We start from the raw sequence: 239,140 nt of genomic DNA on the forward strand, positions 1-239,140 counted from the left end.
CTGTAACGGCAAGGCAAGGCAGTGGCTTGCATTGATTTTTATCTCTTTAAAATCTTAAAACAGTGGTGTCTAATAAATTTACTACATAATAGTGTAGCTATTCTGTGCATTCAGGTTACGTGTATTACTGTTTATGTATGACTACTGTATAATGTGTATAAACTCTGTGGTTTTATGGACAAAGCCCTGCCATCTATTACCAGCTTATGTCAAGGTAGCAGGCATTGTGTATGTACAGTGCCACCTCTACTTGGAGAAGAAATCTGGGAGACTGTTATCTGGAGGAAGGGGAGTCTACTTAGTACATGGTAATTTTCCATTTCTATTGTACTATTTGGTGCGTAATTTGGCAATTCCTTCTCGTTTTTTGATGCTGCTAGTCAGTGTATTACATTGGTTTTCCTAGCGTCATGACCTCAGACCTGGAGGTGTAACCCACATTGGTGCCAACTGTCATCACTCCAGCAACAAAAAGTTTCCTTCTTAAATGGGTAAATGTTGAACAAAATATGTGGGACCTCTTGGACTCTAAAGAATTCCAAGTTAGAGGTGTCTCATTAACTGCAGAAAAAGACTGCGGAAAACCAAGGGCTGTGTCAGCAGACTCATGTGTACTTAGGGTAAGTGAAGATGGTTGTTTTTTTTTTCCCCTGACTGTTCCCTTGCAACTTTGATAAAGTCATTTGTGCTACCAATGTGTGTTTTACCCTTCATGCATGTAGTCAAACAACAGCATATATACAGCTTACAGAGCAGAGTTGTGAATGCTTCAGTAAGCTGTTTTCTATAGCCTGTCACTCATTCTGGGTTGTTCTCTTTCCCTGGAACTTGTAAGAGTACTCTGAAAATGTAGAGGAATAGGTACTAAATTATGTGAGACTGCAAGTCAATGCAGAATCATCAGAGTTCCTTTTTTTATTTTCATGCAAACTTTTACTGTCCATTCAGTATGTAGTTTATATCAGCTTCCAGATCGTGAGTTGTTCTTGAATAGAGGCTGGGAAATAAGGCACAGTAAGACTCTTTTGAACAGTCTGTTTTATGGTCAGGGCTCTTTGCTTACAATGGTCTGGCCTACAGTATGCTGCTTGCAGATGGTATATCAAGGACTTATTTCTAAGGTGAACTGAATTTGTTACTATCAGTAGGAAATAGTTTTCTTTCCTTTTTTTTTTTTTTTTTTTTTTTTTTTTTTTTTTCTGGTAGTTCCGGAGCTTTGAAAATTTTAATTGTAATGTTCAACATTTTATTCTCTCTATACATTTAAATTGTTGAATTAAATCATTAGCTGTACATATTAACATTCCTGAATTTGTGAGATTGTAGTTGTCCTCCTAAGCTGCCTTTCAGAAATTAACATGTAGTAAAGAAATTAAAGACATACTGGTCTAAACATGATTCTTCTGGGTAGCTTTAGAAATTTGTTAAAATATATGTTTTGCCTTCAAACCTTTTAAAGAAACTTCACCAGAAAACAAGGCAGACATAAAATAGTTGGGTACTGGGAGAGAGGGTTGCATCTGTTTTAGCTTACAAGACTGGCAGTGTTCATATTGGTCTCATATTGGCCCCTCACTACAAGAACAACATGGAGGTGCTTGAGAGAGTCCAGAGAAGGGCGATGAAGCTGGTGAGTGGTCTGGAGAACAAGTCTTAAAAGGAGAGGCTGAGGGAGCTGGGCTTGTTCAGCCTGGAGAAAAGGAGGCTCAGGGGCAACCTTATTGCTCTCCACAGGTACCTTAAAGGAGGCTGTAGTGAGGTGGGGATTGGTCTGTTCTCCCACATGCCTGGTGACAGGATGAAGGGGAATGGACTAAAGTTGTGCCAGGGGAGGTTTAGGTTGGATATTAGCAAGAACTTCTTTAAAGAAAGGTTTGTTAGGCATTGGAATGGGCTGCCCAGGGAAGTGGTGAAGTCACCATCCCTGGAGGTCTAACGTTTAGATGTAGAGCTTAGTGATATGGTTTAGTGGAGGACTGGTTAGTGTTAGGTCAGAGGTTGGATTCGATGATCTTGGAGGTCTCTCTTCCAACCTAGACAAATCTGTGATCCTGTATAATGGATGGTAGGACTTGGAGTCAGTACTGTACTAGACATAACAGAAACATAGTAAAGAACAGACTTCTGTTTTGTCCTTGGATTATCTTATTTTCCTGACTATCTTGAATAAGTCACTCAGTTGAAAGCTAAACTTTGACATTTTAATGTCTTTTGCTATGAAGTTTACAGTATGTCCACGTGTTATTTCATATTCTGCAGTGATTATTTAATTAAATTCCCATGGAATTGTGAATGGCAGCTTTAATTGCTCTTGTGTTTGAAATATGTTTGTTGAATGGCAAGGTGGTGTTAAACTGTAGCTCATTTTTGGAAAAGTTTGTGTAGATAAGATGATTTTCAGCTATATAATCGGTTTTAAAAGATCCTTTTGTTCATTTTCTTCTTGATTGGGTTTGTCATCAAATTAGATTTTATAGGAGTGTGTAGATTCATCATTTACAAATTAACTTATATTTTGTATGCACAGATAGATTCTCCAGATACATGTTTTAATGGTTCTTTATATCAACAAATACTTGTAGTGCCATCTTTTTGTAATATCCCAGTTCTGCTTATTAGTCACAGTCTAATGCTTGTCTCCAATCTTTTGATTGTCTTCTAAAATCATTTTTTTTTTCCTGAAAATTTATTTCTGTGAGTTTTTGGTAGCACAGCTCAATCACATAAGTATGATGGCAAAAGGCAAATACAAATGATATGAAAATACCATCAAAATAAGCATGTCTAAACAACTGAATGACACAGCTGGGCAAGTCTTGAAAAATATTCTGTATTTACAAATAACGCTGAATTATGTTAATCGTGTCTGCTAGTTGAATTTAAAATCTTATAATTATTTGTTTGCCACATATTTGTTCAGCTCTTTTCTTTAGTTTTCAAGGGATTTGTATGAAATGGGTACTTAGTTCAGAGTAATGTGATAATGGTAAATTTTCCATTTGTTTTCAGTACTTGCCTACAAATTTGATTTCTACCATCACTGTCATGAGAATATCAATGGAAACCAGTGAAATAGATTAGAATAATAAAGCAATAAAAACAATTATTTAATTTCTTCACATTTCTTAAGTCATTTTGTTAATAATCTGTTGGAGTTTTTTCTTATTTGATGCTAGTTGTTGCCCTGATTTTGCACACTAGTTGTCAGGATGGTTTTTCATGTGGAGCTGTCTAGTATGCACAAACCCCTGTGTGGTCCAGAGCCTCTCACTGATGTTAACTCGAAAAGTTCAAGTTGGATTTCTCTTCCTCAGGAAAAATTACTTTTCCTTTTATGTATGTTGGTTTATCATCTCCTGAAATCTATAGTTTCAAATATCCACATTATTCTCCTGTCATGTATACTTTATATGTAACTTTTTTTCTCAATTTGAATAAGAGGTGAGAACTTAGACATGTGTTTTTCTTTAAAGTATATTGATACATGGTGTAATCAGAATTAAGGTTATTATTAATATTTTATGCATGCCCCCTATAATTAAATATTTAATGTCTCCACAAATTCTGTGCAGTCTCCTTACTGTAAACCAGTAAATGTTAGAAATTAGATGTATTTATTTGCTGCCTTTGGACAGCTGTTAGTTATTGTGGAGTTTTAAACCAAATAATTTTATCCTTGATTAGTAATAATTGTAATGATTAGAATATGACTGTTTATAGATTTAATATTATTATAGATTGTTTTTGCAATGGAAGACTCTAAACAGATACTTTGGACAGATTATGTAACTATCACTCTTAAAAGGCAACAATGCTAATTGCATCAATCTCAACTACAAGTTAGCCTTGGAAGCTACTGCTTATAGGTCTGGTTTGCCTTGTGTCACAAGTACAGCTGAGCCATTTGTTAAGCTTGTCATAGCCTACCCTTCTAATTACACATCTCTTAAGGTGTGGAACCTGAATATGTCTGCTTTTGTAGTTCTCCATGATAACAGCATGTTTTTGATGGTCCAACTTTGAGGATGAGGTTGACCAGAAGGTACCTCCAGAGGTACCTTTCAACTTAAGTTATTTTGTGATTCTAGGGTATGCATTTGGTGCCTTAGTACCTTCTGTGTAAGCCTGTGCTAGTGATGCAAGTAACATGCACAAGCATGATATATGAGGAAATGGGTTTATAACCTAACTTTATTATTGGTGTTGTTGATTTCCTTTATGGAAGGGCTCACTAGCTACCTGAATAGAATACAACTTTCCTGTTGTATTAAAAAACAAACAAACAAACAAACAAACAAAACAAAAAAAACAAACAACTGATTATGAATCAGAGAGGATTAATGGTGTAGAACTGAGTTGAGTTTGTAAGAACAGTTTCCTACCTTTGGAAATGAAGCTCTGCAAAAAAAAAAAAAAAAAAGTGATTGCTCCTGTTGTCTAGAAAGCAGGATAGTGTATTGCAGATAATGCATCTCTGTGCTCTGGAGATCATTTATACCTGTTTGTACTACCACAGCTCAGAGGGCTGGCACTCATTTCTGGAGAGCTGGTCTCTCTCTCTGCACCTTGGTGTGCTGCGTGGTTGGTTGGGCCATGGCTGAAAAGGGGCTCCTAGATGCTGCTGGGGAATTTGCAGCTCACATTCACCTCTGGGCTTAGGGACATGTATAGTACGTAAAACCAGACAGAGAATGTATTTACTAGATAAATAAGTAATAGGGGTTGCAAGCATGTTACTTCATAATGCTGGTGGGAGGGTGGATCCTTTATAAATGTCAGTTGTAAGAAAAATCAGCCTGGTTGCCATATTTGTGTAATTTCCCAGTATTCTCCCAACATCTTAGCTAGTCAGTTGTATGTGTTACTAGTGTTTCCATAGCTCTGTATCCAAACCTAAAACTAGAACCTGCTACCCAACTTTTGGCCTACTTCATTTTGAAATCCTTTGCGAGGATAACTACAGCCTGAATGTGGTTTTCAAAACAGTAAAAGGTCATTTGTGCTCTACAATCAGAGATGCAAACTGTGATTCCAAGGTATGATGGCATGATACCGAAATTCCACATTTAAATAAATCATTAAATAAATTGCTGACAAATTTCCTCTTGGAGGGCAAAGAAGATATGGAGGCTCACAGAACGAGAGAAATATTTTCTGAATTCTTCACAAAAGATCTCTTGATTCTTCCAAGACACAGAAAACTTTCCACAATTATTTACAATTCAGTAAAATGTCTCTTGCAATTTTCAATGACTTTCAACATATATGATATAAAAGAAGCCATAATGTAGTTGCCATTCATATATGGCATGAGACAAATCTTTTTTGGTGTCTAGCTAGGTGGAGTTTTAGGGCACCTGGAATTTTTTGGGTGTGTGAAGATTAAAGGTGGTGCTGTGGCCCTACATATATACTGATATAGTTGTTTTAGACTTAATGTTTGTTTTTTTATCTTACACTTATGTATTTAATTCAGGCATTACTAATTCATTTTTTTGGTCAGATATTAGCTGTGAAGCATGCTGAGGAGAACGTAGTTTGGTTCCGTCTTACATTTCCATCCTGTAAAAGTAAACAGAAAAGACAAAATACCCTCCTTTAAGCCTTATTGAACTGAGTTATATGTCAGTTCTAAGTATACTGGTTAATTTGAAGTTCTGTCATATTCCAGGCTTCTCTAAATGTATTTGTTTACCCAGATGCATATCAAATGAGTCCCCATTTAGTAACTGTTCCCTGACAACTTGTTCTCAAATCAAGTTTACTTCCCTTTCTTTCTTATTTCCTTATGTGTATATACTAGTATTCTCAACAAACAGAAATGGAATTTCAACTTGAATTTTGATTACATCGGTTGTCACTGAGAAGTGAAACTGCCAAAAACAGCTGTTAGTTCACTAGAGTTAAGCAAATGTTCTCATAAACTATTATTTTTTAAGACAATACAAAAAAAAAAAAAAAAGAAAAAAAGAAACAAGTTCTTATTCTTTCATATATTCTGCATTGCATACAAATCAGCAGGGGATTCACTAATACCTTACTAAGATATTGGGGTAGTTATGGTTAACTCTCTAATAAAATGTCCTGGTCTTCTCTAAATATCTATATATACACTTCTTGAAAATCTAATTATTGGTCTTAAGGAGGATAAAGGATGTTGAAAGATGTTCTTAATATCTCATCTAAATATTTTATGAAAGGATATCCTGGCAAGAATGCTTTACCTACATGGAACTGTGTACTGTATTTCAGAAGCCTGGAATCAACTATACAAGCTTTATATCCTTTGTTTCTTTTATTAGTTTTTGCCCTAAGCTGAAAACGCCAACCTGCGTTAGAGATGCTTGTAACTAAAAACAATGACAAAGAATATTCTATGTGTATTTTAATATTACAGAACATTATATCTGTATTGTGTGCATTAATACAGAATGTTATTCACGTTAATAAAATGTGTACCTCATTTATTATAAATGTGACACATGGGATATTACACTTATAAAAGAGCAAGGTGCTAGACAATGGAAATCATGCTTTGATATAGTAAAATGCTGTATTGTTACCCACTACGTTGGCTTCACATGCAATTATAACCAACAGGAATATAAATATCAAACGGTATAAATAGAGGCAGCTTTTTTTGTATTTTATTTTACAATTTATCACTAAGTATATTTACAGGACACGGAGTTTGCTTTAGTGCAATACATAGTAATGTTGCATAAGTACAAACTGTTGATCTTTTCTAATAAAAAAAAAAAAACAAAAACAAAACAAAAAGAAAAAACAATCCAAACAACAAAAAAGCCAAAATCACCCCTCCCAAAACAAAGCACTTAACTGGTGTTACAGCTAAGTATGTAAAGCAACCTTAATAACTGAGTGAAAATGCTAACAGCATTGTTACTTTTCATAAACGTTTCTAGAAACAAATCACAACCCAACTTTATGTATTCCAAACTATTAACCCTTCTACAGTACCATATATTTTTTAAATGACTTTTAAAGCACATATACTGTACTGTATGACAGTATTTTTCTACAGATACTGACTTACCCTTTTAATATAAATATGATATTACCTTGGCAGTTTTGAAGAACAAAGTTATCTCAAGATATCAAACATCAGTAACAAACTCTAGTAAGCACAGCTTCTTGAGAACTTGCTTGAACAGCATTTCTTCACAGTGATATTTATGAAAGGTTGGAAAAAGATTAGCATAAAATATTTCCATCCTTTTTCAGTTTTTATGCAAAAATCATTACTTTTTATTGGTAATTATAAAATTACAAACACTTCTATAAGTAACTGCATCTGTAGTAATGATAGAAAAAGTTATCAGTAGGATGCCTAAAATGAGGTTAGCATAAAATGAGGTTTGAAGAAAATTAGATAAATCTTTTCTTAAATAATAATAAGGGAGATAATTTAGAATAGGCAACGTAGTGGTTTAACAGAGACAACTTAATTATCAATTCAAAAAGCTATTTATTAATAAATGTTAAAGGGATTGTGATGAAGCAAAATCAACATTTTAAGTGATATAGTGTATTATTTTCTCTTAATCTTAGTTTTGGCACTTCATTGGAACAATTACTTTAACAAAGACCAAAATATGTAGAAAAGGTATACAGCTCTTTGACATACATTGCAAATGTAGTACATAAGTACTGGCAAACACAGAAAACATAGTTAATTAAACATTCCCACAAATTTTTGCATGCATGCACTATTCAGACAACAGCTTTGGATCTATGGTGTTACAGTGACAGTCTTGAATTATGGGAGTATTTTAGGCTGTTTCTTCAGCAGATCTTGTTTCTGATTTAAGTCTTACAAATTCTTTAGCAACTTCGTCATTGGTTCTCTGAGAAAGTATTCTAAGAATTGTCAATCCAGTCTCATCTACAAAGATATTTCTCAGCAAGGGATACCAAGATGCACAGCTACCCCTCTCTGCTATGTTTTGCAGCTGAATAACTGTCATTCCTATAATGCGATCTTCTCTAGCAAAGCAGTAATCTTTCACTGAAAGGTGAAGCTCGTACGCTCCTGGTTTATCTTCATTACTCAAAATGCTGCAAAGATGAAAAAGATGAATTTAGGACAAGGAGATGAGTTTCATTCCTCTGAGGAATGAGCATGTCTTGTAAATCTTGTTGATATTAAAATGTTAGTGGTAGTTTCATTTTTGTAGTTCATTTTCTATAACAGATTATTGTTTAGTTTTTAGATTTCTACATGTTAGCCTTTTGCATACTACTATTAACATAGTTCCTCTCCTCACTGACCTGAACAGAAATGGAGGGAATTTCATCAGTTCCTTCAGTATCTGAACCACTGCTACTTTTCCCCAGAAAGTACCTAAAATGTCCAACTACTTCCAGAACCATAATAACCATATCTTTTTGGTGAACTACAAAACTACAAAAATGTTTATACGTACATCCGTGAATTAGACAGCTTTCACTTAAGCATAGCATACATCATACGTAGGAATCAAATCTTTTTGATTTACAGATTTTGCTCATTTTTCCAGGCTAAATAACTAGGAAGTCTGTAAGTAGGTAGAAGCAGCTTCTCTGCTTTTAGTTACCTGTTTTTCTAAACCTAACTTCTGTGTCTGCAGTGTAAAATCCTACATCAATATTTGCCACTGCTCTTTTTTTTTTTTTTTTTTTTTTTTTTTTTTTTTTTTTTTTTTTTTTTCCCTATGAGCAATCACGTGGATCTGATTAGTCACCTCTAAGCAAGTTTTGCACTGACAAAACGTATCTTGGCTACACTTTTATTTCTGTTCATTCTGCCAGGTCCATATTAGCTTGCAGAATTTTAAGCATCACTTTATTTTTTGAAATGACAGCAAGAACACTATTTTAGCATATTTCATCCAGTAGGTCCAAGATGTTTTAAAAACTTTTGTTTAAAGTTCAAAAAATAATAAGCTCTGAAACCTCACTTTTAATTTATTCTCTTCCAAGGTATTTGGAGATCCTCTATGCCACTTTAAATACTGGCCCAAAAGCCATATATAGCACACACAAGATGGCTGATATCCCCCCAAGCCTAGAGGATAGTTATATTTAATTAGAATTATACCTACTGACAGGCCAAACCAAACTGGAGAAAGTGTTCCTAGTTATGCAATTTCCCCAGTGGGAATACTAACGCAGCCTGCTTATGTCTTCGTTCTGCCTGAAGTCAATACTCATTTTGCAGGTCACTGCAATCCCTTCAGGAGGGAAACAGCTGTTATGCTCAGTATCATAGATATGAAGGGGGCTTGTTTCCTAAAAATCACAAAGTATTTGATTTTATTCTTCCTGATCCTTTACTCATTTTTCTGGATCACATGGGCATATGTAGGGCAAGATAGCACTCAGAAAACAGATTTACAATATAATTCCATTTAATCTAAAATACACAAGGACCTAATAGGCAACCCTAACCTTAGTGAGGTGCAGTCTGACTTTTACAGTGTCAGGTTGTGTGATGTATGTAAAAAAACAATATTAAAGCTGTAGTCATATAAAGGATCTGTGCATTTCTATGAAAGCAACACTTGCAATCATTTGTCAGGCTTCAGGAAGAAGGTATGGCTTTGAAATATCACTTAGTTTCTCTAGAAAATATATTTCATAAATATTTTTGACGTCAACTGATTGAATTCCTTTTTTTTTGAGGATTATTTTCCTACGTTGCTCTAAGTAGAACAACAGAGATGCTGAGAGTGCAGTAACTGACTGCACTATGAATTTACTGATTCATGAAGATGAAAAAGCCTGAGCATACTGATGATTTTCTACCTAATTGAGTGTAATTTCATTTGGATTTTCATAAATTATTCCATTTTACTTTATTTTTAATCTCTTCTATCCATGCAGTTATATGTAAACTCAGCACGTTAAGTTTATTTTCATGTGCTTTTACTAGCTGCAAACAAATAAAGGAGATATTTGATCCATATACGTTTCAGAGATTGCTACTTTTGTTTACAGCATAATCTCACTGAATTAAATATAATTTTTCAGGGAAAAAAATATTTATGTGTGGAAGGGCCCAGGATGTGATTCCAGGTGATGCCTTCATCCCTCCTAGGCAGCTCTAAGGAGCTGAGGTTCCCAGACTGTGTGGGAAACAGTTCCAAAGAGGGTGTGAGAATTTTCTGACTTGAGAGTTTGGACATGGAGCTTTCTTTGCCTCCGGTTTTCCTACGATGTCCTTTTTCAGCTTGTCCTTTCATGATCATATGTCAGCTTGCTACTCTATATTCTTAGAGGTTATTTGTCATCACAGTTATAGCAATGGGATAAAGAAAATCACTGGCAACAAGCCTTAAAAGCAAGACATTGAGAAAATGAACTCTGCCCTTCTTTTCTGTCTCTGTGTGTGAAGTGTGTCTGGAAAATGAATTGGTTTCAGTTATGGGAGGAGAAGTGAACAGGTTAAAGAGACGTGCTGTGGGAAATACTATATGTAAAGGTCCAGGTCAGATGAAAAATTACTTATTGCTTTGAGGATTAAACAATAGAGATAATAACATTAATAAACACATGCACAATACTTCAAATACTTAGATATGTCAACAGTTGCAATGGCCTGGAAATCTAGCAGTAAGAAATGAATTGTACATTTTAACCAGCTGAAAGGTGGTTAAAGCTAGAAAGCTAAAAGGCGGCAAGCTTAGTGGTTGTCATTCATCTTTAGATAAAGCAAAGATTCAAGTTTAATAGTTTTGAAGTTATTATCTCATTTATTATGGATTGTGCTTTATATAGCCTTAACTTTAGAATTTTATTACTTTGTTTTGTTTTTAGAGGTTAAATTGCAAGGTATTCTGGCAAAATTTGCATAAGATAGGTAATTAACAGCAAATAAAGACTTACAATTGGAAAGTTTCATTGTATTTTGGTGACCAGGTGTTGCTCTTTGTCTTGGTTCCATGTTTTCTTTTCTTGTCACTTAGGTTAGGACCTAATAGACAAACTTCCACAAATGGCCGGAACATAGCTGTTGTTTGCCAATTTAGATTATTAATTGCTACAACTATAAAGAAACAAAAGAAATGAAGTTAAATAAAATCCTATTAGAAGAGCTCCAATTAATTATCCAGTATGACCAATGAAAGGTGCCCTGAGATCTTTCCTGTAGGATACCTACACCTAAGTTCAGGCTGGATGTTAGGAAAAGGTTCTTCACTGAGAGGGTGGCCGGGCACTGGAACAGGCTCGCCATGGCAGTGGTCACTGCACTGAGCCTGCTGGCATTTGAGAAGTGTTTGGGCAATGCTCTCAGACATTAAGATCTGATTTTGGGGTGGACCTGTGTGGAGCATGTGTCCTTGTGGGTCACTTCCTTCCAACTTAGTATATTCAATGGTTCTACCTGCCAAGTCTAGGAGGATCTTTGCCTGTTCTGTGCCAAGTAAAACCTCTGACTACTTCCAGTTACAGCAACAGAAAATATAAATGTATGTTTTATGAATACTTTATGTTAACAGCTGTTTTGTCTGCTACGTTCATTAGAATTAAAAAGTTAACCTATACTAATCTGAGTGGTACTGGGTTTCCTTTGGAATTAAAATTTTGCAGAACAAAGGCATTTTATTTGTTAGAAATAGAACATGTTAAATTTTGGTGCAGTCATTTACCGCTCACCTCTATTACGGCTTTTGAAAATTAAATTATGTACAAGTAATTCAGAAGTGTGATTTGTCATGTTAGAATTTATAATTCCATAACTACATAAAAAAAAATAAATACATTGACTACGCTGGGAAGCACAAGACAGTATTAACCTGCCTAATCTTAACTTTTGCTGATGTTGAGCAAGGAAGAAGTACAATCCTAATCACCTGAAGCCTTCTTACAGCTTTAACAGTTATTTCATTGTTGTTATGTTTTACCTAGGATTTAATGCTTGGACATTTTGGACTTTGTTGTTGTTTTCCTTTTAAAATTAGCTCTTTGGAACTTACCTTTTACAGTAACTTTATGCTCACCAGTTCCAGGATGTGTGGAAACATCCACCTGTATAGATATTTCACCCACTGAATTACTAGTAGTTTGACCTGAAACAATAATTAATAGGTTAACACGCTTTGCTTCTCAATACATCAAGAGAAATAGAAAGTGAAAGGTGAGTGGTATTCTATGTAAGAAACACTTAGAAATTGCTGATATGCATTTCATATTCAGAAGGGAATCAGTTATTGGTTTATAAGTGATTTTGCCAAAAAAGCACCTAGCATTTGCAAGTGTTTATATGAAGTGCCTCAGTAAAATGAGAAAAGCTTTTCTTTAGAAACCTTCCATTCTGGTTGTCATCAGGTGTGTGTGCATCCTGAAATACAAAAAACTGGTGCTTTTATCAAACTGCTTACATGCACACCCCAAAACCTTGGGAAGTTATTTGTTTATTGCTATTGATGAATCCCTTGATGGGAGGAAGCTTGTGTTAAGTCTATAAACAAACTCCTAAAGTTCTGCACTGACAGAGGCTTAAAAAAAAAAAGTTTCTATGTTTCTAAGCCAATTTGCACATAATGGTTCTCTGAAAGTAACTCTCAGTATGTATTCAAAGGTCCATTAATATGTCGGATTATAATACTACTATATAAACAAACCTGGATATGTTTGCTTGTTCTTTAATTGGGTGGCTGTGAATTTTAACTCTGTGGCCTGTGCATTTGCTTTCCATTCTAATCTCCATGAATTTATAGTAAAGCAAATTATTACCCCTGTATAACTGGCAATCATTTATTTGGGCTCACAGAGGAAAGATTCTACCATCTTTCTATTTGCACATAAATTCCCTGTGCATGGGTTCCCCTTAATCTTCATGTGAAGAGAAGCAAATATTCCTTTAGAAGTTCTCTGGCAGCCCGTTCAGGAATTAAGGGAGGGGTACAATGAAATAGGGTGTCATGTATAAATGTAGTGAGGAAAATGATCATAGTCACCAGTGTTTTGGTAAAAACACACAATCTAGTGTCTTAATCTGGTTATAGCTGCTATTTCTGAAGTGCAGGGTACGTGTACAAATTTTACTGCTAGATGTATTCCAGTATCAATCAGATGGTTTGGACCTCTTTCAGTGTGTAAATAGTGTTACACGTCAGGTTTCTAATGGCAAGAAGTTTAGTTTCAGTGGTAACTGAAAACTTAAACTTCATGTTGTATTGGATAATTCTGCAAAGAAAGCTGTACTGTACTGAGCCTCTGATTACATTGCTGAATCACTCTACATCTTGTTCAGAATAATTAACCTATACATTGTTCTTATGAACATGCATAAAAAGACAGGAATTACATGGGTTAGAAAACCTAAAAAGAAAAGAAAAAAAAAAAAAAAAAAAAAAAAGAGTAGAACTGCCATTTTTTTTTAGAAGAGTAATGCAATGTATTTATCTGACTGTCTAGTAGAATTAGCCTTTGTTTAGGAAGTGGAAGGAGATTCTCATTTGTCTAGGCGATGTAGTTACAGATATTTCTTTTTCTTTTCTCTTGCAACCATAGTATCTTCAGAGCTTGTATTTGTGTGTAGCATAGTATAATATAGTTTCTTTTTCCTGAATGAAACTTTATTTCTCTGTTAAAAATATATATATATATATTTGGAGTGCAAAATGCTTTTATAAAATTATTCTGTCCAGAAAAACAAGATGACTTCTTTTAAATGAAGTCATCATTTTCATTATACACAATGTGGTGTTTTTAATTAGTTTACATTTAACCCAGCTTGCAGACTTATGTGAAAGCTGCCAACATCTTCCCTTATAGTTATTTGGATTCATTAACTTGAAGTAAGTGAAGAAAATATCTTTTTATTTTTTTTTTTGGGGATCTAAAATTCAGAAGGCAGTATATTAATGCTGGTACTACAATAGTATATACATACATATATATTTATATATAGGTCATTCAGCAGTTATCTGACGCTGTAAAAGAAATCAGAGAGAATAGAGACTAGAGCTTCTTGACCATTGTCTTGTATCATGTTGTGAAATACCATATTTTTATATTGTTACATGCTGCACACAGTTCAACCTTAACAGGTTCCCTTTTTTGGTGTTGGACTTTTTTATGTACGACACTTTTGATAGCATATGTAGCCATCATCAGCTGTAAAGTCTGAGTTAATCATACTGTACCTGTAAAACATTTTTTTGTTCTTCTGATTAAAAAGCTGTTGTTGCCAAGCTGGGCAGGAGAAGAGAACTGTGAGTTTGCAACATACGTTAAAGCTTGGGAACTTTGAATGGATAGGATTAACCAAACATACAAAGAGGAAGTATGTGAATTTATCAAACACTTTCCCACTCAATAATAATAATAATGTACTTGAGTATATAATAATAATAATATAATATATAATATAATATAATACTAATAATGTAACTTGAGTCAGGCTCATCCTTAGTATCACTGAAAATATCAGTGAGTGTCAATTACTTCATTTAGCCTCTAGCTTAAAAACCAAAAAGCAAAACCCCATTTGGAGAAATCAGGAATGTTTTAAAAGAAAATGATTAACATTTCTATTATGGCTGAAACATAATAATGACTCCTTAGATGTTACGGAGACAAAACCTGTTAATTTGAGAGAGGTCTTATTCTGTTCCTCAAACTCCTATTTTATTTATTTATTTTTTTAACTGCACAAAGTATTTCCTTGCAAAGGTCTCCTAACTGATCTTTTTTCTTTCCTTTTTGTAGCAGTCTGTAATTCACTACAGCACTGTAAGCAATACCACAAACACATAGTGGGATTAGTGCTGTGTGTATAGTGCTGTTTGATATGGTTGTAAGGAAACCTGTGTAAAATGTTGTGCAGATTTATACCGAAAACAGCTGATATTAAAATGACACTACTGCTGAGGAAAACTCCTTCAGCAGAACATCTTAGCTGGTAAAGACACCTTCTAGTGGATTCTACAATTGTTTCCTTCAGTTTACCAGCACATCCATCTTGCATTTGGTTTCTCCCTTTCTCTCACTGACCTGCTGAACACACTGACGGTACAATTCTAGAACATTCAGTATTTGCTTATATCAGTTTTTGTTAATGTTCAAGAGCTATACTTCATTCTAAAATCTCAGATCTGTCTCTGCTGTTTTATTTTCTTTCTTGCTACCACTCCCTGTAAAGTCACAGCGTTAATTAATGATCCTGAGTATGCTATGGAAAGGTCATTTTCGCCTACAAGCAAGTCAATTTAATGGACAAGAAATATCTAGCCCTGTACCGCAGAAGATTGCACTTTTCTTTCTTTAGTACTGTAACTTAACTCATTAGAAATTTAACAAATGTACAAATTAATCTGTTTGTTGGAAATCCTTATGTTTGCTTGTGTACTACTGCTCCAACTCTAAACTATGCTTTAGATTTTATTTACTAGCTAATTTATGTGAAGCAAAAGACGGCATCCTCTCCCAGGGGGTCTCTAAGTGATCACCTACATTTAGACTGTGGTCTCTCTGTTACAAACAAAAATCTAAGAGAGAAAAAATACTTCCTCCATCCTAAGATGGTTGCTCCTCAGTGGACCAAAAGTTTAAAGCATTCAGGATTTGATTTCTTCCTCATTTAGCACCTGGAATGTCATGAATATGATAATGATTATAGTCCTAATGATCTTGACAGAAAAGAGCCATTTTGGAGTCAAATATTTCCAAGTCAAAACAGTCATATTGGCTACAGTGAACAGTGTTAGATTACTGTAGAGAATGTTAATCTGATTGAAGAATACTAATCTGATTTACACTCTACTGATCATAATCCCTCCACTGTACAAGAAAATGGTGAGAGACATATTGGGCTGTAAGAAGCATACTGGAGAGTTTGTGTGTGGCAGATGTAACCATCACAATCCACAGTGAATGCTGGAAGAGCAGTAACAGCAAGTACATTTAAAATCAATTTGCATATTTGATATCCTTACTTTGACAGCAGTGTCATTGGCTTATGGTAGAGGAACAGTTTAGGGAAAAAAAAAGTGTAAGAAAAGAATTTGAGACTTCAAATAATAAGACTAGTGTGCCTCTGGTGTATACCATCCATACTGACCTGAAAGCTGGGGCATGGCAATTGAGAAGTTTTCATAAATTTTTGGAAAAAAAAAAATATAGAGAGAATAGCTTGTTGTAGTAGTTACTAGGAGCATTGGTATGCAGCATGGACCTCTCAACAAGATTGGCAAAACACATCTGAGACACTGAGCTAACATTCAGACTGTTCACAGGTCTTGACTCTGAATCTCCACCTGCTGTGCTTTGAGTATTCAGGATAACAATTGGTGTACGTAATTACTGGAAATAACACTGAAATAGCTATGCCCAAAGTCTGCACCGTTTGCATAAAATTATACTTAGTATTTGAGATATTCTAATATGAACATAAAAGTTTACATAATAAAGGAAATTCCCATACTCAAGTATTTATAGAAGGTAAGTGCCATGTCTAAAAAAGTATTGTCTGACCTACCTGTTCACAAAGTTACTTTTTATCTGTTACTTTATTTAGAAAAATGCTGTCATCAAGCTTGGTATCTCTTTATTTATAGTTCAATATGGCAAAATTAGGTAGCTATAAAAGCGAAACTGAGCCATGAAAACTGAGCTGTAAAAAACAATTTGGTGTAAAAAAAAAATATAATTAAACAACTACATAGTACTGAACACAAAGAGAAAAGCTGTCCCTGCACTCAGTCATGCAAGCCTTTTCTTTCAATTCTGCACCTATGGTACAGACTTTAAAAGTAATAGCACAATTCTAGATTTAACACGTTTCATGATATGGAACATCAACTATCTTACGTTCTATCTTATGATAGTAATGTTTTGTTTTGAAACTGCTTCAAGCCTCAAGATCCTTCTGTATTCATTATGTCTTGATGATGGTAGTTTCATGAAAAATTCTTAAATCTGGAGGAGACTTTGACTGTCTGTTTTTCACAACATGAAGATAAAAGACAGGAGCAAATTGTGTGTGTCTCAGACACGGAGAGAGAGAATCTAAAGGCATGCTTGCAAAACGAGGATTCTTTTTACAGTTCAGAGTCATCAGGGTAGCAAATGAGAGGAAATAATAGAATGCTTTCATTGTTCTTCAACTAGGCACATATCTTTCTTGTTTCATCTATTAACAATTAAAGTTTTCATTAACAACAGATCAAATTATTTTTTTCTTTTTATTTATTTAATTACTCTTTTATGGTTAAACTCCAGAAGCATTAAATGCTAAAGCGTTTGTGGTCTGTGCAGTGTCAATTCTTGTTTAGTGGTGCTTGCAGGAACAATTCTAACCCTACAGTCATATTGTAAAAGCAAAGCTCATGTTTTTGCAGAATGTTCAGGAGAACTACATGCAGTTGATTCTTATGCCTTTTGTTGTCTCTATGAGCCTTTTCCCAAATCTAAATTGCATTGACAAAGGTCATAGGACTTATCAGGAGAAAGGTGACCTTTTTATTTAAAAAAGAAATCTCAGCAGTTAACAAGGTGTATTTCTGTCTTTTTCGTCTACCCAGTGTCCAGCTGATAGATCTGTTCAGCTTTAGGTATGTGATAACTTGTCAGAGTGTGTGTATAAGAGACAGTAGAGATACGAGACAAGGAAATACAGTCAAAACTGTCTTTTTCAAAATTCAGGCACAATTCAGTAGAAAGTGAGTTGGACTTTGTCACCAAAAACAGCAGCTGGATATAAACCATAGATCTACATTCATGGTCTTTCCCAGCTCAGGTTCCACAGAACTCTGAAATGTACCCTTCCTAATGTGAGAAGTTATGTATCTCCATGGAGCGAATTGATTTATTTTCTGGAAGCTTGAATCTAATAAGCAATCTGCAGTGTCCAAAAAAGATCAGTGTCTACTATCAGGTGTTTGAAAACAGAATATTATTGCTTGAAATGCTTTTATACTATCTGCAGTTATTATAACGTAACAATCTATCATTTGCTTTGCTAGGAATGCATTGAATGTCAGAATTTACTGAACATACAAGAATCTATTGTCAGAAGTCCTGTAATTGAATTTACTACATTTTTTTCTTCACAGACTTATAGTCCAGTTATCCATACATTCATGGCTCCTCACACCTACTGAAGGACTGAAATGACCCCTAGGTTCAGAAGGTAAATGTCAATTAAGAATTTTACCATATAAAGGTAGTTCATTAAATAGGAAAGGAATCTGACATTCACCAAACACCTACGTGACCTCAAATGCTAATGCATTTGGTATTGAAGCAATCAGCACATATTTAAAAAAAAATAAATATTGGATTTGACTTTTTCTAAGAATTTCATAATTCTCTCATTTCTCAGATTCATATTACCATGTTGGTATTTGTTATTTCTCTTCATCCAGTTGACATAATTATATACTCAACTTAAGATATTCACTTTGCCCCTCTCTGCTCTACTTGAGCATTCTGGCTCTCTGATTTCCCTAACTTGCTTCCCATATGGAAGTGATTGATTCTTACACAGATTTTTCAGCCTTTCCCTTTACTTTATTTGATCAACGCTTTCTCTGTATGTCTACACTGCCTCCTTTTAGTGTCTAGGGTTTTTATATTTTTACAGTTCCAGGGCTAGATGATCTTTTAAAGATTTCCTGGAGCTTTTTGGCTTCCTGACATGTTTCTCCTCCCATCTGGGCTCTTATAAAGTTGTTCAAGTGGTTACTTTTTGCAGTATTTTTGCCTCAAAGTGGTCAAAGGCAATAAGCTAGGCTCTGAAACCGTCTTTATAGATGTATTAAAAGTTCCTAAATGAATGTTGATTTACATTATTGTTATTATTATTTTACTCTGAATTTTAGGATTCAAGGCCTTCTCTACTTCTCTGAGAATTAGAAATCTGGTTTAAAATAAAACCAACTACCTGTACACTAGTTGTCATGCATGACATGATTTTAGTACCTGGGACAGAAAAGCTCACTAAGCACTGTAAGCCAGGCAATAAGAACAGCTGAACTGGCAACATTGCTAAGTGGTAACCCTATCCTGTCCCATTAGCTGGCTAGCCTGTTCAGCATAAATCTGACCACTTATTTAAATACCATATTGAGGTTTTCACGTTATTGTCTGTACAAGACATAAGGATGAAATAGTTGGACATATCTTCAAGCTTTCACAGAGCTTAGTGCTCCAGAAATCACATAAGTTATGAAATCAATATTTTATTTCAGACATTCAGATTTAGCATCTTCTGATTAATAATGCCAATAAAGTACATCTGTTTTCCTGGGGTTCTTCTGCTAATTTCTTAGAGAACTTAACTTTAATAGTCACCCTAATCTTTTATTTTTACAGGATCCTGAGGCTCTATAATTTAGAGAAAAATCTATAGTGTATGTTTTAATATTATTCTGTAATATGGAGATTAAATTAAAGATGAATTATTAAGTGCTGCATGTTGGAAGTTAAATGACTTTTGCACACATGATAGAGAGGAGGAAGGCAACCAGGGAACACTGTTTTTTCTCCCAGCATATTGCAGAAGTTGGCTTACTCTATTACAGAAAAGCATAAGGCTAGGGAAAGAATGTTGAAATGTTGAATTTTGGCTTGGCATTTGAAAATAATTTCCCTTAATTTTTGAGCGTGTAATTTCCTTCCCAGTTTTGGTGCCTTTACAAGAGGAATTATAGTTGTTCATTATAATTAGATAAATATTTTTCATTCTACTTATCATCTTTTCTTGTTCTTGGGTGGTTCCTCCCTTTTCAGCTTTCAATTGTCTAGCATGAGAACAAAGAAACCCAATAAAGATTAGTTGCTGTGAAAGAATACTTTTTTTCTGAAGGCATTTAAACACACGGGTAGGGAATGTAGTATGAGCTTCATGTTGCTAGATGAGTATTGATTTTTCTGCTTAAGCGATACAAACTCTTTAAAGTCAAGCTAAAAAATATAATGCAGTCCTTCACAGTTTGCTATGTCATAGAGCTTTAAAATAACACTAGCATTCTCTAATGAAGTTTATAAAAACATAACTTGCTGAAAATACATTAAAAATATTTTTCTGGCTATTTCTGATGCGTAACTGTTTTAGATGCAAGAGTGGCGTTTACTTTGAAGAAAGTACTAGTAATAAATGGAAGCGAATTCAGGACACCAATGTTTGAAGTGGTTTTATTTTTTTTAATGTAGTTTGCTAAAACTGAAACCATATTCATCTAAATGTAATTACAGATGATGCTAATCAAATACAAACATTCACTACACTGACTGTAGTTTACAAAATTAATAATGATTTAAGACATTAGTTGCTAAACTAAACCACAGATGTTAACCTGCTTCAGTAGCCTTAAAAGGTGGAGGTATGACTTAACTCAACAAAAAGTTGACTGTCAGGCTGAAATATTATTATATTTATTTTTTTTAGGAACTAATTTTGAGAAGCATTGCCTGGACTGGTCTGAACTTCAAGTAACAGTAAGTCAAATATGCCACAGATTAGAAAAGTTTGTCCAATAAACAGGGATGTAGTTCTACCAGTGTTTTGAGTCTGTTCCTTCTCTTATGAAATACAGTAAAAATTTGTCTTTATGCTTTTATGATTTTGTCTAGATTGTGTAACTGTGCTTGACTTTAGCTCAAGTTTAGTTAAAATTAGCTTGTCCTGCCTGAATTGTAATTTGACCTTTTTCTTTTTTTATGTAAAGTTGATGTAGGTTGACATATTCTGTAAGTATATCATGTGCAAATACATGGTCTTTTGCAGAAACCTAGGAGCTTTTCTTGATGATACATTCTGTTGGCTTGCTGGCTGCTGTGTAGCTGTTAGCAAGCCATGGTGTGTTGAGCAGGGTTTTGTAGCTCAGGCTTGGCAGTTTACTGCAATATAACAACTGATTAATACTTTGCAAAAGTATACTATGTACAGACAATTTGTTTGGTGGCAAAAGATGATGAAAATGATCCATATTTTGTAGTCTGAATTTATGCAGATATGTTATCCTGCAGTCATATGTAGAAGAAGCAAGGAGGAAAAAAAAAACACAACTCAAATCACATTTACATTAAGAGCTAGCGGTGCCCGATCTAAAAGTGACAAGTTCCAGTGGACAAAAGTTCAAAGGAAACAGAATTAATCAGTGATCTGAACATCAGGGGATCTTTTTGTTAATTGTGTACTGACACTATAAGATTCTTACTTGGTTGTGTTTTAAATGCACTTGTGGAGGTATCAATGACCATATAAAATGTACAATAGCAGTCACTCAGGCCTTGAAATGCACACTTCTTCACCAAACTGCTGTCAATTTTTTTGATCTGGGTTCTATATCAACATCCCAATTTTAGAGATTCTGAAAGCTACCTGCTCCAGGAAATGGCTTCTGGCAGCACTAACACCAGAAGAATGTGTTTGTAACAGGTTCAACAGGGTCTTGTATGGCACTGCTGAGTCACCTGGACACCTTCAGGTTAATACTAAATGTGAGCTTCAGAGACGTGTAACTTTCTTTAGCAGTTCCTAATTTATGGTGTGTAAAATTGTAAAAGTTTTCCTAGAAAACAATGTCAATAATTTATTTGCAAAAGGGCATGCTGCTCTACTAGTTTTATATTTGTGGGTTGAGTTGAAGTAGCTCAATCGCTGGCATGTTTTGCTCATTTTTCTGGAAATAAAATTCTTTTTTTTTTTTTTTATACTAAGGGATAAACAGTTATCTCCCTCCTTACTATCATATTAATACAAATGTTAAAATCCATGATGATCAGAATCTCAGCAGTATTTAATTTCCAAACAATCTGAAAGTGTGTGGCAGATTTGGGATAGCAGTGGTGATGTAGTTTGAGAAGAGAAACTGTTCTCTCCTGTGACAGGCAGAAATACAGATGCTCCATATGATAGTATTTGACAGAAATTGTCACTTAGCTAATCTTGATATCTGTACTGTGTAATACATGATGCTAATATTTTTTTTTTCTATTACCTTTCATTTCCACAGTGTGATTGCAGATTTGTTTCCACAACATTGAATGAGGATTGAATTTATGGCATTCATCACTATAACCCTTTAAAATGGCAAATTATTATACGTTTTTTTTTTTTTTAAAAAGCTTGAACCATCATTAGTCATTCAAAAACTATCTTGTTTTGTTCAGCATTGTCATTTATGTATTCAAACACTTGTCTGTTTTTGAATATATTCTTAAGAGTCTGTAGCAGTGCTCTGGAAAGGAAAATCAATCAGATTAAGATTATAACAGTTAACATCATTTGTCCTGACTTTATGATAATTTGCTCTTAAAGCATGGATCTGTACAGTCTCCTGATGTATTTGAAAAGAAGATGTTTAGCTTTCACGTACTTAGGGATCTCAGTTTTTTGTGTGGTGCTTTCAGTTCAGTAAGTAGTTATTTTGAAAATCAGGAATGTCTTGATTAGTATTGCCCATGGAAAGTGCTTTGTTTCCAGGAAGCTCTTTAGGAATGTGTAGCCACAAAGAGTTGGTTCAATAATCACCCCTGTTATTAAATGATGAAAAAGCATGTTCTTTGGTATATTTGGTTATTGCTACTGAACTTGACTCTGCATATATATGAATATAGGTAGTAGCTTAACATAAAAATTTTATGTAGATCTTAAACTTTCTAGGAGAAAAAGGTAACTCTTCCTTCTCACACTGATCCAGCAAATTTTTCCCCTTCTGTTCATTAGAGACGTGGCAGCTTCATCATGGAAAAGGGAGAAAAAAAAAAAAGGAAGAAAAACAACAACAACAACAAATCTTTGCCTGTGATTAAAGGTAAGCCTGATTTTTGTTTACTTCTAGTTTAGTGATATTTCATGGTGAATATTGAGTGGATGCAACAAATGATCAGTGCATAAATTATTGGCTGGTGATATATAGCACTTTGAAAATAATTCATTAGCACTTTGACAAATTAAAATCTTATGTGAAAACATTAATGGATATTTAAGATGGGGACTTCTTTCAAATAATTATGTTCAAAGGGCATTTGTGATTCCCTAATATAATTATTTTGGGTTAGAGATGCTATTTTCATTGCAACAGGTTGCAATTCCTCCTGTTGCCAAGGAATGAGTTGGCATAGTAATATGTTATAGATACGCATATACAAGCATGGCGCGTGTATATGTGCCTTATATCGTGTAGCCTTTTCTATGTGGGTACATATATAACTGCTTTCTGCTAGTATGTTTATGAAGAAAAAAAGGTGCTCCCTTTTGTCTGGTATGCTTGCTGTTCAAGTTTTAGCTTTAGGTTAAGTTTAAACTCTTTAAAATGAGGAGACAAAAACCTGTAAAGAGAAAGGGGCCTGACTGTTTACCTGCTGGCTTTTTTGTTGTGTTACAACTATACTCATTGTATGTATGGAAGAAGCTTGTACAGCCCTGCAATTCCTTATTTAGTTTTGCTATTATTTACCTCAATCACAATGCAGAGTTAGCCTTCCTTGCCCTTTTCTCAGTTGGTTTGATGTATCAATGCCTCTAAAGGAAATTCTGTATGTTCTGCATTGTAACTGAATATAGTGACAAATGGCAACTGCAGCAATTTGGCTTAGCTAGAGTTGCATCATTCCTTATTCTGAAAGCCAAAAGTGCAACACAACAACCCATGTGCTAGCCCTCTATTCCATGTTTTTTCCTGATACAGCGAGGATTTGATGTGGGATGTTCTGCAATGACAACTTCTAAGTAATAAACACTTTGTATTACAAGTAGAGAATCAACAGCGTGGAAAATATACGAAGTAATAAGGAAAAAAGAACAGTAACCTGTATTAGTAACACAACTGGAGAGTGTTAGCTTAGCTGCACTAATGGATACTGCACTATAGTTATTATTTAAAGATTGGGAAGAATTTATTTCCTGACTGAGAGATTAGCTGAACTGTATAGAGATTTAGGTGGTTGTTTTTTCATCCATCTTCCACAGCATCTTGGTGCTGTGAAGATGTCTGCAAGTTAAAATTCAAGTTGCTTTTGCTTTGTAGTTGGTAGATGTCCAGTAAGTGCATTTGTCCATAAGGGTCTTGTTTCTGTTGAAACAGAGTTTTAAGTGGGCAGGGAAAAGCTGCTGAATGACTTGGGAATGGTGCTCCTAATGGCTGGTTCAGCGAGGACTAGAAAAATAGTTGGCTTTTGTATAGTGAAATGACAGTAGAGTTCTTGTAATCAATTGTTCTCCAGCTGTCAAGGACTGGGTGGCAGATAGTAAAACGCTACAGCAAGAAATGCTTCAGGAAAGGATCACAGATTGCACTGCACATGTTACTGGATAATGTAATTAAAGCACACCTCTTGCATCTTGCTTATCTTGCCATGTGTTCGTAATATATAAAAGGTAGACTGATGGTATGCAAAAGAATAGAGGGTAGAATATTTCCTTGACCTCAGACATGAACACAAGTTATTACAGAAAAACTCAGTGTCCACAAGGTAATGAGGAATATTTTCACTTTTGCATTGTCATCATGGAACTTGTTTGTGAAAATTTTGATGAACTGGTTGTGCTTTTTATCTCTAATATTTTAAGTTCACCTACAATTTAGGATTCTTTTCAGAATAATATGAAGAAATATATTTCAGAAAAATAAGTACCATTGACATTAAACAACTTTAGGTCAATACAACTTTTAAATAGTCACTTCAGACCAAAAGAACTTACCAACAGTGTATAGAAACAGGTTATGCTGCCAGAAAAAATCCTGAAAGACGAGCTTTGAAAATTTTTATGCATTTCTCATTGTGATATGTACAGGTGGCTCATGATTTTTTATTTTTTATTTTTTATTTTCAGAATTAGAGTCATGGAGGTTAAATTACATTAAAAATAAGCTTCTTAAGTTAAAAATTAGTAATGAATAAAAAGGAAAGATGACTTTCAGAGTAATGAAACTTTTATCTACAGTCATACATAGTTATTATTCAATATACTATTTTCTTTAAAACGTTTCATTTCCCACTGCTTCCAGTTTAATTACCTCCAACTGTCTTTATTGATTATGGATTGGTTATATGCACAAGTATGAGGGCAGATATAAATCCAATTATACTTCAGAGAAAGTTTCTGATTTGCACAAAGTCTCATTCTAACTACATGCTAATGATATAGCTACAGTTGTGAGACTGGAGGTTATAATGGATGAGTTTTTTTTTTTCTTTTAAATGAAGCATTAAAGGATGATGAAAAGTTGTGAGTCACTTTTCCTTAACTTTCATTCCCTGTGGCTACACTTTTGATAATATTGGTGTGCAAATATAGGCATGCTAATGTGTGCACAGAAATGAACACAGACCTCAGGCTGAAATCATGATGAAAAATCAGAAAATTCAAGTTTGCATTCAGAGGTAATAAAGGACTTCTGCTTATGGCTACAACCTGGATAATTTTCTCTCCTGAAGGTACAATGAAAGTGTGCATAAGAAAAAGCAAAATGTACTAGTCATTGATAATTTTCAGCCTAAATCCATATTGTTAATCATTTGTGAGAGGAGGAAGAAAAGAATCTATTTTTTATATATTAGAGTTTTACGGCAATTTTCTCACTTCTAATATATGAATTATTAACAAAGATACTCAGTCTAATATGGAAGTTGCCCAGAAACTCATTCCTTATATTTAATCTTGGGGGCAAGCTGCAAAACAAGTGTTCCATGCTTTTTATAATGTTGAGTAATGTACTGTAACTTCAGAGGTAAAAGCAATTGATTTCCTGCTTAACTGTCCAATTAAAACTTTCCTGATTCTCATGAGAGGAGCAGGGTAATTATTTCTAGATCAAAAAATTGTATTTTTTTTTTCTCAAAGATACTTAAAGGCAGATAGGCCATTTAAAAAAAAAAAAAAAAAAAAAAAAAAAAGCCCATTGCATTCAAAAGAAATCTACTATAGTATCCTATTATGCAAACAATGGCAGTTTATAGAATGAAGAAACTGTTCAGTTTGGAGTGTAATGTACATTAGCTATATGAAAAGTTTCTGCATTTGCTGTAGAAGTATGAAAATACTGACCTATATCAAGAAAAATGGTAAGATATAACTTTCCTTTTAAAACAAACAAACAAACAAAAACAAACAAACAAACAAAACAAAACAAACAGACAAAAAAAAACAACAAAAAAACCTTGGCCTAAAAGAATAACTGTAAACATTTACCCTCTTACAGAAACCAAGTCCTCTTCAGAAATACAAAGCTAATGAATTGTATATATAGGACATATGGAGAGGACTTTGCATTTCAATTTTTTGGGTGCACTGCACCAAATTTCTAGAACAGGAAAAAATGGCTTTAGTGTTGGTGATCAAATTCTAAATACACCTCATATGGCATTCTTGCATGTGGTTTGCCTTAGTTTGCTTTTGAAAAAGCTCCAGAATGTTGAGATTTGATAAGAAGGCACAAAATGAAGTGACATATTCAATAGGATGATTTTAAGTCTGAATTCTGAAATACGCAAATCAAAAAAAAAAATAGGGAGCATAATCACTGTTATTTTAGCCTACTGAAACCTCCTAATGCTTTTGAAGCCACAGATGGCCTACTAGATGGAGAAGCAAAGGTTCTGTAATATAAAATTAGTGTACTACATTAAGAACATATTACTCACAATTTCTTGTTAATCCCAGAAGGAAACCTTAAGGGATATGTCATGATTTTTGCAGTTATCTGTGGTTACTAATTAATAGCCATCATCTCTGAAAGTATCTAAAGCTTCCAAAATTTGTTATGATTTGTTTCTGTTTCTGCAATTATAAAATGCTCTCTGGTATATGACCTATGCAACTCTGTTAGTGTGTGGAGTACTTCTGTAAATATTCCTGATACTAAATATTCATATAGAGCTATGGGACCTATTGTTCATGTGAAGGGATAGTCTGTTAAATATATTGGCCTCAGATAAGCTCCACCGATTGACAACAGAGATTGATATGGAATAACATCACACAGGCAGATTTGTGACAGTAAACTCTAAAATACCACAGTGTTTAGAGACTGTGATTGGTAACCAGTCATTTAAAACACTTAAAATATAATTTGATACATGTTATAGATGACTTACTTTGAGATGTTTGAGTGTCTATAAATTTCTTTATCAAGGCATCAGTAGCTTGTGTGTAAAGACTAAGAGCGTATCTCAGGGACTGTAGGTCTGGGCTCTTTTCCAGGAAGTTCTTTTTCAGCCCACTTCCTCCAGCGTGGAAGTATTGCTAAAAAAAAATAATCAAATATGGACATTGAGAAAGGTAAAATATCTAACAGATGCCCCAGTTACATACAGATAATTTTAAATAAAATTATTACACAAACTTTTTTACAGATAACATTGACAGTGTGGTTAGATTTGTGATTGTAGCTGTTGAGATAACTCTCATCAGCTCTCCTACAGAGCATCTTTCCAAAGGTGAAAATTTAAGATTTATGAGGGTAAAAATTATATTAAATTTTAATTTTGATCTTCATGATCTCAAGTATTTTTATGTAAAAATGTATGTATATACAAATACACACACATGTATATAATACATGCAAGGTTCTTTTAGGTTGTGGGGATTGCTCTGTCTAAAAACTCTAAAACCAAGGCATGGTTTATAGTACAAGTAAAGAAAATATTCTTTCTGAAGGAAGGTTGCCATTAGAAATTTAAAAGAAATTTAAAAGAGAGGATCCTAGAACATGAAGTTTTGAATTATCATTGCTTTGTAACTGTCTGTACCTGAAATTGTTTCTGCTTTGGGAAATGACTATAAATTTCACGGTAGTTTCCATGGTGGTTATCTTGTTTAATCTCAATTTTGACCGCCTTTCTGTGTTGAGGGTGACTGTGTATTACAGGGAGAAATGTACGTATAGGAGGAAAACAAAGGATTTTATGTAATCTGGCTGAAGCTGTCCAAGTTTGTCAGTGCTGAACAGGACTGGAGCCTGATTCCTAGTTCTTAGTGATGATCCATGGGAATCTTATGGTTTTCTTCTAAATAATAATAATAAAAAATGTGATGTAAGGGCTATACAACATTTGTTGTGTTGATAAACACCATACATTCTAATGAAAAGTTTTAATGTTTTTTTAATCACATGTAAGCAGTGTCAGTTTAAGAGGTTCTGATAAATCACATTTATTTTTTCATCATTGCATACTTATGTGAAGTTTGTATCTTTCCAAGTGCATTAATTCATATTGTACTTTCCAAGGACATCTCTATTTTATGAATGGGTAAACAGTGTACTCATGCTTTCATGGAGGATTTTAATCAATTTATAAGCAGGTGTTAAAATCTGTTAATGATATTTCCTGTTATCGTGGCAATTACTGAGATGTATTTTAGTTGTCTCCCAATAAAATCTTATCTACAGAAGCAGCTGGAAAGGACTAAAAGCTCCATGAAAGCCGACAAATATTTTTAAAAAAATCAAGGAAACCTAACTCTAATCTTGTGTCTTATTTATTTATTTTTTTGCCTTTTGCCTATAAACATCAAGTTTTGCATGTAAACAAAAATAACGTGACCATATCATTATTGTATCTCAGTTTGAGATAACTGAGGCCAGAACACCATTTTCCCTTATCTATTTGCTAAGGTTCTTTTTATAACATGCAAAGAAGGATAATATGGATAAGATGAGAGATCATGCCTTCATTTTACACTCTCCCAAGCATTAATACAAAAATCATAAATCAAATTATTTTTAAGTTGTTCATTGAATTAATTTTTGCAATCAAAAATTTGACTAATGAAAGCAAAACCAGAAAAGAATGCGAGTACAGAGATGTTCCTCCCTTCTAATCCCTTCTGTACAATAGGTTATTTTCAAGACACCGTATGTCATTTTTACCATTCTTGTAGGCAGAATTTTTTGACTTTCAAGCTATACTTACTTAGCATTACCCAGAAAGTGTATGTTTTGATCATTAAACTTACAAACTGGATTCCTAAAGCAACATGGTAGTCTTTTTTTCTTGAGTTATTTCTCAAAGTTTGTCTTTTGTTCTCTTTGTAATAGTGTAAGACCAATTTCTGCATGATTATGGCTATTTGTTTACTATTTTGGAAAAAAAAGATTTTGCCGTTTCACGTAACATAGTACAGGGAGCATGTTATAATGCCAAGACACTGACTTACAATTTGAAAATATTTTTTTTTCAGAGTGCATTGTTTCGCTCAGTTTATGAACGTAGCTCACAGGAATACTGAAGAGTGAATTTTCATTGTTTCTAATATTTCTCCCCTAAATCTAGGCTTTAGTTTAGTAAAATTATTAATATCTATAACTCCTTATTACTCTTAAGAGTTTAAGTGCTGGAATCAAGGTTAGAATCCTTTGATCAAAACCAATTAGATTGACATGTTAAACTAAAGAGTCTACAGGGTTTACTTTGGGAGGACACAATTGTCCTTCACCATTTTGTTCTGTTTCTGGTTCCACAATAGCAGTAATTCCCAAATGTTATATGTAAGAAGTTAAACCAAACACAAAAGATGGCAATTGGGAGCCCTGTTTGATAATTCTTTCTTGTTTTTTGAGACATTATTTTGTTGCACTAGACTCATCACGAATGTTGTCGTCTTTGCATGTTCAATTTAATACTGAAGTAGCTGCCTCCTTCCCTTTCTTATGTGACAATCAATCCAATTATTTAGAAAAAACAGTAAATCAGATGGTGAATTCTAAACTACAAAAAGTTGAAAAATTCAACTGAACAGTGAAGTTAAAATAATACACCGTAATTCATGGTAGAAAAGGCCTTGTTTTCCGGTGTGCTGTAAACAACATTATATATATTTGCAGGAGAGTGCAGCTAGGAACAACTGAAGTTTTCAGGCTCTGCTCCTTCCTTCTGGGAGAAAGAGAGGCTAAGTGAGGGTTTGGCCTGACTGCACTAACTCTAAACTGTAAAGGAACACAAGAATCAGATTTTGGCCACCCATTACTTTAATGCTGAACATGTTCTGTCTGCAAGTGGTTGAACAATTTTTCTAGTTTATGCTATTATTATTGCTTTCAGGTCACTACAAAGATAGGATCAAATGTTTCTTGTCATATTCAAGGGATCTTAATGATTCTAAGGGACCACTCTATATAAGAATCTGCTGTTTTATGTAATTATATGCTTGTTCATTCCAACACAGAACAGAAAAAAATGTAAAGCTGTACCTTAATAGTAGCTAGTGCTACTTCCATTATTGCACACTGCCTCAGGCTCAGACTTCTGGCATCCTCTCGAATCATGTGGTCCTGCAAGGCAAGTTAAGAAGGCAGTTGATTATGAAAGAGAGTCAGTTCTGAGGCCTGTCTATTCTTGGAAGAGTTTGTTCCCCAAACTCCTGTGTTTAATAGGGATTAATTTAATCTCAGAATTCTAACATATTATATTGTTTCTTGACAACAGGTTCTGGGGAAAAAGAACCAACATTTAATACTCAGCATCTGCATCACTATTTCTTTCTTTTACAGAAGAATTTTATATTCAAATAATTATATTGGATGATACTGAAATATTTTTTTATTAATGAACCTTAAATTTTAACTGATACTTGTTAATGCAGCATGTTTTAAAAAAAACACAAAACAACCTTTCACATTTTAACATAAGTTAAATAGTCATAAAGTGACTATGTACCTGTGAACTTTTTCTACTATAAGCATCCTGTAACTGATTTAAGCAACATTTTAATGATGCTAGCAAGCTGAGTATTTATAGAAGCATAAATTTGTCTATTTCTCCTCAATTCTGAAATGATATTGTCAAAACTGATTGTTAAACAACTGACATTAGTATCAAATGTCTAAGGTCTCCGTGAAGTTACATTATGGACTTCAATAATGCAGTGCTGATGAGTATACTGCAGAGGTTTCAGTAACTATTTTCAGTAATACACTGAACAAATTTACCAGCACTCCCATCCTAGCATTTTTTCAGAACTGGTTCCAGAACAGCACACAAATATAATTCATTTTTGGTGATATTTAATGCTTATTGGACTAGTTGTGCAACATGGGAATGATAACTTCTTGATTACTTTATCATATGAGCATACTGTCTATTTTTTGTTTGGATGAGACTGTAAAATCATTACTGACCTACGAATAGCTACTGCCACATTCAAGCTTATTATAGTAAATAAGAACAAGAATGAGTCATGAAGTCTGTCCTCACAGTCACTGATATTTCATCTGTTTTTCTGTTAGAGCAAGCCGTTCACAGATTCATTAGACTATATCATTAGACTACATTACCTTGAGTTTTGACAGTTGTCCAAGATCTTTGGCTGCACTGAATATCATCTGAGGTCCCTGTAATCAAATTGAAAATTCAGGAAACATACTCAATACCGTGTAGTTACTTTCTGTGTCTTAGCAGGAACTAAGACACTAGCCAAAATCACTGTTCGTGGTGGTTTTACCGTGCTAGGCAGCTGAACCCCACAACTGCTCTCTCACTCCCCCTCCCCAGATGAAGAGGGAAGAAGTAAAGTAAAGAACAACTCACGGGTTGAGACAAGGATAAATTAATTAAAGGGAAAACTAATAATAATAATAATATTATTATTAAGGAAATATTATTAACTAAACAATTTAACTAAAAGGGAAAAAAGGGAAAGGGGAATAGGGAGGGGGAAAAAAGGAAAAAAAAAAAGGAACAAAAACACAAACAAAGGCTATGTGGAAGCACAGAGGAAAGAAATTACTCTCTACTTTCCACAAAAAGCAGCATGTGACATCAGTGGGCTCACAAGGTGTTGCACGTCCCGTGCCACGTGACTATAATCACACAAATGAGCGATGCTTGACTACGTCCTTGAAGCAGGACCTCAACGCATGTAGCTGGTGTTTGGGAAGAGGACCAGCGTTTTTTTGCATTGAGAGCCCACCCTCTTCTTCCTATTTCCACCTTTTATTGCTGAGTGTGACATCGTATGTTATGGAATATTCCTTTGGTCGGTTTAGGTCAGCTGCCCTGGTGATGTTTCTCTTCTCACTTTTTTGCCCACCCCCTAGGAGGGTTAGAGAGAGACCTGATGCTGTGCCAGCACTGCTCAGCAGTAGACACAACGCTGGTGTGATACCACTGCTGTTCTAGCTACAAGTGCAGAGCACAGCACTGTATGGGCTGCTGCAGGAAAAGTTAACATCCCAGCCAGACCCAGGACACTGTTTTGCAAAGCTAAGAGAACATTTAAATTACACAAGATACATATTTTAATTTACTTGATAGGGTGAAGTAGCTGAATGCCTGAAGCATGATTCCTTCCAGTTTCCTATATGTGATACTGCCTATTCTGATGGTAGTGGTTTCTTGTGCTTCTAATTTTATGTCTAATATTTTTAAGCTAAGGCTTGGATTGTTGCTGTACAATAAGTCCAAGAGATACTTGTCCATAATCAAGGCTCTCAGATGCTATGCTAATGTAAATAATCACAGTGGGAAGTGAACAGCCCTGAAGAACCTGAAAAAGCTTAACTCATTGTCTATGGTGAAATAATCAGTTGTGTTAACACACTGGATAATGGTCTAGTGTTAAGTCAAAACTATTTTTTTTTAAGGGTACTGACATGTTCTGAATTTAAACCCATATTTTATGATCACTAAATCCTCTACAATCATTCTTGACAACCAGTTAAAAAGAGCAGCAAAAAAACAAACCAAACTGAAAAAAAAACCAACAACACAAAACAAATCCCTTACCTATGAACCATACTGTTCTATGATTCAAAGCATAACAACTGATCTGCATAAAGCAAATAAATGTTCCTAACTCCTGATGGGAAATGCAGTCGCCATATGTAAGCACTATTTATGCTTTTACAGATAAATTTTACACCAAAATGTTGAAAAAGCAAATGGAAAACCTTACACATATAAAATTGACACAGCTACTGAAAGAAGAGAACCTGTTTCTAGTTATGCATAGTAAAAAACAGCAATATAATAAATCTGAATAAACTCAGCGAATGGAGTCCTTACTATGGTGATGGGATTAGCTCTACTCTAGAATTACTAAAAGCTCATATTATTTCATTGCTACCTTAGCACCATTTCAATGTGTTCTATTTTCCCTTTTCCCTCCAGCAACTTCCTGTCATACATCTTTAATATGTTATATGCCTTTAACGTATGGATCCTTACAAATATGTTTTTAACAGCTTTATTGGTAACATAGGATGTATACAGTAAAGTTGCCCAGAGGCACGCTATGGCAACATAGTGATTAGCTTGTCATAAAGATGGTGAATTCATTCTATGCAGGATTGGAAATGGGAAGAATTAACATTTACATTATCCCAGACCAGAAAAGAAGAAAGGAGCTGGGGAGAGGGGGTGGTGCTCCAGGCCATTTTCTTCCATCCTTCTATCCTTAGAAACAGATTTTACCAGTCCCCTCAGTGCTGTCCCCATTCTATATTCATGTCAAGCCATCACCCACAGTGGTCCTGGGTGTAGCAGCACTACTTTGCTTGTTAACATATAGTCTATTTCCCTCTTGTCTGAAATACAGTCCTCCCCAAAGAGAACCTCCGATCAAGTCTGCTATTAAAAAATAATAATAATAAAAAAAATTGTAGTGCTAAAAATTGGCTTCAGTTTCCTGCTCTTAAGTACAGGCAGGGCTGGAGAATGGGATGGAAGCTTCCTCACTTTATGGGAGCTGTGGCAATATCAATGACTGAATTCCTAGGAGGGGCCAGGAACACTCTTGTTACTGTGCATTACAAAAATCACAAGAAATCACACTTAGAAACCCTTATACAAAAGCATGCTGCAGGGTCAGTGATTCTGCTTCTCTTATCCTACAGTCATTAAAAAAAAATCTGTCAAAACTGCTCCAGGGTGGGGCAGGCACTATCACAAAGCAGGCTCTTCCTCACTAGCTACGGAAAAGCAACCTAAATCCTTTCAAACACTGGAGAAAAGGTTAGTATTAGAACCCCCTAATCAGACACCTGTTTAAGCACAATGTTTATTAGAATTCTTTATAATACATGTGACCTGCAGCTGTTACACTTACGGTTTGGTCCGTCAGTGGTGGAAGCACGATTTGTTTTTCTATTTTGTTCAAGACTAACTTCCAAAGCTCTTTTAAAACCCGTTTCAGAACTGTCTTCTCACAGATTTTTGCAGAGAGGCTTAAACTGGAATAAAACCAAACACAAATAGGTCTCCAAAAATAGCATTAGCACATCAGAGGTACTCTATCAGTACATATGCAGATTAACGGGCATAGTAGTTTAGCTTTCTCTATTAATATTGATCTCTCAATAGATTAGTTATTACACATATTTATTTTTTAGCAGATTAGAAAAAAAACATGTAAAACTTCACTACTTCTCTTGTTGCTTAATATATTACTAACATGTATTTATTGAAAATGCTAAATGTTAATATAATAAAATGTTAATATATGTTTATAATTCTATTATCTATAGTTTGTGTAAGAAAGGTACCACCTAAGTGTCTTTTTTTTTTTTTTTTAATTTCACATCTTTATTTTCTGTGCATGGATTAGGCATCTGCTAAAATTTTGTTTAACTTTCCAATGGTAAGGAACATTTTCTATTCAGAAAGTAATTTAAAACCACATTTTTTGTTTCCATTATGTCATTATTGTATTAAATCTTGAAGAAGGTATGAAGGCGGTTTAAAAAGCGGCAATCTGGAATTGAACCTGACAGGCAAAAGTCAGCATGCGTATTTTTAAAATATGACCTTAGGATAGCACATGTGAGTGTATAAGTATTTTTGTTTTTTCTTAAAAAACTCGTGCTACGAATAAACATCTTAACAATAATTACAATTGAAAACCACACATAATCCTCTAGTAAATTAGCACACTGGACTAGGTAGATAGGTAGCAATAAAAGGCTGACATAGATACAGCAGCCAAAAATTTTTGCCAGTTTAGGAAGCTGGGTGCTGCACTTGACAGTATTACACAGTCAGTGCTTATCATAAGTACTTTAAATAAATGCTCGCCCATTGCCAGCTGGCACTGAAATTCTCATAACTGCCAAAGCCCTCAAAAAATGAAGCCTAGAAAAATTAAACTGTAAAAGACAAAGCAAAATCCCTTACAATTCCCTCCCCTGCCCCTTATGTTCCGAGTTTCCTTTAGACTTTGGCTATGTATGTATATATATTCGGAGCTGTGTTTCTAGTCATGTTTCTAAGACAATAGCCTTAGAAACATCAACCCCATGCTTAGAAAAACTAAGCAAGCATATAGAGGAATGACCTGGAGAGTGAAAACTCAATTATAAATGTATCCTTTAAATCAGTTTTTGACTTGGGTATTACTAGTCAGCCCACAAAACTATTTTGGACCTCCAGTCACTGACTTCTGTATAGAGTCTTAACTGATCATAGATGCACAGCAGTTTTTCAAAAGCATAAAAACTATCTTTCGTCGTGTTTTTGATGTCAGGGAAGTGCATGTAAATAAGCAGGGGGTGACTGGGTGTCAGTCTAGACCAAATGCCAAACCATTTCAGCATATGGAATTACTATATTTTGTTCAGTACTATTTTCTTTATACAACATCTCCTGGTGCACAGGCCTTTCCCTAACACTAACTAATAAATACCTCAAAACATGACAAAAAAAAAAAAAAAAAAGACAACAGAAAAGGCAAATATGCTGCCTATAAAAATATTGCTTAATATAAATAAAGTTGGTACTTAAAATATTTGGAACGCCTAAGGCTACTACAAATATTAAAAATACTGCAAAATATTTCTAGTCTGGGTAAGAACAAGTACACATCCTTGACTGTAGCATCAACTTCCTAATGTGTCACACTCATTAATCTGCCATACTTACGTTTTATCGAGGAAATCCATGAGCGGCCGAAGCACAATCTCTGCATCAATGGCTGCACTGTTCTTATTGGCTGCTGTGTTCCCATTTCCTCTCATTTGATTGAGTTCAGAGCTCATTTGTCTTACACAATCTTCAATAATAAATTGGAAACTGTAGGATAGAGGGAAAACAAGAATGAAAGAATTATGGGGTAGAAGACAGTATTCATCATTTTGCATGAGATTTGTCAACCAGAACTGAATCTTCTCTGCAGTGTTGGAAAGTTCACAAATGCAAGATGCTGCAGACTGAAAATACCCCCTTCTATGCACGATAGCTCATAAAATTAATACATTTACTGTTTTGATTTTTTCTCCCTTTTCTTGTTTCAGTTCTGTCATTATGCTTTTCATACATTTGTGGTAATGCCAGTTATTTTCTGAAAGCGATAGATGTACAAAATCTGTAGATCCACAGTTTAGGATATGACTGATGACAAGCTAACAACAGCTCAAGATTTTATTTTTGCTCTGAAGGCACAACAGGAAGAGGGGGCCAGAGATTATTTTTTTCCTTTGTGGTTAATAAAAGAAACAAGCTTTGGTGTTCTCCTTGAGGACAAATAGAAAACTTCTACTGATTTTGCCCCATTAGGTTCAACTTGTCTTTTTCCTGTGTTTCACAGAGTTAATGCTATTAGAAGCTTTGCCTATTTCTTTGCAACTAGTTGGAAGGGCTAACACATTTGGGCTGTTTAAAATAATCTTTCACTAAAAAAAAAAAAAGAAACACGTTTAGAAGTTGTTACAGATACTTCCTCCTTGAAGGAATCTTTTTCACCTCAAAGGGCGTGTGAACAAGCTCTTGCTCCTTGAGTTGTGTCTTGTCAGCTTATGTCCAAATTATTCAGCTTCCTAACTGAACTGGTAGACAAACGTGTGTGACAGTCTTCTGATATCATTGATTCAATACAATCTTCAATAAGTACATTTAAATGATACAGAATGGCAGTTACTCAGCATCAACAGTTTAGAGTCAGAATAAGGCTTCTGTATACATAGTAACTTGGTTTATGAATTGATTTATGATGAATGAAATTATTTTTGTATTAGTTTATGAACAGAAATGCAAAACACAGTCCATAAATATACCAGGCCTTCTAATGTGAAAAGATAAATAGCAAAGATTAATGCAATGAAAGTGAAAGAAAATTCATATAAGAGAAAGAAAGAAAACAAACACATTTTCATTATGCATTAAGTTCCAGATACATTGATCATCAAAAAAATAAAATGCAAGTCTCCATGTGAAAACATTGGAAAATCAGAAGCTTTTCAGTTGACATGGACTTACACACTCTAGAGCCTTGTTTAAAATGACCATAAAGCTGTTATTGAAGCTGCTCATGTAAACACGGTCCCTCAAATAAAAATAATTAACCGTCTTTCTAAGACGTTAACCTCACAAACTCTGGCAAAACTCAGACCCACAAGTAGTCTGTTTTAGTTATCTGAAGCATATTCTAGATTGAAATAATACTGAGTATTCTCTTCCAGAAATCTAGTTGTCTTGTTCAAAAAAGTAACCCTGGAATGAGATAGCATTCATACCCTGTCAACAGAGAAACCAGGGTCTGGTAGCAAAGAGAAAAGTAAGAAACAAAGCACATGCAGGAAAAGTGAACACGGTCCACCCAGATGGTTCACTGCTGGATTAAAGAAGTCACTACGGCCTTTGCTTAATGAGTACCACTAATCCCCCTTTCTTTTCTAAGATTCCTTTCTAATTTGAAGCAAAAATAGCTTGCAGCTTCTCATAGCACAGATTGGCCCAGTGAGTCTGAGTACTTATTCAAGACTTCAGAGTGTGCTCTGATTAATGAAAAATTTTGAGAGTAATGCTCAATTCAAAATTCTTGCAGATCCATAGGTAAGCAAATGACCCAAGAAGACCAATTACAGTGACATTTCAGGCAGGCTTAACTCAGGCAGACATCCTTAGTTGAAGCATGCCACTCAGAAATAAGTTGTCAGTCTCCGGAAGTAACATATACATAGTCAGAGAGAGGTTTAACATAGCATCAAGCAAGAAAAAACCAGCTATTTTTGTTTTCCAGAAAGCATAACAAAAGTCAGCAGCCTCATTTCTGTGACACATTAGTGACTACAGACCATTTTCAGTTTTCTTTGCAGTGAAGTTACTCCTCTATTTTAAACACCAATGCACACCATAATATCAGGGCAGAAGCAAACTGTGCTGCGGGACATCCAAACAACCACCGAGACTTAGGCAATAAATTAGGTTAATGAGCAGGACTATTTCTCTAAGATTTGCAAAAAAATAAGTTAGTTACCTTGTGGCATATGTTACACTGAGTTCATCCAGGACATTACCAAGTTTCACTTGGAGTTCTTTTAGAACAACACTAGCTTCAGGATCCAACTGCAAAGAGATAAGTAATGTTATATTTTTCTTATTTTTTTTTTTTTTTTTGGTTAAATTAACAAATTTGGAATTATATGCAACAATATACTGCGCTATGGGAAATCAAACGTGGAAACACCTGTTACAACACAGGATTGCTTAGTGAGCCTAAAATTCCAATTGCCAATCAAAGGAAAATGTTTGACTGTAATAATGAGGAATTATGTTGTTGGAAATCACAACGTCATTTCCATGTGTGCCACGGAGCAATGGCTTTCTGTGGGACAGTGAAAATTTTGTTAGCAGACACAAGAACAGAATGAATTTCTATTGTTAGGCCAATGATGTTCACAAAGCATACCAAAAGAAGGATGCATGAGGAGTTAGTGCTTATGTTAATAATACTGTCTATGGATTAATTTTTCTTTCTTTCCTTTTTTTTTTTTTTTTTTTTTTTGGTTTTTGGTGCATCTTACCACTGCTTGTATTTATTTATTTATTTAGTGTTTTTCTTGGAAGATGTTTCCATTTTCCCATTAATGCATCATAAAAGTAGAACAGCCCACTCTGGAAAAGATGGTTTGAAAGCTATCCATGCTGCTTCTACTGATAAAGTATGAGGGAAGTGAATCTACTGAATTTCAGTATTTCTATTTCTAAAAGCCATTAAGACATACATAATTCAAGCACAGTGCAAAACATTTGGATGTACAGGGAGAATGGCTCCTGTATCTTTCATACAGGTTTTCTAAACATAGGAAAAGAGGAAATGCAGGGGAGAAAAGTAATTTTACATTTACAGGGATGGGGATCCATGCACTGATATTTCATCAAAAAGGTACTCTTTTGATATTGGCCAGCAGCTTGCTTTATTTGCTATGCATGTTTTTTCAACAACAACAACAACAAAAGACTTTTTTCTTTCTCCCTAAGCTGTAACATTCAGGAAAAATAGTTACAGTCCACTGTAGGGTATGATTGATGATCATCATGACCAACAGCAGAATACAAGTTAATAGCTGATGTTCCAGGTTTTTCAGCTACCTACAAGGTAGCTGCAAAGGTACCTGCAAGTGTTAGGGAGTGAATTTCAGTGATAATCCTCAAATTCTGGGCTCAGTTCTGCAATAAAGATCTTCAGGCAATTTCAAAGGAAATTTTGCATTTGGAATACACAATCAGGTCATGTTCATATCTTTTGACTATATGAGTGGGGTTTAGTTCTTATTCTTCATCTGATGCTTCAGAGAGTATTTCAGAGTACTATGGTGCAGTGGGTCAACTCTTTTAATCATACTTTAGAGAAAGGAGTAAACTATGTCACAGCATATTGGATGGCTTACATAAGACTACACAGGAATTCTAATGCAAAATAAAGGAAAATCTAAGTAAACCCTGAAACACCCCCAAAGATCTACTGTGTTATAGTCTTACGCCATCCTTTCTCTCCTTAAAGATTATGTGTGGTTTAAAACCATAGAAAATCTATGTTCATTACAGTTTGTAAAAAATATGAAATAGGTGAAGAGGGTAATTGCTGTATGTCCTTTAGAATATAGTGATGTGTAGCACTTTTCTAATCTGAGAAGCTACTATTTTAAGACTGTGAATACTTTGTTTTTATTTATTTTGCATTGTGAGAGGTTCTGTTGCTTCTCCACTTCATGTTTTAGTAATTTCCCTGGCAGATAAACTCTGACAGTTCAAACACTTAAAGTGATTGCTTTCCTTCATATGAAAAGCAGAGACTGAAAAACTAATTTTACTGAAACGTCTGTATTAGTTAGCAAAGCTAGAGTTGACTAATGAAGGCAGCAATTTTTCCAGAAGATGTGTTTAACGAGGGAATTATATCACCTCCTTTGGTAGGATGCATACAAAACATAAACTACAGAACTCCACTAGAATATTAACACATTTAACAAAATAAAAAAATAAAAATGAATGCAAATGCATTCACATTGAACATTAAATTGAACATCACATTGAACATCATTTTAAAGAAAACACAGAATACTGGGCAGGCAGAAGACTCTAATTTTCTTACCACATTATGTACAAGCTAGAGAATAATCTTTTTACTAGGTCAATGTAGTTATTTTCTATCAGAGGTTGTTGTGAAAACCCCAAAATACATTTGCTAAATTCACCTGAAATTGGACTTAGTTTGGTCAACAATAGAAGGATCAATTACTAATATCATATTGTCAACAAAACACACATTATAGAAAGATGCATGCAAGCGCTTAAAGTTTTAGAGGGCTTTGTGCTCACAAATTACACAAACGAGTTTGTGTGCACAGTTGGAGGTAGCTGGAAGGACATCCAGCCTTGTGAATACACATGTTCATGCTTACTAATGCAGTGTCACAGGGAGCAGTGGAATATAAAGAGGTATGCAGGCTGTTAACAATATTTCTGAGTACCACTGTGTTTTTTTTTTTAATTTTAATTTTTATTTTTATTTTTTTATTATTTAAACACAGGACAACTTGAGTTCTTCACCAAAACTAAAACGTGCACTTTTCATTTACCATGTCTTCTCTGTGTGTCAGTGAGTTCCCAGGGCAAATCAGGGGGTCCTCAGGCATCAGTCCTTGTCTGGCACCATCCAAATATACCTCAGCTATGAGCCACTTTTTGTCTGATATGAAATGACTATGGACTACTAGGTTCTGTACTGTGAAAGTCCTTGGGGAGTATACTATTGGTAAAGATGGCTTTAGAATGGCCTTGGTGCAGTGAAGATAAGACATAGCTTTTGGTACCACTGCACATCACAAACTAATTTTTATGGGTTTTCTTCTGTATGTCTTATCTTTGAAACATAAATTAATCCACTGATTTGTTAATTTAAAAAATAGGTTCAGCTGTGATGCCTTAAAAACAAACAAAAAACCAAAACAATAAGTTTTGGAGAATAAAAAAGGAATTTCAGTGGAAGCAGAAACTGCTACTGTTTCCTTCTTAAGTATTCTATAATGTTGGAATTCACTACACGTCTGCATTCTGCAAAAATGACAGAGCTGACAGCATAAAATCACAAAAAGCTCATAAAGGATTTTTTTTGTTTGTTTGTTTGTGCTTTTGAAAGATCTAATGCAATGATGTGAACAACTCCTGCTAAGGCACTTTTTACCAGGTTTGCTTATTCTCACAAAAGTGTGGGAAATGCACTATAGGAATGTGCAAATGGTTTAGCTTAATGAAGTGAGACTTACACAGGTTGACATAACAACACTTACTACTTGAGACAATAACACATAGTTTTCAAAGCCACTATGTAAAGGAAATAAGTTTCCCAGTGAGGCAGATCAGTAATGCAGAGGTGAGTTCATTTATCCAGTGACCAAGAAAAGTCCTGAGCATTGTTGACTAGTATTGCTTCCTAACAAGAGAGTAATAATTAAAACAACCATTTCACAAGCTCATCTGCTGTTGGAAAACTGCAAATATGATAGTGCAGAGTGGGGAAGGGAAATGTATAAGAACTCAGGTAAATGGAATTTTTATTAGTAGCAGTTTAAGAAAATAGATACTAAAATGCTCAGCTGCAGAACTCTCAGCTACCCAGACAGACGATGAATTTTAGGGCTAACCTAGTCCTAATGTTACGCTACTTTGCAATCATCTAGAAGGAAAGGTAGGCAAAAGAGAATGATAATTGGCATTGAAGATCATGTCATATGAGGATATAGATAAAGCATCTACAGTATTGAGGACTTTTTTTCTTCAAGTCTTGCCTGCTCCTATAGAGTGAAAATGAAAAAAAAAATCCAACATGCTGAATAATTTTTTTAGGAAAAGAAAAAAGAAAACGCTAATTGAACAGATTACTGCTGAAGGAAAGAAGACATCATTAAAGTGTCATAACTAATTTAAGAATTGCTAGAGAGGAAAGACCGCTTATCTCAGCTTTTTGTGTTGCATTTACAGTTTATGACATATGTGGGCTAGTCTTCAAATATCATGGTAGGCTGCTAGTTGTCAAAATCTGGATTTTGTTTTTAAGGACACATTTTATTTGAGTAGGTGAAATGCTACTAACCTGTTAATTTGTAGACCATACTTTTCTGTCTTTCTTATATAAATAAAATTTATAAATGTATTTATAAACATTTAAATAAAAATATAAATATATTTATATATTTATAAATACATGTATTTATAAAGATTTGTCTTCACAAATATATATTTTTAAATTATTATTATTATAATTTGTTCCCCATCTTAAATAATAGTTGTTTTTTTTTTTTTTTAATTTTACCCACAACAGAACACACAACTTAGTCTGTTGGCACACTTCATACGATCTGTTAATTATGGATTATTTAATTGATATTTAGTACTTCAACTTCTACTTCATGCTAAAGAAAAGCAAATAATAGGTTTGTTGAGCAGATGAAAATATTTTTAAAAATGTTTGTACATAATTGCTTCTAAATGCTGCTTAAAGCTATGATTTTTTTTTTTTTTTTTTTTAATGCTACAAACCTTGGAAATGAGTTAAAGTTCTGATGAATTTGGCTGCCTTTTATATAACGTGTTAAATGGAGCTATTCTATGCTGTAATGTAATGCACAGACGTAATCTTGTTAATGGCAAATTTGTTTCCATAGGAAACTACAGAAATGAAAATTACTTTTGCATGAATTAATTGGAACCTCTCTAATCTTAATTCCATTCATCTGCATTTATCTGGAATTTCACAGCATAGTTTGCTTATACTTTCCTAATGGGACTACCTGGTTACCTCTGTTCAGACAAACAAAAAAGAAAAAGTAAAAAATTTACATCTAGGAAAGAGACAGCTATTTATCAGACCTGTCACTTCAATGAAAGATCCCACCAGTAGGTATGGTGAATACAATTTGGACACTTTAGAAGTATTCTGCCTAAATACGTTATGGGTCTGGGCATTTGTCATCCTATCAAAGTTTCGAGTCCCACATACAGATTTCCATAGGAATTCCTGAGCATTGCTTGTAAAGTTGGAGCTAAAGTTACTGGAGTGGAAATATGATTTGCCTATACTTGATATAATACTGTTGCACATAATCTACTTTGCTTTCAATTTTTTTTTTTTTTATGTTTTAATAAAAAACAGCTAATTGATATAGCTCATTTTTACTGTATTCTGCCATGTGGAGAAAAGCAAAACAAATATTAGTTCTTTTTTTCTTTCCCTTTTACCAGCTCCCAGTGTGTCAAACACAAAAGTATGAATTAGTGGAGATATAAGCACTCTTTTTTGGACTAAACAAACTGGAGGACAAAACAAAATTCTACATTATGATAGTCTGTTTCCACTATTTTGTCACTGACTTGACCAAAAAGAACAGTGGGTTGTATCCTACTTTAGTACCTTTATTATAGCAAACTGCTCTCATTCATACAATCCTGTAGAATTCTTCCCCGTAAGGCTACAGCAGACAAGAAGAGTTAATGAAGAAACTCATTTTGTTCAGACTATTTTATTTTAATGGCAGGAGAGCAGACAGCCTAGTCTTTTTCTCTGTTTATACAGCTCCCTGTCCTGCAATATGTAGTAAGCCTAATCTGAATATAGGGACTGCCATTTGATTGTGGTATTTTGACTGCATAATTTGAAAGACATACCGCTCATAATGTGGCACTGAGGACATTAACAACATTTAATTTTTCTTAGAATTAGTTTTGTTTTAACTGAGATATAATTTATTCTGCTAAAATTATCTGCCATTTTTTTGCCCTCCACAAGCAAAAAATGTAACTACTTTCTCTTGTAAGGAAGCTGCTTAATTTCTGGCTTTAAATACTAGTTTAACAAGGCAAATTGGACATTAGCATTTATGGTCTTGGAATGTCTAGGGGATTATCTATTCCAATTGGAGGACAGATACTTTCGGGGCACTTGGATATGAATGAAAAAAAAAAAAGAACATGAATGTACTTCTCTGCAAGAAATTGCCCTAATGAGAAACAAACAAAACCTTGAATGTGGGCTGCAGGGGCCAAGTGTTCTGTGGTTCACTATGCCGCCAGCAGCAACATCCCAGCCACTTTCCCCATTCAGGTCAAAGCCCAGTGCCGATCAGGTTTTGGAATGAAATTCCACCCTAAGATGCATATAAGAGATTAGTGAAGAGACCGAAAGTGCTGTAAATATATTTTTATGAAAATTAAACTTGTTCTTTTTTCATTTTCATTTGTTATAATGTATAAAGATGAGGAAATAAGTTTATTTTGGACTTTTCAATACAGCTGTTTTTCTTAAATATTGCATATTAATTCTGCCCCTCCTTGAGTTTGTTGGAGCAGATTTTAAAGGCCTATTTATTTTTATTAATGTGTTAATGTTACCATAGCACCATGCTCTTTTTAAAAAATATAAGTTAGTCTTTGCTGCTCACTGGGTCTTCAAAAAAAACACACAAACAACACAACAAAAAAACAAACAAAAAAATGGTATCCCTTTATTTGGGAGGTTCATCTGGAACCTCCTATTCATTACTGTCCAGTGAGCAGGAAACGGGGGCATATTTTACCTCTGCAGAGCCCTGCTGTTAATGTTTTAATGCAAAAACTGTGTGTTTTCCAGTTCTCTAACACATAAGTTCTAAGGTTTAAGAAAGTACCAAACTTGTCTCAAGAAAAAGTTGATATATTTTAACTTATTTTCTTCAAGCCAGATAGTGATAATAAGGATACTATATTCATGATGTAAATATTGCTTTTTAACAAGAAGGCAGGTTTCTGTGTCTTGAAAAGATGTTAATTTCTTAATTAGCTTTCAAAACAGGCAGTTAAAAATACAGATAATAGTTACTGTTAGAAGGACTCAGAAACATTTATGACTGTTATCTGCAAGCACATGTACATACCTACAGAAGGTGAGTTCCAGTAGACTGAGATCTTGAGCATTTTAAAATGTTTTCTGATACATTAGTCAAATAAGTGTGTATTTTTTTAAATAAATACATATGGCAATTTTGAAGTATTCATGTAGAAGACTAGCAGTTGGCCAGGCAAGCATTTGCTATCTTGTTTTTTTGTGCTATTTAACTAAAACAAAACAAGCAAACAAACAAAAAACAACAGCCAGGCTTTCAAAATCAATGCTATTTCATCACCAAAATGGTAATAATTCAAAAAAAAAAAAAAAAAAAAAAAAAAAAGAATATATTAGTATTTATTCTGATTAGCCAAAGAAATTTCTATAAGTGTAGAACTGTAATTCTCATTCATACATTTGGTCATTCAACATGTGAGTTAAAGACTAGAATCAGCAAGTACTCAAACACATATTTATGCCCCTTTCCTGTTGACTGGACTTCAGGCACTTTTAAAGTCTTAATGTATATAGAAGGAGATAAAGCCAAGCATTTTCTGGACTGTTGAATAGCAGCTCTTGCTGAAATAGTGCCTAGTCTTGGACAGAAGTAAGCCCTCAGATATTGAAAAGTGCACTTAAAAATATTTTCATAGCTTTTTAGAAATTCTGAAAGACTTCACAGTATCTGCCTAGTAAAACATCTCAATTTAGAGTGTCAACTGAAAGCCCAAGCATAGCTCTTTTTTATTTTAGTTCATAGGGAATTACACAAATACATCAATGGGGATTAGTAGGAAATGTGACTGTTCTTAGCCTTAGAAAATACATGTATGTTCAGGAATAATAAAAGATGCTTACTATCACAAACCTCATAAGAGAATCTTTCTCCTTCTTTCTTCTGCTCAGTGGATTGCAAGTCAGAGGCGTTAGACAAAGACATGACACATTACAGACAAAGCACAAGGCACATATTTTGCAAAATTTTCAGATACAAGCAAAACATACCAATACATAAAAAAGCAAAGTATGGTCCAATACAAATGTTAAAGTAAAGCTGACAGTACAGATTACAACACAAAACACTCAGTGCTGATAGAACTTTACAGATCATTAGCATATTTCTGTGAAATAATGCTAGGTCTTTCTGGCATTGCCAGGGCATTAAATAGTTCTGCATATACTGTTTTTGAAATTCTGATTTTCTTTGCAAGCAGAAGTGAAGGCTGTTACTGGGTTGAAAACATGGTGCTAATGATCTCTAAGGAACTTTGAGTGATCCTGGAAAAAAATACAACTCACCTCCTTCCCTCCCATGGACTCAAACATTTTCTCAAGCTGGACTCGTAACTGTTGAATGTTGTTCATCAAGATACAGGACTACAAAGAAAACACAAAATGTGCAAAATAGGCATATTTCTTTTACGCATGAATATGTGCATTCATAGTCTCTAGGCTAAAGGCAAGTTCTTCAGCAGACCTACGTTCATGCAGTTAGGTTCTTAGACACAAATCTGTGTTTCCTGAGCTCTGCTGCCTCTCCTTCCTTATTTCACACTTCTCTTTGCCCAGCCAGCAAACCCACACAGCCAGTGACTGTCTATTATGCCCTTAAGACAATGTCTCCCCACAGGAGACTGTATACCTTCTCCCAACCAGCTGGGCAGTTTTCAGATCTCAGCGTTTCACATTCTGAACCTTACATGCCATGTAATTGCTAGTCATAATTGATATAATTACATCTTGTGGATTAATCACATACATTATTATCTACTTAAGAACATATATAATAACAACCAAAGTACTTTGAGAGTGAAAATAGATGGGGGAGAGATTGGTTCCTAGACCCAGTCTTTGCAGAAAACTGTGACAGCTTTGTAACTTAGAAAATGGCTGATGCATAACTATGTGAATAAAACAACACATAATTCTTTTAATAACAGAATATTATTCCAGAAGTGTGTGTGTGTGTGTATATATATATATATATATATATATATATATAAAATTATATTTTTTTTTTGTCAAAATGTTTGTGAATAGGCAGGATTTTCTTTTCACTGCTGCATGGAGAAAGCACATAGTGATAGTAGCAGAAACGTCTGCACACACTCCCTTCACAAGAAATAATGATCTTACAAACTCTTCCATGAATATCACTGATAAGAGAAGCAAGACAGTGCAAAATGAAAACTCAAATGGATTTTTTTTCCTTCGAAAATTGGAAAAAAAAGATGAGAATGTATATTCACCACTTTTACTTTTGGAGTATGCCATTGTATAAGGAATCTAGGCAGAAACAGAACACAGATTTTTACTCACCACATTTTCTTTATCACAATATGAGCTGAAGCAATTTGAAATAATTGCAGCATATTGAAGCAGCACCTTGTTGATAGTCTAGGAGAGGAGAAGAAAGTTTTAAATGGTATCATCATGCAAAACAAAAAGTGAACACAAAGAGGTTTGTAGAAGCTACAGATTTTACAGGTGCTTACATATTTTGTATATTTTATTTAATTTCAGATTTAATTTAAACAATCCTGTGAACACATTTTCAAATTCTTGCATGGCAGATGGTATTTTGTTCTTAATCGAATGTAATCCTCAATACTAGAGGGACTATTGTTGTCATACTGATTTTGAGAAGCACTGAAGGCTCTAGTCCTTTGCAGCGTGCTACATACGTAATGGAAGAGTAGCAAACTCAAAAAATCCTCTAGGGTGACAATGCATAGATTAAAAATATAATGGAAAAATAAGACCAAGGGAGCACTTTTCAAAGCTTAGCAATATGAGCTTAGTTTGCAATAACCGTGTAAATAAGAACTTTGCAAATGGAAAAATATTGCAATGAAAACACAGGAATAAAAGTAAATGCAAGCTATTTTAAAGAAATCACAGCTATATTGGAAATACGAAGCTTGTGAGGAAGTGTTGCAATCCAAATAGAAAGCTGGCCTAAGTTAAGTTTATCAAGCAGCAGGTGAATAAGAACTACCACCTCAGGGCTCCAACCAACAATGCTTTATTGCCATACCTTGAATTTTACCTTCCCTTGCACTGACTAATTAGTAACATTTCTCTGAGCTGCTCTATTATTTGGATAGTAATCAGTGCTTAGCAAAAATAATAGTTGACTATACAAGCAATACATACATATGAAATCTCAGGATATAATTTCATAAACTGGTAAACGATTTTGTGAAAGTAGGTGAAAGTAGTGTTTAAGAACAAACCAGGCAGTATGTATTTCTAGTCACAGCTAGAAGGGATTGCTTCTGAATAACACCGGAATTAGCTTTTAAGTACAATGTCAACACAATGGCACTCTCTCTTAAACTTATGTGAGATGCACTGATTTTAACCTACCTTTGCAAATCTTCTCATTAAATGAGACAGTGCTTCTGGATTAGGACACTCCAGTTTCCTGATAATCTCAAAACTTTGATTGAGCTGCGTGAAGACATCAACCACAGAACAAGAAAAAAGGGCATGATCTGATGTTTGCTGAAACTAGAGAAAGAAGACATTCAAGTGAGTTAATACTTGTTTGAAATGTATAACTGTTTTTGAAATTCCTCCTAGAATCAGAATAAGTAACAAATAAATAAAATCTTACTGGTAATACTGAGAACTGTGATTTTTTACCTTTATGTTACTTTCAGTCCCCTTAGAAGTAAAATCAAAATTCTCTTTCATGACATCAGTATCACATAAGTGTTAGTAAAGCTATAGACTGAAATCTGTGAGGAATTTAGGCAGATGGAATTGGAGCAGGAGTTTGTTCATAGGGTTATCTTTTAAGTATTGTTACTGACAGTTTATTTTAGGAGGCCTAGTGAGCATACTGCAGGATCAAGTGTACTTCTGGTTTTGCAGTACTAAATAATTGTGTTGCCTTAGTACATTCTTTTTCTTTGCTTTAGAAAATAAGGACTCACCCCATCTTTTTTGTCTCTTTCTAGTGCTCCATGAAGAAACTCCATTGAGACATCCTCATTTTCATCCAGCCACTGAATGACAAATGGTTCAAACCACCTGAATATTAAAAACAATCTTGTAAAGTACATTCCATAAAGATCCTGAGAGAAGAGGTGCCACCCCACCCAGCAGTTTGGCACTTTATGCCTCCATATTTGTTCTAGTTGCCAAAAAGTCTTTTAATCCTAGAAAAAAAAAAGTCACCAAAGGTACTGTTGCTACCAAAATGTCTTTCAGGCTTCATCTCCACACTATTCTAAATGGTCTACCCCAATGATGTAGAATTTGCAGTTGCCATCAGACAAATGCACCCATGTTTTGCAGGGGATCATATTCATATTAATTTTAAAATGTCTCTTTTTTCAGTATTGCGTCTTTTTAAACTTTTAAAATTGTTGTTATTCGCATGTGAAATAATGTGGAGAAAGGTTTTTTTTAATAAAATGTCAGCTGTTCAATTCTTATTCAATTTACTTAGATTTTTTTTGAAGCGGTGAAAGCTGCCCAATCCTTTTGGCAAACCAGAAAACTTGCTGAAGATTAAAGACTGTAAATAAATATTGCTCATACCAAAGTGGACGGTTGAATATATTAATTTCAGAAGGAAAGGTGAAAATGAAAACAGCAGATAAATATTAATCAATTGCAGTGACAATAATCTCAGTAATGTACCCCATTAGTTTTGTATCTTGATCCAGATTTGCGTATGAAATGAATGCACGGGTCAAGAACTAATATTACTGCTGTTCCCACATTTCCTTCCTTACTCAGGAAGTAAGTAGTTCATTTCCTTACTCAGGAAACTTAACGATTAACAGTTTTAAAAATTAATTTTATAGAATGAAGAATTAAAAAGGATGAAGTGAAAAAAGTATATTTAAAATTATTAGTGCTACACCTTTTGATATCTTGCACAAACTTGAGCATAAATTTTTGAAGAAAATAAATTGCACCAAGCCCAAACTCATGGGATACTTCCCTACACACTACTTACAGAGAGTATTCAGGCACTGCATCCTTGAAAGCATGGAGCTCTCGCACATACTCATTATAAAACCATTTCACTTTGAAGTGCAAATTCATGTAATCCGTGCTCTTACATAACCGCTGCTTTTCATGTTCTGCAATAGAAGGAGTTGAAATAAAAGTATTTAATAACATTTTGACAGTAAATAACATTCTTGTGTCTCAATGCACTATTGATACAATAACAATACTGTACTTGCATTTTAAAGCCCAACTGGTTTGATTTTTTTTTTTTTTTTTTGAGGTAGTAGCAACTGTGGAGTTTCTGAGTACCCTTAAGAAAAAACAAACATACAAAACCAAAACAAAACAAAACAAAAACTGACCAAACTACAATTTAGGATTTTCAGCTCTCTTTGCTGCAGTGAGAAAACCTCACAAGTTTACTGACTCTGTTGTTTAGATTCTTCTTTGGTTGTTACAAATTCCATAAAAAGCTGTTTTAGGTTTCAAGTTAGAAAAGAAGACCGTAGCTGTATAGTAACGAAATGCAGTAACAGCTGTACGTGCCAGTCCTATCTGCAAATCCTGCATTTGCAAATGGGCTGCATTTATCACATTCAGTTAAGAATGAGAAAGAGGAGAGAACTTTGCATGTGATTTATAGATGGCATAAGTAGAAAAACTGCCTTAATAAAATGGATTTGAAGATTATCATATGGGCTTCTCCACCTTTTCAATGGCTTCCTATTTTTAACATAATGGATATGAAGATAATTGCAGGAGTAATGAAGCCACCTGCTACTTTAGAGCAATTGTATCTGGAACTTTTTATTCACTAACTTCCTGTTTCATAAGAAACCTGAGAGAAGAAGACCAGGTCAAGGAAGGACTCACACCTTGAAGCTCGTCTAAATTCTCTCCCCTAACCACTTCCACTTCCTGTATTTTTAAAGGCTATTTTTGTAACAAATATCTATATTTCTTCCAGGATTATGACCCTTATTTTAGCCTTTCCACTGTGCTCCACATTCTTTTCTATCCATCCACTTCAGACCTTGAACATCAATTCCATTCTTTCATTTTGTTAGCTAGCAGGCACTTTATCCTTGCTCAAGTCTTTCATTTCCTTTTCCCACAGCAGGAAACTGTGGATTCACAAATCTTGAGCAGAGTAATCTTTCCTTTACTTACTGCACACAGCTGCCTAAAATCTCCACAGATGGCATGTGTTTGAAGTGTCTTGTCACTTTCACATTCTTCCTTAAACCAAAAATCTCTTATTTCTGCTCACTTAAAAAGTGAATTAGTACAGATGCACACCAGGAATAACATTATTTTGTAGATATTATGCATAAACATTTCACCTCTTTCAAATCATCTTTCTGTGAAACATTCTCCGTTTTTCAGATCTGACCAGGTACATTAACAGGAACTTTTTATTTTTTTTTTATTATGTTACACCAATACTCCATTAATATCACAGTACTGTAACACCCTCTCTCTGCCCCCCTCCAAAGGGAAAAAAATAAAAAGTTTTAGAAGCATGTTATGCACTGAATTACTAAGGTTTTGTGTGAATCATTTTATGAAATACTCCCAGGGGCTCTTACTGCCTTTTTAACATTGTGTTAGCATTTGCACCTTTATTACCTTTTCATTACTCTAAAGAAAAAACAGTAAATCAGCTTCTGTCTAAACATTGCATTTGAGAGTATTACAAATTCTCCCTAGCATGATTATTGTTTTCTAGCTTTAAACAGAACCACAGAGAAAGATTTATGCCTGCTCTCATGGTTCTTACTTTCTACACACTTGAAGAATCTTATTTTTCTGTTCTGGTAGGAATTTTTCCACAAACTGTTAGTGTAGATAGCTAGATTACCAAACATTTGCTCAATAATAGGTAGTTCTTATATGTGAGACCAGTCTTTGAGAATGACTATCTTATCAAATTATTTATACATCTATTTTTTAAATTAAGAAAAATCTCTTATTGCATTCCCAATAAAGTGGAAATTCTGAAACGAATAGTATTTTTTCGTTTGAGTTTTACATGAATGAGTTATTAGTTTACACAATGCAACTTAAGAACGCTGTAGTATCACAAACCATGCAAATGTTTATTTCATTTCTAGTAATCAGATGCTACGAGTGATGGGCAAATTTGTCCAGGAGGGTATAACTTTCTTTTGGAAGTTTAGACCTAACTTATATTAGAAATGGGTACAAAAGTAATTCATGATAAACTGAGTGATTTTTTTCTTCCTTCTCTAGGCTATTATACTGTGGAAAGAATATTTCAACAATCTCATATTACATGTGGCTACATATAGGTGAAAAATACATACTAAAATCTTAATATAAACATATGAGAATATCAGAAAATACTTTGCATGGTCTACAAAGTCATTTGGTATCTATGCATATTATTTCTTCAGCATACAGAAACAAAAGAACAGGTAAGACAGGTGCACATAAGAGTCAGCCCATGACAATTTTAACTGGATCATATTAGATGAGTTCATCCATAATAACCATGAATGTAGGTTAGAAAGCATAGGAACATCACTGTAGCCATTCTGAATTTAGATTAGGACCCATGGATGTTTCCACAATTTCTAAAAAAACTCACACAAGTTAATACAAATATGAAACAACACAGGCCATACATTTTCAGTTTGGAGATCTAGTGCTATAGATTTAATCTCTGTGCTATTGAAGTGAACTGAAAGATTATAACTGAATGTAACGTAATGGATCAGGCCACGGATAAAGAAGAAAGCAAACTTAAATTTCATAACTGGTTTAGAAGTTAACATTACATTCTACTAGACATTTCATCTCAGTGTTTTTATACTTTGCTAAAGGCAATGGAAGTCACTGGTTATTAACTGAAATAGAGAGCAGGACACAACTAATTGATAATTATGGGTAATTTACATTTGTTTTGATAATGTGAAATACTACCGACCTTTCTGAAAAGGCTCTTAGTTTCAGGGTAAATATAATAAACTGAAAACTAAGACTGAAAAACTTGTTCTGTCATTACCTCCTTTTTTTTTTTTTAATTGCAATTCCTACAACTGATTTGCAACTGATAAATAATAGTAAAATACTATACTAAAATACTAACATAATAACAAAAAAACCCTCTTTTAATTCTCATTTAAAAAATATGTCTTTTCATAAGAGACTTCTACATACTCAGTTTTATTTCTGCATTTGCTCAGAAATTTTCATCAAAATATTCTTGAACACTTCACAGACATAATGGATTCCACCTTCAACATCTTTATGCAATGCACATATGCACAAATTAAGCTGTGTTATTAGTAATGTACAAATGTGGAACTATGAAATTTACTAAGGGGATGTATATAAATTATGAAAGGCAACATGGATGTGCACATATTTCTTAACCACAGAATCATATTTCCTCAGTGAACAGAAACTAAGAAATGAAGGCAGAATTAATTGTAAACCATGAGGAAAAAATGGATTTACTTTTTTTTTTTTTTGTCTTGCCTGTAGTCCTGTAGTGGAAGTGAGCTAATCAATCCTTGACTTAATGAAGACTGCTTTAAAAGCTGAATTGACATCGCATTTATATTCAAGTAGGAGTTCTCAGAATGAGTCCATTTGCTCAAAGCCCTCTGCGTTGCTCCATTTTCTCTCTACTATGCTACACTAAACATTATGATAACCTAAAGATTTCAAATTAATTTTGACAAGTAAACTTTGATTTTAATTGAATATTATTGAGTTGTTTTTTACTCTTTATTGAAAAATTATCTTATTAGTCTCATCAATTTATTAATTCCTCAGCATCAAATACTTCCCAAATAGTTCTGAAAGAAGTGGATGGTTATGTTATCAACAGGACAATTCAAAGATGGAAAACAAACTGATTAAGCATAAACTTGCTCTGTCCTGCTTGCAACTAAGACAAAGAAAAATGCCATTACTGAAAATAATAAGATCAACCTCAATATAGATTCTGCCCTTCAATATCACATCAGTTAAATTTAATAAACAGATCAATTATATTCAATGAACAAACAGAAAAAATCTGCCCTTGGGTATACATGTCTACTATGATTGTGAAAGGAAATAACCACTTGCATCCAAGGACTGAACTAATCTGTGCTTTCTTACTGTTAGTGGAATTCTTCCTTTGTACATAAATTTATCATGGAAAGCCTAAAGAAATACAAGCTATGAATGGATCAGAAGAAATTGTCTATTCTATCTAATAGGAGATCTATGACAATAATTAAAACCCTGATTCTGAAGAATATGAAGAAGAATATAGTGGAAGTTTCAAATGCTTAATACTGGAAATATTTGGACTAGATTTTCTGCTTTTTGGCTTGACAGAAGATTGCAAATTGAGCATAACACCCTACCAAATAGGCATGGTAGCATTTTATAAACAATTAGTAGAACAAATTGCAGAACAGGAAGAATCAGACAGCAAGATAAATGCAAGGCTTTAGTAATTACCTGTGTTTTATCTGGATCAGCCTGTATAGCAGAAGAAGAGGCAAAAGCACAGAGACTTTCTCTAATTGTTACCCCAGAAACTGCACTTAAAGCTGTTAGTTTAAGTTTTTGTAAAAAGATAATGTGGAAACAAGCAGTTTTAATGGATTTATCCCATTCTCCTGAGGAGTACTGGGATAGATATCAAATGTTTAGTTTAGATCTAATGCACTTGCCCATAGGGGGAAATTTAACAGTGCATCTAGTAAAAAACAAAAGAAAACAAACCCACTAGTTAATCTCCATACATGGATAAGTCCTGAAAGTAAAAAATGGAGTCTTCAACATAATAGAACTGGGGCTGGGAGAATAACAGTTTTTTTGCAGACATATGGTCTGATTTTTATGTGGTCCTGTGTGGAGCCAGGATTTGGATTCAATGATCCTTGTGGGTCTCTTCCAACTCAGAATGTTCTATGATTCTGTGAGGAAAGCTTGTATGAAGTGGCTTAATTTGAAGTTTAGGATTAAACAAGATTAAAAATATCATGAAGGTTGCTTGTTATATTCAAGTTTCTTTTTCTCTAAGGTTTTATTCCAGTTGATAAAGAAAAATCATAAAGATGACATTGGTCAATGCTTCTAGAAAGGAAGAAGTACAAAATGCAAGTTGTTTTACAAGGTGATTAATTCACAGAATTCATGAAAAGATGCAACTGGATCCGCACTTTGTGAGCATTATGCAGCTCCACTCTGACAGAAGAAGGAGGAAAAAGCTCTCAAGAAAAAGGAAAGGGAAATTCAAGCCCTAGCTGCTGTACTAAATCCCCGTATTAGGGGAATGTCCTGGAGGAATGAGAAGGATGAGCCTTTTCGCCAACAGATGCTGAAGTGCACAAAAAAAACATAGGTCCCCCCTCAAGTGACTTTTTGGGGGGGCAAAATCACAATTTTTTCTTGATTACCTCTGCCCCCCAGCAATAAAATTACTCTGGAAAAAAAAGGTGTAAGTCTAGTTTTTGTAAAAATATGAGTTGCAGTGAAATTGCATCATCTTACAGGTGTAGAACAATAATCAATCACAAGAAGAAATATGAGGCATAATAGTGTTCCAGGCTAATAAAATATAGAGGAAATCTTGACTGCCCTTTTGTATAAGATGGAGATTTCTTCCTACTCCTACAGATGACATCACAGAGTAGTTTAGGTTGGAAGGGACCTCTGCAGGGCATCTGGTCCATATCCCTGCTGAAGCAGGGACACCTAGAGTAGGTTTCTCAGGACCATGTCCAGCAGCCTTTTGAAAATTTCCAAGGAGGGAGACTCCACAGTCCCTCTGGGCAACCCGTGCTCGTGCTCCATCACCCACACAGTACAGAAGAGTTTCCTGATGTTCAGATGAATCCTCCCGTATTCCAGTTTGTACCCATTCCCTCTTGTCCTGGCACTGGGCATGGCTGAAGATAGCCTGGCTCTCTCATCTTTGCACCCTCCTTTCAGGTATTTATGCACGTTGATAAGATTACTCCCTGAGCCTTCTCTTCTCCAGGCTGAACAGTCCCAGCTCTCTCAGCATCTCATCATAGGAGAGGTGCTCCGGTCCCTTGATTGTTTTGGTAGCCCTCCAATGGACTCTCTCCAGTATGTCTAGGTCTTTATATACAGCCCTTTCAGCTGAACAGAACACATCTCCCTTATTTGCATACTCAACTTACTAGTTTACAGAAAAGACAGGGACATGTGATGTATTATTTTACCCATAATTAATTACCCATAGTTATTAATCACTGTAGGTTTCATTTAAATTATCATATACTGTTTAATTGTCAATGTACTGTGGTAGCACTAGAAAATGGTGACTAGCAAAATTGTCTTGCTCAGAAGTAGGCAGCCTTCAGGAAAAGTTGTTACATAAATGATTTACAATCAGTGACTGCCTGGGTAAGAGCTAATAACAATGTTCACAGTAAGATTAATTTTCAGTGGATAAAAGAAGATTAAATGAGGCCAGAGCTTTCATTATCAAATATATGGGGCAATATACACTGCTATTACTGAGTGTCAACTTTAAGACTAAATAATGACGTCAGACATCCACTGCATTTTCTCCAGCAACATCTGGCACAATGAATACATCTAAAATGAGAAATAAAGAGTGACCGAAAAGCATTTCTAACTCTTCTTCTTCCAGTCATATCATATTCAATTTTACCATCTGTCAATGGAAAGTTTATTATTAAACCCAGTTATAACCAGCTTGTCCTTTTCCCTTTCTTCCTCTATTCCCCATGAGGCTACATTTGACTCTTCTCTCAGGTCTCTGGAGAAACCAGGATAAATCCCATTTGTTAAAGTGTGTGAATACAGAATGGGACTCACTAAAATCAAAAAGTTTCATAGTTTGATACCCTCATGAAATCCTGCATTCTGATGGATGCTGCCTTGCTTTCTCTTCCATAACCTGTGCCTCCCCACCCTCCCCACCCCAAATCTGCTCTGTAGTCTTCCTCTAAGCCAAGGCTGCATTCTACCTTAAGAGAAACTTTGTAAATTGTTAAGTTGGAGTGAAAATGGACTTGAAATCTGTCACCAAATGGTGTGACCGTTTTGGACAACAAAAAACTACAAAAACAAATCTATATTAAGTGCCTAAAATGGTATAATGACTTTCATACTCTTTTATTTTTATATGGCGTGACACTTCAGAATACTCCTTCTGCAGGACTGAGGCTGTCTCTCACTGTATCTATACAACAGCTAATTCATTTCTGGCCTGATCCTGATACTGACTTCTGGCCATTACCAGAATTAGATTATCATAATAACAACAATTATAATGTACTATTTCTAAAAAACTGGATAACTTTGGACATTTGATCTGACCTATTCAAAAATCAGAGAAAAAGTATGAAAAACACACTTCTGAGGACACAGAATAAAAAAGATACTTCTAAAATTGTATGTCTAATTTCCTCTCATTACTCTCTCATCACTTTTTAACCTTTGCATCTTCATGCCTGGAAAGGAAAAGATTTCTTACCATATGAAATCAGTAACAAATTATTTGCACTGCTGTTAGAATTCTCGCTGTTCACATTGGCTTGTACTATAAATACAGAATACTTTACAGACCAAACAGTACAGAAATGTAAACATCCTATGAACTCAGGTATGCTTGTATAAACTGAATGCTAAAAAACAATGTATAATCAATTTTGCATATTACCTTATGAATAACCTGCAGAGAGAAAAGAAAGGGCCAAACCTACCTTAAAGGAGTCTATAGCAAGGTGGGAATCAGTCTCTTCTCCCAAGCACCAAGTGATAAGACAAGAGGAGATGGCCTTAAGTTGCGCCAGGGGAGGCTTAGCTTGGATATTAGGAAAAAAATCTTCACTGAAAGGGTTGTGAAGCATTGGAACAGTCTGCCCAGGGAAGTAGTTGAGTCTTTGTCCCTGGAGGTCTTCAAAATACATGTAGATGTAGAGCTCAGTGACATGGTTTAATGGTGGACTTGGCAGCGCTAGGTTAAAGGTTGGACTAGATCATCTTAGAGGTCTTTTCCAACCTAAATGATTCTATGATTCTAAGTCAGTTCTCAAAGAGAAATGTGTGATACCTTTTCCATGCAGAATCTATACAAGAAAATAATCCTAAACTCCTTAGATCAGAAAGAAAATTAAAACTAGTGTGGAATCAATCTGTTAAAGTTTTCATAGAACTTCTAATATTATCCAAAGGCAAAACATAGTAATTATTTCTGAAACAAAAGAAAATCTAGAATGAAATGAATAATTCAGTACCAGATTTTAGTACAGTCTATTGTTTGCAAGGCATGTCAACCTGGAACATTGTAGCCCTGATCTCAGCAGCTGTGGAGACCGGATCTCTGCTTTGGGATGCCCCTTTTTCTCCTCACCCATTGAGTGAGCTCTTTGCCCTGACAGCAACCATCTACCCCATCACATGCAAGCACGCTACGATAGTATTCATACAGATGTGCAGCCACTGTGATTGAAAAAAAGGCCACTGCTGTGGAAACTGCTGTTCCCTCTGTCTTCTACATCTCACAGTAGCAGTCTCCTAGCATCCTGCCATGCCCATCACAGAGGGCTGGACTGTTCCTGGGGAAGAATCAAGGGGGAAGACAAGATGGAGGGGTGTAATGACTGCTGCTGCTTGATTCCTAGCACCTATTGGCTCCTATTACAAAAGGGTCAGACAATACTACTGAAGAGCAGCAGTTCTTCACAGCAGTAGCTGCAGCTCCCTACATCTCCTGATGTAGATGATGAGGCATTCAGTTGGTCAGAGGACATAGCCTGGACAGCCATTCTCACTGCTCCCAGGAAAAAGGGAAAATAAGAGTGTAAACTAGTTGTTCCAGTATTCATTTTCTGTTTGAGGATGAAGTTATGATGTATTCATTCCCTGAATTTATGTTGATGTGAGCAGTGGGTAGGAATTAATAAAGTGGGAGAAAAAACAACAACAACAAACAACAACAACAACAACAACAACAAAACCCACACAAGAAACAGAAGCAGAATCTTGAATAAACTATTTTTTTTTTAAATCACATCAGTGATACTTTTTCAAATGATGGACTTTTTCACTGTCTCTTGGTTGGATGCAGAAAGGAATCAATTTTATAACACCAAAATGATGCTTGAGAAGATTAATATTAAATTGGATCAGGTAGAGGTTGTGATAACAGCCCTGAACTGTACATATGAACAGATGGTAGTCTGCATTAATAACTTGGAAGGCTAGACTGGGCATAGCAGAATGTGATGCGTTTTAATGATGAGCTCCATTAAAAACATGAGGATCAAGTGTGACCATATTTAAGGGCTTGCTTCTCCTAATTTTGCAGAATTGAAAGAGAAAGATCTTATTGTCACTATCCATTGGAGAATCAAACTCAGTTTGCAGAAGATTCAGGGAAAGAATTAATGATTTAAAGAACAGTAAAGCTGGAGAGAGGAGCAGAATGCTGATATATATTTTGTGACTACATTTATCAAGATTCCTGTTTAGGAATGAAACCACAGAAAGTGAAAGTATGTACATTTATCAGAATTTATAATGAATTTCAATGTCCTTTACTTATTCTTTTTCCACAGGAACTGTTTCACTGTTGATTCTGAGAGTAACCTGGGATTTTTACTGAGAAAAATGGCATTTGCTCCTCTCAGAGAGACAGTATCAACAGCAAGAGAGAGGCAAGGCCATACAGAGGGTCTCATTTGGAATAGACTTAAATAGTCAAGTGCCTCCTAATGAATCCTCTTTACATCTTTCTAAATAATCAGGTATTACATTAATATTTGTTTTCAAGTCCTTATCCAGCCCAACCTTCCAATTTTGTATGATTAATTCTGCTTTAAGAGCTTCTTGTTCTAGCTTCTGAACCAGAATACAAAACATTGCTTGATCAAGTAAATGATCAAATACACTCCACTTAGCAGTTAGAGTGGTCTTAAGAGAATTGCCTTCTTGCAGTACAGAACATTGATAAGCACAGGAGTGCTCAGGTGTGGCTGTCCGCAGAGTGTAACTATGCATCCAAAGTTATGGAAGCCTGACAATATAATGGCAGTTAGAAATTCTTATTAGTCTTTATGCTAGTTACCTGTAAGTATGATCAGAACATTCAGTTACTGTACACTCATCTGTTGATGCCTCCTGATTTACAGCTTGTCTAGATAGCAAACTGTTATCACTGACGTTTCCAGGAATATGTCCTAACCCAAAGTAGTGTTTTTCAGTTGGTCTTCATATTTCTCAGTTCTGATCAGCTTTCACTGATCACTCTCAAAGAGATCAGCGATCTTCTGCCTAATGTTATCTTTCTCAGACTAGTTCTTTTGATCCTCTGACATGACTATAGAACATTGAGTTCTAATACTAGTTTGCAAATCTCTTCTTCTACCTATGCCTTAGATTTGGTTTCTTATATCTTCTTCTGTCATTATACAGATTATAATCACTACTCATGTAATTTCCTTCTTCCTTTCTTTCTATCTTTAAGTTCTTCTGTTGCGCTTAGTGTGAACATTCCAACATTAAAATAATAAAACTATCAAATTAAAGTAACACAACAGTAGATGAACAAATCAATTCTCCCATTAACAGGTGCTTTAGTAACTTGTCTTTTCTCTCTTTATCATGACAAAAATCTGCAGTATCATCAAAGTACCACATTAACACATTAGACATCGTGGAGTGAATAATACAGAAAATATTCATTGAATACAGGATTTTTTATTTTATTTTATTTTTTTATCCTTTCTTCCTGTTGAGTTGCACTGTAGTTTAAATCCAACTGTGCATTTATTTTTATCCCTGGTAGACACGTTCTGCTGTTAGTTAGGCATGACTGAAGGCAACGTGAGTTTTTCTTTCCTAAAAATCACAATATCTGGCTTATTCTAATTAGCTATTTCTGCAGTAGTGCAAAGAAAAAATTGGATAGCTCTTAAAGTCCTTTATTCTTCTGAATAAATTTTTTTTTTTTTTTTAATATGAAGGATGAGACAAACTTCCTTTGTAAAAACAGTATTCTACATTATAATTCCTTTCCCATCATAATAAGGTTGACCATGAGTTTGTCAGAAAAAAGTTCATTGAATTCTTTACAATTGGTTTCTGAGATAGTCATTTTCCTTTTTTTTTTTCTTTAGAGAAACTCTGTAAAGGGCCACACACAAGACCATTGGAACACATTTCATTACATAGCTTAGACAGCAAAAATCTTCCAATCAAATTCAGGTTTGATCCATTTAGTTCATTTTAGCTATACTCTTGACATCAGATGGAAGCTAAAATCCTCTTTTGCATTTCTCCCACATTTAAATCTGAACTCTATTTAACAGATAAATAATATTTGTGAAGTTCAGATAAGACCATATTTTCTTCTTCACAGAAATGTATTAGTTAGGGTTTGACAAATTTCTGTTCAAGGGATGGTTTAAATAATTGTCTAAAATTAGTGTGATTGTATGTGTATGGGCTGGCTTTTTTATTTTTATTTTTATTTTTTATCATTTATTAAGCCTGTTCCCTTAATTCTTAATTTTCAGCATTTTTGATGTAGGTATTTTTACTTGGTTTTCTGCAGTTATCACAATTTCATGAGTGGGTCTGAAACCATTAGTAGGAGATTATCTGTAGCAGAGAAAAATATATTTTGCCCTTGGTTAACCATAGTACTACTCTATAGAACAAAAGGAAACTGCACTTGATTTTGTTGGAAATAGACGACCTGTCTTTAGAACACAAAGGAGGTTTCATTATCTGTATGTGTTTTCTCCATAACTTCATTCTGTAAATGTTTCCTATGGGCATACTAGCAATTTTCAGCTAGTAAAAAAATCTGGAATGCCTGTAATGTGCATAATTGCCTCACTAGCAAGCATAATTGTGATTTTTGGACATAGGTGTTTATGTCAAAACTAGATAATAAGAATTAACATTTTAATTTACAACTCTTTTGTTTCCTTGCTCCACAGATATCTTCATATAGTCACAATACGAGTCTCTTCCTTTACAATGCTTTTTTTTACGAAACTATGCATCATCTTAAACAAGTATATCAGAGAAGTCCTACCACCTGCTGAAATGTGATTCCAGGTGTGATTTGCAATGGAGGTCAGTATGGGTGAACTCTCTAGTGCAATTAATAATTTTTTTATAATTACCTTCAAGAGCATATTTCATGTCCTGGGCAAACAGAGTCCACATGATTTCAGCACTGATTTTCCCCATGTTCAGCTCTTGAGGGAACCTGCAATCAATCACATTACATTAGTTCATCTGCTGCTAGAAATTATGCTTACAGCTGCACAGCACTAAAGCAAATATTTGTACAAAGAAATTATTTTCCACAAAATAATTCCCCTATTATCCACTCACTGTATTTTCTGTTCTGCACCATCCATCCTTCAAATAAAAACTTAAACTGCCTCTAGTCTAATGTTAGAGGCCTAACAAATTAGTTGAATGTTGCACCAATTTCATCACATAACATGCTTTAAACCAAGGAACATTTATCTATCTTGCAGATAAATCCTCAACTTCAGGCAAATCAAGTAGCCTATGAAGAACCTGAAAATATTGGCTAAAATGTTTAGAACACACAGGTTTGCCTTAATTCCTTCAGCATCACACTGGAAAAGAGTAAAGTTGTTTGTGAAGCTATATTAAGCTTATTAGGCTTATACTAAGGGACCTTGGCTTAAACTAAAGACCCTGTTTAGAGAGTTTCACTTTGAAGAAAGGACAAAATAATAAAGAGTATGAAATGTAGAAAAATACATACCTCTAATAAAACTTTTAGTTTTGGTCTTATGCTTTATTTGTCTTTGAAAAAGAGTCCTTTTGAGATATTTTTTGCTGCTACTAAGTATTTGTCCACATTTCATAGATGCTAGATGTTTCTTGCTCCACGTAAACAAAAAGCTTTAATCTGTCAGTTACTATTTTCACTGCTAGCCGCTATCAAAAGCTTACATTTTAGTGAGACATTGTATTTTTACATCATATTTGAAAGGAGAGCTTTTTTTTTTTTATTATTATTTTTTATTTTTAAGTCTGTCCTTACAACATTTGTGGAATTGATAATAATGTGAACAGTTTCCAGGGCACAGAAGCAGTCCAAAGCAGGCAGCATGCCACACAAATATAGAACAGAAAATACTGCACAGAACCACAGAGTGATAAAGAAATTTATAATACTACAGTGGTGCAATGAGAACCATACGAATATACTTGCAATTCACCATAAGTACATAAAATCATCAAAGATCAAATTCATGAGAAAACATACAGAGCTAGGGCTTTTGTCTTGTGTTTATTACACCACTTTCCACTAGCAGAGAATTTGATACAAAGTATTTTCACCTTTTATTTAATAAATAAAATTATTAACCAAATAACTAACCAAATTCAGAAAATATTCTGCAATAATTCATATAAAAATTTAAGAAGTTTTAAACTTCTCATTGCCAAAGAAGAAATGAGAATGATGGACAACTATATGACAATAGCAATATGATCTAAGCGATGTATTATTTTCAGCGGTAAATAGCATTACATGAATGTTGCTCAAATTCAGATCATTATATCAACCTCTACCAGACTACATAAGAATATATAATATTGAAGTGTGTGTATTTTTTAAGTCGGACATACTTGACCATGATCTTATCAACAGAGAAAAAGTGCATATGCAGTTCATTACCTGTCACTTTACAATGAAGCAATTGTTAGCATAAATCACTGGTATGCCTTCTTTTATGCAAATGGCTACTTAATTACAGAATTTGATATTAATTCTTTTAAACATGAAGTTATTTTTATTCAAAAGCTCAAATGTATTAACTGTAACTGTCTTTAATTTCTTTACCTGCAGTCCAGTCTGAGTGCTTTCTGAGCACCAGACTTGAATTTTGACAATGTGTCACTGAGGAAAGATTTAAAAGTTGTTTTAATATTGAGAATGTCTTTTGTCCATAAAGCAAAGCTGGCCATAATGGAAGTCTGGGTCTGATAAACATGCACTTATTTGATTAGGTCTATATATCTGTGTTTATATATTAACTTTTAAAAACACATACACACACAAACTGCAATTATCCTTTTGTTATGTTAAATGAGTTCTATACATTATCCTCAATTCACCCCACTTGACTTCAGTTAGGTACCTAAACATGATGGTAAGAGATACCAACTTCTGTGTCCTCGAGAAAGATATACTTATTGCATAATCATCAACTGGACATGCCAATGAAGTTCCATAACCTTAAATAAGGCCTATATAATTTTAGGTTAATAGTTAAAAATTGTTTCATGTCTATGTCACATTTTAAATGAATATATGTGTTTTAAATCTTGACTTTTATTCTACATTTTAAACAATCTATCCCATTGTTACATACCCCATTTATGAATTCTGTATGTGCCCACTTTAGAAGGGCACATACAAAGCTTGACACTGAAATACTGACCAAGACTGTGTATGTAAGTCCTATATAAAGTGCTAGCCTTTTTTCCTGTGGGCAATTGTGATTGGTATGGCATTGGTATGCACTGCTCCCACCACAATTTATCCTCAGAGATAGCTTTATGCATGAATAATCATATTTACTTCAATTTGGTTACTCATGTAAAAATAATTTACTATTTGCATTACAGTAGCATTTAGAAGCTTCTAAATGATTTAAGAAATTTATATTCAGGAATTTTAAAATATGTAATGAGAAAAATTCGCTGACTTCAGAACTCATATTTGAAAAAGACAAGAAATAGAATGGGGAAAAGTACAAGGTAAAAGTGACTCCCTCAAGATCCTGTGATAGGTGATTGTCAGTCGGCAACAGAACTGAGCCCTCTTCCCCATGAAGATGTGGTTCTAGTTTGCTTTAATATACATACATACGTTTAAGTATATACACATACAATTACACGAATATTGAGAGAAAATGAAAAATAAGAATAGAAAATTTCAGGTAACCTATTAGCATTCATTCGATATCTATCCCTAAGTAAATGATGCCCCAAAAGCTAACCCTTTTCTTGTTCCTAGCTTTCACTTCATCAAAGAGATGTTCTTAGTATCATCAGCCATATTTCACTGTCCTACTAAACTGATAGGTTGAATTACCAGCATTATGAAAAATGCTCATGTCAAGAATTTATGCAACAAACAGTAATGCAAACTGCCGAGGGGGACATGACTGATATTGTATTATGTCTGTTGCTCTCACAGGCATAATTGCTTCTCAGAATGTTAAGTGCATGTAATATTTTCAACATCCTCTTAATGTCCAATTTCTAACATCTACATATCCATGGGTACAGCAGCAGAAAAACACAGGCTTGACATTTGCAGCCACAGTTAAAGCTGCTTGGAGGATCCTAAAAGTAACATTGCAAAAACAAAAACAGCTTCTTATGAATTCCATATTGTATTACATTCCTTCCTGACATAATGTTATAACGCTAAAATGAGTACTTGATAACCCTAGTGTGCAACTTCCAATTTGTTCTGGTACATTCTGACTTGAGTTCCAAATGTCAGAAACAGCAGTAGTGTTTTAATGTTATATATCTTTCAGGCTAAGAGTAATGATAGGATAAGCTATATAAATCTGTTACTAGTTATTCTGTTATTACTAATTAGGTGTTTTTTTCCCCTCCTCCCCCACCCCCGAAAGTGACCTGCATATAGTATACTCAGACACTGATTATGAAAGTCATATGTCAGAGTTTGCAGCAGTCTCTGCTGATTTAGCACATGTGGGGCCACAATAGAAGGCAAATTCCAACACGTCCAAAACCATACATAGAATTGAAAGTAAAAATTAGTCAAAGCATTAAGATATAAAGAAAAAAATGGCACCCCAAGAAGATTCTTTTAAATTAATCATATTTTTAAAATATGTCACATTTATATAATATGTCATATTTAAAATATATATTCACAGTCAAATTCTTTGCAGACCCTGGTGGTTAGATTAATGTGGAAGTTCTCTGTTTCTCTGACCAAATATGCAACAGCTAGAGGTACACTCAGGGCCAATTCTCCCTTTCTTATTAAGGTTTGATATAGGAGGATCTTCACTGAAAGATGAAAGAGCTCAAGTGAGAAACCACCCTTCATTAAGGGACTGAAATTATTATTCAGTTCCAAACAAGTAAGAGAGCTCAATGATTTCTTGGCATGATTTATTGCTGTGCACAAGATGCTAATGGGTGATAAAGCTGCCAGTTTGGATTCAAAAACTAATCCAAATAAAAGCAACAGGTATGCCAAGCACTCAGACAAGCTCAAGAGAAAGGGATCATGTCTCCTCCCACTGTATAAACAGCTGGATTGCATAAGCTACTCAAAAAGATATTTAGAGCTATGTTAGATAGTCTAGGGCTGATTTTTGAAAATTGAAGGCCAAGGTGCCATCTCTAAGTTGGAGTTGGAGACACACACACACACACACACACCCCTAAACAAATTATAAGAGGGACAGTGATAGGACTGGAAGACACTTCCTTGGTGCTGTAATTCCATGCAATGACTCATCTGATCATTCTGAGCAAGAAGTCTAGTACTTCTGCTGTGATAAAGGAACTAAGAATCTACACACAACTCTAAGTAAATAAATACTGACTCATACTATATTTAGTATAAATACTGACTCATACTATATTCTTCTTACTCTAATGAAAATAACATTTCATGTTCCTGGATTTCAGTCTGGGCAAAAAGACTGAAGTTAACTATATCTTACCTAAGTTCTATCTAAACTGTACCCCAGAAATTCAAGTGCTGGAGAAAATACCAAGTCAAACTCTTTGAAGGAAAATCAAATCAATCTCTTTGAAGGAAACTGAGGAAAAGATTTAGGCACCTCATTGTATTTTGCAAAATCTTTCATCCTACTCATAGAGGGAGGAGGTATATTTGAAAGAATTTGAGAATTTGAGAGCCACATTTGTCAAGAAAGAAGTATGCATCCTAGAATTCCTTCATCAAATTGCAGGAAGGACAGTAAACAGCATTTGTATAATGACTAGTTTATACAAACACTGTTTTTCACATCATCTGCTCTAAAAGGGTAATGGTAGCCATGACATGCTCTCAAAAATAGAGGAGCTGTAACTCTGGAAACTGTAGAGCATCACAGTTTAGAGTTAACAAAATCTGGAGCTAACATTCTAGTCCCTTGTCTTCTGAGTATCTGCCTAATAGTCATTATTAAACTCGTTATGATACATTTGATTAATCCCTCATCACCATGGTAATGAAGCACAACTGTACTGGTGCATGCATGCTATGCTTTTGTGCATTGCTAAGCCTGTGATCAAAAAACTACATATACCAGAATATTTGTTTTTCTTTCCTGTATGTGAATGCAGACAAGGTTTTTGTGGTTTTGTTGCTGCTGCCGTGGAGTCAGTCTTCTCTCTGTCCTCTATGTGTAAGCGTTTAGTAAGATATGTGTGTCCATCATTTATGTACTTTAATTTAGTGTTTATGGGCTCTATGAGCATTTAATTTCAAGTCGTCTCTAAACTTCCTTTCCAAAACTTCCACACTTAAAACTATCTGATGGGCATTATACAACTATCATAGTTAACTGTTGTGGTGTTGCAAATATGTGAGAAGATAACAAGGCTTAACACACAAAAGAATCATAAGAAAATTTCCGTATGTTGAAGATAAAGAGTAACAGCAGCATTTTCCTATTAGAGGGAAATGGTAATCAAACATCAAATTCTAGAGCCCCTGTGTAAATAAATAATTTTATATTACTTATATATTATTTATCTTATCACTGGTTATATAAAAAGACTTTTTTTTTTTTTTTTTTTTTCCAAACAGTTCCAAAATTTGGTCTCCAAGCAGATTTTCAGAGAAATTTTGCATGCAAAACTCTACACATTAGGTTTTCTAGCCTTTGTAAAAGCCACACATTTTTATGTTTCTCAGGGAAGCAAGAGGATAACCAGGAGTGTGCTCTATGAGTAATTTTCTCTTGCTACAATAATTTCTGTCTCATGGGCCATAGTTTTCCCAATTTTTCTGTCATTCTTGGAACAAAACTATAAAATCTCAGTTTATCCATAACATTGCTCTCAAAATCACTTTCCTAACTTGCATGACAGTCTCTAATCCTCAACTCATAAACTCAAGCATACAATAAAAAGTGGTGAAACTTCTTAATGAGCAGTATGTTAGGTTTTCATGGCAATAACATAGCCATTCAGTTACTGATATACAATTATCTCCATACGTTTCCAAAAATGCTAAATTACATATAGAAAGTATCCACTTACAAATTTCTTCCCTCTATATGTTTTATACAACTATACATGCTATACAACTAAATTGAATGCCTTTTACTAAAAATGTGCAGAGGCACAGAGTTTAGAACTTGATTTCCAAATGATATTTCAAAGATATTACAAAATATATCTTTATAAGATATAAAATATATTTATAAAATATATCTTACAAAGATATTTCAAAATGATATTACAAAGATATTTCAAGCAGATTATTTTTTATTGTTGATGTTCCTTTTAATTGAAAAGAAATTTTATTTTGCTAGCATTTTCTGCTGTTTTGCAGCATGTGTCCTAATCCTCTCAGAGGAACTCTATTCTTTATCCCATCCCTTACTCCATAATCTTTGCCTTAGAATACATCTAGAACAAATTTTAGGATCAGCTGTCCCCCAAACAATTTCTTCTACTATGTACTATTCAGCGAAGATACTGGGATGAAGTTCGTATATGTATTTGTTCAGATAGATGTTTTATAAGAAGCATAACTTTTATACAGATGGTCTGACACAAAAATTGAGCTTTAGTCAACAGAGGAACTTCACACTAAACTGCATAAATGTAGTAAACAGAAAAAAAGTTTTCTTTCTTCTTCGGAGTAGAAAGATGTTCTTTAATAAGGCCAGTGCAGGAAATAATTGAACAAAGAGATGCTTATTTGCCAGGACTGAAACAATTATTCATTTATTTAAAATAATGACAGGAATCAGAAGGCAAATATTTTCCAGTATCTGGTTATCACCAGGAAGTTTCTTTGGGGACTAAGTCTAAATCCTGTGGATCCATAGACAATGTGCTACCTTTTACTTACAGGCAAGCACATCTCCATGTACAGAGTGCCTTTCCGTATTTATCAAATATTGGCTGAAACAAACAGAATTGTTCTCACTCCCCTTAAGACCATTCTATTAAATTTCTTCTTCCACTGCAGACACCTGTATTACTTTTTTTAGCCATCACACAGGTATAAGCTTCAATTCCATTTTTTGTCTAAATCAGCCAGACTACGCTGAGATTTTGTAGACTCTGCAAAATATCTCCAAGGAGCTAAGATAGCTGAAACTTTTCTCCAGGTCTTCATCATGTCACATTTCAATTAGCGCAACATCTGTTTCTCTGGATCTCTCTCTTATCGGTTTCAGCTTTAGTATGTGAAACATGTTTCTTTGCTCTCTTTCTGTATATTTCATTTTTAAAACCCAGCATGCTATCTCCTTTTCTTGCACCAATCAATAAGCTTGCTCTTCTGTACTACTATAACAATGATAAGTTCTTCAACTTGTCTCAGTTATTGATTGGTCCTTCCTCACATGTTATATCTCAGTTCTGAGAAATCAACTTCCATCTGTGGTAAATCCAAGATACCATTCTCCATTTAAAAAAATTTCAAGTCAGCCTACTTAGACTTTCTCTCCACATACCCATAAATTTGGAGAGTATCCTTTTGTGAAGCTTTTTATTATTTCCACTCCCCCCCCCCCCCCAACACACACACACAAATACATAAGTACATTCCTAATGCTCTATTATAATGCTTAAAAGGAGTCTCAGCATGATTTGTACAATTTGTGTGCCATGGATACTATGATAATATTAATACCATCACACTGTTCCACTGAACTTTGCTTTCTGTCTATTTCATTCTCTTGCATAATACTTTGCTACTTGACATTTTGGGATGGTTCATATACTGCTTGTCTTTAGAGTTCCTGAAACAAAATGTTTCTTTCCATTTACAAGAGCACTAAATCCTTATTCAAATAGTTGATTTTATATTCTGTATTTAAAAAAAAAATCTATACTTAGATTACATTTAAAATACAATTACTGATTATGATGTATATCCTGTCCTTATTTTAATAAATCTGTGATTCTTAATTTTTATGGGGAAGGTAATTACTTACTGGTTCAAGACAGGTGTATATGCAGTTTTATCTTCATCTATGATGGTGACCATCAGAGTAATAAGCTGTGCCCAGAAGTCTAAGTTCTTTGTTGTTGGTCCCTGTTCTTCTTTAGGAACTTCTTGTTTCTTACCCTGTTAAAACAAGATTTTAATATATTTTATATTAGAGAAATTAGACTAACTATTATGTGATTTTCACCTACAGGTTATTACTTAGTTTCAAAGACTGTCTTCAAAACTAAGACTGTTTCAAAGACTGTCTTAAGTCTACCCAGACTACAGTAGTTTGTATAACAGTCTGTATCTGGTTGTGGACATGTCAAAAACCATACATAGTGCTAAGGCACCCAAATCAGCAGAGAAATTTGAATTATAGTGCATGTCCACAATTCAATGAAATACATTTTTAAAATTCTTGTTGTGCTGAAACTGAGTGTTGGTAAAATGGTCTGCTGAGATGGAACTTTAATATCCTACATAATAAATACTGAACAAATCAATTATAAGGAATATTTCTTCTTTTGTTTTACATTAAGCTATGCTGAAGTTATTGGGCTTGCTATGCTCTTCACTCTAAATGAAGAAGCAGATAAATTTCACTTTATTTTGTAATAAGAAAAAATAGCAAAAGCTATTGCCTGAAGTATTTTGCATGGAGATTTTCCAAGGACTGATAGATTGGCTAGAAGAACCAATATATATGTATTTGTTTAAAACAGGCAGAGGAAAACAGTGCAGAGTAGGAGGGGAAAAAAAATCACTGGAGATAGAAATACTGGGAAGAGGTACCTAGGAATATTCAAGAGAGGTATTGGCTCTCCAAGGACTTAAAAGCTGTGAGCAGAATAAGTGAGTTATTTGGTTTCCTTCTTCTCCTTCTCTCTCTCTCTCTCTCTTTTTTTTTTTTTTTTTAATTCAGGGAAATGGGATTTTGTATGCTCTTTGTAAATGAAAAGGACTGCAACCAGTTTCACATCCAAAACAGACAGTCTGAGAAGTCCCATTATATCCTTGTAACCATCACCAGGAAAGACACGAGACACTGATATGTCAGACGGATTACCGACATGACTGTCCAGTCATTAATGAATATTTAGTAAGTAATGCAGTGTTTTATATTCCCCTGGATGGAAAGCCTACCTTTTGTGCCTTTCTGTGTAGTTATATGTATGTATAATATTCACCCATTAAAAAACTATTAAGAAATTAATACTTTCTTACCTTGTTAAAATGTGTATTTACATTGTACATTCCCTTTGCTTCTCATTTGTAGCCTACATATGACCAATTGAAAGGACCCCATTTCTCTTTGGATAGGCCTATATTACTAGTATAGTGAATTAATTGTTATCTTAACCTCAATTAACTTTTATCTAGAATGGCAGAAAGGGAATTTGAGCAACACTTAATTGAAATTGTTTTTGCTGTCACTGTGGAGAATTTTAGAAAAGTATCATTAATCACCCTGTTGCATACATAGCTGATACACAAATGATACAGCATCAGTGTCTAATGTGACTGAAATAAAGGTGAGGCTCAGAAGCAGTTACAATGGATGGTGTAATTAATATCACCAGCAATTTACAATTGCCCATGCAAACAAAAGAGCTTTTCAAAATGGAAATGATTATTGGAGCGTTAATGTGTAGTAGGTTTAAGTAGCAAGGTTTTGGTAGGAGGGGGCCATAGGGGTGGCTTCTGTGAGAAGAATCTAGAAGCTGCCCCAAGTTAGGTATGGGCCCCACTGCTGAGCAGAGCTGAGCCAGTAAGTGATGTTGTTAGCACCTCTGTGAGAGCATATTAAAGACAAGGGAAAAAAAACAATGCTGTACCACACAGCAGCTGGGAGAGTGAGAGGAGTGAGGAACAGCCTTGCAAGCGTCAAGGTCAGTGAAGGAGGGGGAGAGGTGCTCTAGAAGCTAAAGCAGAAGTCCCCTGCGGCCTGTGGTGAGGACTATGGTGAAGCAGGGTGACCCCGTGCTGCCCATGGCATACCACGGTGGAGCAGGGTTCCATTCTGCAGCCCGTGGAGGAGACCACAGTGGAACAGGTGGATCTGCACTGACGGAGGCTGTGGCCTGTGGAGGACCCCTGCCAGAGCAGATTCCAGTCAAGACCTGCAGCCCGTGGAGAGGAGCCCATGCAGGAGCAGGTGACCCGGCAGGAGCTGCTGCCCATGGGGGACCCAGGTTGGAGCAGTTTGCTCCTGAGGGATGGACCCCGTGGTACGGACTCATATCTGGAGCTGTTCTTGAAGAGCTGCTGCCTGTGGGAAGCCCATGCCGGATCAGTTCAGCAAGGACTGTATCCCGTGGGAGAGACCCCACAGCACTGGGGATGAGAGTGACCGAGAAGGAGCTGCGGAGAAGAAGCGCTATAGACTGACCATAACCCCTATTCCCCCGTTTTCCTCAGGGGGAGGAGGTGGAAGTGGGTGGATGGAGGGGAAGGTGCTTTTTTTTTTTGTTGTTGTTGTTGTTGTTGTTGTTTTTGTTTTTGTTTTGTTTCTCGCTTCTCTAGCTCATTAGTAATAGGCAATAAATCTTACTATCTCCCTATGCTGAGTCTGTTTTGCCTGTCACAATAATTACTGCGTGATCTCCCTGTCCTTATCTCAAACCTTGAGCCCTTTTCATCGTATTTTCTCCACGTTCCTCTTTGAGGAGGGGGAGTGAGAGAGCAGTTGTGGTAGAGCTCAGCTGCCAGCTGCCCACCCGAGTAAAACCACCACATAATGTCACTCACATAATGTCACTCACCAGGGCTTTCCCCAGCGTAGATTATATAAGACCTTGTTTCTATAACAAAGACTTTTTCCTACTACTTTTTTTTTTCTTTCTTTTTTTTTTTTTTTTTTTTTCTTCTCAGCAGCTAGTGCACGTTTCAGAAAAACTAAGAAAAAGGCAGTTGTAGAGGATAAAGCCAGTTCACATTTAGTTCAACATCTTATCAAGAGCTATATTTCTACAAAACAACAACAACAAAAAGCAAAAAACTACAATGGCAGTAGCTGAAACAACTCTTCATGATTTTCACATGTGGATGTGAATCACAGGAGGTAAAATTCTATTCTTCAATATAAATAACAAAAAGTACTTAGTTTACAAAATTTGAGAAGCACAAGAAGGTGCCCTCCATAAAAACTCTCTTGTACAGAAATCCTGTAAAGATTAAGATGAAAGCAAAAGTAGAAGGTGGTTAACATGAGTTGCACACTCATTGATATAATATGCAGGAGGCTATCACTTCTGGCCAGATGGAAATACTACTGTTTAAGTAAGAGTAACATCATTCACAATATGACTGAGGCAAGAAATCAACCATAGGCCCCAAGCCTGCAGTGGGCCTAAGCAAGACAGCAGCTGCTAGTCTTTCCCTGGAGTGAGAGCAGGTGCTGGCCTACATATAAACCATTCCTTGTTGCTTTGGGGCTCATTTGTTTCAGCTCTCGCTTCTCACAGCTCAAATCTCAGCTGTACAACTAAAACATGAACCTTCTCTCCTGCAACACCATGTTAGGATGAACTCGGTTTTCCTTCCTCCTGCTGAGCAGAGTAAGCCTCCATTGCGTGGGGAGGCAAGTAAAGATAAGAGAATGGTTAATGAAGAAGGCTAAAGAGTGGAACCTGGGGTAATTGGGTTAAGGGTTTTTGACACAAGGCTAATGAAATATTAATCACAATTTTGGTTTCTACTTCACTGTTCTGTGATACCAGAAATCACTCTGCAATATGGCTGGATTCAATGAAAAACCTTCAGAGCTATATATTCCAAAAAGATACGTATTTAGCTGTTCCATGTACAGATATATTGGTGGTGAACTGTAACAGAAAAATTCAGAAGGTAGTCTCCTGTACAACTCTAGAACTGATGCAGAAGTTAGGTAGTGATTTGAATGATTGTATTCATTGCTTTATTAAAGCTAGTTTAATTAGATTAGTTTGCTCAGAATTACCTCCCACCTGCCATGAAACAGAAACTTTTCCTGTCAGTTATTAAGATATATGTGATTGATGTTTGATTACTGTTAGTGATCAGTTATTTCAAATGGTCTGCTTTTATTCATTTTAATTGTTAATTTTGTATTTTAAATTTTGCTTTCCACACATTTTCACTAAAACTTCTCATACTTGGTACTAATTGTATGTCTATAGTTTGTAAATGCTTGTCTGTTTAAAGTTTCTACATACAAACTCACCTGCTGCAATACTTGTTGAAAGGAAGTAGAAAAGGCATGTAAATACAGTGAAACTGCTGCAGTTAATTCAGTTTTATAGCTGAGTGAATTTTTTTTTTTTTTTTTTTAATTACTATTCCAGGACTTCGCACTGCTCTGTCAATAAGTACAGGACTTGAAAATAAGTGAGTAAGAGAGAAGTAATGTAATGACACCTTATCCATCCTTCAGTTCTAAAAAAAATTGGAGACAGATAACAATTTAAACTTGTTTTACATTCTCTACCAAAAGAAAAATACTATAATATCTCTGCATTTTAAACAATTTACTAAATAGGGAGAAAAAACTATTTTATGAATTCACAAATTAAAAAAAAAAAAGGTGGAAATTTAAAAATACAGATTAGCATTTGTAGGTATTGCAGTGCTGTGCAGAACTAAGATTACTTCATATTCCACTTTTAACAGTTTACTAAAATGACTAGCATTTGCTGATAAACTCTGCAGACTTATCAATACCCAGTCTAGCAACAACTCATATTATACTTAACAAACAAAATGAAATTGCAGCAGAGTAAATGCTAGCAAAAAAAAAAAAATAAATAAATAAAAGAAAAAAAAAAAGGAACTGTTTATAAGGCAAATAGAAGTAATGTTTGTCGTTGGTGCTGCTACTAATTCATAGTGGTCCTTAGCTTGCAATATAAGCTGTTGGAGAATAAACACATGAACGTTCAGTGTGTTTCTTCATTATTTTAGGGGTAAATTCTTATTCTCGTTATTATAACTCGTTATAATATTATTATCGTTATAATAACTCGTTATTCTGTTATCTATGGTCATTTTGGTAAAATGTCATTTGATAGAATTAAAATCCCTCCCTGACATTCATATTTAAAAGTTTAGTGCTCTCAGACTAAACACTCTCAATCAAGGTTATCACAGAAAGAAGGAACAGACATCCTTTAAAAGATAAGGGGCAACAATAACTTTAAAACAATTCTGCATTGTGAAACTGGAAGCCTAATAACATAAAGACAACAAAAAATGCAATCTCAGGGAGAAGAAATTACATATAAGAAGTTTAACGAGCCACAAAAATGCATGCAGGGAAGTGGGAAACTTTACTCAGCCCTTTAACTTCTCAAAGATAATGACAACAAATGCTTCATTATTTGCAGCTATTTCAGATTAGTTCAGAAGTGTAATCTTTGCCCACCCTTTTCAGACTATCTCTATAGAATCTGCTCTCTCTCTTTGTAGCTTCAGGAAAATAGAATAAATATAATTTATCTCTGTAAAAAGAAAAAAAGTAATTCTGCAGACTTCCTTCTGCAATTATTCATCAACCCTATGTCGTGGTTTAACCCGGCCGGCAGCTAAACACCACACAGCCGTTCGCTCACCCTCCCCCCTCCCTCTCTGGGACGGGGGAGAGAAATGGAAAGTGAAGCCCGTGAGCTGAGATAAAGACAGTTTAATAAGACAGGAAAATAATATTAACAAAATAATAATAACAATAATAATAATAATAATACAATGGTGATAATAGGAAATAATAATATGTACAAACAAGTGATGCACAATGCAATTGCTCACTACCCGCTGACCGATGCCCAGCCTAACCCCGAGCAGTCCGGCCCCCTCCCCCCGGCTAGCCACCCCTATATATTGTTTAGCATGATGTCAGATGGTACGGAATACCCCTTTGGCTAGTTTGGGTCACCTGTCCTGGGTCTGTCCCCTCCCAGCTCTTACTGCACCCCCAGCCTGCCTGTTGGCAGGACAGAGCGAAAGGCTGAGATGTCGTTGGCTTGGTATAAGCACTGCTCTGCAACAATTAAAACATCGGGGTGTTATCAGCACTCTTCTCATCCTAAGCCAAAACACAGCATTCCACCAGCTACTAGGAAGAAAATTAATTCTGTTCTAACTGAAACCAGGACACCCTATCATGCTTATATGAAAAAGAAAATAAGGGAAAAAGACAAAGCACTTGTGTACTCAGTTATACTTCATTACAAAGAGATAATGTGTATATCATTTATACATCATGTTATTTTTTCCATATAATATAACTCTTTTTACAGTAGTATCAATGTATCTGCAGCAAGATACATTTCAGGTATTTTAATAGGAATTCAAATAATTCAAGAATTTCCTATTACTCAACAGCAAAAATCAATGTAAACTTATGACAAATAATCATTGAGAAATTTCTTATTCATTGTGATTTGATGCTCCTGCAGCTTCATATAGACTTAAAGGTTACTGAATTTATTAGACAGTTCTTATGCAGGTGAATACGTTCAATTGATTTTCTAGAAGAGTTCTGCCTACAGGTGTTGGTGAGAGTTTCTTATGTTTGAAGTTTGGGAGCTAGAGGTAAGTTTTCTCATCAGGATTCTCTGTCAGGAGTCCCACATTAGAAAACACACTTGCATTTCAGAAAAGTAGAATAGATCGCATTTATTGCCTTTCTTTGAATGTAGGAATTCATATTTTTTATTCAAGTGAAATATGCTGTCAAATTAATTTTGATATTTCATATCATGTAATATTAATGTTCTTATGATACACTACACTGCAAATGGGTGTTTGCCTAAAACATAACTCATCCCTCTCAAGGCAGTAGTTATCAAAATATCATTTTTCCAATGTACCACTCAGAAGACAAGATGGTGAACAAGAGGTAATGGGATAAAACAATGATGCTCCTTTTAGACAGCTGTTCAATTTTGCAGATACAAATTCTTAATTTTAACATTATTTATAGAATAAACACTGTCTAGGTGAGAGAAAAAAAAAGCATTTTCAAGGCTTTTGCACGACATCTGGGACATGACAAATACTATAATTATTTTGCATTTACAGTTCAGCCTGATGGACCTGATGGACTGTTATTTAGAAATGCTATGTAATTATCCTCTGCTTTCTAGAAGCAGCTACTAAATCCTGGATTGAAGTACACATCACAGGTGATAATATGTAAAACTGGAAGGATAGTATATGATTTTCAACAAATGCTAGTACTTCTCTCCTACAGTCACTGAAGTGTAATACTGGAGTTTTAAAAATTGTTTTCCAATTACAAATCTTAAATGAACAGTAATCTATCTAATTTCATCTTTCCTAGTCACAGGACAATTTTACAGCCATGTGCACTGCAAATACTAATTTATGAGTTGACATTTTCATTTTGAAACTCATCTTGTTAACCATTTAAGAATTCATAGCCACCTGTGGATGTTCTTATTGTGATGCTCTTTCTCATATAAATAAAATTAAAATAACCCCAGTGCTTTCATGTGAGGGAACACTGGAATGCTTTCTGTTTACTTACTGTAAACTAACACCAATGACTAAGCAAAAGCATGTTTGCCTTACCTGGTCCACTAACTGGAAGTAAAGATCATAGCAGTTGTCAAAAATGTATTTATAAGTTGAGTCCAGGCAGGCTCTTACACAGTCTTTCACCACAGTACTGGCTCGAGGTGGGCTCTGTAATTCAAGGACCTAATAAAATATTTCATAAATGGTAGAATTTCAGAATCATGTAGAATAGAATAAATACAAGTGTTGCAATGAATATAGATCTGCAATACAAGATGAAAAGTGTTGAAATATAATAATGGTAAAAATATTAAAAAATATATATGTTGGCTTCAGGTGATCTTAGTTTAAAAATGCATTAAAACATACACTTCAGTTAAGCAATTAAATGGTATCTCTAATCTTTATTAGAATGAGATTATTCATATGATGAAATTAGCATACATGCCCAAGGGTGTACATCTTAAGGTTTTCCTCTTTAAGATATCATTAAACCATATAATTATGTGATTTTCATTGCATATCAAAGAAACAACTCTTCATTTTCTAAAGCAATAGCTGCAGCTTTTTACTCCACTTTAGGGTACATAAGTATGAACTTGAAGTTAATGAATCATTTAATTCTTTTTACGTAGTGCCTACCACAATGACATCACAAACTATTGTTACAAGGTGTTTTGTGATTTTATATTCCCATCCAGCTTTATCAATTTACGCCATTTTCATTCTAAAAAATCTTTCAGAACTGAACCACCAAGACGCTTTGCAAATAAAGGACAATACCTTCATTCGAAAAAAAGTAATGCTGGTAAGCAGGTCCACAGTTGATTTCAGATCTTGAAGTCTTTCAGAATTGCTGGCAGGAAAGTTATCCTGTTGAATCAGGAAGAGAGGAATCATGTGAAATGGGAAATAAAGGTATGATCCTTGAAAAACTAGGAAAAAATAATCTGGGAAAAAAAAAAGATGATGTTTCGAAGCATTAGAAAAGTTCATCTGCTGCCTGAATTCTGCTTGTGAGAAAGTCAGTGATAAGTATCCCTTTGATGCAAATAGAAGCACTCCTGATAATGCTACTGGCTTTGTAATATGAATGTTTTAAATTACTATGATATTTTCAGAACATTGATGAAGTAAAGATAGTACAAAAAGTCTTTGGAGGTGTTGCTAATGGAAATCACTTATGGATTTTCCATAGCACATAATTCACTTGTGGGCTTAAACTCTGTAGTAAGGTTACTGAAGGAATCATTCATGAAAATTTTGCTGTGATCTCTAGGTTAACAGGGAGACTGTTGGGAAATGCCATAATTTAAATGGCTTCATACTAATGAAAGTCATCCTCATGCCCTGATAAAATCAGAATAACATTCTTCAGTACTAAAAGAACTTAAAATGAATTTACATGCTCCATGAAGATTTAAGTCTTAAAAAGTGAATATGTGCAGCTTCTACTACCTGTAATGCTTTGAGGTTCTTTTAAACATTCCCTTCCCCTCTTTCCACTTTAGAAAGCAAGCCAGATGAACAGAGAAATCCCTGAGCTATATGCAGCCATTCCTAGAAACTGAAAGGAAAGCCATAGCTGATGGAGCCCTTATAACATGTATCACCTAAATGTTTCATCATCCAGTGAAATGGGGAAAGAGAGGGAGTTCAGAATGGTATGATAATTGGTATGATAATTCAGTGCAATACAGACTGGTATTCTTTCCAGTAAAGGCTGGGTTTGGAACACAACTAAGTGGAAGGAGCTTCTATGTAGCATAAATGAAATTGGAATTCCTATTGTCAAGAAAAATGTGGAGTCGGAACCCAACATTCCTAGGATATCAGCTTGGTGACTGTAGAACCACTCAAAATAAATGCAGCAGTAATTCCAATTTATACTATGTAAGTCTGTGAAGGCAATTCCCAAATGAATTAAGTTAATCATGTTGTGAACTAATTTAAATAAAGTTGTTGAAAGCTACTCTTTCTTGAATGTCTGCTCAGCTCATCCCTTGACTCACTGTTAGCTTTTTGGAAAAAAAAAAATAAAAAAAAGAAGAAAAAAAAAACTTTTTCAAATTGAGAAAATAGTTAGCCAGAAGTCTCCTGTTAGCACTCAGTATATCAGTTTCTATGCCACAAGAGGGATTAATCTCTAAAACTTCTTTAATCGGATAAAGCACACAGGGACCTTTGTGGGAAAACACATTTGAGTTGTCCTCTAGGTAGAATATGGTGCACGTACCCTGTATTTAGATAAGTCAATCCTCAGAGAATTATGCAATTGATCCAGAAGTTTTATGAACTTCTCCCTCTGTAAAATGAAAACAAGAATATTTTGCAATAAGAACTGGCACAACTTTGTAATCAAGGGTAAAATTATAGCTTACACTTCCCCCCGTCCTTTTTTTTTTCTTAAAAAACAAACAAACAAACAAACAAAAACATTTATCTACTAATTCACATTCTTAATTCATTTGAAATATAGATTGTTTTCCATTGTTTCATACAAAAGTCCTGGTCTGAGATATCTTTTACAACTGTATTTTTACTTTCTAACTTATACTGTAATTTACCTGGTATGCATTCAACTCTGTGCAGCTGTGCAATGCATTAGTGAGGTGATGAACACTCTCCTAAACAGTATTTTCCTTTGTTAATGATTGACACATTCTTAAATAACTCAAGCAAAATATCTGGAAATTGAAAAACATTGCCCAAAGTCCCTGACCAAAAATGCAGTAAGAGCATCAATTCAATTTGAAGTCCATAGTTATGTTATCAGCCCATACTAAAACAGATGAGCTTGTAAAAGTTTTTTATTTGCCTTGTAATTGCTTACACTCTTGAAGAAACAACTTTCTCCTCCCTTTAATATGTAAGAACTTATGTTCATTTATAGCAGAATTTGATGTAAAAGTACGATTTAAAATAACAATTCAGAAAACATTTTGCTGTGAGATAGCCAGCTGATTTGTGCCACTTCCAAGTAATACTAATGAGAGCTTTTAATTAGCAGGCTTCATATTAGAACATACACCATAGTCCACTGCACAAAAATCTGCATACATCCTTGCCAGCCTACGTGAAAGTCGCAGTTTATTGGAAGTAGCAAGATCTGATAGCTCTCAGAATGCTATCTGTCAAATAGTATACACACTAATTTGAAACCAGAGTCCTTCATGCACTGTCACTTGTCGCTCAGCGTAACACTAACCTTTAGCATAGTTCCCATAAGGAATTATTTATTTTATTTTATTTTATTTTATTTTATTTTATTTTATTTTTCTTGTCATGCTATAAAACTACTGAAATATTCAGTCAGCCAAATCCTTCCCAGCTGTAGCCTGAGGACTTGAATTTGAGATGCTCTTTTTTGATGAAGTGGAGCTATTCACTAACAAATGCCTTTTGGCCAAGAGAGAAAAATAATCTAATATTTTGCCTATAAGTCAACTGTTTGAAGAAGTATCTCCAAATGTCTATTAATGATGCTTGCTACTGTCTTTCCATCCATCTGTTGAACTATGAATTGGATTGGAACTTGCGTCAAAGGTAAACTGGCATTAACATCAGAGAGAGGATTTAATCTCTCTCCAATCTGAGGATAAAAGAAGGTAGTTCTGATCATTAGCAAAACGGAAGCAAAGAACAGAAAATATATTCAAAACATTCTAAATTTCAAAATCTTGGTAAAACTTGAAAGTCTAATTGGGCTTGAACATGGAAAGAGTTGTCTTGTTTCAACAAAGATGTAGAATCATACCATATTAAACCATCAATGAGTTTATAAAAAAAAGGAGAGTAAGTATATAGCAAAATAAGTACATATTTCACTGTCATGGTAAAACAGTAATTAAACCATAAATATTCTGATTGTGCTATTCATCTATGGAACTTTTTTACTTTCTAGAATGGAGCAGCATTAATACTCTTATTTCAAAGCAAACCTCTAGCATCAGGAGATAAAATTCCATTTCAAGAACATGCTATCTCCAAACTAAAGACACAGACCTGGGTTCATATACATGGGAGTTCTTCCACCAACATTAACATTTAAAATGAATTAACATTTAAAATAAGTATTTTCCTAAAAAAAAAATAAAATTACTGCATGGATTTAAATACAATGATTATTTAATGGAACTTACATACAGACTTCTGATATCCCCCAAATTTAAAAAGATATTATTACATTAGTACTATTAGTGTTATTTTAGGAGTATTTAGGAGTATTAAACTGTTGATTATCTACTGTATTTTACTATAAGCTGTAGCACTGGATCCTAAGAACACTCAAGATACAGCAATAGTAAAAAACAATCTTTGGTATTATTACTACACATTTTTATTTTATTCTATTTTATTTTTAAACACGACTTCTATCTTAAAGATTCTTGTTTTTGCAGACATGTTTTGTTTCAACTGTTCAAAGTATGAAAAAATTACACAGGAATATTGTCCTTAATCCTTGCCAGCCTATGTGAAAGCAGCAGACTGTTGGCAGTAGCAAGATCTGATAGCTCTCAAAATGTGTGACGGTATCCACATCACCCTCAAAAAAGGATATTTCCTATATCAAACACTGTTTGCTGCAAATCAAAATATCTTTTACCACTCAGAGCAAATGTTTTTCTTTAAAAAACTGAAAATTTACACTTGTTCCATGTACAGATTGGATTAATATATTGGGCATAATCTCATAATTGTTTGTGACTTCTGATGGGAAGACAAAAGCAAAATTAGAAATAGATCTTCCTTGGTTTATTAGTTCAAATGCGTAATTTCATAAAGTTGTCTTGAAAATCTTGAAAGTCATGTGCTTCTATTATTCTTAGTGATGGAAAAGAGCATTACAATCTCTGACACTACTTCACACTACTATAATTTGTATTTATTAAATTTTAATTGTTATATATTTAATTTAATGTCAATAAACTATTTTAAAGAAAATTTTATAATGTTTTCATACATGCTGTTAAATGAGAAATGATTAGAGAGCATATACAAATAAGGAAAAGAATTAATGCATTTTTCAACATCAAATTTTGTTTATAAGCTACCTCTGTAAGGTAAGGAAAGAGATTAGACAGTGTATTTTAATTTTGTTGTCATATTTTATCTACATTGTAAAATATATATATCCATAGAAAGAAAATCAACAACAACAAAGTACTACCACATCTTGAGATTCTGGTAGTCTGTCTAAAATTTCTGACATCTAGGCCCCGGGCTTGGACAGTGCACCATATTTTAGCCAAAAAAAAAAAAAAAAAAGTCAATTTTTATAGACAAGTTATCTACAAATATTTATGACTAGATTTGTTAGGTTAGTATGAGTTTTCTAATGCCCCAAGAAAGCAATTGTAACCTGTAATTAGTCTAGTGCAGTTAGTCTGCAAGACCAATTGCAATAAAGATAAAAAACTGGTTGTTAAAGGTTTTAGTTCTATATGTGTGTGCTGTTTTTTTCTACCCTATATTCCTTGCATATATCCTTGTAAGGGTTTTAAAAGGAAATGAATAGTATCTTCTTTAGTTTTTATAGTAGTTGAATGTAGACTGGGTAAAATCTTCAAAAGGTAACTGCAACATGGATTCTTTAAAATGACCAACTTCTTTTTTAATTATTACTTTGAATTTAGAAGTTAACACTGTATCATATATCAGAAAATAAGGATCAGTATTCCATTGAAAAATAAAATCTACTTACCCCAAAGTTAGTAGCTGCAAACCTATCTGAAGCAGATACATTAGTTGTTGCTGTAGTATGAGCATAGAAAGCATTTATATTGGCCAACAATGTACTCATAACTGCTGGAACACCAGGGCACATATATTTAGAAGACAGACAAGAAAAGTGCCTGTAATTCAAACAAACTGACAGTTATTTAAGGTGGCAAGGATTATGCACTTTCTGTCACCACAATTTCTTTTCAGCTGCAATGGTGTGATTTTCAAGCTATTTCATGGACAATTGTATAGACAAAAATGAAAAAAATCCAGATGTTTGATATAATTACCACCTGTTAAATGCTGATATTTTCAAATTGAACACATCAGAGTCACATTTGCTTCTCACTCTGTTAATACAGGGAGAAAAATATAATTTAACTATCTTGATTGCTATTAAGCAAAACATTAATTATTAAACACAAACTTAAAACCAAACATGAACTTTCAATCTTAAAAGGCCACAAGTGATCTATACTCAATTAGAGAAGAATTTAATTGATAATAATACAAAGACTCAAAACATCATTTTACTGTGGCTTATGTTTTAGGCAACTTTGTTATGAAAGGTGAACATCAACTTTCAGGTTCACCATGATTTGACTTCTACCTAACTGAAATTGCTGCACTTTGGCTCAGGACAGTAAACATAAAGTAATCAGTCTATCAATGCTGAACCAGCTTCATGTTGGAAAATGTAATTTTTAAAGATAGAGAAATCCATCATTGAGCAGGTTTGGGGCTTTAGGAGAGAAAAGGCTTTATCCCCCAATTTCTGCTGAGTCTGAGGAGATTTGTTCTCCCACAAGCCTGTAGTTGCTCTCCACTTCCCTACATCTGGAATGTTTTGATGCCAGAGAAAAACTACAGCACAGCCAGTCCTGTGGCATGGAGCTTGAGCTAACAAGGGAGTATACTGCACAATATACTGCAAGCACATCACATAGAAATATGGACACACATGTGTCCATACAACAATTTATGGATCATGGACATGCAACATGTATCTTGCTGCATGTCCATACAGCAAGATACACTACTGGAACATGTAAACGAAGCTCAGAGTGATGAACTGTTAACTACTGATGGCTGAAGCTGTCAGTAGAAGGATGAAAGATTTGATGAACCTTATACTTCCATTATGAGCAGTTCAGTTAGAGCTGTTTAAGGTAGTTGTGAGATCTGGCACTCAGCAGTTTCCTACTCCAGTATGTAGAGCTATATAGGTCACAGTACAAATATGAGAGTTCATGCCCATATGATGTTAAATTCTACGGTAACAGAAGGAAGAGTGAAAAGGAAGAAACTGCCACATCGGAGTACATGAGTGCAACTGGTTCCCAAGCTCAACACATCCCAACATTTAGCCATACCAATGTTCAGAGTTGATAACCGGATATTTTTTTGACGCAGCTCTAGCTTTTATTAAACAGAATTTTGTAAGAATTTGGGATGAGTGCTGATCACAAACATAATAACAATGTGACGTGATTCTGTATTAAGTTTTGAATAGTTCTGACTCCCTGACTTGCTAGTAACCTTTTTTTCACTTTTTGTAAAGAAACCAAAGACCATTACTGCTCATAGCACCTTGGACAAACAAGTACAAGAAACCACTAACCCTGACTTCCACCCAGGTCTGAGCTCTGTTTTTTATAATTTTTTTTTTCATGGGAAACTAGAATTCATTAGGCAACATTTTAAACACTGTTGAGCAGTGAGAAAATAATGGCAGGCCTAAATTAGGTCATCCAAGAAAAAAAAAATAAATCTGTTGTAAGTATACAGTATTTGAACTGGAAGGAGGTCTTATATAACTCATTTACTCTAAATGTTAAAAAAAAAAAAAAGGTCAGAAATACCAGTTTTAAGTTTACCTGTTTACTTGTTCAAAATAAGAAGTATGCATGTTATGTACAAAGAATTTATATATATATACACATATAAAAGCATAAGAGATAGAAGATGTATGAAAGACCTAACACAGGAAGAAAATGAATAACATTATTGCGAATCATAAAATTTCAAGATCTGCAGTTAGGCAGGATTGTGAAGAAGATAAGGGGATAAGGGATAAATGAATACAGATGAGAAAGACGCTGAGGGGGATTAGCCAAGGAAGAAGTGGTGAAAATGAGGATGCAGACAAACAGGACAGGGTGAAGAAACTCTAATCACTCTGCAGCTCTGTGCATGTCTTAAGGTCCTGTCTTGGCAGTACACTCCTCCTAACAGGAGTATCTGGCTCCTCTCTACAATTTTTCCTTAAGAGCATAAGCAAAGCAGTGTGTTGGGCCAGTACCATATGGGTCTAGTGCCCATTCAAAAAATTAACTTGAATTTTGACTGAACTTGGTCATACTGAACTTCAGCTAAATTCTGTCACTGCTCAAAGAACCCCCAAAACACATCATTTCAGTTTATTTGAATCTTGTAATTGTTTTCTGTTCCTAAAGATACTAAAACAAACAAACAAGCTCTTTACAATTCTTACAAGCCTACACACACACATTCTACCTACGTTACTTTTTCTGATACCCTCTTATTCTTCCAGGGGTCCTCTGAATTCCTTCACTGTGAGACCTGCCTGATGTTCCTGTGAGTGACCCGCTTCATCATATTCCCACTCTCTGGTGTTCTAAGGGTCCAGAAGTTTGCTTCTGCTAATGAGACAATAATGTCTTTTCCAGGGTCTCTCACATCACTGCCATAGTCTATTTGCAGATGCTTTTTTAAATAGTCCTCTAGGTAATCTGTTATTTCACATCTGTCAAACAACTCATTTTTTTTTCAGTTAGCCTATATTTTTTGGTTATGTGTATAATTTAAAATGGAGATCGCGATGTGCTGCAGAAGGCAGCACATGAAAGTGCTTCTTTTGCTTTTCAAGTATTCCCTCTCAGTGCACAGAATCAGACTATGAATGCTCATTTACAGATTCAGAAATGAGCTGAAAATACTACTCTGCCAGTACCTCACATTGCTCCAAAACAAGCCCTCTCCAACACTTTAATTTGCTTCAGAAATGAGACATCTAAATTGCAATGTTTATTTCAGAAATCTGTGTCAGGTCACAGGCACATTTAAAAAGAAGGTAACTCCAAAACTCTCCAGATGTCTAGGCTCAGGAATCAATCTTCATTAATGTGCTTGATCTCTTCTGCTCAGTACCTAGATATCAGACATGGGTTCTCTAAAATTAGTGGCAAAACAATTCTTAACATCCTTAGTTAATGAGACAGGTTACAAAACCTGTACATTTGAAGACAGACAGACATTTGAGATACTACTCACATCAGCTACTCACAGCAAGTTAAAAGTGATCCTAAATACAATCACCTATCATTACAGTTAGGTTATCTACTGTTAATCTATCTACTGTGTTATCTATCTAGGTTATACTTGTCAGTATAGGACAAGTCTTGAACTCATCCTAGGTTTGAAGTGTGCTTTAATTATTGATGAGTGCTTAGAGTACGTGTGTGATCCATAAGGTAGTTTAAAGTAAATATGTAACAAATTTGCCCTGAAATTAAAAAGCAATTACCTGGAAAACTTCTAAAATCATAATTTTCTAACACTTTTGCATCTCACTAAAGAAATCCTCTTATAATTTAAGTCAGTTTCCAAGAGAAAGATCAGGTCATTAATTATGCATGTACAAACACCTAAAGAAAATCCCACCACTTATTTGTATTTATATTCTTTTTTTTTTTTAATTTATTTTATTTATTAATTATTTTTTTTGCTACTTTAGAGCATCACTGCAAGTCTCTGAAGTATTAAGGACATAAGATTACAGCACAAGTAGACAGTGTGATGAAACAAGGTTTTAATCCCCCCAAAAGCTAGGCTAAAGAACTAAATAATTGCTGGATTTTCTAATTTATATAGAATCTGGAAGAGAAGAGATCCAGCTGGGGATGGGAGGCAGGAGAGGCACACTGAAGAGAGTCTAGGGCTTCAATCTTCATATGAGGGGTCCTTTTGTATCTGCAGCCTTTCAAGGCCAAGCCAGGAGACTGACTTCCTGGTCTTTCTCTAGCATTAGACTCTCTTTAAAGTATTTTCTTGCTGGGTTTATATATCACAGTCTTGCATTGATATAGTGGCATATATTGGTACTTAAAACTCCTATCATGCTAGTCATGTTCAAAGTGCTTTGCAAACATTTCTCAGCATTCCTAGAAGGTAGATCATTAAATGCTATTATCTAAATTTTATAAAATTGGGAGAAACTGCTCTAGTATACACAGCAAATTTGTGTATAATTTGTGCAATTGCATGGACCTGGACTAGAACTCAGCATTCCCAGTTCATAGTGATAATACCAAACCTTCATTCATTGCCAGTATTTTTCAGAAGTGCTTTTAAATACCACAACATGAATCTGACAAAGATGTGATCAAGCTACCTACTTAAGAAAATGTTTCAACATGCCTCATGTTTTCTACAAATAGGAAAAACAATAATTTCCTTTGTATAAAATAAAATAGTGATATCAGATTATTTTTGCCAGTTTCAGGTAACCTTAAAGTTAATAGAAATCTCATCAGATCTATTTACCACATGCATTTTGAAAAATACATGTAGAGGAGATCAGAACTATCTTTTAAAAATTGACACCAAAATAATTAACAGATAATTGTATTACTGACTTACAATTTCCAAAAATCTTCTAATAGACCTAAAGATCCTTAGTGCGCGAGTAACCCTAAGTTGGAAATAAGAAGGCACTAATAACTCCACTCACTCACAGAGTCATACTTCTGGTGTATGCTCTGCCAAGGGGACTCAGCAGCAGTTGCTATGTGAGAAAACATTAATATTGTATCAACTGCCCTCAGGAAACAAGATGGACTGTGGAAATATAGTTTGGGTCAACATTTTAAGTTCAGGGAGATCTCTTCTGCAGGTTCATCTAATGAGTAAATGTTGCGCTACCATCTTGAAAACAGACCCAAATTGTATTTATTTGTTGTAGGGAAAATTTGAACCTATTGATATAATTTTGTTATGCCCTTACTTAGATCACTGCATTGTTCTACCTGTAATTTGGTTAGTGATGTTGATGACAACATCAGTGTCAAGCAACATTTATGTGAATTTTTGCTTCTCTGTGTCTTTAATAAAATTCTCAAAATTTATAGAACCATGTTTATCACATGCAATAATATCCATGACTCTGAGAGTGCTGATAACCCACGTAAGAAATTTGAAAGCCAATTGGCTTACTAGTACTTTCTAAAATAAAATAAAAACTTCTGACTACAAATTTCAAATTTACTTTCTTATTATACTTGCTGGAAATGCCAGGCTTGAGGTTATAAACAGTAAGTAAACTGGTGGAAAAGGTACAGAAGAAAACAAGAACAGGAAGAGGACAAGCCAAAGTAGGTCACGTAACTTAAAATGACTTAGTTAGATTTTTTGTGCAAGGATTCCTGAAAAGTATGTTGCATTATTTGCCCAGTTCCAAGTTAGATGTTCAGACTAAATTTACTTCCCTTTAATCAAAGTCTGTATGTTATGTTTTATATTAAAATTAAAGTAAAGCATCTTCTTAATATGAAAATGTAACCCATTTCTAACACTGCTAAATGAAAAAACTTTTAAAATTCTTGTATGTCAATTATATTTCTATTTTTACGATGCTGACTTCTGCTACATTTGAATTTTAAAAGTCAGTTTCAAACTTTTTCCAGTACCTTGATATTTTTTTCCTGTAGTTTTTCACACAATCATAATAAAGACATGAAAGAGGAGAACCTTCAAAGTCACCTTTTCAGTTAAGACTGCTCAGTTAAGTACAGCCATGCTGTACTGAAGTAACAAACTACTTGGGCTGTAGGTAAGAGTAAACACTAATGCTAAATAGAGACCTGCTTTATTTCCCAAGCAAAATGGTAATAATAAACCTCCCTTGGCATCAGTAGCTGTTGAGGATTCATCTTCTACAACCATGAGTTATTTTTTGTATGGATAGCAAGAATAACTTTATCACTTTAGAGATTAAAATTTTGGTAAAACGGGCATATCACTTTAAATCAAGTTATAAAATTATAATACTATGGTAGTTAATAAGTTTCATATATTAATCAAGATGTAAAGGCATACATGGGTGATGGAAATTTAAACATGAAAAAAACAATCACTAGCAAAGAATAGGAAATCAGAAATTCCAACTTCTATTCATGAAAGTAGTTCATGAATTTCTCCGTAGGTAGTAGGGATATACAATACCATGGGGGAACTGTCAAGTATAATTAATTCTTCCATGCAACGTTAAGGTCCTTGGAGGAAGAACATTAAACAATTATATATTACAAATATACCCTCTCCCTTTCTAATAGACATCCAGAACAAGAATTCACAATGAGCTATATGAAGGGAAAGAGATGCTCATTGCAATACCAGATGTTGTCATTACATTCTGCAATAGAAAGAAAACGTTATATATTTATGTGCCCTCATACTATAGAAAAAAAAAATAATTCTTTAAGATGTGCTCTAAAGAGATGGAGAAAACACAATTAATGTTCTGATTTAAAATTCCATAATATCAGCTTTCTATAGTGTCAATGAACTCATTTGGAGTCCTCTGTTTTCCTATGGCTGCAGTAGAAGCAGAATATAACCCTTTTCACTGGCAAACTTTTTACTGGACAAGGTAAGAATATATGATAGGGCTCTCATGTCATCAGGCTTCTAAGCTCAGTGGTGTTGTATTCTAAAGTAATCAGACAGCTACTTCAATATAGACAATGTAGTAATATGTTCTAATACTATTAAAAATGGTTTGCATGAATTATTTATGTTTATAATAGAAGGTTACTATAGCCATTACTGGCATTCTATGATGATTTCCATATTCCTCGGAATGAGTATGTAGCCTGTGAAACCCTCTTCTAGATAGTACAAATACCCGATCCCATCTAGTACAGTTAAGTCTTTCTGGTCCTTGCCACACATAAATATAATAAGGATTAAGAAATGCATTAGTGATAATACTAGTAACAGTTTATAAAATATTTATAACATATCTTAATGCCATTGCATCTGAGCAGCCCTTCAATGAGAATCAAAGGGACACAAAAGACAGAAAGAATTATGTCAGGAACCGGGGTGAATGGAAAATGAAAGCACAATGGCTTGAAACTCATTAGTTTCCTCACACATTCTCAACAGTAGTGTTAAAAAACAAACAAACCAAAAAACAACAGCAAAAATAAACAAACAAACAAAAAACAACAAACATGGTAATACTTACGTCATAGCTTGATAAATATATTCAATTCCATAACGCATTGCAAATTCATCTACAATTTCTTGTGCAGCATCATCAAAATACACCTTCCAGGCTTCATCACCTCTCACTTCAGGGATTTTTACAACACCATTACCTTTAACTTCCGTCAAGTAATGGAATAGATTCTAAATGAAAGAAATTTTTCAAATAGGAATTTTTAGCTTTTAAGTGGAATTCTAAAAATATGTCCAGTATAATCAGCAATATGCTCATTAACTTAGATTTTATTTATTTATAAAAGGCTGGCACCAACAAAACGTCCATGACACTAAATGCAGTTGTGTGTCTCTGTAAGTGTGGGTAGTGGAACTCCGGTAGTATAGGCCTATGATTCAGCACTGTGATCTATCTCACATAAAGTCACCTCAGTGAACTGGCAAAGAGAGACTACAAAATAAAGTTGCACAAAAACTTTCTGTACTTTCCTATACACCCTTGATAATGGATTAAATCATGAAGTTATACACAAGTATTGAATAAAAATAAAATCTCTGAAAGACATACACCGATTCATCAGTGATTTTATTTTTTTAATTATTGATAAAAGTAATCTATATGATTTCTCTACTATACAGAAACGGTTAGTCTTCTTGATGCTAGCAAGAATGTGTGGAGGATTAAATACTAAAAAAAAACAAACAACATGGGAGAGAACTTTGTTGACTCCACCTCCTCTTTTTTTTTTTTTTTCTGACTTCAGGCAGTAATGATCTATTGATGCTACACTGTTCTGTCTTTGACTATGAACCTTGGTATGCCAACCAAAAATAAGCTCATCCTGAAGTGTCACAGTAGTTTTTTATCAACGTTCTATTTTTTTATCTTTATTTTTTCTTTATCTGTGCAACAACTGAATAGTAACTGTTATAATAGTTTGCTTTCTTTAACTTCTCCAACATACCTCATGTAAACAGGTGTACTGCACATGGTAGGGAGCAACTTTCTCCTCTCCTTTTATTTCAACGTTGATTTTCAATCTTATAGCACCAGAGACAGCAGATTTATCTGTACGTTTTTCTGAAGGGCAGAAATATAATGTATTAGTGACGATGAAGAACACAAACTGTCATGTGAAAAACTTCCATTTTAGAGCCAGAAAGTCCTGCTGTTGAGAACAAGATAACACCTTTTAAATAGCTCACATACAGTTCAGGCCATGAAGCTAAACAGGCTGCATAGCACTTTAAGCAACACTTTCTCTTTTTCAATAGAAATTATTTAAATTTTCTATCTGGCATCTGCACTAATTATTATTCTCATTATTAACATTTTACTTATGAAAACTATAGCAACAGCCCAGGCTACTATGTCTTAGAGAAATTAAAAATGTTCTTAAAAGAAATCTATTCCAGTTCAGCTAAGCTGAGTCTTACAGATGAAATTATATAAATAACTTTAGTTATTTAGTTGCTGTCATTGCTGTCAATGACAACTGTCAATGATTAAATTTGGAATTCATAATGACACTTCTTAATTATAAAATATCTTATTTGTAAAAAATATCTAATCTTAAAAAGGAAATTAAGCAAAGCTTTATTTCCATTGTTAAAAAGAAATCAAATACACATCCATACATTTTACTATGCAACAAAACATTGGCCAGGAAAACAAGGACCATTGATAAGGAAACAAGTGCTTTACAATTTCAGAAAATTATGTCACACAATTCACCTGAAGTGTTTCTGAGAACAGGCAACCTAGATAAAAAAGTTACTGAAAAATTTTTGTTATCAAATGTAGGAGATTAACTTTTAAATGGTTACTTCAGAACACTTATTGCACACTAAGGTTTTCAGAATTAAAGAAGATGCTTAGATTTAGATTAAGGGAAGACATTCTGAGACACACTATCATTGATTTACTTCTGGTTCAAAGAGTGATACTTTTAAGACCTGACCAGACAAGAACATACAGTCATTAAAGATATCAGACAGCATTTTGAGCTCCAGAAGACTGCCTTGAATTTAAGAGTAAGCATGTAAACACATTTAGCATGTATAAAAGGGAAAAACAAACAAGTTTCATGAATAATGATGGATCTAAACAATGAAAAACAAGGATGATTAGGTATAGAAAAATGGTATATACATAATCTTACAAAATGTAATAAAGTGAATGCACACAAAGAAAATGTTCACTAGTAAAACTTTTTACCATATAATAATACTGCAGATGGACTAGTCTGAAGTGATGGCTTTTCTTGCATTTTTTTAAAAACTTTTATATTAAATTGAAATATTTGTTTTTGTTGTGATTAGTTTGCTCTCTGCAATTATAACTCTGGACTGAAACCCAGAAAATATCTTTTATTTTCAAATTGACCTGTAACCTGTAACCTGTAACATCTAAGATTTTAAAAATTGCATATCAGTACCAAAGCTACATATTTTGAAGCACCAGATCTACAGATGCTGAGATTCTACCTAAAGTTGTTAAAAAACAAAACAAAACAAAACAAAACAAACAAACAAAATAATCAACAGTAAGAATCGTACCTAAATTATACCATACATCCATTTCTCCACTCAGTGTTCTTACTTCAATTATTGTTTGCCCAAGGAAGTCATCTGATTCCTTTTTGAAATGTTGTTTTACTCTAGATTTGATGTCATCATCTTCATCCCATACTCTCACTTTTATTCTATCTGTAGAGTTATGGCATTCACTGTAAAAACAGTAATAAAATTAAGCATGTCACATATTAGCTGCGTACATTTGTACTACCATCTAATTCATTGTGCTTGAATTCTGTATACTTGCTTAAATTCTTTATGTAACAGAATACCAATAACTGCAATATTGAATGAAATAGAAGTTCATACCATATTGCCAGGGGAAGGCTAGAATTCAATACATATAGAAAGCAAAGAGAGTAACTTGACTGAATTATGTATACATGTGGATAGCATTTATGAATGTTGTAAACTATTGAACATTGAAACTATTCACTAACTTACAATGAGTACTTCTTGGTGCTATTACTCTACAAATATCTTAGGAAAGATACAGTCAGATCAGTCATATTTTTTCATTCATGAATATTCTGTAGTCCATATAGTAGACCACAGAAATAGTGGCCTAATAATAATAAATAATAATAATAATAAATGTAAGAAAATCTTAGAGACAATTTTCCATATGGGGAACAAAATTTTTGAGTAACTGATTTGTTTTACTCTTCTCCAAGACCTCAGTTTCCCTTGTAAGGAGAAGTAGGGACAGATTGCCATGCACTAAAAAACTGCAAATTTAAGTGGCTTATTAAACCCTCGTGAGTTGAGTTAATTTGAAAAGCTTCTGGAGGCATGACAGTGATCCCAGTGGATAATATTTTTTTGGTCTCAGCTCCAAGGTCTTAGTTTGAGACTCGATTAAGAATTCTTGCTTGAATTCTATTCTAAGCACCACCACTGCTCAATGATCTATTTCAGCAATTCCAGCATTAAAACAGTAATACTATAACTTATCTCCCAACTGGCACCCCTCAGGGTGTGTTCTAAGAATTAATTAGCAGTGGTAATAGGCTTTGGAAGTATAAAGTGCTTTAAGTGCCATTATTACTGTCAGGGATAATCAGTCACTAAAAATGGCATGCACTTCTACCCTGCCTCACTGTGACATCACTCAATATCACAAAAATATTTGTGCCTGTTCATATTCCAAATTTCAACACTGAAGATATCTCTGGTAATTAAAATATATGTTGTTTTGTGATTAGCAAGACTACTGAAATCTGGTTTCCTTTTGTCTTATGGCCAGCTTCTCTGACATCTAGCAAACTGCAATCATCAATTGCGTCTTGTCTCATAATTGGGATTTTTATAAACTACCCCTTCATATGGACTCCCTGGTGTCTATTACAGGGTGAGCTCATATTGAGGGCACTGTTAGTATCTCTCATCTCTGTTTGTCTGTTTTCAGAGAATGTGACAGATGCAATATTAGGGAATCTGTGAGGTTTCTTTGAGTGACTGCAAAATTCAGAAGTTATTGGCAAAGACATATAAAAAAATAGGAAGACATGCAGATGGATCAAAGAAACATCCTTGTCTTAAGAAAATAGGCTATACCCAGAACCAAAGTGTCTAATTTTCCTAATCAGTAGCCCCGAATTACTGATTAACACCGACAGAGTCCTGAATAGCATTTAGTTGTGCACTCAATAGAAATTTTAAACGAGGATTTTCTACTGTGGTATAGGGAGATCCATCACTGGTGAGGCATTTATGTGACCCTCACCACCATATCTGTGTTATTAGTAGAAGTCTTGTTCTTGTTTTGCTTCTCAGGGGGATGCCACCTCAGGGAAATGTACTTCAGTACAAATACCATGTTTTATTCTCCTGAGACAACACATATTTCCCTCTAATGTAGCTGATTAAGCTACATAAGCTGATTAAGCTGATTAATGTAGCTATAGCTGAATATTTGTTCAGATGGTCAGCACCACTGTGCTTTTCCCTGATTCATTCATCTTTCCCTCATCTTTTTCTGCTTTAATTTTAGGTTAGTGAGACATGGTGGTGGCACTACCAATGGGTTTATAATCACACATTAATCATCTTGTCTAAACCTTTAGTGATCAGTCAGGTCTGCTTCTATGTGTTTGTAATGTTCCTATTCGAGACCCCATAACTTACATAGACTTCTGATGCTGGAAGGGACAGGGACAGGGTGGATGAATGCATTTTTACTTGCCTGCCCTGCAGCATTGAGGTTGCAAGGAGATTTACTATTAAGCTTACAGAGCTGTCTCTGCATGATTCTGCTTACCTTCCTCGCCTCTCAAAAACAGCACTATGTAAAGAGATACACATCCTGCTTTAGTCTATCTGATAACATCTTTGCAGAACTGTGTGGCTTTACAAAAATGTGGGATTCCTATCTCTGCTTAATCTGTCCAGGAAAACCAGCCCAAAGAATTCAAGAAAATGCAATGTATGTCACTTTCAAAACATTCCATCTTCTAGCCACTCCCTATTACATGCTTAGTAAAAGTGTGCACGAAGGTGAGACACAGGAAATGTGAAAAATGAATTGTTCTTTAGCACAGAGACTGAAGGTACTGATACTTTTGAAAGCTGAAAAATTTCCTCTATATTCAGATAAGATAGATAGTAGAGATAGTTTTAATAATTTATCCACAATCTGGTGTTGCTATAACAGAAGAAATTTTGGTTATTTCTGTTACACTGTACAGGTGGTGCTCTTTAAGGGAATTCTAAGGAAAAAAAACCATCCAGCTGGATACCTGCAGTAGATGCCAGAAAGTCTCCATCAGAAACTCTGGACTGAAATATCTGAAATATGAAGCAATGGTCAGCTTCAACATGGAGATTTCAACTATCATAGTGTCTAAATTACATCAATGCTGTTTGGTGCTAGAAGATACCTTTTCTCATCATTATCCGCTAAAATATACAGCAGCAAGAATGATCAGAGACAGTCTAGTTTGTACAAACACATTTTTTCTTTCCTGAGAGTGACTGGAAATCTTCCCAGGCACGCTCAATTGGATTTTATATCTTTATCTTTAATGATATTTTCAGTATACCACCAGGAAATCTTCAACAATATCAGAGATCAGACAAATTCTAACAATTTAATGATGACCCTTATATTGGCCAAGTGGCAATCATTGTCTTCAGAAAAAAACTCTTCATTGATCTAATTTAAGTCACATAGTGTCTGTTTTCATTCACTGAATGGAGTAAAAGATATCCATTGAAGCTATTTGTCAGAACCACATGATGTCCTCATAACAGCCAAAATAGAAGGAGTAATATAAAATAATCATCCAGTTATATGAAAGACTTCCGGATTAGACAATTGCAGCTGAGGTGTTAACATAATGAGTGGTTGGAGGAAACATGATCCCTTCAGTCTGCAAGGCAATTTGGAGAGGTATGCTTGCTAAACAACACTGACACAAATAAACAGACAGATTTCCATATTTCAGCAATTTGAGTCAACTGCTGAAAACAGTCAAGAAAATCATGAGAGAAGACTTCTATCATTGTGTTGGATGCTCCTGAAGTACCAATATATTTAGAAGTTTGTACAAAACTGAAAACCATACAGCCAACATATTTTTCTCCCCTGTAACTGAGTTGTCTCTCTTCCCATATCAGACAAGTTCAACTAAAGATGCAAGCAGACAGATGGCAGTAAAAACCTGCCCCTTTATTATGGGGTTGAAAAAAAATCACCCATCACTGATGCCTTGTTACTCAATAAAACAATTAAAAACTATTCTGATACCTCCTTTCTGATAACATGAATTAAAAAAAAAAAAAAAAAGAAAGCCCTTGCTACCTATAATATATTAGTTAAGGGAACATCTGCTGGCCTATTTACTTCTCTAGCTTTTGTACAAAAAATATACATTTCAAGGAAAGATGTATTCTTCCTGTGGTATTCTTTAGTTGATATTTTACTGAGGTGCATACGGGTGTACAGAAGCTCTCCTGTAGCTTATGAGTTCTCACATTGAAATCTATGCCAGTATCCCAGGTTTCTGTGGCATGGACATTTAACAGAGCGTTGCAGGATGTGTTGGTATAAACATTCTGCTAGCCACACAGTCATATTAGGATTATATATGATTCTGCAACCTGAATACTGCCCTCACTCTATCTGCTGTGACAGAACAAATGCACACTGGTGAGCCATTTTTTTCCAAGTCCTTGTTTGAGAACAGATTGGGAAATTTAAATGAATGTCTTGGTAATATGATTAAATACAAGATTTAAGATTTTTTGTTTCCAGTGTTTCCAGTGATTTTATGGTAGCCATGCTCACAACGCGGCAGTTTGCGCGTGCAGGGCGAGCGGGGGGCCCATCGTCGCTCTGTTGCAGCTGCCTCTCCCTTCGGTGCTTGTAACCTGCTTGCGTAGAACCTGACCATGGTATCAACCAGGCAGAAAACCGTGGCCTCCGCATCTCATGCGGCATCTCCAGCCACGGTCACCAGTGTGGCTACTCAGACGGAGGGCTCGGGGAAACACGCAGCTGTCCAGGTCCTGCGCTGCAGAGTGTGCCCCAGCCTTCTGTCGGTCTCTGACAGCAGTGGTGGGTATACCTGTGGGAGGTGTGCCCAGGTTGAAGAACTGCTCAGCCAGGTAGCGAAGCTCCGGGAGGAGGTGAACAGGCTCAGGAGCATCAGGGAATCAGAGATGGAAATTGACTGGTGGAGGTGCACTCTACCCTCTCTGAGGCAGGCTCACGAGCCTGCCACAGCACAGGCGTCTCCTGTTATGCAGAAGACGGAGGTTCCCTCCTCCTGCCAGGCAGCGGGAGGAGACCTAGATCAAGGGGGGGAATGGAGGCAGGTGCCTATTCGGGGTGGTAGGCGAGCCCTCTCTCTGCCCACCTCACCTTCTCATCTACCCTTAAATAATCGATATGAAGGACTAGAACAAGACAATCTGAATGACAAAGTAGATAAAAACCCGTCCCAGTTGGAGGGGGCGCCTAAGACAAGGCGACCTACACATCGCATTGCCACATCATCCTTCAAAAAAGAAAGAAGGGCTATTGTTATGGGGGGTTCCCTTCTGAAAGGGACAGAGGGACCGATATGCTGACCGGACCCAACCCGCAGAGAAGTCTGTTGCCTCCCTGGGGCTCGGGTGAGAGACTTTGCCAAGAAAGTCAAGCGCCTGGTACGGCCCACTGACTACTACCCGCTACTGGTCTTTCAGGCTGGTAGCGATGAAGTAGCAACGAGAAGTCCGAAGGCGATCAAAAGAGACTTTAGGGATTTGGGGCGACTACTTAGAGGATCAGGGGTGCAGGTTGTGTTTGCCTCTGTCCTTCCGATAGGGGGGATCGAAGCTGAAAGGTGTGCTGTTCACATAAACTCGTGGCTTCGAGACTGGTGTGACCGGCAGAATTTTGGGTTCTTTGATCACGGGAAGGTCTATGCTACACCGGGCCTGATGGCACCGGATGGGATGCGCCTCTCTCGGAGAGGGGTAAGGATCTTTGGTCAGGAGTTGGCAGGGCTGATAGATAGGGCTTTAAACTAGAGTCGAAGGGGGAAGGGGCTAAAACCAGGCACGCCGGTGAAGACCTAAGGGATGGTACGCTAGAATCAGAGGGGCTGTGTGCCAGTGAGGTCCTTCGGTCAGATCCACAAGGTGCTGAGTATAAGGAGGCGCACCTGAAGTGCTTCTACACGAATGCATGCAGTATGAGGAATAAAATGGATGAGCTAGAAGTCCTGGCCCAGTCCCGCAACTACGACATCATCGGCATAAGTGAAACCTGGTGGGATGAGTCCTGTGACTGGGGTGTTGCGATAGATGGTTACAGGCTCTTCAGGAGGGACAGGCAGGGTAGGCAAGGTGGTGGGGTGGCGATGTATGTGAAGCAGGGGCTGGACTGTGTGGAACTTCAGGTCGGCAATGGCAAAGTTGAGAGCCTCTGGGTAAGGATCAAGGGACGAACGAATAAAGGGGATGTCGTTGTGGGAGTCTATTACAGACTGCCTGGCCAGGACGATAGCGCCGATAAATTATTCTTTACAGAACTAAGAGAGGCCTCGAGATTAACTCCCCTTGTCCTTATGGGGGACTTCAACTTGCCAGACGTTAACTGGGAGTGCCACACGGCTGACACGAGCAAGTCTAGGAGGTTCATGAAGCACCTAGATGATAACTTCTTGGTGCAGGTGCTAACGGAGCCAACTAGGAAAGGTGCCCTCCTAGACCTGTTGCTAGAAAACAGAGAGGGTCTGGTGGGAGATGTGGTGATTGGTGGCCGCCTTGGTCATAGCGACCATGAAGTGGTTGAGTTCAAAATTTACGGTGACAAAAGGAAAAGTGCCACCAAAACCTCATCCCTAGATATGGGGAAAGCGGACTTCAGGCTGCTCAGGGAGCTAGTCAGCAAGGTCCCCTGGGAAACTGCTCTTGAAGGCCTCGATGTCCACCAGTGCTGGCCATTCTTTAAGCGATGCCTCCTAGAAGCACAAGATCAGGCAATTCCTAAATATCGCAAGTCAGGCAGGCGGGGCAGGAGGCCGGCGTGGCTGACCAGGAACATTCTAATGGAGATTAGGCGGAAACAGAGAGTGTTTCGCTACTGGAAGGAGGGCCAGGTGTCATGGAAAGAATACAAGGATGCTGTTCGTGTTTGTAGGGAGAAAGTTCGTGTGGCCAAAGCACAGCTAGAGTTGAAGCTGGCTGTGTCTGTGAGAGAAAATAAAAAGGGTTTTTTTAGATATGTGAATGGAAAAAGGAGAACTAAAGAATACATAGGGCCGCTCCTTGATAGGGAAGGTCTCCTCACAGACAATGACATAGGCAAAGCAGAGACGCTTAATGCCTTCTTTGCCTCTGTCTTCAATGCCGATGATGGGCTTCGGGACCCAGAGTGCCCTGAGCTGGAGGACCGGGACGGTGGGGATGACAAACTCCCAACCGACCCTGAACGTGTGCGGGATTTGCTACTCCACCTGGATCCCTACAAGTCCATGGGTCCGGATGGGATTCATCCCTGGGTGCTGAAAGAGCTGGCGGACGTCATCGCGGAACCTCTCTCAATTATTTTTCAACGATCCTGGGAATTTGGAGAGGTCCCGGTAGACTGGAAGCTGGCAAATGTTGTGCCGATTTTCAAGAAGGGTCAGAAAGAAGACCCTAGCAATTACAGGCCTGTCAGTCTCACGTCAGTGCCTGGTAAAATGATGGAGAAGATGGTTCTCGAACTTACTGAGGTGCACCTGGGGGACAAAGCAGTCATTAGTCCCAGCCAGCATGGGTTTGTGAAGGGTAGGTCCTGCCTAAGTAACCTGATTTCCTTTTATGATGAGATCACCCATATGGTGGACCAAGGGAAACCAGCTGATGTGATTTTTTTGGACTTCAGCAAGGCTTTTGACACGGTGTCCCATAGGATCCTACTGGACAAAATGTCCACCATATAGCTAAATAAAAACATCATACGATGGGTGAGCAATTGGCTAACGGGCAGGGCCCAAAGGGTTATGGTAAATGGGGCTGCGTCAGGCTGGCGGGCGGTCACCAGTGGGGTCCCTCAAGGCTCCATTTTAGGGCCGGTACTTTTCAATATTTTTATAAACGATCTGGATGTAGGAATAGAAGGTATTTTGAGCAAGTTTGCTGATGACACCAAACTTGGAGGAGTTGTGGACTCGAATGAGGGTGGAAAGGCCTTGCAGAGGGATCTGGATAGGTTGGAGAGCTGGGCAATCACCAACCGCATGAAGTTCAATAAGAGCAAGTGCCGGGTCCTGCACCTGGGACAGGGAAACCCTGGCTGCAAGTACAGGCTGGGCGATGAGATGCTGGAGAGCAGCCTAGTAGAGAGGGATCTGGGGGTCGTGGTAGACAGCAAGTTGAATATGAGCCAGCAGTGTGCCCTGGCAGCCAGGAGGGCCAACCGTGTCCTGGGGTGCATCAAGCACGGCATCGCTAGTAGGTCAAGGGAGGTGATTGTCCTGCTCTACTCTGCGCTGGTGCAGCCTCACCTCGAGTACTGTGTGCAGTTCTGGGCACCACAGTATAAAAAGGACATGAAACTGTTGGAGAGGGTCCAGAGGAGGGCTACGAAGATGGTGAAAGGCCTGGAGGGGAAGACGTACGAAGAACGGCTGAGGTCACTAGGCCTGTTCAGCCTGGAGAAGAGGAGGCTGAGGGGAGACCTCATCACAGTCTACAACTTCCTCGTAAGGGGGTGTCGAGAGGCAGGAGACCTTTTCTCCATTAACACCAGTGACAGGACCCGCGGGAACGGGGTTAAGCTGAGGCAGGGGAAATTTAGGCTTGACATCAGCAGGGGGTTCTTCACAGAGAGGGTGGTTGCACACTGGAACAGGCTCCCCAGGGAAGTGGTCACTGCACCGAGCCTGTCTGAATTTAAGAAGAGATTGGACTGTGCACTTAGTCACATGGTCTGAACCTTTGGGTAGACCTGTGCGGTGTCAAGAGTTGGACTTGATGATCCTTAAGGGTCCCTTCCAACTCAGGATATTCTATGATTCTATGAAATAAATGTAGAACTTCATACCAAGTTTGCTGAGTTGCTCATCCAACTCTTGATATTATGCAACTCATACAATTAAGTTCAAGAAAGCAGTTCTGCATTTTTTTACTCACAGTCATTCAATAAGATATGACACTTCAACATCTACTGGAGTAATACAATCGAAAAAGAAAACATGATCTACATACAGGTAGCCTGTAAGAAGTTTATGAGTGTTTTTTTTTTGAATTGACTTCATTTCTAGTATTGGCCTTTGAATCTGTGTAAGGAATGGAAATACATTGTTTAGTATAGTTGGGTTACTTAGTACCATTTCTCAGACAAATAGAAGAGGCAATTAGGGTTATACCTCTTTCAAACTCACAACGGGAATGATAACCACTGCAATCAAAAGGCAGCAGATTTCAGTCAAAGAACAGAGAAGTGAAAATCGCCATTGTGCTACATGACAAGGAGATCATTTCTCATGGTACAACATTCCACCTTCTTGAAGAAGACAAAGATAATTTCAAATGACTGAACCCTAAGGAATAATGAGAAATACTGTCTTCCTTGTGAAAGGAAAAAGGAAAAGGAAAGGAATCAATGTTATATCCCGAAGACAACTATTTTGTTTTGTGGTGATTGGCTATTTTTCAAATGTTCTTTTACACATGGTGACTAACCATAGATCCTGAATCCTGGATCCTGAATCCTGGGCAGTCTGCAGGATCCTAAACTGTTCTGTTACTGCTTCATAAATTCATGGATGCTAATAAAAATGATATATCCCTTTTATCATCACCAATACAAGGTTTCATCAGATAAAGTTGTATCAAATTAACACTCAGTTTTGAGTAACACTGTTAGGCATAAGATTAATAGACATACATAACAAAGTTCCACAGGTTAGACTATTGTAATGTGTTACCAGTTTGCATATATTCTCAGTAAGAATTCAAATAAGGCTGTGTTCTATTGAACCCTGGAATTGTATATCCTTTTAAAATTATTATAATAGCTTTTCACAATTTACTATACTACTGTTTTCACACACCTTCCATATAATGTCTATTGATTTTATCTGATAATACTGTTGAAGGTACTTTCAGGGTAGACTAGAGCTTTTCTGAAAAATATAAAAAATCTGCCAAAATAAACAGGCACACAAAAAATAATTTCACACAAAATTTTCTAAACAAAATCTAGGGCTTATATTAGCTTTTCAGAATCCTTAATTGACTTTGACAATAGCAGTTAAATGCACATCATATACTGTGACACATAGTAATCAAGCTGAGAAAAGAATACATGCTGAAATACTTATGATACATGTAGGGGAATAACATTAAAAAAAATGACATTATTATCAGATTGGTACCATTCTCAGTCAGGAACGCGTTGTATCCTAAAGCAATATTTAAAGGAAAGGAACATTATAGTATAAGTGAACTGGAATTTCCTGTACTGTAATATCTCTTTCTGAAAGAAGTTCTGAGAGCATTGCCAGAGTTAGAATTGGCATGAAAACATATTCAAACCTTAGTAAACATATTTCAGATTGAAACATCTACTCTGTGGTCAGGGATGAACTTCTGTAATGTGCTGACAAAAAATGATATCATTTTCAGTTCTGGGGCTGTAGCCAAGGAAATGAGACAGAAAGATCCTACAAGACTCTTCAGATCTGACAACACTCAGTCTTGGAACTATTACAAACAACCCAGCCCAGAGTCTAAAGTGTACCAGATATTATGAAGTGCCTCATTTTCACCTATGTTAATCATACTGTTGAATAATTTGTATTTATTTATTTATTTAACTTTCATGGTCAGTGTCTGAGGCACAGGAATGCATTTATAACATCTAAAGTTAAAGTCCAAACTATTTGTTACTGAAGTTCCCTACAAAATTAGAATAGACACCAAAAATAGATTCCTCAACAAATATGAGATCTATGAATACTATTGATACAGTTATAACAAAATTGTATGCTTTCCCCAGTCAGAGCTGTTTTATTAATGCTATATATGTGCATAGTATAGAAAACATGCTTTCAAATTAGGTAAGTTTTTCACTTGATAACATTATATCACCTAAAATATAAGTTAAAAATGCAAGAAACAATGTCATCGTCTATACTCACAAATAGAACTTCTCATCCCATACTGGATTCAAGTTTCCAAAAATAGTCTTTGTTCTCCGCTTATTTTTGCCAACTTGCACGGTAACATAGGGGTCACTTGAGCCAGTTTTGTCCTTAGCTTGTAAGCCTTGAGCACAAAGCACTGCAACAAAAGGAGAAAATGTGCTTTAGCCCTCATAAGTCTTCATTGCCAAGAAATAAATGAGGTGGTGACAGCAGCAACAGGAAACAAAGACCTCAGAATGAGGGCTGCTGAAACAAAGCTTTCTAGGTCAATTTTCCCAGCTTCTGTTGCTCCGGAGATAGATAAGGTTTTTCTAACTACTGTTCTGGACTGAATACAATCTATAAATATTGTTTAATAGGCTAATAATTTTAGATTCAGGACAAAGCACAAAACAAATATTTTTCTTGCCATGTATAATCCAGATACTCTTCTTGAACTTTGATTTCATCATCACAGCAAAATAATACTGATGTGTAATTCGGCTTGAGCCAGATGATATCCTGAATAAAATTTTCTTTCTTTTATTTTTTCTTCCCCAAAATAAACAAATAAAAAAAAATCACAAAGATCAAAAGAAATTCAAAATGAAAATCCCCAGACCTTCAAAAATCTGCACAATGGATTATGAAACTAGTCATGAGAAACATGGTCCTGACTGTAATTTCTCTTTCTCATGTGAAAGAGAAACTATGAGCATTTTCACAATAGTTTCCATTCTACCATAGACAGGATGACAGTTCAGATCAGTTGTTATCAGCTGTTTAAGTACTAAGTATAAATGACAGTTCATGTGTGTATATAGGTAATGTGTATAGGCTATTTGTAGCAAACATAAATACACCTAATTTGATTTTTCATCATAATTAGTAAAAACAAAAATCTCAAGAAAAAGCAAAATTGACAAATAGCAGCCTACCAAACCCAGAGAACTGCCATTAAAACACTTGCTGTGGCCCTAAAATCAACATAGCTAGGTTTTATTATTTTGCACATATTATTTAATACATCTCAGTGGTAGCATTTAATAAATATTATCTGTCGTCAATCATTGTGGATGATGAAGCTCCTTCAGCATGCTCTGAAAAACGAATACATAAAAATGGCACCTTCTTACTCAGTGTATCAGCTACACATGTGGTTCCAGTCACATCTGCTGACTTCAGTGAAAAAAATCTGAAGTTTGTTACTTTTTACACACCTCATTCTTGAACAGATTAACTCTTAGGAACAAACTAGATCATCTCATCTTCCCCATTCACTGCAAATCTACTCTTCCTCGAAAATTTCTTACAGAATTGCTAGCTATTATACTGGCCTGAACACAAGGCATCCTAGAGGTAGAACTAAAAGCATGAATATGATTTAAATATTTTCCTTCACACACCTCTCCATGTCCTCAAAGTTTGGTGACTGTCACACAATTCAACAACTATGCTTTTGAGCTTCATGCACGGTCCCATCACCTTCAGAGTGGCCTCCATTTTTCACAGTCCATCTGATGAACAATCTCATATTTTCCCAAGGTTTCTCCTGGCACATATCTGTTATTCCTCAGCTCCATTGACAGTTTATGTACTGACTCAAAGACAATTGGACTTTAGTGTGGACAACAGAGCCATGCATAGCTAACAAAACACACAAAAACTCTCACAGAATATTTCATTCACAGTCCGCTTGCCAAATGCTTTTCTCCTTCCCCTCCTGAATGTCAGTTCTCCATTTCAGCAATAGAAATGGGAAGTCCATCTCCCAACAAGTCTTCCTCATATACCAAAAACTGCCATGAAATATAATAGTACTATTGTATAATTTTTAGCACACAACCCCAATCTATATATTTGTTGATTTACTTTTAAAAAGTATAGGCATGTAGCACTGTACAAATAATATTATTTTAATTATAATTTTAATTACATTAAAAAACATGCACAGAAGTAGAAATTAAAAAAAAAAAAAGATGAAACAATGTTCTAAATAGTTTTTGTTATTAATGGTGCAAAATACTTTTGTTATCTCAGAAATTATCATTAATATTTTTAGTGAGAATAAAGTGATTGAATATGTTTCATTATTAAAGAAAATCTTGATTTAACAGTTTGTGATATAGTGATTTAAGATCTGGTTTTAAGTCAAGTTTATTTTGGTACTTGATTTAATGGCTGCCATAGCTGAAAAACATATCTCATGAAGAAGAAACATAAATCCAAATGGAAGAAGTGCATCATTGACTACACTTACTAAACCATGACATATTTTTTCTGTCCTATCCACCAGTTATGCAAAGGGTTTTGTTGAAATTCAGCCATTCATTTTTCCAGATGTCAATCAGTTCTTGCAAACTAATTAAACTAAATTTTTGCATTTTTGTATTTTTACCAAATAGGTTCAAAGCACATTGGAAACCCTCATTTGGAAATTTTTTTAACAAAGTAGAAAATTCTGCATCCATGTTTTTTAAGAGTACAGATGAGAGTTTTGGTAGGTGACACTTTTAGCAGCAAAGTCTATATGGAAATATTTTCAAATATCTGCTTTCAAAATGTTCTTTCAATAGCACTTTCAAAAAATGTTTCCATTCTAATGAAATATTAAAATGTCACCTTTGTCCAGAGAAGATAGTTTAAATGTGTTTATTTTTTGGGAAGAAAAACAAAAACAAAAAATTCATAATGGAAGAAGTCAACAAATTTGGAATACTTGTCTTTTTGTAAGAGAAAAATTTCTTACTCATCTTTAAGTTTAAGAACTTGTTTATGTGCTCTGTCATGAAATAACTGGGATTTTTGTGGTCATTGCCATATCATTAATAAGTATTATAAGGAGTCTATTTAAAGGTCTTGCTTTTATAAAATTAACCACACCAATGACAGCCTGTAGCACTTGGTGCATTTCTGGCTCCATAATATTTGCTGCAATAACAGAAGAAGGAGCAATAACAATATATAGTTTGTGCTATTTCTGTAACCTTTCCTCAGAATCCATTTTTTTTTTTTTAAATCTAGTTAATATAACCATTCCACCACTGGTTACACTTGCCAATTTTTCCACAAGACTTTGCTTTTTATTAAGGAAGTTTTTTACTGTTGAGAATATACTCATTCCGGTACATCTTTCCTTTAGAGTCTCACAGAGGAAAAAAAAAAAAAAAAGTAATTCATTATTTTATTATTGAAATGGATTCTAGCAAGTGTTACACACTGAGACATGTTAGAAGTATCTGTTTTCAGCCAACTCTAAAGCAAACTGCTTACGCTGTTTAATTTTTTCTATTTGTTTCTTCAAACCTTCAGCAATGTTTTCTGTGCATCTTCCAACTGTATTTGTTGACAAAGGAATGCATTTTAGTTTGTCTCCATGGTTTTCCATATGTTATTTTAACCATCTTTACTGTGTCGGGAAGAACAAGCATTTCTGTATGTGGATTTTTTATTTTTGCAATTGAGTTAGAAACCTTCAAAGAGGCTTCTAAAAATTCATCATAAAGTTTAATGAAATTTTTAGAGTGCTGGATTCAGTATCACATGACTGTAGACACTGCTGATTAGAACTGATTAGATCATTAGATAAGAAGGCATTTTGTTTTGTTTGTTTTGTGCTCATATTATTAGCATTACCTTCAAAATGCAGTTTCTTTGCAGGAAACTTTTTGAGCCACTTTCCATTTTGTGATGATTAGTTTGGTTAAAACTAGATAATATAACCCATAAACCCGTTTATCTGAACACATAAACTACACTATGTCAGAATATGATGAAAGTGAATGAATGAGTGAGGGTGACACTGAGCAGCCCTCTGTGCTGTGGAATCCCCACTCTTTGCCCAGGACTCTTTGTGTTTGTACCCTGCCTTACACAGGTGCCTCTCCCACATGGACTGAATCAGCCCAGTGCCAGTGTCAAGCTGTATATTAAATATTAGTAAAATTAAATTTCTTTCTTATCTCTTAGATTAAAAAAATACTAGTTCTACTATTTTCTTCAAGCACCCCAATGCACACAAACCCAACTTTGGAGACCCCAAATCTAACCTGTTTCTCCAGTTATTAGCATACTTCCCTTGATAATGTTTGGGGTTTTCTTGCAGCACATACTGGCACTTCTGGTCCTATTTATTAATACTTGTGCTGTATACCAAGGAATATGGTGAATATTGTAGTACAACTGTTGGAAAGTATTAAGGGGTATTTTAGAGTAAATGTACAAAAGTTCACTTAAAATGTAATATGAACTACATTTTTGGGACTTGCAATTGTGACAAAGCCATTAGCTTTTTTTCTGAGCCAAAATACTGTATTTTGATCACAGCTTCACCTGTCCAACTCACTTCTGTTCCTGTACCAGCTGTGTGAAAGTGATATGAACAAAACAAGGTTCAAAACTGAAGACACAAAATCCGTTTTATAATAACAGAAGATATTTGTGTGGCCTGTGGAACACTTATTTCCGATGTCAAGCTTCAAGTCACAAAGACCCCCATCAATTTTTTATTCTTTCAGGTATGGCAGCAAAGGAGAAAGAAAAGAGATGTTTTCTTATTTTCCCTTTTGACTCGGTGGGCCTGATATGAAAGTAGCTGAGCTTTATGAAAGTATAAAACTATGCTTGTGGGATGCTTTCTCAGAGCAGAACCAAATATTCAGGCACAAATGCTGCTTGCAATAGCTGCACTGCAGAAGATGACCTAACAGTAGAAAATACACAGGGGAAATTATACCCTACTTGCTGCTCCTGATGAGAAGCATAGTAAAAACTTCACCTATAAAGTACCCATAAAACTTGACTGCAGCAAATGTCTTGCAGCCTGGCTTAAGAAGTTTGGGGTAAAGGATAAATACAGGGTAAAACATTTTTATTTATTTTTTATTTTTCCCCCTCCTTAAAAGATGGATACATCATTGTGCCAGTGAAGGAAAGAATTAGCGAAGTCTTCTGTAACCCAAAACATTTACCTAGAAGTATACATCTCTGAAACACCAGCAGGGAAAGATTACTACTATTACCTCTCCAGATTATTATCATTTTGTTTATTTGACACCTGTAAAGTCATATCCAGATGAAATACTCTTTCTGCACTTTAAAGCTTTCCAGTAAACAGGACTGACAAACTGGAAAAGGTATTTTTTGTAACAATGTGAATATGTTTGGTCTTACAGAACATATATGGAATATATTTTGTAAAATCCGTTGGGAAAGTTACCCTACATTACAGGTGTGAAACATCAGGCACCAAGAACTGATTTAAACAGATATTTTAGGAAAGTTTCTATAAAGTAGCGAGAAGTTGCTTGACCTTAATTCAGGCAATAAAAATTGATAAATCACAAAACAATGGGGAGTGAAATTGTTGAGCTGTAGTGTTCATAGTATTTCAATTGTCATGAACTTTAACTCTTATACGTTGTTATCAGGGGCAAAAAAAAAAAAGAATAAAAATTCTCAAGCACAGGAGATACTAGTAGAAGGTAGAAGAAACAGAACAAGAGCTTTTACTTATCTTCCTTCCTAGAGAAGTGGAACATAAAGTACTTTTGCCAACAATTCTTGCTTAAAACACTTCCAGTTAGGAGGTTACAAATTCAGCCAATTATAGATGCACCCAATTCACAGTTTAACATACAGTTCCAGCCCTAAGTACAATGAATCTTACTCCTGAACCAGGGGACTAGGAAGGAAAGAACTCTTAGATCACACAAATTAGAAGAAAATTTACCTGTAATGGTGATTTTTGCTGACCATTTGGATGTCCCATCTAAAACACTTTGTTTTGCTGCTTTTGTATATTGTACAAAATCTTCTTTGGAAATATCAAACATTTCCTGGATCACTTCAAACACCTCTGGCCTATTTTTTTCTCTGATCTTCATTCTTTCCTTCATAGCACTAATAATGTTCTGTGTTTTATCTTCTGCACCATGTTTGGAACTTTTTTCAGCAGCTCCTGAAATCACAGAAAAGGTCAACACATTTATTAAAATATTGCTTTCTTAGTTATTTTTTTTTCTCCAGACAATTAGTTCTCCAGACAATTTTTCACACTGCACTACTCAAAGCAGATGTATGTTTCATGTGGATAATACCAAGACTCTTATAGTTATTCTTTGAGATATGATATGAGAAGTTAATATTCAACTTCAACCAGTTACATGTTATATGCAGAAATATTTGTTGAATCAGTACTATCCAGTACTGATCAGTACCGTGAAAACATCAGAACATCTAAATTTTCTTATACGGCTAGGTATGCTGATTCTTTCAGAAAGGTGTACAGAAGTGTTCAGTATCTGACTCTGTTCTGACCTTTGCCTCTCTTACTGGTTAGTTAAATTTAAATAATGCACTTACTAATAATTTTCAAATTTCATATTCTTTTTTCTCTAATTCAGTGCAATATCTTTATTTCTTTCTCTCTCTCCTTTTACAGTAGGATGATACAGGAAACATACTTGTTCCATTAGGACAAATATATTATTAACAAAACCAATGTGTAAACCAGCTAATATTTCCACCTCATTTTTCAGAGACTTTTTAGTTTGACAGCAAAGAGATTAACCTGGATTCCTGCTGTGCTCTCCCACAGTGGAAATCTAATGAACAATAGCAGGCATAGCAGCTTCAGATAGTTTCTTGACCACTTCCAGATACATCTCAGTATTTACTGACTCTGCCCCCACTCCAGGAAAGTTTTTTCATTCCTTACTTGAACAGTGTTCATAAAAAATATATAAATTGCAATTATCACATAAATTCACTTAATGGAAGCATTCAAAATATATTTAAATATTATGATTAATTTGGGACTACCCTAACTGCCAAACAGTTCTGTAACACTGACCTGACTTTCTCACTCCAGATCAGAGTCTATCACACTTTGTTGCTTATTCTTTAAACCTAACGAATGAGCAAAAGTGGTTCACAAAAGCTCTGTCCTAACACTGGGATGTTCTGTGCCCTGTCTCTCATAGAGTAGATATGACATTCAGGTTGCAACTGAATAGATTAAAGAAAATGAAGTACTAGCACTGGGACCAGCCAGGGAAAGAATACTCTGTTTCATAAACAATTGTGTTTCTGGAAAGAAATTGATGGGGTTAGAGAATCTTATGAAATCTAGTTTTGCATACTAAGAATTATGTGAATCTGCATTACCCTGCATTACCCTTAATAGCTGCAAGCCAGGGGTAGGATTTGAGGGAGAGATCTGTAGTCTCCTTCCTTCCTATTATGAAGTAGAAAGATACAGTCCTATTAGTAGATGCAAACTTCAGGGCAGAAGAAAGCAGAGAACCTCCTAAATAAAATAAATATATTTACAACAAAGAAATGCATTTCTTTGCTGAAAAGGCCAGTCTCAATAGAAACTGAATGATGGAACACAGGTATTTCAGGATCAGTTTTGAGACAGAGCAACATTTGTTTTTGCTGATATGCCGGTAATCATCCATATATCACCTGAAGTGCAACCTGACAGTACACTTTGTTCTCACAGTACTACCAAATGTCAAAAAAACATAAGAAGAAAGCTGAACAGTAGGAATTAAGTTGTGTTATTAAAACTCAATCAACCCAATGCCTGTGCTTGTGTTATTAAATTTCATGGCTTTTTGTAAAATGCTTCTTGAGTAACCACTCAGGTGAATAATATGTATGGAATAGAGAGGTTCTACTCTTCAGTAAAATTTTCATTATTAGTAATTTCAGTAAGTATATGAGGATGATAGAAGAGATTAAAGTATATTATCTATGTGATAATGACTGCTAGACTGTATTAACCTATGATGGTATGTCAGGTCTATGCTATAAAATAATTCTGGAAAACAAATAAAATACTCAAGCAGTGGTACTGATTTGTCTGGGACTTCAAAACCACTGCAGCTTTTACTGTAAATAAATAAAAGTATAAGGACACAATGCTGCTACAGGTTTTATTCATAATTCTTCCCAGGAGAGTTGTAGAGAGTCTTCTGTCTCCAAAAGTCATAACCAATCTCAGAGGCACTTTACAGTTCTCTTTATAAAGTGCCCTCTGTCTGTGAGGTTAAAGTGTTTCTGATCAATGTCTCTGCGATACACATTGCATTGGAATAACTTACAGAAACATGACCATACTTTTTATCTTGTGTGTGTATGAGGAAAGAAATATCAGACTTTTGTTGTCAGAATGGTATTACAGATATTGGAAGCATAAATTGAAATCCCTGCAGTGTTAAGCACTCTATTCCAATTCTTGATGAGACTAAACTCGTCATCATCACTAGCAGCAATAAGTATATTACCTTTCCATAAGGTTGGGAAAGTATTATCTAGTTAGTCTTTTTAACACAGCTCATGAAAGGTACAAAGGATTATTCCTCCTTTTAAATGGATGGTTAAAAAAAAAAAAAAAAAATGTTAAACAACTTGCTCTGCAATTAGAATTCAGATATTTTAGTGCTGTTCTCACTGTAGAGGAAACTCAGTTCCTTCTCTACAATACCATTAAATGTCATCATATTTTTTGACGGCAGCTTTGTGCCATTCCCACATGTCCTGTCATTGATTACAAGGGAGAAGAGACTGACGTCTCTGTCTCCACTTCCCTTCTCAGGAAGCTGTAGGGAGCAATGAGGTCACCCTCTTAGTCTCCTTTTCTCAAGACTAGACAACCCAAGTGTTCTCAGCCTCTCCTCATAAGACATGAGGAGATCAAGGACTCTAAAATTAGGAATTAATACAAAAAGAATTAAATGTAAACATGAAATCAAATACCATCTGGAGAGTTCTCCAGTAATTTTATTTCATGAGTTGATGATCACTGAGCTGCCTGGAAATTGAGACAGGTGGTTCCTGCAAGATGAATGAAAACAACGTTTTCCATTTTCTTTTAAAGATATAATATCATAACCTAGGAACAAACCATGGACACATTCTGAATGAAAATTGTGGATTTCTGCAGAAATTCTTACTGATTTTTGAGACAGTATAAAATTGGAATATGCATCAAAATGCAAAATTAAAAAAAAAAGTTTTATGAAAAATCAGCATAGCCTTCTATTTCTACTATTTATTTATTTTTTTATTACAACTGGTTTTGCATCTTCTACTGCTGACAGTATCAGCAGCTTTTTTCATGCAGTATTGATCAGACTAATTAAGACAATATCGTAACTTACCTTGTGGTATAAATTAACAAGCTCCTTTTACCCTAGGGACTAATATAAACTTAGCAAGATTGGAATCAATTGATTTAATATTATACCTAATACTATAAGGAGGCATCTTGCTGAAGGTGAGAAGTCTAACAAATATACTACTGATTTCTTTTTTAAAAACCTAATTTAAAACAAGCTTAGATATTGACCCTAAATAGCTTTAGATGGTAATTTGTTTCTACAATCTACATTAGTAGTCATTACATATAGAAGAATAAAAAAATTACAGAAGCTGAGAGGCCAATATGTCCTAGTGATTATAAGTCAGCCAAAATGATGACTGTGCTAAAAATAACCACAATGAAATGCATTCCTTTCACTTTATGGTGTGTTAACATCAGCTGTCTTACAAATAGCCATTTATCGAACTGCACTGGACAATTCTTTTTTTTTCTTTCTTTTTTTTTTTTTTTCTTGCTTGAACGCTGAAGTCCACATACCTTGTTTCATTTATGTTTAAAATGTTTAAAGTAGCATAATACTCAAACTCATTGCATAATAAATCTGATGAAAAAACATGTCAGGATGCTCAAAAACTTTTGTGCACAAATGTGAATATCAGGAGCCTTTGGATCTGTCAAATACTTTTTTTCCATAGTTTATCTTCTAGAGGTTTACTCTTTCAAAATTAAGCTGTTTAATGTTTCCAACATGATTATAGAACAAATGACTTGCAATCCTATTTATTTTTGCCAGCTCTCTCTCAACCTAATCATTTATATATTTGTAAAAATTCTATGAAGGCAATACAGCTCTCTGAAGTAATTTTATGTATTTTGGAGCTGGCAATAATTCATGAGCCAGGGAAACTCTGGAGTGAGATTTGTTTCAGATAAGTGAAACTGAGGAAAAGATGAAAATTTTACTCTGTGTATTTCAGCTTTAGCCAAACTTCAGCTGTTATAGGGAAAGATGCATCTTGTACGTGTTTATGTTACCTACAAAAACAGCTCATCTCTTACCAATTTGGCTGCAGTTTCTTTCTTTGGAAGTGGGAGAAGTGGGATTGACTTGTAATTATCATTTGAAGGTGTTGTACTACATCCAAGGAAAGGCTTGCTAGTTTTGAGTGGTAATAACAGCTCAGCGCCTCTTTGGAAGTGTGGCAATATGAACATTTAAAAACAGTTCCTGTACCCTTGCTTAGGAGGAAGTAAACTGCAACCAAATTAGAGGTAATGCAAACACAGAAAAACAAAATTATTATACTCAGAACTAGCTGAGTTTTAACTAGTTTTCCAGTCCAAAGAAAAAGATAAAGAGGTTGTTTCATCCTAATTCTAGTCCCAAAGTATTTCCTGCTTGATATTTTTTCCCAGTATATATAGATGATTTGCTATTTGCAAAAGATCTGATTTACTCCTCTTATTTTTGTGTTCTTCCCTCTGCCCTGTGGATACCACTATAGTGATTTAACCAATTCTGAAAAGAGGATTACATTTTTAATTGCACTATAATATTCATAAGGTAATCATAAGGTAAATCTGAAAGACCATCTAACAAGTATGTAATATTTATTTTACCTTGCCATCTATATTCTTTGAGATTCCTTTGTTACAATGACTTGAAATAGCAGATATTCTCTCAGCATAATCCTTATTGCTGGTGTACTCAAATGTATTTACAACCACAGAATCACAGAATTTCTAGGTTGGAAGAGACCTCAAGATCATCAAGTCCAACCTCTGACCTAACGCTAACAGTCCCCACTAAACCATATCCCTAAGCTCTACATCTAAACGTCTTTTGAAGACTTCCAGGGATGGTGACTCCACCACTTCCCTGGGCAGCCTGTTCCAATGTCTAACAACCCTTTCGGTAAAGAAGTTCTTCCTAAGATCCAACCTAAAACTCCCCTTGCACAACTTAAGCCCATTCCCCCTCGTCCTGTCACCAGGCACGTGGGAGAACAGATCAACCCCCACCTCGCTACAGCCTCCTTTAAGGTATCTGTAGAGAGCGATAAGGTCGCCCCTGAGCCTCCTCTTCTCCAGGCTGAACAAGCCCAGCTCCCTCAGCCGCTCCTCGTAGGACTTGTTCTCCAGGCCCCTCACCAGCTTCGTTGCCCTTCTCTGCACCCGCTCAAGCACCTCGATGTCCTTCTTGTAGTGAGGGGCCCAAAACTGAACACAGTACTCAAGGTGCGGCCTCACCAGAGCCGAGTACAGGGGGACAATCACCTCCCTAGCCCTGCTGGTCACACTGTTTCTTATGCCACTAACATATGAACCGTATGGGTTTACAGAGGTAATTTTAAGAAGGTATTTTGATTGCTGAAAGAATATTACTATGACTACAATGAGTATCCTTAGTATTTTCTTTATCTTTGCTTTGAGATTTCTGGTATTCTGAGTTAAAACAAAGAATGTTAACTTCATGAAAGATATTGCTCTAGATGCTGCCATATGCAATGGAAAGTAAATAATATACTGACGCTACAAGACATTATTTTGCAACTGACTGGCATCATTCACCATGTTCCAAGAACAAAATTAACTTTCTAGTTTCTGGCTAGATCCTGAACCAAAGAAAATCATCAAGCCTTCACTAATTTCTGATAATTTGGCCATTCATTTCAGAAAATGTGTGAGCATACAGACAAAATCAAAAGGTGTTATGTACTGCAAAGTGTTAGATTTACAGAAAATACTCACTCTGCAAACAGTCAGCATTTAGAAGGTCTTGGCACTTCTCATGACATTTAACACCACATTCAGTACATCTCATGCCTTGCCTTGCTATGCCCCAAAGTAGACCTTCACATTCATAACAGTATGTAGGGGTTGTAGCTGTCCAAACTTCAAAGTTGTGAGGTGTAGTTGATGATATTGGATAGATCAAAGCCTGCAATGTCTTCTTGAAAACATGTATTTTCTGTTGAGTGAGAAAAAACATATCAGGACTTCACTTGAAGTACTGCTTCATACAAGTGAACTTGGAATTAAAGAATGTAATTACACTTCCAATATTAATAATAGTAATATCAGAATATGCATAGAAGTATTAGTTCATCTGTGAAATACTGATTTACTCATTTCTTCTTGCCCTTTGAAAACAAAGGAAGTCTGAATGACCTTTATGACTGATTACAGAAATGGGAGAATTAAGTTGGAAACAGTTCAGTCAATTATTTTATTAACAGAGCCCTACATATGTTATTTTATGTCTTGAGGCAGAAATTAAAAAAATTATTAGCATTGCATTCCCTGATGCCTTTTAGTTATCTAACATTATTTCTCAATATTTAAACACCTCCTGTGGGGACTTAGGCACACTGCACAGAATATACCTTGATTATATACACTGCTATTCCTTAATACTAATGTCTGAATAATCTCGTCATTGAATTAAACCAGGTTAAATTTTATAGTTCTGTATTCCCATTGTAGCATGTTCTTGGTTTCCTTTTTAGGAACCAAGATGATTTTTACCTAATAAGCAAGAATGATCCATTCTCTTAGAAACAGCCACCAATTTCTTTGAATTTTTTTGACTTATAGCAGCCATGACCAGTTCTAGAAAGAGTGCAATTACCAGCTGTTCACTGATTAGTATTACAAACAACCTGAATCTCAGCTTCTTAGTGCTTAATGAGCTGAAAACTGACAAAGCAGTCACTGGAGTGTTATATAAAACATAGGGTTATATAGCCTCACTGATCTGTTTTGTTTACTCAAACTTTGTTTTTAGGCACCCAGATCTCTCAAGTCCTTCAAGTCCAGTTGATTTACTGAAAATAAGAAACACTCTGCAGTCTGTAAGCAGCAATTGGACTGTATGCCAAACTATGACCTTGCTTCATTTTTTCATTAAATGCACAGGTAGCTGCCATGAATGCATTAGAAGTTCTAGACCTGTTCCCTTGTAAATCGATAGATTGCTTCTGATAGGAAGAAATCACATGAAAAAAGGTAACGCTGTCAGAAGTAGGATATTTCTGAAAATCTGTTCTGCCATCACTTGATCTTGTGTGGATATAACACAAAGTAATGTTGGTTGTGTAGCTGTAGCAAACTGGGGAAAAACATTTTGGAATTTGTGTGGTTTGTTCATATGAACTTTATATTTACTGCTACAGTTCTGATTACATATAAAAAAAACAACCATGGCTGGGTTAGAATACCAGTTAAGAGTATGAATATACTCAAAGGATTAATCTTCCTTAAACAACAAGAAATAGCTTAAGAGTGGAGTCAGAGAAACAGAAAAGGAATTTAAACTGGAACTAAGAAAATAAAACCATTATTGTTTGATCTATGTGTTTCTTCCACAAGGGATGTAGCTGCAGTTTTCAACTGATTATACTCATTTATAGTGCTTGTTAAGACTTAACTAATAGGACTAATTATTAGGACTTAATAATTTTAATATTTCTTCACCTGTGGTAAGCACATGTCAAATATGAGATATTATCCTCTCTAATAGTATGTTGACATGTTCTTGTGTTTATGTGCCTGCATCTCCCCTCAAATATATGGGATACTCTACTAATAATTTGTCTAATAAAAATAAAAGATTTATTTTGTACATATTTGCATAACATGGCATACTCAGAACCATCAAATAATTAACATTTGCAACCACATAAAAACCATTACATTGTAGTTACAAATCAACTGGTTCGTAGTTTCAAGCACTAGAAGTAAGGAAAACAAATGGTGCTAAGTAGCTTAGGCTTTAATAGCTGTGATTTAAGGTTGCTAGTTACATTCTAATAACAGCTTCTCTGTGAAATCAGACATTTCATGGACATTTGATCCTAGCACCTCTGTGTACACTGTAAAGATAGGAAAAGAAACTACTACAGCAGGAATGACTAAAAAATATGTGTTGCTCTCAAGTGGTATTTTCTTGGTCTTTTCTAAAAACTCAGCTACCTAGTAACTCTCCTTAAAGAAAGGGAGGTCTATTTTGGTTTAATTTGGAAGTTTAAGAAGGAGTGGGCTAGTCACAACCACCTAACACAGAAAAGTTTGTCTTTGTACATATTTTGGCCCCCTGCTCCTCATATTACAGCTTACTAGCTATGGAGATCAAAAAGAAAACTTCCAAAATAACTGAAAGTGAATTTATGCTGCTTGTTGAGGAACTGTGTTTCTTAGAAAGCAGAAACCACCAGGTCTTTGAATATTTCTTTGCAAATGACTCTTACACTCCTGAACTCTGGTAGCATCAGTATAAATCTCACCTTTTCACCCTAATTCAGCCTCACAGATTTTTCATAAGCTATAAATCATTTGGGTATTCTGCCAGTAACTTTTATCTGCTTCTGAAAGAGCAGTAAGTAATGAAATGGCACAGCTCAATAGGCCTTGTAATATACATCCTAGAATAAATGAAGTTTTCAGAAAGACACAATCTAAGTATCAGTTTTGCTGCTGAATATGATCTTTCCCTTTTTAGGCTGCTGTCTTGTTAATAAAACAAAACACATTTTTAAAGGAGAATTGTATTTATTTTACTGTTAATAAGCTTTCTTTGCTAGTACTCTGCTTCACTTATATCTATTATATCTATTATATGTATGGCAATATTAAATATTGTATTATTGTATCTATTATATGCATGGCAATATTAAATATTGTTAACACATAGGAGGGTTATTTATTTATCTGCCTATCCTTCCAAATGAAGCTTATATCTCTCATATATTACTTCAGATACTTTTTCAATGTCAGCTATATATTATTTTCACAAAGTTGCAGCTCTACATCTTTGCTCAGCAAAGAAATTAAATGGATGCTGAGGAGAAAGCATATGCTTAAGCTTCACTGAAGTTAATACTTTGACAGTGCTTAAAACATCCTTGGATCAGAGTAGAGAACATACATGTACAGAAAAACGTGGCCATGAACATGATATGCCAGAAGGACAGTAGTGTCGAGTGGCAAAGCTCACAGTATTTTAACCTCATAATTTATTTTTTTGAGTAAGTGCCATTGAAATTTTTAATAAAAAGCATTAGTTCAAGTATTTTCCATACTGAAGGCATACTAGTTTCTATAACTAATTTAACCAGTCAAATAACCTGCTACTACCAGATTCACTAATATTCACTCCAGAAAAAGTTGAGGGAAAGTAAAAAGTAAAAAGCAAGAAGCAGAAAACTCTTAATTAGAGGAATAACTTGCTCAAAGTTACTCTTTCTTAACTTTCATCAGTGACTATTATTTCATCTGGTTTTGTGAAGAGTTCTGGTATCTGATATCTGGTATCTGGTATCAGATCTGGTATCTGAAGAGTTGTTTTATCCCTGAAAGTATCTCTTCTTTTTGTTTTCATATCTTGCCCTACTTTTTCTTTTGGTGATGCCTCAGGGTATTAAGTTCTACTGGCCACTTGCTGACTAAGTAGAAAAGTATTGCTTTTCATTGTTTTAAATGTTGCAAGTCAGTTTTACCACCTGTACTGTTGTCGTTGTATCTATCCTAGAAAGAGCACTCGCTTTTTTTTTTACTTTAGTACATTTAACAAGGGCTGGCATAAGACAGGTTTCTCTTATTCATCTGTTCTTTGAAGTAAAAATTATATTTTCCTCATCAAACTAACTTTTATATTTCTAAATTATTTTTGTTGTCTGACTTTCCACTGAATACTTTTGTTTAAAGATTTCTAAGAATAATCTATTTCTAGTACTCAGTTCTTCATGTGGTCTGGATTAAATTGAGATTAGAGTACAATGGCATAAAAATAATTTTGGCACATTTTTACCTTTTAGTTTCTCCTGGATCATAGTTCATTAGCTTTTCATCAAAAACAATCAGTGGATAAATGTTTACATCAAGTGTCCCACTGATATTTCTTCCTCTTTTCCTGAATAGTAATTCTTAACTCAGTGGTGCAGTCCATATTATTCTTTCTTATCCTGCATTTTCTAGCAATTAGTACCAACTCCATAAATTATTTGCACCCTTAGTCATCCAAAGTCCCAAACTGGTAGTCCTTACATGAAGGCAGACATATAATTGTTGAACCTGAATTTGTTGTCACAAAAGATATTAATATTTATGAGTGGAATTTTGTTTGCTTAGTAGACATTTTTCAGTAAAGCGCAATAGTTTAGGGTCTATTCACTAAAACCAGATATTTTTGTATGAGCTATAACATAGCTGAAAAATGTTATTTAGTACCAATTGCATGACATAAGTCTGTTCTCTAGAATTTTCCCTCAGTGTTACAATGTTTCTTAAGATTCCATTGTTGTTCTTTGTCAACCTTTCTTGCTATTTTAAGATTGCAGAACAAAATAAATGCTGAAAGATCATTTCAAACAACAGCTGTTTCCTATCTCATCAATCCATCCATGAACATTACCAAATTGTTCCTTTATGATCACCATATAAGCACAAAAAGTTCACAACAAATCAGAGAGGAGTGATAGATGTGTGTACACCTGTGCTGTGGGTTTTATATCCCAGAATGACTGTCAACATTCTGCTTTTCCTTTCTTCTATGGACCGTAACTACCATACAAGAAAAAGTCAACATTCTTTTTTTTTTTTTTTTTTTTTTTTCCCCCCAATGTTGGATATATTCTAGAATACTATGTTTGCACAAGAAATATGAGGAAAACCAAAGGGAAAATTTGAGGGACACAAAATATTTTATACATTCAAATTAATGCTTCTTTTTCAGCCATATAAATCTGCTTGCATCACAATTTAAATCTTACTGAACTAAATAGCACCTGTTTCATCTTTGTTTAAAGTAATTTTCTTTTGCAAAATGTAAGTGAAATCAATAATGGAAAACCACAACATTCAGATTTTACGAGCTATAAGAACAGGATTTTTTCATAAGATTATCCTTGGCAATTCTTGTATGAATTAAAATTCTCTTCATTGAAGATCACATATGTAATTAGTAGGAGTTATATCTACAAGATCAAAATGTGTCTCAGTCATCTATGAGAACTGAAAAAAAAAAAACAAATCAGCCTTCAGATTCCAGTGTGGGGTGGATTGCAGGATAAGGAAAAAATGACATTCAAAAACAAGTCTGGAGAAAACAGCTGGAGTTTAAATAACAATAGAATTATTGTGTTCTCAGACTTCTTAACACTTTTATGATCCTCCTTAATCCTGTGGTGATGAAAATGTAACAGGTTGTGCAAAGACTGCTTTCTTTTTCTTTGTTTTACACCTGCTGCTTCATTGGGTTACTGCTAGCTTCTGTGTTAGGAGAAATAGTGAATAATTTTTCCATATACATTTTCACCACATCATTCACCATGTAGAACAGACCTTATTTGTTTATGTCTTTCTTGCATTGGAGTGATTTTATGCCTTTCATTATTTATTTATTTATTCTTGACATTGTTCAAATTTTCTGAGCTAGTCTGCCTCAAGGCTGAGTATATAATGAGTTAATGCAGTAGCATAATGAATGCCAGTGTTTTCGTATATATTTCTATAAATTCTTGATATTCCATTTGTCATTTTGACTTGCCTTTGTCATTAAGCTATCTTTTCATAGAAGTCTCCATAACCACAAGAAGATTTATTTTTCTAGTGGTATTAATAATATTAATAGACAGTCAGCTAATGATATTTTTTTCCTCATGCATTAATTTTTTTCTAGAGACGCAACATTTATCTGCCATTTTATAGCCTGTCCATTTGAAATTGTGAATTTCCATGCAAACTTTTGCAGTTAGCTTTAGTTTTAAGGATCAAAATTAATGATTCACGTGAAGTTCTGAACAGCAGTTGGAGAAGGAAAAATTCAAATAGCATAGCACCTGGCTGCATTTGCAGAAGATAATGACAAACCAGTCTTGTCACTGTGGATCAGGCAGAAAATTCTACTTAATAGAATGGAATAGTTCAAATGGAAGGGACCTTCAAAGATCATCTAGTTCAACTATCAACCACACTCCAGGGCTAACTAAAAGAGCATGTTATTTGAGGGCATTATCCAAATACCTCTTGAACACTGACTGAAGGCATGGGGTATCAACCACCTTGCTAGGAAGCCTTTTCCAGTGTTTGACCACCCTCATGGTAAAGAATTTTTTTCTGATATCCAGTCTGAACCTCCCTTAGTGCAGCTTTGTACCATCAAAGTCCCTGGAAGTTTACGCACAATGAAAGAAATGCTTATGCACTCGGCTTTATTCCTTTTGGTTTCTCTAATGAAGAAAATTTCTAAAACACCTTAAACAAAGATTTCTCAATTATTTAAATGAATTAAACCTCCCATTGAAAACACTTACCATTTCTTCATTGTTTATGGAGGTCCGGATGAGCATGGCCATGGAAATACCAGATTTTCGAGCTGCAAGTGTCTGTTTAAAGCAAATGAAAAACTGTTAAAAATTACACTACTAATTCAAATTGTTGAATCTGATGTAAGGTAAGATGTACTATATTATGCTAATCTAATTGGATTAAAGCGTAACAGCAGGAGTTACAAAAACTTTCATTTAATGTTTTCAGCACACAACTTTTAAGTTTTCAACACATAATGGAAGCAAAATTTCCATCATCATTACTGTTTCTATCAGCAGTGTCTAGCTGAGCTGCCATTTCTAATATAAAATCTGTTATTCAGGGTTTGTGACTCAGTTTTTTAAATTACAGGCTGTCACTGGTTTTCTGCTTTGCCAACCAAATTCACATGGTAAAAGGATAGGCATCCTGCCCTAATTTGGAAGCTCTCTGTGCCTGCAGCAACATGGGAGATCATTTTGCAGCAGTCTTATAGTTCAAGTTGTTGGTCCTGATATTTTTTTTAATTCACTGAGCATTTTTTGAAGTGCAAATATGTATAAAATGCTACTTGCCTTAAATGAAAAAGTCTTTAAGAAGCCTAAAAGTTTTTTCCTCAAAGACACTTAATATTCATTCATATAAGATGCAGTGTGGCCAGCAGGGCTAGGGAAGTGATTGTCCCCCTGTACTCGGCTCTGGTGAGGCCGCACCTTGAGTACTGTGTTCAGTTTTGGGCCCCTCACTACAAGAAGGACATCGAGGTGCTTGAGCGAGTACAGAGAAGGGCGATGAGGCTGGTGAGGGGCCTGGAGAACAAGTCCTACGAGGAGCGGCTGAGGGAGCTGGGCTTGTTCAGCCTGGAGAAGAGGAGGCTCAGGGGCAACCTTATCGCTCTCTACAGATACCTTAAAGGAGGCTGTAGTGAGGTGGGGGTTGGTCTGTTCTCCCACGTGCCTGGTGACAAGACGAGGGGGAATGGGCTAAAGTTGCGCCAGGGGAGTTTTAGGTTGGATGTTAGGAAGAACTTCTTTACCGAAAGAGTTGTTAGACATTGGAACGGGCTCCCCAGGGAAGTGGTGGAGTCACCATCCCTGGAGGTCTTTAAAAGAAATTTAGATGTAGAACTTAGGGATATGGTTTAGTGGAGGACTGTTAGTGTTAGGTCAGAGGTTGGACTCGATGATCTTGAGGTCTCTTCCAACCTAGAAATTCTGTGATTCTGTGATTTGCTGTAGCACAGTACATACAAAAGGACTCAAAATAAAGTAGTTTTTAATGTACAAGAAACAAGGAAATTATCTCTTCCTATCTGCCATATATGTCTAATTTAAATGGGTCCCTGAGAATTAATTAGAGGGTATAATGATTAAAAGTTAAAAGACTCTAGGAAAACAAGTTCTATGTGCTTCCCAAATAATATCTCTGAATATCACTTTTGCTATCAGTAATCCCTTTTGTCTGACAGAAATAAGTTAAAATTTATTCCAATTTACCAAATATTAACCATAAAAATAATAAGCAAATATTCCTATATTTTACCTGCAAAATTGGGCCCACAAATCCTTCCCCCTTCTCTAAGTCATTCCAAGTCTGTCTTTATACTTGTACTGTATCTGTTATTCCCTAAACCAGCTTCTTTGTCATACATTGCTGCCCTCACAGTCTAGCAGCGTAAGGTTGATCAGTTGTGCCACCACCACCCACTGACCATTAAATCTGTTGTTGCCTTTGTTGTGAGGATATAGATTTTCACCTTGCTGTGAAACCGGGTCTCTGTAGTCCACCATTATACAGCTATTACAGCAGAAGTTTCAATGACATTTTACATATTACAATCTCAACTTTGGTAAATACATATTGGGTCAGAATCAATTTGGGCTCATTTTGGGCAGAGGAGCTGAGTCATTAGTCTTTTGATGGAATGAGAATTCCAATTTCTTCCCACTTAATAATCATAAACAATGACATAATTTAAATAGATTTTTGTATTTACAGATATTAAGGTTGTTCATTTTACTTTTAATTTTTTACTTTCTCCTGAGAGCACACCAATTCAATTTTAATTGTTTCCTGTAATAACTAATAAAATTGCAGACAAACATAAAATTATTAATCTTATGAAACCAAGTACAGGGTAAAAAATCATCCTTGGAACAGAATGATTTGATTTGATTTGTCATTGTCCATTACAGTTAATGTGGGATGCAAAGAACCCCCTTTCTTCTTTTAAACTCTCAACAATTTCCCAAGCCTATGACATTAAATTGCTATCAGTTTTCCTGATTATTTTCTGATTCCCATTATTAGGGATTAAAGATTTTTGTTTGCTTCTCTGTAACCATGAATTGCTTTGATTTCTGTAAATACGGAAAATCCCATTGTTTTATGCCAGTGAGTGGTAAAGTAAAACGGAAGAGAACCCAGCTTTTGCTTTTTGCTTTTGCTTTTTCAAGCTTTCTGTGACAAAACTGTATGCTACTGGAACCACATATCAAAGTGATAAATGGTAAGCAAAATAAGAACATCAGGAAGAAAAGTAAATTTTCATAATCAGTAGAACTATAGGTTAAAAATATTCATATTAAATACACTTATCTTCTGATCCCTCTTGAAGCATATATCTCAAAGTCTTGGAAAGTAGCCATTTATATGCAGTATATTACTTTTATAGTTTTGACCTCTAATCTTCATGTCTGTTATACTTAGAAAGTGGTTTGATCCTTTTAATTCTAAAAAACACAGACCAAGACATTCCAAGCCATAGAGCATATGTGGACTATTTATCAGGACAGGAGTACAAGGAGGATAAGAACATTAACCTTGATTGTAGTGTAGTGAATGATACCATGTTCTGTCCTCCAGCAATCTATCAGTCAATGCATAGGAGTCTGCAGGAGAACTACAGTTACATGCTACTGGTATAAGTCAATGAACAGATACTATTTCTGGTGAGAAAAAGCAAAGTAGGGAAACAATTTTGACTTTGCCGTGTGTCCTTGAGACACACATCTCCAAGGTTTATGCCTGGAATCACATAATTTGCCATTTTGCTCTTTAATCAGAAATGTGTCTAAAATCACAGTACAGTGTCCTATTTGCAATAGCAAAGACTAATAGGAAACAGATAATTAGGCTGTTCTTCATAAACTGTTTTATCATTTTGGGACACAATAGAAGAAAGTGATATCTAGAGGGATTTGTGAGAAACCAATGAAGTTAACAGCCATTATAGATTAAATTTACTGGACTGTCTCCATTTATATATTACTGTCAGAATAAACTGCATCTTCAAGAGAAAACACATAAATAAAATGTTTCTGTTCTGAAATACTGTAGCTGGTAATAATTCAACAGCTTGAAGCATTGAATAAACAGATCAATGTCTTTTCTTAAAGATGAAGCAAGAAGGAGAGAGTACATTTCAAGGAGGAGTGGAAAGATACTGCTAGACTCATTTATGGAAAACAAGGTGACTGGTTATGAATGTAGCAAGAAAACATTTTCCCCTACTGTCTTTTTTATTATTTTATTTCTCCTAAGTACTAGCAAGGATGAAAGGTAATTGCAGCTAACCATTTGAAGCCTGCAGGGAGGAGGTCCAGATTGCCAGAGCATCAGAACAGGGTGAGAAACATTGCTTTCCTTTAACAGGAGACAAAAATTGTCCAGCAGTTTATAGTTGCTTACCCTAACAAATTGACATTTAGATACTATCTCATGTCTATTATTATATGGGAATTTGAGCCGAAGAGTGTAAAAGGCCTCTCTGTAGATATTACTGCATCATGAGCGTATTGCCAAAAGGTTATAAAAAAAAAACAACATGGAGTGATAAAGCAGAACATAACCTATCTAATTTTTAAATGTTCTTCCAAATCCCTGACATAGGATTTAAAATAGCTTACTGTCCTTTGTTCTCAAGTCCTTTTATACCCCCTAATAACTTGTAACTACACTATCCCATCTATTACCTCCAAATTTGCCTTGACAGCTTAAATAAATAAATTAATATAATTAGAAATCATTCTAGCAAAATCAATGAAATTGTAAGCATAATCACAAAAGGATTAAATTCAAGCTACAATTAAGTGAAAAATTTTGTGGGTGAAAAACAAGCCACCTGTTACGATGGAATAAAAGAAAGCTGTGTTTTGAGCAGCTAAAGTGGAAGGCAGTAAGAATCAGGTAAGCTAGCATTCTACAATTGTTCATGACTGCTGACTGTGGCATGCAATACTCATTCCCGTTTTATGACAGTTTCAATTTTGTGGATCATCTTTTCCTTCACATTTTTCTTAATATTTTTTTTTAATAATATTTGTTACTGCTTTATAAATACTATTATTTTTAAAAGGTAATTAAAAAGTTTTTCACTGGAGGAGATCCTGATAAAAAATTAATTTTCTACATTTAAAGCTGCACTATTTCAGAACTATTTCTGTTAGAACAAATATAGGTAATTTGTTACTTTAAGGATCTAGTCTTCAGTATTTAGAAATGGATTTCTACTCTGGTGCTGTGTGGGGCTGGAGGGGGAGGAAAAAAAAAATCACTTGAAGGGAAACAAGGTATTGTTTGCCACCCAGGGAATTACTTACCCCCTTTTCCATAATTTTCCTATTAAAAAAATTGATGTCTAATCCTAAAATGTTCAACACAACTGCACTATTAGGCCCAGAAAAATATTTATAAAGGAAATGGCAACTCAGCTGAACTACCAAATGATTACCGGTCAGCACTGTAATAACATTTCCTTCATATTTGTTTTCATAGCACAGACACAAGAGCATGCCTTGTCCATTCTGTCATATCTTTCTGAATATTAACATTAGTCAGAAATGGCATGAAAAGCAATAAAGACAAACAAGTTCATCAAAACCTTCCTAATGTGCCTACAACTAATTTTTAATTCCTGGAACACATCATAAGCATTAAAATAACAGAATGTAATTATATTATTATGATTGCCATTCCGTAGAATTAAAAGAAAAAAAAAAAAAACAAACACCAAGAAACTCATAGATTTACAACTGTTATTTTTATTATTCATATATTAAATTGATATTATGGATATTAAAATATTTAATTCATTTTGACTATTAAAATTAATTAGTTAAGAAAATGTTCTGCAAACACCAGGTTTATTGCAAATAGTTAAAATATTTAATTTTTATCAAATAAGCATTCTGGAAATATACAAACTCCAAGAATTCTGCAGTTACAATTTACACGAGTGCCTTCAATCTTAAAAGAGTATAAACTACTTTAATTGAGTTTTAGTCTCTGCTTCTGCTTTAGCTTCTGCTGTGGAGACATTTACATAAATAAAAGTATCAGTGGATTATAATTTTAGCTGACATGGGCATTTTCTTCTGGTGTGTTCAACAGCAACCAAGATTCACAAATTCTTGTGCTGTTATGATCAAATGATAGAGCCAAGTAAAAATGCATTCATGAATAATCAGAAAAAGATATTTGCCTAATTACAGTGATTAAACTCTATAAAGTCACCTTTAAATCAAAAGAAACCAGGAATTTTCTAGTTTTCAAAACATTTGAAATGACATTAGAAGCAAAGATTAAAGCATAATGAGATGGAAGAATAGAGTTAGCTACCTTTGTCTATGACTGGAGAGACCACACCCCTATATGGTAATCATGAGTTGGTTCATATAACTTCCACTACAGTTATTATTATTCCTCTGTCTGGTTGAACTGAGATTTATTTATTTATTTATTTATTTATTTATTAAATAGAAGTCAGTGATTACATTAGCAAGTGCACTATTTATTCATTTATTTTATTTATTTATTTTTCCCCTGGTTCACTATTAAATGCAGGTAAATTTTAGATCTCTGTATTGTTATTCAAACCTGCCTGAATGATTACTTTCATCATCTTTCCATCTTATAAGGTATATTTTACTAGAACTCTAACAATGACTCGTAGTGAAACTTGTGAATTCAATAAAGAGAACTGTTGCTGTAGATGGATTTTGGCTGCCTTATCCTCTTCTAATGACTCAATCCAATAATACACAAGGAAAGTAGAATTTAGTATATTAGGAGAGGGAAAACTGGTAAGGCTGCTAATGTTATTATTAAAAAATATATTTTTGCACTACTCTGGGGCACAAAAGGACATCACAGGATACATAACATGACAATATTAAGGAAATGTCACAACATTATCTTGTTAATATTTAAGGAATACACAAATGTCTAGGCAAGCAGTTACAGTTTTTTAAAATATTAGCCAGCAATATCAGGACACTGGGTAGTCCTAAGACTCAGTGGGAGTCACTGCCTACTCAACAATATCTCATTTGGAATAGATACTTTAAGTAAAATGTTAGGTCTTAATATTTCTTAGTGTTCATTTTAAATGAAAATTAGATTTTCCAAAATATGAAGTTATGGAAACAAAAGGGAGTCAAAGATACCATCTTAAGAAATTGTATATTATTTTAATAAAACTGAGGTAACATGCTGAAAACATGCAAACTAATGCAGAGAAATGGAAGTACAAAGTGATTGGGAATAAAAGGAGGGACCCTTTACTGACACTAAAATCAATGGAAAGAGAAAATATTTCCATGTGTCATTGATTAGTTATCAGGTAAGATTACACCATAGTACATAGGAGGCTTCAATTGCTTTGGGAAATCTATCTCTTGCAACAGAGATCAAATAATTCAAGCTGGTTGAAATGCTTATTCAAAGCAGGGAACAATTCCAACCCCTCATTATCTAGGTATCTTCTAAGGTTGTTCAATTCCATATGGGAACATCACGATTGAGTCCTAAACAATCTTTTTTTCATCATTAGAAAGAAGAATATTTGGAATACATAAGTTTTTTACATTTTTTTTCCCTAATGATTTTGGCATATATGATATGAAGGACAAGACATTTACAGAATCCATAACTTAATTTAGGATTAAATTCTTGGTCATAAAACAGTTTTTCTGTTTTGCAATGAAAGGCCAGCATAAATTGGGACATTCATTAAATACCTGAGGCTTATAATAAACATTTTAGAACATTAAGCAATAGAAAAGCACTTACCATAGCCTGAAAAATCCAGCCGCAATATGAAAGAGAGAATGTTAATAATTTGTCAGATTTATTAAAAAGATATCAAACAGTATCTATTTCACTGTCAAAAGAAACTAGCAATCATTTCAACTAGTAGTATTTCTGTTTGTGAAACAGCCATATAAGTAAATATAAAAAACATCATTTTCAGTCTATCAGATCCTAGAAGGACTTGAGAATTAAATTTCTGATTTAAATGAGGTATTTTTGAATCAATCTAATAAAAGCTCAGAGCTCAAAGGAGATTGCTTAGAATGCACAAGCCTTCATATACAAATAATATTTCAAAGATGATGGGGACCTACACCATAAGTCTGAAATAAATTCCTCATGTCTTGGTAAAATTGTTTTAGATTTACGGCTGCAGAACTGAGATGTAATATAAGTTACTATTTAAAAAAGCATACAGTTAAAAAGTTATTGTTAAGAGTCAAGCTATATGTTTATAAGGATTAAATTCCAGAATAAATTTCAATTGAGATATTCAGATTTACCTAACTTTAATTCCTACTTGTTAAAGCTAGAATTATTTCATGAGGAGTTATCCCTAAATGACTGGATACAAATGTGGTAATCATTACCTTTGACATATTTGAATATTAAAATGCAAGTTTTATTCTATCCTTTCAGAAAGTGAATGTTCTTTTTTGTTTCATTCTGATAATGTATCATGTTTTTTAAAGAAAGGGATTGTTAGGATTCTGATGGTTTTAGCTTATACTAAGAAACATCTATCTGTAAATAACTCCAATGATTAAGGATAAAGCAAAGTTCTATATATTATGTGTAAATGAATAACAATATGGCTGTAAATTATACTTGTGTAATACAATGTACCATAGATTGGCTGCTGTCAAAAAGTTTGTTTTAATGACTGCAGGCTCTACTACATTATAAATTGCAACTTTCAATTTATTTTAGAAGGAATTCTAACCTAAAACTGCTGTTATGTTTTCTAGTTGTGATGCATTTATAGTGTCATATATATCATGATATAATAACTGAGCAGACTGGCCAAGAAGACACTGAGTGATAACTTGGTTAAGGCTGATCTTTTGAAGACAACTATATTAATTTACTTGGGCTGACTCCCCTTGACTCACTCTTCAGAGAGAAACTGGTTTTGGGGCTCGCTACCACCAGAGACTAAACATGTATTTTATTGAATTATGACTTCTGCACTTAAATTTTAATATTTAGTTTTACTTTTGAGATTCTACTTAATCTCACTTATAGTGGAAGTCAGAATAAATCTCAAAGGAACTTCCATTCCTTTCAAATTCTGAAATTTATTTGCCCAAATTGTTATTACCCATGACTGCTAAAATATCACACTTTGTAGTGAAAGTATGTTAAAATCTTGGAAACATGCATATTGAAGTCAATGTTATTTTTCTAAAAACATTTTTTCTGGTATCATGATAAATCAATTCAGTCAGTATCCCAAGCACTCAAGAACACCTGTTTTCATAAGCTAGTTCAACATGCACATTATTTGATTGCACAAATAATATCTAAATATTCATTGAGATATTCAGATTTACCTGGTGTATTATAAGAACTGTATCATTGGCTTTTACTGGTCAAAAACCATTCTATTGAGATACTTTTTCCTCCCATAAAATAATTAATTGTAGACAAATTATCATTCACATGTACAATTACTTGGCTCTGGTGAGGCCGCACCTCGAGTACTGTGTTCAGTTTTGGGCCCCTCACTACAAGAAGGACATCGAGGTGCTTGAGCGAGTACAGAGAAGGGCGATGAAGCTGGTGAGGGGTCTGGAGAACAAGTCTTATGAGGAGCGGCTGAGGGAGCTGGGCTTGTTCAGCCTGGAGAAGAGGAGGCTCAGGGGCAACCCTATTGCTCTCTACAGATACCTTAAAGGAGGCTGTAGTGAGGTGGGGGTTGGTCTGTTCTCCCACGTGCCTGGTGACAAGACGAGGGGGAATGGGCTAAAGTTGCACCAGGGGAGTTTTAGGTTGGATGTTAGGAAGAACTTCTTTACCGAAAGGGTTGTTAGACATTGGAACGGGCTCCCCAGGGAAGTGGTGGAGTCACCGTCCCTGGAGGTCTTTAAAAGAAATTTAGATGTAGAGCTTAGTGTTACGGTTTAGTGGAGGACTTGTTAGTGTTAGGTCAGAGGTTGGACTAGGTGACCTTGGAGGTCCCTTCCAACCTAGATGATTCTGTGATTCTGTAATTACAATACTAGTTAAAAGAAAGATCCAAACAACTGACTAATGAATCAACACTTTCATGCTGTCAGAAACAACTTACCACATCTCGAACAATTGGAAAAGATTTCTTTCTGCGCAGGTCTGGCATGCTATCAATTCCGTATAGCCCACAGCCAGCTCTGTAGGAGATGAAATGGTAAAGAAAATAAAAATCTGTGGCTTACAAGCTTGCACTCTTTAGAACTGCTTACAATATCTGTGTTTACAGTTAACATAAAAATTAGCAGTCATCACAATCATCAGCTAAAGAATGTAAGCTCTCTGATTATTATGAAAAAGTAATGAGTGTTCTTGGTTTGCCTGTATGTTTTACCCTGGCATTCTCTCAAAGCAGAAAAAAGTAGCAAAGTAGCTGAAACATTGCCTAATACCTCCTAACACTTTTTTTTTTTTTTTTATATATCATGGATTTGAAAGGTGTAATGGTAGCTTTCCATCCAGAAGACTTGTAAATTTGTAGTTGAGATATACAGCAACATTTTACAGGATATGTTGTTGTTTTATGTTTGGCATAAGAGTTATAATTCTAACTAGACACATAATCAGATCCTGCTATATCATTTTTCAAGATCCAACATTTTCCCTGCCAAAATCCTTTGGTTTGGTACTGTCTCAAATACCTTTTCAGTTGTTCTTTTATTTCTCTCTTTCTCAACACATAAACCAAGAAGTTTTGCAGCAAATATCTTCACATCTTCAAGTTCTCATTCTATTTATATACAGTTATGGATGGAAAGGAAATGTAACTGAAATTAGTGATAGAATTTTCATTTCCTTCAGAAAGGTCAGTACTTCATCCTAAATTTCTTCTCCTGTCTTGAGGATTAAAACCCTCCCAATAGTAGAGTTGACAAATTCTTTATTTCTTCAACTCAAGACTGTGGCCAATGATTCCTGTTGGATATAATAGATGTTACAGTCCCACAGCTGCAGCTAAATAGAGTAGGAATTATGAATCAGAAATATTGGCTGCCAGAATTTAGAGCCTGACATATTGATAAAAACTGAAATCAATGTTGGATTAGTATACTAGTATGATAGACTGTAAACTGTTCAGGGACAGAAATATCTGCTACTCTACTACTATTACCTTCAAACTGCATCAACACAAGCTGACAGAACTCCTAAATTGGAAATCCAAATGATTTTAGTGGAGAAAAATACATTAATAGATGTTAGAAAGAAGAACACTAACTTTGACTTGAGTAATCTCTGAATACAAACTGTTGGGAGACTAGGAGAGTATTCTAAGGAAATATCAGTTTATGCTATGCTTGCTTTTTTTCTTAGAATTTCCAGCTTATCTGCTTTTGACTACTGTCAGGAAGAGCAGGATACTGGGCTAGATGGACCTTTGGTCAGAAGCTGCATTGTTGTTCTTTGTATGGTGTATTTGCTTGTTTGTTTTTAAGTCAAAATATACCATAAATTTTCACTCTCACATAGAATAAAATGGGCTTCTATTTGGTCCCAGTACTATTCCACAGGATTCTGGAAGAAATTGGCACAGCAATAGACTAGCAATATTTATTGATGTGCTTTACTTTCAACAGATAAAATTAAGCACGTTTGCTCCCTTGCAGTTTGCTTAATGGGAGCCTTGAAAAGTTCAGCTTCTGTAAATATTAACTGAACTGAAAGATTAGAGGAAAGACACTGAGAAGAAAAGTAAGATGACATCATTTAATATAAACTTTTGGGGATATTTGCTCACCTTCCATTCAATATTTCCAAAAATGTTAAGTTCTAATCAAACTTCATCTTTATTTTGTGCTTCCTCTGCACCACCCATTCCATGTACTACCACTTTGACAATACAGCCTTATGACAGGACTTCTGGGAAAGCTGGCAGGATCAATGAATATCTATAATCTAATATAAGAGAGAATTGGGACTGTGGTGCCCAGAAAGACTCCACTCAGTTTACATACTGGTCATCCTGCTATTAACTCTTCTGTGTTTGGAGGTTTCTAGAACATGTATATGTTCTATGACATGTTATTATGGACAGATCCATATTCTGATCTGCAGAGGAATGCGGGTGCCTTCTTTTCAAATTCCTGTCTTGAAGAAATGTTATGCACAAGCACAGCTACACTGTAAAACGGTGATGAAATGAACAGAGAAAATCTACCAGATCCACCAAATCTACATAGTGAACAAAATAGAAATAGAAATAAAAAATGCAAAAGGAGTTAAGAAGATATCCTTAATATTAAAGGAATTGTTATTATTAATTATATATATTTTTTTAAGAGAACAAAGCTGGAATAAAAAATAAACTTATAAAACACAAAGTGTAAACAAATATTTGGGGCAAAACCAATAGGTATCATGACATGGATATAATCTGTGCTGTGGATGTGAGAGATCAATTAGCATCAAGGGAATTGTTAACTGTCAAAACTAATACCAGAAAGTAATGAGTCAGAAAATACTGCTGCACTCTCCAGTCCCTGAGATTGTATTAGTCTGATGAAGCACTCGTCATAGCTGCCAAACACTAAAGCTCAAAAGTTAGATGTTACACGTTTGGCTCTGTTGACACACAGGTAAATTCCATAGAGGAAACAAATTCCTTTTCTCATATCCTGTAATAAACAAAGACTCTCTGAGCATTGTTTCACATGTGAATTTTTAAAGACTAAACCTTTTTAAAAGACTGGCAGATAACATTCATGATCATGTATACATTCACTTAATCGTTTTAGTCCAAAATACATGGAAGGTCCTCTATAAAAATTTCCTAATCTTAACATTGAGACATGCAAGATCTGATCCCCACAAATCTATGGGCTTAACTCAAAAATCTATGGAGTCAAGAATTTTTCTCCACAAATTCAAATAGGATTGAGATTAAACTCTATAAGCTCCATATATAGCTCTCCCAACACCATCAACCAGTTAGAATTCAAAGATCTTTCCTCTATGAGTATCAATAACTGAGTAATCTATTTCACATGGTGCCAAACTTAGATGATGAAAATACGTCTTTCAAATAAATTCTACATGTATTAAAGTGTCTCCATAAATTATATCATATCATAACATTAGTTTAAAACTAACAAACTAATTTCACAATCATATCACAAAGCAACTAGTTTCACATAGCTGGTAAGAGACTAAATTATATTTCTTAGCAGAAGAACTTTTGGTCTTCAAAAGCATTTCTGTTCTTTAGCAAAATCTTGCTTGACAATGAATTTTTAAATTTTATCTTGCAAAGAAAATAATATATATAGTTTACATATATATAGTTTATAACATGGTTCCAAAATAAAGATGAACTGATGCTTCCATCCTTAAGTTGTATATTGTTACAAACAAACCGACCAACTAGCAGAGACTTGGTAATGGATTAAATTACCTGACCCTAAGCAAGCCAATCAAGCTCAAACCCTTTACATTACACTTATGTGGTGTTCTGTGGGTAATGCTCTGATTACAGATGAGAGTTTCCTATTATAGAGGCTAACTGATGTTTTTCCTAGGGATATGAGCTGCTATTAAGATACATGATGCTTATATATGATCCATACTGATCAAAACAAATTAAAGATAAGTGCCACAAGGCACAAGACAACAGAAACGTAGAGTTTTAGAGTTTTCTAGAGTTCTACCAAGTTAAGACTTGCCTACTACAGAAATATTATTATTATTTATATTTATTTTTAACTAAACTGGGAGCTGGGGAATTCCTAGGTTCAAAATGTCACCCAAGAGATGGGAGAATAAATGAATTCATTGCCAGTATTCTCCAGCAAGGGAGAATCCAGTCCTGGTAGGGTTTTCTAGAGAGAATTGGAACTGTCTTACACTTACATTTGGTGTCACAAAACATTTTAAGATAATTCAGATCATGCCGGTCTATACTTAAATTATGAAGAAAAATTCTCTCCAGAGTTAACTGGATACTTGAGTTGTCAATTAGATTTTAAAATAAGTCACATGAAAAAACCATTAGAATAGATCCTTTCCACTTAATCACAGCAGCAACAATACCCTATTTAGTCTGAAGCTGCCAGTGTTCATCAGGTCCGCACTGTCCAGAGAAGTGAAATTATTCTTTCTTCCTTATTACAGGTAAACATAGGATTTGAAAGCTATAATCAAAACATCTAAAGCAAACCCTTATGAAAACAATAATATCTTCCAATAAAACCTGATTTTTCTTCTAGACTGGCAATCTAGTTTAGTAATTCAGATGCAACTTCCAGTAGTAAAACATGCAATCATTTCTGCTGTGTAACTGGTAGGCAGCCTGCATGGGAAAGAGCGTGATGTGTGTGTATGTATATACACATACCTTTTTTGGTACCTCAAATACATTTTCCTTTCAGCCCATATTTTTACACAAAATAAACAAACACACACACACAAACAAACCAGATCCTTTACTAAGCTATTCAAAACTCTCTATTTGGAAACTATCATTCTTGGCATGATATCCCCTACAGCCTACCTGATAGACTTAATTGTCCAAAAGAAGATATGAGAATATGGGGAGAATGGAACTACATTCTTTTTGATTCACTTCATATTTACTAATTTGCTCTTAGAGACAGTAATTCTTGCTCCTTTCCATTAATATTCATAAGCCATAAAAAAGTGATATGAAGCTGTACTGTACTAAGCAGCATAGACAACATTCAGCTGAGTATCTTGTCTCAGCTGAGACACAGAAATTCCCATTGCAAAAGCTGTATCTGTTGGTGGAGTGGAAATTCAGTGACGGTAAAAATGTAAACTTTAGGATTCAGCTTTCTTAAGTTTTCTTGCTAAGCAACATTTTTAGCAACATGGATAAATTTTCATAATTACAGTTATGAAATAGTAATTTCTAGAGTCACAAGATAAATATAGTTCCTTTTATTTTTTATTTATTTTGTTTTTATTTTTAAGAATCTCTGGCTTTGAAAACTATATTGTTAATCTTCACAACCTGTGGAGTTATATTTTGAAATATATTTCATTAATTATAGAGAGCAGGGAAGATTATTTTATTTTTTTGTCACTTTTTCCCAAAATAGTCCTTAATATTCAAATTCAAATTCCAGAGAAGAAACAAGCAAGCTGTTTTCTGTTAGTGCAGAGATATATAATGCCTTGATAGAGACACAAAAAACTGCAAGCCAACAAATGAATACTAACAAATTACTTTAGACATCTAGTACTTCTATAGTATTTTCCAAAGTCAGATTAAAAATAATGGCTGTTGTATTAAGGTAAAATTACAGATCAGCAGTTTGATTACTTACGTAATGTAGACCAATGAAAGCAAAATGTCTAGCACTGTTTACAGACCAAAATAACAAAATATATTGCTATTCATTTTCATGAAATACTTTGGCCTTTAATGTTTGGATATAAAATCTTAGTTAGTTCTGCTATGTTCTTAAACAAAAACATATATTTCTATTATAAAACAAAACCATACAATTAAGGGGGGGGGGGGGAAATCTCATCATTTGAATTATTGTTTGTAACATAAATTTTTACTATATAACTGAATAGGGGAAAAAAAAGAAATTTGAGGATAAATATCATCTATCGTCATCACAAAAAAATGTAAAAATGTGATGTTACTCAGGACACCTTTCACTTTGATTTTTAAGATAGACTGACAAGACAATGCTCTACTTCACAGACTCCTAGGTTGAACAAAACAGAGAATGTAATAAGAAATTAAAATGGTTTAAATCAGTTTCTTTTGTAATTTTTGTATCTGTCTATCTTGATGGATTGCCTTGAGGGAATCAAACACCCACCTTTGAGTAAATGCTAGCTAGCCAGTAAAAGCTATGCTGAAGACAAACAAAAGGGTAATGTTTAAAAGAAAGAGTAGTAGCCTATTAAAAAGGTATAACAAGTAAAGTTATTGCTAGGAACGTAATATTTAGTGCCTGCATAAAACCCCAAAATATTTCAGCTATTTGGAAGAAAATACAATGTCAGTAAACAGAAGATATAGATAATGTGTGAATCTGGTGCTGCATCTGTGTGGAAGTAGAGCTTCATTCTCACTTATGCATCTGCAAATGCATCTACAAAAGGCAGAATCCCTGTTTTTTCTTATTCTTTTTTTTGTTTTTCTTGTATTATTATTAATATTTCCTGTATGTACATAAGAGTTCCTAAAAGGAACCAAAAGAGTAAACATAAAGAGTTGCTCACATCTGGAAGCCACTTAAATTAAATATTTACAGTATTATCCATCAGTGCTTTCTTCTTATATACTGTACATAATTCTAATGATATTTTAAATAATGTTCATTAAACTAATCACTGCATCATGAAGAATACTAATGCCCATATGTGGTTGTAATGCCTGGTAATGACCTTATCCTTTAGCGATATGGTACCCCAAAATTATTTTATAATTCAGAGCAACCATGGTATTATAAGTAACTCTTAACTGTCAAGCAATCAAAAAATAAAACAAACTAACAAACATAAACAAACAACCCAATATCCAGTTCTCTTTCTTTCTCCAATTTTCTCTTTCATACCCTTGCAGTCAGTTCTGATTCTATTCTGAAAAAAGAGTTTGTCTTTATCAAAATAAATAAATAAATAAATAAATAAATAAATAAATAAATGGTCTCTCTTTCTAAAATATTAAGAAGCCATGAACAACAAATTTTCCTGTTCATGGATATTTTTTTCTACATTAATTGTAGATAATTGCTCATAGGCTGGAATTAGATTAAAAAAAAGGCAACTGGAGACATGTATCCACTTGGAGATAGTGGAGAAGATCCACTTTCTGACTTTTTTCCCTCTGTCCACTCCTCAGTTTTACAGAACTGGAATACTAGTTGAGAGTTCTGACACAGGACGCATTTACTAGTGATTCTTAAAAAAATTACAGGTCATGGTACATTACAAATAAAAAATTGTAATTTCATGAAAGAAATCTTATTTAACAATTACTCTTTGATCAAAAATATATGTACATATATTTTTGTTCCATCTCTAGGCAGACAAAATCTGGGAAGAATTGCAAACACTCTTTTATGTCTAAGACTAAGCTTATTTGTGTGTAAGACTGAATTTATTTCCAGATCCAAATAATGATAAAAATGAAGAGGTTTTTCTCTCTCTCTTTTAAATCACTCAATATTGAATTTACACTTTAGATTCAAGGATACATTATTTTCTTGAAGTGGTTAGGATTATAGAATATTTGAGATTAAAAGAACTTGTTTTATAGAATAATTAATCTTATGAAGTTAAATATGATAAATAAAAAATCTAGGCATCTTTAATAAATCATAATAAATATATAATATAAATATAGAATAACAAATAGAAATTATATTGTAATATAATTATATTACATAGATATATCTATAACAAAAATTATACTTTATTATAAATCTATAACAATATATTATGTAAAATATTGGGATGTAATTATATAATAAATATGCATAATAAAATATAATATAATTCATAATTATTTAATAAATATAATGCTGTTCTGATCTTGAAATTGCAATGAATTTTTCAGAAATTTAACTGGGGGGTGAGGAAGGGAAGTGTGTCATCAATGTGTATTATAACCACAAAATGTAACCAGAGGTTTCTGTAATAGCTTAAAAGCAGTAGCATGGAAGTTAATGAAAAAAATGAGATGGCTATTCTTTAAGGTATCTGAAGACCCACAAATCCACACTTTGGTAGAATTCCATAATTTTTGCTGGAGTGGAAAACCATAATTGGAAATATAAAATATAATATAAATATAATATATATAACATATATAATATACTATATACAATATATAATATAAATACACAATATATAAAATATTCATTTTGTATGAATGCTGGGAGAAAATATCAGCATTATAAAAGAGATTAAAAGACTGGATTTACAGCTTCTCCTGGGTCCTTGGTATATTAAAATGCCACCAAAGAAATACCTAGCACTTCCTCTGAAAATTAAAGTTGGATTAAAGGAGTCTTTATATGAGCTAAAAATATCACATTTAGAAATGAAAGAAATGAGCCAAATAAGAGAAAAACTGCTCTCCTGGCCAATTCAGAAAGCTGTCAAGAAGGTGTAGGGGTACATTTAGATATACTGAAATATTTTATCTCAAATTATTATATTATCAAATATAATTTATATTAATATATTAATATATGCTTATATATAACATATATTAATATTAATTTTATTAATATTAATGCATTTATATTAATATATATTATATATTGTATTAATATATATTACATATAAATATAAATATTAAATATTATTATCTCAAAATATACTGAATATATTCTCTCAAATTTTGGCAGACTATTCTCAAATGAGTATGAATATTAATTTCATGACAAATTTGAAATTATGTTTGTTAATTAGGTTTCTAGAATAAAAATATGAATTAATGACATGCCAGAATATACCGTCAGCTGCTCTGCTGAAGTCTAAGAAAAAGTCTAAGAAAAACAGAGTGGTTAATGTATATAGTTCTTGTATCTTGCAAAGGAATGGTCCAGCAATTCGTGTCAATAGGGGATTTGAAGGGTTAACATTGAGGCCTGGGGCTAGGGGATAAGAGAACAAAGAGGTTTCAGAATAACCGCTATTATGACTGTTGCATGGGACACTATGCAAGTCTCTGATATCTGGCTGAGAGATTAAGGAGAAGGGGAAAGCTGAAGGACGACTAAAAGACAAAGCTTGCATGGGATGCTGAGCAAGTCTCTGACATCCGGCCAAGATGGACAAAGGAGAAGCACAAGGAAAAAGCCTGGGAGGAAGACTACGAGCCTTCAGCATGAGAGACCCCCAGAGGGACCACTGGAGACTGATATACACGTGCCAGTGGGAGGGTTTGGATTCCGGGAACTAATTATAACAACCCTGCCTTTTCTAGAAGTAGTAATGAATATGTATTAGCCTAGGTACATAAAAACCAGCTGCCTGACATAACTTGTGTGCATCTTGTTGGAGCAGAGGTTCTCGGCGCACCCAGCGCTGTTTGCTTATCTCTATTTGTTTAATAAACTGTAAACTTTGATTGGAATCCTATTTGGGACTCAGTCATTTATTACATAACCTACATGTTTGGGTCTGGTAGTGTTCAAATTAAACTTCTTCAATGAAAGTGAAGACAATTAATTTTTACACCATATGTTGTGTTAGAAAGTCTCTCATAGAACAACCAAATCAACTCTCCAATAAGGAGAGTTAATTTGAAAAATGCAGAAAAGATTTGGAATTTGGGAGGCTGTGACTTCCTTATGGGTGTTTGTAAAAACAAGAGCACAACTCACCTGAGAGTTAAGAGGAAGGGTGAAATGGAAGCAGAAAAACCAGCAACAGATAACATATTTGAAAAGAGACAAACAGGAACAAAAACTTGAAACGAGGAGGAAAAATTTAACTTGATCTGACAGTGGCTAGTACACATGCAAAAAGAGCCTTGAACCTCTCAGAACAAATCTAGGCACATTTTTCTTGATCTGTAAAGAATGTCTAGTGTACATTTCTTTTTAAAAGTACAATTCATCTAACTCTTTTAATGCATCAAGCACATATTGAAATAAAATCTTATATATATATATATTTTCACAGAATATTCACAAATTGCCTTTTGGCTACATGAAAATCCTCAGTGGCATCCCTCTGTTTGTGTTCATAAAGGTTCTCACTACATGAGAAAAAAATAGTCATCCCTTTTGTAAATTTGTTGAGTGGCAAGGAACTTACCCAGAATATTGGAGAGGTTATTTTAGTCCTAAAAAATACCAAGGCTTTCCAAGCAGTATTCTAATCCCATAAACTTGGGAGATAATGTTTCTCCTATGAGAACATCCTCTGGATGTTCCTGCGCCATTCTATAAGAATTGGAAAGGGATGAATAGACAGGTTTTTTTTGTTTGTTTGTTTTTTTTTTTAATATATTTTCACATAGTTATTGTTTACAGGTTTCAGCTTTTCAATTCTTTTCTTCCCCCCTTACTCTCAAGAACATAAAGGTAGATCCAAAATGCAGCTTCCAGACACATCTATAAATCTCATGATACAAATAAAACCATACAAATTGCATGATACAAATAAAATCACATTTTGGAGGATGTGAAAATGTACAGACTGAGACAGGGCTCTGTTACTCAGGAGCAGTTTTGTTAGTGGTGAATAAAATACATCATGTGTATAAAGGATTCTTATGCTAGACCAAGCTACTTCTGACAAGCAATGGTTTTAAGAATTACTCTCTTTTCTTATTCTGCTCTATAACAAAGCAAACAAACAAACAAAACAAACAAACAACAACAACAAAAGATTAAAATTGAGGTCCTTACTGGACTCCCTTTATTGATCACTAAGGATTTGCATATAGCAAACAAAATATGTCAAATTCAAGAATGAATAATAGTCTTTTCCTGGGAGAAAAATTTATGTACGAATTAAGAATGCTGATGATAAGAAAGAAAGAAACAGATGACATGGCCTTTGAAAGAACAAGAATGTCAAGAATGACAATGTGGCACAATCAACACTGGTGGGTACAGAGGAAAAAGTAAGGAGAATTTATTATGACGTGAGTGGTGTAATTTATGTTCAGTCATTAATTTGCCATAACTCATATTTGTCTCTTTAAGTAGCTTATTGGTCTCCCCAATCTGTACTTTCTTCTCTCTCAGCAAGTCTTGTCATTATGATTTTCAAATTGAGTTTAACAAAAAACTCTATATCTGTTTTCTTTTCCATGTATTTGCACATTGAAAATATTTGGTTAAAAGTAACAAATAATCAAGAAATTTGTATAGAGCTATTAAAAAACCAACCAAACAAACACAGAAATATTACTAAAACGGTTTGTCATCTGCAAAATATCAAAATACATGAAACATTTTGGTTTTAAATGATCACCACCATGTCCTTTGAAAACATACAAGCAGTACTGTAGCTATCAAGAAGTGTGTCTATTCTAACAGCTGATTCTGCAACTCTACAACTCTTATAATTGCTTAAATATGGCAATGTCAGAGAATTGCACACGCATACTTCACAACTAATACTTTTAAGAGATTAAAGAAGCTAACCAGAATTTAGGGAAGTGCAATTTTGAAAGGAAAATAATCTTCTCTCTCTTGTGCAATGAATCAACAATGAGATGAGTGACATAAGAATGAATATACAATGGCAATACTTGTCTGTTCTTTGCCTAGCATCCAATCATTGCATAGTGAAGACCAAAGTAAAAAGTTGAGACATGAAGGACTTTTTATGCCTCTAACAGCTTTAGTTCCTAGTGTAGAAAAGACGATTGCTTCCTTCATAGCTGTTAATTGTCAGAATGTATGTTAATTTAGATTATACCATGTTTATACTAATTTCACTACAATAACTTCTTTGACTTTAGCAGCTATGAGACATAATGTTATTATAAACAAAGATTAATTTTTATCTCTTTTATGCATTTAATGAAGCTCTACTGCCTACCAAGGAAAGTAAGTGACTTTCACCTCAAACATCACAAAGGGCTAAGTCCTTTGCTGAACCATTCCAGAATGTCACTTCTTTATTTTCACCATTAAAAATATTTGCTTGATTTCCTTGATCATACCTTGTCAAGACAAAGTACATAAAATGCCTGATCAGGAAATGGGAAGGCAGCCGTGCAAACTACCAGCATGTTATACTGAAAAATTCATTTTGCTGTTTGAAAAAATTAAATCCCAGCTGATATAGACAACAAAAAAAAAAAAGGAGAAAAAACAAAACAAAACAAAAATGAATACAATACAGAAGCAAGTATATTACCCATTATTTCTTGAAGCATCACCAAAAACAAATATGCAAACTCCAAAATGGTTGCTTCTAGTCTTTAACCATCTTGAAATCAGAACAACACATTAATTAATGTTTTTGCTGAAACAAGTGAGGTTCCAAGTACCGTCCTGTGAACTGGATTGATGCTTGAAGCCAGGCTAGAATTAGCCATTGGCTAATACTTGAATGACACATACAAACAAAAACAACAACAACAAAAAAGAAACACAAAAAATTGGGGAACAAAGTATTATCTGAATGTACTCTCTCCCTTTGATAATTCTGATGCAATACATACACTGTAGAGAAATAAGACCAGCTGTGGAAAAAGCTACTAGTTTTGGTCTAGTGTCTACTTGTCTACTACTTCTCCACTACATCATGTGGACCCTGGATCATCATTAATTGTTCTCATTGTATTCTTGATGTAATTAATATTAATATCTTATCCATTGCTTTTTATTTATTTTACTGGCCATCATTTTATTGAAGCAGAGATACTTCAGAATTCATTCTTTCAGTACTTTTGAAAAGTACATGGAGAATGGCTGAGTTTTTCATCATGCATATGAATCTAGGGTGCTACTCCTTCATTCTGAGTAGGCATTGGTTGTGAACTAAAACCTCAAGAGAACAACCTGGAAGAATGATATTTAATCCTGAAGCTTTTCTTTAGTGTACATCCACCCAACACTATAGCGACAAGTTTAAATTTACCAACCACAATCCAAGTTCTCCAAAATTTAAAAATACCTTAAAACCATAGTTTCAAATTTGTTTACTCTTTAGTTAAATAAGGGTGAGAAACTACAGGAAATTTATCACAGAAAATAAGTGGTCTAAGATAATGTCCCATAAAAGTCATAAATAGGCAGAAGGCAGAACTTCTCCCTCCCTCCCCCCCCCCCCCCCAAAAAAAAAACAAACAAACAAAAAACCACACCACTACACATCTTAAATACTGCATAATGGCAGAAGAACCCCTCTGATGCAAGTCTGCAATATAGCATGATTTATTGCTGAAAGTATCCACCTCTTGTTGTTACATAACGCTGAATGTTATACTACATTAAAGGCTTGATTCTTAGCTTATAAGATGTATGACTACTCTTATGTGTATCTATACATATTTACGTACATAAAATGGTGAAGTAATACATATTTGTATATGCACAAATATATTCATATAAATAAAATTATAGTTTTGTTAGAGAATAAACCATTGGGAAAATACAATTCCACTAATGACCACGTATGCATGCTGAAAATGCATATTTAAATCTTATTCTTGAAAAACTACCTTTAGTACTGTTTCTTCTGTCATTACTGAAACAGCCATGTCTTTGGGGATGTGAACTAGAAATTTGCTTATGCACAAATTTGCCATATAGGAACAACTTGTATGCTTCTAATAACATTTAGGAGTGAATATTCAAAGGTTATTGGCTATAAAGTGGAAGTAAAGATCAATACATGTATACTGATCTGGAACACAATATTAAATTTCTTTTTGAAAAGTGGGGAACTATATACATTTACATTTGTTTTCTACAAACAAACTGGTCATTGCTGTTTTGACAGTAAAATGTTGATCTTTATCTGCAGTCTTTGGAACGCTGAACTCTATGGCCATAGGCAATCATCTGATATAAACAGTACATTAAATTCGCTGCTTCTCTTCCCACCTCCAGTAAAAGCAACCCAATGATGTCTAGATGCAGAAATGAATTTGGAGGCACACAGGTTATTACTTAAAGCAAGAGAAAAACTACTGGATAGCTTCAGCTACTTTAAGAAACTCACAATTCCTGTGGTTGAAATGCAGAATGCCATAAACTATTTTGTGAATTTCTGAAGTTATTCCACATTGCAATCTATTTGGATTTGTCAGAGAATGCAAGCAAAATAAATGTTCTACCACTAAGAACATGTCACTGAAGAAAAGGAGTAATCATCTACATGCAGCTCCATCTGTGCACCATTAGAAAATTTCAGAACAAATTAGGCCACATAGTAAAATGATCAGTCTTGGACGTAACCACCATCAGACAAGCAGTGAATTAACACAGAACAAGTCTCCAGAAAGAGTAAAGGAGTAGCACCCTAGATTCATACACAAGATGAAAAAATCCACTGATCTCTATGTACTTTTCAGAAGTACTGAAAGAATGAATTCTGAAGCTTCAATAAAATAATGGCCAATAAAATAAATAAAAAAGCAAAGGAAAACATATTATTTCATACTGGCATGGAAAGAACAGTAAAAATTGAGCTTTTGCCTTTTAAGAAGGAAGTAGAATGTGATTCCCTAGGCAAAATGTACTTGGTCTTTGCCTTTTCTCTCTCTGCTTTCTTATTTCATGCAGACAGGTGAAGACCATAGCAGAGAATGAAGAGATATAATCCATGCCTTGGACTTGAGATGTTTTGGTGCACGTAAGTTGGGTTCAGAGTGCTGTATCTATGAGAGAGATGGGAGAGTAAAGGCAGAAAAGAGGTAACATTTATAATTAGATAAAGCAAGATATCAAAGGTTTTGAGGGAAGTCCTACGAGGAGCGGCTGAGGGAGCTGGGCTTGTTCAGCCTGGAGAAAAGGAGGCTCAGAACCTTATTGCTCTCTACAGGTACCTTAAAGGAGGCTGTAGAGAGGTGGGGGTTGGTCTATTCTCCCACGTGCCTGGTGACAAGACGAGGGGGAATGGGCTAAAGTTGCACCAGGGGAGTTTTAGGTTGGATGTTAGGAAGAACTTCTTTACCGAAAGGGTTGTTTGACATTGGAACGGGCTGCCCAGGGAAGTGGTGGAGTCACCATCCCTGGAGGTCTTTAAAAGACGTTTAGATGTAGAGCTTAGGGATATGGTTTAGTGGAGGACTGTTAGTGTTAGGTCAGAGGTTGGACTCGATGATCTTGAGGTCTCTTCCAACCTAGAAATTCTGTGATTCTGTGAAAGAGTCTCTCCTTTCTTCAAATACCTTTGGTATAGAGTGAGTGAGAAGATGAAAAGGGAGTCATAGATAAGGCTGCTGCCAGCTATGCTGGCAGAGAAGAGACTGAGGGATGCCATCATTTGGGATTAGTATCTGAATGCAGGAATAGATTGGAAAGCATAATTAAAACGGAGCCACAACAATCTTTGAGATGTCAGGGTTCTTCTGCTGAATGAAAAGTTAAATGAAAATTGTATCATTGTGTTCAGGGGTCCTGGTGAAACAGACTCTTTCAAAGAGAGTAGGGGCCCAGTCTAAACAGTGTCAGTAAAAGAAGTAAGGTTTAATCTAAAAACATGAGCTAGTATTGAATTACTGTCAGTCATTTGATGCAGTCCTATGCGCTTGTTACAGGATGTCTGTAAATGGGATTGACTTACTCTATCCTCAGAGGTTTCATAATTTCAACTTTTTCATCTATGAATGTAAGAGATGGCATAAGAAGAGCAATTTCTGTCTGAAAAGTCCTTGTCAGTAGCAAAAAGGTATCCTTACATGCAAGATGGATTTCTGTCCTTTCATCTGCTTTCCACATGTGCTGCACACCGAAAAATATGAATTCTATACACTCATACAATGTTTTTCTAAGTCCTATGCTTATTTAATCCAGGCAACTGTAAATGTTTGACTATTAAAAGTAGTGCATACAGCAAAATCATATGATCATAGAGCTTTCTGCAGGTGTGGAAATCAACATTTCATTTTCAGAACCTACAGTGACAGAGTCTGCTTACAAAATGCTATTTCTAAACTACACAGTAACTAGGCGTTAAACTGCTTCTTTAAAGCAATCAAGAGCATGAAAACTCTTTTTGCAAGGAACAAGAGTAAATGAGCTAATTCTTATTAAGCTTACTCATGTAGGGGGACAATCAATAAAAGACAATAGAGAAACTAGAAGTGAATTATACAACAAAAAAATGTAAAATGAAAAACCATATGAAACTGACAATTTTCTCCTCTATTTCGGTTATATTAAGAAACAAGTCTCTAACTTAAGCAGTGAAAGCCTGACCAAATGTAATGACCAAACTGGGTCATTAAAATGAATAGAAGAAATCTCCAAGACAGTTCTGGAATAGCTTTGTTTTCTCTGTTTTCTATTTTTTTTCTACAGAAAACCAATCTGAGAGAAAACCATTTCTTCTTATTCTTGGATTATAGCATTGAATGTAACAAAAAATTCTGCACTGAACAACACCTATAAAAGTACCTAAGAGTGTTGATTTCTATACTGTATTTCATTAATTTCAACTGCTTTTGATGGCAAATATTCTTTTCTTAACTAGTTCTGAAAACTGCCATGATCTACACACCAAACATCTTAAAAATAATTGTGTCAAGGTATGAGCAACATTTTTTTAATTTATTTTTTAGATGAAAACTATTTTTGTTACTACTACTCACTAATGATTACGAGTATTTTTCTTAGTTGTTCCACAGCTTATTCTACAGTAGTCAAGATTTAAGATTCCTGCTTCTCACTGGTGACGTACATTATTATTTGTGGCGCTTCATGTCCTAAATTCACTAATCAGTGGCCTATAAGTAAAAGTGAATTGACATGGCATAGCACAAATGAAAAGAAGGATGTATCTTCTTCTGAAGATGTGATGAAGATAAGATTTTGTAACAAATATTAGAAGCTGCCTCTGTGATGTCTCCTAGTTCTGATGTACATTAATTTTTTTCAGCAAAGAAGCCACCAAATACACATTTTCATAATTAGCTGTCACAATTGTGATGTCTTATGAAAGCTATGCAAGACTCTATTACAAGAATTATATGAATAACAACTTAGTGAGTTTTAGTAAATGTTTTTGTTGCTAATGCATTGCTGAATAAGTCTTTAGATCAGTAATCTAATCAAGAGAAAGAAAATTGCTTCAGATGATGCTAGTTTCTTTTTGATGAAAAATATAATTTGAATACAAATACCAATGTTTTACATTTAGAAGTCAGGAATAAAAGTTTACAGCACTTGTACTATTCTATTTTTGAAATGTAGAGATATAGGAGGATAAAGAATAGTATAGTACTCAGAAAATCCCACTGAGGCAGGAGCAGTAGTTTTAGCATAATGATATATAGTGTTGGTCAATATATGAAGCAAAAGTTGCTATAATTTTAGTTTCAAGAGTTTAGTTTCCAACCTTATGAGAAAACTGCAACTGAGCAAAGTTAAAACAATCCATCTGTGTGGTTTGCAAGCCAAGAGACTATACCATATGATACTATAATTTTATCTTAATGTCAAAAACTAGCTAATAAAACAAGTCAGCAATTATCTATCACAATATTTAATTGGTGGGGGGGAGGTTCATTTAACAACTAATCCTGCATAATGTCACCTATGCCATTCGCATGTTTTTACAGGCTGGAAAAAGTAAAAATACAACAGTTTGAGGTATGACAAACTATACAGAAACTACTTAAGCCACTAAGGAACTGGATAGTGCTCCTAAACTTGTCCAAGATTGCCTAGCAATAACTACAAATGTTATCATAACTATAGTTCCCACAACAACTTGTGAATAATAAGCCAATAAAGTACTGGAGGCTGGTGGGGCTGGGGGGAGGTATTTGAAAGCCATAGGAATCTAAGTGGATAAACTTCACAGTATCTCAATTTGTCTCTGTAACAAAAAATCCCTACAGCTAACAGTGATTATAATAGCACACCAAGAAGATAATATACCTTTTAAATAGTTATATAAATGACAGAAATTTTACCAACAGTTTTTACTTTTTTCTTCCTTCCAAATTAAATAATAAAAGGGTTTTCAAAATAGGAAGGAGATATATTCTTCAAAGGAAGGAGTCCCTAAAAACTTGATGCAAGATCTTTTGGAGACAATCAAAGTGTGCGAGTTTCAGCCACATTCATTCCCTTTCAGAAAATGGAAGATCTTTTTCCTCTTGGCATTTTAGATTTCAAATATTTGACTGATATTGTTACATGACTACCCATTTACTAAAATGAAAACATAAAATTAAACTGCAGCTCCAAGTATAATTTAATTTGCATGTAAAGATGTAAAAACTTTTGTCCTCCTGTAGACTTGTGGAACTTAACTGTTTCATTAATTTCTTTTGGTTTTAAATGCCTCTAATTTTTCTTATAAGAACAAACCTTAGAAAAACATTACGGAACTAATTTGCAGATATAAATAACAAAATTCACAGTCATATTAGTACTTACCCACTAAATGCCTGGATTGCATACAGCTTGGAAGCATCCAAAGAACTTCCACTTACTATCTGAGCCTTTGAAGGGAAAAAAAAAAGGGGGAAAAAAAAAAAAAAGAAAAAGTACAGTTACTTGTAAGTTACAGTTACAAGTAAGTCTTGGACAAAGTTTAACTGCATCAAACATGTAACACCTAATATGAAAAATGCTTAGAAGGGTCAGCTCCAGGCCAAAGCTATTGTAACCATTGCTTTGGAATAAATTTTAGTAGCATTCAGTGAAAACCAGGGGAAGAATGCATGGGAAGGTGTAAGATATTGCTTCCCAAATATTGTAGCCCTTTAAGTCTTGTGTTTTATGCAATGTAGATGACCAAAAAAAAAAAAAAGGTATAATGTTTGACAGTAGCAGACCCCTGTGCTTGCAGTTATGATCCTGTTTATAAATGCAACACACTCAAAGGAGAACAAAAGAGTGAAAAGCTGGAAAAAATCATGCAAATTTCACAACCAAAATGAAGGAACAAAAGAGGTCAAATCACAAACAAACAACAAAATGCACAATGTATTTGTGACAATACATAATTTTAAACCTTTTCATCCACAGAACTGCTATCTGAAAGAGAATTGGGAAGAAGGGGAATATAGGTTAGACAAAACAACTTCGGAGAAAATACCTTAAGCTGTGAAAAAATGTTACTTTTTAAATCTGCTAATGCAGAAACAAAATGAGGAGCAGAAGCCAATTAACCCCTGTGCTTAAGTGTTTCATAGTAGCAGGATCACTGTCTTTACTTTTTAAAAAAGCGCACAGATGTTTTCAGTAGGTAAAAATCCATGATACTTATGCAAGACTGTATGGACACCACATAATTTATATATTCTATCCCCTCTCCACAGCATTATTTATTAATTTATTATGATTTTTTTCAATACCGATAACAAAATACTGGTGAAGTGTTCAAAAATAATGCTCCATTTTCAAAAAGGAGAATTTCTCCTAAAGGCTAAAATAAAGCAAAACAAAAACTTCCTGAATTCTAACTATTCTGCTCTAACAAAACTACTCATGCAATGACAGAAAATACCCTCAAAAAGTCAGTACCTACTATATAAGAATTACAATTATGCAAGTTTTATATAGGATATATATCATCATAAATTGTTTAATACAATTTGTGGTGCATTCACATTTACTATCAGACCAATAATATTTTCTGACAGGAAAATATAGCCTTATTTTATTGTCTTGCCAATTTTAAAATACAAGTAAATTAATAATTGTTTTTATGTACACTATAGCATCAATAAAACTTTCTTCTGTTTGGATACTTTATAGTAGAGTGCATATAAAACTTCATTGTTTTAATTGTCACCTTACTGATCTTCTCTTTTTTTCCTCTCCAAACAGAGTACACAGTTCCTACATGTCCTCTTTACAGTTCAGATCTTTTGAGATGTTTAGAGCTACCCTGCATTATATATATACACACATATATCATAATCATTTTTGGGTGTTAAACACGTGGCATCTTTTATATTTTAAACAAGCTAATTGCAAGAAAATATCGCATTAATATATATATAAGAAAAACAAAAAAAAAACTATATCAACAAATTTAAAAGAGTATACCCTGTAGTATTGACAATCAAGTAGAATCAAAGGACATTGCTGTGCTATAAGCATTGGCTATTGTTGTGCCACTAATTTTAGAGCTTACTTACATAATCAAAGATAGTACATGCACAAGAACAGATGGAATAGAACCTGGAGATGAGTTGTTTGAAACATGTTTTTACCAGTTAGATTATATCTGATTTTGTATTATTCAACAAAGTAAGAGTGGATCAGGGTACTAGGTATTGGCAACATGGCCACATCAAACTTGAACCTACAGAAAATCCAGCTATGCAGCGGACACTCCTCTTTGTGAGTCCACATAAATTGCCCTTTTCTTATTTTTGTCTACAAATCTTTTCTTTAAAATATGCTGTGAACAATCCATTTAGAAACAGTGTGCCTAAAAGAATGAACTAAGGTTTATTGTTCCAAAGAAAACTTATGAGTTATACAGAATACTAAACTAAAACTATTACTAGTAGCAAAATCTTCCATGATTGAGTAAAAATAGAATAAGTACATCTCTGCGCAATAAAAATATCTGCTTGCCATGAATCCATTCCTTCTGCAGTTTTCTCCTGAATATAAATGGGGACACTGTATTGTTTCTTAATTTTATTTTTTAGATTTTTTTTTTCTGTTGGGATGTAAATTATCTTAGCATTTTCTTGCTTCAAATCTTCTCCCCTTCCCTTCACAAATACTAGATTTTTTATTTTGCCTCAGAAATTAATCCTTGACTAAATTAAGTCATAGCCATATATATGTCAAATGACCCTTATTTGATTTAGTAGATTAGTAGAAATGAGTTTAGTCTTTACATTTGCATTTTTTTGCATATATTTGTGAAATTTGTCTAACGATATCAGATGTGATTAACTACTCTTTCTCCACGAGCTTATAGAGAACAGGTTAACAAACCATTGTCAACTTGATTTGGATAGCCAATAGATCCCACTCTCCAAAACTACTATAGTTTTTCATAAGCAGGGTGAGAACACAGTCTGGAATAAGTAGATGACTGTAAGCCTAGCCAGCCATGGAAGCAAAAGGGGATATGCAGTTATGGGATATGCTAAAGGAAATATGAAGAATAGTTAAAAATGAAGTGCCGGAACAAATCTGGACAGGTGAAAGAGAAGAAAGGAAAGATAGGATACACCAACAGGGCATTAAACTGGGGGACCAGCTACTGAAGTAATTCTTAAATTCATAAAGGGTAGAGTTCAAAAAGTGAAGAGAAATTTGGGGACGAAGGGAAGTTTTAAGCAGGAAAGCACTTGGAAGACATTAAGTTTTACCATTATCTGTTCATGCAACCTGTAACTTCTGCCTAGAATGTCTAACTGTAACTAAATATTCATATTTAAAAACTCACAATAAATCTCAGTATTATGTATGTGAAAGGGAATTTTTGAATATTATACAGTTATCAGACATTTTGTTACCAGATGACTAAGGAATCACATGAATTATATGCTTAATTCAGTTGTTTTTTGTTCAGAAATTTATATTAAAAATAAAAAAATGTTGAGACTTGCATTCCACATTAAATGGAATTTTGTATTTTGGAACATGAGATGGACATAAGAAATTTTCTTTACCTCTCCTGGGTTTCAGCCAGCTTCATCTAAATCCACTACACTTCATTTACTGGAACCTAATTTTGCTTTTTCCTAAAACTAGGAAGGAGAGTGACAATCAACAATTAGAAAGGGAAACAAGGCACTGCATTTTTGTTTTAACTTGTTTTATCTTTGCACTTGGTACTTAGAAAAAATTTGTTTTTCATTTTAAACACATTCCTATTTCCTTTCTCAATAGCAATTTTATAAAGCAGACAATTGGCACATATTTCCCCCAAACATACATATATATATATAGAATTTTTTGTTTTGTAAGAAATGACTACATCTTCAGAGACAAAATTAGTCTAAAAATGTCAGCATTTATTACTTTTTCTAAACACACTTTGAATGAAATAATCTGAACTAAGGAAGTATTCTTTGTGTGTCTGAGAGCACCAGATTGGGAAATTGTACAGTCACCAAGCAATTCACTTTGGTAGTCATTGGGCTGCCAGAATAGACAGCAACATTCTTTGATGTAGATAAGAAGTGAATTGTGATTATGTAAGAGACTACTGAATGTACTTTCATATCAGGGATTTAAGAGTAGACATCTCTGATTATACTGCTGAAAGACAATGATTTACTTAAAAGAACTTATATTCATATAACTCATTTTTGCAATTCATCCATTCTGTGGTGAACAAGAAATGTTAAAAAAAAATAAATAGTTGTGAATGTACTAAGAACACTGTTATCACTGATTCAGTTAGCTAACATTTTTGGATGCTCATGATTTTATTTATTTTTTTTCAAATAGCTTGTCTCTTCTTAGATTATATTTTATGTGAAAAATCACTATATTCCCAAATAACAGTATAACCTGCTTGTTGTACCTCTGTACCATATTCAATTTTAGATAATTGGAAGGTGCTCTGCCAGTTTTATAGGGAAAATACAGGGAGTGGTATTGCGCCATAATTGTTACTATTTCAGCCTGATGCACGCAATATACATACATACTCAATATACCTGGACGACAAGAGTAGGATGGTCATCTAGCTACTTACTATTGAAAACTATATTTACAAACGTCAAACACAAAAGGCAAAAGAAAAATCCTTTTATACTTCTGTTGGTCAGTCTGAGAGTTTCAAACTCAATAATAATTAACTAGGTAAATAAGGCAAAAAGAGAAAAGCTGTTTTAACTTAGCTATGCTTACTGTAGTGGTACAATGGACCTGCTGTCCATTTAAGTTTATCTAATTATAACAAGTTAATTAATTAATTAATGCAAAGAAGGAGAAAAGATGAAACATCACTAACTAAAGTAGGGAATACACGATAGTTAGTTATATCACATTTCTTCAAATAACGTCATTTTCTATGCAGTATTCCTAATAGCTGTTGATAGAACACAAATGCATTTAAGGAAGGAGAGGACAACCTTAAGGAATATTTAGCAAAATGTATTTTCAAGTGTTCTTGCTTAGCTAGAATATTTTTACAGCTCTCTACCAATCTTTACCACTTAATCTCTAACTCCTTTCTGTCTCTACACTTTCCTTTTTCTATCTATACCACTCCATAAGCTTCCCACAAGCAGACACAAAGTTCTGAGTAAACAAGAAATTCAAAATAATCATAAGGTAAAATTATTAGTCTTTAAGGTTCCTGTTAATAAAAAGTTCCAGACATTGAAAGGCTGTATAACTTTTAACACACCCACTAAATCCTGGCTTCTGTTAAAAAATGTATCTGCTGCATTAAGTTAGACCTTGGATGGGGACTAACCATCCCAGATTTGCTTTCTTTCAGTCCCCTCAAATAAGACCACAAGTGATTTTCCATCCATATATCAGCATACCTGCTTTGAAGAAGGCTAAATAAAACTTCCAACAGGTGTTTCTGTTGCATAACTACTACTCAATCTTAGTCTGAAAACTAACAGATCTTGAAAAATCTGAACTTTACACTGTTACCAACTGTTTTCAAATTAACATGTGGTCTGTTTTTTCTGATTCTAAGCATTATGTCACCACCTTTAACTTATCATAATTAACGCGAATTCTTCATACAACATAATTAGATTCTGTACCTAAAATTCATAAAAGAAATTTCTAAATGATGCTGAAATGACGTCTTCCAACATGAAAGATAAAGTAGGCAAGGAAGATATAGAAGTGAATTGTAGAATGATTTGGGTTGAAAGGGACCTTAAAGATCTAGTTCCAACACACCTGATATGCACTGGGACACCTTTCACTAGATCAGGTTGCTCAAACTCCCATCCAACCTGACCTTGAACACTTCCTCAATAGGGCATCCACAACTTTTCTAGGAAACATTCCAGTATCTAACTACATTCATAATAAAGACTTTTTTCCTTATATCTGATCTAAATTTATTTTTTTTTTTTTTTTTTTTGATACCATTAGAAAATCAGAAATACAGCTAGACAATAGCCTCACTGGTAACCTTTAGAAATATTTATACAAAAGAGGTTTAGAAGACTTTTTTTTTTTTTCATCAGTCATAGTGACCCTTCAAGCCTTTTGTCATTATTATATTTTTAGCATTTTTCTGAACAGCAGAACATCATCATAATACAATTTCTTTCATGACTGCAAAAATTTAGTTCACCCTCCTCCCAGTAGTACAAGAACTGGATTAAGGTAATAAAAAATCTAAACTATTCAGAATGATTATGAAGCTATTGTGAATACATAAGCCTAAATTTCTACTCTTGTAAGTATGCATAATTGTATAACACCAAATCGGAAGAAGACAAAGTACGTTATTCTCTCAAAGTATAATTTTAATCTTTAATTCTACAAAACTCTTCCAAGAATGTCAAACTGACTGATAATTACATCATTCCTGAAAGGAAACCCTTTAGACATAATACTTGCTGGAATTAGATAAAAAATACAACTGTTCAATAGAAATAGCATGTGTAAAAGCAGCCAGTCAGTAGTGAATAGTCTAAGCTGGACAATTCTAATTAGTATGAAATTGCTAAGAAAGGGAAAAAAAAAAAAAAAAAAAACAAAAGAAAACCAAGTCCAAACAAAAGCACTTTAGATTGTCCAAAATAACAACACAAATTAAGACAAGCAAAAATAATAAATGCTGTACCCAGGAGCTGATATTATCCATAAAGAACAGAATATTACAGTATATAGATGCCTAGATAATGTTGTGTTGCTGAAGCGTATTCCTGGAAGAGATACTATATAATGCCTGAAAGACAATATTAAAGCTAAGACATCAAAAGAGATGAGTGCTTGTTTGACAAAGAGAATGTCAAACTTGACTAAACCTTGGTTGACAGGAGAAATGGAAGAATTGCTGCTAGCGCTTTACTAGCAACGATGTAGAAAAATTACTAGTGGATACACAGAGAACCAAAAGAACCAAAGCAGGAGGTCAGCTTGGTGGAGATAAAAGCTGCAACTGTCTTTACTAACAAACTGGTTGGCAAATCTGAAAGAAGAAGACATGATTTAAAAACATCTCTGGTGCTTAGAAATTGAGTCCCATTAAACTTATAATAGTTCTTGTCTTCTGTTATCTTCCAACAGCTACTAGATACATCTACCTGCTTCTTAAATTTACCTCTGAAAGAATAAATCATTGGTATGATGTTAACTTTTCTAAATTTTTGGTGGTCTCAAACTAAAATCCACTTAAAGACTGGGCTTTCTTGACACTCTCGTACTTGTCACAGTGATGTTAGAGTAAAATGCAGAGTGCATTTTAAGCACACTATTCCAAATCCAAAACCCAGGGGAATGGTAAAACAAACTTTATCTATAAAGGATTTCACTGAGATGTGCAGCTTGTTTTGCAGTAGCAGCATAGACAGAGGTGACGGTAGGTCAGGGCAGGAAAAATATATGGCTTCTTGGGAAACAGATTGCTGGCATCTTGGGCAACAAAGACTATGCATGCAGTAGCAAATAGGAGCAGACCAGAAGGTCAAAGAAGTAGGTGCTGAATACCAAAGTGTCCACATAACAAATGTTCTAGGGGCATTTAGTTCAGACTCATTCATCTTGGTATTGTGGGAAATGTTTGTTCTGGACCCACTGTTAAAAAAAATAAAATCCAAATCACACTCAGACCATCCAGTCAAACCAAATCTCCAATTGGAGATTTGCTTCCAAAGTGTAATCCTGTTGTAAAATAAAATGCTAATGGTGGCACACCTACAGATCATGTAATTATCCTACTGTTAGATAAAGAACTGTATGCACATCTATGTTTGAGAACAAAGTAGCAGAACATAAGGCCTGGGAAAGCCACATTCCATAGACTATGATGTTGTTCACAGCTGCTGTTGGTAGCTCTCCTGTGGAATTGCATTCACCTCCTAGCTAGGGTGCAAGGAACTATCTAGAATATTTTTAAGCTCTTTAAGTATGACTTTCAAAAGTTCAAAACCAGATGTACTGGAAAACTTTATGACTGATTTCAAGACTGGCATTAGTGGAAGAAAATGTGAGTCAATGTATAATAATCAATAGAATAAAATCCTGAGATTCACCACATTGTTTACTGAGATAAGAAAAACCTGATTTTCTTCTGTTGATATGGAAACTGGTTTAACTAGTATGATCGAAGGAAAAGACTTGAAATATTTCAAGGCTAATATAATTTTTGAAATTTCTTTTAAAATTACATTCTCTTATGTATACAAGATAAACGGATTAAAGATAAAATTGGTAGAAAACAACATACAGTTGTATTGTGATATTTGGGAGTAATTCCATCCAAGTCATGAGGTAGAAACATCACGTGGGTTATTACACAATATCATATAGGTTAATTTTAGACAATGTTCTCATTGGCAATTTGGTTGAACAGAATTTCATATAGCTTGCAGAAAACATTGAATTGGAATGGGTTGCAAGTATTTGAAAGGATGGAGTTAGAATTCAAAATATTCCTTACATACTATTGCACTGCTTTGGCACTAGTCCTATGAAAAGTTAGGCTTAATTTAGAACAATGGTGATTTAGGCCAAATATTAAGAAAACAGCAACTGCAGCTATATGTTATAAATCACTAAAACAAGATATCCAGATGTGTTGTAGAGACTTCCAAAAAGTTAAAAGAATGTATGAAACAGACTTGACTCACAGAATGGATTAAAACTCCATTGTGTCTATCCTTCCACTCCTTCAGTTTACAGTTCAAAGAAATCAAGAACATGACACTGACAGAAATATGTGAGATATAAGTAGGTATAAAAAGTATTTAGAAGCTTTTCAAATATACTTTTTGTTTTTGTTTTTCCCATGATCTGGAAACTCGATCTGCTATGTTTTAGCCAGAAAATATTTGAAATAGCCTTAATTTTTTTTATTATAAAAAAGACCAACATGGCAGCATATATTTCTCCCAATACATGAGAAAAATATCTACAATTTCCCATTATTTTTAACAAAAATAAATCATACCGCTAAACACTTCTGGCATTGCTCACTTTCATCTGGTCCATTTACTCTCCAATTATTCCTTCATACCTGCTGTGACAAAAAGTGCACAACACAAGGGAATGAACTGCTGTTGAATCCAGTTGTTGAAGGCAGTTGAACTGCCTTCTTTTCTTATGAACAGTTACTACTGTATGATTTCTATTGACAAGCCTATACATGAGGATCACAAGAATACACTGCCTATGGTAGCTTTTTTTTTTTTTTAAAAAAAAAAAAAAAAAAAAAAAAAAGAATAAAAAAAATGTTATTTATATATTGCTCAGATCACTGTTAATAGCAAATTGCCTGAACATAAATAAGTGGTGTTGAAAATTCACACAGGGATGTCAACAACTACTGCAAACAACTAAACGTTTCTCTGCATACAGTGCACTATAAAAAAGATGGAAGAAAAATATCACAAGAAAAAGGTATGGATGTGAAAGTGTAAAATAGGAAACAGTGTTATGTGCTCTTGCCTATAAAAAAAAAACGTTAACATTATGTTATGATCATGTTTTATTTTTATTTGTATTTTCTAGGAATGATGAGTGCTGCAGCAAGAGCACAAAAGAACTATCACGTCTCTCTTCTCATTCCATCTTGGTAGATGTGCAGCTGATGGACAACAATTTCTTTGGTGAGGCTGCAATTGCATTGGTGATACTCTGACGCATTCAGTAGTTATGAATCTGCGATGGCACTGGTGAATCTTTTGCTGCTGTTTGGTCTCTGTGATCAAGAGAACTCAACTCTCAAAGACAAGAAGAATCAAAATCATGTTCTGCCACATCACATGTCCAAGATTCTGGTGTAACATAAAGAAGTCCAACTAGTTTCATAAGTCAACTGCAGAGAAGTTACCAGCTTATCAGTCAGCAGCATGCTATCTACTACTATTTGCTTAGTAGTTTCAGTGTTCAACCATTTTTTGTTTTTAATGTTTAACTTATACACCACACACTTCCATACACCATAGTATCAAGGACATTCGTGAACAGCTGTATCAGCAAAACAACTAGAAGACATGGACCTGAAAACCTGAAAAGCTTTCTCTTGATGTGGTTATTAATATGAAAAATAGTTTATTTTCAGCAGAATGTATAAGAATTTAACATAAGGCAAGTATAAGGGAAAAAAACACTCTTAAAAATGCTGTTTATTCACAATATAAAAGTGTAAGTGCCTGTATGTGTTTTCTTTTTTTTTTCTTTTTTTTTTTTTTTCTCTAGAGATACATATTTATCAATAAACTCTGTCTTTATTTTCAGATTTACCAAAACTTCTGCTCATGCAAACCATCTTGAGAATACTCTCTACACATCAAGGAGGCACATACCACAGGTAACGAAGTTTCATCACTTTTGGCAATAATTTTACATCAGATGAAAGCGGAAAAGCTTCAGATTTTTTCTACTATTCCTAGGCACAAGGAGAAACAACCGTGTAGGTGCTCTACTGATCACCTGGCTCATGTGCATAATGGGAAAATTTGTCCCATGAAAGTAGTTAGAATGACTCTTCAGCAGCAAAACAGAAAATCTCTTTATCTTTGCACTTTACTGTAATATTTTGCCTTCCCCAATAGATCAGAGACAGATTTGAGCATATTATCTAACTCGTGTTTTCCAAGACATTACATTTTTCAAAATGCACATCTAGGTATTTTTCAACCAGTTGTTTTAACAAGATTTTTCTTATCCTGAAGCTGGTCTATAAAATGACGCAGTGATATTTTGCTTCTAAAATGTGGTGATTGACATACAATGTTTAAATATTTTAAACAAAATAAAAACTATTTCTTAATCTTCGTTATAAAATCTTAATTTGTGCTCATTTCCACAGCAGAATCAGAGTAAATAAGTCATTGGAAATGACATTTATCCTCAGGTTCTCTCAGCTCTAGAAAATTTATTTTAAATCTGTTCTCAAATACAAAAATTCTAAAGTTGATAAAAATAATGTTAAATAGTTTTCTGTACTTGCAAGAATTAGGGTAGCAGACACTTCTTTGGTGAAAGAAGTTAGCAGTTCTAATGAATTACTTACATTTCAAAAGAAAAAACAAAAAAAAAATTAAAAAATTTATCCTCTAAAAAGACTTTATTGAAGAAGAAAATTCAGATACTTATATTAAACTTTACTGATTGAGAATGTGTGTTTGTGTTTTTTGTTTGTTTGTTCTATGTGTTTTATTGATGGTAAAAGAACAGATACAGATATCCCAGAGAAAGTTAGCAAAACTAAGTGTAATTGCAACACATATTTTCCTGACATATTGCACACTGATTCAGTAGGGGTTATGACGCTAAACTACATTTTTCTACCTCAGTTTGGTTACTATCCTTTATTTCAAAGAGATGCATTATTACAATCCAAAGATTTCAGTTAAACATAAAGCCTGAATTACAGAAGTAAAATTCAGTCTGCCATAAGAACACTATGATATTTTCTGAAAGAGATATTAAACAGGTTTTTAAAGAATAGATTCCATAACTTGCTATAAATCTTGTTTCCTCAGTGCAACTAATCTATTCAAATCAAAAGCAAGTGTAATAATTTCTTACCAAGCCTGTTTACATAATACATCTGTTCCACTGTCACCACCTTTTGAAGTGAGTGTGAAAGGGTATTTACACTGCTGAAAAGTCTCTGTAATCTACCAGCTTATATTGTTTACATATGAAGAGAACAACAGATTGTTATGTTGAAGTATGTTATGATGAATTATGTTATGTTGAGTTACATCCCCAAATACAGCTCTGTATACTTCATACTTTTGGTTACTTCTTTTTAGATCAACTATATCAGCCACAGACAACACAAAATCAGCCCTTATGCTAATTCAGTTTTTCATCATTCCAGGTAAAAGGAATAAATCTATTAGGCATATAGTAGAAAATAAAAACAAAACATTTTCTTTTCTTCACCAATTACTTTTTTTTAACATTTTGAGACAAAATAGAAAACCTGAGTTTGGTATTGCTATTAGCTTTTATTAATATTAACTGAAAATATTCCTGTGTGGGCTATTATTTCTTGATGATATGAAGACTACTTGCATTCATTCACTAAGATTTTTTTCCCACTTATTCTATGCCTGAAAGCTGAGAAGAGGATATATTAAAAAAAATAAATCACTGTTAATACACTGTTTAGTACAAAGTTGATGCTAAACTTGAAGGAAACTTGTAGTCATCTACAACTATGCTTTGTGCCTTCTAGAGGGGCTTCTCAGAGGACTACAATACAATCTATTACTTTTGTTGTGACAACAGAAGACTAAGTAAAATGGGGAGAAACCACCATTACTGACAACCCTTTTTATACTGCGGTAAGAAAAAGATTGTCTCACATTAAGTTGTTCTTGCTAAGTTGGTAAATCAATGAATTAACAGCTTCTTTTGGCATAATACATTCTGATAAACAAAATCTATTATCATTAATTACTGTATTATTTTATATACCAAATCAGAATTCTGCCATCTCACTAGACAACCATCCCCTACCCAATCTACACCAGCTTCCTAAGACATTTTTTTTTCTATAAGAATAGCATACAAAAACTGCAAATAATTAGCTATATTTTAATCAGTCAACAGTCACCTCAAGCAGTCAAGAAATAAGACAGGTCTGTAGGAAAATTCTTCAATATTTAAAAAAAAAAAAAACACCTCATCTTTCAACAGGTTTCTATTTCCTTCCTTACAATTGCCACCAACAAATATGCAGTGCTGTGACCAAGGCAACTGTTTTATTTATTGTTTCCACCTGAATGGGTATAAAATGACTAAACAATTGTAGATCAATTGATTTTCATCTGGAGCACAGCACTGATGTTTTCAAATCCAAATTTAAGATTCGTATTCATACAACAAAACTGGTACAATACATACCAAGTAAAGTATAGTTAGATATAGTTAACTGATAAATATATGTACCTACACAATATATGTACCTACACAAATATATTAAAAATACATGATGGAGGTAAGATTCAAAAGAAAAAAAAGACTGAGTACTTTGAGACAAGGCTAGACTATTTTCTAAAGCTAATACTATTTAAGAAAATAACCTGATGCGTACAGTTCCAGAAAACAGTTGCCAGAAAAAGGGGGGAGGGACTAGAAATGCTATCAAAGTAAGAAAGCACACCCTTGTTTTAAAACAGCATAGTGGGACTAGACAGAGTTTAAAATATATGTAAGTAATATATTGCTGAAAACTTTCCTTAATCTGGAACACAATGACCACACTGCAAGGGGAGTAAAGTAATGCATTACTGGTTGGTTTGGTTTCAAAAGTTAGCATCACATTTTCCTCCTTCACACTTATTTAAAAAAAAAAAAAAAAAGATGCTTTTACTGACTCTGAGAGTTCTGTTCTCCAGTCAGACACCACAAAATGTAATACAAATCTCTTCCTATAGAACAAGAAGTAAAGCAACTTTCACCCATTGTTTAACACAGATCCCATACCTGGCCCCTGTAATCTGACTTGCCAGTGAGTGTGTGTATTCATAGTGTAAGATGAGTTCAGCTATCTTGAAACCATAGACAATCAAACGGGTTACTCTGTAGCAGAAACTCCAGACCAAAAGATTTTTCAGTCACCAAATGATCAGCAAAATCTTCATCAACAAGATCATTAAGCTATTGATTGTAAACTATCCTTCACAGATGGAAGTCTTTATTATCATTAGAAGCAACTCACAAGAGTGCATGCAACTCTGGAAGCTTACCCAGAGTGATAGTTTCATCAGGAGAGAAACTTATTTGCACCTGCAAAAGATAAGGAGAACAAGATGGGCATGGAATGAAAGAAGCCAGTAGGGCAAAATCTAGAAAGAGAGAAAGTAACAAGTGAGGACTGGAATAATAAATAAGAGGGTAAAAGTTTTTCTTGCTTATGAAACAAACCACTGACTAAAATTTCTCTACTTTTTTCTATAAAAGCCATCACTCTTTCCATTAATATACTTGAATCATTACAATGCCTCTATATCCTTACAGAATTTTAAATCCAAGGATTACTTGTATATTGGTCATATCTCCACTCATCCACATATTCTATCACTTTCAATCCAGTGTGTCTCCAAAAACCTGATGTAATCAGCAATCAGCCCATAGCATATTTTTTCTTTCTAGCTAGAGAATAAGGTTATCCAACAAGACTCTTTCACACTGATGCATTATTTATGTACCAAAGATTCAAGAACTTTACTTAATGCATTACTAGAATGAAAACAGCAGCATTCGATACTTTTCTTTTACACTAGATTGGAGAAACAACACTACTATATTATCTGGCCATATCTCTGGTTGGCCAGATTGCTTACTACTCGTTCCTGACTACACAGACAAATGAAACAATTCACTAAAAAATAGGTGATGCTCTGGTTATATAATTAAGATGAATTCAGGGAATTGATCTGCAGCAAGCACTGTTCCATACACAGATAATAAACCAGAAAATGACTATGAATCAAAGCAGTAAGTGTCAGAAAGCCTTTCATAAAGAGTAATATAACATCTAAATCAGCTGTTTGTCACTTTTCCTTAGAGGTATTATTGCTCCTGCAAATTACAAAGATATAATACCCCAAACTATTATTTGCTTAATTAATTTAGTATTCTCCAGACATGCATGAATCCACATGTAAAGAAAGGGGCCATAGTGTGAAAACTGAAAGGCTACAAAGTGTACAGTTTGTGTGTTTCATAAAACTTCCTTAAGATCTTGCAAAATGTTTTATATAACAAAACAAAATTTCTTTACAATTCAAGTAATAAACTAAAGTTAAACATGTTTTCTTCTAGAGGACAAACTGACATTAAGAGGTACTTCTTCAAAGACTTCATACAAAGTGTTCCAAAAATGTATTATTATTATTATTTAAATCACAAAATAGTTGAGGTTGTAAGGGACCTCTGGAGGTCAACTTGTCTAATAAACCTGCTCAAAGAGATCACAAAAAATAGGTTGCCCAGGACCATGTCCAGAGGGCTTTTGAGATTTGATTTGTGGATCCCATCATTTGTGAATAGACAGTCTATAAGTTATCCTGCTCACTGAAGGAAGAATCAAGATTTTAATGTAATAATACTGCATGTCACTCAGCAGAAGGCAGAGTTCAAGTAATGTATTCTTTTAATAGATTACTACAATTTTGAGAAATATTTTGAGTGTTTTAAACATTTTAGTTTAAAGACTTCTTAGGTGTTCTGCAGACAGTAAAAGGTAAAATATCACATTCATCCACTGGACGTAATACATGAAAACTATGCTGTTAATAAGCATAGCCAAATATACTATAGGACCTGAAGGTACTTTTAACAAACCAGTGACTAATGAGGCAGAGTATCTATGTGGAACACATCTCCTCCTTCTTTGAGTGGAAAAAAAAAGTGTGAAGAGAAAACAGAACTGCTACTCAAAAATTAATGAATGCCATTGTCAGGATAATCTGAGAAGTACCGTTGTAGAAATTTGTATGTAAATTCCCTTTAACCTTTTAGTATACACCCTTCTCTATTTCATTAAAAATGAATGTGGACGTCCTAGTATGACACCATCTAACCATGAAAACAATTTATGACCCATAATCTACAATGCATTTTCATAAACTAGATTTTGGTTGGCTTATCTGTAATTATACTATAAGAAATGTGTTAGCAGTTCAGAAAAAAAAAGAATGTCTATACACTAAAAGACTGAAAGATTTTTTTTTTAACTGCTGGATTAAAGGAATTAAAAAGGACTGATCACATGAGATGTAACTTCAAAATTTTCATTTTCTAGTTACAGTATGTTATCTGATCACATATACTAAGACATAGACTTCAAATATTTGAAGCAACATGCACTAGCTTGCATTTTTCCTGTGTGCTTTCTTTGATTAGATCCTCAGACATTTATGTTCCTATTGTAGAACAGTGACTACATACAAAGGCTGTTCCCCCTACCCCACAATACCTCATAAAAATCATGAAAAATTATAGAAAATACTAGCTATTGTTAGCTGATTTTTCATATATACATCATCTAGTGTCTAACACAGCACTGTAGGAATGTATCTGCCAAACACAAATTTACAACCTAGTGTCATTATCTGAATACAAAAATAAAATTTAATACAGACTATCATATTAACAATTGTTTGTGGAACACACTTTCAATTTGACTATAAGTTTATTATAAAAGTGCTTTTCCATGTACAAAAGAAACCTTATAGTAGCTCAAGATTTGGACACTAATTACTGCTAATACATTCTTTGGCTAAAGACACAATTCTTCATCTTTAAAATGAATGTATCTGATGATTATTTTTGCAATGTAGATAAAGAAAGCAAAGATTCAGTCAAGGTGACAATTACCATCTGCAAGGTGACAATTACCATCTGGCTAGCTATGGTAGTTATGTGATCCCAATTAAAAACACAAACAATGTTATTACTTTAAAATTACAGTGTAAATTAATATTGAAAATCACTATTTTTGTGTATTACTAGAGATTTTAAGATATATATATATGATTGCCTGCTTTGAAGTCTGCTAATACAGGAGTCCTTTCTGCCCCCACCTCCTTATACATAGACGTAGTTACCCCTTACACTACCTTCTTATTTCCCCTGCCCCATTTATTTATTTATTTATTGAGGACAGACCATTCATTTAAAGGCTTATTGTCAGTACAACTAAGGACAGAATTTAAATCAGTTTAGACTTGCACTCTTACAAGTCTGTAATAAGTTATGGGGTGCATACAGGATGCAGAGCACAGCTTATCAGGATGAATATAGAATCAATCATGCCTTGGAAACTGTTAAAGGAAACACTAGTATCTGAACATTCTGCATTGCTCATGTGATTACAAGTATACCAAGGAAACTAAGAATAACTCGCTGTTTAGTTCTTTAATAAGTGTTTAAGTCTTGCAAAATTTAATTTTCAAGTAATAAATTCAGAGCACTACTATTGCTTGTAAACTTCTATTTAGACATATCCAGAAAATTCCTTCAAAATACTTGTATAATTTTAGCTTTTTGATTTCCATGGGACTATTTCACCCTATGAACAAACCCAGAAACAGACAGACTTTCTGTCACCAAATTCAAAGGAAGCAGGAGCAGACAGAAAGTAAGGTATTGTTTCTGATCCTGAGAACAATGTTTTGCTTAAAAGACAATATTAAAAAATAAAATAAAATTACCTCCAGAAAGGATCTGCTCTTCCAAGTCATTCATTCGTTTCTTGTATGCTTTTAAAGCAGCTTCTTTGAATGATGGTCGTATTATTTTCTTCTTCGGAGTTTCAGTAAACATCTCTGGGACATTCTGATTTTCATCTTCCTTTACTTCTATATGAGCAGCCATGCCAGTTTCAACTTCCAATATCTCTTCACTGACTAAACTGTCAAACTGTCCATCATACTCCTCCTCTGGAAGTACTGCATAAGGAGTTCCACATGAAGACTGTCCCAGTTCATATTCTTGTACCTGCTCACTCGTTTCACTACTATTAGTTCTATTTTCTAGTTTAGCAAGGACTTGTTCCATTACTTCAACGTAGTCTGTTTCATTCTCACCGGGTGGTTCAATTAAGTCTTCCTCATACTCTGCTTTATAGTAATAAGGCTCAGCATAAACATCAGAATCAAGTGTTGTGCTTGATTCATTTGCAGTAGACTGAGATAAAGTCCTAAACCTTCCCATGAAAGATGATCCACTGTCTTCATACCCACTTAAACTTTGTGTACTTTTATTCCAAACTACTTCTAATGCTGACTTAGCACGTTGAAGTGTAGATCCAAATTTAGGAAAGCTGAAAGTCTTATCAGAAAGGTCTATGCTTAATCGGCTATGCCATGATTTAGGAGGTGCTTCTTCTGAGTCATCACTTGGTAGCTCACTCTGACTTCGGTACATCATAGGCAATCTGTTTTGATTCTGATAAGATGAGTTAGAATTTGTTTCCTGATAATCATCATACTGACCAGTCCACTGACTTTGTGATTCACTGTCAAGACCCGGACATGATGGAGAAGTTCCATCAAGGGTAAAATCATAGCTTTCAGTATCATACTGGAGATCAGAACTTTGACACTTTCCAAAATCTGTCTGTTGATCTGAAGGACTGCTCATGTCATACACAAAACCTTCCTGGGTGGATGAGTCTAGGCCCAAATCTGCCCCTTGTTCCAACTGATTCCAGTCTTTCCATGGTGAAAGATCATCATGTAAAGAAAGCTGAGAACCGCTATAGTGGCTTCTGTCTCTAGATGCACACATTATTCCATTGTCCATTACTCCATTGTCAATGTTTTCTGTGTTCTCTACTTCATTTTGCTCTGAGTCCTGTTGGTTATCTTGGACAAAAGTCTGTTCCTGGGAACTGCCATACCAGTTGGCAGAATCTTCTTGCCTTCGCTGCCAAAGTTCTCGATCTGAGGAAGACAACAGTGAACTGCCATTTGTTCTGTTAAAATACTGATTTTCTGAAAAATCCTCAGAGTAGGACTGACACAGTTTTGAGAAATCGGACTCTGAGCGGCTAAGTTTTGGTGTTGCAAAGTCATTCTGCAAATGCCATAGAGGAGTCATGTCTGAATAATAGGTCTTTGGTTGCTTTTCCACGTTGTCAAATTCCGCTGACTGATTATCATATTTTTTTCTGTTTGCAAAGGTATTATTATCACCAGTTCTATTAAGGTCTTTAGTATTTGGGGACTCAGCATTCCCCTTTGTCATGCCTGCTTTTATTTGAAGTGCTGATTTAGATAATTTTGCATAACTGTTCTTGTTTATATCTGATTCCAAGTCTTTATCACTGTCAGGTGACTCCCAATCATGCATTTTAGTTTTTGTCTCCATTGTTAAAAGCTTCATATCCATACTCTCATATGTCTGTGAAGAAGGCATTCCTTTTTCTTTTTTATCTTTTATGTCATGGGAAAAAACGTCTGTAGAAATTCCAATGCCACTTCCCTTAAGTTTATAAGACTTTTTTAAAATCAAGTCTCTCTGTTGTGATGACTCGAAGTAAACAAGAACAGGTCTTGGCTTTGCATTTGGACAGTCTCTTTGTTGCCCCAGTCTTTGGGCAAACTCAATTTTAATAGTGCTTTGTGCCTCTGAGAACCCCATTTTATCTATTAATATTTTGTAAACTATGTTTTCAGTTTTTTCAAGCCTTTCTTCAGGCACATTTAGAAACCTAAGACTTGCTTTGTTTCCCGGATGGCCTATCTGCTTAATGTAGTCATGTATGTCTCGAGTTTCTCTTCTGGACTGTACAAATCCAGTTCTCAATTGTTCAATTTCATTTTGTACTACTTCCACACTACTAGAAATTTCATCAATTGATTGTTTCAGGGCATTTACATGCCCTCTTAATTCAGAAAGTTCAGTTTCAATTTGACTTATTCCCTGAAGTTCTTTAAAGATCATTTCCATAACATCATGGGTTTGACTAATACAACCTGTTGAACTGAAACCGGGTTCAAGAGTATTTGATTTCTGGTGATGACCAGTTCTGTCTAGAGATTTACTTCTTAAACCCCATGTTTTCTTCCATGTACTTAGTTCTGAGTCTGATGAGACGCATTCTTGGCTCTTCTTCCATTTCCTTAGTTTTCGCAAAGCTCCCAGCTTCAGTGTGTGTAAAGTGCGTTCTCCATCAGAACTGCCATCAGATGGTGCAAGGCTACTTAAACTCTTTCTGTTGCGTCTCACAGGCATTGTGTATGATAAATACTTGTTTTTCTTGCTATTAGTTCTTACTTCACTTAATGATTCAGAATATGAACTATCATTTGAAGACAGATCTTGAACTATATCTTCATTGTTATCGTTTGTTACAAAAATTGGCTTTTGCAGTCCATTGGCAATAGCAACTCTGTAACTGAATGTTGGAGAAAGTGAAAATTCTCTGTTACTTTCCTCTTCTTCAGTTGATAAGTTGCGAGCAGATGGACACTTGGCAATCTTTTTAACAGTGCTTTTTAAAGCATTTGAAAATTTTGGATTCTTTGTTTGTCCAATCTGAGTTAAGTCTTGATCCTTTTTAGTCTGACAACTCTGTTTCCTTTTTGTACTATTTCCCAATTTCTTTGTAAACATTCCTTTGCAAATCTTATATATGTAAGATGAGATCAGGCTCTTTAGATGGGCAGAAACCATGGAGTGTAATTTATATTAACCTGTTTCCAGAAAACACAATTTTTGCTCCAGACAAATATTTGTATCTCCAAGAGGATCATCAGCCAGTATTTAATGAACAGAGACTCTAGATATGTAAACTAGTGATGTTCTGGTAGCATTTGACAGGAAAAAACAACCAACCAACCAGACAACAACAAAAATACAACTAAAAAGCCACATCTGCTTGTTAGAAACCAAATCCTGAAGGTCTTTTGTATGTCTTGTAAAATCTCACTCTCTTGCGCATGGCTTCTTGAAGTGTCTAAAAAGGAGGGAATGATGTTACTATTGCTGCCAACATTAGTACTGTTAAACACTGTTTATGTTAGTTGCGTTACAAGGGATGTATTTATTTATACTTTCCTTATACTTGTCCGGACGGAACTTTTTAAAATTATTGAAGCTCAAAGTAGTTCTGAACAAGTGCTTTTACAAATAAAAGAATTAGATACATTTACAAACATTAACATTGTACAGTGATTCCCTGAAACTTGGTATTAAAGTTGTTTGCTTTCTTTCAGAGTAATGATAATTCAATTTAGATCCATACAATGTACAGTAGTAGGCAACAATTTTCAGGTTAACAAGTTGTTCCTAGCTAGTAAAATAGAAAGTACAAAGGTCTCTCTTGGTTTATCTTTTGTAACAAGGTGGAATTTGGTGCAAACTAGCATTGTATGAATGAATTACTGTTTTTTATTCTTATATGGGAGAATACACATGACATATCTTGAGAAATAAATTTCTTGTCTTTATACCAGACTAATACATGCTATGGTAAGCCAGGACTTGAAGTGTGCATGCCTTCAAGGGTTTTGTTCTTTAAAAAAGTGAGGGGGAAAAAAGCAAACAGTAAATCCTTCTCCCCCCAAATCCTCCCTCCCCTCCACCCCCCAAAAAAAACAAACCAAAACAAAACACACACACACAAAACACTACAGAAAATAAATAGATAATGATAAAGGCAAGTGATAAAACAATGTCACCCAAATTAAGTTTTACATTGTGCTGGACACAGGGAAAAAATACACGTAACAGGTAAGAGAAATAAACATGATTTACAAGTCTTAGGAGAAAAGCAGATGGCATTACAACAGTAAAACAATTTAATCTAAAGAAATGTAAGAATAGATTCCAGGAGGTAGCTGGAAGGTTATTTTCAGTAACAGAAATATTTATTCCGTATGAAACATAATTAATACATTCTAAAGACAAATAGATGTCTTTTTTTTTTTTTTTTTTTTTTTTATTTGACAGCGTATCATTCAGTCTCATAACTAAAGGGTAGAAACAAGACAAATAGCTCAGAAAAATCCAACAAATTAGTTCTTAAAATGACCAATTCAGTTTATAACCCATCTAAAAATTCTTTGGCAGAATAAGAAGTTTATTTAGATACAGGCTACACGAACATTAAAACTTACTCTGAGGTAACATAAGAGGGCTAAGGGATATGAATTGTTCTCCTGGCCTGCAAACAGCATGGTAATGCATGAAACATTATCATCTCCTTACTAACCTCAAAATATGGTATTTTCATGATGAGACTTGTCTTCCTTGAGCTTACTATTACTTATGTTACAGTTGATATCAGCAAACAAATAACATTCATACAGCAAAAGCAAAAGGCACCACGTTTAACAGAGCCCAAGAAAAGCTGGCAAAAGCCTGGTTGGCTACTGGAGTTCTAGAACAGATGATGTAAGCAGACATTTCTTTTCCAGTTTATAACAAAACCGTGCAGACCAAGAACAAACACAAGAATATATTTTTCGTCCTTCCCAAAGTTGCTGCCTGTTTTATTAGAGAAATATTATTTGTGGAAAATAAACTGGAAAGAAAAAAATATTACCAATTCTGTGCTGACCCATGCATGCTAAAAATATGCTTTATGTCTGAATTCAGAGTATGAGAAGTCAATTAAGAGCAAGCAATGTTTGGAAGAAAAGAGTGCTCAATGCGGCTGCATGCAATTTTCAAGGCATGCAAATAGAAACTCAATATTACAAAGCTCTCACTCACTAGAGTCAATGCTGACCAGTTTTCATGTTGTTAGCAGAGGATGGATCCACCCTGGAATACTTTTCTATATCAACGGCAAGTTTCAAGATGACACACTTGATAAACATTTAGCTATAAAACTGAATTTCTGTAACCATTTATTGAACAAAAATTTGAAGAGACTGCCTGCCTTCTCTGCCCAGAAAACCCATAGTTTTTAAGTGGCCTTTTATATCAACTTCATTCAGGTGACTTGGACATACTTCTCACTGAAAAGATTTCAAACCAACAATGTACAAACAAGCTAGAAGTCTTTTTTATTCTCTTGGGCTAGAAAACATCTAGAAATAATAAAGTTATCATTGGAATCTGGAATATTTTATTCATTTTAAATAAGGTTTAATAACTCCTTTGTAGAAGAATCTTGATTTCATAGCCACCAATAGTGGTTTGTTTGTTTGTTTGTTTGTTTTTAATCCAATGCCTGACCTATGCTTTTTCAGAGATAATTGAAAATACTATAAATAGCTACAAATTCATTACTCCATTTAAACCCAGTTTCTGACAACACTGTAGGAAATTAAAAATTGTACTGTCAAACACACAGATCTGCTAAATAGAGCATATTTATCTTCTCTCATGCAAGTTACATTTGATCTCAGCTACATGTATATTAGTCATATGACCTGTTAATCAGTTTACAACTTATCATTGCTCTGTCAACTACTGGTTTTCCAAAAATGTTTTCCTCAGGTTGAATCAAATTTGAGTCATTATAGCTTGTTGTTTTTTTCTTTGTTTTGGGTAAAGGTTAATACACTAATTTAAAACGGAAGCATACTAGTGTAGGTTAAAGATCTAAGAAATAAGGAAGCATGTGTATATAGCTGCAAATCTGAACACCAGATAGATTATCATTATGGATTATAACTCTATGGATTATAGGTTCTAATTCTTCCCATTTTATGAAATCCAGCCCTCTACTCTTATAAAGGAAAAACAAAACATAAAAAAACAGAACCACTATCTTACAAAAATAATTTCAGTATTTACAACGAATAGGTAGATCACTGCTGACCCATCTGCTGGATTCCAACAAACAAAGCTGTAGAACAGCATCCCTTTTCAGAGGTAACCCTCTAAATTTTTGGATTCAGAATGTCACCCTCCCACACCCCCAAAAGGCAAGAAATATGCAGAACCATAGCTCTGCTTAATCTTTACACTATTAGTCAGCCACAAGGGGCCTGTGCATATTGGAAGGGGGCAGGGAAGGAGATGATGTTAAAGCTCATTTTCCGTCTTTAAAGATACATGTGGCAGTTTGTTTTCACAATACCAAGACAGTAGGGGAAACCAAAACAAAACCAAAAAGCCCTTGTCTGCAGTAATACCACTCTGCAATACTGCCAAAGCAGTCAGTACTACCTGTAGGCAGCAACATCTATTTGATATATGCAAAATGCTTCACAGATATGAATTAATTACACACATTACACAAACAAAACAATTATTTGTATCCACATAAAGTGAGATAAGTCAGATAAGATAGTCAGATAAGTTAAGATAGTCAGTTACTACCAGGAACACGAGGATTCAATAACAGAATAACTGCAATTCAGATCTACAGATTTTTTGAGTATGGTCTTTTACTAGTCTTAGTCACCTGTGAGTAAAGCTATCCTCACATAACTGTACTTCCATCACTGTATTTATGTCTGTTAGGTGAAAGTTACACAAACATTTTTATACTTGGGATTATTTAATTAATCTACTCTAACCATGACATTAAACAGATAATTGTCTCAGATGACAATTTGTAAGACATTAATTTGAAACATTTGTTGCTTTATATTTTTTAATTATTTTTGTATTCTTCTTAAATACTGACGTTTTTGATTGGTGTTATTGGTGAATCTCTCAAGATAATATTATACTGATGTTAATACTGCACATTATATAACTGACCTGCCTGCGGACCCTGGAAGAGAAGCACAACAACAGCAAAGTAGTTCTGCTTCCTCTGTGGATAATTACTTTTTGTTCCAGAAAATTCTCAGATAAAACAGCAAACTTCTGCCTGGACCCCCCCGCCCCCCATCAGTCATTCATATGAACATTAAATCATTCATCAAAACACTAAATCTATGCTTCAGCTATGCCTCAGATGGATGCAGATTTGATTCTCTTATACTAATACTGAAAAAAATAGACTCTTGGACAATATCAATCTTAATGGCAACATCAGTCTTAATGGGGCAGAAAGGAAAGTAGAAGAAAGCAGCCACAGGAGTCATGACATATGCCATGTATCTTGGCTTGAAGCTTTACAGCATCCTTCTATGAACATTACTTGTAATCTAGGAAATTTACTTTTTAATGTTCTAATACCATTATCAGCCAAGAGTGGCACTTTCTCCATTTGGCTGAAAAGCTAGCCCTGTTGTCCTTTAATACTATTTGGAAAATTCACTATACTTGCTTATTTATCAAGTGATATTTCTTTATGGATCCTGGTATTAATGTATCTAACCACCATTAAATGTTACTTTTCTATTTATAGAGCATGTTACCAATACAACTAACACCAAACTGCTATTTCAAGCTCCCATCCAAAAAGCACACCACCTACTTATTTTTAAACCTACAAGGCCTTCTGAAGAGCTCATACATATGGTCAAGTAGACTAAGGAATCCCTTTTAAGTATTTAACAGCCACACAATGAGACACTGGTCACTCTAGCTATTACTTCTTTCAGTATATAACATAATAGATTTTAAGGATAACAACAGATGCAAGTGTGGCATATGTTTAAAACTGACTTTGTCTTACTGTGATTACAACAGTTTCTAAAAAAGAAATAAATATAGCTTTGCATATTAGTGAATTATATCAGCAGTTTAACAGTTATTTGGCAATTAAACTACTTCATAATATGTAGTAGCATAGCAGAAGAATTTAGAAGAAAATGTAAATTCCCAGCTTGGCAGGATGAGCAATTTTTTTGGAGACAGATGTCTCCTCTGGTGCTTCCCTACTGCTATGATAACAATGGGAGAAGAGGATTTTTATGCAAATTCAAATATGTTTTTGCTTAATTATTACTGAAGACATAAGCTGATAAAAAAAAGACACTAAATTTTCAATATATAAACGTATATTGTTACACTGTTCTCCACACCTTGTGTAAATTCATAATATTTGCATTTCTCTGAGAAGTCATCTTACAGTAACTGTGAAGTTAAAGTTGCCAACAAATCATTAATGAACTGCTAACGTAATTGTTGAATACATTTAGAACACTATTTCTTTCTACAGAAACAAATTTGTGGTATAGTATTTATATTTCAAACATAAAAATCACATTTGAAGCAATTCATTCTTAAAGGACAAGTAAATGACCTCAACTAAGTCTGCAAACAAAAAGAGGGAATTAATGCAATATGGTAAGTAATATTTAAATGTAAAAAGTTAATGAACAGATTCCTAAAGTTAAAATGTGCTCTTCATTTGGAGAGCAGAAGATAGTTTAGAATGTTGTAGTTGAGTATTTATATCTAATGCACACAAGGGTTAAGAAGTAGACTGCATGTGATTTGGAACACAGCTTCAATATTATCTGGTTAATTATACAAACTTTTCTTTTATGCTTCTAGTTGTTTCTCAAAAAAAAAAAAAAAAAAGATAATGTAGTATAAAAAGATGAAAAACAATAGTGACCCTGAAAATCTTTTTTCCCCTTTTCACAGCTGTATGTACATTATGCTGTCCTACATGAGCCTACATAAACTTACATTTAGTCAATACTCACCTCAAAGGTAGGTGAGGTCTACAGACAATTCCACTTAATAGCTTGTTCCTATTTAAATGCAATCTACAGAAGGAATGGAAAAACTTGAAGATAAAGATGTTATTTAGTAAGAATATGAGGATAACTGTATTACCAAGTCAATACAAAGCATATTAGCTTCGGTGAGTTAGAATATCACATGAATGTTATTTCACGTTACCTCAAATATACAAAAGATTTACTATAAAGCATTCAGAATAATCAGAACAACTTAATATTTTTGAAAAAGAGAAAGCATCAACATGGATTTCACCAAGTGTCAGGTCTGTCATTAGATTTGCCTGTATTTTTTATTAGAAGTTTTCTTTGCAGCATTATACCCTGAAAGCCAAAGAGATTTAAGTTATGGTAAAGCTTAACACATATGAAGTTATATACATACATACATACATATATATATATGCTTACAGTATACTGAATGTACATTCAAAGTCTTGTACAATACTAACAATCTGTAATTATTACATCAAAATAATAATAATAAAAATATCCCTCCACTTCTTCACCGTTATAGAATTTTAATCCTCTAATTGTTCTGTCTGGCCTGAGCCCTGGGATGGGCAATTCTCTACCCTGAATTAGATCCCTTCTGGACAGAGACAGCCATGGAGATTTGGACCATGTTTGGACTAAATCAATATATGTAAGAGATTGTTTTAGACAGCCTTGATGTTTTTTTGTTTGATTGTTTGGTTTTTGTTTCGTAGTTTTGGGGAAAATTTTCCTTTTTTTTTTTTTTTTTTTTTTAAAGATGCTTACAAAAATGATCTGTGAACTAACATCACTGTTAAAACCATGTACCTTCCATTTGTCATCAAACAGGCTTTCTGTATTTTCTGAAATGTACTAATAATATAATTATTTTTATAACACAAAATTATGAAATGGATAGTTTTTAATAAAGAATCTTTCATTTGGTGAACTGTAGCAATAATCTGTGTGTTTTACATTTGAGAATTGCCATAAGCACAAACCACCACAACTACTGTTGATAGTAACATACAGTAACCCCTACAGTATACACACAGACAGGAGCCATGCTTGCCAAACACCTGAGCTGACCTTCACTGACAAGCACAGCAGACATTAAATATGCTTTTAAATATGCTGCAAAAACTGTATAACATTTTTTTTCTTGGCTTCAACTGACAACTATAGAGTTACACTTAGATTTCCACAAAAAGTAAGAACTTCTGCCTTAGAGCTATGAACTTAATTGAATGATACATGACAATAAAAACAGAACCTTCACAAGAACCTTCTTATGTGCCAAAGAATTTTTATAATTCAAAAATTCTGTTTTACTGTAATTATATACTAGATTCTTTCTCATGACATCATTTCATTCTTCCTGCATTTTTACAACACTACACTTAAAAATGAAATTGGAGCTTTCAGACTTCCTTGATACTTTTACAAATTAGGAAATACTCTGAGCTATCAATCAGCCTCCTCCTCCAGCTTGGCAATACTCTGGAGTCCCAGTACTTCACCTGCGACTTCCCAAGTATTTCCACAGTCATATATAGGCATTATGATAATGCTGTTCTGGCATCAGTGCAGGATCAAGCAGATGGTATAGTGACAGAAGACCTTAAAACAAGTCTGAGGCTTGTGAAAATTCCACCAAAAACAATATTTATTTTGTATCATTGCTTTTTTACATATGAAATGTCTTTGAGATGACAGTTAACGACAATCTCTATCATAAGACCCTTAACCAAATAACATACAGTGAATAGATATTTTAACCTTAAACTACTTTTCTCTGACACTTTCAGTCTCAACAGCGTTCTCTCAACACTTTTCTCAGTATATCAGTATATTGAAGGCTAATATGGTAAGAATTAGCCCTAATTTTAGAACAGCCAAATATGTCAAGTAACCTCCAATTTTCATTTTACTTGCTAGCTATAGATTACTAAATCATAGCTGTGTATTGCACTAAATATAAGCTTTTTTTTTTTAATGATGTAATCACTGGCAGATTCATTCAGAATACAAGCATTGTACCACCTCTACTGTGGAAAAAGTTACATCTTCATGATCAACAGAGTTTATTTGCACATAAGAAAGCAATTAAGTAGTGCAATACCAGCAAATCCTTTCAAGGCACAAGAAATCCTGTCAGCTAAGGGTTAACTTCAGTATTCAGATGCTGGAACTGATATTAACCCTTTCTCTATCAACACATTATAAAAAATCCTACTGAAAAGTGGCCTGCAGCCAAATTAAAAATGCAACAGAATATTTTAAGAAGAAAATGTTTTAAGAGACTTCAGGACTACTAACCAATCAGGTGAACATTATTTTTCCTCTTTTTACCACTAGACATGCCCATTAAAAGACAAAAATTAGTGTCCTTAGTACAATCTTTACATTTTATTTCAGTTTTATTACATAAAAATGGTTGTTAATAGAAAGAAAATACTATTAGAAAAAAATGCATGGGACTAAAAAAGTTGGGGGTTAATTAATATAATTGCATTTTTATATTTGCCTATTTCTTCCTTTTAATACAAAATGAACCATCAATCTCCTAGTAAGAAAATAGTTTCAGCTACTATTACCTGGTCTCTGGAACTGCAGAAGACAGAACACTAATGTGTAATTAAAGGATGTACAAAAAACTATTAAATACCTTTGTGCTTTCTTAGGCTATGGATTGGGGGGGCGGGGGGAGGCTATATAAGAGAAGGTATTCTAACAAATCAGTTTAGCTTTGAAACAGAATCAAGCATTTATTCTAAGCAAGCCATTTCTTCAAAGCAAAGCTGCAGGGTGTTCATCTTCAAGATTAATCAAGACCCAGAAATAAATAAGCATCCGTAAAGCTCAATTTATTACTAATGTTATGATCAACTAGGAAGAAAATACTGACTGATAAGTAAAACATATTATATTTTCACCATGTATCCATATCTGAATTATTTAATTTACCTTTTTATATAACTTTAAATGTTCCAACTCATTGTGAAATTGAATACTATACTGCCTTACTCAACACTGTGAACTTACCAACATTACAAAATACATCCCCCCTCCCCCCTCCACACACACACTTTTTAAGAAAGAAGCGTTGATTCTTAAGTCTGTTTGATCTGGCAGTTTCATCAACATTGCAGCATTAGAAAGAAAATCAGTTACAAATCATTGCACTGCATTAGCTAGAACAGTGGGAGGTACACTCAGAATGAAAATAAGGAAAGGAAACAAAGGAAACAGAAAAATGTATGCAGACTAGATACAAAAATACGAAGAAGATACATACCTGGATTAAATTCTTCTTAAAAAAAAAAAAAAAAAAAAAAAAAAGCAGATTACATACCACCATCTTTATATTATTTTCCTTTTATGAAGAAATACTGTGCACAACTCCATTGCTATTTTCTCATTCTTCCTTCAGCCTTAAAAACGGTGCAATACAACATGAGGCTGCTTCTCAGTGATTCAACTCAAGTGCAATCAGGCATGCTGTCAGTCCGCAACAATATCTGTTCAAAATTCCATCATATTCCCTAGGCAGCATTAAATGCTTTCTCCACCAGCCTCCTTTCCTGGTGTTTTTTTTTTTTTTTTTTGCACCCTCCTACAACTTGTGGTTACAGCTAAGAGTAATTGTATTCATTCTGCATCTCAGATTTATTTCTTCACTATAATAGCAAAATGGGAGTCAGCATCTTACTCCTGGTCAAGTACAACATCAACAGGAGAGAACAGCAATCTTCCTTGTGTTTTATGTGCTGGTAACTTCACCCATTGCTGTTTTCTTCTGACACTGTTTCTGAATGCAGTGTTCGCTGCAATAGCCACAGCCCTCCAGCGTGGAAGGCAGCCCCTCTGCTTCACAGATGGAGTAAAATAGGCTTATTGAGAGCCCTTGCTCATAGAAACAACACATGCAGTGCTTCGTGAGAGCTAGCAGGTGCACCACTGTCCACCAGGGTAACAGGGAGATAGTATCTCTTGGTTGGTAGGGACGTGTTTCACCTAGCCTTTTATTTATCAGTTTGACATGACACGAAGAGAAACAATTGTATATATATTTTTTTCTTTCAGTGGGGATTTCACCAGCAGCCGATTATTGTTTTTAATTAATTAATTTTTTTAATGAATCTGCTAAACTGGTTCCTAACAATTAATATTCCATGTTTATTTAAGGTTGCTCCAGATAGCGAGCAGTATATCACTTCTTTCTTTTCCATACAGTGTATTTTGTATGCTCTCAGTTAATACCCAGAGAGTAGGATTCAGTCATTTGTTTATTTGGATTCAAATAGCAGATCAGATTATTATTGTGCATGCAGTAAGTAAATCATTACCCTGTACAGAATATATTGGGTGTTCTTTCAAATGTTATCTGACTTAATAGCATGTGTGTAAGGCCACATTCAACATATTAAAGATGTATGCAAAACTCTGGCACATGAAGAACTACAGAAATACATTCAGAATGATTCTATATAAAACCGTTCATGCAAAGATGCATACCTACATGTATAATGCAAGTGTAAAAGTTTTACAAAACATATGTACATGCATACAATTGCAGCTATACTATTACAACTTAAATCTTAGAGATAGCAACACTGAAATTCCACATAAAATACAAAGTTTTCTAGCAGAAAACTATGTAAAATTCCTGCACAAAGATAAAACTTCAGAATTTCTGGTCATATTTGTACCAAAGAAACTAGTAATTCAGTTATTTACATCTAAATTACATTGATATATTGAGTAAAAGATAGTGGTTAAAAGTATTTAACAATTTCTAGTAATAGTTATTTAAAGCTCTATTGGTTGTAGCTTTCACTTTTTGCAATCGTATTATTATAGCAATGGGATTTTGGAACACAATGCTTTTTAAGTACAATTTACAGATGGAACAATTCTAGAACACAAAGCCCAATTACTGGATATAAGTTATTTGTTTGGGTATATCATTATAAAAATAATTATGCACCATTATTATCTTTTATTGAAATTAATGGAACCTTAAATCCTCCTTTTAATTAGACTTATAGTTAAGAAGTAGATGAATGTTTTATTATTCATGTCTTATTGTAATTTTTAGCCTATAGTAATTAGTATTCTACCTAAACTTATACAAAATGATGTTTCAAATCTACCACGTTGCATGCCAACAAAAGTGCAATAAAACTTATAAATGCACAATATAAAATATTCCACTGATATAAATATTCGGTAATATATGCCTAATTACCTGAGATGTAACAATAATGCCTCTCAAAATCAACAAGGCTGCTCATTAAGGATGCAAAGTATATAAAAATAAAAAATAAAAGAATCAGGCAGCCTAATCAGTCATGGCTACCCACAGTACATACATACTTATGACAAATTAACTGTGTTTCTGTGAAGATTAAGCAAATGGCTTTGAGACTACAGACAGTAAAAATGGTAAATACTGGGAAAGCTTTGCAAAAATAGCTTTTTTATTTAATAAAAATTGTTTACAAATAGTGTAACTCATAACATTTAGTGTTGTTTTCAAGCAAGTTGCTATGTATTGACCCTTTTTATACTAAACTGGTATGTTTTCAGGTGTTGAATGGTTTAATTTGAAGCCACTTGTTTGAGAGCAAGGAATTTTGTTTTGCAAAATTTATCTTTCAATTGTTTTTATATTGATATATATATAAATATCAGGTGAAGTGTACATATACAAAGGAAAAAATGAAGAAAAAAACAAAGGCCGTCAGATCTAAATTATGATTTATCTACCCTGGAAATAAACTTCCATGTAGAACTTGCAAAAACCAGCAAAATGCTGATTCTTATTGCAAAGATCTGGACCAATTAAGAAAGTAATTTTAGTTATAAATACATCTTATTTACCTGCAACCAGATTTACCCAAATTCATCTTCACAAGAAAGCTATTTTGTATGTCTGTTCACATGATCTACACACAGATATGATTTTAAGAACTTTTTGAAATAAATATACAAGCAAAGATTTTCATTCTGTATAGTACCTAAAATAAGTGTATGTATGTTCTCACAGTTCTGGTTGTGCAGATACTTCCATGTTAATGACTGGAATGAAGCTACTGTTCTTAAAAGAACATCCATACCACCCTCAGTAAACTAATACAAAGGAGCAGTTCAGACACATGGGTGATTTGCAGTTTTGTGGTTACTTGCCATGATCCCCATGTGTTGATGAAGTCATCTTTATTAAACACACCTTTAAGGGCTGACACTGTTTTAATGTACTTCATGGACAGCATAAAAACCATAATTGCCACTTGTATAACAGTAGAAATACAGACCATATACACATGCTGTGATTCCTCTTACACAATTCTAGCCAATCCCAGTATCTTAATAGTACCAGCAACTACTTCATCCAGCCAATTCACATGTGAAGAAAATCTGTAACGCACTAAAACCAAACACAACCCCCATCCAAAACCAAAACCACAAACAAAAAATAAATCCCAGTGGCATCTAACAGCCTTCACATACATCTATTCTGTACGCCTATTTCAAGTATTAGGTGACCATGACATTCAGCAACAATTCTTTGAGGCAGCCATCTGTCAGTGGTCAAGTGTTCTTGGTATAAAGCAAATGGTGCCAATGAAGTTGTATTTGAATCAAATGAACATAATGAAGCTCCAGGCACATGTACTTGGGGGAGAGAGGTCATCAAAAACACTAGCTCATATAGAACAGAACAGAATACCCTGAGCTGGAAGGAATCTGCAAAAAAACACAGAGTTCCTGGCTCCACACAGAAATACCTAAAAATTAAAACATATGTCTAAGAGCATTGTCCAAATGTTTATTGAACTACAGACTTGGTGCCAAGACCATTAACCCCGAGAACCCTGTATCTCATAGTATCACTGTACATGCAAGATAAAGTTGTACAATCTGAAGATGTAAAAGAAAGGTAATTTTAGCTCTGTTCCAGGATAATTATAGTATGGACAACAACTACTAACATACCTTAAACAAATGACTACTACTTTAGTCACTGCTAACTTGCATGGAACTCAGGAGTTCAGGAGGAATACTTCCATGCACCTTCACATCTCCAAGGCAAAACAAATCACCCCAACAAGCTTCAGGACACAGAGTGACTATAATCTTTCTCATCTTTTCTAAAAAGAGTCAGACTTTTCCTTCTGTTTTTTGTTTGTTTGTTTGTTTTCTGTTTTGTTTTGTTTTTGACTGAATAGCTTTAAAATAAATAAATAACAAAACTATAGAAATGAATAATAATAAATAACAAAACTATTAGAAATGAATAAAAAGCTGAAACCACAGCTGCAATGCATCTAATAATTTCTCTCACTTAAGGATTATTATTCAGAGAAATATTGTTGCAAGTGAGAACACATGTAGTAGTACCCTTTGATCCTGATTAAGTAGTTTAAACTCTGAAGCTCTTCTGTAGGGGAAAAACGAATTCTGTAATTTCAAAGTAGTTAAAACTTTCCCAAATTTACTTATCTTTTCAATCTTATACTCAGCTTATAAAATTTTGAGTCCATCTGCACCCGAACTATACTGGTATGTATCTCATTCTTTAGGCTAAAATACACCTTAGGATATCAAGCTCAATGTGGAAAACAAATCCATCTGAAATATAGTGTAATAATCTTATAAAAAGCAATTTTATATTTAGAAACCAATTACATTCTGAAAATGGGACAACGGCTTTGCCGTACAGATGCATTTTTACACACATACATACAAATATTATTATTATTAAGTTTCAGCATCTGTAGGAAGAAAACAATTGTATATATTGCTTAGGAATAATAGTCTGTCAAGTGAAAATATTTAAGAGATTTCCATTACTAATTCTAGGTAATATAACCAGTGGTAAATAACTCCTTTAGGATATTAATTGACTGTTTCTATTGATGAATACTTATACAGAAATGGTGATTTTTATAAACTGATTAGAAGCAATTTAAATTTCATGATGGATCTCAGCCTGAAATTTGGGAAAGCTGCCACAGAATTAAGCTCTCTCTATGCCATCTTCCACCTCTCTGGTCTTATTAGAGGACCAATATTCCTTCCCTTTCATTACAAAAAGGCAGTAAGTGTGTCAGTTCCTAAATTGACCAATTAAAAATAAATAAAACCGATCAATGAGTTCTTAAATCATGTATTCTAAACCTAGTCAGAGATTGGATTATTTCTTCCAGATCAGAAGGAAAAAAAAACAACTGGGAAGAACAGAAAGGCAGTTTCTGCAGTCAGTTGGAATGAAATCACGCGGTCTGCCTGCAGCCGCAGGGATGCGCAACAACTGCTCCCCCGGGGTGTGTGTGTGGCGGAGTCTCTGCAAGCAGCCGCCGCGGCCCCGGCTGCGGCAGGCGGGGCGACGACAGCGGCCGTGCGCTCCCAGCGCCCCCCCTGCTGGCGGCTCGACGGCCCCGGGCCCGCAGAGCGGGGCGCGCTGCTGCCCGCAGCTGTCGGGACGCTGTCGACTTCAAATCGCCTGCGGAGGACGCGGTCTGCGACGACCACACAACTACCAGAGGTGATCACGCTCTGCCTGCAATGCTTAGCAGAATTTCTAATTTATTAAAAACGTGAAGGAACGTATAGAGCACTCCCACACCTTTTTTTTTTTTTTTTTTTTTTTTTTTTTGGAAGCACATACAGAGTTTTAGAGACATGCTTCTCTCACACCATGATTATTTTCTTTACAGTATACATCACCTTTTTTATCTAGAAACAAGCTTTTATACTAAGAAGGGAAAAAAGAAAATAACTATTCATGACATGCAAATTTTGACATTTCATAAGTGCATAGGATCCATCTGTAAATTCTTTTTATATTTACACTTCAAGATGACTAGGAAGTATTTTGGATATGTATTTTTTTGAAGTTATGGAGGTTCAGACCATTTCTTATTTCCACTATACTTTCTCCAAACAGAACCTCTTTAAACTTATTTTTAGATTCATAAAACTATGCGTTTTAATTTCCATAAAGTGAGGTAAAAGCAGCTAGAAGGTTTTAAAATCAATAGAGAACACACAATTTTCAAAATGTAACAGCTTTTGGACAATTTAAGTAGAAGTTGGCTCTGATTTCAGAAAGGAAAAAAAATATTATCTAATGCATTGTGCAAATATTTATTTTTGCTCTCTTAAAATTGCATATAAACTTATTATTGGTGCTACAGACAGAAAAGCATAATTAACTCAGAGAAATAAACTTGTCTGCTTTTTCTCATTGTCCTATTATACAAGTCAATTTTTATTATTTCCCCTTACAAATAATTTATTTCTATTGATTCTTCACAACTTTATTCCAGATAAAACAACCTGTATTATAAGCAAACACTGACACAGATCAAACTACATGCATTAGACTTTCCATTTCTCTGCTCTATCAGTGCATGCATCCTGGTCCCAGCTGAGGAACTGATTGTTGCCTTCAGCCAAGGAGTTTGAGTTTCTTTGATGCAAGATCTCGTACATGCTAATGCTCTTGGTTGAGTTTTACTGAGAAAGCTGTAATTAAAGTGTGAGCAAGATGAGAAGAGAAGGGAAGTTGTGGGATGACTCAAATAAAAAGAAGAGGAGGAAAGCAAATCTGAAGATGGCAATTCAATATCAACAAGGATCAGTCCATTGCAAGGAGCAGCAGAGAGATCCTTCCCCACTTTGCTGGCCCAGTGGAACACGAAAACAGAACAGAAACACCCAATGTTATTGGGATGATGCACATATTTGTGATTAGCCTAGTAAGTTATTGATCCTAGCTTTCTCTTGTTCATGTTAAGAAACAAATAGTTGCTTTGCACTCAAGTTTATCCTGCCTGTAGAGTCCCTTTACACAGGGAAAAGCTCTTTGGAACAAAAGTAACCTAGAGGGAGGAATTTACATTATCTCCATTCCACACAGCCTTCAGTCATATACTTAAAGTCAAGTATATACTTAACAGCCATACTAATGGCACTAAATAAGAGTCTGAACCACCAAACTATCAAAGAAAAAATTATTTGGTAGTGAATTGAAAACAAATGGCCAGTCTCACTAATTTGAAAATAGGTAAGGTGGGTAGATGGCAAGAGGGCAGATCACCAGAAAATTCTGTAAGGGTGAGACAGGAACTCTAAAGCAGGTGCTGAAATGACTCTAAAAGCTGAATACTTCAAAAATCCTTCTCACAGTGCTAGGACTGACAGAGCAAAGGGATATATCATTTATAACAAACCTGGAAGCATAGTAATTTGCTCCCCTGGATGTTTTTCCCCAAGCCTTCACTCTCTAGCCCCTGCTTAGATTCCATCAATATCTTTTATTAGCTTTCCATTAGTATCATTCCTTCTGCCAGGTCTTCATAAGTGTTCTTTTCTCAACTGGACAGTGCTTTTTTCTATCTCCTGCCACCAGGGGAGATCCCAATTCGTGCCCAGTTGCTGGCCATCCCAGTACCTCTTCCCTCTCACAGTGTGACTTTTCCTTTCTTGCTATTACAAGAAGTACTCTATCAATTTATCATTAACTCCAACTCTCTACAACTTAATAGATTCTTGCCTTTAACCATCCTACCTATTCATCTTTATTACCTTTACTGCATTCAAAAAAAATCTTTTGCTTCCACAGAATGTTATTCTGGAATGACAGTTGATTGATACCAACTGGCTTATTTTGCCTGTTTTATGTGAAGTACACATTCTCACTTCTAAATTTTCTCTAAGAACCCTGTTGCATTTCATAATCTTTCAAGCATCACCTCAAATGTTCACAAAATCCTGTTTAATTCAGTTACAAATATGCTGTAGGAGCTATATAATTCTGTAGCATATTGATTAAGCCATAGACTATCAACAAAACCAGTAATAAATAATTTAACATGGGTCCAAAGACACTGCACATCACTGTAACAGGTTGCTGGAAATAGATATTGAAATGGGGGAAGGTAAAGAATGTTACAATGGTCTCTCTGAACTTTGAAGCAAAAGGGAAAATTGAAGTTTAATTCTGGAATAGAGTATGTTACAGGATGGTTACAAACCATCTTGTTTGTTGATGTTCTTTTATGACAGTCAAGAGAGAAATATTAGCTTTCTAACTCTCTATATTATTATTTGTATTTCAATTTTTGAAGAAGAAAGCAAAATAATAGTTCCTTTTCTGTCTTTGTCCAACAGATTTCTTAAATGATGGTGCAGCAGCTCATAAAGATTCTTCCCTGGAGTCTATAATTCTTAATACCTTAATTTAACTCAGGAAGGCAATTTTTACATTTCATGTCATTTTAAGGGGAAAAAGAAAATCATAAAAGTGTTTTGTTGTTGTTGTTTTGTTTTGTTTTTAGTAGCATATATCTTGGCACAGAAGTCATGAGACATTGAAGACAAAATAACGGAATAATTTTTCTCTTGAAACATAGTCCAATTAGGACATCACTAGTAACATGTTAAACAATCTACCAACGGAGCAGCACAAAACTTACAGTTACTTCCATGCATCTAGCTGCTATGTTCATTTTTTACCACAACCTTCCTTTACACCTCATTGATGTGAGATTTTGGCCTACTAGCTGAATTTCTAATCCATTAACTCTACTTAGACCTACATCTTGCAGGGTGCAGTCATGTATGATTTTTCTTTTGTTTTACTACCAAACACAAGAGGCTTGTGCAATCTTTACTTTCATTCCTTGAGAGTTAACACTGGGCACTGAAGGCCAGATTTCCTTACTTTGATGCACTTGCATGCATTTATCAATGAGGTCTTATCAACAGGCCAAAAGGTACCAGTTTGATAAATATCATACAGCTTTTCTGTGCTGATTGAATTTATCTTGGAATAAAGATTAATCAATTTCACACGAACTCTTAGAAGAAATAATTGTTATCTGCAAACATTGTACTCCTTGTTGTGGGTTCAGTAGCTAAACCTAAATGACTCGGTTTTGTACTGCTGATTCACTGATCAGTGAATGGCCTTTTGTCAAAGTAAGTTTTCCAAACAACACTTCTTGAAAGACTAAAGGACAGCCATTAAGTGATCTCAGAACTGTTAGTCCAATCTTTTCCTGTTGCCCCTTTTACCTTCTTCAAGTACAGTCAAAAAGTTTAGACAAGATATTCAAGATATTTTTTTTCAGAAGTCAAACTACTTGATATAGCCATTCAATAATGGCCTATTAATTCAGGTAATTAATAATAAAATGATTCAGGAAGGGAATACATCCCAGAAAGTCCTTCAACTACTCTGATATTTTGAACTGCCTCATAATGTCAATTAATATTCTAAACCATGGTCAAAATATCTTTAAATGGGCAAACTTGCACTGATACTAAATTCACTTGATTGAAGAGAAACTGCAGTTAAATATTTCTTTGTATTCATATTGTCAGTTCATTTGTCCCTGTTTAAATATTTCACTTAAATATTTAATCAATATGCTGATTGTCACTTGAACACTATAATTATGTTTTAATTGAGTAGGGATACAGATATTTATTATTATCAATTTAAAAAAGGAAATATTTGTTTATTTACACTTGAAGACACTTGCACGTCAATCACTACTTGGAATACAGGGACACAAAATTGTTCAACTGAAAGATTTTTGAAAACTTTGAAGTTTCTTTGGACATGCTGAAATCTTTTAAAGGGAATCTTTTCATTAATCTCACAGCAGCATAGCTCCTAAGCAGGGAAAGGATTTCTGCTTACCCAGTCCAAAAATCCCATTGCTGTCACAGTGCAGTACTCGCTTTCGTATTAGTTTATCAAGTTTTTGTTGTTGTTGTTTTTTTTTTTTTTTTTTTTCCTGAACAAGACAGTAAATCAATACCGCTGACAAAACTAAGCTACAGATAACTTCTGTTAGTGAGCATTCACATACTGAACATCACTGCATCTGTCATGTGGATAACCTTGAATCACAAAGAACAGCATAAAAGCAATGCACAGTGAATGCTTAATTATCTATCATCTTTTGTTAGTATTGGAACACACACCAAATATTTTTAATGGTATAAACATTGACATTTAGATATACTATGCTCATTCTACAAACTAAGAAATAAGACAAGTAAGGAAGATACATCTAGGCTAATCCGTGCCACTACATTTATTTTATTTTTTAAAATCATCTCCAATTATAAGCCACTTAATATGGTGCCACTACCTCACCATCTTTCCTGTACCAAACATAGTTCTGTAAGGGTACAAAGGATAGCTTATTATGAGTAGTTTTTTGTTTAATGTTAGCCTTCAAAGTCAATTATCCTCATTTTTTTTTGTAAAATTTATATGTATGTATGTATGTATATGTATATATATAAATCCATCTCAGGAGATGACATTTATTCAAGTGATTATATTTCAGAAGCAAAAAATGTCTCTAGAATAGATAGGGTTAGTAGTTAAAGATAGGAGCAAAATGACATACACTGTGGTGTGTAGGTGGGAAAGAAGAAAAGGGAGAATGTATTTGATTGTATTTAAGGTTGATACTGAGTCAAAAAAAATAATAACACACACACTCTAAACCCATCCTCTCATAATTATTACCAGTACTTAATAGCTCTGATTTCAATTCTGTTAGAAAATTGAGGGGAAAAAACCAACAACCAACCAAACAAAAACAACCAAACAAAAACAACAAAACAAAACAAAAATAAACAAACAGAACAACAAAAAACCCACAACCTCTTCATTGTCCCTAATGATACAGTAAACATGAAACTGAAAAAATAGGTGTTGGATTCAAGAAATTCTGTTTTGGATTTTTGTTTTTAATCAAGAAGCAAAGCTACAATTAAAGGTCCCTATCTGGTCCTGCAGTGTTTTTTAAAACACAATTTTTCACGTACAATTTTTCCTCAAATGCTTAAATTCTGTCCCCTCCCATATATAGAAGTGATTTTCCTCATACTTTTATCTTAGCATTCTTACATCCTAAAAGATTCCAAGAAACCTTAGCTATTGCAAGCAGACACTGTGGCAATTTTTTATATAAAGAGAGACATTCTCCAGACCAAAAGCTTGGCACTTTTCCTATCTGGTCAATGTTTGAGTAAATATTCATTAGCTGCCATCCCTGTGGTGAACTACTGGCTGTCATCTCATATTTAATCAGAACTGCCTAACTCAATCTCTTAATTCCATAGGCTAACATTAAACGCATACGTCCCATATATTCTTTCTGGAACTTCAGGACCTTCAAATGGCACTTTGCTGTCCAGACAGTTGCTAATAAGTCACCTATGTATTTTCCAGTGAAGTAACAGTTCATGTTTGTTGTATCTGAGAAGAGATAACTGAAACTGCAGCACTCCAACTTCTCTGTTATGGGCAGATATTCTGTAGTTGTCTGTTTTAAAGACCATCCACATGAGAAATCTCCCCACACACAGTCACCTCTATTCTAAGTTAAACCTACTTCCTTAAACAACCAAGAATAGTGGAAAAAATAAATTTTATATATATATATATATATATATATTATTATTGCTGTAGCTCCTCTGCTCTTAAAAGCCTCCAGTGATGGATATCCTGCAGCCTGCACCAATGCCTAAGAACCTTCCTTGCAGTTAAACCTTCCTGAAGATCATTATTTCTTTTCCCAATTCCTTATAGACAAAGACAGTTCCCTTCTTGGGGAAGCAGGATCTTACAGTACACCTACATACAGAGGTTACTTTCTTTGATGAATTACTCATTTTTCTCATCATTCATTTTCTCATGAGAATTACTGATTTTATTTGTAAATACTATACCATCTGTAAAACACATTAGAATTGTTTAGTTTTCTGATCTTGTGCTACATATATTCTTTAATGTTCTTGTGATGGCCCTTTTTAGCCACAAACACACTTGCAAGTAGAAATCTTATTTTGGTTAAATATTGGTAGAGATTTATCCTTCATGACTCAGATTTTTTAAACACTTGCACTTAATGTCATATCAATTATTTAAATTGACACGGACTAAAGCACAATTAGAATTTAAACAGAGGACAAAATAACATGTCAATAAAAAGGAAGTGTAGTGACAGCTTCAGAAATTTGCAAGCTAGGTCATCTCCTCTAAGTAATCCCTATCTTTTTATTTCGTTTCTCACACAAAAATGTTGGAAAATCCAAGAATCTTTTTTTTCTTTTTTTCTTTTTTCTTTTTTCTTTTTTTTGCTTTTAAATATATGCTATAGGTACTATATGAATTCAAAAACAATGTTCCATTTAGTTTGTAATCTCATCTGATATAAAATACATTAAGAAGGAAAAACAAGGTATAGTGGTACACAAAAGGCAAACAAACGGTATTGGTTTTGGTTCTCCACTGAAAGTGTGTTTTTTGAACTAATTAATTAAATCTAAAGATTCTAAAAATTTAAATCACAGATGATGTGGATGATAGTAATCTAACCAGTTGGCTATAATACAGATGTATTGCCTCAATTTGAGAGAAGAACACACAACATTAAAAGCCTATGAAACACACAAATATATAAAGTAAGTCTATTTACTATTTTGTTTAACAGTTACTAGTAAATCTGACATACTCTTTCGATGACTAGAGAACACACCAACCTCTAGCTCATTAGTTTTGAAGCTAGCATTGACTGTCAGTTGTATGGTGGCCACTGGTCAAATAGGCATTGCTTCACTAAGATTAACCAGAATTTAAAAAACATCATTGGTGTTTTGAAAATATGAATTGGATTCAGGCACCAGAGAAAATGAGCTTCTGGACATGTCTTTCTGGGCTGTACTATAACTGCCATATACAATGATGACACAAGTTCATTGTTTCTGAAAATTTATCTACAACCTAAGCCAATGACACATGCAGATATTGCCTTTAAATATTTACAAACTGGGAATAAAAATACTACTGTATTTACTATGAGGGTGGTGAAACACCGAAACAGGTTGCCCAGAGAAGTTGTGGATGCCCCATCCTTAGAAGTGTTAGATTGCCAGGCTGGATGGGGCTTTGAGCAGCTTGGTCTGTTGGGAGGTGTCCCTGCCCATGGCATGGGGGCTGCATTAGGTGGTCTTAAGTTTCCTTCCAACCCAAACCATTCTATGATTCTTTCAAAGCAACCAAATCTTTTCAGAAGAACTAGATGTCTGAAGTTACAATTTCTGGATTAATATGCAATGAAGATAAAATGGCCTAACTACAATAATTTCTCACACATCTAAACAAAGTTTCAAAATATCACTTTTTTTCTGTTCCAGGAAAAAAAAAAAAAAAAAAGGCAACAACAACCTGATGGGCGGGAACCATGTGGACTTTTAAGAACCAGTGGAAGGAACTGGCTCTCTTGGAAAGTCAGCAATCACAACCTCAGATTCTGCTGTTACTAATAACAACTTACATGATGAAGAAATCTTATACTAAGTTCTTCCTTGACCTGAGAAAATTCTTTATGTTATAGTAATACATCAGTAGTTTTAAGAAGAGCTCTTACCTTCTGAATAGCCCTGGCCCATCTTGCTTTTGCAAAATTTCTTCCAGTTTGATTTTTATTTCTTCTGGTGAAAGAAAACATATTTAGAATAAATAAGTATAGAAAAAAATTAAAGAGCTCTTAAAAGTGTACAGACATACTGATCAAGGCTAGGTAAAACCGTAGTCTCTTCTGTGTTTCTTCTGTATATACTACATGCTTTTTATACTAGAAAATATTAGCTTTATGGAAGTTATTCTTAATATGAACTTATGAAAACTTACCCCGGTATTTCTTGGAAAAGTAACTTTATACTTACAGGAAAATAACTAAGCACCACACAGCATCATCTTTCTACTCAATATGTAGAGCTGTTCATTAAGTACTCTATCAGTAAGTGCATTCACAAGTAGCTTTACTTTGCACATAATAATACCAAACAAGATATATTTAAACATGTAAGAAAACTCTTTATTATGATCTCTTTAGGTCTCAACATGGAAGATTTTATTCATATCTGACAAATGATACATTATGAACTAGATCAGTATTTGTTATAGTGGATAACCAGTTTCTAGTTCATTTTTCCAGAAGGAAAATTAAAGTTGCAATTAAATATATATATATATATATACACATGTATATTATTTCAAACACCTTTAGTTTTGTATGGATTTGAATGCTGAAATTAATAACATAAAAAGCCACTATTTTAAGTCTCAATAATTAATATTTTGATTGTCTTACTTTCATTACAATGAATATAAGGATAGACAAACACATTTCCCTCTCCTCTTTATTCTCTACTAGGGTTCTTAGTTGATAAAATAGAGCAGAATATTTATAGTGAAAAGTCCCTAGATCTGCTGGATGATTTAACTGTAAAATTAGAGCACGGCACACACATGCTTGATTCAGCATAGAGGGAAAAATATACAGACACTAGACAGTAAACAAAACACATGTAAGAAAATATCAGACTGAGGTTCTGAAACAATTCTCATCTATCCAGGCATTCTGAAGCAGTTAATATATGTTCAAGGACAGAAGACTTGCTCACAGTAACCCCTTTGGATTACTTGGAGCTACAGTAATTCTAAGAGTATACTTGGCTTGCAAAGACATGACCCTTGCCCTTATATAATTAATAAGTTATGAAGGAACATTGGCAAAGGAACGTATTTCCTCCTTATTCTGCTTCATAAGTAAGGATTACAAGATCTTTGATATCAAATGGCAGGATAATATGAAAAAAGTGTTGGTGGCTGGGAGGCTGGGGGGGGGGTGGGAAGGGACGGGCACAAAAGACTGAATTTTCTCAGTAAAGGCAAATCCTTGTGAGACAGTTAGCAGTCATCCACTGTTTGCTAATGGCACTAAAAGAATTAGTGAGAGGTTATCTTAGAACCATCAGCTCTAAAACCTTCAGCTATATCACTAAGAGGAAAATAAAAAAAAAAAGCGACCAAAACAAAAACTCACATTTAATCACTTAAGCATAAGTAACAGAAATCTTTGAAACAGGAATGTCATGCAAGAGATTGCCCCCCACACTCAGAAGCTACGGAAATCAATTTTAATGATATTTCATTATTCAGCTGTTTCACCACACCTGTGAAGAACGTTGATTTAAGTTGTAATATACTAACTCAGTTCATGACTTTTACACACAGGTTAAAGTCATTAGTATAATCTCTAGCATTCCTGAGGAATTTATGTAATTCAAAATATACAGCCTCATACAATAAGAGGTAAGTAGTAAAATAAGATTATATAGTAAAAATTTATAGGTGTAATATATGGAGGGCTGTAGCAGCCTCTCTACTAAGTAAGGTATTACTAGTATTAATACTATACTTTAGTAATATCCTTAGGTCCACACAGTCCTACTTAATTATCTTGGATTTCTAGAATAATGTTCTTTTATTTGAAGAGAGAAGTGTTCTCTCTGATAAGCAAAGTAGACCAAACATGATTCAAGTGAAGCATGAAGAGGTTTGTCTTCCCTTGCTCTTATCTTTGGCGCTGCATATTTGCAGGTTCAGCCTTTTTCGTACTTGCCTTTTTTTTTTTTTTTTTTTAATATAATGTAAAACATCCAATGATATTAGAAATTAATCCATTCCATCACGTTGCTGTTATTTAGATGGGAAATATAAGGCAATAATTAACTTCAGGAATTTTTAAGGTAATTAGTTTCAAGGTCAGAAGAGGAATTGATTATCAATGTTGATTCAGAAAAAAAAAAACAAAAAACAAAAAAACACAACAACAAAACAGATTAGAACCATTTTCTCTGCCTTAGCTGACAGTAAGCAGGGTCAAGAGCATTCTTATGTTTTGAAGGATAGTACAAAGTCAGACAAAAGCATTTAGTTAGTCTGGATAACTTTTATAAAGTCATTGGTCTGTGCTCAGTCTGCTCAGCAGTGCAGACATCTAAGGCAGCGTGTTCAACACTTGTTCCTACAACATACTGTGGTTTCTGAGAGGTAACTGGTCAGCCTCCTGTAGCTCACAATGATAGGAAGAAAAAAATAGAGAAGTCTCATCATGAGAAGTCCAGAAATACTCAGATACAATAAAATGAGCATGTAGCCCAGGTCAAAGTTTTGATGCACTGTGCATCAAACTTGTCGGGTCTTTTGATCTCCCTGTCATATGAACCTAAATTACCAGTCTTGGTGAAGTTAATTTACCATCAGAAGACATATATGCACAGGAATGCGCAGGCTAGATAAACGTGAAGGCTGTTCACAGTTTTATCAAAAGCTAAGGATTTTTAGTAGAGCACAAAAATTACACTGACACTTCCATTTAACAGATGCTTCACCTATCAATTTTGTTGCCCAAACACATTAAAATTGGTCCAGCATTTCAAAGACAAAGGGCATTTTCATGGCACTTCTTATAAAATTAAATCTCAGTATTGACTGTTGAAAAGCAGTTAATTACAGAGCAGTTACAATGTGGCTACATACAAATAATTACATCTTCTGAATGCTTATTTGTTTGCAATCCACAGTCTAGAACACCTGCATTGATTTCTAAATATTCATCATTAATGTTGCTTTCATCAGCTCCGACTATAACCTGAAATAAACTGTAGGAAAAAAAAGTTTTGACATGATTACACTCTATTTTTTCCTCCTCAAAAACATATATTATTAAGCACTTATTATTCAGCAATTTCTACTGCCCACTACCAACACTCATGCTGAAATTAACACATTCTGCTTAAATCAATCTCTAGTGGACTGGTCAAGCACAACTCTATCTTGATAGCACACTACCCCAAAATTGTTTATATTTGTTTTACTTGAAATAACTTTCTGGAAAGCAACTGACACTGGTCATTCCTGTAAGAATATAAAATATATAGATGCTTATTGTCATTTGTAGTTAGTTCACAGGGAGGATGGAAAAGAATATGTAAAGATGAACAGCTTCAGCATCTTTTAGCATAAGCAAAAGAAAAAAAATAATACTTTTCAAGTACTAAAGCTATAGCTTCTGAAAAATATACATATGAATGTACCTTGGGAAGCATATAATAAGTCCATAAGGTACTTGAAACTTTTGAGAGAGGATTTACACATCTGTTGGTGCAGTGAAGCTCATCTAGAGAACTATCCAGATCTAGGGAAGTTGATACCAGAGTTGGCACACTGGGCCAACTTGATGTTTATTGTTGTCGACGGAAGGAAGACACAGACACTCAATATGAGTGAACACTGAACTTCAACTTTAATGGATAGCTCAGTCGCCTTTTATCTAGTTCGAACATAATCAACTCATACATATTGCAAAAACTAAGCTCAGCATTGGCTAACATTTCCCGCTCTTTTCAGTTTGTTCCTCCTTCTTTTAGCCACCGTCCCGCCTTAGGGACTTTCCCAATCGCTCAAGGGCATCGTGTCCTTGATCCTGATTGGCTCTCAGCCAGCTGCGTACGTGCCAGACTCATGTGAGTTGAGTACGGTACTTCACTAGCCCATTGCCTCCTAACTGCCCAACATCCACATGTCCTACTTCACTTAACCATTCCTCCACAATTCCCCCGTTTTTATTTTGCGCTACAAATACCTTCTCTGTGAGTTGCTCTAGTTTCTTAGTTAGGCAGTTAAGGATTATACGTGCAGCAACTAAAAAAATAATAATAATAATACAAATCAATATAATTATAAGTAGAAAGCGAAGTCCCTCTTTAACTAACAAAACCCATCCACCCATGTTCCCAAAAACAGATTTAAGCCAACCTTCAAACCAACTATCTTGTACTACAATTTTTTGTGTATGATCCCTTAACCGTTTCAACTGGTCGTGAATTGACTAACCATGGTCAGAAAGATAAAAGCAGCACATTGCTTCTACATCTTCACACCGATGTCCCTGAGCCAGCAACAAGAAATCAATAGCGGCCCTATTTTGCAATACAGCATGTCTTAGACTCTCCATATCTTGTGACATTTCAGAAAAAACTTGTGTTGTTACATTTGATTGTTTAACAGCCCTACAAGCAAGCTTATTAATGTTAGTCAAAGCCTGTGCAGTTCCCACACCAGGCACCAAAGAAACAAAGAATCTTTCTGCTGGACCCCACAATTCTACATCATCATTACAGTCAGAACCCAGAGTTTTTAGTTCTCGTTTAATTCTTCTGCTCCTTGTCGAGTTCTGCCACGAGTGTAAATCTGGAGTGAAAAGTGTGAGTCGCCCTAGGTAACACGGTCCTCCAAAAGCATTGGCTGGTACTCCTTGCCATGCACGGTCTCCACAGATCAAAAACATGCCAGAGAGAAGCAGCACAGCCGCCGCTGCTTCCATGGTTACGTCAGACAGGCTGCAGGGTCCTGATGTCCGTCCCTCTGCTCTGTGCCGACTCGCCACACGGTGAGCTCCAAGCGCAGCGCTGCTCGTGGCGGTGACTGAGGGGGGTGGGGAGGCTCCCATTGCCCCGTAGCCCCGAGGCAGCGTTATCATTCTTTCTGAAGGCGGCAGTGGGCAATGCCCAGCTCCAGCACTTCCCGGCAATCCCAGTCGCTCTGTAGCGGCAGCAGCGACTCCCTGCTCAGCCTGATGTGTAGCTAAAGCGTTAGTGACTGTTCTCCAAGGCTTCAATAAATTTTTTAGCAGACTTAATATCATTAATAACATCAAACAATTTGTCCCCAAATTTACGCCACTCTGCTTCTTCAAAAAACTGTATCAGGATTTGTAAAACAACCCTGCGCTACTGCACATGCTAACAACCCTGGTAATTCTTTTTTTTACAATCTATATCTAAAATGCTCCGCTTTTCTAAAAAGCATCTGAGCAAATTATACGCCGCTTGTCTTTCATACCTTTATATATACAGTTGCAGCCTTTGCAAAGACCTCGGCGGCGCTTTTCCGGCGGGACCCTTTATAGGCTCATCCCGAGTGCGGGGACTCCCTTCCACCTTCCGAGCTGCGGGTGCGGGGACTCCAAGTTTTCGTCCCTTTCACCTTTCAGACCTCGGCGACGCGTGACCGGCGGGATCCTCTCCCGGGTGCGGGGACTCCACGTCCCTTTCACCTTCCCGACGCGTGTGCGGGGATTCTTGTCCCTTCCACCTCCTGGGCTGCGTTGCAGGACCGGATCCTCCCTTATTCCGTCGAACACGTGGCCCAGGATCACTGCCAGCAGTGTCCAAATCCCGTTCAGACCTGTCCCTGTTCGGGCGCCAATTTGTTGTCGACGGGAGGAAGACACAGACGCTCAATATGAGTGAACACTGAACTTCAACTTTAATGGATAGCTCAGTCGCCTTTTATCTAGTTCGAACATAATCAACTCATACATATTGCAAAAACTAAGCTCAGCATTGGCTAACATTTCCCGCTCTTTTCAGTTTGTTCCTCCTTCTTTTAGCCACCGTCCCGCCTTAGGGACTTTCCCAATCGCTCAAGGGCATCGTGTCCTTGATCCCGATTGGCTCTCAGCCAGCTGCGTACGTGCCAGACTCATGTGAGTTGAGTACGGTGCTTCACTAGCCCATTGCCTCCTAACTGCCCAACATCAACATGTCCTATTTCACTTAACCATTCCTCCACAGTTTATAATATGAACATACACCTGGGCTACTATAAACTTGCCCTTGCTATGGCACCTGCCAGGTGATTATCTGGAGCTGATTGTATTGAAATAGTTTGCAACTGAAAACAAAGCATCTTGTATCACCAGTTTTCAGAGCAACTCTCCTACTTAGTAGAAGAGAACACTGTTCATAGTGAAAAGTTTATCTGGAACTTGGATTTGTAAAAGACTTAATCTTAATCTTAATTCTTAATCCCAGACTTAAGAATTTTCATTCTACAAAGCTATAATTTAATTTTAACTCATGTCACTGATCTCAAATATAGAGTACAGATAAAAGAATTGGTATAACATTAAAAAGCTATGTAATGAGATCCAGTTTCATAAAAACAGTAGGAAGAATACTAGGCAGTACACGTCTAAGCTACAAAATGTTAAGAGGACATAAATGACCAAAAAAAAACCCCACACAACTGTAAAGGAGAATTAAGAAGAGGGCTAGGCTTTCCACAGTTAGATTTTTATTTTATTTTTTTAATTCTCACAGATTCATGCAAGTTAGGACTACCTAACTACTCCATATGTATATATATGCATGTATATGTACACATATTTTCATATCTCACTGACAAGAGAAGTCAGAATTTGCTCCATGATACCTTTCCTGTAGTATTAAATATACCCTTGCACAAGTTATTATTTGCAGGTGTTCAAGTTGCACTTCAAAATTCATTTTCCCAACACTAAAGCAGAAAGTAATAAAAAACAAATAAAACCACGCTCATGGCCCGACCACTCATTTCTACAGCAAAGTTTAATTTTCAACTTGCTTACACTATTTTCTTTCACATTTGCTTTCTTATTATCTCTACTTTAGAAACTTTACCATCTTCACTTATCCGTCCACATCACATATATTTCAACTGCTTTCACTTACAATAATTCACATTTACAGTTCTAGTTTTTTTTTTGTTTGTTTGTTTGTTTGTTTGTTTTTGTTTTGTTTTGTTTTGTCTTAAATCTACAACTATGAAGCTTTAGTTTCTTTGGGATAAGGTACTACATTTCCTCTCAGCTTGTATTTTGAACATAATATTATCTGTGCTAATGAAATTATTTTCTGATTTTGAGATCACCTTGTGTACCTGCCTAAGTTTTAAAAGTACAACAATAATATTCAGACCAAAATATTTACTAAACACATGAAAAAAAATCAAAACAAACGAACAGATTTATATGCATATAGGTATGTGCTTAGTGTTTTTCTTCCCAGTGTTTTTCTTCCCCAATTTTTGATTATCTTCTAGTGAAACATCTAGATATGCATTTATCCCTATGGAAATAAAAATGTTGTTTTTGCAGAGTTACATTGTTTAAAAGTAAGGAAGGTGGTATTGAGATATGCTTGCAAAGATAAGAAAAGTTAGCAGACAACATTGTAAAATGCAGATAACCAGACTCCTTAGAACAATTAGGTGGAAATCACTGAGTCAAGTCAGATAAGCGACGAAATATTACCACTTCAAACAGTAAAAAAGTCAAAAAAAATCTGAAATTTAACAAGCCAGCAACTGAAGGCCATGTATTGTCTGTGAAACATTGGGTAGGTTGTGAACCTGGATTACCCAGTCAATGGGGAAACAGGGAAGGGTCCTAGTCATCAAGAAATGAAGTATATAAACTGCACTGTGTGACTAGTAGGTGCGTTCCTACTTGTGGGACGCCCACCATTGCAATCACAAATAAATTATTACTTCACTGAAGTCGTTGCCTGAGCCTAAGTTATTGCCTACAGAATGTTTCTCACAATCCCCATAGTGAAACTCATATTTTTACAGAATCACAGAATCTCTAGGTTGGAATCTCAAGATCATCGAGTCCAACCTCTGACCTAACACTAACAGTCCCCACTAAACCATATGCCTAAGCTCTACATCTAAACGTCTTTTAAAGACTTCCAGGGATGGTGACTCCACCACTTCCCTGGGCAGTCTGTTCCAATGTCTAACAACCCTTTCGGTAAAGAAGTTCTTCCTAAGATCCAACCTAAAACTCCCCTGGCACAACTTAAGCCCATTCCCCCTCATCCTGTCACCAGGCACGTGGGAGAACAGACCAACCCCCACCTCACTACAGCTTCCTTTAAGGTACTTGTAGAGAGCAATAAGGTCACCCCTCAGCCTCCTTTTCTCCAGGCTGAACAATTCCAGCTCCCTCAGCCGCTCCTCGTAGGACTTGTTCTCCAGGCCCCTCACCAGCTTCGTTGCCCTTCTCTGGACTCTCTCAAGCACCTCTGTGTCCTTCTTGTAGCGACAGGCCCAAAACTGAAGACAGTACTCGAGGTGTGGCCTCACCAGAGCCAAATACAGGGGGACGATCACCTCCCTAGCCCTGCTGGTCACACTGTTTCTAATGCAAGCCAGGATGCTGTTGGCCTTCTTGGCCACCTGAGCACACTGCTGGCTCATATTCAGCTGACTATCAACCAATACTCCCAGGTCCTTCTCTGCCAGGCAGCTCTCCAACCACTCATCTCCCAGCCTGTAGCTCTGCTTGGGGTTATTGCGCCCCAGGTGCAGGACCCGGCACTTGGCCTTGTTGAACTTCATGCAGTTGACCTCAGCCCATCGGTGCAGCCCATCCAGATCCTCCTGCAGAGCCTTCCTACCCTCAAGCAGATCGGCACACGTACCTAACTTGGTGTCATCTGCAAACTTACCGAGGGTGCACTCAATGCCCTCGTCCAGATCATCGATGAAGATATTAAACGAGGACTGGCCCCAGCACCGAGCCCTGGGGGATGCCACTAGTGACTGGCCTCCAACTGGACTTGACTCCATTACTTGACTCTTTGGGCCTGGCTATCCAGCCAGTTTCTAACCCAACAAAGCGTGCGCCAGTCCAAGCCACAAGCAGCCAGTTTCTTGAGGACAATGTTGTGGGAAACAGTGTCAAAAGCCTTGCTGAAGTCAAGTTAGACCACATCCACAGCCTTTCCCTCATCCACCCAGTGCGTCACTTTGTCATAGAAGGTGATCAGGTTCGTCAAGCAGGACCTGCCTTTCATAAACCCATGCTGACCAGGCCTGATCGCCTGCTTGCCCTGCAAGTGCTGCATGTTGACTCTTAAGATAATCTGCTCTATGAGCTTCCCTGGCACTGAGGTTAAACTGACAGGCCTGTAGTTTCCTGGGTCAGTCCTCTGGCCCTTCTTGTAGATGGGCGTCACGTTTGCTAGCTGCCAGTCAACTGGGACTTCCCCCGATAGCCAGGACTGTTGATAAATGATGGTAAGTGGCTTGGCCAGCTCCTCTGCCAGTTCTCTCAGTACCCTTGGGTGGATCCCATCCGGCCCCATCGATTTGTGCACATCCAAGTGCCATACCAGGTCACCAACCATTTCTTTGTGTATAGTGAGGGCCATATCCTGCTGTCCATCCCCTTCCACCAGCTCAAGGTACTTTTTTCTAAGTCCAAATATTTCCTCCACTTCTACCTAAGATTTTCATAGGCATAATTCACATTTATGTTGACCTTCCCATTTTTCTGAAGATATTTGTTCTTGCTTTGCCTTTAAGCCACAGTCCTTTTCCTGCACAGCTGCTAAAGACACCCTGCCAATAACTGCACCCTATTTAACCCTCCTCTTCCTGGAGATAATTAACTACTTGTTTTAACTATTAGTTTCAAGGAATTACTTTCTTCTCCTTAGTGTGATTTCACCCTTAAGACTATATGGTTATGGGTTGTTGCCATCTGCAGTACAACTGATTGAGGAATTCACAGCTTATTTTAACAATTACATTCCAATTACATTATTTCTATGTCCTGACTTACAGTATGACCAAAAAAATATGTGCATCATTACAGATAACGAGGTAGTAATATAGTTGGAGTAGCTGAAAATGGTTACTGGAACAGGGGGATAACTTCTTAAATCAATGTAATTGACAAAATCATTGGTTTGGTACACTGTGAAGTTAGAGCATAAATTAAATTTGTCTTGATTTTTACGTTTGCATCAACATAATTGTAGTGTACATGACTTCTTTTGAGTAAGACCCATTAGCGTACCATTCAAATACCTCTCACAGGCCTCAAGACAGCCTGCAGCATTACTGCAGATATCCCTGAACATAGTGCTGTGAGAGATTAGTCTTTTGAAATGTTAGGTGAAATAAATATTGACATCGACCTAAATGGAAAACAGAGAAACTATGTGAGCACAACAAAAAAGTTAGTTTCTATATGCGAAGAGGACAGAGGCCAGAAAAGGGATGAACTGACAATATATCACTATCTTTTGTTTATTAGGAAATTACAGTTAAAAAGGAGTAAGTTGGAACTGATAGAGGAACAGAGAAGAAAAAAAAATTGTTTTCGAGCTGAAGCAGCCTGAATTATGAAGTTAGTTTTGTCATCCCCTCTCAATGCAAAAATAAGAAGAGGAATAATGCAAGTTGTCATTCAAGACCTATTGTTAGATGTGCTGTGAAATAGCTTCATTTATGCTACCATTTACACGCTGTGACAAACTAAACAGTCTCTAGGGCACAAGTCTACAGTACGATAGAGCTTTTCTACTCCACTTTGACAGCAAAGTACTGAAAGGTTATCTTTTTGTCAATCTTCAATAGTTAGAAATCCACTAGCGCAGAAGCTAACACACATGCACATGCACAAAGGCAAAATATTTTATATAAAAGCTTGAATTCAGACTGAGAACAAACATTAGACAGGGTTTATGGAGACAGCCAAAGGTATGCAACAATTTATTATACTTCTGAGATATCCACAAAATTCTTCAGTACTAAACCCCTCAAGTACAGAAATTCTTAAAATAATTAAGTTACTTCAAATGGTTTGACTTTGAATGATGTAGATATATTTTGGTTTCATCATCATGGAGTTTTCTTTTTGTTTGATGAACTCTATTTCTCAAACATGGATACACACATTTTTCACAAGGTTTAGTTTACAAAACTGTGTGACTTTTATTATTATTATTATTGTTGTTTTAAATACTAGAGGAAATGATTCAATTACGTTAAGTATTATTCTGAAGAACAACTGCAAATGAAGACCTAGTGCTAAAGTGGATGAATCATAATAGTTTGGTTGGAAGGGACCTTCAAAGGTCATGAAGTCTGACTGCTTGACCAATCAAAATGCCTCTTGAACACTGACAGAGACTGTGCATCAATCACCTCCCTAAGAAGCTTGTTCCAATGTTTGACCACCCTCAAAGTATTTTTTTATTTTTTTATTTTTATTATTTATTTATTCCCCCCTCACATCCTCAATATCCAGTCTGAACCTCCCTGGCACAGCTTTGTCCAATTTGTATGTGTCCTGGTTACCAGAGAGAAGATATCAGCACCCTCTCTCCCACTTCTGCCTCATCAGAAAGGAATACACAGCAACAAGGTCACCTCTGAGCCTCCTTTTCTTCCAACTAGCCAAACCAAGTGTTCTCAGCCTCTTCTCATAGGACATGCCTTCCAGCCCTTTTATCAGCTTTGTTGCCTCCTCTGACTGCTTTCAGGTATCTTCATATCCTTTTATACCATGGAGCCCAGAACTACACATAAAAATCAAGGTGAGGCTGCACCCGTGCTAAATATAGGGGGATAAACACTTTTGACTGGCTAGCTATGCTGCGTTTTATGCAGCCCACCCACTCAAAGCTGTGAACTGGACTAGACTAGAACTGGACAAGAAGCTGTTATTCAGATAGGTGGAAAAGAGATTTTGTGATTTCAATCTTAGTATACTTAGTGTAGTGCCAATATTTTCCTGTACATTGCTGCAGAATAGTAGCTTTGAAGACTCCTTCTTACCCCCCACCCCTCCACCCCCACCCTTCTTCTCTGGCAAAGTGTATCAGACAGTAAATCAACATTTTACCAAGTAACCTACTAGCTTTTCTGATGAATACAGGGATACAAGACAGACTTCCTAACTGAGAAATCCTCAAGATATATTCTCTCCTCAGTGCTGCAATAGTTACATTCCAAGTACAAGATATTTATCAGAATAAAAGCACATGCAATTAGGACAGCAACTGATTTACAAGACCAGATGACACAAAGAAACACATGTTGGTCCAAATAAGACACAAGAAAGACAGTTTTGCTGTCCTGTGAAGTACTGGCTTCTAATCCACCTTGCCTCTGTTACAAAACAGAGATATATCTCCTGCACTGAAATGTTGAAGCCATTCCTTACAGCAAATTCCTTTATACACGAAAGCAATTTTGACAGCAAAAATGGCCCATTATTTCTGAGAGATATTATGCTATACTGAGGTCATCCTGTTTAAGGCAAACAATTCCTTAACCAATCTAAATAAAATAAATCGTGATAGATAATTCATGGTTCTCAATGTTCTATATTTGAAACATATTCTGCAGTTTTATGTAGGTGAATATTAATGAAGTATTTTAATGTTGTTTTTCAGTAGATTTAGTTAAGATGGTATTAGCATGCTAGACAATTATTTATAGTTAAATTAAATAGTGGAAAGGCTATATACCATACGTTTTTTCCACTTACAGTTCATTTGCAGTTATGCCTATAGATCTAGTTCAATTGCTCAAATGCTTCTTCATCCATACATTTCTGCTTTTCTGAATATAGAGCATAGTTTAATTATTTATGTTTCAGTATAAAAATCTGCATCTACAAATATGACTGGAAAAGAAATAACTTTTTTCATGTTGTAGATAGTCTTGAATAATGTGAACTGTGCAGTGCAATAAGGAGCTGTAAGAATAAGCCTCTGCTTCACAGGCTAAATGAATCATTAATACATACTATTTATTCTGTAAACATTTTTCCTTGAACACTTTTTTTTTTTTTTTATAGAGCAGAATGATATTACAAACAATAATAATCCATACCTTTTCCAGAAAAAAACAAACAACTCACAATCAACAAAAAATCTCTGAGGTTTGCTTTGTGAATTTAATGCTGCTCCTGTTTTCACTTCCGTTCATTATGATTTGCAGCAATCAAGCAGTAACAGAGAAGGCTCTACTGCTGTATATAAACATCTTTAGCTTAATACTGCTGTACATAAACAGCTTAAACCACTGGGAAAAAAATGAAATAAAATGCATATATATTTGTCTATATTGGAATTTAGTATCCTAATCTACTCATATTCAAGTAGTCTTTGAACATAACTGCACTGTGGAAAGCAGCTGGGTTTTAGTCCAAACTTAATCTCTATCTCTAGTATCTGCTATATGTGATCAGTATTTTCCTTGCCCTTCAGCAATTGTTGCAGCCTGAAGTAAAAGGTGTTGTCATGTGCTTATACACATTTTCTGACCTCAAATCTTGATATTGAAGACAGAAAAGGAAGAGTGTCCAAAGCACATGATTTTACTATTTGAGATTATTTCAATCTACTTACATGAGTTCAGGAAGACATGTTCAGTTTTAGTCATGTATCAATAATTACTATTCAATGGACAATGCTAGAAAAATCACATCAATACTAGAAATCCCATTTGAAAATCTGTACAGATAGGTAATCAATCACATAAGAAAAAAAAAAAGTAATATGAAGTTCATAACATTTTTTTTTTTCATTTTATGCCAATCATAATTCTAGCCAAGGGTTTGTAACCAAGCCATCACAATGCAAGTGATATTTGCAAATTATTTCTAGTGGTTTCATTCTATGTGACTATATTGGTTTCCTTTGAGGAAGCATTTTAAAGATGTAATATGGCACGACACTAGTAGCCTAATTAAACATTTTCTTCTCTTCCCGCAGGAACACTTTTCTCCTTCTGTTATATAGATCTTCCTATAGATCTCTTGAGCCTCTCTACCTGAAAATGGCTGTGTGTTGTTTTGATTTTTGGGGGGAGAGGGAGCGGATGGGGAGTTGACAATGGGAATTTATCTGAACAAGAATAGATACTTGACTTGGCTATTTTAGCTTTTATATAAAGTGAATAGCTTTTCTTTTAATTTTTGTTTTAGTAGTTTCAAAGGGAATATTGCACAGAGATTGAATACACTTCATTTGCACACATCTGTGAGCATTAATTAGATAAACCATTTCCCAGAAGCTGACAAGGCCACCTACTTATATAAAAGTAGTAATTTAACTAAAGTGTGTGTTAACCTTTGAAGAATGCAAACCTTTTGGTAATTACAGATGCATAACAGTAAATTGTTATAGCTACATGAAAAAAAAAAGAAAAAAGAAGAATGCATAGACCTTAATTAATCTAGAACCAAGAAACAAAGTTCTTACTGACTTCCCTATTCCATTCACACCAACATCCAATGAATTCTTCATGAATAATGTAATTACATAGAATTTCAGGGGAAGTCAGAATGATTTGTCATTTATTGTGAAAGGTTTTCACCATAACAGATAATACAAAGGCATAAATATTAATAATGAAGTCAATTAAAGCTCAATAACAGGCCATCATAGGATGCAAAAAAAGTCATCAAAACATTTCCAATAATCACAAGCAAAAGAGACACATGAAAAGATTTTAAAAAGTTAAATAGTGATTTATAGGACAAATGAAACAATATAGTTATAGGGAATAATATTGGAAGCTAATAATAACCTTTGCCATGTGACAAAGATATTTACATTTCACAATTGTATAACCTATTTTATAATTAAGTTTTATAGGTTGGTTTGCATACCTCAGCAAATCAAACTTTGTCTTTTGTGAGAGTTAGATACCACCTCTTCTCCTAGTAGTAACTTCTCCATGATTATCTCATTGATAGAGTGGAATACACAGTTATGTTGCAAACCAGGAATGATGTGAAAAATCTGTTTTTAAAAACTATGTTGTATTAAACCCAAAGTACAAAGCCCTATTTCCACAGAGTTCTTCAGAGCATCCCAAGCAGAACTACCAAGAAATTTGTCAGATTAATTATTTTACAGCTCTGCAACAGAATGCTTGTCCTTAGAGAAACACAATGTACATAAACTCTATTTTTTCAAATGAGAAATAGTTTGGGTATTAAAACAATAACTCAATGTAATCAATTTATCATCAATAAGAATTTTAAAAATCTACATCAGTAATTTGCAATTTAAATTTTGTGTCCACCAGGACCCTGAATAAACAAATAGACTTTCATATACTAGCCACACCTGGGGCCTCTCCAGGCACTCCTTACATCCCACAAATCCATTTAAGATCAGAGCTGGGCCTCTATTTCCTGCCTCAGGTTATGCTGCAGAAGCGACAACCTCTAGCTCAGATACAGCTCTGCCTGACGATGGACCCATTTATCTACACACTCAGTCTTGTACTGAGTTGTGCTGTCTTAAGCCTGGATCTGCCCTCACTATTTGTTCAATTCCTTATGCCCATTTTGTCAATTTGCTGAGTACAATGTTTTCTGTACACATTGCTCTTTATAAATTATTTTTTTTTCATTGTTAGTCTTCCATTCAAAATCTTTTAACACATACAGTTACTACCAATTTTAAAGTTAACATAGTTGTAAAACTTAAGAAGAGGCATCTTACAAAACCCATAATCTCTTAAACTTAAAATTCACTATCTTTATGGTGCTTAGTATTCTCCAGCTCTAATTTAAACATTGATCATACTTTTTCTACTGTGGATAGCTACTGCAACGTTCTTTATAAAAAGTTTTTTTTTTTTTTTTTTTTCTTCTTGAGTAAGCTTTTTAAAAGTAGTTTTTGAAAGAACTTTTACTCAAGAGCAACAGTTCTAAGCAACAAAAGATCTGAAGGAGAAACATTTGAGAAAAGCAGGAGGGTGGAACTGAAGTCTGCAAGGGCAACAGAGCAGAAAAGGATCATCAATGAGTGTGTTAACTTGAGTGACAGATGAGAATTAATCCTGGGGAACAATGGAATGAGCTCTCAGCACTACACTGCTATCCTAAAAAAGCTTAAGTTTATATCAAGTGTAAGCCACTGTTACAACAATTTTCTCTTATTGAAAAGATCTACCTTGCTGTAATAAAATAAATTATAAACACATTTTTTTTTTTTCCTTTTGGAATTTTAAATGACTGTTCTATGAAGCTAAACGAAGCTTCACCTAATGCAGAATCCCTTTCTATCCACAATGATTTCTATAACTCAGGCAGAAAACAGCTACCTAAAGCAGACAAACTGCTCAGAAGAATGCTCTTCTGAGAAAGAAAGTTCATACTTAGGGGAAGTCACTTAGTGGGAGCTTGACATAAACAGCTATCTTACCTTGCCTTTGGAACATAGAAGTATTTCATGATTTAAACTTATTTATAGAAAAAATAAAACAGCTCTAGGAGAACACCAAATCAAAGAACAATTGCAAGTCAAGTTTATTCTCCTATCATCCCATTGATTAAAAGTGAAAAAAAAAACAACACACTATTACTCGATACTCAGAAAAATTATTTGCATTTAGAATAAAAAGACTAAAAAATTGTTTTTGCCATGGGAAATAGTGTAGAATATTATAAAACAACACATGTTAAGTAGTCCACAGATCTTATCATGCTAGAAACTACAGAAATGAGAGAAAGATAGTTTTCATAAAAATACCTGTATTCCATATTATTTGTGTGAACTAGAAGATATGACAAACTAATTCTCTCCTTGTATGTACTGCAAAGATTCACACATACCAGCTAAAAACTTTTTTTTGACTTTATTTCTTTTTCACAGTAAACATGAAAAGATACAATCATGCATCACGGACAGTTATTCTCAGCTGTTCTGTGTTATAGCTTTGAGGGAAAAACTGTCAGTGAAAAGTAACAGGAGAATACAAACATACATGAACAGACATTATCAGCTTAAACAGCTATGGGTACATACTGGAAACATGATTTTAGTTTCAGGAATTACTGACCTGTAGCCTAGAGGTGGAAATTTGCATGGTTTATAAGAATTTTCTGCTTTTGTATAATTTTAATTTTCTTTCATGTGGGCTTGTACAATTAAACATATTACTGGACAAATGATCACTTCAAAAGTGATCTCTTCAAGTGAATTTAGACCTTAGCAAATGTTTCTTTCTCTTTATATAGAAAAATATGGAAGATTAATTACATTTTTAGGAGGCTGTAAAAAATTTCTTAATCTTTGAAACATCCTGAAAATTAAAGATTCAATTCATCACACTGAAGTGTTTGTTGTTGTTGTTTTTTAATTTTCATCGATTTGAAAAAAAAACTTCATGTTGCTGTTAAAATTAAAATCAAATCTAATGTTTTAAAATGATAATCCTATACATTGGTCTATCATGGTTTTGTATACAGCAACTCTCCCCTTTATTTCCACTGTGATTAAAAGGATGTATGACATCTATTTATTTGTAGGTAGAATAAGAAGTCTGAAGAACCAAGATTTTTAATACTTGTATAAGTAAGTATTTTCTGGTCCTATGGTTGATTTATACCTCTGCAGAAAAGACAAGCATCAGATAACTTATTAATATTCTTTTAAAAAGAAAGAGCTACTGTAATGCCCTTGATTTTATTTTTTAAAGAAATATTTTGTTTAATGTTGCTTGCTTTGGAAGTGCTCCCACTCCATATGACTCCATTTGTTTTAGTTTCATTGACAGGCCCCTGCATAGTACTTTTGTTTTTCTGGTTAACTGGTGACCACTGCATTAACATCGTCTAACATTTTTAATTGGTAATTTTAAAACCGAGCAAATATTTTAAATAAGATTTTGAGTGTAACATTTTCAAAAGTTGAGTAAAATCTTTTGAAAATGAGACATAGAAGCTTACCTTTTGATGCTCAATATTTTTCTTTAATATACTTTTTAGCACAATTTTGTTTCAAACAGTAGTTTCATATTTTACAAGACAGAATTATTCTGAGACTGATCTGATGATTATTCTGAGAATGATCAATCATGAGTATTTTCCTTTCTATTGTGTCAGTTAAGTGAAGTGTCATTTAAAATGCCCTTCTGGAGACACTGTTAGATGCACTTTGAAAATGCCTATAATTAGACAGAAACGTTTTCAATTTTGAAATTTTATATTGTAATTAATTGGTAACCCTCTTAAATTAATAATACAAAAGTTCATTTCAATTCAATAAAATTATCTGGGACAAAAAGACTAAGGAAAGAATTCCATAATCAAGATCATAGAATGGCTTGGGTTGGAAGGGACCTTAAAGATCATCTGGTTCCAACCGCCCACCAGAGGCAGGGATGCCACCCACAGGTTGGGCAAGGCCCCATCCAACCTGGCTTTGAACACCTTCCAGGGGTGGGGCATACACAACTTCTTTGGGCAACCAGTTCCATCAGGTCACTGCTCTTACAGAGAAGAATTTCTTCTTAAGAATTTCTTCTTAATGTCTAATCTAAGTCTATAGATGATTTTTTTTTTTTTTAATCTTAATCTCAACAGAGATCTGAGAGAGATGTCAGATCTCAGAGAGAAATGTCAGATCTGACAATATGCTAATGACCGTTCACATGTTTAATAATTCAATAACTATTTCCCTATACTTTTCTGACAGCTCTCACCCTAAGGAAGCAGTTGTAATTCTCTTCTAATATCCTGCAAGAACTTGAAAGTAAACAAAGAGAAATGATCACAAAAGCCAAAAATGCTGTAGTACCACATATATAATATATACTGGCTGACTGCACTGATGAGCTTGATCTTTTTGCAAACTAATTTTTTAGTCATTTTGTGTTGAAGCTATCGGCTCTAGCACTTTCTTACTGTAAGTCATTGAAATTCAAATGAAAAGGTCATTTAAGTGTGTACATGTTATACCTTCAGAGAGTACACAATTATGTAACAGTTTTTATCAACTCTTATCTGACAGTGAACAGTGCAAGTTTCTGCATTTTTAATACTACTCAAAAGTTCTCAATGCTTAGCCACATTGAACTCGATTACTGTTGATGAGGAATCTTATATACCACTACTCTGTCAACTTTGCTGTCCTGTCAAACTTTGTGCTGTTTGACACTCTTAAAAATACTGCTTGTTTTTCCTGTTGGTCACAATTTTGATATCTTTAATGCCTTGTGCACATTAAAATTAAGTATCACACAAGCAGCACATTGCTTGTGAATCACAAACTAGAAAATCGTGCTAAAGAAAGTCTTACTGATATTTGCCTCATCTAAAGACTCCTGTTGTGAGATGGAGTTCAATTTTTCAGAGCTCCATGAAAAGCTTTCTCTCCCATGCTTCAGTATACACCTCATTATTTAGACTGTCGATCCACTAACACAAAGCTAGAATAAGGTCGGACTGCCCCCATTCATTCCTGCTCTTCCTTTGTGATGCAACAATATATTTCAGCATCTGCCAAGTTAAATGGACCACAAAGCTGAGCTGAATGGAAACTAACCTAACGTTTTAATCCACAACAGTTATTCAGTCTGGTTAATTCAATGGCAAGACAAACTGTTATGATGACTCAGGAGAGGGACAACATGGGGAGAACTGTGATTAGCTGAGAGTAGGATGAAAATTAGTCTTTTCATCCCTAAACCTATTAAATTCATTAAACAGGCAGAAAAGTAATCAAGTGAACAAGTAGTGTTTCTTGTTTTTCAATTCAGAACACTGTTCAAGAGAGACTCTTCCAACAAAACACAGTTCCAGAAGAGATGGAAAACAGGAGAGAACATCCTCATGGCTATAAGCAGCATGGGTTTTAGAAACAAGGATGAATAGAAAGAGTGTCTTCCAGTTCTGATGAAATGTTCCTTTTATATGAAAGAAATTTGCTTTGCAATATATTTGCTATTAAAGAACATAGAAAAGTCAATGACTAACTTAATTGTCTTTAAAATATTGTCCTTTTAGAATATCACCTTAGCTTCAGAAGCACAAATATATTAGCTTTCATTTATCTGTATACAAACATACATAATTTGTTGCAACGGATTCTAAAACTTATTTATTGCTTTCAAATCATTAATTGATTCCTCTCTTATTTAATCTTATTTATTTATTTATTTTCAAATTCCTATATTTCTGATTTACTTCTAATGTCTACATTTTTTGTAGGCTAAAATCTAATTTTCTGACAATCAATGATTCATCAAGAGGGCACAAACATTGCCAATTTGTTTGTACAGTATTCTTCATATTTTTTCTTTCAATGGAATATAAAGATCATGTTCTGTCCCACCATGATGGTAGAAGTATGCGTCATGGCTTTATAGTTTTAAACAGCTTGCAGTCACATACTTGCTTAAAATAATCATATCACTGAATGTCACTTAAATGAAAATCAGTAAGTTATGATACATGTTTGATATGACAAATTAAAATACCTTAGTCTGTTTTCTTGCATGCTGAGACCACTTTCCATGGGTGACAGTCTATCATGTGTATCTTTCTGTGAATGAGTTTTCCCTTGGAGAAGCATCCCTCTGTAGTAGCGTCTGTAATCTAAATCTTCGTGCACATCTGAGGAGGGGAATTAAAAATAAAAAGATAGTAATTTTTGTCTATTTTGTAGAAGAAGCTTCTAAAAAGTAGTAAATATTTAATCCACAAATATTGTAAGTAACATGGAAATAATTCTGTTGATTCCAAAATATTATAATTAAATTATATGTTCTACATGAAAAGCAGAAGCGGAGTTCCAACATTACTTTGTGTTGATGAATGACTCGAAGAGCAAGGGCACGGGTCCCTAGAGGAATTGTACAAGCAAGGCAAAGAAAATACAGAATTTATAGCCATGGAGTAGGCCGGATGAGAAGCATTCTTGTGAAATATGCAAGGAGTAGTCTGTCCTTGAGAGAGAGATAAACAGGTGGATCTGAGGCCCGGGAAGATAAGGAAGTAGCTTATGTGCTGTAACTGCAAAAAATACTGTTCCTCCTACTTGCAACACTTTTAGGGTTAGCCAATAGGATAGTGACCAGTAGGCATAATTATCGCTGTGTGTATAAATATACGGATATCTGTGCAATAAAGTTGAAGCTTATATTACCACTCATATTGAGTTGATCATTTGCTTCCCCGTGCCGAAATCGGAGGGTCTTGCACCCACAACTTTGACTGTTGGAACTTTAAGAGGACCACGCAAGTCCCCTTTGTCACACGTACTTGGAAACGGATCATTTCACAATTGAAAAAATGTACTGGGAAGAAAGCAGATCTCAATTTTCCAGTTCAAGTCCCATTCTTAAAGGTCCATATATTTCTCATGTGTCCATGCACAGTGTTCCAGGATTACAATAATTTTTAGTAAAGGATCAGATTTTACCTAACAGCATTTTATATTTGCCTAAAACTAGCCTTATTTCAAGTTGTTATCTCTTTGGAAGGGTCTAGTAAATCCTATCTGCAATAAGATAGGCAAACTTACTTTCTGCATTTTATTCCATAAATCATACCAAGAGTTTTCATGAGAGGAAGATTCGTGATTTGGCCCTGAACCTGAGGAAATTTTAGAAAAAAATCTATGCATTTTTTTTTTTTTTAAGTTCTTGTTATGTATTCAGAACTACATTGATTTATTTCCTCTCACACTATTTACTCACAGTTTGGTTAGCTGCCAAAAAAAGTAATATTAGACATATAAGCTGAAGAAACACTACAGAAAACAGGATATTGTGGTTTTCCAACTTCAAAATTTGGAACACCACACCACCTAGACATGTGCAAAGCACTTGACACTGATCCCCATGCTATTGTTGTCTGTAAATTGGTGAGACATAGATCTGATGGATGGACCGTTCATTAGGTAAGGAATTGGCTGGATGGTCACACTCAAGAAAGCGTGGTCAATGGCTATGTCCAGCTGGAGATCACTAACAAGTGCTGTTCCTCAGGGTCAGTGTAGGGACTGGTGCTGTCTAACATCTTTGTCAGTGACATGGCCAATGAAATTGAGTAAAACTGAATGAAATTGAAAGAAATTTAAATTCAGCAAGCTTGTTGAAGATACCAAGCTCTGTGGTGCACTCAACACACTGGAGGGATAGGATGCCATCCAGAGGGATCTGGACAGGCTTGAGAGGTGGGATTGTGAGAACCTCGTGAGGTTCAATAGGGCCAGGTGCAAGCTCTGCACTGGGCCAGGGCAATCCCAAGCACAAGTACAGGTAAAATGAGAAAAATATATTTTTCATATGGTTTATACTTTTGACTGCAGAACAAAAGTTCTGTTTACTGAAGAGTCACCTAAAGAAGCCTTTTCCACTCATGTTTTATAACTGTTACAATAGTTATCTACTTGTCTTTGTCCAAAACAACAATAGAAACTTATGGTAGACAGTAAACACTTAATATTTTCTCTCTTTGAGTTACTGAAAAAACTATTCTTACATTTTATTTTTTTTTAAACTGGTCTTGTCCCCAGAATACCACAAAGTCTACTGTGGCCTAAGTTGTTCCTATCCTACAAGTACATTTTGGCCAGATCTATAACCTGCATACATTGGGTCTCAGAATCTAAGGATATAAACAGTACACACATATAAGTAATCTAAAAGAAAGGTATGATATGTATTTTTCAGCTGTGCAAAACTGCTAATGATTGAAACATTGTGATTCTGTGATTCATTAACCTCCTGTTAGAAATGATTTCTCTTAAGTCCCATGGTTAAGGCTTCTGTTTGTGAACATATGTTGAATGCTTCAGAGATTGAACCCCTGGGGGAAAACTCCCCCAGGAGTTTTAAGTTAAAATAATTTTAAGTTAAAATAATTTTAAGTTGAAATCAGTTAAAGGTTTAACTGATTTCAACAGGTTCTTGTTCATGCTTGCATTTCATAGGGGGAAAAAAAAAGGTACAAAACGCAACCACCTGGTCAAATGACAGCTTCTCAACTTAGCTGTGTTGTTGCTAGGCAAAGAAGTTCAGATGGACAAAGTAAGGTAATTAATTAATAAAACTTGTTTAAATGTTTATAAACAGTAATAAATACATCTTGAAGATCATCTAATTCCAGCACCCCTGCTATGGGCAGGAATACCTTCCTTTAGATCAGGTTGCACAAAGCCCCATCCAACCTGTATCCCTTATGTATACATACATGTATATCCAAATTTTATTACTGAGAATTTGATTATAGAATTTTAAATGAAATCCTCATTTTACTTAGTAGTCTTTTAATAGAGCTCAGTCTAGATGGCAGTGGTCTAATGATCACCTTACTGCTACCACAAGTAAGGTTAGCTCATACTTTTAGAAAAAAAAAAAAAAAAAGCATCCATGAACGAACTATGCATTCGTTCTATGCTTTATGCATATGCAAAGTATGCATTAAAGCACTTCTCCAACACTACATACAATGCTTCAAGTCCGCATGAAGCTACATGTATATTGTCAGAGGAGCATGCAGGCCTCTCATTTCCACTGAATGCATTACATTGTTCTGTAGATGACGTACCTGGCATTCTCAAATAGTCAACTAACAGGAAACACGAAGAGAAAATGCAGTCTTCAACTTTCAAATGGAATTTGGCCTAACAGAAGATTGTAGTGATTCTAACAGTCAAAGACAGATTCTCTGAAACTGAAAGTCATTCAACAGAATAAGCAATCAAATTGTAATGACTCAGTTAAACTCCACGTAGAAGAAAATACATGCCTTACTCAATACCTGAGACATAATGCTCTTAAACGCTTCCCTCTGCACACAGAACTACAGTATAACAGTGACCTCTACAGGATTTCGAGGGCACTAAGTGTCTAGAATTCCAAGGAATGTCTGTAAAATATTATTTCTCGCAAATTTATTTGTCAAGAGTACAGGGACTTAAAACCTGACACTCCTGCTAGGTAGCAGTCTGAAGTCAGTAACAACCTGAATTTTACAACTTGTAAACATGCAATTAGGGCAAGTTTCTTTAACAGACATCCACCAGGTTTCTATGTAGCAAAACTATGTTGAGAGACATTTTAACCATTTTACTGATTCAAAAAACATTCCAGAGAGAACGTGTGGTGCATAGAACGTGTCAATTGTACCAAGTTTTTTTCCATTTATAATGGCTGTTCTACTTTTACTGTACACATTGTTTTCTGTCCTCATCTTTATAAACCACAATTTCTTTGTACTGCTGTTCTGGTTTTGTACTTAAAGAGTCAGTCTTTTCAAGGTATGTTTACTTTCCATCATGCTTAAAGGAAATAAGCTGATCTCATAAGTGGGAATAATTTAGGACAAGGCACATATGAATAGCAAGGAAGCAGTTCCTACATACCAACCTCAGTTTTCAGACAACTGAAAATTATGTGTGGCTGCTGGAGGAAAAAAAAAAAAAAAAAAGAAGAAGAAAAAGAAGAAAATACAGAGTGTAAATAAGGCTTAAGTTAACTTTTAAAATGCCCTTTTCTTTACTAAAATAGTACTAGAGTTATATATATATATACACACACATATACACAACGCCTGTTGGTGACTCAGGAATCCAAAAGAGTTCATGGTTGTGCTGTGAAAAAATATACAATCTATCAGATGTATTCTATCAGATGGAGTATCTCTCCTATTAAGAAAGGCTGAGAGAGCTGGGGGTGTTAAGCCTGAAGAAGAGAAGTCTCTGGGGAGACCTCATTGCAGCATTTTGATACTTAAAGGGGACTTACTAAAAAAAGAGAGAGAGAGAGAGAGTGAGCAACTTTTGCTAAGTCAGATAAGACAGGACAAGAAGTTAATCTACACTAATGCATGCAGCATGGGTAACAAACAAGAGGAGCTGGAAGCCATCGTGAAGCAGGCAGGCTACGACTTGGTTGCCATCATGGAAACATAGTGGGACCACTCTCATGACTGGAGTGCTGCAATGTCTGGTTATAGGCTCTTCAGAAGGGACAGGCTTACAGGCAGCATGGAGGGGGTGGTGTTGTGGCTCTCTATATTAGAGAGAGTTTTGATGTTGTGGAACTTGAGGCTGGGAATGATAAGGTTGAGTCCCTATGGGTTAGGGTAAGCGGGAAGGCCAACAAGGCAAGCATTCTGGTGGGGGTCTGTTATAGACCGCTGAACCAGGATGAGGAGACAGATGAGTTCTACAAGCAGGTGACAGAAGTTGTGAAATCATCAGCGCTTGTTCTCATGGGGGACTTCAACTCCCCAGACATATCCTGGAAGCACAACATAGCCCAGAGAAAGCAGTCTAGGAGGTTTCTGGAGTGCGTGGAAGATAGCTTCCTGACGCAGCTGGTTAGTGAGCCTATGAGGGGAGGTGCCCCGCTAGACCTTCTGTTCAAAAACAGAGAAGGACTGGTGGGAGATGCGGTGGCTGGAAACTGTCTTGGGCAGAGTGACCATGAAATGGTAGAGTTCTCCATTCCTGGAGAAGTCAGGAAGGGGACCAGTAAAACCGCTGTATTGGACTTCCAGAGGGCTGACTTTGAACTGTTCAGGACACTGGTTGGCAGAGTCCCTTGGGAGGTGGTTCTGAAGGGCAGAGGAGTCCAGGAAGGCTGGGCACTCTTCAAGAAGGAAATCTTAATGGCACAGGAGTGTTCTGTCCCCATGTGCCCAAAGACGAACCGGCATGGAAGAAGACCGGCCTGGCTAAACAGAGAATTGTGGCTTGAGTTTAGGAGAAGAAAGAGGGTTTATAATCTTTGGAAAAGAGGACGGGTCACTCAGGAGGACTATAAGGATGTTGCAAGGCTGTGCAGGGACAAAATTAGAAAGGCCAAAGCTCATCTGGAGCTCAATCTGGCTACTGCCATTAAAGACAACAAAATGTTTTTACAAATACATCAACACAAAATAGAGGACTAAGGAGAATCTCCATCCTTTACTAGATGCAGGGGGAAACTTAGTTACAAATGATGAGGAAAAGACGGAGGTGCTTAATGCCTTCTTTGCCTCAGTCTTTAGCGGCAAGACCGGTTGTTCTCTGGATACCCAGTACCCTGAGCTGGTGCAAGGGGATGGGGAGCAGAATGTGGTCCTCACTATCCATGAGGAAATGGTCAGTGCCCTGCTATGGCACTTGGATGTACGCACGTCAATGGGGCCAGATGGGATCACCCAAGGGTGTTGCAGGAAGCACGGCCGAAAGCACAACAGACACTAGCATGCCCTATCTTATTGCCTGAATAGCCTAACTTTTATAGTGAACTTAACAGGGGTGGATAGTGTCTCACACAAGATTATTGGTCAAAAGCACTCAGACAAACAACTACAAGAAAACAACCCCACCTGCAAGAAAACAACCCCCTTGTGGTTAGCAGTCACGTAGACCTTGTCCTTGAAGCCAGATGTTGGTAACAATATTTTTCTAAATTCCTCAATTGGGTGATGTGGGAACACTGTCATGGGAACTTCTCATAGCTGCCCTGGTAGCTTGGTTTGCTCAGCTGCAGCAAGTCATGGGATTTTTGCTGTTTCAAAAAAATCCCTCAACATGAGGGTACTGAGAGAACTGGCAGAGGAGCTGGCTAAGCCGCTTTCCATCATTTATCAACAGTCCTGGCTTTCGGGGGAGGTCCCAGTCAACTGGCAGCTAGCAAATGTGACGTCCATCTACAAGAAGGGCCAGAGGACTGACCCAGGAAACTACAGGCCTGTCAGTTTGACCTCAGTGCCAGGGAAGCTCATGGAGCAGATTGTCTTGAGTGTCATCACGTGGCACTTACAGGGCAACCAGGTGATCAGGCACAGCCAGCATGGGTATATGAAAGGCAGGTCCTGCTTCATGAACCTGATCTCCTTCTATGACAAAGTGATGCGCTTGTTGGATGAGGGAAAGGCTGTGGATGTGGTCTAACTTGACCTCAGTAAGGCTTTTGACACTGTTTCCCACAACATTCTCCTCAAGAAACTGGCTGCTTGTGGCTTGGACTGGCGCACGCTTTGTTGGGTTAGAAACTGGCTGGATAGCCAGGCCCAAAGAGTTGTGGTGAATGGAGTCAAATCCAGTTGGAGACCAGTCACTAGTGGTGTCCCTCAGGGCTCGGTATTGGGGCCAGTCCTCTTTAATATCTTCATCGATGATCTGGATGAGGGGATTGAGTGCACCCTCAGTAAGTTTGCAGATGACACCAAGTTAGGTACGTGTGTCGATCTGCTTGAGGGTAGGAAGGCTCTGCAGGAGGATCTGAATAGGCTGCACCGATGGGCTGAGGTCGACTGCATGAAGTTCAACAAGGCCAAGTGCCGGGTCCTCCACCTGGGTCACAACAACCCCAAGCAGAGCTACAGGCTGGGAGATGAGTGGTTGGAAAGCTGCCTGGCAGAGAAGGACCTGGGAGTATTGGTTGATAGTCAGCTGAATATGAGCCAGCAGTGTGCTCAGGTGGCCAAGAAGGCCAACAACATCTTGGCTTGTATAAGAAGCAGTGTGGTCAGCAGGGCTAGGGAAGTGATTGTCCCCCTGTACTTGGCTCTGGTGAGGCTGCACCTCAAGTACTGTGTTCAGTTTTGGGCCCGTCGCTACAAGAAGGACACAGAGGTGCTTGAGAGAGTCCAGAGAAGGGCAACGAAGCTGGTGAGGGATCTGGAGAACAAGTCCTACGAGGAGAGTCTGAGGGAGCTGGAATTGTTCAGCCTGGAGAAAAGGAGGCTCAGGGGTGACCTTATTGCTCTCTACAGGTACCTTAAAGGAAGCTGTAGTGAGGTGGGGGTTGGTCTATTCTCCTATGTGCCTGGTGACAGGATGAGGGGGAATGGACTAAAGTTGCATCAGGGGAGTTTTAGGTTGGGTATTAGGAAGAACTTCTTTACCGAAAGGGCTGTTAGGCATTGGAATGGGCTGCCCAGGGAAGTGGCTGAGTCACCATCCCTGGAGGTCTTTAAAAGATGTTTAGATGCTGAACTGAGTGATATGATTTAGTGGAGGACTTGTTAGTGTTAGGTAAGAGGTTGGACTCAATCATCTTGAGGTCTCTTCCAACCTAGAAATTCTGTGATTCTCTGAATGGTTTTAAACTAAAAGATGGGAGAATTACATTAAACGTTAGGAAGAAATTATTCACTCAGGGGGTGGTGAGACACTGGAACAGATTGACCAGAAAAGCTGTAGATGTCCCATCCCTGGAGGTATTAAGACCACGCTGAACAAGGCCCTAGGAAACCTGATCTAGTGGATGTCATCCCTGCCCACGGCAGGGGGGTTGGAACTAGACGATCTTTATGGTCCTTTCCAACCCAAGCCTTTTTATGATTCTGTTAGCATGAGTTTAGTCAAACATCCAAGATAACATGTTTACTCTAATCAGCATTACCTGTATCGGTGTATTCAGTTTTAGACCATGTAATTCAAAAATATGAAGTATTTATTATCTAGTAATCTGAGCTTTAAGGAAACATATTTCTTTCTGTAACTCTATAATCTATATATGAATAAACATTAAACAGTGAAATGATTTGTGTGGCTTCTCATGGGAACTAGCTCTGATTCTCTCATTATTTACAAATGTTTCAGTGATTAATAACTAAAAGTCTATAGAAAAATTACCATTTGACATTCTTTCAGGAACTTAAAGTAGAACAGAATGGTTGGAGAGCTGCTATTGAAAGAAACTTCTTACTGCGTTAATATCTTGATTACGATATTTATAGATGTTTCCCCACACCCCCATCTTTAACTCACCAAATGGTAATGCGAAGTAGACATCCAGTAAGATCTCATGTGAAGTTGGTGTTCTTGTGCCTTGAATCTCACCTCCATTTTTTATTATTTCAGAATGCAATGTCCACCAGGCACCTGGACCTTCCTGGAAAAATATTCTGTAAGATCCTAGCATAGGATTTATAGCATTATCCACTTTTTCCCAAATCAAGTTTCTCTTAATTCAATGGGAGTCTGTAACACCAAAAATTTTCAAATCCGTTCCAGACAGCATAGACAAATCCATATTAGGATGATCAGATAATTATGATGCAAGAAATATAAATATTGTAAGCTACCCTTATGAACGGAGACCTTTAGTTCTCCTTTGAACTGGTACAAGCACATTCTAGCAAGGCTTAATGATCAGTAAGTAACATGCTAATAACCAAACCAAAAAAAAAGCGGAGCTGAAGCAACTCTCCCTTGTGTTATTATAGCCCAGAACTGCAGAGTTGAGATGAAGAGGATACATAACTAAAAGTTCATCATCAGTAACCTGATTATAAATGGAGGCTCAGAGAGTCTGAAGAAATTAAGACTTAGACAACCTTGTTTAAAGTTTCTACATTAACTGCTAAGCCACAACCACCACATCAGCAAGTCATAACTCAACAGCTAGGATAGCAGAAAAAAACAACTGAACTTGGGGCCTCAGTGGATCTTGGCAGCTGTGAAACAGACCAACTTTTAATTTGAACAGGAGTTACTTGCTCTATACCCATCCTCTCAAGAATCAAAATGTCATTTCAATGTATATATAAATTAGTCCCTACAAAGAAATGGCTATGGAGACTGAAGGGATATGCTATAAGGAAGACATTTTCTGATTTTCTCTCCATTTACTCTATTATCCAATTTACTTCATCAACTGCATTAAAAAAAAAAATAATAAAAATAAAGAGGGGCAGATAGATTACAAGGCAAATATTTTTATTTGCAAAGAAAAGGTGAAGTGGAACTCTCAAATGATAGACTAAATCAATCTTCCTAAATTCATAGGCTTTCAATTTTATTTTATAGACCCCATGAACTATGTGGATGAAAACAGATGGGTATGAGAATTGTTGAGTATTAGAATAAGGCATCTCTTCTAACTTTTTCACACTTCAGACTGTTTCACAGTTCTTGCAAATTGCTTCAATATTTCTGCACTCCTGAAAATCCCTTTTCTTAATTTTCTATCCTGAGAGCAAGCACACTTACTCTGGTGGCAACTGTGACAATGTTGGATATTTAATAACTCTTTGGATCTACCTGTTTTCTCCACTCATCCTTCTGTGTTCTCATTGTAGTATTTCTTTCCTCATTACCATGGAGGAAATTTGTGTAAATTTGTGTTTTTCTGTCTCAGGGGAATTGGCTGCTGTGTCAAAGACAAAAACATTCTCCCCTCCCCCCGCCTTCCCCCCCCGAAGTTTAATAGAGATAGAGATTTACCCAAGGTCACACTATAAAGAGCCAAGGCCAAGAACCACAAATTGAAATTCCCTGGCTCAAAACCCGTAAACTGAACCATCTCTGCCTCTCTAATAGGTAGAGTACAAATGAACTCTAAACTACTTACTGAATTATACTTGACTCAGTGTGTGAGCCAGTTCTCCAGGGTGTACACGGCTAATTGACATCAGCTGTCACTGAGTCACATGTGCACTATGCCTCAGTATTACACACTGAAGCAACTGAGATTATAAATTTACATCGATTATAAGTGTCATTACACTAGTCTAGGAGACTAAAAATGAGAAATTCATTAAGTTTTACTAATTTGCTTTATATTTCCACAGAAGGTCAACTTACATCTGTTGCATGCTCCACAGCTGCAAGGGGAATCCATAAAATTCCTAAAATGCTATCCCAGAGCAAGCCTTTCTTCCACAGCTCTATAGTGAAGCCCTTTTCATCAGCGCTGATTTCACTAAAAACAATTAATACACAAATCATTAAACTGAAAATACAGGTTCTTCTACTCCGTCATAACACCGATTTAGTGATTTACAGTATATACAGAGGGGTTTTATTTTCAGTATACTCATAAAATGCAAAATAGAGTCATGATGTCGACATTAGGCTGGACATTGTTCAAAACTGCTTTTTACAAACTGATGAGAACAATTCTGCTGGAAATATGTGGCACAATTGCCAGTCATCAGTAGCCTTATTCTGCTACATGATTCAGAACTACTGGATATAACTCAAAAAGAATACAGGACCAGGAAGTGCATTTAGCTCAGGTCTTTTGAGCAGGCTCTGTATATGAGTTTTCCAGTAACCTCCACAGGACACTAGTTTCCCCAAGACAGCCCTACAGAATCTGCATTCTCAAGATCCACCAAAACTAACATAATCGTGGGAGTAAAATAAAATAGCTGATCTTTGGTAGGTGAGTTCTCCAGTGAAAGTAGGATTCACAATCATTTTTAACATAAAACTCATAGGAATATTTTTAATGAAATCAAGGTTTGACAATGTTGGCTATGATGTTGCACACACTGTCAATCCATATGGACCATCAGCTTCAGCTAAGAGTAACTTACAATTGTATGGGAAAAAATTACGTCTTCCCTCATAACAGCAAACAAAACCAAAAAAAAAAAACAGAGAAGGAACAGAAACGATCTCCTACAGTGAAGTATGTCAGTTCCTAATATCTTGTTTTCATGGTAAAGAAGACAAGCATAAAAGATGTTTGGAGCTTATTCCCATCATCAGAATTGAGAAGTTGCACTGCAGAACAGTGCAATGTGTAACAGATACAATGGGAAAACTGCTCTCAACCTCAAGAGTTGCTGCTCCTAGCTCTATTTTGATTCTATTTATAAAATGCACGCACTTTATTACTAGCTGGTTTTGAATTTGAACCAAAAAAAAAAAAAAAAAAAAATCATATCATAACCTTATTTTGCAGGATTTTAAAGCTAAATTTTAGCAGGATATATGACTCACCCATAACATTGAACTAAAATTGTGATAAGTGTAAATAATTTCTTCATAGTATCTGTCATTTCTATATATTTTAATATAAACAATTACATAGCAGTTCTGTAAATATGAATAAAGTATGCATTATTGTCTGCTGCTGTGACTGATGGTATGTAGTCTCTGAATTAAATTTAAGTAGTAAAAGTAATCTGATTTGTGTGGTGAATTACTATATATTCATAGGTATCAGGAAAATGGCAAATGAAATCTGAGAAGAGCAAAGGGTGCCAGTCTTGAGACAAGTACTAAACTCACCATGTCATGCTATTGTCAAGAATGCAGTGTTGGATGCTTCAATGTCTAATTTTCCACTGTACTCGTGGAGTTAAATAGGGGGAGAGAATTTTTGTTCATCTTGACTCTTTACAAATATATTAAGGAAAGAGTGAAACCTGAATATTAAATTTTTTTGGTTTGTTTTGTATGAAATTAGTTAGCAGTGCAATGGAATAGGTTTGTCCTCATCCCTCACCCCATCCCCAAGTGTACTATAACAAGCAGAAAGGGAGTGTCCTTAAAAAATAGACAACATCATGACTTTATAGTACAAATTCTATATAAGTATTTTATAGTACCTTCTAAACGTCTGTCAGGTTGTAAGTTTAAGCAGTAGATAGAGCTACAGCAGTCATGTAATTTATTTCCTTCAACTTCTAGTTAGATTTAGTTATTTCAGTGCATGCTGGAAAATTGGTTTATGGTTATATTAGCAATAAACTGCAAACATAAAAATAATCCTAGTAAATTGCTCATTCTCATTGATGTCATGGAACACTCATTTATGTACATTATGAATAAAAGCAAAGCAAATATAAAACAAACACAGTTTTAACACATTTTTCAGGAGAATTTAAAGGACATGTTACACTTCCATTTTAACTTATTTTTAAGTGCCTCCTTCTCTAAAGGTGATGGATAGGGTAATTGCTGAAATTTACCTGTTGATCTTCCTGATACACTATTACCTTGCCATTCAATGTTCTCCCACTGTTTTATAAAACTTTTTATGTCCAGATTAAAGTGCCAAAAAATCATCTTGACACAACTTTAGTGTATGTTAGAAAATGACAATCTTTTTTCAACAAGCTACAGTTGCAGCATAACTTTATAGAGGCTATATTGATATTAATATTGACGTTAATATTGATATTGATTTTAATTAATTAATATTTTTATATATTTTTTCTCATTATTTCCAAAGACAGATAAGCTACTCCAGTTTGGATAATTTAAGATGTAGCTCTGAACAGTCTGCTAGAAAAACCTGATGACTGAGAAGCAGAGGAGGAATTAGCCCCAGAATAAGATTATTTTTACATGGTTGGAAACCAGCCTTTTTGAATACCTCTTTGATATTCCATTACTCTAGCCATAAAATGTCATGCAAAGAAGGTGTAAACATTGGCTTAATGTAAATAAAAACTGGTCCATCTCAGTCTTCAATTAAAGCAAGATGATATTCTGTAAGAGTTCTCAGTTGCACAACAGTAAGAAGTCAGTTGCATGATATCAGGAAAAAGCTCCAAATTTAATAACTTCAGGATAAAATTCAGATGAAGCTAAGGACATCAAGAGAGACTAAAAGCACTATGAAATACCATTGATTTACATGAAATATCTGTGAAGCAGAAGAAAAAAGGATGGAGATTTTAGCAATACCACCCTTAATATAGAATAAAATTGAATTGTATTGGGTTATTCCAAATAATGTTACATGTAGAGCCTGTCAAAAGATACTTATAGTTTTTAATAATCAGTAAATAAAGTAAAAATGTTCAAAATATTCTTTGACAAAACACAAAAACAATTGGATAAAATATGTGAGAACAACTTTAAAGAAAAAGTCAAATAGTGTTTAAATTTGTAAAAATATTTCAACCAACTCTACCCTATCAGTTTCCACAAAGAGTATGTGGTGACAAAGATTTATGCAGGGAGAAAGGAGGAAATCAAAAGTATGGGAGAATGGACAGAAAAATAGTAGATGCTACATATTTATTGTTCTTAAATACTGAGATAGTGGGGTAGCCTCATTAACTGCTTTGAAATTTTCACTTAAAAGTAGGTTTCATCAGAATGTCAGTCAACGTGTACATGCTTGGACCTTCTTGGGCAGTGATGTTCTAGAGGCTATACAACGTTTTGGAAAAAAAGAAAACAAAAATGAATAACAAGATGGAGACGAGTTAAGAAAAAGATATGCAGACAGAAATGAAAAATGATACAGGTCAGTAAAGAAACTATCTAGATATGCTGTTAAATAAATTAAAGGGAAAGAACATATGAATTGGAGAAGGAGATTTGAGAAAAACAGAAATCAAGTTACATGAGAAACAATTTAAGATGTCTTTCCTCTTATTCCTGTGTTCCTAAAATATCACACAGAATTAAAGAACCTAGAGACAAATATTTTCTTTCCCTTGTTGGCTGCTGACCTTGATCTGTGATGTGGCTGAATAACTTTGCTCTCTGTTTCTTAGAACTTGCCTGGCACCTTCTCTGAGCTGGGTAATTTTTCCCTTTGCTTTTGCTGATTGTACGTTGTCTCAGATATTATCAATTGTTCTAAACTATCCTATCCAAATACAGCAAAGAATCAACACAGACAAATGATATGAATCTGCTGTTACTTACAACATGAAGTCCTGTTCCCAGGAAGGTTCACTTCCTCTTCTGTCTATTGTAGTGCTTTTCAAATTATGGACTTTCAAAACAACATAGGTATTGAATGCATCTGAAAAAGTAGTAACAAGAACATTTAGTTACAGTCCTGTTTATTTATTTTTCTTCTAGAAGACATTCATCTCCAAGGTTATAGAGGTTTAACTCTTACCCCATCAAACACATTCAAAGATGTCTCTCAAATATGTGAATTTGAACAAGGAAATCCGTATTAATTATGAGATTATAACAGGAAAATCCCTGTACATTACAGGTAGGAGAGACCATAATCCTACATGTGAACAAGTATTTTAGGGGATCAGCTTCCAGATATGGCTTCTCTGATTATTTATCCATTTCTCTGTTAGATTTTACATGAAACCAGCATGCATACCCTCTCTGCAAATTTTCTTTGGCTTTCAAGTGATATGATAATGGGGAATAACTATTTAACTTATGTGCAATGAATGTGAGACCACAAACTTGTAGTAATGCAATTCCATCACATCTTTTGAGTGTGAATCTAGTTTTGTCTGTAGTTGCAACTGCAAACTGGTCTTCAAGTGTTGTCCCCAACTAAACTCACCCTTGTAAAAATTATTGCAAATGCACTGAATTAATATTCTTATAATAGGACCTAAACAGCAGAAAGAATAGAACTGAAAATTTTTCAAACTACTTGAAAATATCACTGAAAAAAGCATGAGAATTACTCTGCCTTTTAGGGCCCATTTTAGTTTAACCCCAATAGGCAGCTAGGCACAACATAGCTGCTCTCATCCACAACAGTGTGATGCGGAGGAAAAGCAGAAAGGTAAGTGACAAAACTCGTTGACTTGAGATAAAGACAGCTACAGGTCAAGCAAAAGCTTTGCAAACAAGCAAAGCAAAACAAGAAATTTGTTCACTACTTCCTATCTGTATGCTGATGTTCAGTCACTTCTAGGTAAGCAAGACTCATGGATAACAGTTCTTGGGAAGACAAATGCTGTAACTCCGAGTGTCCAGTCCCTTTCTCCTTCTTTACCCCGACCTTTATTGCTGAGCTGGATACACATGTACATTACAGAACATCACTTCGGTCAGTTTGGGTCAGCTGTGTTGGTTGTGTCCCTCTCCACTTCTTGTGCACCTCCAGCCTCTTTGCTGTCAGGGCAGCAGAAGAAGCAGAAAAGTCCAAGTCTGTGTAAGCACTGTTCTGCAATGACTGAAATATATCTGTGTTATCACCACTATTCCCATCAAAAATCTAAGAATCAGACAAGCCTCTGCAAAGAAAATTAACTCTATCCCAGCCAAAATCATGACAGGGCCTTACACAGGAATTTCGTGCAGCAAAGGGTGTATAATGTTGTCTTGACATGGACATCCAGAAAAACTTTTCAGCCTGTATTAACATCTGGCATTCTACGTAAGGATCAACACCAGCATTTTTTTTTTTGTTGTTTGTTTTTTGTTTTGGAACTATTGTCAGAGATGTGCCCAAGAAACAAACCATGTTTGAGCTGTCTATATTAACGCAGATTAATCAACCAATCTAGAGGGGAAGCTGTTTGTCTACAACAGTCACTTGAATATATGGTATCAAATTACACAGCAACTACCAAAAAGCATGAAAATGAAGTTACCTCTGTACATCCTCTCTGTACACCTCATCAACCAGGAAAGATGATATTGTTTGACAAAAGGATGTTATGTAACAAGAATGTTTTTTTTTTAAATAAAAACAGTGACCAATGTTATTTTCTATAAGACACCAATCTCCTCAAATACATCTTTGTTCTTACTTAGAACAAAATATTGATAAAGTCAACATAGATTTAGAAGTCTGTTAGCTTATTTTTGAAAAATCGTGTTAATGTGTGATTCACAGTGTCCTAGTAATCTTCCTGTTTACTTGAGTCAAAAGGTGAAATTTTGTGTTTTATAGTTAGAAAATAAAGTCATTTCTGGTTTGGAGACTTGCAGCTTAAGTTGTGAGAAATTTTCAGAACAGATTTCCGTTATAATCACTTGTCTGAAAAATATCAACCTAAGGGGTTTAATTGCAACCATTTGGAGCACCTGCATCTATTTCTAAATGTAAATCAAAAACACAACAACCTCCCCCAAAGTTAAAACTTACTGCTTTAAAGGAAAACAAATGATAAGATAGAATAATTAATTAAATTACTAGTGAAAGCAGTAGTAAATCCTGATTACTTTCCGTCTTTCCCCAGGTCCATTTCTAGAATAAGAACTAAATAATTTTCAGTCTGTCTGCATTATCATTGTTTTCTCTTGCCTGGAGCTTTGTAATCTGCCTTTCAAAACTGCTGTTTCACCAGGAGCTCCTTGGCCTTTTTAGCTTTTCCCTGTATCTAGATGTTACCCTCCAGCACTTTACTATTAATTAACCTTCTTCTTCAGATTTTTTGAGTTATATCAAGTAACAAAATGTAAAAACTATCTTCCAAACAAGCAGATATATGTGAAAGCTATCTTCCAAACAAATGGATGTGTAACTTCCTGAAAGAGTAATTGTCAAAAGTGAATGTTACTCAGCTACTCTGGTAGTGGAAAGGAGATGTAGATTTTGTAAAAGAAAAAAAAAAAAGTTCTGTTTCCACAAAGCCATTACTGCAACTCCCAATTCTTTGCCTGTCAAAAGACAGGCAAAAGGGTGTCTAGTGCAATGCTGTGAAGGAAAAGGAAGAGCAGGTTGTACCTTTGCTCATATTTTTAGCTTTCAATGCAAAACAGAGCACAGCAGCTTTATGGCAGTTTACACAGAGGAGCAAATCAGGAGAATCTTAAGAGTTTTGAGAAACATGGGGCTATGTCAACACTATACTCAGTCACCATCTGTATAAATCTCTACCCCCAAAAAAAGACCAATTATCAGAGAATACAGCATTCACACTATTTAACAAGTCTTCTACAGAATAAGGTAAAAGTTACTTAACTTGTACCAAACAATTCAGTTTGACAATCATCTTTTGTAGATTGTCACCTCTGAGCATAAATAAAATAAAAGATCTGCTGAACACGACAGAACAGTTTGATTATGTGAGGATTTAATGAAGTTTCTTCTGTCTGTACTTGATACACATACTTCAGAGCTTACTGTGAAGAACAGCTACTTCCAAGTTGAAAAATCAGGTTCCCAGAAAGCAGCTTAACCTGTGCTACTTCAGGTTATTTTTCTTTGATCCAGTTAACTTTGAACAACTTGCAGGCATCACTTAAACATATTAACCAGACAACTACTGGCAAATTGTTGCACTGATTAGGTTCTATTTCTCAGGAGAGGCTGGTATAATGATTTATGAAGATCTTGAAGAATCTAAAAAAAAAAATCTCGTTTACCTATATGTGAGAAATCTCTGGCTAAGTTTATATATATATATATATATATATATATATTTTTTTTTTTTTTTTTTTTTTTTTTTCCTATTCCTTGCCTAAATCTTGGTCCTAGAGGCAGATTTATAGCATCCCGTGCAGCTTGATATTGCTCATGTTTATGGACTAGGGCCTATACTTGACCTATGTAACTTGCTATTCAGTTAGGTATGTCCTCCCACCTTCTTTTTCCTCACCGGGAAAATTCAGACACTCCTCCACCTAGTGAAGCTAAAACACTGCACTCTTTGTAATAAAAGTTTCTCTTGACCCATGAGATATTTAGGTCAAGTTATGTAAAATTGCTTTTTATTGGAAATATCTTTAACACTTGTTTGAGAGACAATAACAATTAGCAACTGAAAATAATAGACTAAGAGTCTAATCTGTTTTGTTAATTTGATCTTTAGAACACTTCCTCATTTGTTTGCTGAGGAACTCTTGATGACATGTATATTAGTCATCCCAGGTTTAAATGATTTGTTTAAGGTACCTGTACACACACATGAATTTTCAAGGAAAATAAAGTAAATCAGAAATTAAAAGGGAAATCAGACTTACCAGCTGCTTTATCCAGCCTTCCTTTTTTCACTATAGAAAAAGGAAATAATTGTATTCATATCATACATTTACAATATTTATCAAAAATTTATTAAAAATCTAAGGGATTTCAGTGGTTTAAAAAAAATCGTAAGCAAAAATGAAAGCATCACTTACAAATATAAAGACCATTGTGATAATATCATTTCTTTCAATAAATTGGGAAAAATGTAGAAAGTTTTTACAGCTTACAGAAACTTAGTAAAAACTGGATACAATACAAATAGCAGAACAGAAACAAGGCAACTAGGGAGGATCACATACTAGCCATCACTTCATAATGCTAGTTCAAAATTCTTCTCAACAGAAATCACAGAAGGCTCAGACTTCACATAATCTAATGTCTAGCATCCTATGTATATATATTTTTAAATATATATATTGTATTTACTCTACCTATTAGAAAAGACATGCTGTAGTAAATACCTTACCAAGTTAACATTTCAAATCCTGACTTTTTACAGGTTTTAAATTCCACTCTGTGGTGTGACTTCCATTGTGGAAGAATACCCTGGAGCCAATAGGATTGTGATTCATATAGATTTTCCTAAGTATGATAACCTGGTCATTATTTTAGATGGCATATAACTATTAAACATCATTAAATTTAAACTTCTAAACAAGATAATCTTTAACTTTTCCTGGCATATCACTGCATATAAGACAGTTCAGTTCAATTTGAATGAAACAATGCAGCCCAACAAAAATTAAGACTGCTCTAAGAGTATATTTATGCAAATTATGTATATCACTGCTATACTTATAACCTAGGAAATGCCAATAAATAAGAAAAACAGCAAGTCCATAGCTTTACATGGCAAAGGTTCCTATAGCTTACCATTGTTTTCTGACTCCCTCCCCACTTGCCTGTCGTCTACCCTCCTTTTCTTTATTCTTGCTTTCACTTGTCCCTAAACATTCCTCAGTATTCTGTGGAGTTGCAATACATTTGGATAATGTCTATCTGACAACTTGAGTAATTCCACTGTGTTTTATGTTATGAGAAATCTTTAGTTTTCAAGGCAAACAGGGAGAGACCATCAAACTGTTGCTGAACAACAGGCAGACTGTGGCTCCAAATACTGCCACAGTTCAACTGCACTGCAAGAGTGCAGAATTTATACTCTGTTCGTACTAGACTTCCATTGAAAGAAGCAGTACAAGAAATACTCCCACTCACTTAAATCACCAATACATATTTGCAGTCTACGAAAGTGCTTCTAATAGTCACCTACTAAATGTCACATTATTAAAGCAGCCTGTATAAGAAAAGCCTACCTTTTATAGAGAGAAGTTCCATTCCAGTCGAAAAATGATTTTAAAGGAAAAATTATTTATTTTTTACTTACAAAGGGAAAAGAGAAAGTTTGGCTTGGTGGAGATTAAATCACTCTCTACTTCTTGTTTTTTCATTGCAGGCATGTGTTTCACTTTTCCTATGTGCTCCTCCCATGTTTTACATGGAGCAAAGCCAGCCAATTAAAGGACCAATTATAAAGAAAGACCAATGACAAATTCTTTCTGCTTCAATAAACACCCAGAGATGGAAAAAGAAAGGAGAAATATTCCAATTGTTTCCTTACCCTCATTTCCTCAACTTCTATCTGCAGTATGCAGCTGTCTCTAGTCTAAACAACATTCCTGAATGCCATCTTCATCTGGCAAGAACAACCACTGCAGCTATTTTACTAGCAACATACTTTGTTATTTCTTAACCTTTCATTTTAATATTTTCAAAACACTAGAAGTGTACAAAAGGTTTGATCTTTTACACATGGGTTCCCACAGTCAGAACTTTTATTTTACTGTATTAGCTATAGCTAAGTGTAAGAAGGCTTAACTTTCTAAAATAAATACCAATATTACAGACCAAAACAAGTTGCATTTTAATATACTACATGAACTTCTAACTTTGTTGGTCAACTTTTCACATTTTTCACATGATCTTGCACCTGGAGCACAACAACCCCAAGCAGAGCTACAGGCTGGGAGATGAGTGGTTGGAAAGCTGCCTGGCAGAGAAGGACCTGGGAGTATTGGTTGATAGTCAGCTGAATGTGAGCCAGCAGTGTGCTCAGGTGGCCAAGAAGGCCAACAGCATCTTGGCTTGTATAAGAAGCAGTGTGGTCAGCAGGGCTAGGGAAGTGATTGTCCCCCTGTACTTGGCTCTGGTGAGGCTGCACCTCAAGTACTGTGTTCAGTTTTGGGCCCGTCGCTACAAGAAGGACACAGAGGTGCTTGAGAGAGTCCAGAGAAGGGCAACGAAGCTGGTGAGGGATCTGGAGAACAAGTCTTACGAGGAGAGTCTGAGGGAGCTGGAATTGTTCAGCCTGGAGAAAAGGAGGCTCAGGGGTGACCTTATTGCTCTCTACAGGTACCTTAAAGGAAGCTGTAGTGAGGTGGGGGTTGGTCTATTCTCCTATGTGCCTGGTGACAGGATGAGGGGGAATGGACTAAAGTTGCATCAGGGGAGTTTTAGGTTGGGTATTAGGAAGAACTTCTTTACCGAAAGGGCTGTTAGGCATTGGAATGGGCTGCCCAGGGAAGTGGCTGAGTCACCATCCCTGGAGGTCTTTATAAAGACGTTTAGATATTGAACTGAGTGATATGATTTAGTGGAGGACTTGTTAGTGTTAGGTCAGAGGTTGGACTAGATGATCTTGGAGGTCTCTCAAGATACCACCCTAGATGATTCTGTGATACTCTTGCAATGTTAAAGTATTTTGCAACTATACTTAAAACACTGAAATCATTGTGTCACAAAGAACTGTGACATTTATGACTACTTGTTCAGATTAGTTTTTTTTTTGTTTTTTTTTTTTTTGTGTGTGTGTGTATAAGTATATATTTCCCACAGACAAGTAACATCTTAAACTTTTCGGTCTCCATCATATTAAAATTTAGCTTTTGATCTTAGGTCTTAAATTAAAGAGGAGGAGTGTCCTCAGAACTGAGGAGGGGGGCATAGACCTTTTGAGTTCAGTTTCTGTTGAGATGTTGTCTGAATTTCAGTGAAAGGTGAGAATAGTTCAAAAAGAGGTTAATGCTGAGAACGTTTAATATGGAAAAGAGAAAAAAGCAGGTTGGGGGCGGGGGTGAGAGGTAGAATTTATTAGTATTTTTAAAGATCTGATGGGAGGTGTAAACCAGACTGACTCTTCTTTTTATTGCCTAGTAACAGGACAAGAGACCATAGCCACAAGTTGAAATTCGATATATCATATAAATATTAAAAAATAAATAAAAATCATGAGAGCAGTTTAACACTGAAATATAGGCTGGCCAGAAAGAACATAGAGTTTCCACCTTTAGAGATACTCAAAACCTGTGTACAATCCCTGATCCTATTGGAGCAGGAATGTTAGAGTAAACTATTTCAACAGCTGTCTTCCAACTTCAACAATTCTCTGATACAGTGGCCTAAACTGCGTTTAGTATGACAAAATTCAGTGCAGAATTTTATGGAATCTGATATCACGCTGCAGGATGTGCATAGTCTTTTGGGAGGGTAGGGTTGTGTTCCACAGAAGTGTCAAGTATTTGTTTTAGGATCATGCAACTATGTGATAATGTAAAGTTAATTACTTTTCAATTGTGCTTTTTAGAATAATATGCCTGCAATTCTCCTCTGAATTCTATTTACTCTGAAGAAGTCTCCCAGAACTAGATTCCCACCTTACACAAACAATGGAGTTTCACTGAACTTAACAGAGGTAGTCTGGTATTAACTGGCTGAAAATCTAATCCTGAGCTTGTATTTGGGTCAAAATTCAGAAATGTTTACCTCAGAACAGAGGTGTGGTCACTGCTCCCAAGGTTCAGTACAGAGTCTACAATAAGTCTTCACACAAAGTCAAAGTCACACAATGTCATCTTTGTATCCTGAATCTGCGCACTCACCTCCTCTTCCCTTCACTCACTTAGCTATCACAGCCCTTAAGTGTGGCATACTGTGACTCTCCTATTCTCAGATGGGGTCTCTCTGCAGCACCCTCAAACATACTTTTCCAAGCAGAATTGTTTTTGTTTTTTTGCACAACTGCATTTGGCATTTGACATTCACCCACTCATTCTTATATTATGAGTGAAATGATCATACAGTTTTCTTATAGCAGTGCTAGTCATTTTTATTCCTGTTTGAAGACCAAGATGATGCTTACAAAAATAAGAAGATTATGGTTTGCATATTCATTTTTTAAATACGTTCTCCCAAGTTTTTCTTTCTACGAAGCACAAAAATAAGCATATAATTTCAAACACACAAAACCCACAAAGGATCATCTCAAGCTAGTCTACATTTCCAGCTGGGAAATGATCACTGTGGATTGAGAACAGAGTATGTGCAAGTGCTTTCTCCCTTGGAAAAAATCATTACATTTAACATCAACAACAAAGCATTGAGCTGGAACAAGCTGTTAGGACAGTGGCTAAAGAGATAAGAATAGAAGATGCAGTACAAGAAGCATGTTTCACTAACTAATATTTTCAGTAACTCCAAGTAAATACCTCATTAGCCATGCCTTCCCCAATGTTTTCCTCCTCCATTTTATCATTTCTTATTTAATGCCTGATATTTTACTTCAGTACTGTAAGTTGACTTCAGTTAAAAAGTCCCAATATTGCAGATCCATATGAAGAATCAAGAATTCAGGAAGACGTTAAAAGAGTGAACAGAATTAGTTGTCTTGCATTTCTAACCAAAAAGTATAAAAGCTGTCTGTATTTCCACCCCATTTCAATAGAAAAGAATAATAAGGTACAGTGCTTTTGTTAAAGATGTGTCACTTGATACTTTACATTGTTGAGTGATCTTCTTCTGAAAGATGTAATTGTTTTGTTTTTAAAAGGTGTTATATTTCCTTGTTTGTAATTACATAACATTAGCAAATTGAAACCTTGCAGCATCAAAAGTAAAGAGATTTCAGTCTGATGATTTACCTACTTGGCATCAAAACTACACATTGTTCTTCGCAGGAAGTTCTTCCTCTACAGGATATTTGTAATTCAACAAATATGGTCATGAACACATGGTTTCTAATATAATATGTTGCAGAGAGAAAAATGAACAAAGCACATTTGAATACTGATTGCAAAAACATATGAAAAATAACCTCTAAGTTCTCACAGAAGAATGAAAACAGACTATTATGACTAAGAATTCTTAGTTATAAGAAAGAATATTAAAAAAATAGAGTTCAAAGAAGAATTTTTAGCCAAATTTCAGTTGTTACTAGAAGTATGGAGCGTAGAAGTTTCCTTGCATAATTTACATTTCTATCTGAATATTATGGAGCAACCTTTTATTCTGACCTGTGTATATATTTATAAAGAACCTTTTTTTTTTTTTTTGGAACTCCAGCATTTAATCTTTTTTTTCTATTGAATTTCCCCCCTTGAGAAGAGGGGAAATCTGCTCCTTTGCAAATTAATGTGATGACTGAATTTTTCAGCTTATTAACTTTGATCAGTATCTCCTTAGTATCTCACTAGCATATGGAGCAATATGCCAATCACCACAAAAGATGAGGAGATAAACTGGGGTTTTGGCCTCTCCTTTGAAATCAATAAAATAAAAACTAGCATGAGGAGATTTTTGTCTATTATGGGAAAATTACACATTCTTCACATCAAATTCAAAAGACATTATCTTTATTGTGATCACAAAACTAAGCTGAAAACAATGAGGAATTCAACCAAGAGTCAGAAAAATCAGGTTTTCCAGAGGTCTTTTCTACCTTTCAGAAATAGATTCTACATTACCAGATAATTACTAATAATTTTTCAGGAGATACCATAAGTGATAAAATGTAGAAATAAGGAACTTTAACAAAATATGCTATCAAGAGATGTATCAAAACAACAGGATAAGCAGAAAACCAGGAAGCTGATTTTTGAGTCTGAGAAACTATGAAGCAGTATTGAAGACAGGAACTAAAAATTAGACCAGTTTGTTCCCTGACTCCTGAAGATAGGCACAAATATGGCTAGGGATAACTGGTGATGTGTTCTGGGCTTTACAAGAATCATCTTGATAGTGATGCATTCTATTTACCCTTTTGTGAATGGAAACAAAGAAATGGTTCTCCTTACAAACATTTCATGTTGTTAACCAAGTACATGGATACAAATTTCACTGAAATATCTATTCACTAGTTTTGGAGATTAATAACAAGAAGTCAAACCACAGTAATAAAAAAGTCCTAAAATTATAACACATATGCAAAAGATGTCTTAAATTTGTATTCAATATGTCATATGCTTTGTAGTCACAGGAGCTAGTAGGCTAGTAGTAGTTTTATCTGGCAGGTTGTTCCTCCCGTTCTATTGCTGCAAAGTGGTATTTCAAGTAGAATTAAGGTAGATGCCCATAGATTTCTGAGTTTCTGAATAACTGAACACCTAAAGCTAATGATAAAATTTTGTTGTTTTTAATTTAGGAAAAAGCTTTAGAAGAAATGGATGAGTAGACCCAGGTAAAACATACAGATTTATATACAAATTTTGCATGTTAATCTACATCTTTCCTTCCTTAACTACCATTCCATTAGTATTGAAAACTATCAATCGCCTATTTATGAAACTACATCTGGAATTAACATATGTACAGTGCTTTGGGATCTTCTTGTGAAGAACGCTACTAAAACAAACATTTTATTTTACATAAATAAACACTGAATACATACAAATCAAGCCTCGCACCACTATACTGAGAAAAGGATCATGTACTTCTGATTACATTCCCTAAGTTTAGGTACTATTCTGACCTATGACCTCCGCCTCATCATTTGGGCAATTGAGACCATATGCCTTTGTATAGGTGGATCAGAAAAGGCTATGTTAATACAAAGAAACAAACCTCTTAACAAAAGCCCAACTTATTTAGTATTCATCATCTATTTTTTTAGTTAACCATGATTATCTATAGTTTTTTTGTTTTGTTGTTAGTAGCTCTGTTCCTTAGTGTGATTTGTATAGAATTGGTTGCTCCTAATTCAAATTCAACTGTGCTCATAATTAAGGAGGAATAAAGGTTTCCAAATAACCTTTGCTCACCAGCAGCCAAACTCTTCTGCTCAGTCAGTGATTGTTAAAAATACAGGTCTGTTCCCTAGGAAAGGAAATGTTTTCCAGTCTCTTGCATCTCTGTTCCACACATTCACATGCACACATGCTTGCTACCTTCATGACTACTTTTATTTTAGAGACACCTAGTGGAAATTCCAATTTGTTCTGGAGGACAGCAATGCCTTCTCATTCCCAAGTGATTTTCAATTGTATTCAGACTTACTTACCTCTTTAAACACAGTAAATATTTGTCTTGTCACACATGCACAAAAAAAAAAAAAAAAAAAAAAAAAAAAAGATAAAATACATTGCAGTATTTCATACTACATGTGAAAAGTTTGGGATGGAAAAAAATGTCATTCTTCTCTTAAGTACACATCCAAAGAAAAGAGTAAACATATCTAGTTTTTAAATTTTGTTTTAATGACTATAAAAATAGTACCTTGTTTTCATAAAATTTCTTTCTTTGGGATGTCGAATATTATTCATCTTATTCACCAGATTTGGTAATTTTGCCTCTGTATCTCTTCCTAATTATAGATCTGAAATGGGTGCTTATTTTGTCCCCATTGTTTCTATACATAAAAGCATCCTGATGAATTTGAGATTCAGTGGAGTGTTTGGACCTAGCTAGCTTTCTTTTTGTCAATGGAATTATTCTATATGTAAAAAGGTACACCCTTAAGAGAGGAGGAAAAAAAGGTTTCTAAGCAAACAGATAAAAATAAGAGTCTTCATCTTACTATCACTATCCTGTGATTTAGCAGAATGTTTTCTAACCTAGTCAACCTTGCTAAGTATCAGGAGCCTAAAATCAGTTGCATTTCATATGCATGCTATTAAGCATGGAAAATTTTTCAAAGCATTGGTACATTCAATGGCTGCATTTAATCTGTATGGGCTCTTGACTTCTCTTTAAAGCTGTAATATTCTTTTCAATTAGATTTAAAATATTAGTATTAAAAGAAAAGCAGTGGAACTATCGATAAGTATTTATATCCTGTGTCTGTTTGGAAATATAGCCATATCTTATGTTTATAAACGTTCCCTCTAAAATCAGTATTTCTAAATATCTGTAATAGCTCAGCATTTCCAGACTTTTCTTTTAAAATCACTTTATGCCCTGAAGTCACATTAAACACAAATTTACCTGAAACCAAGATATTTCCTGTCACACTTCTGTAGAAAGACAGTGCAAATAATTTTTTTTTTTTTTTTCCTCATGGTTTCTCACATCCCAGGAAAGTGAGAAACTCCTAGAAACAAATACAGCTTTCATTATTGCCCACATTATAAGACCTTAGAGGAGCAAGACTACAGGAAAACATATGGTTATGTTGTTTATTTAAAGGAATTTTAAAATTGGGAAAAATTGCTGCAAAATTTTCATATTGTTTACCATGATAGAAATAAGTATTCCACATTTTTCCTCAGAAACAACAACAAAACTCACAAAAACTAAATCCATTTTGTACAGATAATCTTACAAGGCAAAGCATAAAGATAATTATTATGACAAGAAAGTGTTTTTTTTTTTTTTTTTTTTTTTTTTTTTTAAATAGTTACGATATGGAAAAAATAGTAAGAAAGGTGCTTCTACAAGCTTGTTCAACATCAATTCCACAATAACAAATCACATTTCCACATTCTCAGGAAAATTAGGCAATTAATGTCTTTTTTCTCCATGCTTTCCTCTGGCTCTCTCTAGCGTCTCAAAGTGTATATTACATCTAACGCTCGCTAAGATTTATTCCTTATATTTTCAAATTAATGATATTGTGATGCCGTCTTATTGTCGGACCTAGAGATTATAGCATTTCATCTGAAAAAAAAAAAATCTGTACAGTTTGCAAATCCAGTAAGACAGAGATGACAAGAGGTTGAATTTTGCCATACTTTAATTCCAGAATATAACAAGTAGAGACTTGTATCATCTGTTTAACCTATTGGTGAAATTGTATTTTTTTTCCCCTCATAAAAGAGTCAATTTAATCAACAGCATCCTTCAGTCTCCAGGAGTACATCCACTGGTGAACATACCCGTAGCTTATCTTTGCAAAACAATAGCTCAATTGAC

General features: G+C 35.0%; 2 protein-coding genes and 2 long non-coding RNA genes across 9 annotated transcripts; 1 reads left to right on the forward strand and 3 right to left on the reverse strand.

Annotated features, from left to right (window-relative positions):
* Window positions 1-6,625: 6,625 nt before the first annotated feature.
* Window positions 6,626-179,268, reverse strand: UNC13C (unc-13 homolog C). The gene is made up of 33 exons (XM_084532291.1): window positions 178,667-179,268; window positions 166,498-169,748; window positions 150,204-150,226; window positions 149,624-149,688; window positions 131,677-131,755; window positions 122,300-122,371; window positions 115,740-115,959; window positions 109,608-109,835; window positions 103,892-104,033; window positions 93,252-93,421; window positions 91,658-91,773; window positions 90,718-90,881; window positions 83,428-83,578; window positions 79,960-80,028; window positions 78,507-78,596; window positions 77,778-77,906; window positions 70,213-70,346; window positions 62,164-62,249; window positions 50,004-50,130; window positions 48,970-49,066; window positions 48,398-48,541; window positions 47,348-47,425; window positions 46,328-46,405; window positions 45,897-45,926; window positions 38,144-38,232; window positions 35,812-35,961; window positions 34,004-34,127; window positions 31,233-31,289; window positions 30,150-30,230; window positions 27,055-27,202; window positions 11,979-12,071; window positions 10,888-11,047; window positions 6,626-8,079 (listed from the first exon to the last, which is right to left on the reverse strand). The coding sequence occupies exons 2-33, from the start codon at window positions 169,463-169,465 to the stop codon at window positions 7,794-7,796; spliced, it is 6,648 nt and encodes a 2,215-aa protein (XP_084388417.1). The 5' UTR covers window positions 169,466-169,748; window positions 178,667-179,268; the 3' UTR covers window positions 6,626-7,793.
* On the forward strand, window positions 16,344-49,279 carry LOC311442734. Its single transcript, XR_014696815.1, has 3 exons — window positions 16,344-22,769; window positions 48,428-48,562; window positions 48,994-49,279. It is a non-coding gene; the product is annotated as an uncharacterized lncRNA (long non-coding RNA).
* Window positions 151,042-163,013, reverse strand: LOC311442735. Its single transcript, XR_014696816.1, has 3 exons — window positions 162,764-163,013; window positions 152,836-152,913; window positions 151,042-151,082 (listed from the first exon to the last, which is right to left on the reverse strand). It is a non-coding gene; the product is annotated as an uncharacterized lncRNA (long non-coding RNA).
* Window positions 179,269-183,224: 3,956 nt separating the features above from the next.
* Window positions 183,225-231,471, reverse strand: LOC311442731 (protein unc-13 homolog A-like). Of its 6 annotated transcripts, none has more exons than XM_084532292.1 (8): window positions 231,348-231,471; window positions 229,960-229,989; window positions 225,988-226,087; window positions 222,172-222,289; window positions 220,354-220,477; window positions 212,114-212,249; window positions 191,784-191,847; window positions 183,225-183,888 (listed from the first exon to the last, which is right to left on the reverse strand). In XM_084532292.1, the coding sequence occupies exons 1-8, from the start codon at window positions 231,418-231,420 to the stop codon at window positions 183,529-183,531; spliced, it is 1,005 nt and encodes a 334-aa protein (XP_084388418.1). In that variant the 5' UTR covers window positions 231,421-231,471; the 3' UTR covers window positions 183,225-183,528. The 6 variants fall into 6 exon arrangements, 5 of the variants coding, with proteins under 5 accessions (XP_084388418.1, XP_084388421.1, XP_084388419.1 ...); XR_014696813.1 differs by lacking the exon at window positions 183,225-183,888 and adding an exon at window positions 197,108-197,458 and having other exon boundaries at window positions 231,348-231,469; XM_084532295.1 differs by lacking the exon at window positions 183,225-183,888 and having other exon boundaries at window positions 190,063-191,847; window positions 231,277-231,432.
* Window positions 231,472-239,140: the final 7,669 nt, after the last annotated feature.

The sequence above is a fragment of the Aythya ferina genome, assembly GCF_964211825.1.
Source record: "Aythya ferina genome assembly, chromosome: 11".
NCBI lineage: Eukaryota > Metazoa > Chordata > Aves > Anseriformes > Anatidae > Aythya > Aythya ferina.

Coding starts and splice junctions, on each gene's coding strand:
- UNC13C (XM_084532291.1), bottom strand. CDS start 169,465: ATGGTTTCTGCCCATCTAAAGAGCCTGATCTCATCTTACATATATAAG. Junction 38,233..45,896: donor GAGAAAGATTCTCTTATGAG/GTTTGTGATAGT, acceptor ATCTCTTTGCAG/TTGGATCCTGAAGCTAGTGT. Junction 12,072..27,054: donor AGACACTCAAACATCTCAAA/GTAAGTCATCTA, acceptor TTATTGTTTCAG/GTCAAACTACTAGTAATTCA.
- LOC311442731 (XM_084532292.1), bottom strand. CDS start 231,420: ATGCCTGCAATGAAAAAACAAGAAGTAGAGAGTGATTTAATCTCCACC. Junction 229,990..231,347: donor AAACTTTCTCTTTTCCCTTT/GTAAGTAAAAAA, acceptor CTTTTTCTATAG/TGAAAAAAGGAAGGCTGGAT. Junction 220,478..222,171: donor CTGTGGAGCATGCAACAGAT/GTAAGTTGACCT, acceptor ATATTTTTCCAG/GAAGGTCCAGGTGCCTGGTG.